This window comes from Eublepharis macularius, chromosome 4 (assembly GCF_028583425.1).
Source record: "Eublepharis macularius isolate TG4126 chromosome 4, MPM_Emac_v1.0, whole genome shotgun sequence".
NCBI lineage: Eukaryota > Metazoa > Chordata > Lepidosauria > Squamata > Eublepharidae > Eublepharis > Eublepharis macularius.
This window is the reverse complement of record NC_072793.1, coordinates 58,796,902-59,085,259: the sequence shown is the minus strand read 5'-3', so window position 1 is coordinate 59,085,259 and position 288,358 is coordinate 58,796,902. Positions and strand designations below refer to the sequence as shown.

Here is a 288,358-nt window from a genome sequence, read left to right as displayed (position 1 = left end):
AGGCTGTTTTTCCATTATGATGTCATAAATTTTTATGGGGAAATTTAGAGAACAACTGATTAACAGTCAATTTATCCAGGTTCCTTATGACCTGGACAAACAGAGTAAAATCATAACTGAGCTTTCGCTTCAATAGCATTACCAATTCTTTCATAAAACATGCAGGCTGTTCCGTGATCCTTCCATGATGAGGAATCTTTCTTAGCTATTGTTTCTTGAAAATTGTTAGTATATTCACTGGGAAATTATCTTAATATTCTTCCAAAGTTTTAAAGAGTGTTAATGATTACTATTACTGTCAGGGCTCACCACAAGCGTCGCTGGGTGGGGCGCCGGCATGCCTGGCTCTGACTTCAGGGGGGTGTCAGGGATACTGCAGGACCATGCTGTGTGGGAGGAGGGGCGGTATACCTCACCCTGGCTCCCTCTCAGTCCACTCGCTGGCCTGCTCAATCTGACCCCGTCACCACTCTTATTCTTCTCCATCTCCTCCTTTGCCAACTTTCCTCCTCGCCTCCCTCTGCCAGGTCCATGCCTGGGCACAGCTGCACCAGTTGGACTGCTGCCTGTTGAATGCCCTTGGGTGTTGGCTCCCCCCAGCCAGGTCTGGGACGTTGCTGTGCTGGGGGGCTTAGTGCTGCACCTGGGCTGCCTATAAGCGGCCTTACCCCGCCCAGTTGGGACGCAGCTGCTTGGGCTGCCTTAGTGCCTGTCCAGGGCTTCTGTGAGGCCTCCTGAAGGCTTGGTGCAGGCCTCTGGACAACATCCAGAGGGGGTGGGGTAGACCTCACCCTTTCATCTGCTTCTCTGCCTTGCCTGCCACCTCTACAGCTCCCTTTCATACTGAATCTCCCTCCCTCTGCTCCTAACTCTCCACCACACTCCTACACAACAAACAACCCACCCTGCCCTATGAGTGGACTTCCCTTATATCCCTTCATCCATTCCAGGCTCCACCTGCCAGCCACGCCCCCAGCACCCTAGCTATGGCCTGGGCTGTCCTAGGCAGGCACACCTGTGGTTGATTGGCTGGCACCTTGACTTTCCCTGCTAAGGGCTTCAGGCAACTCCACCTGTGGCTGCTTGGCCTTCAGCCTTGCCTGGTTCTAGCTGATTCCTTCTAGCCTGTCTGCAGACTGGGGCTTGGCCCTGTGCTGCCCTTCCTCTACTGCAGGTAAGGCTGCTGACTGTCTTGCTGCTAGCTGGCTGTCCCTGCTTCCTGGGCTTTCTCCCTCTGGTCTGATCTCCTCCTGGTCGTTCTCCCTCTCCCTGCCTGGGTTCCCAGCCTCCCAGCGGAGGGTGGGACTAGCTGGCTTCCATCTGCCCCATCTAGCCCTCTGAGGCTTAGGTGCTTCTTTACCTCCCTCTGTTGCTGGCAAGTTTGGGACCTGGTCTGTTGGGGCGGCAGAGGAGCTGCCTCCCAGCTGTCCCCACCTGTTCCTCTTGGCAAGTCTGGGGGCTGAGCATCAGACCCCGGACAATTACCATTCTAGAAATTCCAGGAGAGTTAAGATAATTTTTTAGAGAATATTCACTATGTAACTAGAAATATATGGCTGTGGTGGAAAGGAAAATATTTTTGCAAGTAGACAAAAAAAATCTTTTTATTCAACTTTTATTAAATATCAACAACTGTGACATGGTCACTACTTGTAGGACGCACTGGCTGAAAAAGTCTTCAGAACATAGGTCATGATCTAAAAATGGAGGACTAGGTAGGAAGTGTCTTTGACTGACCCAGAAGCTTCCTAGAACAATTAACAAACTCTAGGAAACTGGAACATTAGACTGGAATGTCATCCTGATGTCCACACCCTATGCAACATAAAAGACAAAGGTAGAGGTTAGATAATGAAATGGCAAATGTTAGGATAAGGTGTAACAGATGTGAACTGAAGAGATAACTTATATGGATATTTAAGATAAGATCATCTCTCCTAGATGAGACCAAATGTCCATCTCGGCTATCATCCTGTGTCCCTGGGAAGGCTAGAAGAAGAGCAAGAAGTAAACAGCCTTCTCCACTGATGCTTACCAGCAGGGCTTTTTTTCCTGGGAAAAGAGATGATGGAACTCAGGACCACACAATGATGTCATTTGGGGTCAGCTGGAACAAGGGGGGAGTTTTTTAAAGTTTAAATCGCCCTTGGCGAAAATGGTCACATGGCTGGTGGCCCTGCCCCCTGATCTCTGGACAGAGGGAAGTTTAGATTGCCCTCCATGCTGCTGTGCGGAGGGCAATCTAAACTCCCCTCTGTCTGGAGATCAGGGGGTGGGGCCACCGGCCATGTGACCATTTTCAAGAGGTGCCAGAACTCTGTTCCACCACGTTCCTGCTGAAAAAAAGCCTTGCTCACCAGCAATTGACATTAAGTGGCACACTGTCTCTGAGTTCTCATTAACCATCATGGCTAATAGGCTTTAATAAGTAGTTACCCTCTCCTCTCCTTCCCACCCACCTTTGTCTGCCCTGTTGTCTTCATCTTTCCCTCCAGCAGCCTCTTCCTATTGGCTCAGTTTTGTGGTGTCAGCATGGCTGGGCCAAGTTGCACGGTGCATAGCCTATCTGCCAGTGTGCCTCCTGCATGCATGCTGCCACCAGGGGAGTGTGCAGCCAGCCTGCCCAGTCTCCTGTGCACCACTGCCAGGGGGTGGGAGTGAGTAGCTGGATAGCTCATCCAGCCTTCTGTGTGCTGCCACCAGGGGAGTGAGTGGCCAGTACTGCCACCCAGCCTCCTGTGCGGTGCTGCCCAGGAGGGGCTGGCCAGCCTGCTTGCCTAGGAAGTGGGGCAGTGTGATGACAACACTCCAGTAGTGACACCATCATGTCAGGGCTGGGAAGAATTTTACTAAGCTGAGTGCTGGCCTCCCTTTTCCTGGGGTCCTGTATTTTTCCAGACCACTTCTACATTTATTTATTTATGTATTTATTTTATTAGATTTATACCCTCCCCTCCCCATGAATGGACTCAGGGTGGCTAACAACAAGAAAATACATCACACATCATACATCAAAACAATATACAAATATCTAAAAACAATGCAAAAAAATTAAAAACTAAATATAATACAAAACTGGTGCCATGAACAATACAGGCTACAATAAATACCTTAAAACCATGATATACCTGTTGCACAGGCCCAGAGCAGCTACTGAAAAGGTTGAGGCCAGACAAATGTCCCATGGGCCAGGGACCACCAAAGCTGCTTATCCGCAGAGACAAGGCCCTGCGGGGAAATAGTGGGAGAGGCAGTCCCATAAGTATGCAGGTCCCAGTCCATAAAGGGCTTTAAACATTAAAACCAGCACCTTGAACTGGATCTGAAACTGAGCTGGGAGCCTGTGCAGCTGGCACAGCATAGGATGGATAAGTGTCTGAAATGGCATTCCAATAAGGATGTATGCTGCTGCACTCTGGACCAGTTGTAACTTCTGGGTCAAGCCCAAAGGCAGCCCAGTGTACAGCAAGTTACAATAATCAAGCCTGGAGGTGACTGTCATATGGATTACTGAAACCAGGTCCAGGAGTAAGGGATAGGGAGCCAATTGTCCGACCTGCTTGAGATGGAAAAAGGCAGATCTGCAACAGCCGTGACCTGGGCCTCCATAGAGAGTATGGCATCCAGGAACACGCCTAGGCTCTTCACCGTCAATGACAGCTGTAATGGCACACTGTCAAGGGTTGGGAGTTGGGGCTCAATGCCCATTACCCCATGACCCAGGTACAGAACCTCCGTCTTCAGAGGATCCAGTTTCAAACAACTCTGATGGAACCATTCCACCACGGCATCCAGACCCTCAGCCAAGGAATCTGGCTAGGCATCTAACTGGCCATCCATCAATAGAACTGGGTGTCATCTGCATGCTGGTGACAACCCAGCCCAAAGCTACGAGTCACCTAGGCAAGGAGGTACATATAGATGTTGAACAACATTGGGGAAAGAATTGCCTCTTGAGGGACACCACACACCAAGGAATGACAGGCAGACATCTTTTCCCCAAGTGCCACCCTTTGTGCCCGACCATAGGGAAAGGAGCCCAGCCACTACAAGGCTGTACCATGAATCCCCATGGTGGTGAAGTGGTGGGTCAAAAGATCATGATTGACCATGTCAAATGCTGATGTAAGATCTAAGAGTACCAGCAGCGCTGACATGCCCCAATCCAGGTGTTGCTGCAGATCATCTGTGAGGGCAACAAGAGCTGTCTCCGTACCATGGCCAGGCCAGAAACTGGATTGGAATGGGTCCAGGTTATGGTTACCTTTTCTTATGTCCTTCTCTCCTTCAAACAAAACAATTACCTTTCATCTACCTGCATCTTCACTTATATTTCTTAATTTACTTCATTTATATACCGCCTTTCTACACAATAGAGACCTATTGTATTGCCAATGACTCACTTTTTATCCCCATGGAGAGGCCTGCAAGTGCGCTTCTGTGGCGATAAAAAGTGAGTTGTCGCCAATACGACTTGCCTTTTATATAGTAAGATGATAGACTTAGGGTCCATGAATTCACCAAACTTATGACTTGGATGGAGACAGAGAGAAGAGTTGGGCATTTAGGAAATGTCCAAGTGGCCATCAGGGCTTGAAAGAGCTGACCTCTTCCAGCTGAATGGAGAAGGGAAATGTGCGTGTGTGTGTGTGAGAAAGAGAGAGAGAGAGAATAATGAAAGAGCCATTTTAGATGTTGGTAGAGATAGAGAGTACAACAGACAGAGATTGCTGTTGAATTCGCTGAAACTTCTTGAGGGTGCACATTCTCTCTCACAATCTGTTATGGGATCCTCACATACAGATTGTAGATATCCCCCCTTTGCCCCCTCAGTATTCATTTCTGGCCAGTAGAAAGTTGATTCTCCAGGTTATAGGACCTGCCTCAATAAATTATCACTTGGGCTGAAGGATGCAGAGAAGATGGGAAGATGGGGATCACTTCCCTCCCTCTTCTCTCCACAATTCTAATGGAAGAAGGAGCTCCACGGATAGCAGGAAGGGCAATTTCACCCCTTTCCCTTCTCCATTGAAACCCACTGTCCTGTATGTCTCCATGCAGGTCCAGTGACTCCAGGAATAAACTTTCTTGGTATTAGAAACAATTGCTGAACAGAAGGAAAAATGGGGATGATCCACATCTATCACCATCTTCTGCTGACTGTTCTCTGGATCCAACCCACCCCTACTCTCTGCTAATTATAACTCAGCAAGCAAAAATGTGCTTTAAAGACTTTCAGATGTGAAACTTAAGAGTCAGTGAAATAGCAAGTAAGAAAAGGAGAGAGGGTAGTTAATGATCTATTTTAATTCATACTTTAGTTTAAGGATGAGGTAGGTGGATGGTACAGGGAAGGGAACCTGATGATTGACAAGACAGGAAAGTTCTCAGGACATTGCCAGCCCCTCTGAAGATGCAATACCATGAACACATTTCTGCCCAAATACCAGGGGGTTTTGTTTGCCTTCCTTAATCTATAGTGTTCTAGCCCAGTGTCCACGGGCAGAGTCCAGCTGCTTGGTGCTCTCAGCATCATCAGAGCTGGGGTCACACACTCAACCAGCTCCAGACATTCCAGGCTTCTCCCCTCTCCTGCTCTTTTTGTTTTGGCAGACCACAGTGAGGCTTTGCCTGAAGCCTGGAAATGCAAAGGAGCTTGAGATAATACCTAGGAATTCTGTTTGGAAATAGAAAATGAGCAGATCAACAGACTAACTGGGGATTTACAAACTGGAGTCTGATGTTTGTTTACTAAATATTTATACCTTGGTGTTCTTCATGGCTTCAGCCACATTTAGGCCGTGACAATTTTAAGCCAATAGAAACAATCAGATACTGCCCTCTCCCCAAGTCTGCAAGGTATACCCTATTAAAGGCGCTGGCAAATACAAAGGCCTTGCAGTACCTCTTGAATATTCTAAAGACACACATCCCCTCACCTCTTCAGGGAGCCTGGTCCACAAAGTGGGAACTAAAATGGAAAAGACATGGGCTCTGGCTGCAGTGAGGCAGGCTACCTTAAGTAGGGGAAAAGCCAGTAGGAGGCAACCTGAGGAGAGTAGCTGGCACATGGTAGAGAGACTGGGTCTCCCAGTTCCCTGTTAGTTGTCCATCAGCCTGCTGAGTTTCGCCCAAATTCTTGAGTGTGGCATCAATGTCAAACTTGAAACATCATGTCACTTCCAGTATTTGCTGGAAATGGTATCATGCTACTGATCCATCTAGGGGTTTTTCCGCATGCTCCTGGGAGAGAGGGGTCAGCCATTTCAGGCTATTGTAGGAGGGGAGAGCCACAAAAGCAGTTGTATCTATGGAAATATTGTATTGGATCCACCCTAACAGATCCATTGCTTTTTGCTCTGCTATAATCTGTGATTAAACTTGTATTGCAGTTATTTAAATACTACAAAAACCTGAAAAACCTGCTTGGCCTAGTAACACATAATGAAAATATGGAAAAAAATGAGTATGCATTCCACAGGCAATAATGACTTTGTCAATGTTATTTCTGGAAGGGGGTAGAATCCTACTGTCTGCAGCCTTACCGTACAATTCCTAAATGGAGTTACACTTTATAAAGTAATTTGATCTGATGGGTTTAGTAGAGTGTAACTCTGTTCAGGATTGCACTGGAAGTGTTTAGAATACCTCCCAGCATTATGTTTTGAGGGGTAAGTCGGCACCTTCCCGCTCGAAAGCGCAGCGGCTAGGGCTGGGGGCTGCCTTTGTCACTGTGGAAGAAGGGAAGGCAGTTTCCCTTCTCCCGGCATATGGGTATTGGAGTGGGCGGAGCTAAAGGCATATAAGCTTGCTCTGCCCCTTCCCTATTGCAGAAGGTGCTCGGTTGCTCATGGATCAGCGGGCCGGTGAGTGACCCCCTTGGCACATCCTCATTGGTGAGGAATTGGGGTTTGTCTGGAGCAGCTGGTGGGCTGTACGGTAGCCAGTTGCGATGGCAGACTGCCGTGTGGCTCCCCTATACAAGTAAGGCCCTCCTGCTGTACGGCAAGGTGCTACAGCCTTGGAGGGGGAACCATTTGCCTGGCTGCCGGGTACAGCCATTCGTTGGATGGCTCACCCCTAGGGCAGTGGGGGCTCACCCAGACAGGTCAAGGCAGAGGTCTGCAGTGACCTTAGCGCTTGACCTGTACCACTAGTTAGTTAGATCCCTTGCTGTAGTGACAAGTTATGTTGTAATCAATAAAGTGGTCCAATTTTATCCCAAGCTTTGTGTCTGCCTTTCATTTCGACTGGGAGGGGGCAAATGTATCTGATGTGAAAAAGAATTATGTTGATTAGTTTAGACAATGCTTTGGTCAGCAGCAGGAGCTCTTAAAAAGAAACTTGTGAGTCAGACCTGGCTAAGTCTTTTGATCATGGGAGGGACAAGCTGCAGAAGGGAATTGCAGGAAGCAAAATACAAACACCAATAGAAGACCATACCAGTCCAGCACTTTTCTCCTGATCCTTAGAATCAAGAGATCTGAACCTGCAGGGCAGTGCAGAGGGCAATATAAACTCCCCACTGTCTGGAGATTGGGGGCGGGGCCACCAGCCATGTGATCATTTTCTCCAAGGGCAACCCACTGAGTTCCACCGCCTCTTTTCCCAGAAAAAAATCCTTGCCGATTTGTAAGAATGAGCCAACACATTTTCACTTTACAAATAAAACTGAGGACCAGAACCTGGATAAATGTGGGTTTAAACAATACACCAAGCCGTACATGCTTTGAATGCAACATGCAGAAAATTAGGTATATGCTAAATAGATTGTGCAATCACTATAATTCTGTACAGGGCTACCGTCTATTAAGAATCATGAGTATTTTAGGATTCGTTTTCGTTTTCGTGGCCATGTCGGACGCTCCTCTCCACAGGTCCGAGAGGAAGCGCCCAAGCAGCCTGACCGGGCGGCTGATCTGCAAAGATTAGCCCCCAGGACTCCCAGGGAGGGAGTCAGGGTCCGGGACGCGGCGGGAAGAGCCCCCTGGAAATCGATGCAGGGGGTAAATTGCCCATTTGTCCCCATGGAGGCCGGCAGACGTGCGCGGCACCTTGCGTGCTGCCGGGCCATGGAAAACGGCAAAGAACAGGACTAGGCGGAAGCCTGTAAGTAAGCGAATCCCTTCTGTTATTACAAGCGCATGTGAAGGAGTGGTGGGATCTGAAGTTAAGAAGACTCGGATTTCTTCCCCCTTGCTGAGTTTCAGAAGGTTGGCGGTCCCCCCCCCCTAAAATGGCAGCGAAAAAGCAGAGTCCTGCTTTGGGCAAGTCAATTTCGGCTGCCCTGCAAGGAAGAGGGGAGTCGCTCGAGGATCTGGTGAAAAGGTCGGTTATCGAAGCCATAAAACCCTTTGTTGACAAGCTGAATGAAACAGATCAAAGGGTGGGCTTAATTGAGAGCGATGTGAAAGCCATCAAGGAAGTAGGGGGGGGCAGAGAAGTCTGCTCGGGAAAATGCGTCACTCATGAGAGCAACGAACAAGGAGCTAAAGTTGGTGGAAAACCAGCTGATCGGGCTGCAAGTGGAACGAACACAGACTATTTTGCGCCTCCAGAATGTTAAAGAGGAGGAAAACGAGGATCTAAGGGATCTTGCCTCGGAATTATTGGCGACACCTGCGAGGGCAACTAAAGAAGAAGTAAAAAGCGCCATTTTGGAAGTCCGTCGGGCTTCTTCAAAATATGCAACGAAGCGGCAGCTGCCTCGCGAGATCTTTATTGAGTTTTCATCTAGGAGGGTCCGGGACACTATCCTATACAACTAATATAATGCGGACTTGGAATTTCTGGGAAATAAAGTCAAGATACTGAAGGACGTTCCATTTCTAGTTCGGAAAAGAAGATTTAAGTATAAAAGGCTGGCAGCTCTCCTGAGGGAACGTGGGATAAAGTATAAATGGCTATTTCCAGAAGGAATTTGGTTCAGTTATAAAGATCAAGCTTACAAGATAAATTCAGAAGATCAGCTAAGGGATTTTGTGGACAAAAATCGAGAATTTGGGCAAGACACCAAGCAAAAAGAAGAAGATCCGAAGCCTGAAGGGAGGGGGGAGGCAACGAGCGCTGCGGCTGTAGCTGCTCAGAGAGAACTGCGTCCGAGGCCTAGGGGGGGGGGGAAGAAGACTTAATTTGGACTGTAATTTGTATTTTGTAAGGTCAACCACTCCATCATTACTTTATTAAGGTTTAATCTTTAATTATGGCAGTATGAAGGGAAAGCATTGTAGTGTAGTGTTTATTGTTTGTATGTTGCCTTCCCCCTTTTTCCACCCCCCCTTCCCTTTTTCTTCTTTTCTCCCTTTTTTCCTTCCCTTGTACTTTTGTAGTTTTTTGTAGTTTTCTGTTTTAGATATTAAAAAATAAAAATTTTCAAAAAAAAAAAAGAATCATGAGTATTTTGGAGCTACAGATAACTTCCATTACTCTTCTTAACATGATATTTTCATTTCTGAGACTTGTTTGTATGGCTGATTAAAGAAATGAAACTTAAATTCTTCAGGCATTCAGTTTAGTGTTAGCAGTTCCATATTTCTCCACATCTCTAATTATTGTATTTTTTAAAAGTTCTTAGTCTATGGCTATCTAAAATTAATCCAGAAAGTCACATATGTTCTGATCATCTATATTGCCAACCAAAGAAAGCCCTTCAGATTTTTTTAAAGTGCCTGCTAGCTCACTGTGGTGTCCAACTAATTTTTTGATAAATTGAATGCCCTTCACTCAGTACATTTTGTCCTACTTCTTAAAATCAGAAAATCTCAATGGCAATATTATTTATTAATAATAGTAACTGCTGCTGCAATTGTGAATAATAAGAATGGCACCCTCAACTAGACATGGGCATGAACAGCATTACGAACAGAAAAAACCCACGAACAGCTTAATCTGCTGTTCTCGAACAAGCTGTTCGTGAGGCCCCATCCTAAACGAACAGGTGGTTGTTAAAAGCCTCGTTTGTTGTCTTCGGCAGCCATAACTGGAGGCAAGGAGGGACTGAACTCTGTCTGAACTCCTTCTGGCTTTCCGTCTGGCTTTAACCCTTCAAAGTACTTCCAGCAGAGAGTCCCGTTTTTGCCCGTGAAGAGAAAATGACAGCCAACGGGGAGACCCATGGATCATGCCTTTCCTGGGGTGCAATCTCTCTGAAAGTTGGGGAGTCTTCAGAGGACAGTGAGGACTATATCCCCTGCAAATTTGGTGGGTATTGGACATTGGGAAGGTCAGTTTGTGGGGTGTTTAAAGGGCCCTGCCCCTTGCACATGGCAGGAAGGGCCCTTTAAACTATCAGCTGGCAGGCGGCAGGGGGGAGTCCCCCCCTGCTGCCTGCCAGCTGATAGTTTAAAGGGATCTTTAAAGGGCCAGGTAAGTGGGTTTGAGGGGAGGGGGGCTAAGTGGGGGGGTTGGGGGTGCGGTGGGGTTCTGGCCCCCGTGAACAATCAACAGTGAACATGTCCGGGAACAGTTCATGTTCATCCATGTTCGTTGCTTGTTGTTCGAACGATGAACAGGGTGTTCAGGGTTTTTTTTCTGTTTGTGCCCATGTCTACCCTCAACACACAACGGAAGAGAGATGAGGAGGATTCAGTTGTGTCCAATGTAATGCAATATTCATAGTAAGTGGAAAATTCTTTTAATTTTTGTCCTCCAGCAGAGTATTATGCGTAAAAGGAAAAAAAAAAGATTCTTCAAACTTTCCCCCCAGTAGCAGAAGAAATCTCAAAGATTAAGGAAGGGAGCTTTTTTGTATACAGAAACAGAACCTTTCCTGCAGAAAATGACAAAATATCTTTGCTATTTTTTTGCCCTGGTATGCTGATGAGTGCAACCATTTTCTTCACCCACAAAACCCACAAAATGCCAAGAAATTTCCCATCTTCCTCCATCCTTGGATGTCCATCTTGTCTCTGGTTAATATATAGAACATTGGCTTGGCAAAATTCCTCATCTTTTCTTCCAAATTTTGAGTCTAAAAGGAACTGAAAAAAAATTGCCTCTACCCATTTTAACCCACTCATTCTTTGAGATCAGCCATGGAGGTCAGCCAAGGAGAAGAACCTAGGTTAGATCAAGTTTGTCTAGTGGGGAAGCCTTCTTGGCAGCTGCTCTGTCCCTTTGGAACTCTCTCCCCTCCCTCTGCACATGCAGTACTGCCAACCTCTGGATGATCTTTAGACTACAGAGATCAGTTCCCCTGGAGGAAATGACAGGTTTGGAAGATGAACAGTGGCATCCTGTCCCTGCTGAACTCTCTACCTTCCCTAAACCCCATCCTCCCCTGGCATCCTCCCCCAAACCTCCAGATATTTCCCAAGCCAGAATTGGCAACTCTACCACGATCCCATTGTTGCTTGCCTTCTGGCACCAGTTCAAGACTTCAGTTAACTTCCCATGCTTAGTTTTTAGTAGCTACACAAGAATTATGATTTTTTTTCAAAATAATCAGTTTCAATACTTTTGAAAATTGAACTTTGTTTGCAGTTTTCCTTCAAGCTGAACATGCCATATGATTGTTAATATGTGTGTGTTATGTGCCATCAAGTCACCTCCAACCTATGGCGACTCTATGAATGAAACACCTCCAAAAGTCCTATCATTAACAGACTTGCTCAGATCCTGCAAACTGGAGGATGTGATTGTTGATGTGTTTGCAATTGAACATGCTTATTCATTCAGTACTTATTATCTCACCGTTTCTTCAAGGAAGTTCCTTAAAGTACTTTGTAAGCTAAATGCTACTTTTTATTTTAGTGCACTTATTTTAGAGTTTTTTCTTCTAGACCATAGGAAGTCTGTGTTGTTCTCAAATAATTCTGCCCAGGAAACATAAGGGTACTGGGTTGCAGCACTTTTCCGATTCTCAAAAATTCATTTGTGGATGTGATTGATAGCTTGTGTTTCATGTTCTTTGAATATTTTCTTCTGCTAGACTTTTGAATCTATGTTTCAGATTGAAGCTAGGATCTGTTAAACTATTTGGGTCCTACCATGATGGAAACAAAAATATGCTTTCGCCAAGAAGGATATAACAGTACTTAAAAAAATTATATTTATCATAAAAGCACAATGCATAATCTCTGGCAGGTAGTGTTAGCAGGAGGTAGCATATTAGAGATACCTGCTGGTAGACAGGAGAAATGGAAGATTAGGAGAAACACTAACAGAACAATCCTATGCAAAGTTACTCCAGTATAAGCCCATTGACTTGAAGTTAATGGTCTTAGACTGGAATAACTCTCCATAGGATTGCACTGTGTTGTGTATTGGGCAGAGTTAGGCCTGACAGGGCCTCTACTGTATCATATTAAATGTTATGCACTGTGTTGAGCTTCATGATGACATGTCAAGGTTCCTAATGCACTTCATTCTCATTGGTTACATTTACCTGCACTTCATTCTCATTGGTTACATTCATCTGCATATCCATTGGTTACTTTCAGGGGGCAGCAGCCAATCGGTCCTCTCAAATAAAGACCAACCAGTGGCCTGCCTGTATAATACATTTTATATAGTTCATGCTAATGATGGCATTCTAAAGTATGTGTTCCTATTGGTCATTGGCTATTCTTGGGACGGGGTTTACGTGTATATATTGAGGGCTTCTTTTCTGCAGTGGTCTGTGTAGTGTCATCTAGTGAGTAGTGTCTGCTGTTGTCTGTCTGTTCTGGCTTGCAATAAAGAACCTTGTTTTGGCTGAAATCACTCTGTGCTGAGCTCCACAGGCTCAGTACACAACACACTGTATCTAAGGTTGCTACTAACATGGATAATCTGTGTCACATGTGGTCTTCAGGAGATGGCACATCACATTTGCAGGTGAACATGGGGATCGAAGGACATAAAATTCTTAGTAATTGTTATGAAAACTCTTAATCCTACTTGGACTACTTCTGTGTTTCATTGGTGGTATGTGTACCATGGGTTGAGAACCACTGCCCAAGAATTCATCATCCACATTATTCCTTCTGGGTTCCATGTGTTCCCATCAACATATACACCTGTGCCTTTAACTTCTCAAATATGACCTGGGCAAAGAAGTCCTGTTTTTTGTTTTTTATTTTTTATTTCCAGACTATAATTGGGGACTGCAACTTCCTCATTCTACTGTGATTTACTCTGAAGTCAAGGGAACACGATAGGATGACAGAGACATTTACGTTTTTATCTTTTTGGTTATGGTTAGATGGCATGGCAGGAATACGAGGATAGAGTTGGAGAAGTGACAACGGTTGAGTAGTTTTCATAATGTAAATATTATGATGGTGCATTTGTTTCATATGAACTCTGGGGATGAGATAATATATACTCTACTGGTCAGAGCCCCCCCCCTCACCCATCCTTCCCCTGTCTGTAAATTAGTTTTTATAGTAAAAGTCTTTGCTGTTGGAAGGCTTATAGTTACTTAATGCTTTTTTGCAAGTGCTGTTCTTGCATTCTATTTTTATTGAAAATAGCTCTGCATGTATGGGACTGGGCTACTAGCAATGTTACAACTGGTTTATTTTCCTTTAGCTGCTGAGCTATGAAGTTAGAGATGGTTTACTGTTCTGTTTACAAACTTTTAGCTGATGGATGGTATAGTAAAGTGGGATATTAATGAGATAGACTATTAATGTTTTTAAATTTGAATTTTGCCATGTTCTCTGTTAGGTATGGCTCTGTGTGTTGTGAAGTATTTGGTCTTGAAAGGGTTACAGGTAGACATGGGCACGAACCAAAAAAAATTAACGAACCAGTGGTTTGTGGTTTGATGCTGCTGACGAACCTGAACTAATGAACCAAAATGAACTTTTCCCGCTGACGAACTGGTTCGAGGTTCGTGGTTTGTAGGTGTCAGAACAGCCCCCATTGGACTTAGAGAGCCCATATTCCCAGGGAGTGTTTAGCAGGCTCTCCTCCAGCCAGCACCCAAGTTTGGTCAAGATTGCAATAGGGATCTTGGAGTTATACCCTCTCCTATCCGAGGCCCCTAGGAAACTCCCATTTGATACAATTAGAGCCACCAGTTGACGTTGGCCCAGTGTACAAGGGGTTGGCTGTCAGAACTGCCTATCAGGGTTTGAAGGAATGAAATTGGAGTGCCCATGGCTACAGAACACCCCCTCCCTCCCCCCGGGTGTCTTCTCCCATGTAATCAATTGCAACCAATTTGCAGCTCCATGGTTGGAAGGAAGACCTGCCGATCAAGGTAAGCTGGGCTTCCATTCGGGTTTCCAGGGCGACAGAAGGAGTGCAGACAGAGTTCAGGCATTCCCCCAGCTCCGTTTCCAAGGGAATTGATTGATGGTGCCTGACTGTCTGGTTTCACGAACCACAGGCGAATGCAATGAACTGGGCTTTCCAACGAACACTGGTTCGTTGGCCATGGACCCTCACGAACCGCCGGTTCGTGAACAGACGATCAGGCGGTTTGTGGGTTATTTTGGTTCGTAATGTGGTTCATGCCCATGTCTAGTTACAGGTTATAACAGTGTTGTTATATGGAGAGAAATTTCATTTTCCAAAATGCACTTGTTTAGATACAGCCATTAATTCCTCTTAATTTCTTTTTTCTCTCTCTTAAAAGAGGGATTTCTCTTTGAATAAATTTCCATGAGAAGAAATGTGAAGAAATTCTTTGAAGAAATTTCTTTGAAGATTGAACAGAAATCACTGATTTCTTTTGCAACCTCAGCCCTTGCTGTTGTCTTATTTTATACACCACAGGGTGGTTCTTTACGAGGAGGATAGGAGGATTTGGGAAGACAATGCTTGCTTTTGAGCATCTAAAGAGTGAAATTTTGCATAACCTCCCTTCCCACCCTTCCTTCAAATTTCTTTTTGATTGAAACAGGATTCGAAACAAACTCCACATTCCTAACAAGAGGAAAGGAAATAGGTTGTTGGATTTGAGGGAGAAATGGGATAAAAAGGAACTACAAGAGTTTCTCTTAACAGCACTAGGTTCTAATCCTGTCTCCTGCTGTGCTGAGGAGAAGATGGATTCGATACATCTAATCTGAGGAAGGCAGCATAGCTAGTGGTATAGTAAGTTTGCTCTCAAAGTTCCACCATCTCCTGTATAAAAAAGAAGAAGCAGGTAGCTATGTTGGGGAAGCCTTTTGCCTGGGCCTCTGGAAAGTCAATGCTAGTCATATTAGACTTCTACACAGTACAGTGGAGTAGATGGACCAACAGTCTGACTCAGACTCATATTTTTGTATACTTTCTTGTCTTGCTAATATCATCACTTCAGTTTCTTCTTTGCCTAAGCCAGGTTTTTTTTGTTCAATGATGTAACTAGAAGTGGAAACTATTATTAAACAGCCAAACTTTTCAATTAATCCTGAAAAGTAAAATTAGCAATTCAGATTTAACAATGATGTGGAGAGCTCCTCAAATGTTTCTTCAGAGAAACACTGGCCAAGTATTTGAGTAAAATTGTAAAACAAAGCTACAAAATGTTTAGCAACTGTAACATTACCTATAAAATTAATCTCATCACTACAGCTGATAGTTATAAGGATTTTGTGACAGATTAATTTTGTGTGACACTTAGCATGCTACTTCATGCTGTTTGGTTCATTGGTCAGGATATGGAAACTGAACAATGCCTCCAGAGCAAGTAATACAATTCATAAAGGGCCTGTCTCCTATTCTGTTTTCTAATCAGGATAGCTCCCTTCTTTGCTTCTTACATTTTGTTTGTTCTCTATGTACATTTAAAAACAGTGTTCTTAGGCTTAGGAGTCGGTCTATGCAATTGGCTGGTTTGACTCTTACATACTGAGAATCATTAACTGGCATTATAAAATGGCCTGGAAGTCTTGTTCCAATTTCACAATATTCTCTCCTCATAATACAGTTATGATGGTCAAAATGTATGAGATGCTGGGTGATTTATGAGTGCATCTTTGCTGTCCCTTTAAAAGGTAAATTTGGATTAGGACCATAGCCTGGAAGGAGAAATGGTTTAACTGTTCTCCTACCTTATAGTTCAATAATTGAAACTGACCTTCCACGTTATTATTAGCTCCCAGCTTCCTTTCCTTAAAGAGCTAATATATCATGTGAAGGAATGGACTAGCAAGCCCTGTTCTTTCTTGGTCCAGGAGCTTGGAAAAGCTCCACAGACATTCCATGTCTTTGCCTGGTGCCAGTGCCCCTTTCCCTTATTCACGGGCTTAGATGAACTTCTCTTTGGGTAGTAGTAACCACCAACAAATCTGAAAAAGTATCTTTTGCAAGATGGATTTGTACATCTAGCACTCTGTATTTGTGTTGCCAGTTAAAGGCTGCGTTTCCTTGTTCCATCTCATGCTTCTCTTGCAGGGATGATCAGTGTCACTTTCATGCATTATGGAACATGTGTTACGTTACGTAATGTGTGCTGCGGGTACTGAGATCAGGCTTTGAGCATGCAAAATATAAGCAAGTTTAAGAGCCAGCATGGTGCAGTGACTAGAGTGTTGGACTAAGAGCTGGGAGACCCAGGCTCAGATCCCCTCTCTGTCATGGAAGCTTGCTGGGTTACCTTGGGCCAGTCACATACTCTAAGCTAAACATACCTCACAGGGTTTTTGTGAGGATAAAATGGAGGAGAGGAAAATTATGTAAGTTGCTTTTGGTCCCCATTGGGAAGAAAGGCAGGTTATAATTGAGTACACATGCTCTATAGATCATCAGGCTGAATGAGGATAAAAAGAATAGGTGAAATCACAACATTCTCTAAACCCTAAACTCTGTACTTATCCTAACAATGTTATTGTTAGAATTTAAAAGTCCACCACTACCTTAGTTCTCAGAGTTGGTACTTCTCCTATTGTCTCCCAATACATGGTCACATCCCTAGGTGAAGACTCAGGGCCAAGCTACAAGTGACGAATGACACTTGAACAGCAAGTGGATCAAGTGGAGCGCAAATGAATAGGGAGAAATACACTTGCTGTTCAAGTGTCATTTGTCACTCGTAGTTTGGCCCTTAGTCTTTTATAGATTGTGTACAGGAGAACACAATAGATAAGAACAAAAGAACTTCTTCCGTGTTTCGTAAGTTTTTATAATCTCCCTTTAGGAATCTGCCCCCCCTCTGGGGTTGGTCATGACCTTCCTGTCCCAGTCTCTATTTTTTGCTTTTCCAGTCTCTATCTTTCAGTTTTTACATTTCAGATGTTCGACGATAAACCTGTTGTTTCACTCTGGTCAGGTCCACTGCATACCTAAGCATTGGAATGCTCTGTGCTTGGTGTAGAGATGATTCATCCCTGTAGTTTTTCTTTTGCCAGTTTTTTTTTTTACTAACATTGACACTTGTGGAGCTTTGTAGAATGCAGCTTCAATAATTAAAATACTAAGGTGGAGTCTAGGGTGGAAGGCATGTCACCTCACTTGGGATGGGTGGAGTTGGTTCAGATTATCAATATTGTGTGGAGGTGGGAAGGTTAAACCTCTTGCTTGTGCATGTGTGAAAATCCAGTCACTGATTGTCCAACATTTTGTTGGTATTGATGCTGAAACAGCAAGCTCAATGAGGACTGCTTTCCCTGACAACCAATATCAATAATATCACCTCAGAGTACTTATTACCTCAGAGTAGTTACCCACATAAATCCTGAACAAACATGCTGTAAACATAGAGTACACATACCAACCATTATTTATATTATTTACACAGTACTTATGCCAAAGAGACAAACAGCTCCAGTGAAATAAATGTCCAAATATTATGTTGTTTGGACAGTTTGACTCTGTTGTGATTTGAATACAGTATTATGAAAACTAATTTTTAGTCTGTGTGGCATAGTATTCAAATGTCAGACTAGAATCAGGGAGGCCCAAGTTCAAATCCTCATTCTGCCATGAAGCTCACAGGTTGACCTTGGGCCAGCCACTCTCCTTCAGCCTAACCTATCTCACAGGTTGTTGTGAGGACAGAATGGGGAAGGGAGAATCAGGTACACCACTATTCAATGAAAATACTGTTTTCTGAACACTGTAAGCTAACCATCAGTTTTTATAGATTCATTACAGCATCATCTACTAGTCATGGGCACAAACTGGAAAAAAATCGAACCATGTGGTTCGTGGTTCATCAAATGTCATGAACCATGAACCACGAACTTTCACAAACCTGCCCCTGGTTCGCAAACCAGTTCATTTGGTTTGTGAAAACGTCACATCCAGGTCAGAAAATCATCACTTCTGGGTCAGCAGAAGATTACTTCCGGGCCTTGTTGCCTAGGAAACTGATTGATCAGCACCAGGCTGTCTGCAGTAATGAACCAAAAAACGGACCAGCCTAAAGTTTGTGGTGGTTCGTCAGAAATGGGATCTGATGAACTGCTGGTTCGAGAACCACGAACCAGCTTGGTTTGTCATGAATTTTGGTTCGTATTTTGGTTTGTGCCCATCTCTAGTCATGACTCTATAATTGAATAAAAGAATTCATGGTTTGCATTGATTAGCATAGCTATTTAGAAAGCTGAGCCTCAAGAAAAAGACAAATATACAATGTAGTAAACAAAAAACTTGTGGCTAATTACTTTAACAGCATCCAGAAAAAGAAGTCTAATGTGACTATGAATAGAATTTGAAAATATGTTGTTAGCTAGCTTTTAACACTAAAAAAAGAGAGAGAAATTTCCTGGTTAACTGCTACCCCTGCCATGCATACATACCACAAGACCCCTTGCATAGATCATCCAGCTACTTCTAAGGAATTAAAAGTACAATAGCTATCTATTAACACAGATAATAGTGTAAAATGCAAGCAAAGCTAAGCATTTTGATGTTCCATTGATTTCAATGGAAGATTTAAGCAGGTGCTGAAATCTACCATTGACAGCAATGTAACATCCAAGTCAATCCTGGACTGTGTCTTAATCTATGATACTTTTCTTATGCAAGAGTTGTTGCAGTTTTGGAACTTCATCTTCCAGGCTTTAGAAAACTATTTTATGTAGGAAGCTGCCCTCCTTTCCTCATTGTACTGAAAACATTTGCATGGATCAATTCAAGTCAGCTGAGCAACATCCTTTCTGAGCTGGGGGAGAATCACATGCTCAGGTTTGAATGTGGTGTGTGTTTGTACAGAGAGCTTATTACTCTCTCTAGCTATGTCAGAGGAAGTGCATTTTGTTGTGACAGTTGATGCAAGGATCTCATTTTGCTAATGGCAAGGAAACTATGAAACAGAGAAACTCCATTATGATCTCATCAGGTCAATTGCCCATTGTAACTTTAATTCATGGCTACTAGCTGAATGAAAGATGTAAAGAGATTTTGTTAGGGATTTTAGCAGTTAAATAGGAAGTATTTTTTTCAAAAAACCTCTAGAATAGAAAACCACACTTTCAGATTCTGTTTTCATTTTTGTTGAACGAATACGTTGATCAGTCTACTTCTCTAGAGTTTGCATTTCCCTGTGGCTGTTTTATTTTTATTTTTTTGCTGTAATCTGACTTAGGGGATGTGGAAGTTAAAAAGGAGGATATAATTATTTTAAAGAAATGGAGAGTAATTGTTTTTAGTGGCTCTCTTGTAATGTAATATTTTAGGGCTTAAGTTTACAAACTATTTTACCACCCCTGTTCCATGCCATGAAGAGCTTCAGTTATGATGATATCTGCTAAACAAACTGCACAGGTAGAGAAGGGGACCTGGAGACTTTTTCTGGTCAGTTGGCAACCTTAGTTTCTTAAGAATCCAAATGTTTGGATTGGTCTACTGAGGCAGTAACTGAGTCATCAAGAATATGCTAATTGAATGAAATTCAGTAACAAAATTCAGGTAAAATGTTACAGATCTAGAAAAATAAACAGTGCAGTAGTCCTCATAACGTTTACATCTTAACTTTACCCAGTGATATGAAACACAGAAAGGGTTATCAACATATTAAAAATATTTTCAGCTCCAATTGAAATTGGTGGCATTGCTTTCAATGGGGCAAACAGTCCATTGCTAGCAGTATTTACTCAGAACTCAGTACCATTGATTTCAATGGGATTCAAAGGACATAAGATAAGAATCAGTCTGTGTGGTGTATTGTCGAAGGCTTTCACGGCTGGAGAACGATGGTTGTTGTGGGTTTTCCGGGCTGTATTGCCGTGGTCTTGGCAATACAGAGAGCTCTCTTGCCAAGACCACGGCAATACAGCCCGGAAAACCCACAACAACCATCAGTCTGTGTGGGTTGATTTACATGTTCTTCCTTCTAAAGTGGTTTTAAGATATGTAGATAGGAGGAACATTATGCATATTTTATGCATACTTTATAAACAAAACAAATCTATGCCCAGGAAAGTGCTAGGATTTGTGAAAGTATTGTTGTAAGTGTAAGTAAGCAATATATCAGGGCTCGCACTCAGGTCTGTTTAGATACACCTTTGCTAGAAGACTGACAGAGCAACTTTTGTGGCTTTATCTCCTAGCAACTTTAACAGAAGGAAATAAAGACAGGCTGCTTACAGGCTGGTAGATGTTTGTGGCTTTATTTAGTTTGTGATGCTGTCTGTGGAGAGATTCACTTCATTGGTTCTGTATTTCTCCTTGCCTGCTCTGACAAGATGCTTTGGACTGGCTCGTATTGACCATTGGTTTGTCTAGAAGGTGGATTCTAAGGGGACTCAGTACAGCGAAAAGTTGTCTTAATCTCCAGTATTATCTTGTGGCGAGAATATGCAGGTCCCAAACCTATGCTTGTAAAGAGAGTGTGTAGCATTTAGCTTAACATACAAATTTGTTACTGATCTGTTACAGTCATTCCAAATGTCCTCTCAAGAAATTTTAATAAAATGGGAAAATCCGTGGTGGCGGTGACGTTTCCCTCATTTTACTGGTTTCTTTGAGGAGGCACAGAGAGATTCCACCACAAAAATATGCAAAAAGTATGGTTCAACCACAACTGTCAGAAATGGGATTCCCTATTTCAGAGAAAGTTTGATAGACTCAGCCTGGAGTGACAGCATTGCTATACAGAAGGATTATTTATTATTTCCAGAGTTTTAGATTTCAGTGTAGTATAGATTTAACTATACAACAGTGAATAGTATAGTGGAATGCATCTTCAGTAGTGTAGATTTCAGTTTATGAATGTGTTGGACTGGGGCAGATTCATAGCCTGCTTTTGCTTAAATTCAGGATTGAATTATCAAAAAGCTGCACATTTTAAGAGCACTTGTAGAGGTTATTTTTGGAGTTTATAGAAATTAGAGCTATGGGTACTCCCAAGGAATAAACATATATTGCTTAAAACACAGGCACATATGTATCCACTTTGACCCACCCTTTTTGCTAGGAGTCATACAGGTTTCTTCTGTCACTCATTTTATGTTCACAGCCCTGTGAGGTAGGTTAAGATGAGGGTATGAATAGCCTGCAGTCATCCAGTAAGCTTAATGGCTGACCAGGGAATTAAAACCTGGGTCTTCCAGATATAGTCTAGCACTCTATAGCACACTGGCTTTAGTCAACAGTAGCCAATTGCCCCCTAAGTGGTGCTCCTAGAGCTTGGGCTTATATTTAGCAGTGGGCAAAGTAAAGAGGTTGTGTTAGTCATTCTATGACTGATTTTGCTAGTCCTGCCAATGGGCTATGTGAATCCTCCTGATCACTGATGCCATGCAGGTAAGTAGCACAGCCCAGGTCATCTTTTGAAACTTCTGCTCCTGCAGTTACATGAACACATGAGTCTTATTCTGTCAGAGCACTGGTTCCTCAAGATTAGTACTGTCTGACTGACAGTGGCTCCCCAGGATTACAGGCAGACGTATTTGACATCATTGACTATCTGATTCTTTTAACTGGGCATGCTGGGGATTAAACCTTTGCATGCTAAATGGGCACTCTACACTAAGCCATGGCCCCAACCCTAAATGCAGTCATGTGAGTAAATAACTAATCCAGGCTGAGTTCAGTCTGTGTCTTGTAGTTGTGTCTTATACCCTCTAGAGTATGTGGCAATAGGGGAGAAAATCAGATTGAGCTTATTAGAACCTGTGGCTGCCACTGGTTCAACTAATGGAGATGCAATAGAGTTTTTATATGTTATAAAATGTATGTTGTTACACCACCCTGAGCCCATCCGATGGGGAGGGCGGTCTAGAAATGTAATAAATAAATAAATAAATAAATAAATAAATAAATAAATAAATAAATAGCTTCCTGACAGGCAGGGCTTTTTTAAAGCTGGAACGCGGTGGAACGGAGTTCCGGAACCTCTTGAAAATGGTCACATGGCTGGTGGCCCCGCCCCCTTATCTCCAGACAGAGGGGAGTTTAGATTGCCCTCTGCGCCGCTCAGCAGCGCGGAGGGCAATCTAAACTCCCCTCTATCTGGAGATCAGGGGGCGGGGCCACCAGCCATGTGACCATTTTTTCAGAGAGCAACCCACTGAGTTCCACCACCTCTTTTCCCAGAAAAAAAGGCCTGCTGACAGGTATGGTCGTTTGGCTGAAAGTGAACAAATTGAAACTGAATCTAGACAAGATGGAAGTGATGCTGCTTGGGAAGGCAGAGATATTAAAGGACATTGTGCTTCTTTCTTTTGATGGGGTTCAACTGACTCTGGCAGGCTCAGCTAAAAGCCTGGGGTTATATTGGACCCAGCGCTGCTGCTAGGAAGGCTTTCACATGTAGGTAATAGGGCTGTACTGTAAGGAAATGGTTCAAAGAGATGTTTGATAAAGGGATAGGAACTGTAAACTATTTGCTACTGTGCACTGCCTTTTACTGTTGTTTATTATATCATGGCAATTTGCTTGTTTTGTTTCAACATTGTTTCAGCTCTGTATCAGATTTTTTCATGTTTTCAAATTTCTGCAATTTATCTGCTGATCATATTGAATTACACTGTGCAATCTGCCTTGAGTCTCAGAATGACAGGCAACAAATAAATATTCCCTCCTAAAATTTCTGTAACGGGATTATATTGAACAGTAATCTGTACTTGGGGATTTCCCTAAGAGTTTTAGCTCTGATTGCCAATTTTTAACTGGTACCTCAAGCTATCCCTTTAATGTTGGATTGATCTGCAGCAAATATCAGATGCTGTTATTTACCTCTATATCATGAAAAGCTTCAACTGACCATTTATACACACTAAATCTCTGTTAAAAGGACAGAATAATTTTTCTCTTGCCAGTATGCAACCCTAGCTATGGCAGACATTCACTGTGGCAATACATATATTTTAAGGCTGGAATCTTACACTTACTTGGGACTCTAGTCTCATGGAACTGAGTAAATATTTTCTGAGTAAATGTGCATAGGAACAGGCAGTAGAACATTTAATTATAACATCTGAAATAAATATTGCCATCTGATAGAGTTTAGGTGGGACATGTAGACGTTTTAAATGATTCATATGGTGCTAAGGAACTGAGATGTGATTGGGGTGGGCTTGTCAAAGTTTGTCTGACATACTGAGAAAAGGAACTGTGAGTGAATTGGCAACTGAGGTTCAAAGTAAATGAGCATTTACAAGGCCTTGTCTTGATTTTGTCTCCTGGAACTGGTATTGGAGGTTTGCTGCCTCTAAATCTGGAGGGCCCCTTTAGTCATTGTGGCTAGTGGTCATTGATGGACCAATCCCCCATGCACCTGTCTAATCTTCTCTCAAATTCATCTGCGCTTGTGGCCATCGCTGCCTCTGCATTGGGGCAACTACCACATATTTGCATATGTTAGCTGCCTTGAGCCAAGAGGAAAGGCTGGGTATAATAAACATTTAAATAAATGTCTTATATGCTAATGTGGTCTACCCAGGAAGGCCATTTTGGGGTTGGAGGCAGCTCCCTACTAAAAATATCAGCTAAGTTCCACATTCTGTGCAAATTTATGGCTTTTTAAAAATCCCCACACTATTTTCCTATCATGCCTTTTCCTCTTCAGATTGCCTTCTTCTGGCAACGCAATTCCAGATGCACATCTGGAACTCTATGGGAGGGTAGTGGCTCAGTGAGTCTAATACTCAGGTAGCCCCATCCCTTGTGAAGGCCCCCTTGACTTCTATCGGCAGAACACTACAGTGGAGTTATAATGTGGCCATGATTCATTAAGTGCCCCCCTATCTTTTCCTCCATAGCTTTGAGGATGCACTGTTGCAGGAAAGGCTAATTTGGAGCAGAAAAATGGTGAGTGGGGAAAATGATTAAACGTCTCCTCCTCAGATAGCATCTCTTCTCTAAATCATCCTGTAGCAGACAGGAGCCTGCCCTGTTCCTGAGAGGAAAAAGAGCAATCCCCTTTAGTCCTCTTTGGTGTGAGGAGAGCAGCTAGCAGCCAGTCAGGATCCCTGGAAGGGCTGGCGCAGCCAGATGGGAGGACGGAGTGAGAGAGAAAAAGCTGTTAGAAAAAGAGACTGGATGGATCCTGTCTCAGGGGCTGCCTTACGTGTAAGCAGGCCAAACCAATGAATGTGTGGAGATAGGGTTTGTGTCTCCAGAGTTTAGTAGGGGGAGAACCTGTCTCAGGAGACTTTGGGAGTCTCAGAACCTATAATTTGTGACAAAGCAGGCTAGCCTGAGAAAGAGTTCAGTTCTGCCTTGAGAAGAGTGGGGGACGGCCTCAGCAAGAAGGCAAACAATTCCATGTGTAGCTCTACCTGGTAGTTTGGCAGAGCAGTTTAACTCTACCTCTGGGAGAGGACAGAGTTGTCAAGCCTGCCTCTGGAAATAAGCAGACCTGGAATTTTAAAGGGAATTCACTACATAAACGGCATTTAAAGATTCTTTGTTGTTTTTTAAACCTTTTGCTTTAGTGATCTCTGTACAGTTTACGCTAAATGAAACAAGCAGTAAATGAAAGCCTTTACACTTGATACCTTAAGATCATTTTGTAACTGAGGAGAAGTGGCAAATTCATAAGTGGCAGTGTGGGTTCCCTTGGTCTCAAGTAAGAGCCTGTCAAACATCCCCTCTCTTGTTTTTCTATAGAGAAAGTGGAAATTATGAGACTAAAATAATTTGGCCCTTGTGATGGCATTATCAAAAAAAGGCAAATCCTGTGATAGGAATTGTTAAGAAAGTTACTGAAGAATAAAAAAAAGGAAGTAGTGCCTGTAAAGAAACTCATTTACTTAATTAGTTTCTTGTTCTGTTTAAACGTTCTGCTTCAGGCTTTTGAGACTTTTTTTCTCTTTTAGGAGACTAAGGCTGTTTGGCCTCATCAGTCTCCAGAATCTTAACAGCTTTCAAGGATAGAGGCTTGAGAGAGGCTGACACCAGCCTTCTTGCTTGTTAAGAAGTAGCATTATAGGAGCAGAGTAATTAATTCTTTTCTTTTGTAAGGGCAAGTTACAGCAGGGCGTGTCATCACAGGTTAAGGCCCTTTTGATTGGCTAAGTTATCTGGACCTGCTGCAGGCAGCCAATCATTAAAGAGTTGACTTTTAGTCTACTTCCCCTCTCTTTGGGAACACACCTGGAGGAATCTTTTATAATAATAACAATAACAACAACAACAACAACAACAACGATGATGATGATGATGGCTACGACATTTGATTTATATACCGCCCTTTAGGATGACTCAGAGTGGTTTTTTTGCTTCCCGAATGCTATGCCACTGGAGGATTCCTGTTGCTAGCATCCTTTGAGCTTTTGTCTCTGGGTTTCTGGCTGGAAGAGCTAAAGCTCCCATCTGGATTTTGAGACTTGCTGAAAGGTAGCATCTAGAATTGGTCTATAAGTGTATGTTAGTCTAGGTAAACACTCTGTTGTTATTTTTTTGCTTCTCCTGCCTTTTGCATTCATAAATTTCTTCTATTTATATTGGTGTGGAGTTATTAAGTGTTGTAGCTTCAATCTGAATCCAGTACTTTGACCCATTTTGGTCATAGCTACCCAAGGAGTTGTTGGATAGAACTCAGTCTGCAAGGTAGTCTACCTTGCAGGGTTGACTTCCTGTTTAAAACCTGGTAGGGCTGAGAACTTGCCTCACTGGGGAAGTGAGAGAACTTGCCTCACTGCCTCTCGAACAGAACCTTGTCAGATATAGAAAAGGCGGCTTTGAACAAAGGATTGGGCTTTGTACCGACCCCCAGATACAATGATTTTCAAACCAGGATAGACGTCTTCAAGTTGGTGAGACAAATCAAACTGAGAGTTTTTTTCGGTGGCAATGCACTTGCAAGAAAGGAAACCGGCATACATAAACGTTCCTCCTTTACTCCCACTGTTAACAATCCTTATGTACAGACTTTTGAAAAAATGTTATTGAAAGAAATTGGCAGCATAGAAGCCCGTGGGGGTAGCGCCCACAATAACTTACGGAGGGAGGAGAGGATGGCTCTAAGGAACTTGAGATCTGATGACTCTATTATAATAAAAGAGGCTGATAAAGGGGGTGCAATTGTGCTGATGGATAAAAAGGACTACATGAAGGAAATAAATAGACAGCTAAACAACGAAATGGACTATAAACCCATCCCAAACGATCCTGTAAAGAAGATCAGTCTATTAATAAAGGTGACAGTGGATGAAGCACTAGCCCTGGGATCTATCACGGAATTAGAACATACAGGTTTAATTAACCCGTCCCCTAGAACACCAGTTATGTATATATTACCAAAGATTCATAAGGAGGGGTTTCCCCCCCCAGGGCGCCCAATAATATCGGGAAGTAATTCGGTTTTGGAACCGTTATCCAGGTATTTGGACTTCTTTTTGCAGGGCTTTGTAAGAAAATTACCTAGTTTTTTACTAGACACAGGGGATTTCGTGAGGAAGTTTGAAGGTTATAAATTACCAACAGGGGCAATACTGGCAACACTTGATGTTGCTTCATTGTATACCAACATCCCACATGAAGAGGCACGCCTAGTGGTAATGAATACCTTAGATCAGAGGGAGTCTCTACATCCACCCACCTTTTTTCTGATATCACTGTTAGAGATAATATTAGAAAATAATTATTTCAGAGTGGAGGACAATTTTTATGTTCAGCTCCGAGGAGTTGCGATGGGATGCTCCGCAGCACCTTGTATAGCAAATCTCTTTATGGGATGGTTGGAAAAGGATTTTTTTTGCAATCCTGCAATTAATCCATTTTGGAAAGACATTATCATATTTGTCCGTTTTATAGACGACCTTTTTCTAGTGATGAATGAGAATGTTGATATTCAGAATTTGGGGGACTGGATGAATGGTATACACCCCAACATCAAGTTCACTTGGAATACTAGTAGGGAGTCTGTGGACTATCTGGACGTGACAGTATACAAGAAGGAGGATGGAACCTTGGCAGTAAAACCGTTTAAGAAGAGAACAGACAAGAATTCACTACTTCATTATAGATCATTTCATCCAGGACATCTAAGGGCTAATCTACCGTTGGGTCAGTTTTTACGACTAAAAAGAAATTCCACCAGGGAGTCTGATTATATTGCCCAAAGTAACATCTTGCAGGAACATCTTAAACAACGGGGATACCCTGATAGGGTTTTAATTAAAGCCAGACTACGTGCTGATGGAACAGCCAGGGAAGATTTAATTACACCAAAGGAACGAACAACAGGGGAACGAATTGTGGGGGTCTTTGATTATAGCAATAAAGCCAATGCTATTAGAAGGGCAATTTTGAAACATTGGCCACTTGTCAACGACATCCCGGGCTGTGGGACCCCTCCTTTAGTAGCCTTTAGACGGACACGGAATATTAAAGATCAGATCATACATTCAGACTTGAACTATGACAATGACCCAAGGGATACAGGACTACCAAGAGGTCTGTACAGATGTGGTAGATGTAAACAGTGCTCCCTAATAATGACCACAGAAGACTTGAATCAACTAGGAATTGAAACCACACAAGAATTTGTTAACTGTGGCACGGAAGGAGTGGTATATGCCCTGAGATGCCCATGTGGATTATTGTATGTGGGAAGTACTGCACGTTCCATTAGAACGAGACTCAGTGAACATCAGTCTAGGATTAAGAATAATGTAGCAGAGGCTCCTTTGGTCCAGCATTATCTAGAAAAAAAGCATAGTGAAAGGGAAATGTTGTTCACCGTTTTATTTAAAACTCGGAAGAAAGAACACATAGCAGCAAATAGGGAGTTGCATCAAAAGGAGACATTCTGGATATATAAACTCAACACTCTTATGCCAAATGGCTTAAATATAGCCAACGATTACACCTGCTTTCTGGGATAATAACAATGTTACTTTAAGGACGGAGATTGTGTGATTAGGGCGTGGATGGCTTTCTGTAGATAATACAGCTGTTAGTCAATGGGACACAAATGGAAGTAATTGACAAATCAAAGAGGGATATGGAAGGTTAACTATGATGAATCTTTGAGTGAGTATATTGTAATATGAATATACTATTGTATGTTTTAAAATTTGGGAATGTATTATATTGTTATGTGTATTTTCCAGCATCTGTGCTCTTTGAGAAAGAAGCTTGGAAACGGACCTTACAAGGATCTGGACCGTCCGTTAGAGAATGCAGTCACAGAACCAACTACGTGTACCTATGATTATAGGTCTTTTTGATCTGTGACATTCACAGTGTCTGGAATTACCCTTATACTGTACCTGTATTGTACCTGTATGCAAGGCAAATCGAGTTCTATATGAGAAATAGTGTCATAGGATGCCAAAAGCAATTGCACTTTAATAACATCCATGATAGCACTTTGAGCACGGGACACTTTAATGAATTGTTTTTAGAACGCATAAGATGCCTGTATAATTGAGGTCTAGGGAGGTTGCAATATATGGTGTAGTATATGGTTGTGTCAAGAGAAACAAAAGAATATACAAATTGTTTATTACATCCCTTACTCTGTATAAACAAATTTGTGAAACAGTACTCAATTAATATATCCTTTATTAAAACAATTGTGAAGACATAATACCACACGGGAGATTCTCTGTTGTGACAATCACTGGGGAGCCAGGCAGGCATGCTGGGATCCTTTACCATGTACTGCACACTTCTGAAGGCCTTATCTCAAACAAGGTAACATAGACCTGAGGAACGGTTAAGATATGAGGCTTTTTAGCTTGGAAAAAAAGACAACTAGTGGGGAGAGACAAGGTGCAGGCTTTTAAAGTTATAAATGGTGTTCAGAAAATAGATAACTCCCCCTCCCTTAGCCCAAATTGACTTTTTAGGAAGTTCAGGACAGACAACTTTTTTTTAAATAGAGGAGACGTTGTAGGGGAGGGGAGAAACCATTCCCCTACCATTTCCCTACCAGCTCCTACTTCTACTGGCCATGGTTTGGCATGACCATCCTATTAGTATGGCAATCAAAAATGCCACCTGAACTCCAAGTTTTGCATGTACATATATTACTCTTAACATTCTTTTTAACTTCCAGTCATTTCTTTACATCATATTTTCCCTCAAGTTTGTAGACCTCTATCATGTAGACTTAGCTGGCCCCATCGTACAGATTTTTAAAAATCTACTTGGAGGTCTAACCTTTGCCTATTAGATATAAGGATGTAGTGCATAAACTTGGGGCTTTACTAGACTATAATGAGGCCTACACATGGGAAAAGTCATGGTGATGTACTGCTTCACACTGTGCAGAATCTTAGCAGTCTTGTAATAGTAGGTAGTAACAATTGAACTTTGATGTTGTCATCCCATTATCTGATTAGGTCTGAGATGGCTAGCTCTTTCCACAAGATTCCTATTAAGAAAGTCTTCCTAGACCCAATGGGATTCTGGAGTGCATTGGTAAGATAGAGAGGAAATGCTAGATATAACGTTGCAGCTGACTTTGAGGACATGTACAATAGTGGTTGGCTAGAAGTGCTGTTTAGTGATATGCTTTCACCATATCTCAAATAACTGAACCTCTAATACAGAGAAACTGAGATCTATAACACAGGTAAGGAGACAGCTATGGCACTAGTGACATGATGACACTTTGATCAGTCTGACAAACTACATCATACAGGCACTTGCTGGCCTGCAAGATGGCAATGATGGTAGCGAAAATGTTATTTTCTCGATGACTATTGCATTAGCATTGTTACATTCAGGTGAGCTGTTTTGGTGGGAAAGTTGGCATTTGTCCTCCTACAAATGATCCACCAGAAAGTGAGGCATAAATAGCTTGCTGTGACAATTTTGTTCAATTTTCATTAAGGAAGTCGGAGCCAATCTATATGTTACTATAGCGATTCCTTCATTTTGTTTAGGAAAATGGTGCGTGAGAGGGGGAGATCAGGGGTAAATTTTGTGGCCCTTATTTGAATTTGAGTCCCCAAGAAATGACTCAAGAGTTGTCCCCTCTTTGTACTTGTACTTTGATGTACCCTTTCTGTGATCTCCTGCAGATACATTACCTTCTTTCCATGCCTGCACAGTTGGAGGTATCAGGTTGATACATGTGCAGAAGTGATTACAAGATTTACAGAACAGAATTTACTGACTGGGAATCATTAAGGTTCATGAGTGAATCATGCACCTTTGTTTAAAGACCTTACCTAAGCAAACAACCAATGTGTTCAAAAGAAAATGAAAATTTCATTTATGGGATGAAACTACAATTCCCATGAGTGCATGCAAGAACACACCTGCAAGAATTCATACTGACAGTATGATGTACTGTCACAAGGCACAAAGTCATCTTAAGTAGGAAGTCTCATTTCAAAACATTTAACATTTTTGAAACAGCATGCCCTTTAACAATTGGCAGTGCCAGATGCATTTTCTCATACACATTTTTTCTGCAATTGGATATGTTTGAGCTGTTTACATGCAAGTGAACGGTGTGTATCTCTGATGATTGTTGTTTGCAAGCCAGAAAGAAGCCAAACTGGCAGCTGATCCAGCACTGCAGATCAAGGCTTGGATTACCAGAAGCAGATGCTTGTTGTGCTATTTGGAAATCAATAGGCTTAAGAGTGGAGTAAATGCATAATGATTACACTGTTAGTCAGTTTGGGGCCAGTTTCAAATCTTCCTTTAACAGGGAAGGCAACTGAATATGTAAAGGCAAAGTGACTATAGGAATGTCTTGCTGACACATCTTTTATCGACTCATTTCAGTGAGCTCTCAAACTGAGTTTGGGACAGAGGATAGCTATTGTTACTTACTTCAGATGCTGGGGTCCCATCACCTCTGTGTCTTGGTTGTAAACACGTAGACATATCTGGCTAACAGTTCATGATACTAGACCTGATGAAGCTTGGTCTGGTCCAGGAAGCCAGCCATTGTATCTTTTTGAGAATAAAGCATTAAAAACTGGCAGGAAGCATACACTTAGTGCATACTTTCATCAAAACATAAGCAAAATGTCCCTTAATTTCTTTTTTATATTACTTTAATTTTTCCTAATAGTTCTGCTTCTCCACTTTTCACTGTTGATTTTGCAGATTTGTTTGTATTGTGTACCCACATATAGTTTCTATATGCAATTCACACAACATTTGTCTGTATAATATATAGGAATGTAAAGGTCTTCTTACATTTGTTTCAATTTTGTTTGGTTTGAGTGTTTTTTTAAAGCTGAAGGATGAAATCAAAGCTGCCAAATATGTTCCACTTGTAGAGAAGCTTTGAAAGAAAAAATAATAATCCAGACTGATGCTTTTTTTTCCGGGTTTGGGATTTAAGTGGCACAGCGCCCTGCTGGTTGATAACCATTCCCTTCTTGTGGCTGAGGACTGATGTTTAGACAGTGGTTGTAAATTAGGAACTAGATGAAGCATTCTAGCCTAGAGTCAAATGCTGAGTTTAAAGGAGGATGCTTTGTATTTTTAACCCCACCCCCAGGATTAAATCATGAATTATGTAACACTGCACATCACAGTCAAGTTGTTGGAAAAGCAACAAATGCTAAAAATGACAGGCATAAAACAGACATAAAGGAAGTGTAAAACACTAATTTTAAATTTGGTGGAGTGGCATAATGTGAATTTTTGAGGGGGCTGGAACTCAGAGAGAGAAAGTGGCATTCCTTGAATGTTTAAGAGTTAAAAAAAGATGAGATTTTTGTATCTCTAATACTATCTAGCCCAAATAGCCCAGCTAAGCCTGAGCTCATCAGAACTTGAAAGCTAAACAGGGTCAGTCACAGTCTGTACTTGGACAGAAGACCAGCAAAGAAGACTGGGCAGACTCTATGCAGAGGCAGGCAATGGAAAACCATCTCTGCTTGTCTTTTGTCTGGAACACCCTGTGGATGGGGTTGCCATTAGTTGGTTGCAACTGGACAGCATGTTGTTCTTCTCAGCAGGGCCAATAGCCCAGACTGGCTGAGTTCATCAGAGCTTGTAAGTTAAGCAGGGCCAGCCATGGTTAGTATTTGGATGGGAGGACCACCAAGGAAGATGAGGGTTGCCGTGCAGAGGAAAGCAATGGCAAACACCTCTGCTCATCTCTTGCTTTGAAAGCTCCATTGCAACTTGACGGCTATTAATTATTATTCATTGTTATTATATATCCATAATGGTGAGCTATTGACACACAACTTTGCAAAATGCGTACATCTTACTATTGGATAAAACAGAAACAATGTGATTTTTTTTTAAATGTGAGTTTGAGACACAAGAGGGAGAAGTGAAATGGAAACAGGGATTTTCAGGCTGAAACAGGAGGGGGGAAAGATCAAAATCTTCTTGCTTTCATTCCACTTCTAACCTAAAGTCTCAAAGATGACTTTTCATGGTTCATATTTTTATTCCAGTGCCATTTCATCTCTTTGTTCATACAGCAGACCCTTGACTTGGAGGATGAAGAAGTACTTTCTTTTTTTTGAGCCAGAACTGAAATGAAACTATTAATAATTTCTGAACTCTTGCATCCAGCCCAACTTGGATATTTGTGCCACATATAAGCCAAAAGCAGTTCAACTGAGGGAAGTTTCATACCATACACTATAATTAAATGTCCTCAGGCAAGAGTCTATGAATACCCTATAGTATCGGTGTGGTTCTTCAGGGGGACAGATATCTATTTTCACTTCCTGTGACAGGAAAGTAGAGACACTTACACTCCTTGAAACTATTGAGTTTGTTAGCTTGGGACTGGACAAGAAAATTCCCCTCTTTGATGATTATAACATCCTGCATAATGCAATAGGTGAAATTATAACATCAATCCAAATCTATTATGCCATGAAGGCACTGAAGGGAGAAGTAAACTCATTTCTAGATGATCTATTTTTAATGCTGCAGATATACAGCCGTTGCTCAACTGTTGAATGGGAGCCAATAGGAAGCACTTCTGTTTTGATGATGTTATGACATTTCTTGCTATGAAAGCACAGTATACTATTTTGGTCTCACTCTTCTCCAAGCTTTGGGGAGTTCTACCTGTTGTTAAAGGGCAGTTTGCCCTAGAGGAAAGAACACTTTTGTGACTTCAGTGTCTTCATAATAATTATTAGGTTGCTTTATTGTAGAAGAACTGGTTTATCAGAGCTGTCATTAAGGAGTGTGCCTGAAGACACTGTACTTGTAATACATTACAACCTTTCTGACAAAATGTCTGAATAATGAGAGTGGAGTTGGAGAAGTGAGATGGATATTCCTGTGAAGAGTATCCACTCTTTGACTGTATGTGCTTGTTTTTGTACCCCCAATATCTGTTCTATCTAGTATTAAAAATGACTAGGAAGAGAGCACCCACAGACTACAGCCTTCTTCCTTCAAGGGGAGTGCAACCCCATCCAGAATGAATGGTTCCTTAATTCCTGGGTCAGGCCTTCTGCTTACCAGTAGCATTTCCATCTCATCAAGATTAAACTTCAGTTTATTATTATGCATCCACTCCAAAACTGCCTCCAGGCACTGGTTCAGGGTTTCTGCAGCCTCCCTGGGATCAGCCAGAACTATGTGATAGAACTGAGTATCATCTGCATATTGGTGACAACCCAGACCAAATCTCTGGATGAACTTATCCAGCCATTTCATGTAGATTATAAAGAGCATAGGGGGTAAGATGGAACATTGCAGGACTCCACAGGTCAAAGACCAAGATGCTGAACAGCAGTCTCCCAACACCACCTCCTGAAACATACCCTCCAGGTAGGACTGGAACTACTGAAGAATGATGCCTTCCAATCCCATCCCAGAAAGACAGTCCAGAAGGATACCATGATTGATGGTATCAACTGCCACTGAAAGGTCCAGGAGAATCAACAGAGTTGCATTACCTCTGTCCATCTCCAGGAGCAGGTCATCCATCAGGGCAACAAAAGTTGTTTCAGTCACATAACCAGGCCTAAAACCAGATTGGAAAGGATCTAAACAATTTGATTCATCCAGAAAACCATGAAGTTGTCTAGTTGCCATCTGTTCAATTGCCATGCTCAAGAATAGAATGTTTGAGACTGGTCGATACTGCGATCTCCTGGGTCCAAGGTATGCCTCTTTAGAAGACACACTACACCTTGTTTCAAAGTTGGGACAACACCCCTCCCCCCGGGATGCATTAACTACTCTGAAACTCAGTCAGCCACCCCGTCATCCCCAATGAGGATGAAGTTGGTTCTTGGTTCCTTATTTGAATTTCCTGTTTGCTAACCAAACACAAATATTGAGGTTAATTGAAAAGATATTCAACCCAAAATAAAGTTTGGACCACCACATGCCATACACTTCCACCATCAGGGGGATCAGCCTTCCAAGTGAACCAAATGCTGTTTCCTGGTCCAAAGTCCAGTTCTTGTGCTAGCAGCTCCGAAGTGGGGAGTCCCCAGGAAAAAGCACATGGAGAAACTGAGGGGAAGCTGTACCCCAAAACAATCTTTGGACAGGCCCAAATCATACATCCCACACTCTGGAGAATGTACCTTATCATAAGATGTGCACTGGTGCCTGGTCCAAACACTAGTTCCAGCACAAAGAGCTTCTATTTGGGTTGCCTTCAAGATCCTTCTATTGGGGGAAAAAGATTTCAATAAGGAACTACAAAGGCAGCATGCCCACTGCACTCCAAAGTAAGCTTTGGAACACCACATATCATACACTTTTAACTTGCATTTGGAATATTTTAATTTTTTACACATTTTAATACCTATATGATACTCCCTAATAGAGGTGAGCATGGACTGGGGAAAACCCACGGACCATCAGTCCGTGGTCCATAGATTTTCACAGACCACAGACCACTGATGGACCCTCCCTGGTTTGCGGACAAGTTCATCGGCTCGTGGTCTGTCAATTCTGGGGGCCATGGGACCGCCCCCTTTACACTCACAGATATTAAACTTGCAGCAAGTCTTCAGCCACCACCCACCCTCCATGTTTTAGTTCGGACGTCTGAGTTACAGACCCCCAAAGTGGCTGCCCCCAGGAAACTTCCAGTACATAGAATAGGAGCTGCAACTTGCATTGGTTTGCAGCACCAAAAAGTTGTAATGAAAATGTGGGATGGAGTTGGAGAATCTTCCTCTGAGAATGATGCCCCCCAAAGTGGAGTGATGGTTCCTGGGAGCAGAAAATCTGCTCTGGGGCTGGAATGGGAGGGAGAGAAGTACTCTTTGAGGGGACAGTCAAGGAGATGTTTTTGGGGAGACAGCAGGAATATTCTTTTGAAGGACATGAGGACAGAGAGAATCTATGAGAGGAGGTTAAATTTGGGGGAGAGGGAGTGAATTTCTTTGTGCCTATTCTGCTGGTGGTTCCCGTAGTAGCACAACAGTACCCTATTGTTGTCACCAAGCTAAACCAAAGCCACTTTGGGTTGAGAGATATCCTTGTGCTGCATACCTGGGAAATTTGAGTCATGACTGATGCACAGCAATGTGATTGGGAAAAGGATATCTCTTCAGAATATCACCGAAGACAGCTTCTGTGGCCTCTCAGTTGCCATGTCCTGAGCAGAGTAATGGCCCCCCAGACTCCTGGAAAGCCAGGAGAAGGTTTTCTCATTGAAAACAATGGCCGAATCAAGCCGAAACGTGAATACCAAATTGGCCTGCTGTTTCGTTATTCCCTGAATACCGAAACGGTTTCCTGATTCAGTTAAAACCGAATCAGGTTTAACGAAACAGGCAGGCCTTGCACAGCCCTACTCAACACTCGCTTTGACAACTTTCCTATCCTCAAGCATTCTTCACGGTTCATGACTGAAGCCCATTGTTGTTAGGTGTGCAGTGCACTCATATTCAGTGGATCAACCAATAATTTGGAAGAATGTGCTCTGAGTGGTTTTGATGCCATGAGGTGCAAAAACAGCTGACCCAAAGCTCTGTTTCCCAACCCTTCTTGAAAAGAACAGTGTGCATCTGTGCATGTATGGCTAATTCCTGCCTTGCTTGTGCACAATGAAAATGAAAGAAAAACAAAAGGATCAGATCTGAGCCAGCACTAGTCTACTTGGAACAAACCAATAATGGAACAGAATTAGACAAGAAGCTGAAATGGAAATTTTCTTGGTGCACACCCCTCTCTCTCACTCACTCACATTTACTCTCACTCTCTCACACACACCCTCTGCTATATAAGGGCATTAATGTGGCCATTCAAAGAGCTTCAGATGTGAGGGACCATTCTTCTTTAAGCTATGCACCAGGCTTTCACATGAGTAACTAACTCTGCAGTTTCACTTTTAGATTGAGATGATAATATTTGTTTTCTAATGGACAGTTGTTCAAGAGGAAAATCAGAAAATCACAGCTATATCTCATTACAATTAATCCCCCCCATTCCTGTTAATTAAAACAATCAAGAAAGCATCCATTGCCCCTCCCACCAATGTCTGTTAGGCAAAGAGGCAAGGGTGTTCTCAAGGTCACCCAGTTTGCTTCTGACTGAACAGGAGTTTTAATGCTGGCCTCCCTGATGCTAGTCCAACAGCTTAACTGTTACATGGCACGATCTCTCACGACTGGTGTCAGAAGAAAGTAAACAATTATTAGCATATAGCAGATTTATGACTATTGGAATGAACGCTTATTAAAATCATTTAAAGCAGTATAATTTTTGTTGACCAATGTTGTTATCTTGGCAGTGTTAGGCCTGATATCGGATGAATTTAAGAGGCAAATAACTCTCTCCTTTACAAGGAGACTAGATTACAGTGATTCATATTTATATTGGAAATTCTTGGCGAGAGTCCAGTGGCACTGCATATGTTTTAGCTGCTTTCAGAATCTAAAGGGGGCATGCAGAGCTGGGCTGTGCTGAAAGTTCACAGATGAACATTCAAGGGACACCCCCCCCCTTACCTTTTTATTGTGCACCCTGTTTCATATCCTGTTAATTCCCTAAACAGACTCTGCTTTGCTTTAGTGCCAATTCGGAGAAAAGGTTGCGCTGCATGATGACATCATAGAGGACAAGCAAAGCTGTTCTTGGGTTGCATTGCCTTTACCCTGAGGCATTTAGAGATTACGTGCTTAGCATGATGAAATCATGATGCCATGTAGCCAATCCAGTTTATTAATCAAATGTAAGTTTTTTTCCCTATCTTAGAGAAGTGGAAGATATGCTTAACTGGGTTTTTATAAAATGCTAAACTGGTTTTACCACATGTGTTGGTATCATTGAAATTAGAAACTGGACCATAATACATTCTATTGTGGCTGCCTTTGAAGATTGTCTGAAATATTCATTTTCTGCAAAATATGCCTGCAAGGGTTTTCACTGCAATCTACCATTGTACCTAGGATCTCTGTTTCAAATATTCATATCCTTCCTCTCCATAAATGCTTGGTAGCATAAATAATAACGACACTGACTTGTTAACTGCTCTGAGTGTGACACTAATCTGCCCTGAAGAGTGATATATTAGCATAAGGTTATTAGGTTATTATTAAATTATCAGATAAAACAATAAGATTGTGATAATAGAACAACACAGATAAAAAGACTTGAAAAATAGCTAGCAATCTCAATATAATAAAATTAGCATCATGAATCAGAATAAAACTATTAAACAGTAACTATTAAACAACTTAATAACAGTCAGAATACTTCAAATGTCACTGATAGAGAATCGTCTTTGCTTGCCACCTGCAATCCAGGAGGGAGCGGGAATTTTCTAGTGATGAAATTCCATATGGTCCTATTCCGTATAACTATGCACCACAAAGAGTTTCAGGTGGGTAACTGTGTTATTCTGCAGTGGAACTGCAAGATTCAAATCCAGTGGTACCTTAAAGACCAACAAGATTTTTGGGATATAAGCTTTTGAAACTCAGTCTTCTCCAATGAAAAGGATCAATTGGTAGATGAGGTGAAAGATTTATACCTGAGAGTGAAAGCTGCGATCAAAGTAGAAAAAAACTTACCTTGACAGACCAAAGGTCTGATACAGTATAAGGCAGATTTCTGTGTTCATCATGCCACATGTGTTGAAAAATCAATGTGTGTTGAGGGAGAGCAGACATAAGCACATTGGTCCTGTCCCCTCTATCCACAATCACTGAGTTGTGAGCATGGAGCCTGTATACATAGTAATTGTATCCATGTAGTATTTATCCTTGTGATCAGGATCACTGCTGTTTTAAACAGTTCCAGTCATGGAGAGAGAGCCTATATATGTATGTAAGTTCCATGATCGTGCATTGGAGATCATGCATAGATAAGGTGTGGCCAGAACTTTTGTGCTTGATTCCCATTTACACACAGTAATTTCAATCCACATAGTGGCATGTGTAGAGGGCTGCTGGGGCATTGACACTGAACTGTCACCACTATAATGATGATGATGGTAAAGGCTGAAGACTGGGAAGGTCCTTTTGATGAACAGCCAAGATTGGGCCACTTCTGGACAGGGGAGTGCTCTCCTGTGAGGCAGTGGTGCGTTCCAGGCCAATTTGGGCCTGAATTGGGCCCCCTGAGGAGTGTGGGAGCGCTCCTGCAGCAGCCACAACCTGCATGATGACATCAGTTCCCGGAAGTGATGTCATCACGCGGTACCGTGAGCACATGCGCTCGCTTCGCATGTGCATGCACACACACACATGTATGGTACCCAGTGAGTTCCACCACCTCTTTTCCCAGAAAAAAAAGCCCTGGCAGGGACAATCATCATAAACACAGGTGGAGATCTCGCTAAGTTACCTGCTTCTTGTTTCCTCTCCTTGCACACTAATTCCCCCAACTTTCAAGGAGACATCCTAATTGGGTAATACTTCCTGCTCCTTGAAGTCCCAGCCTGGGGTTGTATAACCTGCCAGTCACCTCTGCTAGTCTCACGTCAGACTGCACATATGCAGGAAAGCAACACATATGTTACAAGCTTCTTTTTGACTGTGGCTTGTGCTGTCTTCACACTGCACTATGTGTCAGCTCTCCCATCATACCATTGGTTTGCCTGCCACCACAGAAATGAAACAAAAGCAGGTGGGATCACTTTGGCTTATTCATTCATTCATTCATTCATTCATTCATTCATTCATTCATTCATTCATTCATTTATTTACTTTATTTATACTGTGCCTTTCTCCCCAAAGGGGATCCAAGGCAGCTCATATCGTTCTCTTCTCCTCCATTTCATCTTTACAACAACTCTATAACGTAGGTTAGGCTAAGTAGGAGCGACTGGCCCAAGTTTACCCAGCGAACTTCCATGGCAGTGCTGGGATTCAAACCTGGGCCTCCGAGATCCTAGCCCAACAGTCTAACCACTATGCCATGCTGGCTTATGTGTCTTAATGGTTCAAACATTTATTTACTTCTTTTATACTTCACTTTTCTCCCCAACAGGGACTCAGAGAAGCTTATAGCATTCTCTCATTCCTCATTTCTTCCTCACAAACAATCCTATGAAGTATGTTAAAATCACAATAATCTTTTTGTACTGCCTGAACAAGAAATCCTAAAGTACACACTGTGAATGTGAGAAATCACAATCACTTATATTATAAACTTCCTTTGTTCTTTGTACAATAATCTTTCTTTCTTGTCACATTACAGATCAAAAACTATACAGAGATTCAAATTACAGACATTCTTGCATACAGGTACAGGAATCCAAATGTACTCCTGTTTCGTATAATGCTTCTTCAATATGTAGAGAAATGCAAGTACTGTAATCAAATAATACAGACCATTAAAACTAGTTAACAGAAAATGCTATCTAATTATACACAGCTGTAGTTCAAGAGTTTGAAACTTGCCTGGCTTTTTGATAATCCTGTCCCTTTAAGATTAATGTCAAGCCAATCATTTTTCATATGTACAAGCTTAGAACTAAATATTACTAAGATGAAGTATAAAACCGTCACCTGTCCTTCATAGAAACAGAACACTGTTCAGCTGAAAAGTTTCACAGAACAATCAGAACAACCACTGCCTTAACCCAGCAAGTATTAGGAGCGGAGCAGGTGGCAATGCCCACCCCCCCTAGGAATCCCAGTCAAATATAATTAACTATAATGTATATTTTGTCGAAGGCTTTCACGGCCGGAGAACAATGGTTGTTGTGGATTTTCTAGACTGTATTGCCGTGGTCTTGGCATTGTCGTTCCTGACGTTTCGCCAGCAGCTGTGGCTTGCATCTTCAGAGGTGTAGCACCAAAAAACAGAGATCTCTCAGTATCACAGTGTGGAAAAGATGTTGGCAGGTCATTTTTATCTACTCAGGAGGGGTGGGGTTGAGCTGAGTCATCCTGTAAGAGTTTCCCAGGGTGTGGAATGCTAATGGAGGGAGGCTTCACTGTATCCTGAGGAGGTTCTTTTGCATATGGATTGGTGCTTGATGTGCTAATCTTCTCTGCAGGGCTATTGTCGGGTATAGAGTGTTTTGTTAGCCTGGTGTTTTTCTATTCATCCTTAAAGTCTCTTCTTTTCTGTTGAAATTGTGCTTATGCTTATGAATTTCAATGGCTTCCCTGTGCAGTCTGACAAAGTAGTTGGAAGTGTTGTCAAGTATTTTAGTGTCCTGGAATAGGATACTGTGTCCTGTTTGAGTTAGGCTATGTTCAGCCACTGCTGATTTTTCAGGATGGCCAAGTCTGCAGTATCTTTCATGTTCTTTTATTCTTGTCTGGATGCTACACTTTGTGGTCAGGATACAGTGAAGCCTCCCTCCATTAGCATTCCACACCCTGGGAAACTCTTACAGAATGACTCAGCTCAACCCCACCCCTCCTGAGTAGATATAAATGACCTGCCAACATCTTTTCCACATTGTGACACTGAGAGATCTCTGTCTTTTGGTGCTACACCTCTGAAGATGCCAGCCACAGCTGCTGGTGAAACGTCAGGAACTACAATGCCAAGACCACAGCTATACAGTCTGGAAAATTCACAACAACCATTATAATGTATATTGTAAACATAACATCTCTAAAAAACTTTAAACAAAGTTTATACATACTTAGAGTTCCCATATGCTTATATAAGCAGAGTAAAAACTTTTAATAATAACCGGCAAGTTAAACGATTTATACGACTTGGTTGCAAAACAAATTTGAAGGAAACTGAAAACCACTAAACCAAATCTTACTATATAATTGATTAAGCGTATTTCAGACAACTCACTTTACACCCTGGAGCATCACCAGAGGGTGCTGCCATGGAGGGAAGCCTAGGCAAGACACCATTTCCCTCCAGAAAACGTGCCATGGTGGGAAGCCCAGGCTGGGAGCAGGTGGCAATGCCTGCCTTCCGCTTTCACCCAGTTGGTATTAGGAGTGAGACAGGTGGCAATGCCCACCCCCTATCTTAACCGAGCTGGTATTAGGAGCGGAGCAGGTTGCAATGCCCAACCCCTGCCTTAACCCAGCAAGTATTAGGTGCATAGCAGGTGGCAATGCCCACCCCCACCTTAACCCAGCTGGTATTAGGAGCGGAGCGGGTGGCAATGCCCACCCCCCATCTTAACCTAGCTGGTATTAGGAGCGGAGCAGGTGGCAATGCCCATCCCCCACCTTAACCCAGCTGCCATTAGGAGTGGAGCAGGTGGCAATGTCCTCCCCTGCCTTAACCCAGCTGGTATTAGTGGCAGAGCAGGTGGCAATGCCCACCCTATCACCCATCTGGGATCAGGAGTGGAGCAGGTGGCAATGCCCACCTCGCACCTTCACCTGGCTGGGATCAGGCGCAGAGCAGGAGGCAATGCCCTTCTTCCCTTCACCCAGCTGAGATAAGGAGCAGAGCAGGTGGCAATGCCTGCCCTCTTCAACCTACCGGAATAAGCCACTGAGGAGGCAGCAATGGCCACTTTGTCTTCACTCTGCTGGAGTTAGGAGCCAAGCATGCAGCAATGCCTCTCCAAGCATGCAGCAATGCCTGTCCCCCCCTTCAACGTGCCAGAATCAGGAGCAGAAGAGGTGGCAGTGCCCGCACCCCCTTCACCCAGCTGGGATCAGGAGTAGAGCAGGTAGTAAAGCACATCGTCCACCTTCACCCAGCCGGGATCAGGCTTGGAGCAAGAGGCAATGCCTGTTCCTCCACCCAGTGGGGAGCAGGTGGCAATGCCTGCCCCCCTTCACCCAGCCTTAGTCAGGTGCAGAACTGGAGATAATGCCCCCCCTTTTACCCAGCATGTATCATGCATGGAGCAGGTAGCAAAGTCCACCACCCCTCCACATGGCCAAGATCAGGCAGATCAGGTGTGGAGAAGATGACAATATCCAACCCCCTTCCTTCACCAGCTGGAATCAGTGATGGAGGAGGAGTGAATGCCTGCCTGCCTGCCCTCCCCTTTCTAGACCCCATTGTGTTTTTCCCCACAACGGGCTTTGTTGCTAGTAATGTCATAATCAACATAACTAACTGTAGCAGTGCAAGTAAATAAGATCAAAACATAAAAGTTAAAGGAATGCTAATTAAAGGAAAATTTAAAGAACTCTAATTTATAGGAACCCAGTAGTTCACAATATAAATAATTTTAATATAAAGGAAAATATATAGTGCGAGCAATCAGAAAAACATAAAAATATCCCAAATCCACAATTTACACATTATAAAAACGTAAATAAATTTATAAAAAAATGAAAAAATGCAAAAAATAGGGGCAAAGGGATATACAATTAAAAGAAGCATTTAAAATCCAAATTTGAATTGAACATATGCATGTGAGACTTCAACATATTAGTTTGAATATGAGAAGAATGTTCCATTATGTGTGTTCTAATAGAATGGATACCCACATATATTAAATGGACATATTGTCACTCCTAGGCAAATAAATAGAAACTGTAATCAAAGATAGAATTATTAGGCACCCAGAGAAAAAAAGCCTGCCGAAGGGAAATCAGCATGGCTTCTGCAAAGGGAAGTCATGCCTCACCATCCTTTTGGAGTTCTTTGAGAATGTGAACAAGCATGTAGATAAAGGTGACCAAGTAGACATTGGACTTTCAAACGGCTTTTGAAAAGGTACCTCACCAAAGAATTCTGAATAAGCTTAGCAGTTATGGGATAAGAGAACAGGTCCTTTTATGGATTAAAAAACTGGTTAAACAGCAGGAAGCTAAAAGTAGGAATAAATGGACATTTCTCTCAATGGAGGTAAGTAAGCAGTGGGATCCACAAGGATCAGTATTGGGAGCTAGTGCTACTTAATTTGTTTGTAATTGATGGGGGTAAGCAGTGTAGTGGCCAGGTTTGCAGATGACACAACTTGATTTGATGTAGATAAGTGTAAGGAGATGCACATTGAAACAAAAAACCCAACCAAGTATATGCTAATAGGGGTCTGAACTTGCTGATACTGAGAGGGAATGAGACCTTGGGGTTGTAATGGACAGCTCAATGAAAATGTGAACTCAATGTGTTACAGCAGTGAAAAAAGGAGACACTACTGTGGAGATTATTAGGAAAGAGATAGAGAATAAAATTGCCAATATTATAATGCCCCTGTATTATAGCAACAACACTTAGCTGTGCAAAAAGTCAGTGTTATATTATCCCCATAATACAGCTGGGAAGTTGGGGCTTAGAGGAGTGGCTTACCTAAAGCCATCTGCTGACTTCATGGTAGTTGTGGGAGTTGAACTAGCTCATTTGCAGGCCAACCGCTTAACTACAGCTGCTCTCATAGATCTGTGCAGATCTATGTTACGGCTTCATTTGAAATACTGTGTGCAGTTCTGTTCACCATATTTCCAAAAGGACATTACAGAGCTGGAAGAAGTACAGAAGAGGGAAACCAAGATGGTTAGGGGGTCGGAACACCTTTCCTATGATGAAAGGCTGAAGCATCTGGGGCTTTTCAGTTTAGAAAAGAGATGACAAAGGGAAGATATGATAGAGGTTTATAAAATTATGCATGAGGTAGAGAGGGTGGACGGAAATAACTTTTTCTTCCTCTCCATAATATTAGAAATTGAGGGCATCAAATGACACTGATGGGCAGTAGATTCAGGACAGGGGGAAAAAAAAGGAATACTTCTTCAGCAAGTGATTAAGATGTGGCATTCACTGCCAGAAGTTGTAGTGATGGCCACAGGCACAGACAGCTTTAATGGGGAGTAGATTAAGTAGATTTGTGGAGAATAGGTCTATCAGTGGCTACTAGCCATGGCGACAAAAAGGAACCTCCACGTTCAGAGGCACTGAACCTCTGAATATCAGGGCCAGGAGGCAACTTCAAGGGAAGGCCTCAGCCTCTAAATCTGGTTGTTGGCCCTCCATAGCAACTGGTTGCCCACTGTGTGCGACAGGATGCTGGACTAGATGGGCCAGTGGTCAGATTCAACAGAGCTCTTCTTATGTTCTTATAACGTATATGGCACACAGTGAAATCCTAAGTGAGTTACTCCAGTCTAAGCCCAGTGAAATTAATGGGTTTAAACTGGAGTAACTCTGCTTAGGATTTCACTGTTAGTATTACAATTGAAAAAACAAAACAGTGATGATCGGTGATTCCGCATGAGTGGTTTCCCCGCTTCAGCTTCTAAATGACCTCGATTTTTCTTGTGTTTCCACACCTGGGAAGGCAATCCTAGCAGCAGATTTGAAGCCACTGCACGTTTTGTCCGGGTTTTTTCCATCCTGCTTTCCCCCGACTTATTTGTCCATTCGCAGCAGATTAGGGATTTTAATCATGCGGAATTCTTTATCTGACCCCACCCTTGCCCTTTTCTCTCGCCCTTCGAATTTGATTGGCCAAACATGTTTTCTAAGCCACACCCACTACCCTTTCCCTCTTCCTCTCTTTTTTTAAAAAAAATGTAAAAAAACCATCACAACGTTTCTACATGTCTATGCAGAAACATATCCTGTGTCACATGACAACAGCTGACCAATAACCAGTCCATTTTACAACGCGCCAAATTTGTTACTTGTTGCTTGCTGACAGCTGACAGCTTCTGAGGTAGAGTGAAAGTGTGATGGAGGGACTTCAGCGTTCAACTAGTGGTCTAGGCATTTCATGGAGGGAGAAAGAGACTGTCCTCAACACAACACCTATCACTAAACCACACTGCTGACGAAGAAAGCGGGAAAGATAGACTCGGGGTCATTGGTAACAATTTTCCCTCCAAATGTCAATAGCCAATACTCTTCCACAATATCTGCGGGAAGTGCTCTGGCCTATCCAATATGTTTATTTGATGCAATGTTTATGTGTAGCAACGTTTTTTGTGAGAAATTTTTTTCTAATGTGTTGGTTTGATGCAACGTTTATGTGTAGCAACGTTTTTTTTGAAAAAAAAAATAAAATAAAAATGAAGATGTTCATCATTCGACACTTCCCCCGGAAAAAGCGATGAGGAATTGATTTTTATCCTGTCAAAAATTCCGCATGATGGACTTTGAGCCGATGAAATATGCGAAACAAAAGCCTAATGTGGAATCGGGGAGAAGTGGATTCGTAGGACTCCACCGCGGCATGACTGCTCAGAAAGTCCGATCAAAATTGATCATGCGGAATCCCCCGATGTGGTCATCATATTCAAAAAAATTCAATGCATAGGAAATTGAATAAAAAATCCCCCACATGTATTATAACTCCTAACAGAATCTTTGTTTTCATATCACCAATATCAGAATCTATAAAAATAACTCTAAAGTTCCTGGTTCCTTGGAAGGCAATAAAAGAAAGATCATTACACCCTAGTATATCATTAATATAATTCTTATACATAAGTAAATCTAAAAAAAGGAATTCAATCCAGATTGCATATGATGGACTCTTCCAGGGAAGTCATGATTAAAGGTGCTAAACTAGGGGCAAAAAGACTCTTCATAGCCACACCTCTTATTTCATAATAAAATTGGTTATCTAATATAAAGTAATTTTTTTCTAGGATGATGTCAATCAGTTCCACTAAAAAAACACACACACACATAGCAGGTTTTAATTTATTGTAAGAATCCAAACTGGATTCAACAACTGTACATTCCTCTTCATGAGGATATTTGTATAAAAAGAATTAACATCCTGAGACATCAAAATAGCTCCTGATAGAATACTTTTACCCTAAACCATGTAAATGAAAACTTTAGTAACCTTAATATAGAAGGAGATGTATTAACAAACGGCCAGAAAAAGAATCTGCATACTGGAACAAAGGATCCAATATAAAATTAGATCCTGAGAAAATTGGCTTACCAAGATTTGGAAATCCTGCCTTACGTATTTTAGGAATTATATACAGAACTGGAACCCAAGGGTGTTGGTTCATTAAAATGTTTGAAGTTGGTTCATCTCTATATCCTAGAATGAAAAGATCATTAACAGTTCGAATTATGTTAAAAATATGGTCTCTAATATTTTGGGGTATAGGCATATAACATTCAGTGTCTTGTAATTGTCTATTGACTTCCCTGCAATAATCCTCTTTGTTTAATAATACAATAGCATCCTCCCCCCCCCCCCCTCTGCCAATCTGCTTCGTTGATGACTATGGAATCATCCTTGGCCAGACAGTTCATCCTAATAATTTCTTCCTTGGATAATTTGTCCCTCCCGGCTGGCAGACCAGGCTGCTAGGACCAGGGGCTGGTTTTGCTCTCCCGGATGAAGAAAAGGCAGTAACCTCTTCTCAGGCATCCAGGGATCTGCTTGGGGGCGGAGCCAAAGGCATTTATGCTAGCTCTGCCTCCCCAGCTTGCAGTCTTCTCTTTTTGCTCAACCTGAGCAGAGCACACCTCAAGCTCTCTCAGCCAAGCTCCTCTGAGGCTGGTTTTACTGAAGGCCCTCAGAGCTTGGTGGCAGCAGCTGCTTTGAAGAAGCTGTGCTATTCCCCTGCTTGCTACCAAACTCCAGGATGAGAGCCAGGGCCCAGCATCAGGCTCACTGGTTTGACAGTGTTTTCATTTTGTTGGGACAGAGTACTTCCACGGTACTGGCCCACCATGGGATAGGATACACTAGCAGTGTGGGCTACAGGATGTCTCCTGAAAAGCCAACACGGGGGATCACTCTGACAGCAGTCTCCTGGTGCATAGGGCTGTTGTTAATCCTAGTACCTGTGCCCCAGTGGTGCAGTTGGTTTATCCCTGGATGCTTCGTTGGGAGTTTGTTGGGGTGGTGCCAGGAAATTCTGAAGATATGGCCACGAATGCCCAATTGGAGGTGCCCCGCCTCCTTCACGGCCTGCAAATGTCAGGGGCATGGAGGTAGGCATGGTGGGAAGTTGGGTGAGGGTCCCAACAACAACAAACTGGAGAAGGGACCTGTCCCATAAATTTGAAAGTTCTTAGGTGGTTACTCACTTCATATCCCAGATATAGGGATGCCTTTTATTTGCTAGTGGGTTTCCCACGTATGTCTGATCTCCATTCAGGGTCTGAGGAGTGCAGTGAAGGCAGGGTGCTGCCACCCCTCTTGTTTTTGATGCCCATCTTGTTTTGTGTATAGGTCTTTTGACTAGTGATCAAGGTGGTTCGGCGATGTGGGGTCGGCACTGAAATGGCGAAATGTGACATTGTATCTGCCCTCTGCCCCACAAGTTTAGCCCAGAGATTTTGAGTCATTGGGTTTCCCTTTCAAAGGGCATTATCATACAATCAGAGCTCTTCTAAGGGAGTGCTCTGTCTTTAGTGAGCTTTGAGCACTTCAGCTGTTTTCACGAGTGAGGGCACTGCAGATTCTGACCATTGCAAGGGTTAGTGGCCTGATGGCTTGAGGAGGTGAGGTCCTCCATCTCATGTTGATTCACAGGGCATAGCCCTTTCCATACCAGCTCACACAGACTTGCAGCGTCCAGGCAAGTAGTGACCTGATGGCTTGATGGGAGGTGTGGTCCTCCGCCTCATGTTGGCTCACAGGGCATGGCCCTTTCCATACAGGCTCACACAGACTTGCAATGCCCAGGCAAGTAGTGGCCTAATGGACTGAGGGGAGGAGGTGCAGTCCTCCGTCTCGCATTCTTGTCATTCACCTGGGAGGTGATGACTTGTTGTGGGCTCACACAGACTTGCAGTACATAGGCAAGTAGTGGCCTGGTGGCATAAATTGCCACACCACAGCTTACAGGCTGAATTCACCAATCTCTACTGAGGTGATGGAGTCCACCTATTGGTGGCTGGCTACAACATATTCCTGGATTATTTATGGCAAGGGCTCAGGTTGGCCATAAGCCACCTGTTCGGTGTGAGGGCTTGAGCAGAGGCTTGGCCCTAGTGGTGGCAGGATAGGATGGGAAAATGAGTGGGATGGTGACCCCCTTGGTGCATCTGCATTGGTGGGGATTTGGGGTCTGTCAGGAGTGCCCGGTAGGCTTTAGGGCAACCAGTTGTGAGGGCAGACTGCCTGGTGGGACCCCTGGACAAGTCTGCCCCCCTCGGCTCCGCGGCACTGTGGGGGTTGGAACTTTAAAGGGGAACAATTTGCCTGGCTGCCAGTTACCAGCCATCCCCCGGGGCAGTGGGGGCTTGCCCAGGCAGCTCAAGGTGGAGGTCCAGTGTGACCTCAGGGCTTGACCTGTACCACTAGTTAGATCCCTTGCTGTATTTCCAGTTTATGTTGAAATTAATAAAGTGGCCCAAATGTTATACCCAAGCACTGTGTCTGCCTTTTATTTTGACTAGGGTGGCAAATTATACTAGGAGCACTTAGAGGAACTCTCCAGTTGAGCTATTTCACATAAAGGAAACTGCTCAAATACATAAATATAGAGATTGCTAGATATAGGAGCAGAATTGGGACAATACACATTTGAATCCTTGTAATCACGGTCTTTCTCCTCCCCCTCACAGTTTCAATTATCTTATCAGGTGAAACAAATCCATATGAGTCTGAAATGAGTTGTATTTGGAAGTAGGAACAAAACTCAAGCCCAAATTCAACAGATGTTCTTGAAGAGACAAATGTCCAGATGACAAATAAACCACTAATATTATGTTCCTTCCTCTCTGACAAAATGCTCCCTAGCTTGTCTCTTGGTATTTCTGTCCAAAAATGAACATCTATAAATACTATAATCACCCAAATGTAGTATCACATTTCTCCCCATTATTTCCTGCTCTCTCAGACTGTCACACATCATATAAATATTATGTGAGGTGGCAAATTGTTCTTAGACTTCAGACTGTGTGACTTCTTCACCACGTTAAAAAAAACCCCTCATCATACATAGAAAACTAGATGATGGGGGAACAATTCCATAACATTTAGTTTTCTAGGTGCAGGACATTTTTAAATGGAGAAATGTTCAATCACTCTCCCTGACCACAGTCTGATATAGTCCTCACACAGGTATTACCTAAAAGAGAATTAGACACCACACAACAGTCCATAATTCAGTGTTTAGTGACCTCCCAGCATATGGGTAGAATTAACAGTGATGGGATTAGATGTCTAGAGAGGGAATAGCAAATAACTAAGGACAGACCCTTATGGGGTCCCAGTGAAGAGAGAAAAATTAGAGAAAAAACTTCCTGCATAAATGTTTAATAATCAGAAAGAGATCCTTTGTCTTCTAGCTTCAGTTAGTTAATGTTTTAACCGTTTCTTCTGGTAAAGTCTTGTGCTGTTCCTATGTTGCCGAGTCTCATACCAGAGACAGCCGCATTTCAGCAGCAAATTGGAGGATTTGTTGTGTGTGTATATATGCATGTGTGTGTATACACACACACACATTCAAAAGGGTGCTAGAATCACTGCCACTAGCCAAAGGCCATTGGATGGAACAGCAGGTTTCCCTGAGCTTCCGTCTGAGTTCTGTCTCCACAAGGATTGCACCCACTATAGAACTCTATCCTCCAGTACCGTTCCAGTAAGCCTGACCCAGAAAGATAGCATGGTGTGTGTAGTGTCAAAAGCTTCTGAACGATCCGAGAAGACAAAAAGAGACTAATTTGACACATTGATTTCCTGGCTATCTGTCAAATTGGAAGCCAGACTGAAAGAATCCCTGGAGCTGGACTGTAGCCCAATACTTTCCTTGAGTATGGAAGATATGAGATGAACTAAAAGTTGTTGAGATCATTTTGGTGAAGTGAGGACTTTCTTATGCACTACAATGGAACAGTCTCCCCCCGCCGCAGATGATTTTATGCATTGGTTTAGTCTTAAGGAGTGGAGTGCCTTAATTTTGTTTGTTATTTAGAATTGAAGACTACATGAACTGTAGACTCCACCAAGAGGAGGAGTGCTTTCCACAATGGATGAAAACAGTTCCCTATTTTAGCTCAGATCTAATACAGAGTCTATGGGTTAAGATCTGTGAAACCTAAATATACTTTGCATATTATTAAAAGTGGCCCAAAGGGCAGCTCCTTTTTTTTTTTTTTACCTCTGTAAAGAAATCAAGTGCATTATTGTAACCTACATAAGGAGAACTGAAAATTATTATAAATGCCCACACCTCCTTGCTAAGGCTGTGGCTTTTCACTTTTGCTTTGCAAACCATAGTCCACTAGAGGGAGATATAGACTAAGGAAGAAGAGAAGAAAATATAAATACTAGAATTTCCAAAGATGAAAGGAAAATAATCTTCTTACTTTTTTGTCCCCTCCCTCCCACAAATGATTTTAGCTCTACAAATAGCATTATTTATTCCAGAAAGAACAGCCGCCATGTTAAATTAAAAAAAAATAGGATAATAGATGTCACTTAGCTCTATACTGGGGAATGCAGCTTAATAAAGCAGATTATACAGTGCAAGTGAAAATACAACATAATCAACAGTCCGGATGTTCAGTGAGCAAAGTTTAATAATGAGCAACAGTTAAAACATTCAGTGAAAGAGAGAGGATATGGTAGCATAAAATTTGAAAAACAAGCATAAAGCCGAACGTAGAGATGAAAGAAAGATTCTAAAACAAAAAGCATCAACTCTACCTCCTTCCCAAAGTACATGTGTAAAATAAATGACATATGATGGGGAAAGTTTTCATAATTTACAGAATCATTCAAAGACCTGCCCTAGCTGTTGGTTCTGTAGAACGGAAGCCCCCACTTCACTATCCCACCTTTCAGTTGCACACATTCATACCCACCAATTATAAAATGCATACCTGAGCATCCACAGGTGTCAGTGGAGGAGAAGACAGAAGTGAATTTCATAGGGTGTTACCAACACAGGTGGAACTTCTGAAGTTTTTTACCGCCATGCAGAACGATATTTTTCTTGGCTGGTTTCATAGGCCCTTACTGGCATAGGTGGCATGACTCATGTTTAAATAACGCAATAGGGCGGGGTCAATTTAGTCTGAAAGTTCAGGGATGAATCTAGTGATTAATTATTTCCTAAGATCCTACTAGCGATGACTAGAAAAACAAGCTTGGTAACCTTGTTTTATTAATATCTCCATTCAAAAGATGGCAGGCTGAAGCTAAGAGAGAGTGGCAACATGGCTTGCTTAAGGCCACCTAATGTGCTCAAAGCAGAAATGTGGTTTGAAATTCCTGGATCATAGCTCACTTTTGCAGCTACTGCATTACATCCCCACAATGAGGACTGATCCTAAACAGCCTCCTCTCCCCTTTTGTAAAACAATTTGGTCATTCCACAAAGGAGGACTCAGTTTTGGTAAGAATTTAGGATGACTACTTTAGCTATGTCCTACCCAGGTTATGTGAGTATGTGCACTGAGTATTGTGCATCAATGATACTTGTCCCTTATCCTTCATGCAGCCATACATAATACTTGATTTCATACACTGTAACACACTTGTATGCATGCTATCTCAACTACACTTGCATCTGCAAGTCTCCTTTCAACAGCTCCCAAACAAAACAGCTATTTTGCCTGGTGATAAGATAGCCCATTTATCGCCACGTGTGCTTTATGTGAACACCACATACACTCACACTGATAATTGCATTTCTATGTTGAGTGGCATTGTGTCTTCACAGTGCTGGATTCTTTTCCTCTCCCCAAATAGACATAAGGTCTAGTATTCTCTCTCCCCTCAAGCAATGCGTTTCACCCCTGTGGATACAATGTTATGAAAAGAGATTTAGCCTTTGATGTACAGGAAGAAGGATCTATTCGACACCCACTATTCATTTTTCAGTGTCAAAAAACATTGGTGATTGGTTGAAACCATTCTCCTTTGACTTTCTGATTGAATGTTAGTTTCAGGTGGGTAGAACAAGATTCAGGTCCAGTAACAACTTAAAGACCAACTACTTTTCCAGAGTATGAGCTTTTGAGAGTCAGAGCTCCGTTTGTCAGATGTCTCAATTCTTGAAATAGCAATATATCAATAAAGAGTAACTTTTTTAAAGAAAAAGGGTGGGAAATCAGGCAAAGAAAATAGGTTAAAGAGCCCCTTGAAACTTGAAAGTGCCCTGTGTGACAATGTTAGAGCATGCTTACAATTTACTGCCTTGCTTGGATTGTGTATTCCCCAGGGTTGTCATAGGCAGTTTGGGCATCTTTTAAAATTAATTACACTCGGGTGTATGTGAAGGCTTTGCACCTATACAGTTGGCAGCATTCAGAACTGATTGGATCAAACTACAGCTCCAAAACTACTATGTGAAAATGTGCAATATATTTAAATCCAATTTAGAATACTGGATTAACATGAGTATCAAGCAGACAGACTGTGTTAACACTGGATTACTAGAGAGAAAAACCATGGTGTTTTTCTCTTGCTCCTAACTTGAGACCACCAAGGAAAGCACCTCTTTGATGATTCCCCCACACACCCTGGTGCTGATGCGAAAGCAGTGCAAGAACATGCTTGTGCAAACTCTTTGTGATGGGACCTGAATATTCACATGAGTGAACAATAAGTCAGCCAATGAAAATGAGCCAGGCTAGAATAGAGAGAGAACCACAGTTTCCCTTCACACTACTGCAGGATCAAAACTTTATTTTATTTTTTAAAACATGATGTTAGAAGAAAGATAGGGATGAAGAAAGCCGTATGAGAATAAAGCATTTGCAACACAGTTGTGAACATTTTAAATGTGAAAAATATCCTTCAAGCATCCGTGGGGTGCAATCAGTGTCTGACCAGCTCAGTTCTCTTTGACTAAGGAAAGAGCAGAAAGAAACACAAAACAGCCAAAACAACAGTTCAGAAAGCCACATCCAACTAATAACGAACAGCCAAGACAGCTGCTGGTATTTTAAAACCCACCACATCACAGACTCCATGGCTTATCTTGGACTGAGGCTTTGTGAAACCACCTTGATGTTGGACCCCATCCTAAAAGGGTCACTAGTTTCTAATGGAAATAGGACATCCTCCTCAACTTTGACCTGTGGCCTACACAGAAAGCAGACAGGCTGCAATTTTCCAGGACCATGGTAAGGCTTGTGACTATAATATGAAACCCACTTTGCCCAAATGAAAAGGTCATGTGGAAAAAATCAGTAGCACAATAAAAGTAAAAAAGAACAACAGTAAGTCAAAGCACTCTCTTATGAGGGAAGAGAGTCACCTGCTTCCATTTTTTTAAAAAAATCTGGAAATAAGTTTAATTAAACAAAACATGGATCCAATGTGGGATATGTAATATCAATAGGAAGAAATACTATTCTAGCAGGTCTATGAGTCTGAAATTATTCACACTGGCCAAGCCATGATGAAATTAACAGAGGTCTTGAGTAGAGGCGGTCACGAACAGCAATACGGACAAAAAAAAAGCCATGAACAGCCCAATCCGCTGTTCGTGAGCAAGCTGTTCATGAGGCCCTGTTTCCCAGTGAACATGTGTTCGTTCAAAGCCCTCTTCATGGCATTTGTCAGCCGTTCGTAAAGCCAGACAGTCTGGCGTCTTTCAATCAATTCCCCTGGCAACATAGGCATGGACTGTCTGAACTCTGTCTGAACTCCTGGCTTTCCTTCTAGCTTGTAACCCCTCAAAGTAGCTTCCAACAGACAGTCCAGTTTTTGCCACTGTGAAGAGAAAATGACATGAAAGGGGGAGACCCATGGATCATGCCTTTCCCAGGGACATTGGGAAGGTCAGTTTGTAACCCCTCAAAGTAGTTCCCAGCAGACAGCCACTGTGAAGAGAAAATGACATGAAAAGAGGAGACCCATGGATCATGCCTTTCCTGGGGAGCAATCTCTCTGAAACTTGGGGGGTCTTCAGAGGACAGTGAGGAGTATTTCCCCTGCAAATTTGGTGGGTATTGGACATTGGGAAGGTCAGTTTGTAACCCCTCAAAGTAGCTTCCACCAGAGAGTCCCGTTTTTTCCACTGTGAAGAGAAAATGACAGGAAAGGGAGTGACCCATGGATCATGCCTTTCCTGGGGTCCATTGGGAAGGTCAGTCTGTAACTCCTCAATTAGCTTCCAGCAGACAGTCCAGTTTTTGCAACTGTAAACAGAAAATGACATGAAAGGGGGAGACCCATGGACTCTCCTTTCCCTGTCTCAAGTTCAGCTAAGTCCCAAGGGGGCCATTCTGGCTCCCCCGAACCTCCAACTACGAACATGTTCATGAACATGTCATGTCCGTCAAGGTTCATGAATCCCTGTTCATGGATGGCAACGAACAATGAACATCGTGTTCTTTTTTTTCCTGTTCGTGCCCATCTCTAGTCTTGAGCAGTATTTACCGGGTTGTTCCCATTAATTGGATTATCATTGGAACAAGGAGCTGGTGCTTCTAAAATGAAATCTATCATGTGAGAAATGTCTTCTTCAAGAAATGGCATCAGAGCAAGATGTCACCAAATTCCATAGAAAAGCAGTAAGATTAAACAGCCACATTGTGGCATCAAAGCAAAGAGAACTCTTAATCCAAAGTAAAACAAAAACTCTTAATCCCTCTCTCCACGAAGATCAGGTCCTTTGATTTCTGAAAGAGCTTGATTCCACTAAAGAGCTAAAGAGAGAATAAATCAGGATCCTTAGGAAGTATTTTAAAGAAAAGGGAAATATAACAGGGTTGGCTAGAGAAAACCTAATATGGTACTAGCTCCAGTTAGCTCACAATCTGTTGAACAACCCCCTCCCCATTCTTCTTTATTGAGGGATGGGCTAGTCTCTGCTGACCTCTGAATCAGCTTACTGAGGTTCATTTCCCCAGGGTTCTAGGATTTGATTAAACCAGGCTTAACTAGCCAAACAGCACACTGCTGCATGCTCCTATACGTTGTATTGTGAACTGGAAGCATTCCACTTGTTTGGATCAATGTCAATGGGGGGGGGGGTGCGCGTTATTGTCCAGTTCCCACCACAAGCCAGTTCTCCACTGATATTCCCAGTTATAGATCAGAAGCTTTCTGGCTGCACTCCCCATGTTTTTGGCATTGAGGCAAGCAAGAGCTTTCATCAGAGGAAAGGTAAAAGCAAGTTAGCACTTTGTTGCCCCACCCAGGTTCTCCCAAGTCATGTGTCTCACTAAAAAAGCCACATCTTCCTCTGCAGTGCAGCTGATTACCCATTCCAAGAAACAAACCTTTAATATATAAACATTAGAGCTACTCCTTTTCGTAACACCTACATTGTGCCTTTTTCTCTACCAGTGTTTATGAAGCATCAACAGAGTATTTCGAATCAGGGAAATGGTGTAGGGACAGAAGCTACCCCCCTCTCCCTGTGTTTGGGCTATGAAGCAGATTGCCCTTCCCCAAGACTGCTTTTCAGTGGGGAAATTTAACAGGGTAAGGGAACACATCTAATGTTCCTGGCACTGTCACCCTCAGCTTTGGCTTCTAAATACTGAAATGGTTAGTCATACATATTGTTTTTAGGCAGACCCACCCTTTTGCCACTCCAGGTGGGTTTTTTTTATTAATCTCTGTTCTAGTGGTAGACAGTGGGCCATGTTAAACATGCACGTGCATATATATGTTCTTCTTGTCTAGATGGCAAACCCATCAATTGGGGAATATTCTGGATATGATGTATAAATATATGTGGCTTGTTGTATGCATACACATGCTGAAAGAGGGGAGATGCCATTAATTGTAGATTCAGTTTGTAGCCATTTTCTTGGTACCCTTTCCCTTATATGCTAGGAGGGTTGTGCTCAAATATAAAATGCACAAAAAGAAGACTTGTATTTGGAGTTAAATCTTATGCATGGAGGAATCTTCCTGAAAATGATTTCCACACAAAGATGAGGTGCTGATGATCTAATACAGCAGCTTGTAGTGATTTGCTTCTCATCTTATGCTATCTCTAGTACTGCTTCTCTTATTTCTCTTCTACTGTGAAACTAAGTATTTAAATGCCAGGTTATCTGAACTTGCTGGCATTCCAGTGTACTGAGTCACTGGAGTTACCTGTTATGAAGGAACAGGCCTAGGGTTGCCATTCCCCTGCATGGGGTGGGGGATCCCCAGATCCCACCCTTTCACCCCGCACCCACTTACCAGGCTGGTGAGGGGGGCGCTCCTTGGGGCACCCCCTCCTTGAGCAGTGTGGTGCACCCCTGAGCAGGGAGTGCGCTCCTGCATTGTGAGAGCAGGCAGTGGTGGTGGCAGCGGCAAGAGCAGGCCACTCTCGCTGCCACTGGCACCGCCACCGCCCGCTCTCGCCACTGCAGCCCCTGTGCACCAAATGAGAGCAGGCCGCGGTCATGGCGAGAGCGGGCCATGCAAGTAGCCATGGTGGTGGCAAGAGCGGGTGGCGGTAGCAACAAGGGCCCCCTTTGACCCAGGGCACCCTTTGACCACACATGATAATGTCACTCCTGGAAGAGAGGAAGCCAGGGTAAGTACCAGCTCCCAATCCCCCACCAGGAGAGTACAGGGACCTGGGGATCCCCTGTCGAGGGACTCCAGGTCCCTGGCAACCCTAAAAAGGCCTATATTGAACCAAACGTTCAAAGTTTGGTTAACTTTACCTTAACTAAAAGCCAATGAAATCTAAGTCACAGTTGCCTGTTTGCTAATACATTTAGTTATTTATTATTTTATTTGTTGGGTTTATATCCCACCCTCCCTGCAAGTGGACTCAGGGTGGGTCACAACATCATAAAACCACAGTTTAAAACACAATAAATAACCATTAAAATCATAAAACAATAAAATCAACAGATCTCATTGGACAGTGGAACAGAACAAAACAGAACAGGCAAAATAGGCAAACAAAACAAAACAGACAAAACAGTCAAGGGACCAGCAGGATAGATCACCAGCTCCTCAACCACTCCCATAGGCCTGGTGGAACATTTCCATTTTACAGGCCCTGCAGAACTGTAATAAGTCCTGCAGAGCTTGGGTCTCAACTGGGAGAGCGTTTCACCAGGCCGGAGCCAGAGCTGAAAAGGCTGTGGACCTGGTTGAGGCCAAGCGAACGTCCTTGCATCCCTGAATGGCTGCTCGCCATTGCAAAATCCTCTAAAACCTTTCCTGTCTTGCCAGCAATGTTACCTGTTGGGGAGTATAAGTTTATGCTTCTAATTTTCCTTTCTCTGCTCAGGCAGTGGGATATGTATCCAAGATGTGTATTTATTGCCAAGATGATATCACTTTGTCTTATCTTTCAAGCAAGTTTCAAATGAGAATTTGCCTATTCTTTTTTAACTAACTAACCGCTGTGGAGATCTCTGTCTTTTGGTGCTACAGCTCTGAAGATGCCAGCCACAGCTGCTGACGAAACATCAGGAACTACAATGCCAAGACCACGGCAATACAGCCCGGAAAACCCACAACAACCATCGTTCTCCGGCCATGAAAGCCTTCGACAATACATAACCGCTGCGTTGTTGGCCAAAACATCCTAGCTGCCAATTCTGATAAGACAAAAAATAGAGGATTATCACGATAAATCTACAAGGCAAAGGGAAACCAAGCCGCAATAAGACTAACGTCAAACAACAATGTAACGTACTTTATAAGTGCTTACCGAAAGTGCTCATCCAGGAAGCAATGCATTAAGACTGATCTGGTAAACACCTGTGCCAGTTTCCTTTCTTAAATAGAAGACGCTCAGTTTCAAATTACTTAAAGGCATACACACCTTAAGCATTCTATGTTCATTTTTGTGCACACATTCCTTCACATAAATATTGCAATAAATAATCTCAAAATCTGAAAAAATAATAATAAATATTAAATATTAATAAATACTTAAAATCCACTTTATTCTATCAATTTTCTATCACTACTTCACAATGTTATAAATGCTGAAGTGTCTAATACTCTCTCAAGTTCCATCAGACAGAAATTACAAGTAGCATGAGTAATCAATATAGGTATTAAATGATAAATAAATTGTATGTAGGCCCCAGAAACCTAATTAAAGGATTCCATGTTTGGGCCATTAGCAGAGTCTATCGTTTGGCATAGGAAGAGTGATTATAGGTGGTTGTGAGCTAGTTCTGCTGGCTGGAAATCCTGAGAATAGCGATCTACATATCAAAGGATAGTCAGAGCAGTAAACAGTAAACACAGTGCCCTGACTTCTCTATCTTTCTAATGCTTTGGTTTGTCCCCCTCTGAAACCTGAGGAAAGGGAGAGCACTGAATCCTCCTCTTCCAACACCCCCTCTTGCTGTTGCTTGGATCAGTCTATGAGATTCATCATGTCTCGTAGAATCTGAAAGTGAAGTCTTGGTAGCAGCTTGGTTAGGGCGTCGGCAATCATCTCTCTGGATGGACAGCAGATCATTTTCACAATGCCTTTCTGTTGTTGTTCTTTTACAAGGTGATACTTCAGATCGATGTGTCTTGTACGATGGTGGATGTCTTCTCTCTGTGAGAGTTTGATACAACTTTGACTGTCTTCATAGATCGTTACTGGTTGTGAGATCTGTATTCCAAGATCTTCTAGTAGTCTCTTTAGCCATGTTATCTCTTGGCAACATAGTCCAGCTGAGATATATTCAGCTTCTGTTGAAGACTGAGCAACCCTTTCTTGCTTCTCACTTGTCCAACTTATCATTCCATTTCCATAGAAAAAAGTATGTCCACTGGTAGATAATCTGGTATTCAATTCTTCCTTATAGTTAGCGTCTGTGTACATGATTAGTTCAGGTTTACTGTTAGCTGGTAACTTGAGCTTGAAATGTGCTATACCTTTCAGGTATCTAACAAGTCTCTTGACTGCATTCCGGTCTTTGAAAGTTGATGCTGAAGACTTTCTGCATAGTAGACCCACTGCAGCGCTTACATTGAGTCTTGTTAGTGTCCTAATGTAGAGTAGCTTGCCTATAGCAACACGATACTTGTTGTCTGTTGGTAGGTTCTCGGTGTCATCTAGATCCTTTATGTAGCTTGGTTCCATAGGAGTAGCATCTTCCATGTTCGCGAAGGATATAAGGTCTTTGCTCTTGGTTAATAAGGAAACTTCCATCTTGTTCTTTGTAAAGTTGCATGCATAGGTAATGAGTAACGTTACCTAGTTTCTTGAGTTCAACATGTTTACTTAGGTGTTGTACAACTTCTTTGCTGTCACATGGATTTTCATAGGCCAGAATCAAATCCTCTACATAAATCAGAAGATGGATCCATTTGCCATTGTTTTGCTGGGTGTATAGACAAAGGTCATTTTCACTTCTCTTGAATCTTGCTTGGATGAGTAGATCATGTAGTTTTAAGTTCCAAACTCAAGCAGCTTGTTTGAATCCATAGAAGCTCTTCTGTAGTTTGCACACAAGGTGTTCTTATCCTGCTTTCTCAAAGCTAGGAGGTTGGAGCATGTAGATACCCTCTTCTAGTTCACCATGTAGAAATGCTGTTTTGACATCAAAATGTTCCACATGCATGTTTGCAGCAAGACTTAGTAGTGTTTTTACTGTGGTGTGTCCCACAACAGGTGCAAAGGTTTCATCAAAATCCTCTCCATATTTCTGAGAGTAGCCTTTAGCAACTAGTCTTGCTTTGTATCTTTGGACTGAGCCACGTTCATCATGCTTGACTTTGAAAACCCATTTGAACCCCACTGCTTTCCTCACCCAAGGTAGCAGTGTGAGTGTCCCATGTTTTGCTGTTATGTAGAGCTTCAAGTTCTTCTTGTGCAGCTCTTCTCCATTTCTTAGCTTCCTCTGCTGGTAGCTGGGATAACTCATCTCATGAAGTAGGTTCAGATATTTCCGCTATCTTGCAGGGTTGGACAGTCCTGGGGCTGAAATACCTTTGGTAGAATGTGTGGATCATCTTGGTTCCACCTGTGCACTCTGTGCCTCTGGTTGGTCAGATGTCTCTGGACACTGTTTCTCTTTTAGCCCAGGTTTCTCCGGTGGTGAACCATCTGGTACTATGGTAGCACTTGGTATACCAGTGATATGTATCATAGAGTCTCCTGGTTCTTGATTTGAATCAGGATATGTGATTTGGCTATTCTCTTCAGTGGTGGCCCCTCTTCAGGTGTAGCCTTCTCTCTTTCATTAAAGTGTACAGCTCTGCTCACAATGGTTCTGGTTTGTGGACCATAAATCCTGTATCCTTTGCTTTGTGCAGAATATCCAACAAGAATTCCTAGTGAAGCTCTGTAATCTAGTTTGCCTCTCTCCTCCTTTGGAATGTAGGAGTAAGGATGGGCACAAAACAGGAAAAAAACAAAATGAGAGTTTCTTGTTTCATCACATTCCACGAATCATGAAACACGAATTTCCATGAAATTGTCCTGTTTCGTGATGAGATTAGTTAGTTTTGTGGCTTGTCAGGACTCAGGGCACTTCAATGGCCCCCTTCATATCCAAAGATGCCAAACTTGCAGGGAGACTTCAGCAGGCTCTCTTTCACCCACCCTCTCAGTTTGGCCAAGATTGCAAAACGTTGACCAGAACCCACAAAGCTGGGCCTCAGAGCCAAGCAGCAAATCCAGCAAAAAGCTCCCAAGTCCACTCTCTCTCACTCCAAATCCCAGCAACAGATCCTCCCCCTCTCTCTGTCTACTGGAACTAAAAGCACGAGGCAGAGAGAGGTGCCTTATATAACAAACACTCACATAGAGCAGAACAAGACAGACCTGCCTAACAGGCTTTGGAGGGATGAGATTGGTGTTCCCATGGTTACAGAAGGCCCATCTCAGTTGTTTAGGGGATTAACTCTCCTGTTCCTCACTGTATAGGGCAGAATGGAAGCTCTCCAGTTGGCAAGGAGAGCTGCCTATGAAGGTTATGTGGTCTAAGATTGGGGTTACCAATGGAAACAAAAGATCTGCAGACATTCTGGGTCTATGTTGCCTAGGGAATCAATGTATTGGCACCAGCCTGTCTGGCATAATGAATAGTTCACGAATCGAATGAATTGGACCAAAAATTCATGAATTTCGTGAAAACTGCAGCCCCACAAAACGCATTTCATGAAACACGAATCAGCCTGGTTCATCACGAAATTTCACTCATATTTCAATTTGTGTGCATGTCTATGTAGGAGTAGGCCTTGCTTCCAAAGACTCTCAAGTGCTTTGCACTTGGTACATAGCCATAACACAGTTCAAATGGGGTAGTTTCAGTAGCTTTTGTTGGCAGTCTGTTCTGTGTATTTGTGGCAGTCACAACTGCTTCTCCCCAAAATTGGTTTAGTAGTTGAGCATCATGCAACATACATATCAGTATGTCTAGCAGTATCCTATTTTTTCTCTCTGCGACTATATTTTGCTCAGGAGTGTAGGCACTGTGGTCTGGTGTTCTGTCTCAGGAATTGCTGTGTGGCATTAGACATGTATTCTGTGCCATTATCTGAATGCAGGATCTGTGGTTTCCTTCCAGATTTATTCTGGACCGTAGCTACAAAGTCTTTAAGGTGGTTCAACATCTGAGATTTCTCTCTGAGGAGATATACCACTGTGTATCTTGAAAAGTCATCAAGGAATGTAACAAAGTATTTATTTTTCCCCAGAATTTGTACAGGTAAAGGGCCCCAGATATCTGAATGAATTAAATCAAGTGGCTTCTTTGTTTTATGCTCACTTTGCTTTGGAAAAGGCAGTTTAACAGATTTAGAAAATATGCAGCATTCACATTTCTGGTTAGGTACATGACAGTTTTCCAAATCAAGTCCATTTGCTAGGCCTTCCCTTTGCATTTGCAAAATACATTCATAACTTGCATGTGAAAATCTTTTATGCCATTGATGCAGACTAAGTTTTCCTGCACAGGGCTGAATAAGATTAGTTTGCTCCTTAGCAGGACTTGAATTATTCTTTTCTCCTTCCACATTGTAGAGACCTTTGTCTAATGTAGCCATAGCTTAAACTTCTCCATCTAGGGAGATTGTACATATTCCATCTTTGCATTTAAATTCATAGCCTTCCAAATAAAGCTTTGATTGGGATATTAAATTTGATTTGAGATCAGGTACATAAAGTACATCCTTCAGGAGTAGTTCACATGTCCCCCCTTCTGGGAGTTTACAGTTCAAAGCAGTCCCTATTTTAGAAGCTAGGCAAGTTTTCCCTTCAGCCATTTCAATAGGAATTGCAGTAATATTTTTCCATTCATCATACAAGCATGCATCTTTTATAAAATGGGAGCTTGATCCTAAGTCTAGAAGGAACTTGTTACTTTTGAATTCATCACTTGTTACAACATTGTAGGAATAGTGTGATTTCCCTTTAAATTTGTTTTCCTCAAGAACATAACTGCTTTCTCACAAAATCTCTCTCTCTCTGTTCTCTTCCAAAATCCTTCTTTCTCTATCTCTGAATCTTACCTCTGACAGGCTGGCAATGAGCATAGCACTCAGTGGCTCTGTGACCAATTCACATGCAAATTGAACAGTAACTACGTCCGTCCCTTTGCCTCTCTGGCCATGGAGGGCGGAGCTCACTTGAAATCTGATCAATTCTCCTTGTCTCTCTAAAACAGACAGCATGCTTTATATTCCCCCTCATTGCATTCCCCCTCTTGATTGAGAATGAATGAATGAATTTTTAAGAATGAATTTTTATCTGTACTTTTCCTATATGGTTTTACTCCTATTGTGTTCCCTGTTGTTCTGAAAGTAACAATGTCTAAAAGTGGGATGGAATTCTTGTCATAATTAGGAGAAAAAATGATGTTTGGATTAATGATATTCATCCAATTGCAAAATTGTACAAAGAAATCTTGATTTTTATATAGCAAGAACACATCATCTACAAATCTTTTGTAAATGTGTATATTATCAAAATAAGGATTCACTTCCACATTCAAAATAAAAGTCATATTCCAATTTGCCCATAAAAAGGTTGGCAATACTGGGTGCTGCCAAGCATCCCATTGCCACTCATGTTACTTGCAATTTTTTTTTCTATTGAAGCAGAAATAATTTCTTTCAAAAGTTATATCTAGTAGATGTAGGTGGTGTTTGGTTACTTCATTGGTATAATACTTCCTTGATTGAGGTGGATAGCGATGCCATGTCCATGGTGACAAACAGGGAATCACTAGTAATAGAAATCCCTTCAACTTTGCCAATAAAGTTCCTTGTGTCCTTCAAAAAACTCGCTGTTTGTTCAACAAAGGGCTGGAGGAAGATGTCTATATACTTAGCTAGTGGTTCCAACACAGAGTTACACCCAGAGATGATGGGTGTGCCAGGTGGGGGAAAACCCTCTTTATGGACTTTGTGATGAATGTGAAAGGTAGGAACTTTGGGGCAGAGATTAATTAGGGCTTTGTGAATACTATCAGGTATATCTCCTAAAAGCAGGGCTTCATCAACAAATATTTTAATAATGTTAGCTGTTTCTGCTGTTGGATCCCTGGGTAAGGGTACACAGTAACATCGCTAAGCTGTCTTTCCACTTCATTCAGATAATCCACAGTGTCTAAAATAACAATACCCCTGATAGTTTAATTATAATTTCAGAGTCATTGGAGAGACTACTCAAACCTGTTTGTTCTTCCTTCCTTAAATTATACCATCTAGTTTGTTGTTCTCATTCTATTGTTTTCAAATCTCTTATTATAACTCTCTGAAATGTCTCTGTATTGTGATCTGAAACCATGGGGGTAAAGGGGGATTTACGTTTAAAGGGACAAGTGTCAATTTCTCCAATTGTTTGTGTACCAAAAAACTTGTTAAGCTTGACTAATCTTATAAATTTGTATATGTCAGTACATGTCTGGAAGTCATTGTAATGTGGGGTGGGTACAAAACCCAGCCACTTATTCAATACATCTCTCTCTATTGGTATCAATGTCCTGCTGTACAAATTAAATATTACACTTTCCATTTTCCTCATCTTCTCTTCGTGGATCCTGTTCCTAAAAACCTCTGCCACCTGATTTATAGTTTATACTCCTCAGTTCCTATTGTATGTCATCTCTTCTCATGATGTTTCTGTTTCGTCTCCCTCCGTGGGGGTCAAGATCTGACACCGTATCAAGGGGACGTACCCAAGACACCTTTTTCCTGCTCTCTCCAGGGTTATCCCACCAATGATGCACTTTACCCATAGAGTAATCCCTGGTGTCCCGTTCTAGTTACATTCTTATTTGATGTCAGTCTTATTGTGGTGGGGTTTCCCTTTGTCTTGCCAATTCTAAGACAGTCTTGATTGTACTTGTGCTTCCACTAAGGTTTTAACTTAGGTGCTAGCTTTTAGCTGAAGTTTGCTGAGCATGGAGTTAAGTTCCTATTTCATAGTTTGCGAGGCCTCATGCATCTGTCTCCTTCTTGGACAGTTACTTGAACAAAAAGCTTCATAACTCATGCAGGGTTTCTGACCAATGTGTTTGTCCTCCTGCACTGTAAGGGTCACATATTTTTCCTAATTTGAACCTTTCCTCCCTTTTTATTTGTTTTTGTTGAGCTTCACTCTTTTAATGCCATGTGAATTTTAATTGTGTTTGTAACAGTATGTTTTAGTTGTAATTTGTTAGTTATAGAGGTTTCACTTAGTGGGTTTCACTTTGCCTACTGATGTATTGTTATGCACAAACTTTGTGCTTCTGTGGTATCTTTCTCTCTCTCTTAGCCAATCACAATGACAAAAAATACTCCCAGAGTCCTGTTGAATTGAAGCAAATAGATTGTTTAATTAAACAATGGATGAGCTCCCCCTTACACAGAAAGTAAAGGGATTCCCTCGTGCCCAGTGCTCATCAAAGCTACAATAGAAGTGAAAAGCAATTAATTCCCTCAGGTTAATTATAATAATATTACAATATTCTAATATTTATTATCTTATTGGCTCATAGTCTTTGACACAGGTGTCTAGGGTTAGTTTGATTGGAAGACGCAATTCCGGGTCGGCTACCTACTTGGGGGAATTCCAAATTCTGCAGCCCCTTATCTCGTCCTTGCGCTTGTTCCCCTTGGAAGGACATCTTCCCTTTGTCCACTTCCCTTTTGCTACTGTTACCTTCAATGGCGCCATGGAGTCTCATCTTGGCAGCCTTGAGGCCTTCAGATAACTGAGGTCCGTGGGCAGGAAGGAATGTTCCCCCACTTCTGCACTCTCTCCCTCTTTTGCAGCTTTGAGGGAGATAATGCCACAGGTGGCCGACCCAGCTTGCTGCATAAATCATTTTCTACAAAAGGCTCTCTTGTATTGATTCCTATTGTTATCCTATAGGATAATATAACATATGTGTAATATTTTTATAGGTGCACCTCTACAAGCAGTATATTTAGTCCTCAGTTCTTACAGAGTTTCAGCTTACATTCTTCTTTGGTCTTCTTGTTTCAAGTGTCATATTCTTACAGGTTGCATTACAAATACTACATTAGCTCCTGAGCATAGAAAAAGTGCAAGGCATGTAATACTGAAAGGCACAGAAGTGGTATATAAAATCCCTTTCTTCAAATTCATATTCCTCAGTATCACTTTGGTCTTGTTATCCACATTAAATCAAAATGATACTGGAGTACTTTAGTTTGCTTTTTAAGATGATTGATCAGAAGTCTTGGAAGATCTTAATATCCATAGTAGTAGTTGCTCTCCTGAGACTTTTACAGGTTTTGGCTCTGATATTGTGTAGAGAAGGACTGAGGTGAATGGCATGAATTTAGACATAGCTCTACATAGCCTGTTTTCCCCCACATCTGTGCTATCTTCTTTGTTAACTTTTGTGCCAGCTGTGCCTAGTAAGCATCAGAGAAGCCCAGATTCCCCCCCCCCAAATAAATTATCAGTTGTCTTTGCTCATTACCCCATGGGACTTCTTTCAAGTACAGTTTGGTCTTCATAGCCATAAAAATATGCAAGCACATCACTTTGTGAACATATTATATTTTTATTATTAAAACCAAAATCTTTGAAAATGTTCAACAAAATATTATACAAATTGCTGTTTGATCATAATATTTGTGAATGTGAAGCTATGCATTGCTGCTCCAATAGAATGGCTTTACTTATCATGAATGTTATTTTTTTTTCTGATGTCCTTAAAAACTACGGTGGTTGTTGCATGAGGAAGAAAAAGCTGTAACACCACTGCAATCTTATGAATTGCATTTCTTATGTCAACACAGTGGGGTTGTTTTGCAGTAGCATGATACAATTTTAGGGATGCCAAAAATCTGTCATTCCAACTCAACATTGCGGTATATCTCTGATGAAACCATCACAATTAGCATTATTCATGATTACTCATGACATTGCAAAGAGTAACAGGAAAACTAACATCAACAGTAGCAGACACATTAAATTATTTTTTGCATCATCATTATTGGCAATTCTATTTTTAACCAGCTTTGCCTTAAGTGCATATAAACAACATTTGGAAAAAGGTAAACAACATTTGGAAAAAGGTACTTCTGACACAGTTGTAATAACTTATAACTAATGAAGTTAGACAAATTTCAGACACTTCTAAAACAATTACATCTATGAGTAGATTTGTACAGTGGAGAACACTGACACTTTGAAACTGTAACTTAGAAATCCAGTCCAACAACAACCATCCATAAAATGCCGATAGAACTGAGGATGATACAAACCCAGTTGATCACAGTATTTCTTTTATTATCATCAAATTCTTGCTATAAATATTGTAGTTATGAACAATGATCTGGTTTCTGAGCTCCAAAATTTGGCAGAGAACTAATTCTGGGCATGATCCAGCCAAAATTAAGCACTTGTGGAGCCCACTGACTGTCATAGGAGATTTTAAACCTAAGTTTAATTTTCTTCCTGTTAAATCAATGGGGTTCATCAGAAGCACATTAATTTGGCTGAATTGTGCTCATTGTCACAACTGAGCTAGATTTCCAGTATTAAATGACACTACCACAAATGATGTATTTCTCTTTCTATGTGATCATGACCTATTAGACAGGCTGCATGCGGTATTTGTGGGTTTGGTCTTGGGTTATTTAACAAAACATACAAAACCCTCAGTTTTTAAGGTCCCTGACATCACCACAGTTTGAGTTTACAATTACAGATTGTAATAAAGGAACAATGGCTTCAGTCTCTTTTTTACAACATATATTAAAAATGAAGGAAAATATAACATTAGGTATGATAGATCCTGCTACCATGGCTACTAGTAAACTTGACTCCAAGAGTAACCCTTAGCGGTTCTCTTCAGTGGGGCTTACTCTCAGGAAAGTGTTCTTAACATTGCATTGTGTGGCTCAGTCCAGACATTGTCTGAAACAATATTTTAATTAAACTAACTAGGATTAATTGATTGTTTGAACATAGGCTACCCACTATCTAAGGTTAGGATCCATCACACCATGATCTGAAGGGTCTGTCAATGTAAAATTTGAAGCCAAGATTTGCAGTTGGTTTACTAATCATAGTTAAGACTATGATTAGACATCTTGGCTTAATCCTGTGTTGTTTTCTGGTGGTGCTCTTCCAGGCAACAAAGAGAAGGAAATGAAAGCAGCATGTATCAAGGCAGACCAGGATTAGAGTGGATCTATGAGCTGAATCCTGGTTTCACAAACTAACCATAGTTAAAATAAACCATGGTTTTGTATGATGCCTGAACTAAGCCTTTTACTCTATTTTTATCACCAGTCTTGTCCTACAAGGGCTTACTGGGGTCTTTGAGTTTTACCACTGATTTCTACAGGAACAGGAGTAGAGCCATTGCACTATTTGGTGGCTGGAGGAATCTGTTCCTGCGGTGAGCAGCAGAATCTGAACTTTGCTGAAGAACATCATGAACAAGTTAAAGAACCTGAGCACATGATCTTAACTGCCAACATGCTGGACGTTTTAGTTTAGCATGAAGGTGATGGCAAAAGAATCCCAGGTTAATGGATGCATTCTTCTGCCATACAACAAGCTTTGAACAGAAAGATTGGTCACTGTGAGGCATGAAGAAGTGATCTACACCTTCACTCCTTATGCCTGCTTCAAACATCTGCACATTCTTCCCTGATACAGTCCACACGTTCAACATACATTTATCACATCATTTCTAATGCCTGTAAACTTAACGTGCATATAATAAATGCAGTACTGGAAAGCAATATTATGGATGTACCAGGAAAAATATCCTATGGCGTAAATTTAAACTACTGACCATAGAGACAGATTCTAAAAGAGAATCAATAAATTGGATAAATATTAAACATTAGATACTAACTAATAATATGGCAGGAGCTTCTGTAGACATCAATGTAATTCATCAGATGCATAAAGTGAACCAGGAAGGTAACTGGTACAAATACAATAGAAGTATGAGTTACACTGCAGGTGGTTTGCTGGTCATTTGGTTTCTCCTACAATGTAGTTCACAACTGACACATAATGGACTGTGTGAAGAAGCAGTGAGGGCAATGATCCTATGCAGAGAAAGTCATAGACACTTTCCTCCCAAAATCATAGGTTTCCATTGCTGCCACTAGATCTGATATGATAATTATATGTTTGCTATGGAAATGATGTAGAGGCAGAAAACACATTGGAGCATTTGAACATAGTAAGTCCTTCTGCAATTTCTTGGTGTTAGGAGGGTATGTGAGATACCCTCTTCTAGTTCTCATCTAATGCCATTGCTGGATTAGCGTTTCATTTTAGGTCCTTATACACATAGCAGTGAGGATTCTGTGTGTTTTCCTGATGAATAAATATCAATGGGGTGAGACACTTTGAGAGATACTTCTGGTCTATTTCTTCTTTACAACAGTGTGCTGGTCTATAAGATATGTTGATGTGCTTCTGAATAAGTGAGTGATTCTGTGGGTAGAATTATCCCAGAATTTGGCCAGCACAACAAGACATATGGCGTCCACATTTGTATTGTATTTAAGTGCTCTGAAGAGAAAGGTCCCTCCATCTTTCACAGAAAGTTGACCAGATAACATTCCAAGAACTTGTTTAAGTTAGTAAATATGCAAAGTGAGGAGGAATCTAAATAACAGAAATATTCCATGTAATGTGAAAGTGTGTATCAAGGTTTTAGATGTTTGAAACATGCTCTGGGAGTAATGCAGCATATTGATTTCTGCCCTCAAATCACATTTTTTTTTAAAGGGGGTAATTTGACTACCCCAAGATACACTTTAATAATGGCTTAAGAGAATAAATATATCCCAAATACGATTTTGTAAGGTTTTTCCAGAGCTGAAATACTAAGATAAAATCCTGCTAATCAGTTATTTGACAATGAAGGGTGAGAGAAACAGAATCTAGCCCTCATTCCATCTTCTGAAGAAGCTAATTGACACAACTTTTGCTCATAAAAAAGATGGCAGATACAAATCCTAGATGCTGGTTAAGAGAGGAAAACCTAATGCACAGCAGCCAGTTGTGTGCTTAGTATCTCAAAGCTGAGTCATGGTGTGAGGGCCAAGAACATGTCTTTAAGGGGGAAACTTACAAGCAAATAAAGATTAAGCCAGGAAACAAGAGGGACAATGAGGAACTAAAGACAAGAACAATATTCTAAAAGGATCTCCAGGGCAGTATTCTATGAGGAGAAACCCAACACATCACATAACCTGTTACATTAGCGTCTGCTACATATATTTCTATATAAGGTTAGGCTTAACAATTAATGTGCTCTATAAAATATAGAACTATTAATGCCATATTTAAAATATATTTTCATTGCCAATAGTAACATGTCATTTGTTTGTAAAAAATATATGTAGAACATTCCTAGAAATCTGACAGCCATAAAGGGTGCCATGTAATTTAAGTCAGTCATTGCTGTCCTTCCTTATTTCTTCTATCTATCTATTAGTCACCTGTTTAGGAAATGATCTTTGCTAGCAGTCTCAGCAAACTTGTGGCACTTTTAGATCCAATCCTGATCCTTAAATTAAACTTCACTGTTAATTGATTTATTTTAAAACTTATGTCCTGTTTTTCTTCTAAAAGAACTTCAAAAAAGAACCAGTTATAATAACACTTTAGAAGTAATGTCTTGTAATTTATTATCCTATATCAACAACATACGCAGGATCAAATAGGTAGCAGATAATCTTTATGCCAGATAAATTTCTCAGGTTCTAGAATGCATGTCTCTTATACCAGATGTACTGATGTGGACTCATTTTGACTGAAAAAGGCACAGGTAGCAGCTGGTATGGCCATCCAAACCAAGTAGTTAGGCTTCACCTAGCTGGTCTCAGTCCTGTGAAAACTAGGCATGACTATGAATCTCTCTACATGAGATATCTTACACAGGGATGCTCAAGTGTAGGGAGACATGTTAGCTGGGAAATGTAGTTTTAAAAGGCAGCTGGCGGAGATTGCTCCTCAGAGGGTTTGTTACTTTCATCTTCACCTCCCCAAAGGGGAGGTGAAATTGACAGAGCTTTGGTGAGGTGAAGATGAAACTAACAAACCCTCTGAAGAGCAATCTCCGCCAGCTCTGTCTTTTAAAACTACCCTTGTGTAGAAAGGTGAAATTGATAGAGGCTTTGGCTCTATCTTTTTAAACTACTCTTCCTGGCTAACATTACGTCTCCCTACACTTGAGCATATCTGTGTAAGATGTCTTACATAGAGAGACTATATATATCCCATTCCAAGACATGGGGTGCAGTTTAGTTGCAGTGGGACTTTTAGAACTCTATTCTAATGAACTGTACTTGGTTTCAATAGAATTTTCTTCCACAATTTGTTTAATATTTTTGCTTTAATATGGCTAACTTTAGCTGGAGCAAGACCATACAGTACAAGTGGTCTGTGCTGTATATTGTTTACAAGAGGTACATTTGATGATATAACCCCTTTCACTGAAATATTCAGCATCCTAATTTTTTTTTAAACAGAGATTTCAGAATGGGACAAGTCTGCTGCTTTAATCAGCTGGCAATAATGCATAGAATGTAATAACATCTCTTAAAAATGTTGGCCCTCAAAAGATGTCAACAACATTTCCTCCAAAATGTTAAAAATAAGACTGTTTAAGATCAATTAAAAGGTTTGACCAAATAATTCAAACTGACTCTAGCCTCGAGGTTACAGCATTTCATATCTGGACCCCTTAACATTGTCATGGTTTTAAAAAACTAGAGTTCCCAAGCCAAATGAAATCAATGTGTACTTGAGGCAGGATTCTGGTCACACTTAGCGTACCTTGGCATTTTGTACACTGGGAAACATCTTACTTGTAAACTGAAGATTAAAATGGTAACATTCTAAATAACTTTGTTTCAGTTCAGAGAGACCCATGCTTGCCTTTTGTGCTTGAAGGTTATAAGCAAGATAAGGAATCATTTCTGGATGATTTCAGTTCATCTGAGTGGGCCTTTGTTTCAGACCCATATTTGGCAAACTATCCAGAGGTCTGTGTTATAATACAAAACAATATCCAGTGCTCTATACAGATTCCACGAGACTGCTGGGAGCACCATGTGGCAGTGAATGACTAAGAGTACGCCTTTTAAAATTTCAATCCTTTAAAATCCTATCAATACTCAGGCCTTGACTGTGCACTTTTCAGGTCAATTAATGCAACAGGGCAAATAATCCCTTCTCTATTTTGCGAAATACAGGGCCAAACGGGCCTACAAAACCATAGTCTCTTTTTATCTAATGAACAACTTCTTTGATTCAAATGAACAGTGGGAAACTTGACTGGAGTAGGTTAGAGAAAGAAAAACACTAAGACTGCAATCCTAAACAGAGTTAAGCCAATTGAGGCTTAGGTTTCCCCTGATACTAATAAGCATCCCCCTATTGTGTTCCTCTCATGTCAGGATATTTCTACAAATCCTTATTCTAAAGTAGTAGAACAATATTAAAACTTAATGGAGAAGTTTATGTGGATAGCCATGCTGTAAAGGTGGTATTCTTGGTGATCCCTGTAGTCTGGAGACCAGTTGTAATTCTGGGAGATCTCCAGCCACCACCTGGAGACTGGCAATGCTATTATTAACTGTATTTGTTTGTTTAAATTAGGTACTTTTGTATACCACTTTGGGACTTGATCAGGGAGAAAAGCAGGGTAATAGAGGAATGAAATAAATCCATATTCCTCACTTTTTTAGAAAGCAAGGATATGTGTGGAGTGTTTGGCCTACAGAGGAAATTCAAGATGAGCTGCAAGTGACTAGTCTTGAGGCAAAATGTGGACCCCCCCACCTTTCAATTTTATGCTCTCTCTCCTCTTCCTTCAGTGGAGTCTGACCTTCATGCGAAATGTGAAGATTAAATGCAATGATGTTAAATGTGATGATATTGGTGATGGTGGCAACTGTGAAACAGACTGGAGGGTTCTGAATATTTTGCCTTGTGCCATTTCAGCTCCCCTTCGAGACCCATCTTTGAAGACCAATTGCTGGTATTAAGAGTCACAAAGTGACACGGCTATGGGGGTGAGTGGGGAAGAATGCACCAAATTGCTCATCATTAGTGATTTCGCAGACCCTAAACAGCTAGCTACCATGACAAACCAACCAAATTCTGGTTGTGTAATTGCCCTCTAAGATGCAATAACTTTGCTAGTATGGGAAAGAAATGCATTACTCTCTTATTGTGGGTTGAGAACTAGGAAAATGCAGTGTCATAAAATAAGTTCTGCCTGGAAGGAGGAAATCTGATTCCTGTTCTACAAGTGAGCTTCGTCAGGTCATTTGTCCCATTACAAACAGATCATCTGAACAGGCCCTATATTAATCTAGCCCTCCATTTACCTCATTATAATGGTGCCAGTTTGCCAAAGTAGCAAGAGCGTTTCCAGCATACTGCTTGCTGTCAAAGAAAATATTAGCATCACATTTTTATTCTGTGATGATACAAACTGAGGGTTTTTTCCTCATTCACAAAAGATGGTAAAGCAAGCTACTAATGCTGTGTGCCATGTGCAATCCAGCTTGCTACAGCAAAGGCAGCCAAAGTTTTGTGATTAGCAAACAGAACACTGAATATTGTTTTAATAATTTAAACTTCAATAATTCATTAAACTCTAAGCAGCAGGTCTCTCTGGCCAGGTTTTATTAGCATGCTTCCAAAATGAAATAAATTCTAGCCAGTGTCTCTTGAGGGATGAGAGATGGAGTTTGTTGCATTCAGAGACATAGCTCAGTTTGCGATGGCATACAAAAATCCTTACACGCTGAACATGTTCAAGTAGTAAAAAGCTTTCATCAAGAAAGGTGGCAGGGAGAAAAATCTTGATTCATTTTCTTCAGGGTCTCCTTACATACAAAGTCTCAGATTCCTACGCTGCTCTTCAGCTGCTGTTACATGACATTTTCAAAAAGCTGTAAGGATCTCATGATATTGTCATCCTAGGAGTAAAGAGAAAATAAATCATGCATATTTATATCACATACACAAAGTTCTGCCAAACCACAGAAGAAAAAGTGCCTGTTGTACTAGAGATAGACTTTTTGTAAGTTCCACAAATAAAGCAGAAGGTAACTGTGGCCCAGTTCACAATGTGTCCTATATGCAAACTGTAACATAGGGGTGGATCAGAAGTGTTGTGTACCTTTCCCATTTTGCAGAGAAACAGCAGTATCAAGAGCCTATGCATAAGTCTTCATGAATAGGTTCCATTTGCATGACCAGTTTCCCCCTTTTAGGCTCATGGATTACATGAAAAACACATAATAATGTATACATTTGCATATGTCGGATTCATTCTACAAGTTCTTGCTCTCACGACCCATCATAGCAAAATCAAAAAGAGTCCAGTAGCACCCTTAAGACTAACCAATTTTATTGTAGCAATTTTATTGTAGCTACAATGAAATTGGTTAGTCTTAAAGGTGCTACTGGACTCTTTTTTGATTTTGCTACTACAGACTAACATGGCTAACTCTTCTGGATCTTTGACCCATCATAGGTATAACTTTACATGCTTTGGAATACTGTGAACCACATCTCTATTTTCATATCATATCATATCATATCATATCATATCATATCATATCATATCATATCATATCATATCATATCATATCATATCATATCATATATCATATCATATCATATCATATCATATCATATCATATCATATCATATCATATCATATCATACAGAACAATGATTTCTAAATGTATTCGGTGTTCCAGCCTTCAATGGTTCATGCCCTTTCCTCCACTCATCTAATCCCACTATCCCCTTTCATCTATTCTGTTGCATTTAGCCCCTTTCACTGTGGGGTATGCAGTAGATTAATTTATTAAACTGCTCTAGAAGAACTATGAATGTTTTGTATCCTTTGCCAGGAGTGCCAATCATCTGCTCAGTTATGGTTTACAACACACATGTAACGAAACAGTTGATTATCTTAACTTGGATCATATTCACATTCAGTGTTTCAGAACCAAATCCTCAAACGTGATTGTATGTTTTGTTTGTTATGGAATATTCATGTTGTATTGTGATTTTTGAAACATTGTCCTCCAAAATAACTGAGGTTGTGATCTCAGAGCCAAACTAGATATTAAAGTAGTCACAGGTCCAACCTGTGGCCACCAATGTCATTTTAGAGGAGAATTTAGCCATTTAAAAACTGCCAGCAGGGACTGATCCTGTTGGGTTCCGGCACAGCGCATCATGCTAAATTCTCCTCTAAAATGGCATCAGTGGCCATGATCACTGTAATGTCTAATTTGGCCCTCACTGGGTGGAGATAAAAGCAGCGTATGAGATGCCTGAAAAAAATGACAGCTAACGAGATTAGATGGGTACGGTTGCCGTCCTTGTCCAACTATTGTATATTAAATTTCCTCTTGGGGGATAATCTGGTGGTTCAGGAATTCCATCTAAGGCTGGGCAAATCAGTAATAATCATGAATATGGCCATATAATGTGAATACGTAGATAGTATCTGATTTTCTAAACATATTAGGAAAACTTAATTATTCTAAAGATGTCATGGGAAGGGCATCTAAAATGGCATTAACTTCCTGATAGCATCATTTTCAATACAATGATCCCAATTATATGTATTTATTACCTATGGTAAAGGAAATTAGAATAGGATTGCCAGGCAAGCCTGGCAAATGGCAGAATGTTTGGGAGCAGGGACATGGGGGTTAGTGTTTAATTATATTAAGAACCAAGATCAGAAGAGAAATTCAGATCCCTTTGAAGTGAATTAACTTCAGAAGATCTGGAATCCTTAGTATTTATCACTTCCTTTCAAAGTACTGATACTTTGTGATCTCATTAAATCTTGAGCATATGAAGACAGATCATTCTTCTATTTCCAAATTTTCACAAGTGTAAAACCAAAGAAGCCACTTTCCCTTCATTTCCATATACCCATCTCACAGGGTGTTTTGTTGTGGGGATAATGACATACTTTGTAAACCGTTCTGAGTGGGCATTAAGGTTGTCCTAAGGGTGATATATAAATCAAATGTTGTTTTTGTTGTTGTTACTATTATTGTAAGGCTAGTTTTCATCATGTGGAGCTTCCCCCTCAAGCTGATTTCCTAACTTTTAGAGATACACAATAATGTTCTGTTTGATTTGCTGCATTTTTCATCAGTCCTATGGGCTTAGACTGGTGTAGTTCTTTATAGGATTGCACTATTAGTAGCTGAAGCCAATTACAAGCAAAATAAAATGGTGCTGCAATAGTCTTTGTTTAGCTGAATTAAGCCATGGTGACAGCAAGGTGTTCTGCTAAGCATTTATGACAATTATGCATTCCAGCTGTCCCAATTTTAGTATGACCATAGTCACAGTCTCTAGAAGCAGAAAAGCAGAAACAACTTCTTTCCAGCATTAACAGTTGTGGGGCTTGACTTTGAGAATCACAGAGGAGAAACCAAATTTTGGTAGATTTTTATATCTTCTAAGTTTAGCAGAACTGCTTGGACATTTCCAAGGCATATTTGGGCTTTCTATTTAATTAATAGCAGCAAATTATGCTCTGTGATACCTATTCTTTCATCTAATGCATACATTTCCTAAACATTATGCTCTTTTCTACATACATATGTACAACACCCCCATCTTTGCTCAGCTCTATGTGCAGTGCCAGTGCACTGCGCAAGTGTCAGCTCTATGTGCAGTGCCAGTGCTATTTGTTTCTTCTGCACCCTATTGTCTATATTCTTCACTACCACTGGCGAAGCGAAGCAAGAAGTATTGACATACAGGGACCCAAACTGAAACTGGTTATCCTGGCACTATTTGGATGAACTGAAATCTAAGCTTTATCACAAGACAATCTCTAGACTTTATTGTGCAAGGAAGTCAATCCTTACCTCCTGACATGACTCAATAAACTCATCCAAAGTTACAACTCCATCTTTGTTTTTATCCATTTTCTGTAAAATAAAAAACAATACATTCATAACACAGATACCTCTGTAAAATGAAGTGAAATGCAAAACTGAGATCATTCAAAATAATCATGCAGTTTTCCAGTTTTAGACAGAATTTACTATCCAAACAAAATACAAAATGACTCAATACAAAATGAAAATATAATCCCCATGAGCCCAGCAGCAAGGAGAAAAGTCCATTGGGAAACAGGAATTACCTGGAAGAATACTTCTACATGCTGCCTTGGAGCATCTTCCTTCAGTACTGGGTAGGTGTATTTGCCCATCATGTCATAAATTGCCTTTACTATATCCATCATTTCCTGGAATTATGACAATCAAAACACAAGAGGGATGTTAGCAGCATCAAACAGGGCTGCGGGAATGACCCAGAGAAGATTCAGTTTTCTTTCCAGTATCAGTTGCCAACAAACAAAATGCACCTCCCTGTGTGGTTTGCCATTGCCACTCTTTGAGGTTGTTTAACATCACTTTCTAGATATACAGCCTTGTTGTGCTTTATAAATGAATAAATCTCAACACTGTGCATATCAAAAATCTAACACAGAGAATTGCAGAGCTTATTACTTATTTATTTACATCTAAATAAAAGCTCCATTTGCATGCACTATTTTATAATAAAATCTTGTATACATTGTACTTCCAATGCAGACATATTAGTTTGAAATGGTCAGGTTCTGAATTTTATGTAAGAAAGCACTGCGAGTGGTCATGGTGGACATATTCTTCACTATCCAATTAAAAACTGTCCTGTTATTTGACTTCTTTCATGTATTCAGCAGGACTCATGAACTGCAGACTGTTCCATTTGCATGAAAAGCCCCCAAGTTCTTTGCAAACATTTTCTGGCACAATTTGTGGCTCAAAAGAGATAATTAGTTCACATAATTTATTGAACATATTGAGGGCTGTTGTTGCCATGAAAATCAGCAAAATCGTTACAGACTCAAATGGCCAAGTTGGCATATGGTGTTCCATGCATTGTAAATTTATCTGTGAGACTCATTATTATTGTGGTCATAAATGTGCTGTGAACTTATTCCTTGTATACACCTTCATCCAAGGAAACTGGGTTGATGAGATCTGACTCAGACATTTTGTTCTTTTGTTTCAGGCAAAATATATCCCACGATTGCATTGGTTCCTGTTTCCACAACATATTGGTTAGTCCATGCAACATATTTGTCTACAGTTCCCTTTTCCTGTTAGGGTGTATGGGCAGTTTTCCTGTCTCAGCCCAAGTTAAATGTACTCAGATCACACTGATGTCAACTGGAGAGATTTAAGTCAGAGGCACCTGTAGCTTAATGCTAACTAAACTGGATGTGACAACAGGGGACAGATCTTCCCAACATTTTTAAATAGAAAGAGCAACCATGTGGTGCCCCCATTGGGATCAGGATTGCAGTATGATTGGAGAGGAGTATCCTCCTCTTTGGCCAAAAATATAGGGTAACATTGGCTGGACTTGACCAAAAGGTCATGGAAGTGTCACCTTTTAGCTAAACATGTCCACAGGGAGTTTAGAGATGCAGAAAAAAAATAGCCTCAGAGAGGGGAAAGAAACAAACAAGTAACACAGTGAGATGGCTTGGTGTAGGCTAGAAGGTGTCTAACCCATTCAAGAGATAATGGGTGAGATGGCCCAGGTACAGAAGCATCTGAGAATTGCAGGAATGTCCAGCTTCAGAGAAGTAAGATATAGTTCAAGGGTGGGGTGTATTGACTCAAGGCCAAATGATATTCACATATATGAGAAACTTGTAATCACGGTTTTTAAATGGAGTTTGTTAAGATAAAAATTAGCAAAAACGAACTAACAATGTTTATATATTTCAAGTATAGATAACTGTTGTTTGAAGTGATAAGATAATTAGTTATCCAAGAATGTCCATTTGGAGCTCTTCTGGAGCTCAGATGGGGTGGGGGAATCCATGGCCATCGCCTTGCAGAGAAAAGCAGGCAGCAGAGGTGGAGCAGGAGCGAGTGAGAAGTCAGCAGTGCAAAGTAACTAGAAGTGCTGGGGCAAGTTCTGAACTGCATCAGAAGAGTGGCGTGAAGCCAGCAGGGGAAAAGAGGCAGCAGGCAAAGAGGCTGGGGGAAGAGCCAGCTGGGAGCATGGGGAGCCATGAGGGCATGGGCCAAGAGAGGCAGTCCTGCCTTCCCTCTCCATGCCTGCAAAGAAAAAAAAGCCACGCTGCAGATTTGTTGGATTAAAATGAATAAACTCAGTTTAAAACAGCCCATTAGAATTGATCTTCCTGGATCACGACATGTACCAATATTAAAGAGAATATTTACAAAATGATTTACCGTTGGTATCTGACGCCAAAGAAGATTGCGCTAGGGAACTCGAATATGTCTAATAAATGCTGGAAATGTAAAAAACATGAGGGATCAATGTATCACATGTGGTGGACTTGCGAGGTAGCTAGGCAGTACTGGGGGGAAATAATAAGAGTAATGAGTGAGATTTTACAATTTCAAGTTAATAAGAACCCAGAACTCCTGCTACTGAATTTGGGAATGGAAGACATCCCAGCACAACATAGGACATTGATATTCTATATGACAGCAGCAGCCAGACTTTTGTATGCGCAGAAGTGGAAAGTACAAGAAGTGCCAACTACTGAGGACTGGATTTACAAATTGCTGTACATGGCGGAGATGGACAAAATGACAAGAAAACTGAGAGACCTTGATCCAGGGCAGTTTAACACGGACTGGGGAAAGCCGAAACAATATTTGGTGAAAAAATGGGAGGTGGGAGGAGAACTGTGGCAGTTTGAAAATTATTGAGGTACACAGGAGGAGAGAAGTGACTATACCGAGGGGGAGGAGAGTTAATGGAAAAATTCTAAGCAACTTTATATGATTTTTAAGTATTATATTAAGTAGCAATAGCGTTGATACTATGAGAATTATTGGGATAGAAATTAACTAATCTATATTTTTTGGAAAGATAACCGTATAACATAGAGTGAATATATACATACATACGTAAATTCAAAGATAGGTCTAATTGTTAGACTTATGGTATATGTATAGATAAAGAACAACATATAGAACAGAAGCCTAAGTAAATGACAATAAGTGTGTATAATAAGTATGTGTATAGAAGTATTGGAATTGATGTATAAAGGGGGGCAAATTGTTTGTCCCATATTGAAGAGAATAGAAGGAGTAAGATAAAACACAGGTTATCAAAATGAATATTATTAGTAGTTTTAATGAAGAAGATAGATTAAGAGGATTTTATTTATATGACAATTTATATGACAATTTATATGTGAAAGGAAGTGGAAATAGTGCTTAGAAGAATCTGAAAGTATATTATAATAAACAAATAAAATAAATATGAAGGAGTAGAGGGAAAGTGGATAGGGGGTTGGAAAACTGTTGGAAGTCAATAAAAAGGGGGGGAAAGGGAGGGGGTTAGAATTAGAAAAAATTAAAGAATGTGATTATAATTGTTATTATATGTTTCTAATCCAATAAAAAATTCTTAAAAAAAAAAAAAAGAATTGATCTTCCTGGATCTGATCTGAGATCTTCTACTTTGAACTGGCATAGCTGGATTTGCATAAATCCAGCCAATTAACCAGTATAAGAATGCTGGTTCTCACACCCCTAGTAGCATCATCTTGTATGGTTCGACTCCAAGTATCTATTATTTTAGAGATAACCTGAGGCACACTTCATTCCTATTCCATTCAAAAGGTCTTTTAATGGTTTAAAAGTTGGTGCCAGGGGCTATACTGAAGAAGAGAGAGGTTCTACTGAATTTGTTGAAACTGTAGCTCCAGCCATTTAAAATAAACAAAAAACTCTTCATGAATACCAGAAAAGCTACTAGTTCATCCGTAGCCATATTCTACCATTTTCAGCTGTTTGATTACCCTTTCTAGTCCTGGCTGCAAGCTACCTGTAGTTCTACATGTAATTAAATCTGAGTATTTTTTTTTCTGCTGGCCAATGTGAAGTTTTGAAAATTGTTGCTGTGAGTTTATTTGTAGGCTTCTAAACAAAGATGGGGGCTGGATGGGTGAACAGAGTGCCCTCTAATTGGACAGTAGCTATACCCTAGTATAGTATTGAAGGAATGTGCTGTTTGAACCTGACTGACCACTCCCACACTGTTGAATTCCACATCAAGAAGTTGCAAGACTTTGCAGCAGAGATTTCCAAGAGTACCAGCTGGCTTGATGATTGGTTTGGATGGGTAGGAGGGTTTGTTTAAGAGACTGGGGTCGAAATTTAAAGCCATACTCATTTATATGGCAGCAGGGATTTTACGATGATATGTGTATGCACTTGTATTCAATATTTTCCTCTTATTATTTCCTGTGCACAATGTTTTATGCCAATAAATACAACACAGACCAGAGATGAGTGTTTGATGATGATGGTGCGCCCATTCTGTGAACAGAGTGAGCAAAGTGATCAGAATGCAGGAGAATGGGCTGAGCCTACATATGATGATGCCTTGTAGTTGTTGAAATGTGCAGCTCGACACTGTAACATCTAAACAACAAGAAAAGGGGGGTCTGAGGAATATGGATTTGAAGAAAGAGATTTTATATACCATTTCTGTGCCTTTCAGTATTATATATACCAGTATTATATATACCATTTCAGTATTATATGCCTTGCACCTTTTCTATGCTCAGGAGCCATTGTAGTATTTGTAAGCAACCTGCAAGAATATGACATTTGAAATAAGAAGATGAAAGAAGAATGTATGTTAAAACATGTTAAAACTCTGTAAGAACTGAGGGCTAAACAATATATTGCTTGTAGAGAGGCACCTGTAGAAATGTCACACAAATGCTTTTCGAAGAAACTGAGTAATGTAGCAAGCTAGGTCAGCCACCTGTGGCATTATCTCTCTCAAAGCTGCAAAAAGTGGAGAGAGGACAGATAAGTGGGGGAACATTCCTTTCCACTCACAGAAGGTGTCCTTCCGAAAGGAACAGGCAAGGACCAGATAAGGAACTGCAAATCTTGGAATTTCCCCAATTACGTAGCTGACCTAGACTTGCGTCTTCCAATCAAACCAACCCTAGATACCTGTGTCAAAGACTATGAGCCAGTAAGATAACAAATATTAGAATATTGTGATATTATTATAATTAACCTGAGGGTATAAATTGCTTTGCACTTCTATTGTAGCTTTGATGAGCTTTGGACACAAGGAGACCACCTACTCCTGTGTAAAGGGGCTCCTCCATTGTTTAAATTAAACAATCATATATTGCTTCATTCTACAGGACTCCGTGGTGTGTGTGTCTCTTATTGTGATTGGCGAGAGGGACACCTAAGGCACAAGTTGTGCATAACAGTAGAGTGAACTGCAGTTTTTAGTCAGTACTGAGGGAAAGTTTTTTAGTCACCCTCTGCATATCTTAAAAAGAGATTATTCTAGTTAAGTCAGGCAGCCTGTGTGGAGTCTGAAATGTCTGTGTATTTCTGATAGAAAGTATTTATTCTTCCAAGTTCAATGAAATTGTGTGTTCCTGAAAGTGTGTTTCTCAGAGAAAGAATTCTGGCTAAATCAGGCAAACTATGTGGGAGTCTGAGAGCCTAATATGTCTAAGTCAGATGAACTGTGTGTGCACCTCATAGCCAGTTTGGTGTAGTGGTTAAGAGTGCGGTACTCTAATCTAGAGAACCAGGTTTGATTTCCCACTCCTCCACTTGAAACCAGCTGGGTGACCTTGGATCAGTCACAGCTTCTAGCTCTCTCAGCCCCACCCACCTCACAGGGTGTTTTGTTGTGGAGATAATAATAACATACTTTGTAAACTGCTGAGTGGGTGTTAAGTCATCCTGAAGGGCGGTATGTAAATCGAATGTTGTTGTTATTATTATAATAATTATTATTATCATTATTATCATCATCAATCATCAATCTAGTTCTGGCAAAGCTTTGTGGGAAGGCCTGAGTGAATCCATGGCTATTTCCACACACATTGAATAATGCACTTTCAATGCACTTTAGCAATCCTTTGGAAGTGGATTTTTTGTTCCACACATGGAAAAGCAATTCCAAATGTTCACTAAAGAGTATTGAAAGTGGATTATCCAATGTGTGTGGAAGCAGCCCATGTGTGGAACAAAAAATCTACTTCCAAAGGATTGCTAAAGTGCATTGAAAGTGCATTATTCAACGTGTGTGGAAATGGCCTATGTTTATGTGTATTAGAAGAAAATTACTTCTGAGAAGATCCATGTGGAAAATTAGTCTGTATGGCTGGGCTTGTGAATATATAACTCTTTGAAACCAACAAGCTTACAAATATTCTGAAACTGATATGCTTATCAAAACTCTGCAACCATTAAAATTATGTACTTATAAATAAGTTCTACTTTTGTTTAAGAAAAAAAAATCATTTTTTAACCTCACAACCACCCCCACATGCTGACCTTTTTGTCAAACTATCATCTATACAAAGCCTTTCTATATTACCAGTTAAACTTTGGAGATCTAAGGCAAAAGCCTTGGTGGCAATGAAAACCTTTTGAGGGAGTCAGGGAGGTAACAATATATAGGTCACACAAACAAGGAAGGGAAGGTCTTCGTAAGGTATAAGCCTAGGTAAAATAGAGAACCCCTGAGGGGTGTTGGTTGTGACCAGAGCCTTCCTGAGGTACAAGTTTAAGGTAGAGTAATGAGGTGCTGGATTAAATGCCCCAAAACAAAAGATTTTAAAGGATTAATAACTAAGAATCATTATACCATCAAACAAGGAGAAAAAGCTCACAAGGATTAAGGAATAGCGATACAAAATAGCTATCTCCTCCTTGCTCTCTTTTCTACTCCCTTCTCAGCAAAGGATACTGCACCCATAACCAGCGGTGGGGACAAAGCAAAGTGCACGTCTAGCATGCATAAGGCTAGCACTTCTTTAGTACCACTTCAGGCTATTTTTAGCACTAATGGATATTTGCCATTTTCCTTCCCATGCCTGCCTGGGAAAGATCGTAGTAATGCATGTTTGTACTACTTAAGATGTATCAAAATCTTTTTGAGGTAAGAATCATGAGCTGGACTTGACTTTGGCTTTGAGACAGTTGTAGTTGAATAGGAATAAACTACTCATCTGTGACGATGTACTTTCAGTCAGCTATGCCAGGCATGAATTTTCTTTTGCAACATGAGCTAATTAACCTTTTCTCTTCCCTTTCCCTTAAAAAAGGTCAATGTTGTAAACAGCCTCACCTCCTTGTTTATATAGCCATCTTTATTTATGTCATACAGATTAAATGTCCATCGTAGCTTTTCGTGAACTGTTCCTCTCAACAGAATGGAGAGTGCCATCACAAAATCCTGTTGGCAGGAGAATACAAATATGTTTTTGTTGAGAAAGAAAGCCTTCCTGAACCTTTCTGGAGCAGAATGTTTGACATTTGTGTGCAAAATGGCCCATTTAAATAGTCACTTCTCTAATTTCTTACATACAATAACGCTCATTTATATCACTTGCAAAGTCCTTTCATGGTTTCTAAGGCCTCCTCAATGCGGCATGATGATCCTGTCTACAAGGTAATCTTTACTGCTTCTTGTCTGTTAAAAAATGCGAAAGCCAAGTGGTTAGGCCACTTACATGACTTCTAAAAAATCAAGGCGACTTTGTGCAAGATGGCTGCAAGCTGTCACATTTCTGTTTTAGTTCATTTTGTTAAGGATTTAGGGATGGTTATAAAGTCAGTTGTAATAACAATGTGCACTTTCTCCATTGTACCATTTGAGCTTCATTACGTTTTGTTAAAATATCAGAGCAAGGTGCAAGTCAAGTAGTGCCTTAAAGACCAACATGGTTGCCAGGGTACAGCTATCAAGAGTCAAAGCTCTCTTTGTCAGATACTTCCATCAGGTAGCTGATGAAGAGAATTTTGATTCTCAAAAGCTTATATCCTGACAACCTTGTTGGTCTTTAATGTGCTACTGGTCTCAAATCTTGCTCTTTTACTGCAGACCACTATGACTACCCACCTGAAATTAAAAATATCACTTATCTCAAAAAGTTATAACTGTCCTAACAGGGGGAACTAAAGATAGATTTTGAAGGTAAGCAGTACCAAGCATTCACATTCCACATACAAAATCTTTTTTTGATTTCCACAGAATGCATATGGAAGGCAAGTTTAATGGGGTCATCAAGAATAGGAAAGATGTAATCCTATATTGGATTGATTTTTGTGGGTTAAATTTAAGTGCACACTGCCAGCCCTATAATAGTATTCTTCAACCAAAAATGGAAAGCAAAAGATTCAGCATCTGAAAGGTGATAGTCAATAAGATGACTGAGGAATGATCAGAACAAACTTATGAGTCCTTTACCTCAAACTTCACGGATCCATTCTGTGCTGTGTCAAAAGCATTAAAGAGATAATGAGCATACATGCTAGCATCTGGAAAACAAAAAGGCAGTGAAAGGATGAATTAGTAACATATTTTAAATAAATCTTAAAAAATTACATTTTTAAACCCCACAAAGGATAAAAGGAGTGCCTCTAGCTTTAAGGATTAGTGCTCTCAGTGGCCATTGCTAGGCAACCCCAACATTGTTCCAGGCTTGTTTTCTGTCAGTAAAAGGCAGAGAAAGAGACAGGCACTTTTCAGGCTGTATTGGCTTTGAAGGGAGGACTCATCAGGGCCAGGGCCAGTAGCGACCACCAGGCAATTTGCTACCACACAATTTGCATGACTCACCCAGGCCTGGTTGCTTGCTACTCTTCAAGCACAGCCACCCCACAAAAGCCAGTATAGTGTACTGGTTAGAGTTTCAGATTAGGACCTCAAATCTCCATTTTGCTGTGAAAACTCACTGGGTGACCTTGGAACATTTATGCACTCTTAGAATAACTTACTTCACAGGCAGGGGTGGATTGGCCACTAAAAGCACCAGGATGCCAGCTGGTGGGCAGATGGCTTTCCTCCCCTCCTGAGCTAGGCCAGCCCTGTGACAGAATGGCTAAACCCATTCCATCCATACAAGATGAAAGGAGATAGTGCCCAGCCCACCTGATGGTCACTCAAGCTCCACCTGAAGTGAGGTGGGGAAGGCAGCGCTTGGCTTGCCCAAGCCCTACATTTGGTGAGGGAAGCAGCACCTGGCTCAGCCCACACGAGCTTCGTAAGAGGCAAAGCAGGTGATACCTGGTTTGGCCTGCCTGAGTCCCATGTGAGAAAATGGAAGTAGTGTTTGGCCTGGCTCACCAACCCCTGCACAAGACGACAGAAGTGGTGCCTGGCCAATTGGTTAGGCAGGCTGCATCTTGCTCCCTCTCTCCCTCTCCCTTTTGGGAGGGTGGGTCAAGGTCAGACTGTCTGCCTCTTCCTCTCTCCCTTCCTCCTGTGGGGACTGGCCAGGGCTGGCTGGGGGAGGAGCACTTTTCTCAGGTTTCTCACACCTGGTTTGCCCCTTCTCAAATGGTTGTTCTGAGGATAAAATGGAGGAAAGGAGAACGAAGTAAGCTGTGTTGTGTCCTCACCGTGGAGAAAGGCATTGTATAAATGAAATAAATACACAATTAATAAAGCTGAAGATGGGAGGGGCAGATAAAAGGTTGGTGGGTGAGTGGGTAGAAAGGAGAGAAGGAAGCAGAGAAAGGTTGCCCATTGTGTAACTGGTCCCAGCCTGGTCCAGTGACCAGCACCGCACAACTAGGCTATAGTTTTCCTTGGTACAGGGTACCAGGAGTAGGGAAGGAGGAAAAACTGGAGATGAGGGGGGGGGATAAAGTTAGGTAGGCTGGGAAGGAGAGGATGCAGGAAAAGGGAGAGGCTGTAAGGGCTTTTAGGGAAGGGAATGAGATGCCCCTGCAAGTCTGCGCATGTTCCCACTCATTCTGTCTAAACATGTCACAAAGTAGCTCTTCCTCTCAGCTCAGCTTCAATTACATACAAATCACAGTAAAATCTCCAATGTTTGCAGTCATTCTGATATTGTCTGCTGAAGCGGATTATTGAAGATATATGCTATTGGTAACTGTATCACATGGAAAATCTTAAAAATCACTTGAGGCAAATATCTCTAGAATTGATTTAGATTTAATGAATCTTTTTTGAATGTTGGAGATGGACTGGAGGCACCTGTCAGCCCTACAATTCCAACCACTCCACAGGGAGATCCCTTGCCTTGAGCAACTGCACATTATTCCACAGCAAATGCCTTCAGAGAAATACCATAGAACAATAACTGCTTGCAGTATTTTAAGTCCTGTCCTTTTTAGTAAGTGTATACTGCACAGAAATTACCAACAATTCTTTTTGATTCACGACTTCTGAAGTTTGCGCTATGCTTCATAGATGAAATCTTCTCCACTTACCCCCATGTGGAAAAAACTGTGCATAGATCTGTTTGAATGTCTCTTCATTAACAGCTCCGCTGGGACACTCCTATTGGAAAAGCCAGAATAAAAACAGTCAAGATTTCATTTGCAATACAGCCTGTTCCCAAAGACAGCATTCACTTCACGATGCCTTGGCATACTGAGTGTACTCAGTACAGGCTGCATACTAGAACCCGAGGAAATCTCTTACAGTGGTTTCAATCAGTTCCTTCCAAGCCAGGATGTAATTACTTTTGCATTTATCAGTGATGTAAATCAAGTGGAAGCATTCAGTGTATGATTCAATCCATAGTACACGGTTGGAGGAGCTGCAAACATTTCACTGGCCCCAACAATCTTGGGTCTACAGAGACTATTCTCAGTTGGATCTAGTTCTAATGGGTTCACCACTGAAAATGTCAAGGCATGCTGGAAAATAATTAACTATCTGAATGAATACTATTTCCCTCCCTGGAGAACTGAGTCAAACTGGGGAAGGTAAAAACCAGTAAGTCTCTGTGTCCTGATGGCACACATCTGTGGGCTCTAAGGGAACTCAAATGTGAGACTGTTCATCTACCAACCCATACATGTAACTTAGCACTAAAGCTAGCTACTTTACCAGAAGACTGAAATGTAGCAAATATTATACCAATTTTAAAAAATATGTCCAGAGGGGATCCAAGAAACTACAAGCCAGTTAGCCTAACATTTCTTCTAGGCAAATTAGTAGAAACTGTAATCAAAGATAGAATTATTAGGCACTCAGAGGAACAAAGCCTGCTGAGCAAAAATCAGCACGACTTCTATATGAGGAAGTCCTGACTCATCAATCTTTTGGAGTTCTTTGAGAAAATTATCTAGCAGATAATGGTGATCTGGGGGATATTATAGATTTGGACTTTCAAAACGCTTTTCACAAGGTACCTTATCAAAGACTCCTAAGAAAGCTTAGCAGAAATGGGATAAGAAAATGGGTCTTCTTGTGGATTAAAAATTGGTTAAATGTCAGGAAGAAAAGAGTAGAAAGTAATAGACAGTTCTCACAATGGAGGAAAGTAAGCAGTGGGGTCCCACAAGGATCTGTACTGGGGTTGGTGCTATTTAATTTGTTCATAAATGATATGGAAGTGGGAGTGAGTAGAATGGAATGGCTAGATTTGCAGATGACAATGTATTATTCAATATGGTGAAAACTAAGGCTTACTGTGAAGAGCCCCAAGAGGATATCTACAAATTGGATAAGTGGACAACATTGTGGCAAACGAAGTTCAACATAGGTAAGTGTAAGGTGATGCACATTGGAACAAAATATTCCAACTTCAAGTATGTGGTCTGAACTTGCTGAGACAGAGGGAAAGAGACCTTGAGGTTGTAATGGACAGCTCAATGGAAGTGTCAAGCAACTTTGCCACAGCAGTGAAAAAGGTTATGCTGGGGATTATTGGGGAAGGGATTGAAAATAAAATAGACCAATATTATAATGCCCTTGTATAGATCTATGATGTGGTCTCTTTTGGAATACTGTGCGTATGTCTGGTCACCTTATCTCAAAAGGGACATTGCAGAGCTGGAAAAAGTACAGAAGAGGGCAATCAAGATGATTAGGGGTTAGAGCACCTTTCCTATGAGGAAAGGTTGAAGAGTCTGGGACTTTTCAGTTTAGAAAAAAGATGACTAGGATTGACATGAAAGAGGTTATAAAATTATGCATGAGATAAAGAGGGTGGAAAGAGAGAACTTTATCTCCATCTCCCAAAATAATAGAACTTGAGGGCATCCAATGAAGTAAATGGGCCGCAGAGTCAGGATGGACAAAAGGAAATACTTCTTTACATAACAAGTGATTAAAATATAGAATTTATTGCCAGGATATGGAGTGATAGCCACAGGCATAGACAGCTTTAAAAGAGAAATAGATAGATTCATGGATGATAGTTAGACATGGGCATGAACCACATTACGAACTTCAAAAACCCACAAAATTGACGATCGCGTGATCGCAATCCAGCAGTTCGTGATTGTCCACGGCAAATGAACCAGCATTTGGAAGAAGTCTGGTTCTGTGTGTTTGGCTGTGGTTCAGGAAGCCAGACAGTCAGGCACCATCAATCAATTTCCCTGGAAATGGAGCCGGGGGAATGCCTGAACTTTGTCTGTGCTCCTTCTGTCACCCTGGAAACCCGAATTGAAGCCCAGCTTACCTTGATTGGCAGGTCTTCCTTCCAACCATGTAGCTGCAAAGAGGTTACAAGTTGGGAGAAGACACCCAGGGGAGGGAGGGAGGGGGGGTGTTCTGTAGCCACAGGCACTCCAATCTCATCCCTGCAAACCCTGATAGGCAGCTCTGATGGCCAAACACAGACCTCCTGCGTTACTCTATGGGACCTCAGCTTATAAAAAGCACTGCGCTCCTAGGCTGGCTTTCACTTTCAGTGAGCAGTGGAGTGTGAGAGATGTTGCTTGCTACTTGCTAGCCTTTGGGGAGAGAGAGAGTATAATTGAGCTTGGATTTTTGTGGGAGTTTCCTGGGGGCCTCGGATTGGAGAGGGTATAACTCCAAGATCCCTATTGCAATCTTGACCAAACTTGGATGCTGGCTGGAGGAGAGCCTGCTACACAGTCCCTGTGAATATGGGCTCTCTAAGTGCAATGGGGGCCATTCTGAGCACCACAAACCATGAACCACGAACCGGTTTGGCAATGGGAAATGTCCGTTGTGGTTCGCGACTTCGGGATTGTCATCGGCACCAAACCACAAACCGCGGATTCATTAATTTTTTTTGGTTCGTGCCCATGTCTAATGATAATTCTATCAGTTGTTACTAGCCATAGGGACTAAAGAGCACCTCCACCTTAAGAGGATATAAACATCTGAATACAAGTAGCAGAAGGCAACATCAGCAGAAGGCTTCGGCCTCTATTCCTTATTGTTGGCTCTACTTGTTGGGAGACTTTGTGAGACAGGATGTTGGACTAGGTAGACCACTAGTTTGATCCAGAATGCCTCTTCTTATATTCTTACATAATTTAACTGATGACAAAAACGCCGTATGAAGAGATACCATGCCTCAGTTAACAAGATACTTGGTACAAGCAAAAGAGGATGGCAATCTTCTTTAGGCCCTGCCTATAAGCTTCTGGAGGCATTTGCTGATTGCTGGTGGAAACCAAATGCTGGAGTAGATGGAGTTTGGTTTTATCCATCAAAGTATCTCTTGCATTATAGCCATAGCACTATTATCTAGGTCTTCACATGGAATGTATGGGATAGGATCTCACTACAGCCACAGTTGAATTGTCTCACCTCTATAGTCAAGGAAATATAGCAGAAGTGGCAGGTGAACACAGGTACTAGCTGTTCTTTCTTCTGTTTCTATCCCTGTGCAGAAGAAACTCTCAGAATGCTCAGTGCCAAAATGTTTCATGTTTGGAGAGTGCAAACATTTAGAGAAGAGATTCAAAAACAGCATCTTTTTTGCTAAGTTTTTATATATATTTAGGGCAGAAGCTGTTTAAAGAAGAGAATAAGAGAATAAATGAGAATTAAAACAATCCCTCACTTGCCAGTACCATCTGCTGACAGTGACAATAGAAAAATTGAAAGACTTAGGAGAGAAAGAAGCTTGTGAAAAAGAAGACAATGAGTGCAATTCAGCCGAAGTTAAGCACTGTTAAATCCTATCGATTTTCCATGGACAGTCAGGCATGCATAAACCAGAGAATAAATCAACAAACGTATTTCCGAAAGAAAACTGACAAGAATGTTTTTATTTGGAAATGCTGCAGTACTAATTAGGTATTTTTGTCCAACCAATATTTGAAAATAATGAAATTCAGAAGAGTTTTTTCTAGATGCAGGAGAAAGAGAATCTGGTTATTAAATGAATCACTCATCTTTTCTTTATATCTGCAGACCAGAACTACTGTATATGAAATACACATATTTAGTGAAAAATTTAGATTTTATTTGAATAGACAAGCCCTACTGGATCAAAGGGAGATACTGATCTATTGTCCCATTTTACAGCTGGGAGTTGTTTTTCAAGTGTTCATGATTTATTGGTAAACCTGGTTCCTCCTAACTTTCTCTGCCAGTTTCTCAATGATTAACCAAGAAGAATGTACAGGATGGGAGTGGGACTGTCAGCCTCCAGGTGGGGCCTGGAGATCTCCTGAAATTACAACTCATCTCCAGACTACAGAGAAAATAGTAGACTGGAAGGTGGGCTCTATGACATTATACCCACTAAGATCCCTCCCCTCCACAAACCCCAGCCTCCCCAAAGCCTATCCCCAAATCTCCAGAAACTTCCCAACTCACAGTTGGCAACCATAGTTGGGATCTATTTAGACATTTGGGATCATGATTTTAGCTAAACGTGGCCTACAGAGCTCTTCCCTCCTCCATTTTGTCCTCACAACAAACTTGTAAGGTAACTTGGGCTAAGAAAAAGTTATTGACCAAGATCATGCAATGAGCTTCATGGGTGAGTGGAAATCTGATCCTGGGAATGCCAAACTCTAGTCTGGCACTCTGACCACCATACCACAATGGTTGTTTGCTGTATTAACTGTTGCAGAGGCTGTCTTTTCTGCCTTGGTGGCTGATCTGTATGGCATACACAACTCACAACTCACATTCTCCATGATCTCCCAGAGTTGTTGCTGTTTTTCATTTCTGATACTTTGCTGAGATCTCTAGCAAGATTTTGAATCAAACCTTCTGGAATACCACAGAAACGCAATAAGACCATTGATCATCCAATTCCAGCTATCAGTGCCTGGTCTGTTTTCCGAGGCGTCTGCTAGTTCCAATTCATTTGCACCAAAATGAACACAATTTTGTATCGTAAGAGCCAGGGATGCTCAAGAGACCTCATTAGCTGCAGAGATTTACTTAATACGCTAACTTGCAAGACTTATTTTCATGAAGCCAAGCAGGTATGCCCCTTAGTTTAATTTCAAGCAGAACAATGACAACTTAAAACTAGTTTTAATAATATTTTGGATTGGCTTTAAGTGAACAGAATCCTGCAATTTTTATTGCACTTATGTGGCTGCTTCACACATAATATCAATATCAGTATACATATTTACTCTCCTTTAGTCACCTTCCCAATCTACATATGTATGACACAATAAACATGCATATAGCAATTCTTTATGTGTACAGAAAGTATTCAAAGGATGGCCCATGCTGAGAAGTTATTTTACCTTATGCAGCATCTGAGAACCTTCCGCCTCTCAGACCTTGCCTACTTACTTTCAGCAGGCTCAGGCAATTTATCCAGTACATGAGATAATATCTCCGCACTCCTGCACAAGTGCCTGCTGGTCTCAGAATTACCTGCCTGGAACTAGCAGGAAAGAACACAACAAAACTTCCAGCTCTGCATCTGTTTCTGGAGCTTCTGGGAAATGTTTGACGTAGTAGACACAGGCATTCTGTTCCACAATCTATGCAAAGAAGACTCTTCCCTACACTCCAGAAATCCAGTGGCAACTTAAAGACTAACAGTTTTAGTCCAGCATGAGCTTTTATGAGTGAGAGATCACTTCTTCAGAGGCAATGAAAGAAAGAAAATATTTTCCCCCTTTTTTATACAGAGAAATGGGGAAAGGGAAGAGGACTGGAAAACAGAGATGTCTTTATCATAATTTAGGTGACTTAGACAATTCACACATGAGGGATGATGACAGAGGTCAGAGGTTCAAGCCTCTTTCTCTTAACCTGCCATGAAGATGAATAAAAGTGCAATAAAGTATGGTAAACAAAAAACGAATTAAGAAAGAAGTATTTCGAAAGTAAAGGTTATGGTTTGATACAATATGTTAGAACAATTTATTAAAGTTTCTAAAAAGTAGGTTCTGTTGCCTGGCTTGGCCACCAGTAAGAGACTGGGGAGGGGACAAGGAGGGTGCTATTGGCAACAGCATGACATCACTTCTAGAAAAAATTGGAAGTGATATCACATCTCTCTAGAAATGATAGAAACTCTATGGTTTTTGGTGATTCCTAGAGAGGACTAATGTCTCCTGAGTTTCCTCCAGAAGTAATATCATCCATTGGCCCAACAACCATTTTTTTAAAAAAAATTCTCTCATCACATCTCTGAGCAGTGGCAGGAAATGGGAGACTGGAGGAAGACGATTCCCCTTCTCTAATGGAAGAGGGGAAAGAGGAGAATAAAGAATGTTACTCCTTTCCCCCCATCTCAGTATTGGTAATTTGTGTTCTCTTATTAAGGAGTAAAATCTGCTGGCCTAAACATAGCATATTCAATAGAGAGTTAGCACCTTTGGGATCATCTTAAAAACAGTGGGTTTCCGCCCAAGAAACCTGGACCAGCTTTTCCAGGGAAAACCTGGAAGTGATGTCATGCCACTCTAGGAATTGACAGAAACTCTATGGTAAAAGCATAGCATTTCTAGTGGTTCCTAGACTTTCAGAGAAATTGCCGCTGTGGAAATAATAATAATAATAATAATAATAATAATAATAATAATAATAATAATAATAATAATAATTCAGACGCCCCCCCTCAAGAAGTGTCAGCAAAACATGTATATTGGAATAAAGCCCATTTTTCAACTGCACCATGTTGTTGTTTCCAGGTTTCCCCTGGAGATGCCTAATGCTGTTACATCTATGGCAATTTTTTAGTTTATGTTCCTCCCACTGGTCAACAGAATGGTGGAAGGGAGTGGGGGTTGTAGCAGGAGGTCTCCCTGGTATCTAGGGTTGCCAGCTCTGGGTCGGAAAATTCCTGAAGTTTTTGGGTGCAGCCTGGGAAGGACATGGTTTGGGGACGAGAAGGACCTCAATGGGGCATAGAGTCCACTGTTCAAAGCTGCCATTTCCTCCTGGGGAACTGATCTCTGTAGACTGGATCAGAAATTCCCCACCTGGAGTTTGGTCACTCTACTGGCAACTCTAGCTGCCAGAGAAGCCCAGAGAAACAGTTAAGGGATATGCAACCCTTCTGTTTCAGTGTAGGACCTTCTCCCCCAGCCCATCCCTTTACCTGCCCTGACACTCTGTTTCTTTGTAGATGCTCTCCTCTTATGCCCCCTTTAGACTGGTACTGGTTCTCCAGGCCAGAGGACCACCAGGAAGTGTCCTGGTGAGATTAATGGCCCGGCTGCTCCTGAACATACCTATATGAATCTCCTTCTTTGGTTTATATACTTATTTTTATTATAAATGAGTGGAGTGTGCAATCTTAACAAGGCCCTGGGGATTTCAAAGAAAAAGGAGACAGATATTTTTCCACAAGTTATTCTGGAAAAGCTGAGCAGAGCACATAGCAACAACAGTCCTCAATACAAACAAATTAATCAAGGGAAAGGCTGGGTCTAGGACTGCCAGTCCCCCAGTGGGGATGGGGAATTCCCTTCTCCCAGCCACTTCCTCCTGCTGCCACACACCTGGCTGGTGGAGGGAACAGGCCTGAGAGGCAAAAAAACCCTCTTGAGCCAGTATACAGTGGGTATGCTCCTGCCAGGCATGACAACATCACTTCCTAAAGGGATGTTATCGAGCCCGGTGGCAGGAATGCTCCTGCACTTCACAGCCCCCCCCCTCCATGAGGGTAAGGGGACCTGGCAACCCTAGTTTGGTCATGAAACTATTTGTGCCGGCTGGAAATAGGGTGGTGGTCTTAGCTGTAGCAGTGCCAGTGAATAGCGAAACTATAAGCTCTGTTTTCCAGGAAACATGAGCTGACATCATGGAAAATAGGGGTGGTCCTCATTTGCATTTCTTAAAAGTAAAAATTGTTTGATTTGAATTGTGACTCAAATGCCTCCAACAAGAAGCAGGTGGATAATCAAATAATAATACATTGTGAGAAAAGCCAAGAAGGGCAGTTCTTCATTGGCAACTGTCTGCTCTTCTCTAGGCAGGCCTGCATCTGACTGAGGTACATTGCACAACACTAATTATCCACACTTCAGTACAATGATTTTCACATCCAAGAAATATTACAAGTTGAATAAATGCCAACTTTTCATTAGCGTGTGCTTTTTAAATTGAAACAATTGTAACATTTAGGGTTTTTTTGAAAGCTAAACTACTTATTTATCCTATCCAAACAAAAGTATAATACTATATTGTTTGAATACCAGTGCATTCAATTCAATCCAACCAATTATTTAATAGAAAGGCAGAAAATTTAAAAAGACTTGAATCTTTTAGAGATATATGCAGAATTGCTGTGTTTTGATCTTCCCTTACACAAAGGTCACTGACTTCTTCAAAACAAGATGTGTAGTCATTCTTCCAGTAGATACAGGGTTTACCTACCTCTCTATTTACCGTAGCTATTGGGGGAATTCCCAAAGCACCACAGGAAAAGAGGAGTGAAAATTTCTCCTCCTGGGCTCTACCCTCTACAGGTCCTGGGGATTGTGCATTGGGGTCAATTTGGAGACTGCAGCCAGAATAGAACATCACAGCTCATTTTCTATCAAGAGATCAGCAGAACATGCATATTACTCCCATTCTGGCTGCCCATCAGTATCTAGGCTCAGTTCAAGGTTTTGACTATCATATACAAAGTCCTTCATGGCTTTTTATCAGCAGGACCTCCTCTCCCCCATGTTTCACCATGGCAGCTTTGCTCATCTGAATAGGGCCTTCTGCAAGTATCAAACTGCATTGGCTGTTGTGGGTTTTCCGGGCTGTATTGCCGTGGTCTTGGCATTGTAGTTCCTGACGTTTCGCCAGCAGCTGTGGCTGGCATCTTCAGAGGTGTAGCACCAAAAGACAGAGATCTCTCACTGTCACAGTGTGAAAAAGATATAGGTCATTTGTATCTACTCAGGAGGGGTGGGGTTGAGCTGAGTCATCCTGTAAGAGTTTCCCAGGGTGTGGAATGCTAATGGCGGGAGGCTTCACTGTATCCTGAGGAGGTTCTTTTGCATATGGATTGGTACTTGATGTGCTAATCTTCTCTGCAGGGCTATTGTCGGGGATAGAATGTTTTGTTAGCCTGGTGTTTTTCAGAACTGGAAACCATGCTCTGTTCATTCTTAAGGTTTCTTCTTTCCTGTTGAAGTTTTGCTTATGCTTGTGAATGTCAATGGCTTCCCTGTGCAGTCTGACAAAGTAGTTGGAAGTGTTGTCCAGTATTTTGGTGTCCTGGAATAAGATACTGTGCCCTGTTTGAGTTAGGCTATGTTCAGCCACTGCTGATTTTTCAGGTTGTCCAAGTCTGCAGTGTCTTTCATGTTCTTTTATTCTTGTCTGGATGCTACGCTTTGTGGTCCCGATGTAAACTTGTCCACAGCTGCAGGGTATACGGTATACTCCTGCAGAGGTGAGGGGGTCTCTACTGTCTTTTGCTGATCGTAGCATCTGTTGTATTTTTCGGGTGGGTCTGAATACTGCTTGAAGGTTATGCTTTTTCATAAGCTTCTGGACCCCTCCACCTACAAAAAACTAAAACGAGATCCCACTTGCAAAATCACCAGGCTAACAAATGCGCTGATCAAGAATTCCTCACTACATCCCGACACGCACAGAAAACTATGCAAGACTGAAGCACAGCCACCTAGACTATATGGACTCCCCAAAATACATAAGGATTCAGTCCCACTCCGACCCATTGTGAGTGCCATTGGTTCACCGACATATGAATTAGCTAGACATCTGGCCGATCTCCTGCAGGACCACATCAGGAAAACCTCGTCTTACATCAAAGATTCAACAGATTTCATCAACAAAATCAGTTCTCTGAAACTCAATCCACAAGACATACTTGTCAGTTTTGATGTTGTATCCCTGTTTACCAATGTTCCAGTAAAAGACACTATTGCACTTATTAATCAGATTTTCCCAGAGGATGTAACAGCCTTATTCCACCATTGTCTGACAACCAGTTACTTCCAATGGGACAATGAATTCTATGAACAGATGGATGGGGTGGCCATGGGGAGCCCACTCAGCCCAGTTATAGCAAACTTCTACATGGAACATTTTGAAAAAACAGCTCTAGAATCAGCACCCCACAAACCTAGTGTATGGTTCCGGTTTGTGGATGATACATTTATCATTTGGAGCCATGGGGAGGAAGAATTGATGGGGTTTTTGAATCATCTCAACAACATCCACCTGAACATACAATTCACAATGGAGAAAGAAATCGAGGGAAAACTCCCATTCCTGGATACCTTGGTCATCTGCAAAGCAAACTTTCAGTTAGGTCACAAGGTCTACAGGAAACCAACTCACACTGATCGGTACTTACACAAAAACTCCAATCACCACCCCCGACAGAAAAGAGGCATAATGAAAACATTAGTGGATCGTGCAAGACGGATATGTGAGCCGCACTTTCTCAATGAGGAAATTAATCATCTAAACCACGCACTTCAGGCAAATGGCTACTCCAGAAATGAAATCCGAAGAGCAATCAAACCCAGGATGAATCAAACAACCAAGGAAAAACAGTCTCCTACAGGAAAAGTGTTTTTGCCATATATCAAAGGAATTACTGATCAGATGGGAAAGCTTATGAAAAAGCATAACCTTCAAGCAGTATTCAGACCCACCCGAAAAATACAACAGATGCTACGATCAGCAAAAGACAGTAGAGACCCCCTCACCTCTGCAGGAGTATACCGTATACCCTGCAGCTGTGGACAAGTTTACATCGGGACCACAAAGCGTAGCATCCAGACAAGAATAAAAGAACATGAAAGACACTGCAGACTTGGACAACCTGAAAAATCAGCAGTGGCTGAACATAGCCTAACTCAAACAGGGCACAGTATCTTATTCCAGGACACCAAAATACTGGACAACACTTCCAACTACTTTGTCAGACTGCACAGGGAAGCCATTGAAATTCACAAGCATAAGTAAAACTTCAACAGGAAAGAAGAAACCTTAAGAATGAACAGAGCATGGTTTCCAGTTCTGAAAAACACCAGGCTAACAAAACATTCTATCCCCGACAATAGCCCTGCAGAGAAGATTAGCACATCAAGTACCAATCCATATGCAAAAGAACCTCCTCAGGATACAGTGAAGCCTCCCGCCATTAGCATTCCACACCCTGGGAAACTCTTACAGGATGACTCAGCTCAACCCCACCCCTCCTGAGTAGATACAAATGACCTACATCTTTTCCACACTGTGACACTGAGAGATCTCTGTCTTTTGGTGCTACACCTCTGAAGATGCCAGCCACAGCTGCTGGCGAAACGTCAGGAACTACAATGCCAAGACCACGGCAATACAGCCCGGAAAACCCACAACAGCCATCGTTCTCCGGCCGTGAAAGCCTTCGACAATATATCAAACTGCAGTTGGGCAAAATTTACATCTGTTCATACATGCACTTTCTCTGTAGTAGCCCCCATCTTATAGAATGGCCTGCCTGAGGAGGTCAGGAAAGCTCCCACTCTCCTTGCTTTTCGCAAACAATGCAAAACTGAATTGTTCAGGAGGACTTTTTCAGTCAGGTAATAGGGCTGTGCTGTAAGCAGTGATTCAGAGAGGCATCCTGGTAAAGGGACAGGGACTATAGACTATTCTACTAGGTACTGTCTGTTGATGTAGATATACTCCTACTGGGTAGTTTCAGCATAATTAAAGATGTAACATTTAATTTCTTATGCTTTGTTTCACAGTATTTCATCTCTGTGTTAGGATTTATGATGTTTTCAAATTTCTACAACCCAATTACTATTGTATTTGTTCATTGATGTCCTAGCTGTTGACTTATTGACTTGCACTGTGTAATCCGACTTGGGTCTCATTGAGAAAGATGAACTATAAGCAATCAAAAAACAAATAAATAAAAAAATAGAGCATAATGAAGTGGACACATTATCAGTTTAACAGGGTGGTGTTCTTAGCTGTAGGAAATAATGAAACTGTAAGCAATGTTTTCCAAGAAACTCAGTCTGACATCATGGAAAATGTGTGTGTGTGTGTGTGTGTGTGTGTGTGTACTAAAACGACTTTTTGAGTGACACAAGATTATGCAGGTTGCATTTCTTAAAAATAAACATTGTTTGGGCTTGACTTATGATTCATTTGCCTAAGCAGGTGGATAATATTTTTGGTCAATCCCTGCAATGGTTTTCAAAACTGTAACCAATTCTGTATTATTACAGAATTATTATACCAATGTAGTCTTTAGCATCCCAAAAGAAATCCCTCAGGATTTCCTATCTGCATATCTTGTGATTTCTTTGATCACAGTCTATAGTTGTTTCTAAAAAGGTACAATTAGTTCACATTTCTAGAACATATACATTATATCTGCATTCATAGCTTGACATCACCATCAGTTTGTATTCTCCAATATATATATTATCTAACAGTTGTTAAATGCCATTTCACTTTCTTCCACATATACATTAATTACATTTCTGCCGACTATACAGCACAATCCTGGGGGAGGGGGTGAAAGGACCCTAGAAGCTGACTAGGAGTTATGCCACATATTCCGGATTTACTCTGGTGCAATCCCACTACGACATCCCAGTGGTCCAGTGCCGCTCCACCCAGGTCTTCTGCCAGTGCATGGCCATGGAGGCTGGGTGGGGGCACAACTGTGTGTATGCCAGTGGGCAGGCCAGGGGCCAGGACGCAAGTTAGTTGGCTCCCTAAGCTGCTCCAGGCACAGGAATGCTCCCAACAGCAGTGGAAAGTTATGCCACGAGAAATGATGCCGACAACCACAGAAACCAATCCACTAACACTCCTTCAGTGGCCAAACTCCCTTTCCCATGCCCAGTCAGTCCCTCGGGCACTCTACATAACCTCTGGCCAGGGCACCCATGACCCAGGTAAGTAGAGAGGCAGCTGGAGGCTCTGCCCAAGACCCCCTTGCTGTGAAGACTTAGAGTGCAAGGCAGGAGAGGGTACTTGTGGTGGTGGGGCAAGAGTATGCAGGGGGAACTTTGCAAAATTGGGGGCAGAGCCACATCCAGAATGTCTAACAACTACCACCCAAGACCCCTTGGAGGTTACCATCTCCAAGTCCTGAGTCCTGGCTCGGGGAAGGGTGAGGGTGCACTGACAGGTAGGAAGGAGCTGGTGAGGTGGCTGCCTCAGCTCATTCATTCACACTAGTCTCCCCTCTCCCCCACTCACCCCCCCAACACTGGCCTCTGTGCTTGAGGCTTGCAGGAAATGTGGTCCCTGCCTCCAGGTAGGCAAGGCCATACCCATCAAAGAGACAGTTGCTCAGGGAGCCAGGCTCAACACAGCTGTTTCAGGGGGCCTTCCAGCAGCCCATATCAGGTCTCCATTCAGACTTCCTCAGCTGAGACCCCCCTCGGGCATAGGCAAGAGAGCAGCTGCGGGGAGGGTCCCTCACCACACATGTCTTTGTTTCCTTTTTAGGCAGGCTGTGACCCATCAGGGAGACCATGGAGCATGGCGGTTCCAGCCCGCAGTGATTCTTCCCAGCTGCCATCTGAGCCCTGCCCTCAGAGCCATTCCCTGGGCAGCCTGTGACTTGACCATGCTCCTGAGAAGTCAACATGAGGAATGGCCCACTGACTGCTGTGCAAACAGGCACAGCTCTTGTCCTGGCCAAAGGAAGTTGGCAACAAGCAGCCAGACATCTTCTTCACTGTTGACAGTTCAATAAAGTCTGTGTCAAACAACTAGTTCCTCTGTTCCTCATTGCTCACCCATGACTGACAGTAGCTCCCCCTCCCCTCTTCCCCCCTTGGCCACCCCCATGGCAATGGCATATCCATGGGGATGGTCCCCAGCCCTGGGTTGCCAGGGAGGTGACAGCCCAGAGGCTCCACCAGCCTCCTCTGCCCCAGTGGGCGATCAGCCCGACTCAGCACCTTTGGGGTCTCTGGTGGCCAGGGGGCAAAGTCGATCCATGGGAGGGGGGCAAGCCAGTCCACGCTCTGTGTGCACATGCCCACAAGAGGAGCTCCACACCCCCAGTGAGTCTTTTCACTAGTGAAAGTGGGGGTCTGGACAAGTGGCTGCCCATCATTTCCCCATTCCAACTGGGATCATTAACCCAGGGAGTACCGAAGTAAAGAAACAGGTGGCAGGAGGACTGTGCCCCCCCAGATTGGTGCTTCCATATGGAATACTGGTCCTCAGAGGTAGGAGCACATGTGTGGTGGTGCTAGCATGTGCCAGCTCTCTTGTGGTACTCATAGGGTTAACAGTCCCAATTGAACTTGCCCAGGTAGCTTGAGGGCTGCCTGAAGTGGCCTTCTTGCCCTGGCATAGTGAAGCCACCCAGCAGCTATGGAGGAATGCAGGGTAGCCATGGCAACCATCAGAGTGGGATTCCAGGGGGCACCTCTCTGACATGGCATGACTGAGACAGGTGATTGCCAGGATGCCCCCTTCATCTGCATATTGAGATCTTTTGTGGCAGCTGGAAGGTTGGGATTGTATGCTTTGATTTGTCAGCTACTTTTGTAGCCTTGTGAGGGCATAAATAGAGGGTAAAAATCTTGTAAATAAATATTATCTTGCTCTTACTGCATTGTCTTCTGCTTTTGTAATTCCACTTCCTACATCATTTATGATATATAATGTTTCATGGTGGGGGGTTGCATTGGTTTCTAATTTTTCCAATCCTAATCTAATTGCATTATTTGATGTCTCATGCTATCTGTTTGCATTGTTTTATATTGTGCAATCTACCTTGAATCTCACCAAGAAATAAAGTAAGTAAATAAATAGATAAAAAATAAATAATTGTCTCAGTGTCTTACAGTATTATGGGCTGGATCCTGTGACTGTCTTCCGCTAAATTGGATCCTTACACCAAGCCTTCCTCCATCAGCTAAAGACTTCCTTCAACAAAAGAAGGCTTTTTCCATCAGAGAAAGTTTCCTCCATCAGAAGAAGTCACTCTCTATTGGAGGAAGTATTTCTCCCTTGAAGGAAGACATAGCAGAAGAGAGTCACAGGATCCAAACTAATAAATCCCTATAAATTTTAGAAAGTTGAATCACATTTTCATATATTCTGGCAACTATAGGGGACATCATTTAAGAGACTTTCAAATAAAAACCAAGATTCTTCTTCACAAAAGTCTCCTGCCAAGCTGTCAGAATATATGAAGACTATCAACAAAGCCTGTTGTGGGAAAAAATACAACGGGCTCTAGAAAGGGGAGGGCTGGCAGGCACGTATTTGCTCCTCCTCCACCATTGATTCCAGTTGGTGAAGGAAGGGGGTGGGCATTGTCATCTGCTCCATACATGATCTGCCTGATCTTGGCCATGTGAAGGGGTGGTGGGCTTTGCTACCTCCTCCATGCACGATACATTCCGGGTAAAGGGGGAGATTGCCTCCTGTTCTGTGCCTGACTACGGCTGGGTGAAGGGGTGGCATTGCCACCTGCTCCCCACTGGGTGAAGGGAGGAACAGGCATTGCCTCCTGCTCTGAGCCTGATCCCAGCCGGGTGAAGGTGGGACGTGGGCTTTACTACCTGCTCTGCTCCTGATCCCAGCTGGGTAAAGGGGGGGGTGAGCATTGCCACCTTCTCTGCTCCTGATTCCGGCAGGTTGAAGGGGGGACAGGCATTGCTGCATGCTTGGATCCTGACTCCGGCAGGGTGAAGATAGGGTGGGCATTGCTGCCTGCTCAGTGGCTTTTTACAGTAGGTTGAAGAGGGTGGGCATTGCCACCTGCTCTGCTCCTTATCCCAGCGGGGTGAAGGGAAGAAGGGCATTGCTGCCTGTTCTGTGCCTGATCCCAGCCAGGTGAAGGCGTGAGGTGGGCATTGCCACCTGCTCCATTCCTGATCCCAAATGGGTGATGATGGGGGTGGGCATTGCCACCTGCTCTGCCACTAATACAAGCTGGGTTAAGGCAAGGATGGGCATTGCCTCCTGCTCCACTCCCATTGCCATCTGATCTGCTCTGATCCCAGCTGGGTTAAGGTGGGGGTGGGCATTGCCACCTTCTCCACTCCTAATACCTGCTGGGTTAAGGTAGTGGGTGGGCAAAGCCACCTGCTCTGCTTCTGATCGGAGCTGGGTGAAGCGGGGGTGGGCTTTGCCAAGTGCTCCATTTCTAATACCAGCTGGGTTAATGTCGGAGGTTGCATTGCCACCTGCTCTGCTCCTAATAACAGCTGTGTTAAGGTGGGAGAGGAAATTCCACCTGCTCCACTCCTAATACCTGCTGGGTTAAGGCGGGCGGTGGGCATTACCACCTGCTCCGCTCCTAATATCAGATGGGTTAAGGCGGGGAGTGGGCATTGCCATCTGTTCTGCTCCTAATACCAGCTGGATTAAGGCAGGGGGAGGGCATTGACACCTACTCTGCTTCTAATACCAGCTCGATTAAGGTGGGGGGTGGGCACTGCCACCTGCTCCGCCACTAATACCGGCTGGGTTAAAAAAGTGGGCAGGCATTGCCACTTGCTCCATTCCTGATCCCAGATGGCTGAAGGTGGGTGGGCATTGCCACATGCTCTGCTCCTAATACCAGCTGGGTTAAGACGGGTGGGTGGGTGTTGCCATCTGCTCTGCTCCTATTACCAACTGGGTTAAGGTGGAGGCAGGCATTGCCAACTACTCTTCTCCTGATCCCAACTGGTTCAAAGGGAGGCAGGCATTGCCACCTGCTCCGCTCCCAATGCCAGCTGGGTTAAGATGGGGGTTAGGCATTGCCACCTGCTCCCATCCTGCTCCCAGCCTAGGCTTCCCACCATGGCACATTTTCTGGAGGGACATGGTGCCTTGCCTAGGCTTCCCTCCATTGCAGTGCCCTCTGGTGGTGCACCAGGGTATAAAGTGAGTTGTCTGAAATACACTTACTCAATTATATAGTAAGATGTGGTTGACCTCAATGAAGCAGCAACCTGGAACAGTGTCCACAATACAGTAGCTTTTGACAGTCCTAGGTTTCTGACCATTTAAAACTGCCCCTTTCCCTACTGAAGTACATGAAACAGCAAACAGAAATGTAGCAAGAGCAGGTTATCTGTCTTTTTATCTCCCTGAAAAACAAATTTTACCACATGATTTTCTGTATATTGGCCTAGTATTAAAGGCACAGGAGCAGAGCTAATTGAAAAAGAAAGTGGCAATGGAAAGAATCCTCCCTGACCCACAGTTGTTTATATCTTCCAGAAACCACAAGACAGATAAAGTTTCAGATGAGGCAGGATGAGCTCTGTTATTGGATATGTGGTGCACTTCTCATACTGCCTCATTGCCTCATCGTACTCTTTATGGGGACTATCTTGCTGCATGTTCTACCACAGATTTTACTATGATAGGGTCCTGTGGTAAAACCCTCCTTACTACTACTTAGGAACATAAATAAGGCCAAGCTGCCCAGATATGAGCTCTATTTCTCAGAAGGAATATGTATATTAATGTAACACATAAGAGCAACTGCTGTTTTGGAATACTGTGCTTTCTTTGAGGATTTGAAACAGGAAAGGTGTCTAACCAGTTCTGACCTCCTTAGTATGTTAAGGTGTTAAATTTTCTGTTCTAGGAATGCTATCTTACAATTGCACCAGTTAAACTTTACCACCTATGTGGTAATTTTATCAATTCTTATCCCATGTTTGCCATTTTCAATTTTGATAGAGTTTAACACTCTTATTTTTTACGTAATCACTCAAGTTAATGTACAATACCCCCATAAAAAGTCACCTGAAGCCCCTTCATATTTGATATTCAGTAGGTTCTCACTGACTGCAGCTTTCCAATAAAGCACCTGTTCGCATTGCTATTTGTTCACGTTGTTGTTCTATTGTTCATAACTGAACTCTTCCAGAGTAGCATAGTTCTGTTATCTATGTGCTGCAGATTGTATAGAAAAGGACCAATTTCTGAGCAATTAATTTTAAAAGTTAGATAAAGATCTCAAAAATATGGATGAATACACATTACTTACTTCACAGTCAGGAAATAGAAAACATTGCCAAGTCAGCAACTCCAAAATATTCAAAACCGTCAGAGTTTCTGATTATTCACACTGAAGTAAGACGAAATCAAGGAACGGAAATAATGATTGTTTGGCAATTCCAAACTCAAATAGTTCTGAACCATTCAATCTGAACATGAGGTGAGTGGAACAACATGCCACATTTGCTGAGTAATTTGTGAGCTGCATATTTATCAGCAACTGTAGTTTTAAACGTGTTATGATGATGCCATGAAAAACATTTATACATTTTAAGGCAAGCCTTATATCTCTTTGGCACTAGAACAAGGAATAGAAAAAAACATTCTTCCTGTTTAAAGCATATTAATGCACATTAATCATTCATGTTACAAAAAAAACCCTCAAATGTCAGCTGTTTCATAGCAATCACCATTGCTCTGCTCTTACATTTTTGAATCCTCTGTAAAGCACTTGAAGTTCTCTCTTAGTGAAATTGGTTTGTGCCTCAAGTTGTTCCAGTCCTTCAGGCCGATGGCATACTGTGGTCATTTCTAACTCATCTTCAATTTTATCTAGAGCAAAAGACACAAAGATGTATTTAGGCTGCATTCTTTGTATATTGAAGTGATGGAAGAAGTAAAAAGATTAATCTTAAAAACAATTTAAGCACAATTAATGGAGTATGAATCTAACCTGAACAGAAATACAATCAAACCCTAGAAAAAGAAGCACGCTTCACATTTCTTTTTCAGGGTTCACATTTCTCTTCAGTGTCACAATTTTCCTTAAAGATCACCACTCATTACTGCTGTCAGGAGACCAACTCATTACTGCTCTCAAAAGACCGTAAGATGTTTCCATCCAGCAAAATGAAGATATTTCTAAGGAGTTTAAGATGCTCCCATTCATCAAATAACCTTCTAAATTCATACAGACAGACCTGAAAATACTCCAGCCCAGCAGTATGTCAGAGCAAGACTGAATTCATAGTTTGTTTCATGGGATTCTGTATAACATGGACCATATATATTTAAACATAGCAGACAAAAGCTAGGATCCCAAGCACATCCAAATGGCAGTATGCACCACTGAAATCAATGGAACTTACTTCCAAGAAATATATTTAGGATCAGGGTGAGCAATGCTGACAATGGAGCAGGCATGGAAATTACTATTTTTCTTTTGTTGTGCAACAAAAGAGTTTGAAGGATTAAAGACATTCTAGCCAAAATGTTATAGCAAAAGACCTGTGGACATTGATGTGGGTTAAGTTCATACAGGTTTCAGAGAAAAGAAGAAATAGTGGGTAGGCAGTGGGGTGAACAAAGTACAAAAAGTTTCATCTAAATGGAGAGGTAGACAAAAACAAGCGAAACCTCATTAGACAAAATGTCTGCCTTTCCCTATAATTTGGAGTGGAGTTGAGTTGCTATCTAGTTTTAGCTAAAGGCCACTTTTTGGTTACAGTCACCAAGGAATAGTTTCACTATTTTATTCAATCCTAAATAGGGTTGCCAGCCTCTAGGTGGTAAGAAAACAACAGAGGCTCTTGTGGGTATGAGTACAGAAACAAAAGGCCCCAAATCCACCACGAGCTCCAACCACTCACTCCAATTTGGCAGTCATGTACTCTTTTTATACTTAATAAAATGCTATGTGCTGATGGAGTTACATACAATCAGACTCGTAATCTGAAAGGCACAATCTACTCCACACATACACCATAAATCCTATGTTAATACTTTCACAGAAATCCTGAAGCTGAGCACAAACTGTAAAAATCTAGTGCTGATGTATTCATATCAATTATAGAATGTGCAAACATACTGCTACCCCTGAAAAATACAAAGGGAGAAAATACAAATGAGGTTCATATAATGTCCATGAAAGACCGTTCTTTTCTAAGGAGTCCGGTCCAAAGTGCTCATGTGCGTCACAGTAAGTAATCTCAGGTGATGTTTGAAATATGAAGACTCTCTTGCTCAATGTTCCTTTATTTTTCCACAGGTATCTGGTCCTATAGGACACCTGGCTCTCCAGCTCCTGTTCCTCCAGTCCGTTCAGGAAAAGAATATCAGGGTAACCCTTCTCTTGATAGGTGGCTAGCTTCACTCCTGTTTTGTTAATCCTTTTTCAAGGAGATTGCACATGTTCCAAAATTCATTTCAAATCTTTAGTCATTCAGTGTCCAGCAAGCTATTCCCTGTGGTATTCCTACTGGTGCAAGGAATTATGTAGAACAGCTTCCCAATGGAAACAATGTCTTCCTCCCTCTCCTTTCAGTAATTTCCTATCTAGTTTTGTGGCCTAGCGCCATTGGTGCCAAGTAAATCGCTTCTACAATTCAAGTCTTATTTTAAGAGAAGAACTTTTAAGTTCACTCATGTGGATAATATTGTTAAAGTAAAATTGCAGGAAATATATGAAAGAGAAGGTTACTACTTCATTGAGGTTTATTCAATGAAAGAGAGAATGTGAGAAAATGGCTGAACCACTTTTAGAGACTCTTTTTTGTAGCTACTAAAGATTGGAGGGAGGCAAGTGCAACAGGCAAGAAGTAAATTATTCTTCAAGAATGACAGGGCATATGACATAAGCAATATTTAGTCCTATCAATGGTTTCAGATGAGAAAACAAAGTTCTTTTAGCTCATGTCCCCAGTAATTGATTATGAACTCCAATTCCTACTCTGCAAATGTTTAAAAAGAATATCTGACTTTTAGGGGACAGTTTAAAGTTCCAATATTTGAAATGTACTTTTTTCCTAGTTAGCTATACCTCACCCTTTCAATACATGCCAGCTTTTCAATAATCTTCATGAGTCCTGAGATGCACAGGGGAAAGGTGGGTATATAAATATTTTCAGTATTCCACTTGGAGCCAGCTGGGTGACCTTGGGTCAGTCACAGCTCTTCCAGAGCTTTCTCAGCCCCACCCACTTCACAGGGTGATTGTTGTGGGGATAATAATATGACATACTTTGTAAACTGCTCTGAGTAGGTGTTAAGTTGTCTTGAAGGGTGGTATATAAATTGAATGTTGTTGTTGTTATTATTATTAATAATAATAATAAGTAAATAAATAAATGTTAAGAACTCAAACATCTGGCAGCCTTTAGACATGCTATTTGCCATCTCTGTATTCTATACAGTAACAGCAGTTTAAAGTACTTGTACAAGCCCCGAGAGTCAGGAGCCTGGGAGTGATCCTGGATGCCTCCTTGGATATGGAGGCTCAGGTCACTGCAGTTGCCTGATCTTTTTTCCATCTTCAACAGACCAGGCAGCTTGCCCCTTATCTCCCCCTTATCTCCCCCTTATCTCTCGACCCCCAACTTAACTACAGTGATTCAGGCAATGGTCACCTCTAGATTATACTACTGTAACGCACTCTGTGCAGGGCTCTGTGCAGCGGTTTCAGCTGATTCAAAATGCAGTAGCGCATGTCATCACTGGAGTACTGAGAAGTGCACACATTACACCAGTACTGCACTAGCTGCATTGGTTACCAGTAGAGTACCGAATCTGATTCAAGGTATTGGTACTAACCTATAAAGCTCTATGTGGACTGGGACCTGTGTATCTTCAGAACCACCTCTCCTCATATGTGCCCCAGAGATGCTTCGATCTAGTGATAAACAGCTATTAATGGTCCCCGGCCCCAGGGAGACTTGCCTAGCGTCAACCAGAGCCAGGGCTCCAGCCTGGTGGAACGCTCTGTCTAATGAGACCAGGGCCCAGCAGGATCTGCTATCATTCCGCTAGGCCTGTAAGATGGAGCTGTTCTGCCAGGCATTTGGTTGATGCTGCGTAGGGCCCTTGCCGGCCAAATAGGGTAGAATGGGGCCCTTCCTACCAGCACTTCCACCTCCAAAAATAATTGTTCTCTCTTTTTAATTATTTTTAGTGACAAGTTGGAAATTGATTAATCGAACTATTTTTGTGCTGCTTTGTATTTGTATTTTAAATATTTATATTGTATTTATTGTGTTTTAAACTGTGGTCTGTAAGTTTTTAACGTGCACTAATGTAATCCACCCTGAGCCTGCCAGTGTGGGGAGGGTGGACAAGAAATTTAAACAAATAAATAAAATAAAAATATTTTTATAGAGTTTCGTACACCAACATCATGAGCAACTATTTTTATGACAATATGCCACATCACTATAAACCAAACATTTTCAGAAAAGCAGTTTTGAATACCAAAGTGTATCATTATCATTACCATTATTTTGTGTGTAGTATAATTATCTTTACCTTGCCTTGTGTGGACAGGGCCTTTAGAAGAGCCATGGTTTTAAAAATGTTTCTTTATTAAAAGGTTTCTGGTATGCAGAAAGTTTTTTTTCTTTTATTCCTATTATATAGATGCAGCTTTCTTTCAGCAAGTTACCAAAATGAGAATGTTGATGTCTACTAATTACTAAACACATAATTGTCTTGAATTTTTCTCTAGAAGAAGTAACTGACCAATCAGGCAACCAGAAAACATGTGAATGCTTTCCTCTGCTGATTTCATTAGCATTGGTTTGGGACTGTAATTTTCACAACAGTAAACCTCATGGAGAAATTAGCTCCACTGAGATGGAGCACTTTTGACTTTCTAGATCAGTAGCCATCAGTTCAGAGGTTAGAGCCCTCAGACGGGGTTGCAGAGCCCCATCGGCTTCACCAAAGTGTTTGCTGCTTTTTGGAAGGAACTGGTGTTAGTGTGCATGTGCATGGAGCAAGGCCATCAGGACTCGTGTCCCTCTTTGCTTTCAAGCTGAGAGAAGCAGAGGGCCGTGGTGGAGAGGATCCTTCCATAGCTCTAATCTTTGCCTTCTTTTTTCTATACTACACCTCTTCATGATCAGTGTGTGTGACCCATTCCCAGGTTTCTTGGCTCCTCGTCTTACAAGAGCCATGCAGACATGCAGGTCTAAAACCACTGAATTCCAAGCCTTGGTAAATGCCACAAACAGGATGCTACTTCTTCTGAACTGTTTGCTCTGTTTTTTATCTGGTTGTTCAAAAATGGTCTATCATAAGAATAAAAGTCCACAAGGACATGAAGGGAATGATATGGGTTGCCAGGTTTCATCTGGACAGTCCGCTATTTTTATGGACTGTCCAAGGGAAACATTCTCTAAATACCAGATAACCTGGCACTACCTCCCCTCTGCTCCCACTTCCAGGCAGCTTGCCTGTCCAGCCTGGTTGCCCAGCCTCCTAAGCACAGCAACAGGCCAAGGGAAGTGGCTAGGGAAGTTGCCAGCCAGCCTGGGCACCCAGGGTCAGCATGATGATGTCACTTCTGGTAATGACATCATTGCTCTGGGATGGGAGCGCACATACTCTGCATGTGCGCAAATGGAAAAAAAACCCTGTAAGTGCCACCCCCCTTCTCTCCGGGGTTCAATATTATTCTGGAACCCATCTGGCAACCCTAGCAATGACACTTCGTTGTTGTTTTCTCAAGCAAATGATTTTCAAATGCATACTGCTTTTGAAAATGCTTCTAAATGTGAAGGTTCTCTTTAGCCATTATGACTACTAATAGCCATTGATAGACCTCCTTCTTCAATTTATCTAGTCTTCTTTGAAAGGTATGTCAGCCTGTGTCCATCACCACATCCTCAAAAGTAAGTTACATAATATAATTTTGTATTGTGTAAAGAAGTGCTTTCTTTTGTCTATCCTGAATCCATTGGCTATTAATTTCATTGGATGGTCCAATTTAGAGGTGGATGGATGCTATACAGGTTTCCCTGCTGTAACAATACATACATATTGAGTAAAAAGAGTACCATGAAATTGATTCAGGGTAAGGACAGGGATTATAGCTGATTTTATTATGTGTATAATTACTGAAATGAGAGTTTTATCTATCACCATTGTAAGTCAGACCCCCAAATACCTGGAATTGACATCATTACATGTAAAATATGATAGGTCTTTGTGTTCCATCCTGACTTAATCAGACTATTCTAGAAATTATCAAAAATAAAGTTTGTAGTGTTTTCATAAAGACTTAGCAATACAGTTCAAATTCCAGTACTGCCATGAGCTCAGTGTGGGCTGTGGGTAAGCCACTCCTCTCAGCCCCATTTACCCAGCTGTATTGTGGGGATAATAACAACAGTGACCTCGTTCACCACTTTGAGTGGGCCACTAATCTGTCTAGAAGAGTGACATAGAAACACAGTAATTATTATCATTATCATTATCATTATTATATTCTGGCAGTATATTAATGAACTATATTTAGTTATGCTACTTTGGTCAATAGGACAGAGGAGGCTAATATTGTTATCTTTTGGTTAATTGGCAGGAAGTCTGGAAATAAGCATTTGACTTGACATCTCTAGCAGTATAAGGATATAATATATACTTTGGATTTTACAGGTGTGCCTTCACATTTAAGATTACCGATTGACTGGCTGCAGGAACATTATTAATATGCTATAATGTGTTTGATAATAATACATTACTAAAGAATGCAATGTTTTCAACGCTATACATTTTAACTTGACCTTTGGTCCTTCCTCATCTTCTCTTGGGTCTTCCTCCTTTTCATGTTCTGCTGAGTTTGCTTTCCAGCAAAATAGATTTTGATTCTCTAATATATTGCAGCAATACTTTTATATCCCAATCTTAATACTGAGTTTGCTGGACAGGTACTTTGGAACTTGACTTTAGGCCCCAGCAGATGTGAGGTGGTTAATGGAAGAACTGGCCATTTTGTGGCCAGCTTGGTGATCTGTTGATTCCTCTACTTGTCAGTTACAGCTGGATGTAACAGATGTATTGCCTGGTGAAGGAAAGTCAGAATCTTGCCTGGTGAAGGAATGCCAGAATCTTTAGATTCACATAATATACATACAGCAGGATTTCATCCACCAGCCCCAGTCTCAATGTCTCTGTGTTCTACTGAATATCCACAGCAAGCTGCCCTATGTTTATAGGCTCCTCCATACAGTTAGGAACTTTGTAAAAAGTCAGGTCTCAAATGACTGGAGGTGAATACATGTATAGGGAATCACTGCAAATTGTCAACTGAATCAAGAGACTGAATTCTGAAAGCTGCTCACCAGAGTCCAAATATTATGATTTTGCTTTTGTTTGGGAACCAAATCTGTGAATCTTTGTTTTTCTACTAGCGCGCTTGTCTTACACTAATTTTTTCCTATTAAATGTTAACACTTTCAGTCAGTTAGCATATAAATGGTATCATATACCATTTACCATATAAATGGTGTCAAAATGGCATAAAAGAAATAAAAGGAAAGAAATCAACAACTACAAAAAAAAATCAGGCCAACTAAAGTAAATGTTGACGGCAACATACAAAAAAGTCTGTATGAGCTCATCTCTAAATCCCACTCCAATGTACACAGTCAATGCATGGATGATTGCCCTTTGTAGTTCCTTGGTGGCACAGGGGAATTTCTATGAGGAGTAGATTACAGAAGAACCAATCCTGGCTTATTACTTTCCCTTTTACGTCAGAGCTTTACATAGGACCTCTCCTGCTCAGGCTGAAATTACAGTTCAGCAAATAGACACATGTCCTTGCTTCTTGCATATAGACATAAAGGAGTCTATGTAAGTCATTGATTTTGGTGTTGATTGTGGGAGGTACAACTGTGTTATTTAATAGTTCCTACCATTTTAGAAAATTTATTTGGGATTGTTCTGTGCTGCTTTTTCATTTAGAGATGTTCCAGGAGGCATAACCTGATAAAATCCCTGTGAGGTAGGACAGGCTGAGAGAAAGCGATTAGCACATGGACACACAGTGAACTTCATGGCTGTGGGAGGATTTGAACCTGGGTCTCCCAGCTCCTAGTCTGTCATTTTAATCAGTAAAACACACTGGCAGTCACGCTCAGAATCAGTGGCAATTGCTGATATTTAGATATTTCTGTTATTTTTGTTTGTTCATTATATCAACAGATAAATTATCAAAGGTTTTGTCTTTATGTAATTTCACTTACATGTATTCAAGTATGTAGTTCAGATTTTTCACAAACAGCACAGCCTCTTATTTAATACCAGCTTGCTTTATCCTGGCTAGAGTCTTTTTGGTTTCCTTTAATGGCTTTCATTACTACCAATTTGGTGAGCTTTTTTCCTCGTTAATCTTTATTTTTCCCAACAATTGATTCTACATAGGTTTGTCTAGTTTCCTCCAGCTTTGCTAATTTGCAATATGGTATTTTCTCTAGGGATGTGCAGGTCTTTACTTCAAGTAATTTTTTCTGAAACCATGGCTGTCATTTAAACAAAACACAGCACATTTCACCAACACAAACTTCATTGACATAAATAGCAGTCAATATCAGCTTGTGTAAAGCATTTTCAAGATCATTAACCAAATGTTTTGTTGACAGGGCCAAAGCTTGGAGGGACAAGATCCAGGGAGCAGCCAGTCAAGGCTGGAAACCCATTATCATGATGATAACCGCATTTATATACCACTTTTATAGACAGATTAGTGCCTCTCTCAGAGCGGTGAACAAAGACAGTGTTATTATAATCCCCACAATACAGCCAAAGAGCTGGGGCTGAGAGGAGTGTCTTACCCAAGGTCACTGCTTGGCTCATGACAGTAATGAGAGTCAAACCAGCAGAGTGCTGATTTGCAACCCAACCATGTAACCACTATAATATAGCAGCTCTCAAAAATCAAATGGAGAATGGTTTTATATCCTGCTTTTTCCTTGATAGGGGCCCTGAGGCAGCTTTCTATATGGTTCCCCCTCCTCCACTTAATCCCCACAACAACCCTGTGAGGGAAGGTTAGGCTGAGAGAGTGAGACAGGCCCAAGGTCACCTGACTGGGCTCCATGGTCCAGTAAGGGATCTTGATTCTTGAACCTGGTTGTTCAAAATCCTAGTCCACTGCCTTATCCACTGCACCGAACCATCCCTCATGATATGATTTATTTAGGTCATTTTAGAAATACAATAGACATTTTTCTTTCATTTCTCATTAGATTGTATCCATGGGATAGAGGTGTGCATGTAGAGGGAGGAGCTGGTGTTAAAAGTTTTTAATGAGGCCAGAGAATAATGCTTCTTGTTAAATTTCTAAAGCATGCATAAGCAACCTAGTTGTTTCACACAAATTTGACTGGCCTCAAACTTCCAAGGTTTCACATGCAGAGGTGAACCAATCCTATTACAATGCAGCAATGACCCCCCTCAGATTGTTTAGTCTTAAATTGGTTAGTCTTTAAGGTGCTACTGGACTCTTTTTGATTTTGCTACCACAGACTAACACAGCTAACTCCTCTGCCTCAGATTACATTGTTTATTCCACCTCTAGCTAGTTAATTTCTAAGAGGCTGGTTCAATGGTTCTATTGACTCCTGCTTATTTGGGAAGCAGAAATAATGTGCATCTTCTGACTTCTAGTTCCCAGCTTCCAATTTCCACGCTCAAGTTACAAGCCTCCAGCTCCTCTTTCACTACAGATTTGAAAAATTCCCTCTCTCGCCATTGTGTTTTCTAATACTCCAGAAAACTGCATGGACATGTGCTCCTCATGCAATATTATTTCCACACATAATAGGCTGTTCTGGCCATTGCTTTTCTTTAGTTTGACAGGATCAGCTTAGAGCAGTGAGGGCTTTCTCCAATCCCCTTCTTGCATGATGCCTTCAAGTTTAGGGAGGAGGAAGAATGGTCACCTTTTAGGCCTAGCCAGATAGAAGTCATTGCTGTCAGAGAAATCTCTTTTTTTAGTTTTATTTTTAAAAACGTTGTGGTAGAAGGAAATGGGGGGGGGGGGAAACAATAATGATTGTGTGATCATTATTGTCAACTGGCTGGAGGCAAATGTAGGCAAGCCAAATTCCAATAAGTCTGAAGTAATGGTTACTGTGAGGATTTTGACATTGAACATCTTTCATGGACAAAGCTTCAGCATTCCCTGCTCACTCAGTCTTGCAGTCTGGCTGTGGTCCCGGAGTCAGCATAATGAACTTGGGCAGCTGATAGGGAAGGATATTGGAAAAGAAGTTCTGCTGGTATCCAGAAACATCAGTATGAGGGCAGAGCAAGAGACATCAACCTCTTCATCTCTGTTCAGACAGCATGCAATTTTGACATAAGCCTTGGATGGTGTGGTGATAGCGGAGAAAAGACTTTCCCTTTTTATTCTTCAGAATTCTTTTTCATGTAATCCTAACTGACCCTTAGTGTGTATGAGAGAGTTTTGCCAAGGCAATGCCGAGTGAGAGCATTGGAGGGAATGAGTTTTTACATCACAGGGGTGCTCATCTTAACTGATGAAAGGCATCAATAAACCAGTGGAATGGTAACTGCTTTCTCCTTAGAATGATTCCTTCTAACTTTTGTATTAATAGATTTGGCAGTAGATGAACCTGGACAAAGGTGGAAATGCCAAGAAGAGTGATGACTGAACAACAGTGGGGGTGCCCAAATCTGTGGCAGGAAAGAGGAGTGGGCATTGGGAGCAGGCAGGGTCTGGTTAGCAGAGTGTAGGCAATGAATGGCAATCTCGTTGCAGATCTTGCTGTAATCAACAGTATGTCTCATCCTGGCCATGCATGTGAGCACTGTGAAACTCTTATAGGACAAACTTTATGAGAATTGATCAGTCAGTCAAAGAAGCAGGAGCATAGCAGGGGGATCCATACATCGCACAGCTATGAAGCTGACAACTTGTACACGTTCTAGAACATGACTGGAATCTTATACCCTTCATTAACCTCATCTCTCAGGAGCTGAAATTTTAAAGGAGTAGTCTGGAGTCCATTGTTGTTCCATTGATCCTAAATAGGTTTGTTGACATTGTTGGCAGGATAGAGTAAGAAATAATAAGGCTTTGGTGGAAGGTATGCCATTTCCTTGGAAGGTTCTGGCTTCTGGTGATTCTGTCAAGTCTTCATGTGAGGTCCCAGATCAATCTCTGTGAAGAGGTCTTTGCCTGTCTTGTCTGCTATCCATACCTGACTTTGATCCTACTGTTATCTGAACTGCTGTACTCAAGCCTTCCCCCACCACACACACCTCCAACCTCTCTGGTAGGGGTGTGCACTGGGGAAATATTTGGTTTTCCCGCTTTGGATTTACCCGAAGCAGGAAAAAGATTCACAATAACCCAAAATCCGAAGCTGCAACCCACTTCAGGTTCAGGTTATCAGAATCGCTTCGGTATGCTTCGTAATGATTCAGAGCATACCGAAGTGAGACCCCCACCTCCCCTGAGGCCCCCCTTCCCCCAACCCCACTTTCCTGAAGGCCGGAGCAGGCATCTTTGCTGCCGCAGAGGCCAGCAGGACGACAGGGAAGGCTGCAGCTGGCGCCTCTGCTGCCCGTGTTGCTGCTTCAGCTGCCATGGCAACCAGCAGGGCAATGTGGAAGGCTGCAGCCGGTGCCTCTGCTGCCTGCGCTGCTGCTTCAACCACTGCAGTGGCCACCAGGATGGCGGGGAAGGGCGCAGCCATTGCCTCTGCTGCCCGGGCTGCTGCTTCGGCCACCACGGTGGCCAGCAGGGCGATGGGGAAGGCCGCAGCCGGTGCCTCTGCAGCCTGCACTGCCGCTTCCGCTGCTGCCAGGATGTTCCAGGTAAGTGGGGTGATGGTGGAGGGAGCCCCTTAAAAAGGCCCCGAAGCTTCCCGAAGTGACCTGAATCGCTTTGGGAAGCTTTGATTTGGTATTTCCGATTTGGGGCCATCATACTGGCCCTGATTTGGAAATAATGAATCTTTACTAATCGGGCCCGGTTTGTGTCCCCCCCTGAACCGGGAACCCGAAGTGCACACCCCTACTCTCTGGTAATATCCTCCTGGCTATTAGCCTTGTGGGGACTTAAACATTCAGAATGAGGTCACTTCTTTTGGTGGAACTCATAAGTTCATGGCTGCCACAAGACCTGCAATTAGACTGTGGACTGTGTAGGTCATGCTTCCAAATTGATGTGTTCTTCATTTGGATAGGACTGGTACAGAAGCAGATCACCCAACTCTGCACAAAGCTGGTATGGCTAATGCTCATACTGACTATCTCTTATCTATTAAAAATTAGTTTAATCCCATGCAGCCAAAAATATAGGGACAAACTATATAGCTAGGATGATAATCTATGTGATAATAACTGAAGCCTAACGGTCTGATAGTGAAGAGAATGATTTCTGCCATAGAGGTCTCCAGTATGAAGGATGTGTGCTAAGTCCATCCTGCTGTGCTAAATATCCATGCTAGTAATATATTTTTCACATGCAAGGTGGTGCCAGGGTGGCCAAAGGGAAGTGTAGGAGTGACTCCTACCACCAACTTGTCATGTACCGTGTAACAATTCGGTGTGGTTTTGCAATATAATGGCAGGTGATGACAGCTCTTTCCACACACAAGTATGAACATACCTTATTTATCTGTCACCATGAGAACTATTCTATTTGACAGTACTGTGAATCCTACTTCCACACCAGTACCTACCAACTACATGTCCTCAAGAGCACACTGCTCTTCTAGAGTTCATTACACTATGGTTGGAAACCATTTCATTCAAACAAGTTAGAAAGAACTCCAGTCTGACAAAACCGAACATTTTTTTCTAAGGGAGGGCTTTAAAGTTCCATTTAATAAACTGTATAGGAATAATTTATGCTTACTGATTACAGGATTAGATAACTGCATTTTACATACTCCATGTGATTAATTTCTTCTTCTCGTGTAAAATTAATTATGTAAAAATGTACTTGAAGTGTCCACCGTTAGTTATAAAACTGCCATGAGCTATACAGATGTGGCATCTTTATCACTGTAGGCGAAAGGTTTAATACAATAGGTGAAATTCACTGGAAAACATTTCACTTTTATTATCTGCAATTTAGGAAGAAACCTTGGGAATAATTACTTTCCATTTGTCTGTGACTTAATTAAGAGTTTTTTTAAAAAGTCTCGGAGTTCAAGGCCATGATCCAACATGACCATGTGAACAGCTAGCAATTTCTTTAAATATTTCTTTGTAGCTGCGGGAGTAACTAGAATAGAAAATTCAAAAGAATAACTGGCTGTATGTGTGGTTCTCCACTACATACAGATCTGTTGAACTGCAGACTTCCTTTTGCTGACAACTCTAAAGCTCTTAACTATTGTACCATGGTCAATATCTACTACAGGGGTTCCCAACCCTTTTGAGCCTGTAAGCAACTTAGAAATTCTGAGACAGGGTGGTGGGTGGACCACAAAATTCTGAGACAGGGTGGTGGTTGGATCACAAAATGGCTGCCACAGGAGATGGAGCCAATGACCAATCAGAAGCCTTGGCCGATTCCAGATGACTAACCTTAAGGCGTTTCATGCCACCCTCTTCTGGATCACGACGGGGAAAATGCGAAATATCGCGTTTCCTCGCACGAGTTTTGCGCGACGACGCGCAAAACTCGCGCAAGGAAACACGATATTTCACATTTTCCCTGTCGCGATCCGGAAGAGGGTGGCATGAAACGCCTTAAGGTTAGTCATCTGGAATTGGCCCTTGTTGGGCAAAAGCCCCTCCTGGCCCCACCCACTTTCTAAAAACCTTTGACGGGCACCAGGAAAGTTGTCAATGGGCAGCATTGCACCCAGGGGGGCCATGATGAGGATGTCTGATCTACTGTTAGTTCTTCCAAGGTAATGCAGTTTTATTAACTTCAATCAGGGAAATTATTCTTGGTTTACTGTATATGCAGCTTGATCACATTAATCTTCCACCATACAATAATATCCTCCTGTATATATATTCATGATAGCATGGAGGAATTTAGCAGCATTAACCAGTCTCAAACACAATCTCAACTGGATCTGTTTCACCTACACAGAAATACTATAGTTTGATATCAATCAGACATATTCTCTTACCACACAAATGACCCCAGTTTGTCATACATGGCCACAATTATTACATTTGAGAAATTTTAGGTTGGGTCCTACTACTCCACTCAGCTAAGCACAGATCCCTTTTCTGATACAAGAAACTTTCTGCCAGTGTAACCGTTTCTTCCTCCAGAGGAAGATTTCATTTGCGCTGGAAGAGTGCTCTGCACTTAGCTAAGTGGAGTGTTAGGAGGATCCAACATATTATTTAGTTGGCAGACTGTGACTGTCAATTCAAGACTGGATCCACATCTTTTTTTATGTGCATGTTTCTGCGAATGTTTTCTGAGGTCATGCTCCCTAATGGTTATAAAATGCCCCAAACGATAATGTTTGATAATAAGGCTAGAAGGAGATAGATGAAGAACTTAACTGGTTTACTTTACTATTGTTAGCCATCTTCCTTGGTCTTTGGTTTGGAAACAGTATACCACACATTTAATCACACAAACTATCATGTGGTAACGAACACAGTAAAATGATCACTCCATATTAAATATGGGCACAGGACAGTGCTGGAGGTCAGTAACTGTCATGTCGAAGAGGCCTACTTTCCACCTCAGTGTATGGCTTACTGTTCCAGGGATAAATTAAGCTTTGGAGGTAGGAAAGCTGCAATCATCATTTATAAAATTGTTAGAGTAGTAAGGGGAAAAACTTCTTTTGAAAGTCAGTCAAATTGATTTAAATTTTACCTCTCGGTGACAGGTAATACCACCGGGCGAAGTCTAGGAAAAAGTAAGAAAACAATTTAACCAAAAAAAGAGGAAACTATATACAGTTTTAAATTTCTGGATGGGATCTATTCTTCATTTGAAAAGGGCCCTAGATTCTATATGAAAAGATTTTTTCCCCCTCATTCATTGGATGTGACATTTCTAATTGCATGGCCCTATCATCTTCCCCAGATGGTGAAAATAGATGTTAGGCCTCCCTCTCCCTCGCATGAAGCCATATGACGACGAGTGACAAGACATGGCGGGAAAAGAAGCATGCAACCAGTCATGCAACCATGCAATCAGCAGGAAAGGTTGACAAAGAGAAATCAGAACAAGTTTGAAGAGTAGCAAGCCCAGAAATTGAAGTCATGTGGAGTTTTCAAAGACATATGATATTCTTCATGCAGTTTAAATGTTAAGGAAATTGGAAAAGTTCCTCTTTCCACCAATGGGAAGATCTAGTCTTCTTTCCTGCTCAGCATACTCGAGCAGCTGTAGGAAGGAAGATCGGTTACTGCAAAGAAAGCAACCTCAGGTAAACTTGGCGTTTCCTTACCAAAGCAATCAGAATGGTTACATTTCTAATTGTAACTGAAATGCAATTCATTGGCCCCTGTGGAGAAATAGAGTTATTAGCAATTCAGGAAAAAACACAAATAAGCAAGAAGAATTGGTGAAGTCTTTTCATTGCAGCTAATTCACATTCACCATCCATCAGTTCAAAATCCTGCAAATTCGATTACAGCCACCTCTCAAAAGAAATCTAGCCACCAAGTCTCAGTGTACCAATAAGCAATTCTTTCCCAGTAGTAAGTATATGATTCAAGGGTTCTGATTCTGAGGAAATCCAGCATGAACTCTATAGCTTTGCTGTTATTTACTTGGTTGCTATCTGAGCCACTTAATACATTAGCAGTGCCATCCTAAACAGAATCATACCGTTCTAAGTCCATTCAAGTTGATGAGCTTAGAAGGGTGTATCTCTGCTTAGGATGGAATTGTAAGTATCTTCCCAATCTCTTGCATCACATCCTTCAGTCCATAACAACCCATTTCCCCATGGTCTCTGAAAGTCCACAAATAGGTCTCTCCTGGGTTTCTTATATGCATCATTTGTTTAGCTGCAACCTGTGGTGTCATATGAATGTGTTGCAATTTGAAACCACATTGGAACTGGACAAAAGTCCTATTAACACTCTCAGTAGGGACATAAACAATTTAATCAGCCGTAAAGATCAAACTCTGTCTTACCAATGCATGAAAAAATTCAGGCTTCTTTTTAAGAGTTAGGAAATGTGCAAAGGAGTTTGTTATTAACAGCTTCTTTGGTGTCTGCTTTATGTGTTATTCTCAAGGGCTTGAATGGGTCACTTTGCATTGGTGCAACTAACAGCAGCTTGTAAAAATAAACACAGACTGCTCGTGTGAATTCCATAGAGTCCACAGATAGCTTGTGTCAGATATTATGTGAATCTTTATCTTTGTTCAGAAACTAGTTTACTTATTGACTGTGCATTTGTAAACTGAGTTACACCCTTTAGAGCCCACTGAAGTTGATGGTATTCAGGGATACACCATCAGGACTGCACTGGATATAACTGAATCCAAGTTCACATGTGTTTGTAAAATTTGCCATGGCTTTCTACTTCCCATTATAGCATTGATATGACGATCGCTTCACGCATTCTAGGAACTATCAATTGCTTGAAAGGATGCTTGAAATAAATGCAGCATCAAACAAAAAGCTAAATGTGTATATAATTTCCATAGTCTTGTTTAGAGAAAGATCTAGAAGCCAGGAAGTCATTAGCTTTGAGGTCGGGTTAGGTGGTTATCCCCACCCCATCCTGGCATTTCTCCCCGCCCCCCAGTTTTGCTCTGTGCTGTATTTCATGGCTTGCTTTCCTGTGCATTTGGAGCTCATTTTCCTGAAGTTTCCCCCCTTTATACTACAACCAAATCTAGTATGATATATCTAGCACATAAGAAACCATAGAATCATAATGTGCATTCTTCAATTATAGGAGATAATCTCTTTGGAATGTTTTAACATTGATGGTCCTACAATACAGGGTGTTGAATTTTAGTGATTTATAGTCCAATCTTATCATATGCATGTTTACTTAGAAGTAAGCATCACTGTGTTCAGTGTGGGTTAGCATGTATCAGACTGCAGACTCAAAGAACCATTCTGTCCTTGGATATGCATAATGAATGTATTAAACAAAACAAAACATGTTTTGACCAAAAAGTTTCACTTTAACATATAATAAAAAGTTCAGTGAGTAGAGTTGCCAACCTCCAGGTCAGGTCTGGGGATCTCCTAGAATTATAACTGATCTCCATATGACTGAGACCTGTTCCTTTGGAGAGAATGGCTGCTTCAGAGGGGGGATGCTATGACATTATACCACATTAGGGTCCCTCCCCTTCCCAAATCTCACCATCCTCAGGCTCTACCACCCAAATCTCTAGCAATGTCCTAACCCAGACTTGGCAACCCTATCAGTGAGAGCTTTCTACAGCAGCTAGTAAGACGCGTCCTACTGTGATAATATGATGTGCAATATCAGAACATTGTCCCTTGTACATCCAGGTAGCCAAAGCCATTCATTCAAACAGTGTGGATTGGATCCTAAAACTGGAAGTAGAGCTGTTACACATGTGAAATACCATGTTTTTCTCTCATATTTTGTGTTTTGTCAGATTAATTGTGTCCAGACTGTGTTTTCCACTTGCACAAGGTGTTTCAAAAGTTGCAGACTACAATATACAGAATTATACAAAGAGCTTTTCAACCACTTTAGAGAATCAGTATGTCGTACAGGAGTGTTGCACGGCTTGCCTTAATAGAACCATGCTGGGCCACAATTATGTTCTGTTGGTGGATTATGGAACCCAACCCTGTATGTGCTTCAAAAAATAAAAACAAAAAGGGAATATGCAGCAAAAAAAAAACACTATTAAGGCTTAGCTGAGCTACAACCACATTTATGCTGCAGCTTGTTTCTTTTGTTGCCTGACAAGTTGATAAATATTATTGTGCCCTGTTGTATTAACATATTATATAAAAAGAAGATTGCTTTCCGAACCCCTGTGAATAATACATGCAATGGCTGGCATTACTTAGCCCCACCGGCCCCCAGCTGCTAGATTATAAAGACAGAGACAACCGTGAGATACTCCTACAGTAATTTTAAGCTACCAAACCCATATGGCATTTAGGGGGGTTGGGTACAGACTGGATGCAAAAAAATATCTGGTGTTGTCATTCTTAAAGGAAAAGCTAACTAAGGGCATAATTTAAAAAAAAATCTGGAAAATGAAGTTTCCAGTGGGGAAATGCACAAGCCTTATTAGTGTTGCTTTTTACAGAAATAGGTTTGTGACTATTATAAACTTCTTAACCGATCTCAGCCTCCCCCATCTCATCTCTGTTTCAAGTAGCATTCCTCCCTCCATCTCCCATAGGCTATAAAAGTTCAAGAAATATTTTCAAAGTTAGAGTACATTGGAAATGTTTGCAGACACACACAAATGCTTGCTTTAATTTCCCTCTATCTTTATTCTCAATCCATTCATGAGAGGCTGCACTGGCCATGCAGGTGATACAAGTGGCCTCCTTTTGAGTTGAGCAGTGAGGGTCGATGTTCAAAGCTTAATTTGCCCTAGGGCTGCTTGCTAGGGGTCATAAAAGTAGGTCTCATGACAGAAGATCTGCTAAGGAATTCCCGCTCAAAACAAAGGGCACGTGAGTTTAGAGGCATGGGGGAGAAGAAGGCAGTTTCTATCAATCAAAATTTTATGTTTATATCTTCCAACATTTCACAGATGAAAATAGAAAGAGAATTGTAATATCCTCTGACATGATGGCTCTGGCAAGCTTCATTTCTGTGCATGTGGGTCATAAAAAGCTACTCAGCCTTCCTGTATTCTCTGTACAGCCTGGTTTCCCCTTTTTCCTTTCTCCCCCTTTTCATGCTCTTTTGGTTTGTGCTACCTCCTAGCCTTAAAAGAGCATCCCCTGCTAAAGGGGTAGTGCTTCATTTATTTATTTACATTATTGATAATCCACCTTTGCCCCCCACCCATTCAGAATGAAGAGATGGACACAAGACTTGGGTGAAATAGGGCCATTTATTGACCAACAATAACTTAAGAATGGCAAGGGGTATAACTAGAGGTACAGGTTGAGCCAAAGGGTCAACTGGACCTCCTCAATCTGCCTGGGTGAGCACCCCCTGCCCCAGCTGCGAGCCATCCAAGTGCATGGCTGTAACCCGGATGGCCAGGCAAATGGTTCCCCCCTTAAAGCTCCATATACCCCCAGCCATGAAGCCTGAGGGAAGGACTTGTACAGGGGGTCCCAAGGGCAGTCTGCCCTTTCAGCTGGCAGCCGTACAGCCCACCAGCTGATCCCAGACAGACCCCCATTCTCCACCAATGGGGAAGTGCCACCGGGTGCTCACTGGCCCACTCTGCCTACCCAAACTAATCTGCCAGGAACCTCAACAACTACTATAACAAACCCATAAAAACTCACTAACCAGCAGTACAAGGTAGGTGAAAAACACCCCTACCCATGGAGCCAATCGGGAAAGAGGCAAAAAAATTCCTACCTGGCCCCAGAAAACCAGCGACGGGCTAATCCTGTACTGCAAAGAAGGGTGAGGTGGGTGGGTCGAGCTTTCAAAGGTGACTGCTGGGGTGTGAGAGGCAGAGCTGGCCTATATAGGCCCATCCCCCCCGCCAAGTTGCCTGGATGCCCGGGAACACTGTGGCTCTCTCCCCCTCTATTCAGGGAGGCAAATGGCGGCACCTGGATGAGTGCACTGCATGTGCCCCTGAGAGTGCCATTTACTCACTGAGACTCAAAGTGGATTATCACCCTTCAGGTGAGGCCTGGAGTTCTCCCAGAATTACAACTGATCTCCAGACTACAGAGATCAGTTCCCCTGGAAAAAAAAATAGCAGCTTTAGCGAGTGGGCTCTAAGGTATACTGTAGAATATAGGAGAATCTGAAGTCTCTCCCCTGGCACTGCCTCTAAATCTCCAAGAATTTCCCATGCTGGAAACCCTAAATTTCTCTCTAGTCCAACCTCAAAATGGTGTCATAAGCATGGTTAAAAATAATATGATGATGTTTGCATCAAATATTTATACATTCTTCATTTCTGTATTTGATTTTTTCCTTTAAATACATACTTATTAATAAATTCAGTTTGGAATATGCAAGGCAGCAGTTTGGAATATTCTATGTATGAAAGTGTACCACAGCTTCCTCACCTCAACACTGTATCTCAGATCATGCTGCTTTCTTGATTACAAATAAATTTCATGTCCTGTGTTTTAACTAAAAGGTAACTCATTTTTATGATCTTCAGGATGTCTTGGAATAAATTTATTTCATAATTTCAGTTTTCTACAATCAGAACTCCTTCTCTGATCCAAGAATAATTAATGAAGTATGTAATTATAAGAACATAAAGACTATAGAAAAGGAAATGTCCCAATTATTTTATCTGATATAGCTTATATATGTTAAAATGGGCATTTAAAAAGCATTGCTCTAAAGTAGCTCTGCTTGCAGTCATGTTCCTAAATGGCTTGGATCTCTAATGTGCCCTCTTCTCACTATGGAATCACTGCATTTTGCCTTCAGGAACAACAGTGAATAACCAAATTTGATTGGCTAAATTGCATTGTGATGTCATCACTTTCACTATGTGAACCCTCACTGGCTGGAATAGCGAAGAAGAGTTTTTAGAAAGGTAAAACACTGCTTAAACAGTGGTACCAGATTGTAGGAACAACAACAGTGAGACTATTTGAAAAAAACCCAAACTGTTTTTCTTTTTAAGACTTCAGGACCCTTAACAACAATGCTTTTACCAGTGTGAATAGAAAGTTGGCCTAGATGGGACCTAGCATTCTCCTGGAATAACAAATGAACTCCAGTCTACACAGATTAGTCCCCTTGGAGAAAATGGTTGCTGAGTTCTCTCCTTTCCTCAATCACCACCCTTTTCAGGCACTGCTACTATATCTTCAGGAATATTCCAAGCAAGAGCTGGCAATCCTACATACAGGGCTGTTGTGAAGATAAAACGGAGAGGAAAATGATATGAGTTGCTTTCAGTCCATATTAGGGAGAAAGGTGGGGTATACATGAAGTACATAAATAAAAAATGAACTATTAAAATGCACTTGTTCTTTGCTCTACTACACATATATTGTTTGCAAACTTTGAATAAAATCTCAAAAGAAAAAAAGACTAACAGGCCAAATCTGCAGTTATGAAAATTTGGTACACCTGGCTGCAGCAATGCTGCATAAGCCGGGGGCCATGTTTTGCTGGCTTGCCCGGGGAGGAGACAGACCCCTTCCCGGGCATACGGGCATTTGGCTGGGGGGCGGAGCTAGTGCCTTCAGTAGGCAGCTCCGCTCTCCCAGCTTTCAGTGCTGCCTTTTGTTCGGTGGTGGAAGGTGCTTCCAGCCCCAAGCGGCTCGAGCGGCTTGCGTGTGTCGCAGTGCTCTGAAGAGCGGGGAAGGCAGCGAGGAGTGAGCGTTTGCTGTGGCGGCTTACCAGCGATGGCTGAGGTGGCGGCGGGACGCAGCAGTGGAACGCGGCAGCAGCGACGTGCTTCAGGCCGTGGCTTCTAGTTGCGGTGGAGGTGGTGTCTTGTGGCACGGATTGCCCTGCGGGGGCGTTTGACGCAGTGCTGCGGCTTTCAGCCTCTGGGAGTGCTTGCCATGTTTCCTCCTCGGCAGCGCTTGCCGCGGGGTTTTTTCCCCGTGGCGGGCATCGGGGGTGGTGGTTTGTTAACCCCCCCCCTTCTTCATTCCCCATATTCTGCCCCGGGGTTGGCTGCTTTCCATCCTCCCCCTTTTTTTCTGGCTATTTGGGGTTGCTGCGCATGGTCTGCTGTTGGTGGGGGACGGCTTCCCTCGCATTGGGGTGTGGGGCTTAGAATTTTGGGGCTACCTGGCACGCCATTTTTTCTCTGATTGCGAGTGAGTGAAGAGCGGTTGCAATTTGGGGAATTTCAGTGGCTGTGCAGCCTTTTTCGTTGCCTCATTGGCCGCCATTTTGGGTGTGGTTGGGCGGCCATTTTGGAGTTTCACTTTTCAAGGTTAGGCAGGTTCGGGGGAGCCAGCTTTGCAGTGGTTAAGAGTGCTGGGACTGTAATTTGGAGAACAAGGTTTGATTCCCCACTCATCTACTTAAAGACAGTTGGGTGAACTTGGAGCTATCACAGCTCTCTTGGCATTTTCTCAGCCCCAACTTCACGCCCTGACCCAGATAGCGAGACAAGCCCAATCTTGTCATAATTCAGAAGCTGAGCAGGATTGGCCTTGGTTAATTATACTGGTTCCTGCCCTCATTTGTTTAATAGCAGGTCAGATTCCAGTATGCCTCCAAAAAAAAGGGGTGGCCCATCTAAGTGCAAATAGCCAGCAAAGAAGGCCACCAAGAGGCCCCACGCTCCTATGGTGTCCTCTTCTGATGAGGAGGATGGGGGCTCCAATATGGTTGAGATTCTGGAACGCTTGGCGGCTTTGGAGCGGGCCTGGGCTGGAACCCAGCCGGAAGCCTCTGGGGCCAGGGTTCATCAGCCTACTACAAATGTTGCACCTGCTGTTTTCCAGAAAGACATCTTGAAATGCATTGCTGCTTTGGAGGCTGCCTCTGCACTTGAGTGTGGCGAGCCCAGCGCTAGCTGTGAACCGGGACGTCCAGTGGAGGAGGTGCCTGCACTCGAGGCTGAACAGGAGGCTGCAGCTGAGGGTGGGCAGGTTGCCATTGCAGTGGATCCGGTGTTGCAGGAGGGTAAGTCGGCTGTGTCTCAACAGCCTCGCACCTGGCCGTGGGGGTCCTGGGGTCAGCCTGCTGCCTCAGTGCCTCCTGGCTACACTTCTTCGGCCTTGCTGCACTCGGCTCAGGCTTGGAACACTTCTCCTAACACAGCACCATCTCCATCCACGTCTGTGTGGCCACCAACACCTCCTTTGGGCTGGCATGGTGGTGCTAGCGTTTCTCAGGGCCAGTTGTCATCTCAGGCCCCATCTTCATCCTTGGGGCTGCCGACCATGGGTTGGCCTTATGGTTTTAAGGTCAAGGGGGCTTCCCTCCTTACGGGCCCTCTCCTTACGGCTTTGTGCCATATAGAGCCTTGCCGTTTGGCGATATGGCCTTACCTCTAGGGGATCACCTGACTCAGGCCACCAGGGACAAAATTATCTGAGGGGAGTATGTGGACATCTTTACCCTTCTCTTCAGGGAGCTGGAGAAGAAGGAGAAAGATGATTTGGACGACAAGGATAAGGAAAAGATCAGGCGGCATAAAGTGGACTGGAATTGGTTGAATTGGTTGCCCGGGTTCCTGATCTATGCGGGCGTATTGGTGAGAGCAAAGCCCTGGAGGGCTGTTTCTCTTTTCCAATACTTAGATATAATTTATAAGGGCTACACGATTTTTGTTGGGTCTGCCTGGCTTCAGTATGACGAGGAGTTCAGAATGCGTGCTGCTATGAACCCGAACCTACCGTGGGATCAGGTTCACCAGCAGATATGGCTGCAGGTTATGCCCCGGCCAATTCAAATTCAGGGGATAGGTCTGACAGCGGCCACCTGATTTCTCGCCCCCAAAATATGACTGGTTCCCGCACCCCCACAGGGCAGCAGGTTCAACCCTGGCTGCTCTGCTGGGATTTTACATCCAAGGGGCAGTGTAATCACAAGGCGTGCAAGTACCGTCATGAGTGCCCTTCTTGCGCAGGGTCCCACCCCTACGCTGCCTGTCCTAAGGCCAAGCCTGGTGGCGGGGGCAAGCGTTTCGGAGGTGGCAGGAATCAGCATGGGTCTCGAAAAGGGCCCCAGCCCAGTAAAGCTGAGGGTACTTGAGGGCCTTTTGTCCCTTTATCCTCGCCGCGTTGATGCTGATTATCTGGTTTCTGGGTTTAGGTTTGGTTTTCGTATTCGTTTTCAGGGCCATCGGATGCCTTTCATGGCAGCCAACCTATAGTCTGTGGCTGGCATGGAAGACGTAGTGCGGATTAAGATTGCGAAGGAGTGTGCTGAGCGCTGTGTTCTCGGCCCATTTGACGCCCCTCCTGTTCCCTATTTGCGGGTTTCCCCACTTGGTGTGGTGCCAAAAAGGCGGCCAGTAAGTTCCGCCTTATTCACCACTTATCTTTCCCTGGGGGGGATCCATAAATGATGCTATTCCTGAGCATCTTTGTTTGGTGCGTTATACGTCCTTTGACCAGGCAGTTAAGGTCGTGTGCCATTGTGGAGTGGGCGCTGAAATGTCAAAGTGTGACATCAAGTCAGCATTTCGCCTCTTCCCAGTCCACCCGGAGGACTTCGAGCTCCTCGGTTTTGCTTTCAAGGGCAAGTTTTATATGGGCAGGGCCCTCCCCATGGGGTGCTCCATTTCATGTACGGCCTTTGAGTGCTTCAGTTCCTTTTTGGAATGGGAGCTGTGTCGCCGCGCAGCTTGCCCTGATACTTGCCATTATTTGGATGACTTTTTGTTCGTTGGGCCTATGGGCACGGGGCAGTGTGCCAGGTTGTTGGCCACCTTTATTTCCCTGGCGGAAGAGGTCAGGGTCCCCTTAGCTCATGAGAAGACTGAGGGCCCCTCCATGGTGTTGACCTTCTTGGGTATCGAGTTGGACACCGTTCAGCAGTCTTTAAGACTCCCTGCAGACAAGGTCCAGGACCTTTGGAGGTGGCTAGACGAATTCAGCGGGTGGAATAGAGTTTCCCTCCACGAATTATAGCAGCTTGTGGGGCATTTGAACTTTGCTTGAAAAGCAGTTGCCCCGGGTAGCGCCTTCTTGAGGTGTCTGTGTGATGCTATGGGGGCCTTGAAATTGCCTCATCACTGGTTGTGCCTCAGCAGAGGCATGCGGGAGGACCTCCAGGTTTGGAGGGACTTTCTGGGTTCCTTTAATGGGGTGACGTTTTGGAGGGAGGATTTGTTGCTCAAAGCCGAGCTTCAAGTCACTTCCGATGCATCGGGCGCCTTGGGCTTTGGTGTGTACTTTAGAGGGCACTGGTGTTCGGCTACCTGGCTGGCTGATTAGATCGAGCAGGGGTTGTCCAGAGACTTGACATTGTTGGAATTCTTTCCCTTGCTTGTGGCAGTCTGGCTGTGGGGAGAGGAGCTGTCAAACCACACAGTACACTTCTGGTGTGATAACCAGGCTGTGGTGCACGTAGTTAACTCCTTGACGTCAAAATCGCCCAGAGTTATGCGACTGGTGCGGGCTTTTACCCTTAAATGCTTACAGTTGAATATTTTGTTCAAAGCCAGACATGTTCCTGGAATTAGTAATGGTGTGGCAGATGCTTTGTCTTGCCAACAGATGGAACGGTTTTGGCTCCTTGCCCCAGAGGCCGATCGTTTGCCAGCGCAGATGCCCAGCGAGCTTTGGCGGCTTGGAAGGCGGAAGTGAACCGGGCGATCCAGTCAGCCTTAGCTCCTAGTACATGGAGGGCATATGATCGTGTGGTAGGGCAGTTCACTGAGTTCAGGGGGATGGTGGGTCTCCAGGATGTTTGGCCCATTCCTATGGAGCATCTCATGCACTTCTGTGTGGCGCAGTGTGGTTGTGGCTTGTCTGTTAAGTCCATTAGAGGTCAGTCGGCTGCCCTGGCTTTTGTTACTAAGGCTCGTGGCCTGCCGGAGGTCACTGGTGATTTCAGGGTCCGTAAAATGCTTGAGGGCTGGTCTCAGGAAGTTGGGGCTCCCAAGGACCAGCGGCAGCCTATTTCCCCTTCAGTCTTGAAGGGGTGTGTGCCTCGTCCTATGAGCAGAGGCTGTTTCATGCAGCGTCTTTAGTGGCCTTTTTTGGGGCATTGCAGGTTAGCGAGCTGGTGGTGCCGTCTCGGCTGGAGATGTTAAGTTTGTGGAGGACAAGGTATCCATAAGGATCCAGCACTCTAAAATGGATCAGAGGCAGCTGGGAGCCACTTTGGTCTTGGGTCCCTGTTTGGACGGGGAGCTATGCCCTGTGAGAGCCCTTAGGGATTACATTGAGTTGCGGGGGGGGGGGATGTCCCGGGGGCCTTCTTTTGGCACGCTGATGGGGCTCCATTGACCCATTATCAGTTCTGGGCAATTACAGAACGGGCCCTGTGTAGGCTTGGGTTGTTGGGGGTCAAATTCGGCACCCACTCTTTTCAGATTGGGGCGGCCTCTACGGCTGCAGCGATGGGTTACCCCCAGTGGGCTATACAGTGGGTAGGCAGGTGGCGGTCAGGTGCGTTCCGTTCGTACATCCGCCCTTTGTCCCATTGTTGACAGCTCTTGCTAACTGCTTTTTGTTATGTGCGGCGCCGGGCCCTGTGAAGTGCAGGATCATGATTTGTGGACACAGCATGGTGTTCTGGGCCGCCCACCAAGCCAGACAGACTCCGATCAGATCCCAGCTGGGACTGAGTGCTGTGGCCACGGTTGAGTGGCTGGGACGGCGTGGCCATTGGTGGCCGGCCTTGTTACCACTCTTGTTTAGGGGGCTGAAGGGTCCGCCCCCGCACATCTTGGTCATACACCTGGGTGGAAATGACTTTGGTCTTGTACAGGGAAAGGCCCTATCATTGCAGACGACTGTGGACCTCCATGAAATAAGCCGCCAGTGGCCTGGCGTGCTTATATTTTGTTCTGAGATATTGCAGCGCCGGGTGTGGCATGAGGCATTTGACCCCCGGGCGATTGAGGGGACGCGACGCAAGGTGAACCGGGCCATGAAGAAACCTTTGGGGGAAGGCCTGGGGATTTATTTGCCGCACCCTAGGATTAAGGCCAAATTTGCCCATCTCTACTGGGATGATGGCATCCATCTATCGCTGGAAGGCAATGATATATTTCTGGACGACCTGCGGCAAGGGATAAGGTTGGCCTTAAGCCACCTGTGGGGCGTCAGGGCCTAAGCAGAGGCTTGGCCCTGGCGGTGGCAGGAGATTCTTGGGGAATAGGGAGCGGGCCGCTGAGCACCCACTGGCATTTCCCCCATACGTGGGGGAACAGGGTCTGCCATCAGTGCGGTATGCTTGTGACAGCTACTACAGCACAGGCAGACGCCTGCGGGAATCCCCAAGTACAAGTCCTTCCCTCATGCTGTACGGCTGGGGCGTTAGGAGCTTGATGGGGGGATCCATTAGCCTGGCTGGCCAGGTTGCAGCTATTCAATGAATGGCCTACACCTGGGGCTTTGGGGCTCGCCCAGACAGGCCAAGGCGGTGGTCAGGTGTGACCCTGTGGCTTGACCTGTACTGCATAGTTGGCCCTTGCCGTAGTTATGTATTTTATATGATGGTTATATTAATAAACGGCCATTTATCTCCAAGCCTGTGTCTGTCTCTTATTCCGGCTAAGGCAGCAGTTTGGCACACCCGGCTGCAGCAATGCTGCATAAGCCGGGGGCCATGTTTTGCTGGCTTGCCTGGGGAGGAGACAGACCCCTTCCTGGGCATATGGGCATTTGGCTGGGGGATGGAGCTAGTGCCTTCAGTAGGCAGCTCTGCTCTCCCAGCTTTCAGTGCTGCCTTTTGCTCGGCCCACCCACCTCGCCCTGTCATAATGCAGGATTAGTTGGCTACTGTTTCCAGAGCCAGGTAGGAATTTTTTGCCCCTGTTTCCTGATTGGCTGTTGGTTTGGGGTTTTTTTTCACCTACCTTGCACTGCTGGCAGAGGTTGATGGTTTTGGCGTGGGTGGTGCCGTTTAGGTTCCCTTGGCAGGAGATTCTTGGGGAATAGGGAGCAGGCCAGTGAACACTCACTGGCATTTCCCCCATATGTGGGGGAACAGGGTCTGCCAGTGCAGTATGCTTGTGACGGCTACCACAGCACAGGCAGACACCTTCAGGGATCCCCAGGTACAAGTCCTTCCCTCATGCTGTACGGCTGGGGCGTTAGGAGCTTGATGGGGGGATCCGTTAGCCTGGCTGGCCGGGTTGCAGCTATTCAATGAATGGCCTACACCCGGGGCTTTGGGGCTCGCCCAGACAGGCCAAGGCGGTGGTCAGTTGTGACCCTGTGGCTTGACCTGTACGCATAGTTGGCCCTTGCCGTAGTTATGTATTTTATATGATGGTTATATTAATAAATGGCCATGTATCTCCAAGCCTGTGTCTGTCTCTTATTCTGGCTAAGGCAGCAATAACAGCTGGATGAATGCTTAGATTAGCAGTGAGTCAACATAAAGTAACTTGAAAACAAGGCTGATCCCTTGGTTACTATAGCAAAGCAAAACCTCTTACAAGTGGTTGGGTGTCACATGACTACCTTACTTATCCTGTTCCAAGGCATGAATTACCCTAAGCACAGAATTAGCAAGAACTGCACGTGCATACTTAGTGAAACAGATGATGAGGCATAAGAATGAAGCACTTTTAATTTGCTGCTGACTTGCTTTGATTAGCTGTTGGGCCTTATGCAAAAGAGACTTGAAAGCTCAAGCTACATTGCCAAAGACTGTATCAGGCACATTGTCAAGAGATGTAACTGATATGGAGGAGAGTATTTACCAGCTAAGGCATGATAAAATCACAGTTTGTGTGAGGAGCGTCTCAGCAGTACATTGCCCTTCTCACAGTTTCAGTTGATAATTTTGCAACTTTTTATCCCAGGAATATACAGGTTGGTGTTTGCCTAGCTACAAGGATCATCTATACACTTCACAGTTGAATTAGATGTTTAGAGAGCAATGAGCAGAAAATTAAGTCTGGATGCTGTGGGAACATGGCAGTCTTTGGCCACCAGAAATTAGGAGGCAAGGAATTCCAAGAAGAACCATTATGCTTGCGGCTCTTATCACGTGCTTAAACTACAGTATAATACTATATAGGAAATCTTAGGGACCTGTATAAGATAAAATTAGGTGAGTAAAAGAATTTCTGTGTTGTTAGTTTGACTCAAATGGTAAAGGCTTGAGTGAGTTCTTTTAAGCTGAGAGATAAAACTATGGCTGTCAAAGAAAAAAAAAGACATCAGTATTCATGCCTGTTGTACAGGGCTTGGAGATCAAATGTCTCCCCCCCCCACCTGCCTCTTGACTTGCTGATGCTCATTTGTTTGTCATGAATCAGACTCAGAATACTTAGAAATGTTAGTAAGGAGATAGATAAGAGCTTCTGAGTATATTTGGCTTTTGATACCATTGATCATGGTATCCTTCTGGACTGCCTTTCTGGGCTGGGATTCTGTGATGGTTCAAATTCTACTTAGAGGGTAGGTTTCAGAAGGTGATGATAGGGGACTGCTGCTCATCCCCTTGGTCTTTGGCCTGCAGGGTCTCACAAGATTCTATCTTATTCCCTATTATTTTCAACATCTATATGAAACTACTGGGAGAGGCCATTCGGAGATTTGGTTTAGGTTGTGTCACAAATATTTAAATGAGACTCAGTTCTCTTGTGCTTCCAGCTGATCCCAGGGAGACTGTAGAAACCCAGAACCGGCCACTATGGTACATGCCCTGGTTAAATCTGGATTAGATTATCGCAATGTGTTCTGTTTGTGAGGGTGGAAAGGTGGGGTTAAAAAATCTTACAAGCAAGCAAGCAAGCAAGCAAGCAAGCAAGCAAGCAAGCAAGCAAACAAACAATTTAGAAATTTCCGGTTTAAAGGAAAACATGTTGCAATCTTTTCTCATCCCCCCCCCAGTCAGATCATTAATTGTGCAACAATGAACATAATTTATGCATCAGGAGATACAACAATCAATTAAGAAAATCCTAAAAACTAAAACAGCAAAGAAAGGACAAGGGAAAGTTGATTTACAACATATAACACGGCAAAACACAAAATCAGGCATAGCAAGTTCTTTTACTTATGTGTCCCATTGAAATGAATGTATGCTGTACAAGAACATGGAAGCATGACTGTTCATTTCAATGAAGCTTGAGCTAAGGAACATGTTATCACAGGACCTGCCCTGAGCGGATCTCAATTTTTTATCAGCTTTGATCAGCTCTCTGTGGACTAGTTCTACTTCCCTTAGGCAGAGATGCTTCAGAAGAGGTTGCAGAAGAAGATCTATTGTCAATTTAGACATATGAGTTTGCAATATTAAAAAAGTCTAGAACACTTAAGTCTAGAAAGACATTTCAGTAATAACTCAAAAAGATGGCAGTGTCAGGGCTTGCCGCCGCTGCCGCTGGGCGTGGCATTGAGCGGTCTGCTCCTGACGTCACAGGGGGGCCAGGGAATCTGCAGGACCCTGCTCTGTGGAAGGAGCAGAACAAGTAACGTACACGCCCGGACAGGCAGAACAAGTAACGTACACGCAAGGATTTGCAGGGGAGTCTCATTTGCCCCTCCCTCACCATGTCCTCTTTTCTTTTCCTGCCCCCCATAGCCTCTTTATTGAGAATGGTAAAAAACCCTAGGAATAAGGTTTAAAGTACTACAAGATGATAAAAAGGGGAAGAATTAGCAGCACCAAATATTAAACTGTATTATCAAGCAGATGTATTCGTTTGGATTGCAGATTGGATTACAGTGCCAAACTAAAGAACAATCAAACTTGATTTGGATGAAGGAATACATTTGTCATGAGTCAGCCTTGCCCTGTGCTCAGTGAAGAGTCATCAGACGAAGAGCTGCCTGCAGTTCACTCCCCCCCCCCCACACTGACCCAGCTGCAGCTGACTTTGAGTCTGATGAACAGCAATTGCCAGCTAATCAATCAGCAGAGCCTTCAGCTGTAACAGACTTGGCTGCAGAAGACCATTCCTCCCCTCCCTCTTTGCCGACACCCTTGCAGTGCGAGCACTGTCAGAGACAGGTGGAGCTGCAAGAACGCAGGAGGAGTGTACAACTCTTGAGTCAGAGGCAACTGTCAAATGACCAGGATGAATGAGTGTGATCAGGATGTCTACCTAGTAAGTGGCTGACAGTTTAGCTCATTAAGACTTTGCTATAAAATCAGCTGGAAGGAGCAGCAGTTTGTGGAAGCAATTAGTACATTTTGTGGCTGGTTTGCTGGCCTTGCTATTGCTCAAACTCTGGTACTCTGACCCTTGGATTGGACCTGACTTTTGGCTTCTCTGGAACTCTGACCCTTGAACTGAACTTGACTTGTGGCTTCTCTGGAACTCTGACCCTTGGACTAGACTTGACTCTTGGCTTCTCTGGAACACTGACCTTTGAACTGGACTCTGTTTATTCTTTGCTCCCAGACCTATGCACTCTGGCCCCTGAGGGACTACACCAGTAGAACATTATTATTTATGTACTAAAAAAAACCACCATCTGATCAGAGAAGGACTATTTAAAATCTGAGAAAAATGTCAAAGAACAATTAGCCCTTCAATATTTCCATTAATGTCCCTATTGGAGGCATATTATGATAAAATTTGTAAGACAGAGTAACAACTCAATAACTTATGGAGAAATGATAAATTCACAAGGAAAAATAAAAACTTGGGAAAACCTAAAAGATCAAAAATATACCATGGCTATTATATTCACAATTGACTTCAAGGTTGAGAAATGAAATAAAAGAAACAAGTGGAATGATCAGGGACCTAACAGAATTTGAAAAAAAAATGTACAGCACAAAGAACATCTGTTTGGACAAATTTATAAAATATTATTGAAATTTGATACAGAAGAAAAACAAGTAAAACCATGTTTGATCAAACTGATGCTGAATTTTGGGGAAAAAATTATATTGCAACAGTGGGAAACTTTACGGACAAAAAACATTAAATTTACAAAGAGTCAAATCTAAAAAGAAAATTGATTTAAAGTGTTTTTCCAATGGTATATTACACCAAAAGATACAAAAAATGGGAAATGTAAAGAACATTTTCCATATGTAGTGAACCTGTAAAATGAGTTAAAAATATTGGAAAGAGATACATGACATAAGGCAAAATGTTTTGAAAATAAAATTTACTTTTTATCCATGGACTTTGTTATTGGGGATTTTTTTTGAAAGAGGTGTTTAATTACATGACAACAATTGTCAGACTGTGATTTGCAACCAAACTGAAAGTTTATTGTTGCCCTAGAAGAGAAGACTGGGAAGATAAACTAGTGGATTATGCTACAATGGCCAAATCAACAAACTATATTAATAAAAAGCCCATATCAGAATTTCAAGAAAGATGGGGAAAGTATTATGCATATTATATTACTTGAGATAAGCTGTGGAAGAAGTTTAGAAGAATATAGCAGAAGTTGTATAATTTAATGTAAATGGCACAATAATGAGAATTAACTGAATTTTTTTTTAAAAAAGATTTGAAGTATTGGTTGAATGAGAGCTATAAAACTAGGATTGTGAAACGTTTTTTTAAAAATTCTTTTTTCTTGTTTTTTTAAAGCTCTTTTTTCTTTTATCTGTCTATATTTTTTATTTGTAATTTGCAATATATGCTTTTTTGGTATATTTTATATTGTTTAATAATAAAAATTATTCTATAAAAATGGATTTCTAAATGTGGCTTTTCAGTAACTTGCATGCAGAGATAAAGAGATCTATTATAACAACCAGTGCAAAGAAATAGAAGAGGAAAGCAAAAAAGGAAAAAAATGGAAGATCTGTTCCCAAGATACAGGAAAATACAAACCGTGGATAGGGATGGCGAAGGATCTACATGGAAATACAGAACAAAATAAAGAACAAATGGAAACAATACACTTAAGAACTGTACAGAAGAGATGAAAAGTTCCTTCAAATAAGACTCTTTTGATGAAGAGCTTGCAATTTTACAAAGTGAAATTAAACCTGCACTCAAGGCAACTGGAAGAAACAAATCACCCAGAGAATCCTGCCATCCCAGCCAGTGGCACAAGCCACTTAGGCAGGTGGCAGCCTTTTGCCTCCCTGGAAGGATGGAGGCAGAGGGCGAGCCCTACATACGGGGCTCAGCTTCTGGGGGTGGAGTTTTGTGGCATTAGCTGCCTCTCCGTCCCCAGGGCTTCAGTCTTGCCTCGTGCTCGGCCCACCCTCCTCACCCTATTTCAGTGCGGGACTAGCCAGTCGCCTTTGATGGGGCCAGGTAGGATATTTTTTATCCAATTATTCCTAATTGGCATCGGGAGGGGAGTTTCTTCGCCTACCTCGCACTGTGAGACCCGGGGCTTTAATTGGCTAGGTGGGCCTGAGTTAATGTCCCAGGGAGCAGGCTTTCAGTTAGGGAAAATCTGTAGTGGGGTGGTGAGCACCCTTGGCACCTCCCCATTGGTGGGGAATTGGGGTCTGTCAGGAGTGGCTGGCTGCCGTACGGCCCAGCTGCGAGGTCAGATGCCCTGGGTGGGGAACCACTGGACAAGCCAGTCTCCCCCTGCTGCCATACAGCCGGGTGGGGGAGCTTTACAGGGGTAAACCACTCCATCTGGCCCGGCCGGGTCCCAGCCATTCCAGGGATGGCTCGCACCTGGGGCAGCGGGTGCTCGCCCAGACAGGTCAGGGCGGGGTCCAGGAGTGACCCCAGGGCCTGACCTGTACCGCTAGTTAGGCCCTTGCCGTAGTTGATGTTTGCTGTTAATTTAATAAAGCGGCCCATTTTTAGAACCCAAAACTTTGTGTCTGTCTCTCATTCTGACTAGGGTGGCAATACCAACAGAGTTATTTCAAGCTACAGAAACTGAGCCCATCAACATCTTAACAAGAGTATGTCAACAAATATGGAAAACAAAACAATGGCCCACAGACTGGAGATGGTCGATCTACATTCTGATTCTGAAAAAAGGAGACGCCAAAGATTGTAACAACTATTAGAACCATCACATTAATGCCCCATGTAAGCAAGGTGATGCTGAAAATTCTACAGCAAAGACTCTTTACAATATATAGCACAAGAAATTCCAAATATTCACACTGGATTCAGAAAAGGAAGAGGCACTAGAGATCATATTGCACATTTATAGTGGTTAATGGAGCATACCAGAAGAAAATCAGCCCGTGTTTTATACATTACAGTAAACCTTTCAACAGTGTGGATCATGAAAAGCTATGGATGGGGTTAAAAGCGAATTCTTGACAAGCGGATACTGTTAGGACAGAATATATTTCTAATTGGTAAACATGTCAGACAAAGATGTTTAGTGTAGTGGTTAAGAGCACGGGACTCTAATCTGGAGAACCAGGTTTGATTCCCCACTCCTCCACTTGAAGCCAGCTGGGTGACCTTGGGTCAGTCACAGCTTCAAGGAGCTCTCTCATCCCCACCCACCTCACAGGGTGTTTTGTTGTGAGGATAATAGTAACATACTTTGTAAGCCACTCTGAGTGGGTGTTAAGTTGTCCTGAAGGGCAGTATATAAATTGAATCTTATCTCTCTATCTGTTCAACCTCTATGCAGAACACATCATAAGGAAAACTGGATTAGATTTAGATGATGGTGGAGTGAAAATTGGTGGGATGAACCTTAACAGTTTATGATATGCTGATAACACCATATTACTGGCAGAAAATAGTAAAGACTTAAAATGACTACTGAGGAAGTTTAAAGGAGAAAGTGCCAAAGTAGGCTTACAGCTCAACATCAAGTGGACATAAGTCACGACTCCCAAGGAACTACACAATTTTAGAGTGACAAGGAAGGAATTGAAATTGTCTAAAATTGTCTATTCCTGGGCTCAATCATCAACCAAAAGGGAGACTGCAACCAAGAAATAAGAAGGAGATTGAGATTTGGAAAAGCAGCCATGAGGGAACTAGAAAAGATCCTTAAAGATAAGGATGTCTCTCTGGGGACTAAGATCAAGATATTCCAAACAATGGATCTCTCTATTACTATGTATGAAAATGAAAGTTGGGCAATGAAGAAAGATGCCAGGAAGAAAATAATTCATTTGAAATGTGGTGCTAAGCAGTTATGGATGGGCCCCCACCTTCCTGGGTCTCCTCTTCCCCTCCTCCTCTGCCAGTGTGGGTGTGCACTGATTTCCCCTACTGCCCTCCAGCTTCATCTGAGTCCTTCAAATTACAGTTTGAAGGGACTGTGCCCGGTCGGAGAGCAGTGACAATAATCGAATAAGGCATTAGGGGAGATTAAATGGAAGAAATCCACTGCTGGTTTTGGCATGGAATTAGCAGGGACCCGTTAGGAAATCTGGAAAAGCACTGGCATCTTGCTGATAGAGAGATTATGTTATAATTTTGACTTTTTAGCCCAACCCAGAAACCTGATGGGGAAAAAGCAGGAGCCCTCTTCCTCTGTTTGAAATGGCACTGGAGACTGTATAATGTTCAAAAGAAACAACAACTTTATTGAAAAGGGAGGGATGGAATAAGGACAGTCAGGGAATGAAAGAGTCGAGGTAAAATTTGTTGGTAGAGCAGAATACTCTTTAAGTCACAGACAAAATATTTTTCTTGACGTTTAGGTTCTGTGTTCTTACTCCTTAACAGTGAGAGGTGTTTTAATACTTCGGTTATAGCAACAATATTTCTTCTTTTACAACTCAGATTTCCTGACGTTAGTTCAAAACGGTTTTCCCTTTACAACAGACCTGGAGTCCTCCTCAGAGACAAACCCCCTTTAGACACCGGGCAGGAATTAATCTTCTTCCTCTAAGAAGAATTAATCCTTCTTTACTTGGCTTGAATGAGAGTCTCCATTTACTACCCAATCACTCTTTGCAAAAAACAGCCACCTGTTCTATGGTGGCTGTGTAAATGGATTTCAGCTTATGCTGGCTTTTATACTAGGAATTCTTAACTAGAATTCCTCCTCAAGATAATGATGTTACAGTTAGGACAAAAGACTTATTTTTCCTCACACAAGAGGGGAACCTGTCTGACTTTCCTAGTTAGATTTTCACACACACTCTCCTCCAAAATCCTATCAGCAACCAACTACCATCCTGAAGGCTGGTTCTGACTGGCCAATCAGAGAGGAGGAAGCAGCCTGTCAATCAAACTCCCATTCCAGGCAATTGTTAACTCATTCCCTTGAGCTGAGTGCTGCACTTAGAAGACCTTCTTTAAAGTGCATCCTGTCATATCATACTTTGGTCACATCATGAGAAGACAAGACTCACTGGAGAAGATAAGGCTAGGAAAGGTGGAAGGCAATAGGAAAGGAGGAAGACCCAAATGAGATGGCTTGACTTAATAAAGGAAGCCATAGCCTCTAATGTGCAAGATCTGAACAAAGCTGTTAATGATAGGATGTTTTGGAGGTCATCAGTTCATAGGGTCATCATAAATTGAAAGTGACTTGATGGCACATAATACACACAGACACAAATCCATCATAGTAAATGAGTTTAGAAATGTGTCACTCTGTTGAGGATTGTACTGTTAGAGGTATCACTTGGCTGGTATTTTAAAAATTCAACACAATTTATTGTGTTTTGTAAGAAAAGGATTAGGGTTTGGGGTTTATTGTTTATTAGATGAATTGCTATAATCTAATAGCACAGGCAAAAATCTGTGATGTCTACTTCTGCATGCAAAATACGGCTGTATAAATTAACTTTTCCAAATCCTCTAATATGCTTTCAGTTTCTCTTGGATGAATGAAAAATGCTCTATTTCTTTGTATTTTACATTTAATATGGTTGAGTATTCCTTGTGGAATCATAGCAATACAATTCATGGTATAAATAAATCCTATGCTGCCAGTGATAATGTGAACAATATGATCATTTGACTATGCCTCTGCATCTTAACTACTAGCTCTGTACTTTTTTTTTTTTTTTACTGAAAAAGATTATAAAAGTGCCAAGTTTGCAATGCATCACTAACAGCAAAAATAAAATAAAAGAGCATTTAAAGTAGAAAATTTCTATGCAATTTGATACCTTTTTTGTATACCTTATTAAATTGGTATGTTTAGTAATCTTCACAGCCTGTCAAACTACAGGTCACGTTTTGTTTCAGTTTATTAGAGGGTACTGCTAAGCACATTCTATTTCTCCTCTCAGAAATATTCTATATGAATAATAGTTTTGAATGTGAAATAGTCACATGAATGGTAAACAGCAAAATCCTGAGATCCTGCTGTAGAGATTTAGGATGGTAACTGCTAGCGACTTCAATGGTCTTAGAAGAATGCAACTCTGTTTAGGATTGTAATCTACAATTGATAATCTTGAAGATGTGCTTCCAACATTAGCGTAATGCCACTTCAACATTGGTGCAGTGTCAAGCCAGTGTAAGAGGCCAGCGCCTCCATTCCAACCATGACTACAGCCTGCCTAAGACTTAACGATCCCTTTTGCCATGCAGAATCAGAGCCTGGCTCTCAGAGAGAAACACAAACGGAAAATGCAACTCTGCACAGGGGAGAGAAGATATTGGCTCAACATCTTCTTTGTCCTCTGACTGATGACTCCCAAGGTGCCTGTGCCCAAGTGCTGACTGTTGTTCTTGCACTGTCTTTTCTATTTCCAACAGGGCTAGAGGCTAGGATAGATCACACTCACACTACAATGCTGTCCATGACTGAGGCTCATAGTAAGATCAAACGCTGCAGCAATCCATGTGCCCTAGCTGTTCTGCTTCAAAATTGCTAGCTCTTTTATTTTAGCAGGGCTCCTGTGCTATACTGTTGCAAGCTACTTAACAGACAGTTGTTTGACTAGTAGTGAACCTATACTGATCATGATGGGCATAGGGAAAGAGGGGCCTGTTATTATGGTATCAATACAGCTTTCAAAAGCATAGAAAACATGCTAAAACAAGTTTCTTGTGGGTAGCAGTATTGGTTTGCAACAGAACAGCAAGATATGAGTCTAATGGCACCTCAGAGACCAACAAGATTTTCAGGGTATAAACTTTTGAAAATCAAAGCTCCCTTAAAGTGCCACTGGACTCAAATCCTGCTCTGCTAAAACAAGAGGGTTGGCAGCCCCATTCATCAGAATTCCTGAACTCCATTCCTGATGTTGGACAATAACCATTTGGACCATTTCCCAGCTGTGTCTCTGTTCCAGTGGGGTTTGGCAGACAGAGGGGTGTCCTGTCACACTGCTTCTTACTAACTTCGGCTGCCTTCAGAAGAGAAGTCTTGCTGAGAGGGCCTGAGCAGTTCTCCATTGTCAGGAGAGCTGAACTCTACCATTGGGGACGGGCAAGCTCTGGTCCTTAATTCCCATTGCTGGTGTGATCAATGATGAAGGCTGTATGACATAGAAAGAAGATGGGGAATGTGGGCTGCTGTGAGGATTAGCACAGTGATGTCACAGAGATATGTCAGCATCACTGTGTGTGTGAATTGCTTTTTTCTATGAATGCTGACATGGAGCATTGTTACCATACCACTGCATTTTAGGGTACATCAGCAATGTTGCCAGGGTTCCTCATGCAGTTACTATGTTCTCAGTTCCATAAAGTAATAAGGCCTTTTCTGTTTCTCTACTAGGAGAGCATAATTAATATCTTAAGACTATATAAATGTCAGCAAAACCTCAGGACCTGAATGAACACTTATCAACTAAGTAATGTATTCTGAGTTGATTAATATTTCTACCAATTAATTAGCTGATTATATTTAAATATACTTCCATGCAACCAGAATAGATAGTGAAGGAAATATGTTATGACTTGCAAGTTCATAAATGAAAGATACTATGTTTTTTTCCTAAATGCTCTTTACTGTCTTTTAAAAGGAAATGCCATTAATATTTTCTTTTTCATTCCCTTTAACAGTAACACGACAGAATGAAAACAGCCCAAGTAAGTGTACCTTTCTCATCTTCTCTGATTAAAATTGACCACTATTGATTAAACTTAGTTAATTCATCTAATGTTTAATATTTCCAGCCCTATTAATTATGAAGCTGTATTCTCTAAATTGAGCTTTTATAACACTAATGACAGCATCTGTACGGTTTTGGCATGATTTGAGATTAGATCATTTACAACACCAAGTGACTGGCTGTATTTGAACTCCAAGAAATACTTAAAAGTGACAGCATATATAAAAACAATTTTTATAACACCATTCACGAGTTCTGAGGTTCAACTAAGAACCAAAAATATTGAGTAGGTTCAGAAGAACTCTATTGAGTTCTTATTCGTGTTTTCATACATTCATCCATCTGTACTCTTAGCTCATCATTTATCTGATGATTCAAGGTGAAAAACTATAGTTTTATTATATGGTCAACACAGACCTCTTTCAGTAATATAGTACAGTCATTAAAACTATTTATTTATTTATAGTCTGCCACTCCACCTTACTCACTGAGACTCCAGGTAGATTACATAGTGTCGGTCAATACAATCAACAAAGAATACAACAGGGTGGATTGCAGATACTTGAAAAGAAACAGAAATCTGAAACAGAACTGAAGCAATGCAGAAACAAACCAGAAACAATTTAACATGACACATTAAGGAACATGGAAACTATACAGTAGGAGTAAACTTGCATCAACAGATGGTACACAGTCTGTAGTACCACTCCCTATCCCTTTCCAATAAATCTCTCTGAACCATTGTCTCACAGCCCAGCCCTATTACTTATGTTAAAAAGCCCTCTTGAATAATTCAGTTTTGCATAGTTTGTGGAAAGCCAGGACAATGGGGGCTTTCCTGACCTCCACAGGCAGCCCAATCCATAAGGTAGGGGCTACCATAGAGAATGTGAGTGTACAGGCAGCTGTTGATTTTTCTAATTTTCATGCACAGAAGGCCCTGTACAGATGAGCAAATCTGCTGTGGCGGAGCATAGGGAAAGAGGCAGTCTTTCATATATGAGGGGCCAAGGCCATGAAGGACTTGGTATTGATAGCCAAAACATTGAATTGAGCCTGGTAACTGATGGAATGCGAATGGAGTGGCTACAAAATGGGAGTAATATGCAAGCTTCGCCTAGCTTCTGATAATAATCACGCTGCAGTGTTCCGTACCAACTGGAGTCTCAGAGTTGACTTTGAGGGAAAACCTATCCAGACTGCATTACAGTAGTCTAGTCTTAATCTTTCTGTGGCATGGATTCAGGTGGCCAGATTGGCTGAGTCAGAGGAGGGGGGCATAGAATTCTTTTAACTTCCAAGATCCAGTCTTAAGGGCTACATTTAAAAAATAGCCATGCTTTTGGTAAGATGTACAAATTCCAGCAAGGAAAATGATAACTGGCTTTTCTGCTGAATGGCATGGTACCATAGCCAAGAGTTGAGCAATTACTTCATCTCTAACTTTTTTACAGTAACTACAAAATAACAACACATAGTCTACAGTGTTTATCACACCTAAATCACAAGATCCGGAGGAGTTAGCCGTGTTAGTCTGTAGTAGCAAAATCAAAAAGAGTCCAGTAGCACCTTTAAGACTAACCAATTTTATTGTAGCATAAGATTTCGAGAATCACGTTCTCGAAATCACGTGCATCTGACAAAGAGAACGTGATTCTCGAAAGCTTACGTTACAATAAAATTGGTTAGTCTTAAAGGTGCTACTGGACTCTTTTTGATTTTGCTAAATCACAAGGACACAATTGATCATTTGAAGAGCTTTGCTTGTAACATTTTTCAAGTATTGCAGATGGCAAATTGTTACAATATTCTTATGTAAAAGCTCTCCTATATTTTCATATAATTTGGAGTACTTTAGATTTTTAAATAGATTGCATGCTTCTTAAGTACTAGAAAGTTCAGACAAAAAATTAAAGGAGGACAAGATCTATGTGTTACAGAATATATATTCAAGTAATCTATAATGCAAAACTTTTGTTTGACTAATGCAGTGGTTCCAAAACTTTTTTGGGCTACTCCCCACACCTGGTTCCAAAAACTTACCCTACCCTACCCTATCAAAACCATTATTCAGAATAGCGGTTTGCATGGCCCACTAAGGCAGATAATAACAATGACATTCAAAACAGTAACAATTAATTGTACATATATTAAAAATCCAATTAAAACCTTTTATTTTAATTAATTTGACAAAATTGATTAACTTGATCCAATGATACCAATAACTTGAAAAAATAACAAAGAGATAAAAACATACAAGGTGATGACAGTTTCTCACGTTATGGTATATTGGCTATGGCTAGAGGTCTGGTGGTGTGTTTACTAAAAATTCTGATAGTTTCCACCATATTTCAGCACCATGCAGAGGCAGAAACTTGAAGCAAGGAAGCTGTTTCACTCTAGGCTCTAGCCTAGTCAACCATAAATAAGCAAACATGCTCAGAGGGGCCCACCTTCAGTGCATGCTGCCACCCCCTTGCCTCTTAGCACCCTCCAGGTAATCCCACCACCCCATGGGGCAGTACCAACCACTTTGGGAACCAATGAACTAATGCAAAGTTCTTCTCCAAAACTGTGGTGGAAGATCCACCGCTGTTAATTTCTTGAACTAGTCTTCTATTAGCTCATATATGCATGTTTCAATACTAAATACAAATAGCTAGAGGATGGTTCTCTATAGTAAGAGGTCAGCCAAAAGTTTATGGATGCAACCTTTATAACAGCTGCTACTGAACGTAATCTCACCTCAAGACCTATAACTGTCACTGTTACACATTTAGAGAGCCTGTATCCCATCTAAGTCTGGATTACATCCATTACGCCAAATAGGTATTTCATAAAGTAGTTGAGGCTCCACTTTGGCCCTGTATACATAAACTGCAGCAGGGACGAAACATCTACTTTTACCATAATAGAATCGATTAATTCCTCAAGCAGATTTTTCAGCATTTGCTTGTGCATGCTGCAGCTGCATAGTCCATTTACCAGAAGAATGAAATGAAATGCCCAACTACTTAAAAAACCATAGTTGCTTCGGCAGATGACCATCCATTCACTCGTCTGTATTTTTAACCTTTCCTATATCTGATGATTCAAGTTGGTTATATCATTAGAAGTGCTTATATATTGTTAAATTTATTAAATATCTGCATTTGGTTCCTAGTCCCTCCTAGGCCACTAACAGTGCAATCCTATGCAGAGTTACACCAGTAAGCCCATTGAAGTCAATAGCCTTAGACTGGAGTAACTCTCCATAGGATTGCACTGTAAATGTGCTAACACAGAGTTCTGGATTTTGAAAACTGGTTGTGTTTTAGGGTTGCCAATAGGTATGTGCATTGTGAAATTCCTTAGTCAAAAATATACATGAAAAGCATTGTTTCAGGTTGTTAAACAGTTTTCCAGAACAGTATCACAAACTTGGGATTCTTAGGTATTATGAAAACCCTCCTTCCTAAAAAATCCATGTTGTTTTTCTTAGTTGGGTGCTTGCTTACCATCAGCAACACAACAGGTGTCTTGGTTTTCTTGGATTCTACTGATTTCTCAAACAACAGCATTTCTCCCTTCCAGTCAGATCTTTGTAATCATTTTTGAAGACAAGACACAGAGAGCCACAGCTCTCCTTTCTGCCCTCCTTTGTGGGGGCAGAGCCCTTTTTCTTTGCAAATATGATGGCGGCACATCTATGGGCCTTGTTCCGTTGGTCCAATTTGCTTGAAATGTGGGGGTTCTTTAGTGGACAGGTAACACTAGCACCCCTGCAATTTTGTTGGCATTTGGTTGACCAGCCACTCTGCTCCCCACCACCACCCTCATAGGAAATAATGGCAAACCTTCAGAACAGAGCCAGGGGGGGAAAGAATTTTTCAGCATAGAAAGCCTTCCTGCCTTTGTGAAAGGAAACAAACAGCAGACCACAACATGGAAGGATGGCAAACACAGAGTTTTCAGCATAAAGGTAATAAAATATTGTAAGTCGGTCCTTGTAGGAAAATGGAATGAAAGCAAAGATTTTTTTTATGCTAGTGGCTGGCTGGCACTCTTCTGCTAGGCCACCCCTTGACCATCATTTTAGGAATCAGTACAGAGATGTTTGCCTGAACAGGCAGGCTTTGGGGGTCTGAAAAATCTAACCCTCTTTGTTCAGTGGGAAATAATGCCATAGAGTCCACCCTCCAAAGCAGCCATTTTCTCCAGGGGATCGGATCTCTGTATTCTCAAGATCAGTTGTAATTTCAGGAGAACTCTAAGCCTCATCTCAAGGCTGGCATCCCTATACTGTGTTTGTCTCTGTCTTCTCTATCTGCTTATAAAATATCTACACAAATTGATATGCAAGACAAACAGGACCAGTCTTCCCGGTTTTTTTCATTTTAATTGAAAACCATCTTTTAATACAGAAGAATAACAGGAGAGAGTCTGCTCAACCCTTTTCTTTCTTGAGGTTTCTTCCCCTCCAGCTGTTTTCCCATGCACAGCATATGGATCCACCAAATACATGTTCCAGCACAAGAAAAGGTAAGGGCAATTTTAGCCAGACAAAACTGTAGATAGAAATGGGTTAAGTAGCCCTATCCCTTGACATTCCCCAATTTCATTTTTTTAAGCAGACAGTGTTCACACAACTCTAGCACACCCTCTGTTCTGGTATATAGATAGTAAGCTAGCTGCTAGGCACCTTGAAGAAACTACTTTATCTATTCTATATCGCTCATACTGAATATGACAGATATACTCTCTGTTTAAGTGCCTGCAAATTAAATCAGAACCAGACATTGGCTCTTGAAACTTCACAGTCAAAAAGGTAACAAAGCTATTTTATTTTCTCTTATTACTGAGACAGCCCAACAAAGAAACTGAATAAATCCAGTAATTCAGAGGCCATGCCAAATAATACATTTCTATTATAACCTGCTTTGCTGATAATGTCTATTTTGAAAGGCAGGATTGCATTGCAATGCAGTACACAATGACTAAAGCAAATACAGATGAACAGGTATAAATGGTGCAGGAGGGATTTGCTGATTTATTGAAAGTGCTGCTCTCACTTAACCGCAAATGCAAAAAAAGTATCAAATGACTCATGCCTCCCTATCGAAGCAGGGGATTATTCTACCTAGTGGCAGTTACCCAAATGGCTACTCAAAGTCTGTTTCCTGGTCTCTAGAGGTGTCCCTCAAGCACATCCAAAGTGTAAGCTAACACACCATAAGGTGAACTTTTATACCGGGATCTTTCCTGTGTATACTGGGGATCAGTGGAAGGGATTTCCCTAGCTGCTGAGGACAAAAACACACTTACAAAGGACTAACTCTCCTGAGTTGTAACTTTTTATTATGGAATTAATATTATCTGACCAACTTCAAAAGAGCCTTTTAGACAACTGATAAGCTTCTGGTATAAAAATGCTTACTAACTCAAGATAAACACATACAGGAATAATAATAAATATATAGTAGATGCAAAATGGAAGATGATGAAAGGTTCACAGATTAGCTTGGCTCAATGGTGGCAATAATAATGGCTGTATCCAGGGATTCTGCTCACATTTTACAGTATGTTTTGAGTAAATGAGTTTGCACAATTCCAAATTAGTAACTTAAACGGTACCAAACATGTTTGTACCATATCTACAGAGTGTGCATGCTATAGATGATGTCAAACCTACATCAGCATAGTACTGGCCTGTACGATTTTTTTCATGCAGACAAGACATGCCTACATATTAAAACAAGGTATTAAATGGGTGCTACATAACTGTTGTAAGGTATTTTCCCGGGTTCCACATTCAGTGCTGTCTTAAGAAGACTTACTCTTAGGGATTAGACTGAAGTAAGTCTGCTTACTACTGCGCTGTTTGTTACTTTGATGTTATTCTAGTACTGTGCTGGAAGAACATCTCAGTGAGTCAGTCTAGATGTTCTCAGGAGGACCCTGAGTGGTGGCAGCCAGTTAACAGTGTGCTTTGCATAGATTCCTTGGTCTAAGAGATATTCCAAGCAAGGAAAAACACCTTTCTGTCCTTCCTACCACAACATTTGTAATCTGTCTTGAATCCCAGTGAGAAAGGCAGACTATAAATTACATATACGAATAAAATATATCCACACATTACAAGAAAACACCCCCAGTTATATGTATTCCTGCCTTAACCAGTATGTTTTGTCAAATTCTTCCAGTAATGTGTGTCAGGGCTTGTGGCGGTGCCGCTGGGCAGGGCGCCGGTATTTCCTGCCCTGACTTCAAAGGGGTGTCAAGGATGCTGCAGGACCCTGCTCTGTGGAAGGAGGGGCGGTATACCTCACCCAGACTCCCTCGCAGTCCGCTCACTGGCCTGCTCAACCTGCGCCACTCATCCCCTTTGATCTCCGCCATCTCCTCCTCTGTCAACTTCCCTCCTTGCCCCAACTCCACTCCATCACTCCTACTCAACCCACTCCCAACACTCTCCTGAGTCGGTTTTTATAGGGTTTCCTTTAGCTGCCTCCGCCCTTCCTTCCAAGCACCTTCCCTCTCCTGATGCTGCCCAGCTGTGTCTGCTCTCTGGTGTTCCTTCTCTTTCACTAATTCCTCCTGGCCTCCCTTGCCTCTCTAGCAGGGTGGGGCTGAATGTGAATGTGTCCCAGTTGAGGCTTCCTCCAGGAGTGCCTCCTTTTCTTCCTCTCCCCTTCTCCCTCAGTCTTTCCTGCAGGACCAGGCTGGCAGGGCCTTTCCAGGTGAGGTGCCTTGGCTGTCTCTGCCTCTGCTCATGAGGTGCTGCCCCAGCCGGCATCTGGGCTGCCTTTCCCTTGGGGCTGGGCATGGCTGAGCTTCCCTGGCCTTGCTCATGAGATGCTGCCCCAGCTGGCATCTGGGCTGCCTGTCCCTTGGTGCTGGGCATGGCTGCCCTTCCCTGGCTGGCTTCCCCCTCTGGCTCTTCCCCTCTCACACTCACTGCTGGCTGTGTTGCCTTTCCTGGAACCTCTGGGTCCCCTGACTCTGCTGCTGGGGTGCTGTGACTATTCCACCTCAGACAACTGCCTGTGGAAGCAGCTGGGTGGTTGTCTCATGGGGGTCTCCCGTCCTTTTCTCCAGGTAAGTCTGGGGGCTGGGTTACGGACCCTGGACAATGGGAATTTCAGTCCCATTCTTTTATTGCTGAAAATAACTCTAAGGGGAGCGAAGAGCATGAGTACTTGTTTGTTCATCCTAGGTCGACTTTTCAGACTGTTCCCTACAGCTCAGGGAAACCATTACACTAATTAGGCAAATAATAAATGATCACCAACACAAAAAGAGAATGGAGGAGCCTGTTGCTCTTGCTCATATTCGCTAGCAGGACACACTGATCTCTGATTTCATTAGTAAAGAGGACAGGACATTTGATCACTGACATTTCAGAAATTTCATCATGAAAGGAGAAGCATGTAAATAACAAGTAAGTTCATACTTGACAACTTCATAGTTACTTTTTATCTTAGCAGCAGCAATGCGGGCAGCAGCCTTGGCAAAAGCACAGGGAATTTTCACTTCTTTTTTTTTTTGCTAAAATTTATGGGAGGACTTAATGGAGATTTATTCATACTTTGCCAGATTTGGATCTGTTCTTTGATGCCAGGTAAATCATATCTCCTAATATTCTTCTAAGCTAAATGACATGAGACCTTGAGCCCCTCTCTTCCATTCCCTCCTCTCACTTTTTCACACAGTTCCCCACTTAATATTTAGGACTTACATAGTGCTTTTAAAAATTATAGTGTTCAGATCACTTTGCATGCAATTGCAGTAACCTTTTAATAGCCCTGTAAGGCAGGGCAGCATCGTTGCCCCCATATTGCAAATGGGAGGCTGAGTACAGACGACTGCTTAATGCCACCTGGTGGATGTGTGACTGAAGTGAGATGTGGGCTGGGAAGTTCTAGGCTCTGATATCATACCCTTAGCCATGGCATGATACCAGTTCTAAGTGAGGCCACTAGCTTTAAAAAAAGCAATATTTGTACATTGTTAATATGTGCAACTTATTATTATGTACCGGCTACAGACCATTTTTTCACTAATGCTTGCCAGAAGACATTCCTCAAGTAGGAATTGCTCTTACCAATGTGCGGAACTATACATGTTGAGATTACAATTCATGCTGATTGTATCTGCCCATTTTTGTTGACAAACTCCTCCCAGTTTCCCTGCTTTTAAGGCCAGGCATACTGGCATTCTGGTATCAGAGTTCCAGTGTGCCAAGCTCTATGTATGCACATTTATTATTAAAATAGATTAACTAATAATTGACTGAAGCAATTAGAAGATATAATATAATCTATCTAAATGAGCAGGCTGTTGGGGGAGGGCAGCAATTATTCTGTAAGCCTGGGATCATAATTTAATATAGGGATTGCTTTAACCAAATCGGATCCACCTAGTATGTCTCCAGTTGTGGCCAGTTAGGTACCAGTGGAAAGCTCTTTATCTAGAGCTGATACTGGTAGCCATGCCTATTGTTTGTCTCTAGCATCAAGTAATCAGATGAATAGTATCCCTGAACATGGAGGCTCCTTTCTTACCATTTATATTTAAGTGCCATCTATGCAACTAACATTCATTCGACAATATAACATTCATTTTCTTCTGATGCATTTTATGAACCCTTGGAGGTTCACCCTTTATGATCCTTGGACTGTGAAAGCAGAACTCCTTACCCCTAGTACTTCTCTTGGTTAACATGAATTCTAGATGTTGACCCTGGCTTCTGCAGGAATGGACTCTGTAGCTGTGTCTTATATTGTCTATGATACAGATCACATAGGGCCTAGACTAAATTTACAATGGCAGAATGGAACTTTCCCACCTTCCCTCTCCCACTGCTGATCACTGATCTCCATAAAATGCTGCTCCTGGAGGATGGGGGACCCAGAGGAATGAAACGAGGAGGGACTGTGGCAGAAAGTGGTAGAAATTGCCAATTTAGTGATCCAGCCCATAGAATGCTTCATGCTGGCACTACTAATTCCAAGAAGTTTTACAACAGTTTTTCAGCAATGCAATTCAGCAACGTACACATTGCTTTCAAACAGTAATAGTTTTAAATTAAACAACACCAGAGGGGGTAGAACCAAAAGAGAGATTGGATTAAGGAAAGTTGTTTTTCCAACAGTTTAAGATTTACCTGAGATATAACAGTTCTTGCAAATAAACTATTCCCAGTTAAGCACAGAGATGTCTTGAAGTGTAGAAGTCCTGCTGCAGATACAATCATTTTGGTAAATTCAGGCCCTAGTGTCATGGCATCAAGCTGGAGTCTGCCCTAGAGCACACTACACAGTTGCCGCATTAACTGCAACAGGGTCAGCACAAACACACAGTTGCCGCATTAACTGCAACAGGGTCAGCACAAATGAGAGTTGCATGTTCAGATCTTTCCAGGTTTTTAAAAAGTCAGTTTTAGGGATGTGTGGCCATGATTCAGATCAAGGCTGTGCAGGGAAGGGAATGTGGATTTAATCCTTTCACCTTTGCTTGGTTTCACCTTATATTAGTTTTAAAGAAAAAAAAAGGTAAATAAAAAAATTCCAGTCTATTTTGCCTTCTGGGGCTAATAGTATCATGCAGACGGCAGTTTCAAGAAGCCAACCCTGAAGGTGTGGAAGGACTAAACATCCCCTCTGCATTTCCCTAATCAAAACTGAAGCAACACATGCCTGAAAGTTATCTCTAAATGATGAAAGGTCTGGATTTCATCTAGTTTGACCCTTAGTGCCCGTCCTTAGTGCTTCCAGCTGTGCCAGAACTCAGGTAGAAAGAAGGTGAAGATGCTAAAACCTTTTGACAAGAACAAGTCAGGGTATCAAACTGTGATTTCCATTCACAAGTAGACCTGAGAGACTCTCCACAATGCCCTTAATAAATAAAACCCATACCAAACGACTCTGAATTATATATGAAGTAATTCAGTTTTAATTGTTATTCTATATCTTGGAAAGGTTATGGAAGAAACTACCAATGACAAACCCAGGTAATGCGTTGCAAATGACCTCCTTATTCCCTGCAGAACCTTTACAGTTAATAAGGGGTTGACCTCACTGAAAAGCACCCTGGACAGGCAGAGTTTCTTGATTTATTAATGCACGATTTCTATGAGTCAGCATATTTTAAGTTTTCAGTCAGAAAAATGAATGAAAACTTCAGATAGCAGTAAATGGTGAATGTGCCAGGGACTGTATCAAGGCATCAGAATACAAGTTTGCATAAACTGAAGGATAGGCAGGCTTTGTACTTATTAGTACACAGAGAATGGATCAATAGTTTTATTTTTTTTAAAGTATTGAGAAATTTTTTACTTAAGTTTGAAAGCTGTAGTCAGTTTCTGATTTGTCATCAAATGTTTGTATGTTATTTCAATGTGCAGCAGGAAGAAGATGATTAGAAGGATAACTTGCTTACTGGGGTGAAATAGCCAACTCTCTTTCAATTCAGCACATGAGGAATAACTACAATTTCTGCCATATTAGTATATCTTTGTTATCAGGCACTAATTCTGTGCTTTCTTTACATTAATATAAATTGAATTTATGAAGTGCAAGTCAAAGCAGCTCTGGGCATTAGAACACTAAAAGCAAAAACCCCCTGTGAACTGGAACTCTTTGTTCTATCTGTTTCCTGTCAGCATACACTCAGCACAAGAAAAGCATTCTTGTGCTATGCTGACATATGACTGTATGATTAATGAAAGTGTGTTGACACAGACAATCAAATAGGTGTGCCCCCCATTGGTACCCTGTGCCTGTATCATTAAGGAATTCACATCAAAACCAAAAAACTGTACTAGCTATAGTACCAAAACACCAAAACACAGTTATAAGTCACATTTGCAAGACCAAAAATAAACAGATGGTTGAACATGAAAATCTGTCACTGTGTTTCACTTTGTGAATATATGTTTGATTTACAGTGACAGAATGCACTTTAAAGGAGGTTTCCTAAGTGCAGCGATCTGAGAGCTGGAAGGGAAAGAGTTAACAATTGCCTGGAATGAGAGTTTGATTGACAGGTTCCTCCTTCCTCTCTGATTGGCAAGTGAAAACCAGCCTTCAGGTTTATTTATTTATTTATTTATTTTATTCAATTTATACCCCGCCCTCCCCACAAATGGGCTCAGGTTGATGGTTGCTGACAGGATTTTGTTTTCAGAGAGGGTATCTATGCGAATCCAACAGGGAAGGTCAAACAGGGTCCCCTCTGAAGTGAGGAGAGAGAAATTGTTTGCCTTAACTTTGACACCAATGTCCTGAGAAAGAATTCTAGTTAAGAATTCCTAGTATAGAGTCAGGACAAGCTGAAGCCCATTTACGCAGCCATGGGAGAACTAGGAGTGTGTGTTGGTAAGAGTGATAGGGCAGTGGGTTGAGACTCCCTGTCAAGCCAAAAGCAGAAGGGCTGTATTTTAGGAGAGTCTTGCTCTGAGGAGGACACCAGGTCTGTTGTGAAGGGAAAATAGTTTTAAACTAACTCAAGAAAATCTGAGTTGTCAAAAGGAACTCTGTGAACAAACATTGTTTCAGTAACTAAAGAATTAAGTAAAACACCTCTCATGGTTAAGAACCAAGAACATCAGAAACTGAGCTTCAAGGAAAATATTTTTCCTATTACTCATAGTGTAATCTGTACTGTCAACAAATTCTACTTCAGTACTTTCATTCTCTGATTACACTTATTCTATCCCTGCCTGTTCAATAAAGTTGTTGTTTCTTTTTGAACATTATACAGTCTCCAGTGCCATTTCCAACACAAAAGAAGAAGGCTCCTGCTTTCCCCCATCAGTTTCTGGGCTGGGCTAAAAATCCAAAATTATAACTACTTAGCAGGGTCGGACAAACAGACTTTCAAACCACAAATAGAGACACATACTTGGGGCTGCTCAGGAAAAGCAGGCAAATTTGAATTTTGCCTCATAGTGGGGAAGTGAATTGGAGGGTCCATCATAGCATCTATGAAAAAAATCAGCCTAATCTCTTAGGGGAGAGAGGATCCTTGATTTAACAGTACAGCCAGAAAATGGTGGGATTATAATGGAGATGATGACAAAGACAAATAATGATTTACAGAAATTTGCTGACTCTGATATTGGATATTTTGGTCATCATCTTCTTTACCTTTTCCTGTAAGCCTATATATAGCATAATGACGAAAAATAAGAGGAAGTAGGAGTATGTGATCTGGCTTTCCTAATCCAGATATAAAGATGGATTTATGCTGATTTGGCAAAATATGGCTTTGCCGATTCACATTAGAAAATTCCGGATCAGATCTGGAAAGCCGGATAGTTGAATTAATCTGGGTTAATTTGGTTAATACAGCAAGCACAGCTTCAGCTTCTTGGCTGGCTGTCCCCTTGGCTTTCTGAGTCTTCCTAGGCTTTCTCCCAAGACCAGAGGGGGAGTGATGGGGAGTGAGGCAGGGATGGGTATTTGAGTGGCCAATCCATGCAGTAACTCTCCTTGTCTAACTAATGGAGGTTCTTGGATAGGAGAGAGCCTTTTTCAAACTACCAGCAAGGAGTTTAAAAAAGCAGGCTCAGCTCAAAGAAGACTCTGTTTTGTGTGGATATGGACTTCTGGAGACTGTGGAGAGAGACAGTGCTGAGCGCTGCTATTCCTACTTGCTCTCCTCTCTTTGTGTTTGGAGTTATCCAGCCCACTAGTGGATTTGCTGCCTGCTGTGCCTGGAGTAAGACCTGTGCTGCCTGCCTGGACTTCTACTCTTATATGAGAGTCATATAAAACTGACTGTTTTTTCTGTCATTTGGGAGTAGAGGGGTTGGCCTGGTGTATGAGAAGGATACACTAAGGTAGGGGAAGCAACAAGTTTTTTTTAACAATTTACCTCTTATAAATTACTTTCACTGGGAGGGGTGTGTGGCTTTTGCTAAATTGGTTGTAGTTAGTTCTTCATTTATTTGCTGACTGTTTTTTCATGGGAGCTCTTTTTCTTATGTTGTTGCTTGCATGCTTCTTTAAAGGCAAAAGAGTTGCTGCTGCTTACTATTTGTTACTGCTGTTCTTGTGTGTCGGGGGGGGGGGACATAGCTTTTTTCTTCTTGCTTTGCATTCACTGGTTTTAAGGCAAGAATTGCTGTTTGTTATTTATTGTTGATACTTCGTGTTCTGGTTTGAGGTAGTGGAGGATTTCTTTTCACCAAGAGGTGTGTTCTGCACTGCAGTTGTTATTGCTATTATTGTTTTTGCAGCTAATGGACTTTTGGGGTGCTTTTGTTGAATTCAGAGAACTAGGTGAACTTTTCAAAATGTTTTTTTTAAATGTAGGTTAGGTGTAAGCCCTGTTAACAAGCAAACACAAATTAAATTTTAGCTTATAAGGACCAACAGAGTTTTCCCCTTAAGAGAGAGATACATCTTATACTAAGTTACAACAACTATGTTTGCTTGCCACTGCCTTGTGCTTTGTGGTTCTGCTGCTGTAGGGCTGATGATGCGAGTACTTGCTTGGTTCTGTTCTGTGGTGTTCCCCCACTGGCCCTGGGTTCTGCCTGGCTTCTGTGAATGACACTGGTTCTGTTGGGTTTGCAACACTACTTCAGTTTGGTTTGGGTGGAATTTGTTGCAATATAGGTTGCAAGGTCTGACATTCAGTCATTATGGGGTTAATATGTTTACCTAGTGTGCTATTGTTTGTATTGACCTGGAAGAGAAACTTGGCAGAGAGCCAATGGCCTTATCTAACTGAAAGCCCAGGAAACTGAGATGTGTTTGTAAACTACTACTGGTCAATAGGTCAGGTGATTTTTTCTCCTGGGGAAGAGGAAAGAAGAAAGAGGAAAGAAGAATCTCCATTACTGATTTATTGTCGAAGGCTTTCACGGCCGGAGAACAATGGTTGTTGTGGGTTTTCCGGGCTGTATTGCCGTGGTCTTGGCATTGTAGTTCCTGACGTTTCGCCAGCAGCTGTGGCTGGCATCTTCAGAGGTGTAGCACCAAAAGAAAGAGATCTCTCAGTGTCACAGTGTGGAAAAGATGTTGGCAGGTCAGTGATTGCCTTCCACAGTGTGGAAAAGATGTTGGCAGCTCAACCCCACCCCTCCTGAGTAGATATAAATGACCTGCCAACATCTTTTCCACACTGTGACACTGAGAGATCTCTGTCTTTTGGTGCTACACCTCTGAAGATGCCAGCCACAGCTGCTGGCGAAACATCAGGAACTACAATGCCAAGACCACGGCAATACAGCCTGGAAAGCCCACAACAACCAATCTCCATTATTCTTGCTGTTTAAGTTTGTACTCCATAGTGTAAAGATGTTGTAGGGTTTTTTTAAAATTTTGTATCAGTCCTGTGTACCCTTTTCCTTTAGAAGTAAACTTTCTTAAAAGCAAACAAAACGTTTGACTCTCTATTGATTCAAGACACATTGCAACTCTGAATTTAAACTATTTTAACCTCTTTTTCCAACAGAATTCACTGGTTTGACATGTTTGTCTGGCTTGATGTTTGTCTCTTTGTTTCAGGTTGGTTCAGCTGGGCTTTCTCTTGGTTCACCTTATATCTGGAGGTCTGCTTTTGGCCAGTGATTGCCTTGCCTCTGTGTTTTTTGTTTGTTTGTTTGTTTTTGCCTGAGAGCCAGCTTGGAACACATTAAGACAGGATGTGGTTCAGTGTCTGAGCATCTGCTTGGCATACAGAAGGTCCCAGGATCAGTCCCCAGAATCTCTAGTCATAGGCAGCAGGTGATGTAAAGGCCTCTACCTAAGACCTTGGAGAGCTGATGGCCAGTCTGAACAGACAATACCAATGTACCAATGGGCTGATTTGGTAGAAGGCAGCTTCATGTGTGTTTAAAAGTTTCTTGGTGATAAGGCCAAGAAAAGTTTCTTGGGAGTAAATAGTATTCAAGTAGATAGGTTCAGTTTGTGAAAAACTCTCTGTCCAGAATCTACGGTAAACCTCTTCATTTATTGCACCAAAATTTCCATATTATGGGTGAAGGAGAAAAAACTAATTTTCTATTTTCTAAAATCTACTTTCTCAACTCTCTGCATAATTTATTTGTTCGTAAGTTTAAATAATAGGTTGGCAGAATTCAGGAATGTATAGAGAAAGAAGCTGGAGCTGGAAGAAGAAAAGGAAATAAATTAATGGCAATAAAATACAGGAAGAGTTAACAGAAGGAATCAGATTCATGAACCACAGCATGTGGGTGAGACACTGGATGACAAAAGGATCTGCCTCTAGTTTAAAGAGCAGATGGGATGAGACCCAACATAAGCATAAAAAATAGGAAAGCAGGCATTCATTGGCAATATTATGATGAGATAGAACTGATCTGTTTTCTGATCTGACCATACCTTTAGATATCCCTAAGTAACATGCTAGGCCAATTTTCTATCATGTTTGGAAGTGATTTTTTACTTCTCCTGATCAAGTAAAGTATGGATGACTGACATAATACTGGGAGTAAAGAGGCAAGGAACAGTGTTAAAAAAGAAGGGTTCCAGTGGCTTCTGAGACATGTTAACCCTAGTTGAGAGAAGTGTGTAGTTCTAGAATGCAGAAATGAGCTACAGTTTTAAAAAATGAATTCTGTAAAGAATCCACATTACAAGCAAGCAAGATAATTTAATGTGATATGTATTTTGATCATACTGTGAATACTGGAGAAGTCACACATTTCAAACAAGCAACAGTTTTGAAAGACTGTAGGCATCTGCATTAGTTTACGGTGGAGTGTCAAATGTACTATATTGATTTATCCTTGGACAATTACAGCAATTACATGCATTTCATTTTAGAACTAATCATTCTCAATTGACATTGTCACAATATGTTTTGCCTGACTGCCAAGAAATTTGTTACTTTCCCCCTCTTTTTATGCCTACTGAGTTCCATGACAATACACTCTTAAAATAAATGATCCGCGACCCTAGTTTTGCTATTTACACATAAAAGTGAGCATGCTGAAACTGACTGATGACATATTGGGCCAGCTGGAATTAAATATTGGCAGCATGCAGACATCACAAAAAAACCTGCGTATGAGCAGAAATTTGCTTTATTTTTTCAGGCTCAGGTGCTCCCTGCCCACAGATCAAACAGCAGCTGTACTGTATTGGATGGAGTGAACTGCAGTTTTAGGCAGAGAGCTGAAAAAAAAGTGTTAGTTCTGGTAAAAATAAGAGAACTGTGGAGTCTGAGCTATCTGTGTGCAGAGAAAGAATTCTAAGTCAGGCAAACGGTGTGTGTGCTTGCGGTAGTCTGTGTATATCTGAGAGAGTGATTATTTTATCTACATCAGGCAAGCTGTGTGGAAATGCCTGAATGAATTGATGAGAAGAGAATTTAGTCTGCTAGAGAAGATCTGTGTGGAAAATGATGTGATTGAATATGTGACTAAATCTTTGAGAAGATATAATTATTTCTGAAACTGCCAAGGTTAAGAACTATTCTGAAACCAATACACTTACCAAAACTCTTCAACCATCATGCTTATGTTCTTATAAATAAATTCTTCTTTTTAAAAAAGATTGCCCCATTTTTTACCTCACAACTACCTTCACATATTGACCATTCTGTCAAACTATCTATAACAAGCCTTCTTATATTACTAGTTAAACTGAGGAGGTCTAAGGCAATAGCCTTTGGTGGCAGTGAAAATAGGGTTCTCAGGTGCCCACCAGCAGTGAGCAAATTCCCAAGGATTTGCCCTCCTGTCCACTGATCGCCCAGTGATCGGTGGAAGGGGGCACACTGCTGGAGGTTGCCCGCCACCGGCAGACACCTCAGGAATGCGTGCTGTGCACACGCTCCCAACTACTGGAGCAACGTCACTTCCACTGTGGCGACGTCACTTCTGGGGCTGATTTGGGCCCCAAACAGGCCAAATCAGCCCTGTATGGAACGCAGGAGAGCTCACACGGCTGGTGTGGTGATGTCACTTCCAGAAGTGATGTCATCACGCTGGTTCTGGGCGCGCATGCACACAAAGTGCATGTGCGAAAGAAGACCTCATGCTCCACACGATAAGAGTGAGGGGTGAGGGATACCTGGCAACCCTAAGTGAAAATCTTTTGAGAGATTCAGAGAGGCAGCAATATCAAGGTTGCACAAACATAAAAGAAAAAGTGTTCTTGAGGTAAAATCTTGGGTAAGGTAGAGAACACTTGAAGCTCTGTGTGAGTAGAAATAAAAAGAGTGTAGGTTGTTGTGACCAGAATCTCCTGAGGTATAAGTTTAAGGTAAAATAAGGAGGAGATGGACTAAATGTCCAAAGTCAAAGGTCTTAAAAGGTTTAAAAACCTAAGAAAACCATTACATCTACAGAGGACTCTGAAGTTCCCTTTTATTTCAATGCGAGAGTTAATGTATATTGAAATCATTGTCATTGACTGGTAGAACTTAAAACTGTTTTAACTTTATTTGAATTGTCATTTTTGTCATTTGTATGGGGCAGACAAGTTGTACTATGCTCCCATGGCATTGTTATCAATATGCAAAGAAAGAAAGGCCAGTAGAGAAACAACGAGATATGGTTCCTAAAGTTTAGAGTTCCCATATGGTGGTTTAAATACTTTGTGATGTGATGATGCTCAAGATAATCATACTTGATTTAAATTGACCACTAACGGTTCTATGTATTTTATTTAGGTTTTTTACGGTCCTTCTTTCTCACTGAGAAACAAGGTGGATTACACAGTGTGAGTCAGAACAGTCAATTTTAAAGACATTTCAATAAACAATGTAATAGGGTATATAAATGCAAATGTACACAGATTCAGCAGAAATTCAATACAGAGTTGAAGAAATGCTGAAACAGAGCATAAACAATTCTAAGCCTGACATATTAAACAACATAGAAACTACACAGTAGGATCATATTTACAGCAAAAGACAGTACATAGTAGTGAAATGTATATCCCTTTCCTTTTACTAATGCATCTCTTTGAGACCACTTCCTTACAGTACAGTTCTTCTATCTAAGTAAAAAGCCCTGTTAAACAATTCAGTTTTGCCTAATTTGTGGAAAGACAGGAAAGTGGGAGCTTTTCTGACCTCTACAGGTAAGTTGTTCCATAAGGTTGGGGCAACTACACAGAATGCACGTGTAAGGGCAGCTGTTGAGTTTACCTATGTTCAAAGGGGCACCTGCAGAAGACCTGCTCAGATGAGTGAAGCTGCTTTGGTGGAACAAAGTCTAGCAGTGTAATCCTAAACACAATTATTCCTGTCTAAGACCATTGAAATCAGTAGAGTAACTCTGCTTAAAATTGCACTGTAAATCTCCCTAACTTAATTCCTAACAAAACTGGCTTTCTTTCAGTTTCTAACAAATTGCTCACAGCAAGAGGAAAAATTGTTGATGGATTAAAACTATTAGTTGATATATTTATTGGTCACTAAGCTGGGTAAGACTAGGAAGAGCCAAATGAATTCATTTTTCATTTTACAATATATATATATGCCGTATGCAGGTCAAACAGTTACACTGTAATACTATTATTAGAGATGGGCACAAACAGCAATACGAACGAAAAAAAGCCACGAACAACCCAATCTGCTGTTCACAAACAAGCTGTTCCTGAGGCTCCATTCTAAATGAGGCCCCATTCTAAATTGATTGCTGTTTGTTGCTCTTGGTTGCTGTTCGTTGCTGTTTGTCAAGACAGACAGTCTGGCACCTGCAATCAATTCCCTTGGCAACTTAGGCAGGGACTGCCTGAACTCTGTCTGAACTCCTGCTGTTTCCCTGGAAACCCCAATCTAAGCCCAATTTAGCTTGATAGGCAGGTCTTCCTTTCAAATGTGGAGCTCCAAATTTGTTACAAAGGAGCAAAAAGCAGGGGGGAGGGGGCCTCCCAGCTCTGGCTTAGTTTGCAGACAGTGGAGAGAGAGAGAGACAGTTGCTGTAGGCATTTTGATAGAGAGAGTGCATTGGAGCTTGAATTCTCTTTGTGTGTGGTGGGTTAGGGATCTACCCCTTCAAGTTCCAGGGCTGCTGCCAGGCTCTGGGCCAAGCTATTATTTATTATTGGTACCTTTCCTGGTGCCTGTTCAGGTCAGGTTTCTGGGAGTGGTGCAGTAGGGATCTTGACCAAACTTGGATAATGGCTGGAGGAGAGCCTGCTGGCCCCCACAAAAATGAACATGTTCGTGGTTGTTCGTGAGTCCCTGTTCCTGGATGGGAATGAACAATGACATCATGTTCGGGTTTTTTTCTTTGTGCCCATCTCTAACTATTATATCACCTAACTAAGTAGATGACTTACTCCAAAGACAAAAAAAGCAAAACCAGGCTATTCACAGACAAGGTCAGAGTGCTTTGGAGACCCTGCTCCCCAACTATGCAGAGAAAAATGACTTCATAAATTAAGAGGCCTGACAAAGACAGTATGTTCCACAAGTCATGGAGTGTTGAAAGCAGCTGAAAGTTAAATAAGTAAAGAAATCAAAACAGCTGAAGAAACTGGTCTGTTAAAGCCCAAGCCCGTAAGTGCTAGTGGAACCCTAAATGAGAAAAGCTGTGTGTGTGTGTGTGTGTGTGTGTGTGTGTTTTCCACATAGTTTTATTCAGCCCAATAATTTATAGGTTCCTAACTTGTAATGTTTAAAGATTTGGGGACAGAGCCTGTGGAAGGGGGAATTTGATTAAGGATTTCATCTAGAATCTATGTTATACTTAGGTTTGCAAGCCAATGGCTGGCAACTGGAGGGAGTCCAGAGGGAGGAAACAGATGATGTCAGGTAATGGAATTATGTCACTTCCAAGGAAAACTCAGAAGTTATATCACATCTTTCTAGGAATAGTGAAAAACTCTACGGTAAAACCATACGGTAAAACCACAGTTTCCAGAAATTCCTAGACAGTCATGATGCCACTTCTGGATCTTCCCCAGAAGTGATATATAGCTCTCACCCAACAGTCACTTTTTGATTTTTCCCTCTCCCACCAGTCCCAGCAGGCAAATGGCAAGCCTAGTTATACCATGGATGCCTTCTGAAGTGCATTCTATGAACCATGAACTCCTGACTTTTTCCCGGTTCATGGTTGGTGAGGCTGTCGTGGTTGGTGAGGCTGTCATTTCACAGACCCCACATTGGAACCAGTGCGGGGTCTGTAAAACTGACAGCCCGAGCAGCAGGAGAAACAGGCTGTCAGTTTCACAGCCCCTGTGCTGGTTCCAGTCAACTGTTCCAGTGCAGGGTCTGTGAAACTGACAGCTCCTTTCTCCTGTGCAGGGGCTGTCAGTTTCACAGCCTCCATGCTGGGTTCAGCCGATGGGCTGAAACTGGCATGGGGTCTGTGAAACTCCAAACCAGCCATGGAATGGCTGGGAAAATTTGTTTGTTCATTTTGGTGCAAACGAACCAGCCATTCCATACGGAATTTTGTTCCGTGGTTCGTTTCATGCCCATCTCTACTAATGACAGATCTCTACTAATGACAGGGCAAGCACTAGGGATGCCAGCCAATGGCTGGCAACAGTAGTATGGAGAGGAGAGGGGATATGGAGGGGGGGCAAGTCAGCATGCATTATGTCAGTGCTGGGGAAAACTGGAAAGTGACATAGTTTCTCTCTAAGAATCACTAGAAAATTTATGATAACCATAGAATTTCCAGCAATTCCTAGAGGGGCATGATGCCACTTTCAGGTTTTCTCTGAAAGTCTCTTAACGTTGTTATGCTGTGGCGATTTTTAAATTTAGTTTTCTCTCATCAGCTGACAGAGTGGCAGTGGGGAGTGGGAAGTGGGGGTTGCCAGAGGGAGATCATCTGCCATAGTGGGAGACCTGGCAACTCTGGCAAGCACATATAGATGAGGAGTGGGAGTGAATGTTTGGCCTCACCTTCCCATTCAGTGAGTTCCTGTAAGTTGGCACAGAATCTACATATGCACATGTAGAGGAAGACCAGAACACTTGCTCCTAGATACTCTCTATATGAATTTGGTAACCCAGCATGTGGTGTGTGCAGGGCTTGTATATAGTTATAGTGTTCATGCATGTACAAGTATCCAGTGACTGAGCTATTTATTACACTGGAAAATTGAAACCAGCAAATACACAAATCTTGCATCCACTTCTGGCAGCCTCCCTGTGTATAATTTCTGTTCCGATTAATCTCTGTCTGCATTATTTTATCCTTTCCCCTCTCAGTGACCAATGATACTTGTCCTTATTTCAAAGGCTATAGTGGTTTTATGCACAGTATTTTGTTCCCGCAGAGGATCAACAGCCTGTTTAGCTCACTTGCATTTTATAGAAGGAAGCAGACTTTTTAGTTTTAGTTGACTGTATTAAGTGAAGCAGATTTTATAGCTCGTGCGTTAGAGGAAATATAACATATGACAGCCGAGAAATCCCAGCTGCCTGCCACAGTTGTGTGCTCCATATCTCTCCTATTAGAAGACAAACCTATGTAGCAGCAATTGATTCTTTGCAGAGTGCTGAGGTGGCTCACTAAATCTCTTTTGACAGGTTCTGAATCTAGTAGACTTAAGATACTTGACATCTTGGACACAATGCTTTGGAGGGTAGCACCAATGCAGTGGCAAAGTATAGACATTCACCTGAAGTTGTGTTAGGATCCTACTTACATACAAATATATGTGTATAGGCCTCTCACCACATAGTGTAGGTGTTTCTTCACATCTATTCAGTGAAGGAAATTATGAAAACATGAATAAGTGGATGGAATGTCACAGGATTAATACAAGAAATTTGGAAGGACAAATGCTATTTTTTTAAAGGCTGCTGGTCTTCATTTCCACAGGTTCTCCCCTCAGGACTTGGGAGATCCTCCCTAAAGGTGCCAGTAGTCAGTACCAGTGAGTACCACCACCACAAAGGCCCTGGGAAGGACCCTGTATGTGAAGTTTTAAAGAAAAAGACTCTGTTAGATTTGAGACAGATTGTGCAACAAGCAGGAAGGGAAGTAATGACATTCTGTACAAGTTCAGGCTCAATCTATATGTCCATTCTGAGATGATAAAGTCCTCACATAGACATAAAGTTCTCATATTTTCAGATCAGAAAACAGTTGTGTGAAACACTCCACGCGTTGAAAATGTAAAAGATATCGGACTTCCGGCTTGGGGATTCATGGAGGTCTAACGCAGCTCCATTGTGGAGCTGACCGGACTGCCGTTTTAAGCGGCCGGCGGGGTGAAAATAGCCCGCGGCCGACTGCTCTCAGGCGGAGAGCAGGCAAAGAACGCTCAAGACCCTAGGGTGAGTTAGATCTCGGACGAGGGGGGGCTCTACATAACGGGTCCCCTCCCGATCCTTGAGGTCCCACCTTGCGACGGGTCAGCTACAATCTCTGCGGCAGTTTTGGGGCCAATTCGGCTGGCATAAGACCTACATACCCAAGCTTTGATTGGGGGAAGAAGTGGAAAGGAGAACTTGAAATCGAAACAGCGATTACAACCCGAGGAAAGTGAAGGGAAGGTAAAGATCACTATCTTCCGATACGGGACAGATTGATAAAAACAGAGAGGAAAAAAAGTAGACTTTTAAACTGCAACAGACTAGCGAAAAGGAGGGGAAGCTCCGGCAGGAGTTGTATTAGAAAAGAGACTAAGTTTAAAGAAGTTATTAAAGAAATCGGATTATTGTTTTGAATACCTGTGGCTTTGGAGCTGTGAGAAAAAGACACCATCGCGAGACCTGCTGTGGGAAGACGGGAGACAGGAAGTGCGTAACAACAATAGAGCGGCTGGAGAGAAGCGGCCCTTGCTGGAGGGCAGGAAGAAGGGAATCACCATCTTTGAGAGGGGAAGGGTCGCGGCTTCAGCGGAAAAGGAAGTAGGCCATATTGGATTATAAAATCATAGAGAGACCATAGAGAAAAGACGCCCGACATTTTGGACCCTTTAAAATTAATTTATGCAAGAAGACCGGGACATTTGAAATAAAAAAGGTACTAAATTTAACGCCACGGAGCTAAGGAAGAGAGCGGATTCGTGGGAGCGAGCTAAAGCAAGCCCCACGATGTCGAAGAAAGAGTGGCAATCGGCAATAGAAAACCTGGATAAAAAACTTTTGGAGGTGATTAAAGAATTTAAAGACATGAAATTGGAGCTGATCAAAGAGGTTAAACAGACAGTAAAATCGGAGCTGTCAGAAGTAAAATCGGAGCTGTCAGAAGTGAAGAAAGGTATGGAAACAATACAAAGTGAATTACAAGGGATGCAGCAGAGAGTTAAAACAGTAGAAGGAGCGATGGAGAACTTAGCAGATACGCAACAAACAGAGATGAGGTTGATGAGGGGAAGGATGGCGGTTGCGGAAAGTAGACATATGGAGAAGCAGCTCAGATTTCGCGGCCTGCCGGAAATGGAAGGAAAGACAGCGCAAGAGCAGATGACGGAGGTGTTAGCTGAATACCTGGGGAAGGAGGAGGAGGATGTTGTGGCTATCCTAGATGTGGCATATCGTGTGAACTCGAGAATTGCAACCCAGAGAAAAGTACCAAGAGACGTGATTGTACAATTTACAACAAGAAATATGAAAGAGAAGATTGTGACTAAACAGTTTCAAGATCCATTGGAGATCGATGGCAAGACAATCATTATAATGAAGGAACTACCCAGATCAGTGTTACTAGATCGGAAAAAATATAGAGCGCTAATCCAGATGCTGAAGGACATGAAAATCAGGTACAGATGGGAGCTCCCAGAGGGTTTGTCCTTCGAATCTGGAGGCGCCAAAAAGCGTATCAGATCTGAGCGGGAGATGGAGCGATTTATAAGGGACAATGAAAAAGACTTACCAACAAGATTATGAATATGGAGTGTAAAGTGTTATCTTGGAATGTAAATGGACTAAATTCACCGAATAAGAGAAAAAATATTTTTCACTGGCTACTAAAACAAAAATGTGATATTGTTTGTTTGCAAGAGACTCATATTCGAAAACAGGATGTAAAATATCTAAAACTGGGAAAATTGGGCAAAGACTTTGTAGCGGCCTCAAGTAAGAAAAAAAGAGGAGTGGTGTTGTATGTAAAAGAGGAGCTGCAACCAAAATTCATAATGAAAGATGTGGAAGCCAGATTTGTAGCAGTGGAATGTACTTGGAATTTAAAGAGAGTGTTGGTAGTCGGAATCTATGCACCCAACGGTGCAAAAGAGAGCTTCTTTGAGGATTTGAGGAAGCATTTAGATGATCTTTCATATGACCAGATAATTCTTGCTGGAGACTTCAATGGAGTGACAGATTTGGAACTGGATAAAAAGACTACAATGGCACAAAAGAAAAGAGGACTATTACCAAAGCTTTTTTTTGAGCTGATTCAACAAGAGACTCTTGAAGATGTATGGAGGAGAGAGTATCCTAAAAGCAGACAGTTTACTTTTTATTCTGCAAGGCACTCCACATTATCAAGAATTGACATGATCTGGGCCTCAAAAGATTTGGCATTATGGACTAAAGATGTAGAAATAATGCCGATGGTAGGCTCAGATCACAACCCAATTATGTGGAAGCTGGGGAAAAGGAGGAAAAGGAAAGCATGGAGAATAAATGAGGATTTGTTACAGGAAAAAGAGAATATGGAAATATTGAGAAGAGAGACAAAGTTTTTCATACAATATAACGTGAATAAAGAAGTACCAACTGATAAAGTTTGGGATGCTTATAAGGCGGTTATAAGGGGTATACTAATGGACTTAAATGGTAGAGCAAGAAAGAAGAAAGAGGAGAAGAGACAAGAGATTGAGGAGAAAATAAAAGCTAAGGAAATACAGTTAAAAAAGAGACCAGGGAAAAAGAAATTATACCAGGAAATTAAAATATTGCAAGAACAGCTAACAGCAATGAGTAATAAAGAATTGGAGTGGAATCTCAAAAGGCTGAATCAGAAAGCATTTGAGGGTGCAAATAAACCTGGGAAGTACCTGGCATGGCAACTGAAGAAGAGAAGGGAAAAGAAAACAATAAATAAAATTTGTGAAGATGATAAAATGTATTTGGAACAGAATACCATTAGTAGAGCCTTTTATAAATTCTACGCTAAACTGTATAATAAGAAAGAAGTAAATAAAGATTCAATAGCGTCATATCTGGAGAAAATGACACTTCCAGAAATCTCGGACGCTTGGAGAAATAAACTGAACAGTTAAGTAACGGATGAGGAAATAAGTAAGGCAATACAATCTGCAAATTTAGGAAAGGCGCCAGGGCCAGACGGACTTACAGCTAAATTTTATAAGACTATGGCCAATGAGCTGGCACCATTCCTAAAGGAGGTGATCAATGGAGTTTTAAGGGATCAAAGGATTCCAGACACTTGGTCTGAAGCGAACATATCATTGATCCCAAAAGAGGGCCAAGACTTGACTAGTGTGAAAAATTACAGACCTATATCGTTACTCAACAATGATTATAAAATCTTTGCGAAGATACTGGCGGAGAGACTGAAGGGGTGGCTTTCGGAAGTTATAGAGGAGGAGCAAGCAGGCTTTCTGCCAGACAGACAAATAAGAGATAATTTAAGGACAGTGATTGATGCTATTGAATATTATGATAAGCGTTGTGATAAAGAGGTTGGTTTCTTCTTTGTTGACGCTGAAAAGGCATTTGACAACTTAAACTGGGACTTTATGTTTGCCACTATGGAAAAGCTACAATTAGGAGAAAGATTCATCAGAGCAATTAAGGAAATTTATAGAGACCAGACTGCAGCAATTGTGGTGAATGATGAATTGACCAAGAAATTGACTATAAGCAAAGGAACAAGACAAGGTTGCCCGTTGTCTCCACTGTTGTTCATTTTAGTATTGGAGATTCTGATGATACAAATACGACAAGACGAGGAAATTCGAGGAATAAAAATAAAGGACTATTCATACAAGGTCAGAGCATTTGCGGATGACATAATGTTAATTGTAGAGGACCCACTGGAGAACATGCCAAAAGTGATAGATAAGATCAAGGAGTTTGGAGACTTGGCAGGTTTCTTCATTAACAAAAAGAAGTCAAAGATACTATGCAAAAACATGACTAAGCAGAAACAACAATTGTTAATGGAAACAACGGATTGTGAAGTAACAAGTAAGGTGAAATATTTGGGAATTGAACTGACTGCAAAGAATATAGATTTGTTCAAGAATAATTATGAAAAATTGTGGATTCAGATTGAGAGAGACTTGATTAAATGGAATAGGCTCAATCTGTCATGGTTGGGTAGGATTGCAGCGGTTAAAATGAATGTGTTACCAAGAGTGATGTTTTTGCTACAGACAATACCAATCATCAGAGACTCTAAACAATTTGAAAAATGGCAGAGGAAAATATCAGATTTTGTATGGGCAGGCAAGAAGCCTCGAGTGAAAATGAAAGTTTTACAAGAGGCAAAGGAAAGAGGCGGAATGCAACTGCCCAACCTGAGACTTTACCACGATGTAATCTGCCTAGTTTGGTTGAAAGAGTGGATGACATTAAAGAACAAGAAACTATTAGCCCTAGAGGGATATAAAAAAATATTTGGATGGCATGCATACCTATGGCATGACAAAGTAAAGGTCAACTCGATGTTCCTGCACCATTTTGTACGGAGAAGTCTATACACAATCTGGAAGAAGTACAGAATTTATCTACAAGAAGGAACTCCTTGGTGGGTGGTTCCATATGAGGTGATAGACCCGAGAGCTGTTGATAACGAAAGACAATGTTTGACTTATAAAGAAATAACTAAAATAGAAGCATCTAAACTTAGAATAAAGACGCAAGAGGAACTATCACCGAATTACGACTGGTTCCAGTATAGACAGATCAGAGATTTGTATAACTCGGACTCTGTAATGGGAGGTATACGAATAGAGAATTCGGAACTAGAGCAGACCCTTCTTAAAGAGGACAAGAAAAGAATATCCAAGGTATACCAAGTACTGTTGAAATGGTATACTGAGGATGAGACAGTTAAAACACAAATGGTGAAATGGGCTATAAATTTTAACAAAGAGATAACAATGGAGGCATGGGAATACTTGTGGAAGACTACAATGAAGACAACGACATGTACAAATATTAAAGAGAATATCTATAAAATGATTTATCGTTGGTACATGACACCAAAGAAGATTGCGCTAGGGAATTTGAACACTTCTAATAAATGCTGGAAATGTAGGAAGCATGAGGGCTCCCTCTATCATATGTGGTGGTCGTGTGAGGTAGCTAGGCAGTACTGGGGGGAAATAATAAGAGAAATGAGTGAAATTTTACAATTTCAAATAAATAAGAACCCAGAACTCCTGCTACTAAACTTGGGAATGGAGGGAATTCCAGCCCATCATAGGACGTTGATATTTTATATGACAGCAGCAGCTAGACTTTTGTATGCGCAAAAATGGAAAGTACAAGAAGTGCCAACTATTGAAGATTGGACCTACAAATTGCTGTACATGGCAGAAATGGACAAGATGACAAGAAAACTGAGAAATCTGGACTCAGGGCAGTTTAACACAGATTGGGAGAAGCTGAAACAATATCTGGAGAAGAAATGGGAGGTGGGAGGAAAACTGTGGCAGTTTGAGAACTACTGAAGTATAATAAAATGTAGAGGGGGGTGACTTTACCGGGGGGGGAAGAGATAAATGTGAATTTATAAGCAGTTAGATTAACAGATTGATATATATATAGATATATATTGGTTAATAAATAGAATATTGATAGAAAATAATTAAGGATAAGGATTAAATATACGGATTGAGTAATCAACAATATTTTCTTTCTTTGATAAGATTTGTATAATGCACCAAACTGAATGTATAGACGAGTCAAATTGATTGACTATGTGACGAGAGTTATATAGAATTACCATAAAAAGATAGAATGAGTAATACATAGAGAATAAGTCAAATTGTTTGATTTAAATGTGTAAGATTTTTATGGTTTATGATATATAGGTTTATGATATATAGAAATATTCAAAATTGGAAAATGGGATAAATTGTTTATCCAAGATGGAAACAAAGACTTACAGTTTGGGTATACAATAAGAAAAGTAGTTAAGGATGTACTGCTTAGTATAATGGAGAATATGTATTTGTTTTAGATAGAGAAATTTAATAGAAGTAAGGGAAAAGGGACAAAGGGTTGGAAAACTGTTGGAAGTCAACAAAAGGGGGGGAAAGGGAGGGGGTTAGAAAGGAAAAATTTGGGGAAAATTGAATGTAAATGTAAAAATAACGGATTCTAACCCAATAAAAAATTTTTCAAAAAAAAAAAGAAAATGTAAAAGGTATCATGCTGTAGAAAACCATTGCTCTCTAATGTTCTTTATCGCTTTCATATGTGGAACTATTTAAACATGTGAAACATGCGATCTTCATGTGAAACTGATGTAGTCAAGTTACTAAATGTAAATAGAGTCATAGTCAGAATAGCAGTAGAAAAGAGCAAGAGTCCAGTAGCACCTATAAGACTAACAAAATTTTTAGTAGGGTATGAGCCATCGTGAGTCACAGCTCACCTCTTCAGAGTTCTCACACAGTACTTTCTCTAGTTTTTGCCTATCACTTAGTTTTAGCAAAATGTTCATTGTGCTGAAATACACAAACTATTTATTTGGCATCTTGCAATTACTATGTAGCAAAACATTAATCAAACCTGAATCTAGGCTGTTTGGTCTCAAATGTCTTACAGATTGCATCCTGAACAGAACCAGGTCTTCCATGAGAAAGCTTGATTAGCTTTGGTTCACATCGAACATTTAGACCGTTCATGCCTCTCATTTCTCATCTGTGTATATTTTGAATAAATGTATCAGTCAAGCAGAGCTGCACTGAATACTCAATATATATCCCAAGAGGAAAGGTAAAAAACAGAGCAGAAAAAAAATGCAATCTTTTGCTTAGTATTATTGCCAGGAAACTGCACATGCCGCTAACTATTTGAAGAACATCTTGATCCATTACAGGGTATTTTAAAAATCATTTCAGATTCTACATACATTTGCTTTTAGTCATGTGGAGTCTCTGCTTCTCTACCCCCCCTTCCAGATTTCTTCAATGACAAAGTCAGTCCAAAGCAAATGTTATCAAACTTCAGGGGTAACTTAGAGCTCCATAGTATGCATTCCCCCAACATGGAGTACAGATATAGTTGAAATAAAGAGCTGGATGAATCTGAGTGGGAATATTTCAGCACCAATTACTAGAATAGGTATATTTTGACTAGCATTTTAAAATAGTGGGTTCAAACTTTTCAGAGTTGGAACCCCCTTTTAATGCCCTGGGGACAGCATGGGATCTACTCAGTATAATACGAACTTATGTGACCAGAATCATGCAAAATAAGAGAAGTTATGAGCTCACAAGTGTCAACACCAGGCCATGGGCAGCAAACTAAGAAAGCTGGGGACAGAGAAAACAAGCCATACACCTGGTGCTGTGCTATAATGAGAGATGCCAATGGTTCGAATTATGCAACAACTATCCCGCTGTTCCTTTCAGTGTGTGTGCAAAAGCTGGAAATGTTGAGCCCTTTATCTCTGTGCATGCATACCACAGGTCCTTCAAAAAAGGAACAAAAAATGCCATCACTCTAGGAGCTTGAAGACAATTGCTTTAAATAACTTTCCTGAAATTCTAACTCTAGTATTTAGGAAATTGGAATGAAGTATTATTGCATCCTCTGTTCCCAATTGGTTTTATTAGCCCATGAACTCTAAAAATATGGAGAGATTACCTCTTAACAATCCCCTGGACTTTCAGAACTCTGGGATAGTTTGGTATGATGGGGGTGCGGGTGGGATGGGACACAGCATATCTGTGTGCTTGCTTTTACCCCTCTCATTTTTCATATAGCTCTGATAGAAAAGAAAAATATTTATGGGCACTCTTCAACATTCCTTAAAACTGATTATGAAGAAAGTTGTTTCTATTCAGAGGGGGCATCTTTCAGGTTTACATTTCAAACTACAATCCTAGACACAGGCTGCCTGATATAGTACTGGGCTTTATACATCAGGTTTATTACTCTTGTTTATATACATGAAATTTGGAGGGGGAAATATTTTCAAAAAAGTCATTGGAATAGATTAATCTCTATCTGTTTTTTCTGTCAGAAACAAGACACTGCAGCATTTCAGCAGCATACTCTGTATAACAGCAAGTTTTCTTCAGCATTATGGCCAATATTACTAAGTAAACCTAACTAAAAGTACTTCTGATGTTCCCCAATGTCTTGCTTGCAGCACTCAGAACTGTACTGTTCCACATTCATGAAGCTAGAGTACATAGTTGCAAAATTCTTTAGGTCCCCAAGCACTATACTTCTGAATCTACAGGCTCAACTGCAGGTACTTCTGCCTATTCGTTTTGGCAGAATCAACACAATATAGTACAGTATGTATAAAGTGAAAAGTAAAAGGTAAAAAGGTAAAGGTGAAAAGAGCCCTGTGGTGCAGAGTTGTAAGCTGCAGTACTGCAGCCCAAACTCTGCTCATGACCTGAGTTCGATCCTGGCGGAAGCTGGGTTCAAGTAGCCGACTCAAGGTTGACTCAGCCTTCCATCCTTCTGAGGTCGGTAAAATGAGTACCCAGTTTCCTAGGGGTAAAGTGTAAACAACTGGGGAAGGCAATGGCAAATCACGCCATAAAAAGTCTGCCAAGAAAACATCGTGATGCGACGTCCCCCCCATGGGTCAGTAATGACTCGGTGCTTGCACAGGGGACTACCTTTACCTTTTTTAATGTATAAAGTATTTTCCAGTATTATGGGTTGATCAAGTATTTGATGTTACATGTTTTCCACAAAACATCAGTGTTTCTGGGCACTTCTCATCCTGGTTTATGAGGTTCCAAACATAGCTCTTTCTTCTATTAACACATTATAAGGAAAAAAATGGCTGTTCCATCTAGTAGGAGAGATTAACACATCTAAATTACAGTAGTTGCACAGAATGGTAGTTTATAGGTTTCCTTGAATGTTAAGGTTCAACAACTAATAAGGAATCTCAAACTAATAGAAAGAGATTTGATAAAATGGAACAAGTTGAATTTATCATGGCTGGGCAGAATTGCGGCAGTAAAAATGAATGTTCTACCTCGTGTGATGTTTTTGTTACAAACGATTCCGATCATTAGGGACTCTAAACAATTTGAAAAATGGCAAAGAAAAATTTTGAATTTTGTGTGGGCAGGCAAGAAACCACGTGGTAAAATGAAAGTATTACAAGATGCGAAAGAAAGAGGTGGCTTGCAACTGCCCAATCTAAGACTGTACTACGAAGCAATTTGTTTGACATGGATAAAGGATTGGATAATGCTGAAAAATCGCAAACTTCTGGCATTGGAAGGTTATAAGAAAATATTTGGATGGCACGCATACCTATGGTATGATAAAATAAAAGCGGACTCTCTGTTTCTGCATCATTATATTAGAAGAAGCCTCTTCACAATCTGGAAGAAATATAAGATGTACCTGGAAGATCGAATTCCCTCCTGGGTGGTCCCGTATGAAGTAATAGACCCGAGAACTGTCGACAATGAACAGCAACGTTTAACTTACAAGGAGATAACACAAATACAATATTCAACATTAAGAATAAAGTCACAAGAAGAATTGTCTCCTTGTTATAGTTGGTTTCAATACAGACAGATTAGGGATCTTTATAAATCGGACTGTTCAAGGGGAGGAATAAGAATGGAAAATACAGAATTGCAAGAAGTAATGCTACAAGAAGGCAAGAAACAAATTTCAAAGATCTATAAGATACTTCTAAAATGGTACACTGAGGATGAAACAGTGAAAGTACAGATGGTGAAGTGGGCAATAAATTTTCATAAAGAAATAGCAATGGAGGCATGGGAGCACTTGTGGAAGAATACAATTAAGATTACAACATGTACGAATATTAAAGAAAATGTATACAAGATGATATACAGATGGTACCTAACACCGAAGAAAATTGCGCTGGGGAACGCTAAAATGTCCGATAAGTGCTAGAAATGCAAAACGCACGAAGGATCATTATACCACATGTGGTGGACTTGTGAAGTAGCGAAGCAGTACAGGGGAGATATAATAGAAGTAATTAATGAGGTGTTACAAACCCAAATAAATAAGAACCCAGAACTGCTGCTACTAAACTTGGGAATGGAGAATGTTCCAGTGCAAAATAGAACATTGTTATTTTATATGACAGCTGCAGCAAGATTATTGTACGCGCAGAAATGGAAAGTGCAAGAAGTACCTACTGTAGAGGACTGGATTTATAAATTGCTGTACATGGCAGAGATGGATAAAATGACAAGAAAACTTAAAGACCTGGATCCGGGACAGTATTTGGCGGACTGGGCGAAACTGAAACAATTTTTGGAAAAAAAATGGGATGTGAAAGGAGAACTGTGGCAGTTTAAGAACTTTTGAAATAAGACATTTTAAACAGAAGAGAGAAGTGACTTTACCATTAAGAATTTATATCTATTTTAATCTAAGCTTGGATTATAACATAGCAGAAGAGGGGTGAAATTTAGAACTGGTTTTTTAAGGAATAAGATAGGGAGGTTAGGATAAGTAATACTTTTTTCAGAGTATATGAGTATATGAATAAGGGAATAGTTAAATAAATATACTGATGGGGCATACTATATATACTATTATGTTAGTAGATCAGATTGTATATTATATAATGAATGTGCAGTATGGTGCTGTGTGCTGTGCCACATTGGTGGCAGGGCGCACAGTAGGGGTGTTAATACATATTATAATGATGATAGTATATTTGATAGAATATATGTTTAAAAGAAATAGAATATGTTTAAACTAAGACTTTCGTTATATACTATATTATATTATACTGGTCTGCTATATTGAGGGGTATAAGATCTATATTATATTGATAGTATAACTGATAGATGTATATTATACTGATAGAATATTTGATAGTATAATTGATAGAAGCATATTATATTGATAGGATATTTGATATATATGATAGAATACCTGAAAAAAAATTAGAATGTGCTTAGAGTAAGGGAATTATCAAGTAATAAGAGGGCGTAAGGGTTGGAAAGCTGTTGGAAGTCGATAGAGAGGGGGGAGGAAAAGGGTGGGGGATAGGGTCAATTAGATATTGAGGGAATGTATGTATTCAATTTGAAAAGTATACTCACCAATAAATTTTTTTTTTTAAAAAGGAATCTCAAACTAATATCGGGTATGAATTTTTGAATGAGGAGCCACTAAAATTATCCATGTCGGCAACTTGTAACTGAGTTTATATATGACATAAAGCAAGCATATCCATACAGGTATATAATTCAGAAAGAAAAAAGTTAGGCATTCCAAAGTTGCAATGGAAATCAGTGAAGCATTGAACAGTTAAAACAGAGCTCACATAACAGTGATTTGTGAGGGGCAGAATAAAATTAGAAATAAACATGTATTTCTTTCTATTATTTCCTATCATATGCTGATAAAACATAACCAAGAAGAGGAACCTGGGACATTCAAAAATTCTTGGTGGTTTTACCACTCTCACTGTCCAAATCACCCTAAATTTCTTTAATTTCCTAGGGTTGGGAAGAAGGAGACTAGAGGCTCCGGTCATTCAAGGGGCTGGGCAAGTCATGCAGTTTTCTTTCATGTGATGTTTGAGTTCGGCTAAGGAGTATTGAACATTGTCAACCTGATTTTAAACTGAGTCAGTTTCTTGATATATGTACTCAGAATTTTTACAAAGGACACCCATTTAAGCTTTGTAAAAGTGGCTTCAAGTGAGATACAGTACAGACTTCTGAATTTGATGACCTGGTGTTATCTCTTTTGGAGGAGGTGGGAAAGAAGCTTGAAGAAATGTATAACTTATTGATCATGACCCTGAGTCTGAAAAGAAAATTTTTCAGTAGCTAAAGTGATTGCAATGTATTTTTTCCCTGAAGGAATTTATTGAAAAACAGCAGTGAGGGGACTCAAGGTTTCCACCCTATAAATATCCCTGAGGAGAGACATTATTGTTGATGAACAGTTGCGCTTATTGTGCCAGTTTCCTCAAAGACTTTTAATAAAATGAAGTCAAAGGGTATCTATATGGGGATTTATTCAAGGACTCTATGTGCTCATTTAGACCTCACAAACATGGAAATTCTGTCCTCTCGGGTACAATATGGACAATATGACTAGCAGGGATGCAATCTACACAAGGTACAAAGTCATTGTCAGGCTCTGTTATGGCCTACTGTACCTACTTTTTCTTGGGAGACCATTTCCCAAACTTTCATTCTGGTCTCAAATATCAATCTGGGAACAAAAGAAATTGCTGTGCAAATCACGCCATTCTTGGAGTTGTTTACCCTCATACTAGGACTGACAGCTAAAGTCATAACGGTAGTGGGCTTTGTGCTTTTAATACTGCATGATAAAAGAAGCATCTATCTGTTATGACTTCTTCCATGTTAATGCTAAAGCACTGGGAAATGCTCTACTCCACTCTCCTTCTCCCACACAAATAGCTGTGGAGAGGACAAAATTCAGATCAGGAACTGGCAGTTATTTGTTCTTTAATAAAAATCAATTGTAAATTACCCTTACATCATCATGTACTAATGTTATGGCTCCTTAACAAACACAGAACAATTATGAGATGGCCCAAAACACATGAGCACCACTGGACTTCTCACCTCTTAATTACTCAACACAATATATTATTCCTTCTTCATATTCTAGTTTTTATAATAAAGAAAACAATATCACTGGGCTGAATGGAGGAATTTTTTGCCTCCAAGATGGTGTGAGAGAATATGAAAAGTTCTTTCTCTGGTGTTTATTCTATTATTGTTCATTCATACATAGAAGTTACCATGCAGCCATTTATTTAGTAAACTTGCAATTACTGAAAGGCAAATCTGTCCCTCTCCCTCCAGTTTGACTTGGACTTCACAAATTAAGCTCTCTCACCCCTCAAAAATGAAAACAGTTTATTCCAAGCCCAATTTGATCTAGTCATCTTTCCAATCATGGGGGCAACCAGGGTCCAAATACAGGCTTACCATTCACCCACTGGTTGCAGGGAATCTCCCACCACCAGCAGGCACTTGCTGCCACCACTGGCTCCCTCCCAGCTCAAGCACAGTCAGGGCTCAGGACTTGCATCCTCTGGCCACCAAATTCTTTCCCTCCTTTTGGTAATGAGGAAGAGGAGATGGTGGTAGGGAAACTGACCTGAGAAAGAGGGATCAGTGAGAAGGCAAGTGGAGGTATAGAGCAGTGTTGGAAGTAAGGGAGAGTAAGGAAAGATAAGGGAGGAGAAGGCAGCAGGATGAGGGAATGGAAAAAGGCAACAGAGGTGAGAATAAGAAGAAAAGGTAAATACGACCCAACGAACCAGCATACAGTTCGTGGAAGTTCCGTGGAAAGGAGCTTCTATGAACCCTGGGTCACTTGGTTCATGGGTTTTTTGGGGTCGTATTTAGGTTTGTGCCCATCTCTACTCCTGAGTAGTAATCTACACATCAAAGGGCAATAAAGGAATAAACAGTAAATAGATGCTCTGACCTGTCTATCTTTCTAACTCTCTGGTTTCTCCCCCTCTGAAACCTGAGGAATGGGACAGCATTAGAAGTGGAATCTCTTAACTTTCCCAGAATGTAAATTGTAGCCATGCACTTATATTGCACTTATATCCAACAGAGGTCTTGCAATCTGACTGTTGCTACATTGAAAATGGGTGGGGCAGCCAGGGTTAAGGACTAAGCTAATTAGTGTGTCATAGTCAAAGGTATTTTAAGGCAGTGTATAAATTCTTTTTTATATAAAATTTAATTTTATAAATATAAGCAGAACAGAAAAAAGAAAATTAAAAACAATAGCACAATTATAATTATGTCAAAAGAAAAAGAATAAACATAACAAACAATATAAATAACTCATGTTTTTTATATCCAGCACATATCAATCCTTGAATGTGTTTGATGTCTGTCAGAAAAGAAAGTATAGTCTCCAATTTTCAGATTTTTGATCCTACAAGCATCTTCCAATTGTAATATTTCCGTATAACTAATCACATTTTGGAGAAGATGGGGGAAAGTGAAGAGAGGGGAGAGACTTCTGAGGTAAATGCTCTCTGGATTTATGGCTGTCAAAATCTCACATGCTTTCTGGTCCTTTCTTTTATTTATGTAAACCGCTTCAGATGCCCACAATGTAAAAGAGACACAAGCTTGGTTGATAGTTTGTAAGCTTTGTGTTCCCTTTGTAGGATCAAAAATCTTTTAGACATTTAACCCACTGAAGCCATCATAAACTATTTATGATATTGTTGCTAGTGTGTAAATCTTGCCTTCCAGGAGCCTGATTTTCAAAATCAAATATCTTCTATCAGTCTCTTAATTCTTCTCTAACATTTATTTGTAAATTGTTTATACAAAGTGCAATACCTTTAAAAATGATAAATTCTTAATAAACACACTAATACATACAAGCAAAAAACAGGAACAGAGCCCCAAAGAATCACAGAAATTATAATATGATATAACAGGAAGGGGGGGGGACAATCCTGTGCTTCATCGGCTATTGTAACTGAGACACTCATGTGAGATCTAAGTGGGCTTGAGCCCATTAGCCCCCATGTAGTTTACTGGCTGCCCGGGGGGGGGGGGGCTCAGCTCCCCTTGGCCAAATCTGGGGGGGGGGGGCTTGAGCCCTTCAGCCCCCCCGTAGTTTACACCTATGTCTGTATGTCTACCTTAACAATACAGTTCCCCAGTGAACAGTTTTCATAATTAATCAATAGAGCTGGAAAGACCTTATGACACAAGAAGGTGCTTTGGGATTGCAATTGTTTCCCCAGAGATCTTTAAACATTAGAACAATACCTGTTACTAAGATATCCTACAACATAGCTTGAGCTAGCAACCACAAAGCTGCAATCAAGCACCACAATCTTTCCCAGCACTTAAAACTAGATTTTGACATGCACACTCACAACATATGCCTGTAGCTATTCAGGATCAGGACTATCAATTTCCAGATGATTGATTCAGCTCAACTGCATGGTAGCAAAGCACAGTAACTTGCATGGTAGCAAAGTATTGTTTGCTATGGCTGCATCTACATATTGTTGTATATTTCACTATAATTGTGGTATAGTAATCAATCAATCAATTACCTTTATTGGCATTAGAAATGTGGTATAGTAATAATTCACAGCAAGATTTTCTGGGTTGACAAAACACACTAGTGGTAAATGGTGCCCAATGAGGGTGCAATGTCCAACAGACTGGATGTAGCATTTCTGTCAAGGAATGGCCCACAATCAGTTGTTGCAAGACTGCTTTTATCACTTGAGCAGCACGAATAGACAACTTCTTTTTACCATATAGTGAATATAGAAGGGAATACCGGTAGATGGGAAAAGACTGCAAAATGCAAAATTAAATTTATAAACATATGTTAAAAGTTGTTAAGGCCAAAATGGTTTCACTTAGATAAGAACACCTTTGCATTAAGAGACTTGCATTTCTCTCACATTCATATTGAAGAAGCAGCTTTAGGATTTGCAAGAGTGGGGAGAGGAAAGCAGGAAATCAAGTAATCGCACATCTTCTGCAGACTCCTCTCACAGTAGGTTTTGTTCAGCTAATACAATCCAGCTCTTGGCGCTTAGCAGGGCTGCAGCATTTAGGAAATACGAATGCAAACCTGATAAGAGGACTTGGGACTCATTTCCCATTGTTCAAGAGGTTCTGAATATACTGACATGCAGGGAGCAGTAATTGGCACACACTGTGGGCATGGATTTGTGAAATGTCTGCCTGCAGGTAGTAACACTAATTGTTCAAAACTGCGTGTACAAAGGGGCAGCTTTTAGGCTTCACAAACTGCATTTCAATCTCAGAGGAAGATGTAAAGTATACTTGTGTGTAGACATGGGCATGAAAGGAAAAAAAAACCCGAACACCCTGTTTGTCGTTCGGTGCCATCCATGAACAATGAACAAGGACGAACATGAACTGTTCCCGGACATGTTCATTGTTCGTGGGGGCCAGAACCCCCACCTCACTCAAACCCCCCACTTAGCCCCCCCTCCCCTCAAGCCCACTTCCCTGTCCCTTTAAAGATCCCTTTAAACTATCAGCTGGCAGGTGGCAGGGGGGATTCCCCCCTGCCACCTGCCAGCTGATAGTTTAAAGGGCCCTTTCCTGCCACGTGCAGTCCCTCCCAGCCTCTGGTTGCCAAGGGGATTGATTGCAGCAGGTGCCAGACTGTCTGGCTTGTCGAACAGCTGCCAAAGGCAACAAATGAGGCATGCAACAACCACCTGTTTGTTTAGGATGGGGCCTCACAAACAGCTTGTTCGAGAACAGCAGATTAGGCTGTTCGTTGGTTTTTTCTGTTCGTAATGCTGTTCGTGCCCATGTCTACTTGTGTGCTCTCCCATTATTCAAAGAGAGAAAATAAATTTGATTTTTAGCATTCAAATGTCATGTCTGTGCCCCATCCATGCCATTATTTGGTGCTGACCTGTTGTTCTGAACCAATGTTTCATGCTATACCTTGATGTCATATTGCCAGTGCCATAACTGCTTTGCTTTCACAGACTTACTGAAGCTGCAGGTGTCTTATCTAATGGTTTTGGAAGCTCTCAGTGCTTCTGACCTTGTACACTGCTCACTCCCAGGAATGACTGTTTCAACTATTTCATCTCCTGCTTTCTCAGTGTCTGAACATGATAGGAAAAAAATGTGAGATGTTCTCAGGATGGGTTTGTGCCTAAAGTTCTGTTTTACTGATGGGAGGGGGGGAGGAGTAAATGTGTTCAGCAAGAAGAATGGTTTTCCCACATGTTGCCATTCCTGTCAACCTGTTCTTACTGCTTAGTTGCTTACCTTGCTTCTGAGTAATTCTAAGGACATGTTTTTGGAAATGATCTGATTTCTGAATAAAACCTTTTAACCAAGAGCCTGGATTCTTGCTGTGATGGTACAGGGGTCTATCTGTCATAGCCTGTCATCCATAGCCTGACATCTCACTAAGCATGCTCCACTTAAATACAAAATCCCAGTTCATACATTCATCAGTGTCCATCACTGAAAAAGCATGGTAGAATAAGATGTCCCTACCCTCCTCCTGTATGTAGAACCTCCTGTATGAGATGAGATGACATGGTAATGATAAATTACATGGAGTCTCAAAAAGAGAAGGGATTGGAGGAGGCATCAGCTCACACAGTAGATTATTCATATGTTGAAGAGGAGGAGCTCATGTTCATTCATTGGATTTCATGGCCTGTGCCTCTGCCCAACAGATAATCTCTAGTCTACAAAACAGTTCTCTTGGAGAAAATAGCAACTCTGAAGGGTAGACTGTATGGCATCACATTCCTGCTGAGCTTCCTCCCCTCTCCAAACTCAACTGTCCCCCAGGAGCTGCCCACAAATTTCCCAAATCATACTTGACAACCCTATTCCTAAGCACAACTACTTTCTTCCAAGCCCATTTACTTCAATGGACTTAGAAGTGTATAACTTTGTTTAGCATAGGACTGTAAAGCATGGACTAATTGCCATCTTCCCTTCTTTCTGCCTCTCCTTGTTCTTGGTACAGCCTAAGGGTTTGAGCCAGGAAGTCCCTAGTTCAAACAGGAAGTCCCTAGTTCAAACAGGAAGTCTCTAGTTCAAACAGCAAGGATTGAGGAATTCTCAGCTTCTACTGTGTATTAGTGCAATTGTATTCTCCTGCTCTGGACTAGACTAGTTACTGACAGCCAAACCAGTAGGTGATAATGGTTGCTGTTAATCCCTGCCACTGCTACCTTTACCCTTGCACTTTCCTTCTGGAGCCAATCTTGGCAGCTTCCCAGAGATAGAAGGTGAAAAAGCAAATAATGTCAGAAAATGAGGAGGGATTCTAAAGAATTATTTCTTGCTGAACAACTAGAGCTGCCATGTGACTGCTTATGGTGGGCAATCTCCTGCTGATCGTCTCCATTGCCCACTACCATTCTGAGTGTCAGCAGGAGAATTTTTTTAAAAAAAATCAACAGCCTCTGATCTGGCACATCACTTTCAGATACAAATCAGATATGACAATCAAATAAACTAAAGTACACAATGTGTAGCTCTAGGAATTGTTGAAAACTCTATGGCACCTGGCAATTCTTAGAACTGCTCATTAGGGATGTGAGTAATGAAAATAGAGAGCTGTAAAAATCATGAAAATACATGTTTCTGGGTCTTACTTGTGACTTTCTGTAACAGAAACTAATCCTGACTTCTTTGTAAGCATGAAACCCCTCCCAGAAAAAAAACTGTGGGGTTTTTTTAGTTGCAGCATTTATCAGCAAAGCAGCATTGGCTCGCATTTCATTTTGAATCTGCACCTAATTTCTCACTTCCTGTCAGATCATTGCAAGGGAGGAGCAAAGAGCAATCCCAGCCAATCCCAAAGAGCTGCCGTTCTCCGTCTTCCCCTCCTTTCCCCTTCACTCCACCTTGTGGGCTGGAGAGAAATTTTTTTCTTATGAAAAAGCCTTGGCTTGTTCAGAGGCATGTAGAATTCAAATGATTTGCCCAATTTGCTTGAACCAATTTGAGGTTCTTTGCTGGACATGTAGAAGACAATGAACTGCCATTTTGGTGGCATTTGGTTGAAAAATGAATCCAGCTCTCTAGGCAGGAGTAATTAAAGTACAGCAATGGCTGGGCGGGGGTCCTACAATGGAAGGCTTCCTCACTTTCTGAAAGGAAACAAACAATAAACCATAACAAGGAAGGAAAGAAATGCAGAGTTTTCAGTGGAAAGGTAAACAAAAATTGCTAGTAACTGTAAGAGCAGGGAAATGAAATGACACGCTTTGTTTTTTAAATGCTGATGGCTGGCTGGAGGTATTCTGCTGGCTGATGTTTGATGGCACTTTTAGGAATTAGTAGAGAGAACGTAGTGCAGCTGCTCAGAGAGGGACCTAATTTATGGGTCTGTAAAATCTTCCCCCTTTCTTCAATCTACTTGAAACTTAGATTTTCTTTAGATTAGAGTGAGGATTGTATTATGTGTGATTCTGATGCTGTTAAGTACAAAAACAGCTGCCACAGAGCCTCCAATTAGTCCCTCCTCCCCTTCCATATTGACAACAATGGCCACGAAAGTCATACGAATGGGGAAAAAATGAACGAATTTCAACCCTGACTTGGCAATGCCCCACCAGAAAACTACCCAGTTACATTAAGCATTTCACTTAATGGCCCCTAATCCAAAACCACAATGAAAATTTTCTAGAAGCATGTCCCTACTACCCATTGGAATTTCTGGGTTGTGCCCAGAAGTGATGCAGTGACTTTACTGATGTCACACATGCCATTTCCCTGCCCCCAACCCTCCCGCTGGTTGATATTCTCAGACTGGTAACCCTAACCCCGCCCCCCCCGGCAAAAAATCCTGGAACTAGTATTATATTCCTAATCAAAAACGCCTTTACTCAATGAATCTTTGGACTCTTGCACATCTTTTGCATCTTAGAAGCCTGGAAAACTGTTGCTATGAACAGGAATGTGAACATTTCTTCTCTATTTACCAGTTTTACCAGGTCTGTCAAGAAGAAGCAATGGCTGGCCTCACCAATGGGAAATAATATCCCTCACTGACTCTTCCTTCTTCACTGAACATTAAGGTTGATTACTCCTTAGCCACTGTTTTAAGACAAAGCATTTGAAGACATTCTAAAAGGACAGATCTTATGTCTGCCTTCCACAACAAACTAGAATGAGGGAACACTAACTCCTTGACATTTTCTATCCTTTCTCCACTGGTTTTCCCACCAGGAACCTGAATCTCTACATTTAGTTCCATTACTCAGGATACAGACATTGCCTCCCCATATCAGTCCTCCCACTTTATGTTCCTCAGTTGGCTCACACAAACAATGAGTGCGTGCCAGAATCCATCTCTACATGTGGATGAAACCTGGAAGCCATCTTTGCTTGCTGCAGTGAACAGCTGGATATTCTTCTAGCCTTCTGTTGGTTCCTTTCCTGGAGGCTAGGTTTTCTGTCAGCAGCCCTGCTTGTTGTGCCTTGATCAGCAATGAGAAAGTGGAAAATTCTATTCCTGAAGTTAGCCACTGACATAAGTAATGTAATTTGTTCAGAGTTATCAACCTCTACAGATATATCTGACAAAAAAAATTGGCTGGAGAATAACCTCACAGCCAAAGACTATATAATGACACAAAATCAACCAACCAGACAAGGGCACTTGGTCTACGCAGTGAGTGCAGGCAGAAAATTATGATAGTTACACCATGTAGCAAGAAAGCAAGTAATTTAAACTATTAATACCTTGAGTGTAATAGTAAGAATGTGCTAATCCCTCAGAGATTAAAAGATCAAAAGTGTTTCCTTCAAATATGTGCAAAGAAAATTAATAGACTATTTAAGCCTGTGGCTATTGAAATGTGAAATAAAGCCAGCAAGAGAAGTTGAAACAGCATGAGATGTAAGGTTACTACATCAATGTATTTTGTTTGCAAAATTTTGATCAAGGGGAAGAATCTAGTGTACTGAAGCCACAATCCTCCAACTATTTATTCCAAAGTAGGCCCCATTGACTCCCATGGGTGGTCTTCTAAGTGACTGGTTTGAGAACTGCAGTACCAGTAGGGAAGTCAGAACATTGGTTGGAAAGGTACTAAAAAGGAGAAAGGATTGGAAATTTAGTTAGGACGTCATTTCAGGAAGTGAAAGCTCATCTGGTAGGACTTTTCATTGTAGGATAGAAGGAAAAGGTAAAGAACAGATGTGGAAGACAGGAATTTATCTGTAAAGTTCTCTACCTCATTTCAACATGACCAAGGTAGTCGATAACAGCTTTAGCCCACATATCTGGTGAGAAGAAGCTCCTTGTTTTGACAGACATTGATTCATCCCCGCCCCCCTCCCAAAGCTATGGGATCGTGACATTATTGGAGGAAAGGAGAAAAACATAAAAGCAGTTATGGATTTACAAGGCAGAATAAATTATTAGAAGAAGTAGCTCTTCTTTATTTAATGAGAAACCAAAGAGACTACTTCAACTAATTGGTTGCAGAAACCAGATTAAAGAATTACTAATGAAATAGTGTGCCAAAAAACTGAGTTTGATATATCCCCCCAAACCTCTACCAGTGTTAAAAAATAGAACATCAGCTTAAGGAAGAAAGACTTCCATAGTGCCTTCAGAACTTGCAATTTATCAGAAACACATTGTAGCTTGCTGGGTGCTTGCAAAGTCCACTGGTTTTGCACTCCCATACTGGCAGCAAAAAGAGGATTACCAAGTTCTTATGGGTTGATGGATCAGAAGACATAGAGTCCCAGCCTAGTCCCATGAATGTTTTATTGCCTGGGTCTAAGGTTTATAACTGGGTCTAAGGCTGTAGAGCCTGGGGAGGGCAGGGTTTGGGGAGAGGCTGGGCCTCTGCAAGTATAATGCCATACAGTCCACATTTCAAAGTTGCCATTGTCTTCATGGGAACTGATCTCTGTTGCTTGGAGGTCTGTTGTAATTCTGGGAGATCTCCAGCCACAAGCTAGAGGCTGACAACCCTGGTTCTTACCTTGGTGCTGCTGAGCAATGACCATCAGCACTGTGGTGAAAGTATTTTAAGACCCTGCAGACCTGAGATATCTAATTGGTTTTGCACTACCCCTTTAAAAACATCTGAGAAACATTGGATGAGTGTGTTGTAATACAGGAGGTGACTCAGCATGCTTGGAAACTGTGTGTGTGTGTGGGGGGGGACACACTATTTTTATCTTTTCCTTAGAACCAGACTCTGAATATGCATGAAGCCTCTCTTTGAGCTAAAAACTCCTCTCTGACTCTTATCTTCTTTTTCTGTGCTTTTGTGCTTTCTCTCCTGCTGATCTTGCAAGAAGCAAGATGGCTCTGCAGAGCTTTCCTGTCTAAGCTTGCAAGAGGCACACCCATACTCCCAATCACAAGCAGCTGGATTAGCTGGCAACTTGTAATAGGAAATAGTGTTATTTAGATTAAGTTTCTATTTTTCTTTTGCTAGTACAAAAATGCAAGTGAATGTGAATCAGCTTCAAGAAAAGTAAGTTCTATCTGTTGCAATATAGTGGCTAGGACTGTGTTTCACCACATGTGATTCCATGCAACTCTGCTATATTAACTATCTCCAATAGAATGAAACTAATCCAGCCCTGCAACTAGGTCTTCCAATGGTGAGTGGCTTTACAGGGACTTTAAATGACATGTGGTATAATGCTTTATGGATTTGCAACATAAGGGCAGAATGCCATTTTACCTGCAACAATGCAACCTGAAAGCTTCAGGTCAGGCAGCTTTAATCTCATGTTTCTTTTTGTAATAAAAATAAAAGGTTTTCAGATAAAATGTATGATAAAAAACCATGCTGAATGCCCTCTGGACAAGCAAGTTGCCACTAGCATACTAGTAGAGCTAAATAAATATAGAGAAGCAATGTGGTTATGATGAACCACATTAAAACATAATGCAAGAACACCATTTTGTATAAAAATGTAAATAAATCATATTTGTAAGCATCTGTTTGTGGCACTAGATCTATACACTGAAATTGTCAATCATCTGAACACTAGAGCATGGTATTTCAGAAGTGGTTTCCAAAAAATGTCTTTAAAATACATTATTATTAAAATACACAAGACTAAAGTACGCTATTCCAAGAATGCAAAATAGTTAATGGAAATTAGCTGAGAAATATATTTGAGGAATAATTGAATTGCTTCAGAACATGGCTAAGGCTTTTGCAATTAATTCACAATGTCACCTCCTATATCTCTTTATTACATTTAACGCTGAAAGGAAAGCCTGTATATGCCATCTGGAACCACCAGCAGCTAATATGAATTGATTGTTTGAGCACCAGGGAAAGTGAACAGGTCAGGAAAATCAAGATGAGTGTGTGAAATGTAAAATTTCACTGAATGACATTCAGCAACTGGCCATTTGGGCAGACCCTGGCACTTACTACGCTGGCATGTGACATGACAACTGAAGACTCTTGTTTTTGTGGCAAACCCTGGCATTAATGACAAAAGTATGGTTTGACACATTAGTGGAAATCTTTACCATGTGCAAGAAGAGAAGAAATGGCAAAGAAGCATGTGAGCTCCAGGATCCCCCAGCCTTGTTCATGAGTTTGTCATTGTGTTTGAGTTACGTTACTGTTTCTTAAACCCATTCTTCTTTATTTACTACATTGATATCATGTTCTTCCTATGCACAACTAACAAATACTTAATATGAGGTTTGCAGGTACTCACTCATCCATTCAAGCAGCTTATAGGATTAGACCTGCTTAGCTTTAGCAACAGAACTGACTCACGTGCACTCTCCAACTATTCTCTGTAAGCCAGTCTGTGGTAATTTATTGAATGCAGTAAGAAGCTAAGATTTCAGTTAAAAAATCCCATTCTATTTAATTAGAAAAAGAGAAGGTATGTGGAAACAGAGAGTGCAGGAACAAGAATGAATTTGGGGATGAAATAAGGCAGGGTGTTCTGATCGCTATTCTACAAGCGAAACTGCAAACTTACATAATTTCAAAAGTTTCACAATGCAATATTCAATAACCTTAAGCTTAATATAGTTAGAATTTAAGTGTATTATAGCAGATGTTTAATTTTTTGGTATATACTTTCATGGATGTTGAAGAAATATGTACTTTAATTAAGATATATATATCTTAATTGGCTATGTCACAAACCCTGTCCAACTCAGGGTTAGGCTGATCTTCCCCTACCCTGAGGTAAAACTTCTCTTCTTTAAGCCTATGAAGCTGTATACTGGGCTGGGAAGCTTCTGGTAGCATGGTTGATGTTAAGCTTCAACTTTCCTTCTTGTCCCACCCTTAGGAAATATTAAAAATGGTTACCCAGCCAAGTCTTAGTGGGGGACAGATCAGGGGGTTGCGCTTTCCTTTAGCAGAAACTGGCACACAAGGCTTGGGGAGGTTCAAAACGTAGCAGAAGGTTTATTTACAGAAGGTTAAAATCAAAAAGCAGGTAGGCAGTTGTTTGAACAGAAGTAACAGAAAGGTTTTTGTACAGAAACTTCACTGGTGTGAGGCACTTGGTATAACACTAGGTTGCTGGCTTCTTTCAGAGGTTGACACTGCTTCACAAATGCTCTGCTTTCAAAGCACAGACACAGCACGACTTTCCCTCCTCTCCAGACTTAAGGGTGCTCTACTGAGACAAACCCTACTAGATACTGGGCATGTGTTATAGTTATGAGCTATAACCCTGTTCCTGGCACTGAAAGGGAGACTCCTTTCTACCCACTTCCTTGGCCCACTTAATTCCCAGATCTCTCAAGTCTAAGCAGGAGTTAGTGCTGGTTTTTCCACTTTAGTCCAAGGACTAACAGTGCTTCACAAAGATTTCTTCCTCACACAGAGGATTCTCTGGCTGACCCTCTCTGGTTTAAAGCCAGGTTCCAACTCCCTTGTTTTCTCCCCAACTCCAACTGACAGCTTCCCCAACATTCCATCCCCAACTGCCATTTCAGGCTAGCCACATTGGGGGGGGGGGAGGGGGAGACGCATGTCAATCATCCACTCTCTGATTGGAAATCTCAGCATCTGAAGCTGAGTCCGTCACAGTCAGCCTTAGTTAGTAATTGGATGGGAGACCTCCAGAGAAGACCAGTATTGCAGACACATGCAATGGCAAACCACCTCTCTTAGTCTCCTGCCATGAAAACCCCACCAGGGTTGCCATAAGTCAACTATGACTAGACAGCACTCTCCACTAGCGATGTGCATTTCGGCTTTCTGAATGCCGAAAGAAAGCCGAAACAAAAGTGTTTCGGCTTCTTTCGGGTTAGCCGAAACGTTTAGGAGAAAGCCGAAACGTTTCGGCTAGCCGAAAGAAAAAAAGCCGAAACGATTCGGCTTCTTTCGGCTTTCGGCTTTCAGCTTTTCAATGGGAAAATGCCTCCGTCTTCCCGGACGTCTGGAGGAGGCATTTTCCCACCGAATCAGCCCAAAATTGGTGGGGACCTTCCTCTAACCCCTCTCTAAGAAACCCCCAGAACGATTGGACTTTGGGGGGCCAAGTTATGGCCCCCCAAAGCAGGTCCCCCTATCCTCCCATAAGAAAGCGAAGGAGCAGCATATTGTTAGCATGCTGCTGCTCATCTTCTTCATTATTTCCTATGGGGAAAAATGAAGAAGCAGGCTTCCTTTGCCAGGGGTGGCATTTTGCATGCAAAATGCCCCCTTACCCTCAGGGGCCCTTCTCCCACCCTTCCTCCCACCCCCCACCAAGGCTCAGCCTGCTCCCACTTGGGGGGGGGCATTTCATGGCCTCCCCAAGTAGGTGCTCTGCTCTCATCTCTACCACTGACAGCTGGGGGAGGCTTGTGTTGCCAGGGGTGGCATTTTGCATGCAAAATGCCCCCCAGCCCTCAGGGGCCCTTCTCCCACCCCTCCTCCCACCCCCCACCAAGGCTCAGCCTGCTCCCACTTGGGGGGGGCCATTTCATGGCCTCCCCAAGTAGGTGCTCTTTTCTCTACCACTGACAGCTGGGGAAGGCTTGTCTTGCCAGGGGTGGCATTTTGCATGCAAAATGCCCCCCAACCCTCTGGGGCCCTTCTCCCACCCTTCCTTCCACCCCCCACCAAGGCTCAGACTGCTCCCACTTGGGGGGGGGCATTTCATGGTCTCCCCAAGTAGGTGCTCTTTTCTCTACCACTGACAGCTGGGGGGGGGGGGCTTGTCTTGCCAGGGGTGGTTTTTGCATGCAAAATGCCCCCCAGCCCTCAGGGGCCCTTCTCCCACCCCTCCTCCCACCCCCACCAAGGCTCAGCCTGCTCCCACGTGGGGGGGCCATTTCATGGCCTCCCCAAGTAGGTCCTCTCAGCCCCTCTCAGCTTTAGGTTACACAGCAGGGGGGCACGCCAAAGGGCATGGCAGCAGTATCTTACACAAAAATAACACAACTCACTTAACATCAGAGAATCACCCCAAAATATTGCTGTCAAAAGCACTTTATTTCCTTAACTGCTTTAGGTTACACAGTAGGAAGGCACAACAGGGCATGAAAGCAGTGTACTACATAAAAATAACACAACTCACTTCACATCAGAGAATCACACAAACACAACTGCTGTCAAAAACGGTGAAGTGGGTTGTATTATTTTGTGTAGTACACTTCTATCATGCCCTTTGGTGCACCCCCCTGCTGTGTATCCTAAAGCTGTTCAAGAAATAAAGTGTTTTTGACAGGAATTGTGCTTTTGTGATTCTCTGATGTTAAGTGAGTTGTGTTATTTTTGTGTAAGATACTGCTGCCATGCCCTTTGGCGTGCCCCCCTGCTGTGTAACCTAAAGCTGTTCAAGAAATAAAGTGTTTTTGACAGGAATCGTGTTTTGTGATTCTCTGATGTTAAGTGAGTTTTGTTAATTTTTCTGTGTGGGGGACTGCTGGTGTAATGTGTCATAATGCTTTGCCTACTTGTACTTTGAAAGGGAGAAAATAATTTTTTAAAAATTTTATTTTGTGTTGTTCGTGTTTTATTCTTTGTTGTGCAGTTGGTTCCCATCATAGGGAACAATGGGGCTGGCTGGCCAGCCATCTCTGTAGGTGGTGGGGGAATTTGAGGGAGGGTGTCTGTGGTTCAGGTGCTCTTTCACAGGGACCAGCTGGCACACAGAAGTGTGCCCACCGTTGTGGCACCCCTGGGCTGTGCAGAATTGCCCAGGGAAAGAGAGTTTAGAAGTTCCCAGCATAGGGAACAAAGGGAGAGGGCTGGCCTTTGCCAGCCTGTTCCTGGGGTTATGGGTGTGGGGCAGGTGGGGGTGGATTTGGGTCTGTGACGGGCTAATGTGGGGATTTGGGTCTGTGTGTGGCAGCTGGGGGGGAATTGGGTTTGTGTGGGGCTGTAAGGGGTGGACTTTAGGGGCTGAGAGGACCTACTTGGGGAGGCCATGAAATGGCCCCCCCAAGTGGGAGCAGTCTGAGCCTTGGTGGGGGGTGGGAGGAAGGGTGGGAGAAGGGCCCCAGAGGGTTGGGGGGCATTTTGCATGCAAAATGCCACCCCTGGCAAGACAAGCCTCCCCCAGCTGTCAGTGGTAGAGATTAGAGCACCTACTTGGGGAGGCCATGAAATGGCCCCCCCAAGTGGGAGCAGGCTGAGCCTTGGTGGGGGGTGGGAGGAAGGGTGGGAGAAGGGCTCCTGAGGGCTGGGGGGCATTTTGCATGCAAAATGCCACCCCTGACAAGACAAGCCTCCCCCAGCTGTCAGTGGTAGAGATGAGAGCAGAGCACCTACTTGGGGAGGCCATGAAATGCCCCCCCCCAAGTGGGAGCAGGCTGAGCCTTGGTGGGGGGTGGGAGGAAGGGTGGGAGAAGGGCCCCTGAGGGTAAGGGGGCATTTTGCATGCAAAATGCCACCCCTGGCAAAGGAAGCCTGCTTCTTCATTTTTCCCCATAGGAAATAATGAAGAAGATGAGCAGCAGCATGCTAACAATATGCTGCTCCTTCGCTTTCTTATGGGAGGATAGGGGGACCTGCTTTGGGGGGCCATAACATGGCCCCCCAAAGTCCAATCAGTCTGAAACTTGGGGTTTTTTTAGAGAGGGGTTAGAGGAAGGTCCCCACCAATTTTGGGCTGATTCGGTGGGAAAATGCCTCCCCCATACGTCCGGGAAGACGGAGGCATTTTCCCATTGAAAAGCTGAAAGCCGAAAGCCGAAAGAAAGCCGAAACAAAGCTGAAAAGCCGAAAGCCGAAACGGCTGGCGGTTTCGGCTTTCGGCTTATTCGAAAGAGATTCTTCTTTCGGCTTTCGGCTTTCAGCTTTAGCCGAAATTTTTTGGCTTGCACACCCCTACTTTCCACCATGAAAGTGTGTTAACTAAGCATTCCCATGGAAGTGAAATGCAGCCATAATGGCAAATTGATAAACAAATTAAATTGTTCTGAAAGGGAATTCAACATGTTAAAACTGTAACAGGTGCCACAGTAAGACTGCTGATTAGTAACAAATTAAATAAAGTGTGGCATCTTGTCTGGTATAGTGACCAATCACCTGGGTGCCTCCCAAGAGCCTCTTGTAGAAGTGGTTGACATCATAGACTTTCCTGTTGCTCACCCGCCAGTGCTCCTCACAAGGCTGGACTCTTTGCACAAACAGAAAGGGGCTGGAGATTCCCCCCACAGCTGCATCCCCCCTAAAATGCATTGTGCATTCTGCAGGAGGTTCCCCAGGCTTTTGGCAAGCCGAACATGGTGTAGCAAATGGCTACACCATGAAATGAGGGATACAGAAAAGTCTCAATAAATGCGCAAAAAAGGGGTTAACCCCTCTCTCTATCAGTACTTCAGATCTAATTCAAATCCCCCCTATTCTTTTTAATGTTAAAAGAAATTTAAGGAGATCCAGTTATGACCATGTAACACTTTGTCAGGCCCTCTGTGGATTTTGTACCTGCTTAAAGGTACTCTCAAGCCTCATTTTAATTCATGTATGAACAATATACTCAGAATAATTCTTAGAGCAGGCATGCTGAAAGAAAAAATGACTCAAAGAAGGTCAAGTTTCCTGTATCTTTAAAAGGTGTTTTTAAAGAATGAATTTGAACAGAAACAGGCTGTCCATTCCCTGCCTTGGCACGGCCAGCCATCCTCCACCACCACTTCAAGGAAATAAGAGTTCTGTCTTTCTAAAGAGCTCTGACTCAAATTAAGCCTCAGAGTATTGCAAAGAAACTAATTATACATATCATTTATACCAGATGAAAATAAAATTTCTGGTGATCTGGGGTTTATAACCTCTTTTCCTGGGGAACAGACCCTCCACAGAAGCAACGCACTGGGAAATGAGAGAAGGAATTTATTATGATTAATTGTCTGCATCCTCTACTTTTCAAAAGTTCTCATCTTTGAGAATATGAAGCCCTATTTGTTATGGTATTATTTAATCAATATTGACAACTATCCAAGTGTGTACATCATATTTGAGTTGGATCCTTCTATATTTAGGACAGAAAATTTATCAGCACTGCAAGGCTATCCCAATGATTGATGGAGACTCTGGCAAGGAAAGCAGAGCAAAAGCCAAAGTCATAAAATAGATCTGGCAGAGTAGAATTCACCCTCCATGTAGGCAATAGGTTGTTGCTCTTTTCCCAGCTACAAACTACAAAAAGAATCACTGAATATTTCCTAAACACCAGTCAAAGCAGAGGGCATGTCTGATCTCAATGAGAGAACTGTCGTTAACTCTCTCATTTATTCTGGGATGAAGTGAGGATTCTCATGCAAAATCTTTAGGGCTAGACAATCTGCAAATGCATGTGCAGCAAGACAAAATTATAATAAAGTCTAATTCTGGAATGTAATCCCCATTTTTGGTAGAAATCCTACAGCACGTGTGAACGATTTTATCTTGTCTTTGGACAAAATTATTACCTTCACACTAAGTGACAACAGAAAAAAATATGTTCTGCTCAGGGGAAAGGGGAAGAACAATGCTTGAGACTTTCAAACGTTTATGAAATCTGCATGTGAGAATCATGTGGGAATCATTTTGTGCACAGGATGATGCCCCAATTCTACTTAGCCAATCAGATTTGGGAGCATGACATCATTAAAAACAAGGAAAGCCAATGTTTCTTGCAGTAGCAAACACTGTTGTGAACATTTGTAGCAATTACTGAAGAATTGCTTTAACGTAGGGGGAGGGGCACTTTCTGACACTACAAAATAAATTCACAAAAAAGTATGCTTGCACCTCAGCCCTCATTATCCTTCACAGGAAAAAAAGATCTAACAATTCAAAGTATTTGCAAAAGCGGTAGGTGTACATATGACTAGCAATCTCTTTTTCATACTTCCTTCAACTTTATGCATGGAAGCAAATGTACAGAAATCCTGATATCATCATCATCATCATCATCATCATCATCATCATCATCATCATCACCACCACCACCACCACCACATTATTCTATTTAAAGTTGCCTTTCTTCAAGTTCCCCATCCATTTATTGCAGCATGAGCATAGGAACAATTGCACAAATGCCACACACATGGTGTCCAATCCTGCTGTTTCCACTTGGAATCACTGTTATGGTGGAAAGCACCATCAAGTTGTAGCTGACTTATGGTGAGCTCTGATAGGGCTTTCAAGGCAAGAGACTAACATTGCCTTCCTCTGCATCGCAACCCTCATCTTCTTTGGAAATCTTCCATCCAATTACTAACCAAGGCTGACTCTACTTAGCTTCTGAGATCTGACAAAGTCAGGCCTACCTGGGCTATCTAGGTCAGGACAGAACCACTGTTATTTACTAGAATTTACAAAGTACCAAACATTTCTCTTTCAGTTTTATGCCTCTTCAGATGGTACTTGTTTAGGATACCATTTCAATGCATTTGATCCCTGAAGAAAAACATCTCAGTCACTTCAGTGAAATCTGATCCTCTCTGCTGTTCAGAAGAACAATTGTGCAGACTACAGGACTGTTTGAGGGAAAAGTAATTTGATTTTAGAGACTGATTTCCTGTGCTCTTAACTGTTCATAAGGAAATCAGACCTACTGGAGTAAATTTATATTTGTTTGAGTCTGCAAGTCAAACTTTTAGCAAAATTGTACATGGTGAAAATAAAATAAATGATCAAATTGCAATATTTTACTCTATCCATTAGTTTGCCATTTTAAACCACCAACAACCATTTCTACAACCCTTTTAAAACAGAAATCAGCAGGACTAAGAGTTAAGTCTCATATTGATTTTGTATGTGGTAAAATCTCTACAACAGGACTCTTCCTTGCCTTTCTTCTGAATACACTCTCACATGCTAATGTCAGGGCTTTACTATTTCCTGGGAAACCACTTAACAAAATAGTAAATATAAGATCACACCACAAGGGGGTATATTAAGAAAAAGGTCACCAGAACAAATATTCAGGAAAAGTCACTTTGTAGTGAATTAATCATGTCGAAATTGTTGTGAGGACTGGGTTTAAATAATCTTACACTCAAGAACTTCAGTTCCTCATTGTGAATCAAGCTGTAAACCTGGTCTAATAATCTATAAACTAACAACATTTAAAAAAACTGAATCAAAAAGTATTTTAATAGAAAATAGATTGAAGGCATATTCCAAATGGGTATACTCTTCATGAAGGAATATTTAATAATTTATACTGGACATGGATAAGTGAAGTATCACACAATAAAGACTTGGGTTTTTTTAAAGCTTAATTCATCTGTTATGCTGCTTCCTATATACCTCATGCTATAAACCAATAAAATGTATAATGCAATCTATTGCCCTCCCAGTTGGAAGAATGAGACAGACACAGAGCATTGGTATAAATGGCCGCTTTATTAAACACAACATCAACACTAAACTGTGGCAAAGGCAAACTAGGCGGTACAGGTCAAGCCATGGGGTCACCTCTGACCTCTGCCTTGACCTGTCTGGGCAAGCCCCACTGCCCCGGGCATGATCCATTCATGGAATGGCCTCAGCCCGGCTGGCCAGGCAAAGGGTTCCCCCCTCAAGTTCCTAAAGCCTCAGCTGTACAGCATGAGGGAAGGACGTGCACCTGGGGTTCCCTGGAGGCAGTCTGCACAGGTGGTGGTAGCCATGAAGCATACCATCCCTCCTGACAGACCCCATTTCCCCACCAATGGGGAATTGCCAAAGGGGTGCTCACCAGCCCGCTCCCTATTTCCCGACTTTCTCCTGCCAAGAGAAGCCTATAAGGCACCACACCTAAAATGCCTCAAACCTCTGCTTCAGTACAAGGTTCCCCACCTGTGCCAATCAGGGAAAACAGGAAAAAATTCCTACCTGGCTCAAATAAAGCAACCAGCTAATCCTGCACTGAAACAGGGAGAGGAGGGTGGGCCGATTGCTCGGAGCAACTGAGAGCGGAACTACAAGTGACAAAAGGCACAGGTTGGACACTTGTCAGCTTCCCTCAAGTTTTGATGGGAAATGTAGGCATCCTAGTCTTGCAGCTTGGCTCTCTGACTGCTGTCCAGTGGACTTTTCAACTGTCACTTGTCCAACATTCCGCCAAGCTGTCTACATTTCCCATCAAAACTTGAGGGAAGCTGACAAGTGTCCAAACTTTTGTCACTTGTAGTTCCACTCTGAGCCTCAAGGGGGAGGAGACACCTAACGGCTCTGACTCTGCCCCCCAAGGCAAAGACCTGGATGGCCAGGAAAAGGTTCTGTCTCCTCCTCCTTCTGAGGAGGCAAACTTCGGCCCTACGGCCAAAGCCGCTGCGCGGCTGCCATGTATGGCCGCATTATTACAATATTGTGCCAAGTTAACCTATTGGTATAACCCACTACTCACTGACAACTTTTTTCTCCAAAGCAAAGCAAACTTTTTTCTCTGGCTTTCCTTCACCTCACTGGAATGGGAAATGGTTCAGAAGAACCCTGGAGGCATCACCTTTGGGGCAAACTAGATATGTCTTGGAGTGGCCATGAGGATGCTGTCATCATTTAAAAGGAATTTTAAAATGCTGCGAAGGCATGGAACTCTCCCCCTCCCAATGCCTTTTCAAGTACCCAAACAGCTGCTGGGGACATCCCTCCTTGAAGCTGTTTTGGCACTTGAAAAGTTCTGGGGTGCGGGGTGGGGGAAAGCTCTGTACTCTTGCAGCATTTTTAAATCACTTTAAAATAGTGACAGTGTCCTTGTGATGGAAACAATGCCATTGTTTTCAGTTTGGGTTTTTGGGGAGCACCCATTCAGAAACATCTACCTCCATCATAGAAGAACAATTGGCTTCTAATGTCCCAACATTTTGTGAATGGTCACTGCCTCCCTGGCAGCCATTTTGTGGTTGGTTGTTGCCCCTTGATGGTCATTTTGTGGTGCCATTCACTACCTTTCTCAAAAGTTGGAGAATCTCTGGTCTAATCTAACGATGTTTCTTTTAAAATAAAAAAGAATGCTAATCCTTATGTATGAGTTTGCTCCCCCATGGTAAAATTGTAAGGAAAGGGATTGTTGTCTCTGTAAGGCTGTAAGAAGGATGTTAATGAGAATAGTGAGGAAAGACACATTTGGGCAGGAGAGGGTTCTGAGGAGAAAGGTAGAAAATATTGAAGAGAAGGATGTGTTTTTTTGAGCAGAGAGTAGCATAGCATCGTGAGCAGAATAGAAGAGTTGTAGCCTTTTGAAATCTAAAGCAGCAGCACCATAGAAAGCCAGCCAACCTGCAGAAAAGACTAGGAATGTTTCCCAAGAGTTTTACCTTTAATTGTGTTGTACACGTTGTACACGTTTGAGTTTTGCATGGATATTTTTTCTATCCTATTACCTCTCTTAGTTACATAAACTGTATTTTAAGTACTATTTCTGAAGTGAAAATTTTTACTAGAAGGGCTGCGAGGTTTTAACGTTTCCTTTTTCTTTTTCTGCCTAGAAGCACCACACCTACCTAACAAAACACATCAGTAATGTTTGCCAATTCCCCACTGCAGATGGCTACACTGTTCCTGAAGTTCCTGGAGGCCTCTCAGGAGAAGCATTTTGGGATGTTTAGGAATATGTGTGTGTGTGTGGGGGGGTCACTAAAAATCATGCTGATTGAATTGACATCTGCCAGCAGTAAATGACATTTGGATTCAACCCCTTGTTTCTTTTTTAATCGTTTTTTTTTACATTTGCGATTGTAACCGCTTTGATTAACTAAATTAAAACTGAATGCAAGAGCCTTTCCAGGTGGGCACTTTGAACAGAGTACATACATACCTATCATTGCTTCTTTGTAGGAACCCAAGCAGCTTTCCTCAACTCAAGATAGAAGTTGTACAGGAAGTACATTGCATTTCTTCAGAGATCAAAATATAGCATTTTGAGGAAATGTGATTCTTCCCCTTAGATAATGAGTCTCTACATGAGATATCTTACACAGGGATGCTCAAGTGTAGAGAGATGCAATGTTAGATGGGAAGCCTAGTTTTAAAAGACGGAGCCTTTGGCTCTGTCAATTTCACCTCTCTACAGAGCCAGCAGAAATCACCCTGAGAGGGTTTGTTAATTTCATCTTCGCTTTCCCACAGGCTCTGCCAATTTCACCTCCCCTTCTGGGAGGCAAAGATGAAATTAACAAACCCTCTGAGGAGTTATCTCAGAAAGGTGAAATTGACAGAGCCTTCAGCTCTGTCTTTTAAAACTACACTTCTAGGCTAACATTGCATCACCCTACATTTGAGCATCCCCATGTAAGATGTCTCCCATAGAGAGACTTAGTATGCCTGTGAATGCTATGTGGAGTGAGCAAAGTTCGAGTCTAGTAACATCTTCAACAAGATTTTCCAGGGTATAAGCTTTGATGCTCCCTTTATCAGATATGAGTAGGAAAATCTTGTTGATCTTTAAGGCGCTTTTAAGCAGCTTTTAAGCAGATGGAGACTGGCATCTGGGTCTGTTGCAGGGTCTGGTCCCAGCTCAGACCTATCAAATGTATCATCAGTGATCTACAGCCCATCCTGGAAAATGTTGCCTCTCTCTCACAAGCCCTGAGTGGAAGACCTCTCCTTGCTTACAGACAGCCCCCCCCCCCAACCTTAAATGACTTCTCTCTAACAACCATGAACCGGCTAACAGAGTCAGTAACACAGGGACCAGACTCAGATGCCAACTCTGCCCACATATCTACCCAGAAAATACAATTACAGGATGCAATGGTATCAACTACACAATCTCTGGCTCTTACAGCTGCTCATCCTCCAATGTGATATATGCTCTTATGTGCCAACAATGCCCCTCTACACAGGACAAACCAACCAACCTCTGCACAAAAGACATCACAAGACATCAAAAATGGCAATGTCCAGAAACCAGTAGGAGAACACTTCAATCTTTCTGGACACTCCATCAAGGACTTAAAGGTCACCATAGTTCAACAGACACATTTCAAGAGCAGAATCCAATGGGAAGCTGCTGAATTGGAATTTGTATGTAAATTTGACTCAATCAGACTTGGATTGAATAGAGACTCTGGATGGTTATCTCATTTTCAGAAGTAACAGCCTTTCAGGCATTTCATTCAGATTCCGCTATGGAGGGGAGGGGGTCACACCAAGCCTGAATTGTGCACTCCACCTCTTTCAGGACTTTTGCAACTGATTTGCATCTACTTCCCCCTCCTTTCACCACCTATATATCTCTGGCCAGTTTTTTCATACCCTCCATGTATCTAACAAAGAGAACTGTGGTTCTCGAAAGCTTATCCTACAATAAAGTTGGTTAGTCTTAAAGGTGCTTCTGGACTCTTTACTATTTTGCAACTACAGACTAACATGGCTAACTCCTCTGGATCTATGAGCTAGAAAAATGTCACCTTATAAAAGCACAAGGATTGCTCTGCAAGATTAGGGTAATCACAAGCTATGTGAGAGTGGTAGTGAACCCCTGTTCATCCTGAGCATCATACATATCATTATGCATATCATCAGCATCATGCATCATACATAACTTTTTCAAAACTAGCTAAACTGAAACTCTCAAAGAATTCTATAAGGCTAATGAGATTATATTTCCCTTTTACAGAAGCCATCTGAAAGCAGTGATAATGGTAATAATGAAAAGGCCCAAGTGACTCTAAGATTTAACCCCTTACTCATGTGACATCACTGCAATTAGCATTTTGTGTTTGTTTCATGAGATTTTTGTGTGTGTAGGTGCTGTTTGGCATAACTGTAAGCTCCAGCTGGAAGTTTAGGAGGCCTGAGAGAAAATAAACTCAAAACTTATGCTAAGCTATTTAACTGCATGTTACACCACATGTTGCCAAATCCCAAGAGGATGGTTTTATAGCCTAAAAGGCAGCAGCAATTAACAACCAAAGCTGCAGAAAAGATGCAACCCATTAGCACAGAGAAGTGCTGGATGAACACACACTACTTACTGCAAAGATTTAATACACACAACATTGCAGAACTTTGACAAAGTTCCAAAATGCTGTTGCAAAAACAAAACAAACAAATCAAAATTTTCTTTCCCTTCCTTGATTTTTATAATGGCATCAACTAGTAAATGGTTTAAAAACCAAACTGTACTTTGAACACACTTTATAATGGCTGGTGTATTTCTCTTTGCTAAGAGCTTCCTGTAGAAATTGATCACAACAATTTGCTTTTTTCTAGGAGCATACTGTTGATTCAAAACAAGTGATTTATCTTCTAGAAAAGAGCAGAAATCTCACTGTCTGAGTTACAGCAATGAACCAATAGAAAAGAAATCTTGCACTCACATGGACGGCCCTGCAAATGCAAGCTGCTGCAGAATTTCATACTGCTTTTCTACTCTTCCTTTCGTAATGCATGGAGGTGAGTCCTTTTCTTGGTACCATCTACACTGATGGTTTATTAATGACATTTTTTTGCAGACTTCTTATTGGATAATTGGATTTCATTTCCCTTCAGAGTATATTGATCTATTCTTGTGTTTCATGTGAGGGAAACTCAAAATGATCAGAAATCAACATATGACTAAGTAATAACTGAAAATAAAATATATAGACCATTGGGAAATGTTTTTAGCTATTGCCATCTGTAACAACTTTTAATCTACAGAGACCCTTACAAAATGGAGTTGTGAACAAATGGGACTTAGGTGGCATTTCAACAACATGATAAATAAAAGAATGAAACTTGAAGTCAATGTACTATATATTTTCATCATTGATTTCATATGCAGTTTTTTTTTTGCTTGATAGATTTTTAGGTAACCTTTCTGCGAGGAGAGTGCTGTTTTTGTGCTGAGGTCAGTTCAAACAGGTTCTCAGTAAGGAAAACTTGCTACGTTTATTAGGCTATTCTGAAAAAGACAATCTGTACTCAGGAAGGGATTGACAATGATTCTTTGTTTTAATATTAAGGAGTTTTTCTGTTAAAATTATCACATTTCATGACAATTTACTGAGGGGAAAAAAATCTTAGATGCTAAAGGAATTCTTTCCCTATTGCCAGATAATATTACACAAATATTTTCTCTTTCCTACAAAATTTCCAGCAATATTTAAATTTATTTCAAGAAATTTTGCTTCTATCATTTCTTTAGTTTGTTCTTCAAAGCATGTTATATGAAAAATAAAAGTTTCCTTTGAGTCAAATGCACTTTTCAAATGTCTCTTCTAGGAAGCAAGCCCCACTGATCTGAGTGGGACTTACTTGTGAGTAAACATGGTTAGTATCAGACTGTTAAGTATGAACTATTTCTATCAACCAAGCATTATGTAGAACCCCCCCCCCCCATCCTAAGAATTCATTAATTTCCAGCTTTTCCAAGAGAGTCGTATTTTCCCCAACAGGAATTGAGCTATGGGGAAGCAACAACCACAAAAGGAAATACAGCTTCATAAGGAAAGGATCAACTATATATTTTTAAAAAACCCTCTCCGCTAGATTTCTGGAAGCTTGCAAAAGCTCTTAAAAGCACAAAGCAACATCCAGTACTGCAGAATTAAAGAGATGTGAAACAGAAACAGGTATAGCAGAAAAATGAGACTTTTTATTTCCCTCTATCTGCTACCCTAGTGCTTTTTTCAAAAACCTACGTAAAAGTATATAGGAGCTGGTAAAACTTGGAGATTCTCTTACCATCTGACAAGTCAATTAGCCCAAGGTAGTGCAAAAGTTTCAGAGAGGAGCATACCACCACCACAATTCCTAAAGTCTGGAGCCCTTCTGACTCTCCTTTGCTCCACATCCTTAAAGATAACGCACAGATAGTAGCCTCTGGTGTGCTAGCAAAACGACAGGCAGGGCTTGAAAGCAGTGAAAAAATCAGCTGTTTGAAGCTTTTCCTCCTGCTGCTCGATAAGTGCATGGCTCATTTTCTCTCTTTCGCCTCTCTCTCTGGGTGTCTCCTTGTGCGTGAGTGTGATTCTCACCCTTTGCCTTTTTCTGTTTTTCCTGTTCCCCGCCTCCCTTCCAGTCCTTCTCTCTTCCACATTTTAACAGTAATCTATGATTTATCTTCTTGTTTCCCTCTCTAGGGTAATTGTCTCAACAGTTTATGCCTCCCATTTACTACTTAACATTGTGCTGCTAACCTCAGCAACGCTCTCGGTGGATCTACTTGGGATAGTTTGCTCAGCTCCACTAACTAATGTTTTTTCCCCCGTTGATATTTGATAACAAAAGAAAGATCCTGGTGGGAATGTTGAAGTAACCTAATCTTTCTTCCCCTCCCTAAAGTCCCTTTTGTGATAATGGCTTTCTCATTTTCAAGTCTTCCTTCAAGAAATGAATTCTCCAACTCCAAATATACTTATAAGTGGTTCTGGAAATCTTCACCTCACTAGATCTAAAGAAATGGCTCCATTTACCCTCAGCAGTTAAAGATATTGTTTTCTAGATAAAGTATATAAATGTGTCAGAACAAACTGGTATCCCAACAAGACATGTTTCATTTAAAAGGAACTGGATCCCACATAGCAATAAGCCAAAACCCACAGTTTAGTTCCTCGGACAAATCTCTTTCACCAGATATCTAGGACACTTTAGCCCTATTCACAAGTTACAGTAAAAACACATATACACATGATTTTTCTTTGTATGTGTGCTAAGTAATTCTCATGTTACATTGTGCTAAGTAATTCTCATGTTACGTTCAACACATGTACAGGTGAACCTGTAATTGAAACCCCACATATATCTAGGTACTGGTCCCCAATAAGGTTAATATGTATTGGCTTTTTTACAAACAGGTGGAGGCACATACATGCAGGTTATATATGCATTTGCTGTAACATGTGAACAGGGCTTCTGCAGCAGGGTTAAACTGTCAATCATCACTTATAGCATATTATATTAGACACATAATGAAAGCTAGTTTCAAGAAGAAGAAGAAGAAGAAGAAGAAGAAGAAGAAGAAGAAGAAGAAGAAATGTGCCATCTTGATGCAGATGACTCATGGCAACCCTAATCATAGGGTGTTCAAAGCAAAAGACAAACAGAGGTAGTTTGTAATTGCCTACCTCTGTGCAGCAACTTCAGTCTTCCTAGGTGGTCTCCCATCCAAGTACAGACCATGGCTGACCCTTCTTAGCTGCTACCCCGAGCCCTGATGAGCTCAGGCCAAACTGAACTATTCAGACTGCTTTAATTATAAAGCTCAGGCCCAAACAGGATGGGACCCATTGTTGTGCAAATTTTTCAAAAACTACAGAGAAATGCTTAACCCTTTCCCTGACAGTCATTTTTTCCATTTAAAATTGCCCATGAGGGATGAAAGATCCAGGAACCTAAATCTTTCCACTACAGGTGGAAAAGTAACAGGGGATGCTTTTGAGCAGAAAAATAGCAGGATAGGAACAGGTTAAGCAGTCCCTCACTAATCCTCCCTTGCATCCCACAATGATTATTTTTCATTTAAAAAATACTTGGGAGGAAGATAAACATGAGTTGTTCATTCAAGAGAAATACTGGAGTAGTTATACTGATTTTAATGAGATTCTGAGGTAAATTGTTTGTGGATTATGAGTTCAGTCACTTAAGTTCAAATAAGAGATAAAACTGGCACTATCATTTTCAGTTCATCTGAATAAAAATATATCTGGCATTCTGTAGCATACAGATTTTTAAAAGCTCGGTTTCTTCCAGACAGAGGAAGGGAGTAAGAAATGAATCAGACTTGTCATCTGTGTGGTGGATTTTACATTCTGTTTTTCACTGTTACTACTCCCACCCAGTAACTTGTGTGCAGTTGTAAAGACAGATCCTCTTGGTCTATATGGTTGAAGATATTTGTAATGATTTTTTTCCCTCAGAGCTGAAAGTGGCATGCTAGACTCATGGTGTCTGGTGGTAGTACATGCTCACTTTTTATGTCCCTCTTATCTGTGGTCAAACGTTTTTGTAACATGAATAAAAATAGGAGGAGACAATACAGGGACAAAAAAAATGAGATTGTTCATTATAGGTAACAATGGCTGTATCATACCACATTAAACTTTCTAAAAAACTGTTGTTTATGTCCAGACACAATATATTAACGCAGAACCAAAAACTGGATTTCCTCCAGTAGAAATGCAGAATTACTGAACAGTATCTCTGATAAACCACCATTAGGTTGCAATCCTAAACACACTTACTATGGAGTGTTCCATTGACTTTGGGACTTACTTCTACTTAGGATTGCACTGTTAGTAACCAAATGCTCCACAGTTTCCTTGAAAAATGTTAGGTCAAGTTTATGAGCTGATTGCTCTGATTTGATATGTGGACTAGAGATGGGCACGATTGGAATCATGATGTGAAAAAAACCCTGATAATGGCATTTTTGCCATCGGGACTCAGCTAATCGGTCCTGTCCACAGTGACCGTTCCAGTGTTTGGGGGGGGGGCTTGATCGGGGGGGCCATCGTGATCTAATCGGAGAGCCAGACACTCAGGCATCAATAATCTATTCCCCTAGCAACGGAGCCAGGGGAATGCCTGAGCTGTGTTTGCCCTCCTTCTGTCACCCTAGAAAACTGAATGGAAGCCCAGCTTTCCTTGATTAGCAGGCTTCCTTCCAACCACAGAGCAGCAACCCAGGGGAGGTGTTCTGAAGCCATGGGCACAAAGGTTTTTTGCTTTTTAAAAAAACAGGGCTTTGTAGGAGGAATGGGTGTTTTTCTGTCTGTCACTCTCTGTTTTTAACCTGCTTTTAAAACGCTGTATTTTGTGGGAAAACCTCATTCATGGTTCTGTGTGTGTGTTTAAAATATGCTTTTTGAAGACTGGCTGCTTGCTTTTAAAATTGGGAGGGGAGGAACGGAGGATACTGTCCCTGCTTTTTTTAAAAAGCTGTCTGAAACATGTTGACAGGATGTCTCTCTCTATTTGGGGAGGCAGGGATAGATCCCCCCCTCTGTGTGAATCAGGGCTGGATCAATGGGGGGCAGGGGGGTAGTCTGCCTCCAGCACCACCAAAGAGGGGATGCAGGGCGCAGTTGCCAGCCCCAGGAGCACACCTGGGGAAAGTTGAATGGCGCAGGCGGCCTCCCAGTCACCCGCGCTGCCTTTTGCCTTTCCCGCAGGACAAGGGGTGGCCGGCTTGCGGGAAAAGCAAAAGGCAGCACAGGTGGCTGGGAGGCTGCCCATGCCGTTCGTCTTTCCCCAGGACAAGGGGCACGCGGGCAAGCCAGACCCCCCTTGTCCTGGGGAAAGGCAAAAGGCAGCGCGGGTGGCTGGGAGACTGCCCGCGCCGTTTGTCTTTCCCCAGGACAAGGGGCGCGCGGGCAAGCCGGCCGCCCCTTGTCCTGGGGAAAGGCAAAAGGCAGCGCGGGTGGCTGGGAGGCTGCCTGCGCCATTCGGCTTTCTCCAGGACAAGGGGCTTGCAGGCAAGCTGGCCGCCCCTTGTCCTGGGGAAAGGCAAAAGGCAGCGTGGGAGGCTGGGAGGCCACCTGTGCCGTTCGCCTTTCCCCAGGACAAGGGGCGCGTGGACAAGCTGGCCGCCCCTTGTCTTGTGGGGCAGGTGAATGGCGTGGGCAGCCTCCGAGCCACTCACGCTGCCGCCAGCTCCGCAGCACACCAGGACAGCCAGCTTGCTGCGTGGGCGGGGTGACCCAGGAGCACGTGCACGCATGAACCTGACTACGGTTGCCCTGGGCACTGGCAACTGTAGATCCAGCCCTGGTGTGAATGTCCCCTCCCTGAGGGGAGGCAGTTCATTGCCAGGTTAAAAACTCCCCCCCTGCTCTAAGTGTGTGTGTGTGTGTGTGTGTATGTGTGTGAACGTCCCCTCCCTCCCTGAGGGGAGGCAGCTCATTGCTGCCTCCCCATGCCCGCCAAGCCTGGCGGCCGCTGCCACCAACCACCATTCCTATATCGCTGGAAACAGCAGGGCGCCTCCTGCTTTGGCCTCCCCGATTCCCGATTCCGGATCGGAAATGGGACTTGATCAGTTAGAATTGGTGACCTGGGTTCAGCGGCAGCCCGGATCCACGAACGGCTTGATTGGTATTTTTTTTGGATCGTGCCCACCTCTAATGTGGACATTCTGGTAGAGCAGCCAATATATCCAAATTCAAGCAACAGATCTAATTTATTACGTAGATTATAACCACTGCTAAAGGTATGGTCATATACGCCACTTTTACAAATATAGAAGTTTCTGCCCAGGTCCATTAACTTAATATTCCTGTTGCCTTATATTTTGATCTCTTGCATCCAACAATTGAGAAATTTAACTTGCTCCATGACATCCAATCTTGGATGTCCATGTGCAGTGCAAATGTGTCAGTACCGAATGTGTCAGTACCGAAAAGTTCAGAAGTACTCACAGGAACAAGGAAGGAAAAGAATGTGTACAATTTGAGCTGGAAGTTCAAATTGTAAGCGCTGGCCAAATTGTTCTCATCTAAACATTTTCAATGTGCTAGATGGAGAAAGGAGAATTCAGATCCCTGTCCTGCTCACAGTTGCTTTTCCTGATCTGCAGCTTTGTTTTCACAGTTCAGTGCCTTTTTTACTCAGTGGAGGATCACTTTGTGAACATGATGACATCAAGAGACTGAACTAAGATCAGGAAGCATTGCCCTTGCTCTGAATTGGCTTTGTGATATCCCCATGTAACTGACTAACTACATGATGACATCATTGCCTCACCTTTCCATTCTGATTGTATGTGTTATATATAAAAAATAGATAAACTATATTTTAAAGAACATCTTTTAAAGAGTTCTTTTAAAAGATTAAGGAAGCACATAATAAAAGACCCTTGTACTTTAAAACAATAAACACAATATGTAGTATGGAGAGGGCATTATGGCTAGCACCTCTCAGATTTGGTCTGTTTGGAGCCCAAATCAGCCCACTGAGAAGCACAGAAGCACTTTCTGCCCCTGCACGATGACATTACTCCTGGGGGTGACATTGCCGCACTGCCCTTGGAGCCCGGGAGGACAACTCCCCTGCCTCTCCCCTCACCCCTGCTGCCAGGTGAGTGGTGGCAGGGAGGGCAGAGGGTGGGAACGGGAGATCCCCCACCCTCTCTGATGGACCTGGAATCCCTAGGTGATAAGAAACATCTTTCCCATAGCTCTTTTGACTAGCCAGAGAACACACAGTTTGAACATAGCAAAGATTTATTTACAGGAAATAAGTTGTAGTTAAAGTTCAAGATATAGTGCAGTCCTTCCACATAGGTCTCCTTAGTGAATAATCACTGCTGACAGGATTCTACTCAGGTTCCAGGCTGCTCTATTAATTTTAAGCCAACCTGGCCCCAGAACCAGTGCAAAACATATTTTGATGGGTCCTTCAAAAAGGATGCTTGTTTACTTCATTAAAACAAGAATCCTGCTCTGTCCAGATCCCAAAATCCTAACTGAACCCAAAAGAAAAGCCTGACTTAACTTACACCTTTATCCAATGCAGCAATTCCCCTTTCTGAGGGGAAGTAATATCAGTTCTCCATATTTAAAGTGGGCTGGCTCATCCCTTCACATCCAGTGTACTTCCAGTGCTCTGATTGGCTGACCAGTCTCTGGAGCCTTCTTCAGGGCAGATTCTCTATTATTTGTCCAGAGCTCTGAAGACATGCAGACCTTTGGGGCTGATTGTCACAGAAGGGAAGGGACTTAAATGAACATGGTATACTATTTAACATGACCTTTACATTATGGCTTGAAAAAGATATGCTTTTCTACCCTTATATCATTTTAAATTTTGCATCATCTGGCCTGATAAAGAGTTCTGGGAAGCTCAGAACTTTATGCAATGTATTATGTCAGTTTGATTGGCACTAATAAAAGGTATTACATGGATTTCATTCTTGCATTTGGGTTTCCTGTACCACATTTCAATCCACATTTAAAGCCCCTTCCAATGATTCTATGTTGTTGAACAGGGATGCTGCCCAAAAATTATTCAGTTGTGCATTACACTGCTTAGAGTCACATGCTTAACTTTCCATATATGGAAGGTTCTAAGGCTCAGCCACAAAATCTTTTGTAATGTCAAGACTTAGCCCTGGGGACATGTGGAATGCAAATTAGGGAAGCATATATTCTTGGATCCTACCACACATACAAAACAGAACTCTGTACTTCATTAGCTTCTTTCAAAAATGCTTCCAAAAAACAAGCTCAAAGAGCACCGCGACCACCTAACTACAACACCAATGAAGATAAAGAAATGAATAAATTAATTAAATTAAGTCAAAAAAGGTGTACACAGTCGTATATCTTCATTATATCCAATTTTTTGTACATTAAACAATAGCAGCCGCCAAAAATAACTCTAAGGCACAAGAAATCATCTAAACATCAAAATATCAAATGGTCACTGTAAGGCAACAATGAATTCATTAACTTAGTAGGTATGCAGTACTGTCCATGTAAAATTTTGTTTTCGTAGGGTTTTTCTCACAGCTGTTGGTCTTTATATGCTGTTATTGTTAGTCATTGCACAGAGCTGCCTCTATACTTACTGGAGATGAATGGGAAATGTTCCTTATTCTGAACTAGAACCTTTATATACAAGGACTTCATGTGGGCGGCTGCTATTGTGTAATGTACAAAAATTTGGATATAATGAAGATATGAGACTGTGTACACCTTTTTTGAATTAATTTAATTAATTTATTCATTTGTTTATCTTCATTGGTGTTGTAGTTAGGTGATCATGGTGCTCTTTGAGCTTGTTTTTCGGATGCTTTTTCTGTGATTCTCTCATTATATTACTGTTTTGATATTTGGAGAGCTATGGCGAATTTGGCTTTTGATGGTTTACTCACTTTCTCTGAAGCTGATAAAGCTAGGATAGTTGCCAGCATGCCTCCTCTTACGGGCAAAAATTCTGCCCCCATTGTGGATGATTGGGGGATTTTTTTGTTTGTTAAGAAAAAATTGACTAGATATCAATTACATGGCTCTTCTTTAACTAATTATGTTAACAACAACTGGATCCCTCATGGCCTTAGAATAACCAAGCCACTAGGCATGTTCTGAGACAATGAGGACTTTATGAGTCATTGGGCAGCAGTCCTAAATAAGTGCTCACTTGACTTAAGTCTTCTACTTATAGAACAGACCAGTGTTGAAATGGAAAAAATGACCAAAGAAATTCAGGATATGGAAACCTCTATTAAAGCGCATCTGACGAAAGAGGTTTGTGAGGCTAAATTGATTGAAATAGATGCTCAGGTTAAGGAATTTCAACAAAAAATGAAGGAGATAAAGATCAAGAAATTCCATCGTGATGCTAGGGACTATACTGTGTGGCATGTTTACGTTTAGTAGGGTGAGTCAGGAAAGAAAAAGGTTTCCTGGTCTGACCCCCCTGAAATCCATTCTGATTTGGACGCTACAGAAGGGGAAGACACTGATACTTCTGTAGAAAATGAGGGGATCTTGGCAAGAAATAGGGGAGCTCACTATACTAGAAATAGGGGAAGAGGAATTTTTTTAAAGCCCCCACCCCCGCAGGGGGAGGAAGACCTGATTGTTAATTTGTCTTCCCGACAACTTTCCCTTAGTGAGCGGAGTGTGCTTAGTAAGGGATTGAGACATAAAGATAAGTACCTCCATGGAAGATCTTATGTGGCATGCAGATTCACATGGAGACAAGTGACCCTTTGGTACCCTGGTTCCAGACTCTTGAGATATAATCATAAAAAATCATGTCTCACAAAGCTATATAGACCATTGTTCCATGTTCTTTTTTGCTTAATTGTTTCCCATTCAGACATGAAGCTTTGCTTGATTTAAACAAACAAAAATTGAGTCATTAAATCTGCATACCATCTATAACTCCTAATAACTTGAGCCTAAGCAGAGTTATACTGTACTATTAAAGTCAACGGGCTTAGAAGAATGTAGCTCTGCTTAGTATGGCCCTGTTAGTGCTCTAAATTAAGAACTCCTAAGCTCATTGATATCAGTGAAGAAGAGTTTAAGCACATAACTTAAATTTCAGTGCAGTCCTAAACAGAGTTACTCCAGTCTAAGCTCACTGAAATCAATGGGCTTAAACTGGAGTAACTCTACTTAGGATTGCACTGTTTATCTTTTAACGCAATAGATATTAAAAGAACTTATCTTATCTGGATCATACACAGTTATTCACAAAATACAAAGAAATGAGCTATCAAACCAAGTATCATTTACAAATACTGTGAGGTGAATAATTCTGAACAACTGGCAACACCTTCATGAAGCCAAGATTCATTGTATAACTTATTCTTCCTGGTCTTCAGAACTTTCTTTCTTGTTGTCGTGAACATTTTAAATCACAGTGTGTATTTGATTCTTATGGCTTTTAGAATACAGAAAAAAGAAAGACAGGCTAGGATGTCCCCCAACAGTTTTCTCTAGAGAGAAAAACACTACCAGTTTCTGAAATTGTAAGATCATAAAAGGAGATCATAAACAGCAAGACACACATAAACAAAAATAAAATACAATTCAATTTTTTTCCCTATCTTGCTTCTAAAGTTTGAGTTAGACTCATAAAATGCTACTGGCTCCAGTGAAAGACACACACACCCTTATACCCTCCCATGTTTGGAAGCAGGTGTAACATTCATGAAGTTTCACAAATCTCTCTTTGAAATGAGCGCTGCCAACACTGTATGAGGTAGAATTCTTAACTTCTCAAGGGTCAGCAACAGATGCTGGTCTGAAAACAAAAGACATTATTTTTGTGCTCTTCTGAGCACTTATTTCATTTATTAGTAATAATTTTCAAAAGAACTGTTTTCATAGTTACTAGGAAGGTGCCTTTGGAAGTTCAGAATCAGAATCTGACACAGTTCCTGTTTTTAGAAAGGATAACTATTATTAATTACCTGCGACTTTCGGTACGCAATCCAGTATTTATTTTATTTATAGGCTATAATAATATTTTTTTTTGCTTAGAAGAACAATTGTTGTGTTACCTATCAGTTGCTTTGTATCTCCTCTTGTTAACTACCACAAAAAGTTGGGGAATGATCAGAAAAAGCATTACTTTACCTACTCCAAGTTCTGTTCTGACCTGTTCTGAGAAAATGGCAGAGCTTGTCTGGAAGAGAGAAAGATGGAGCAAGGCACTGTGTCCTCCAGTCTCTGATTCTGTTTCTCCAGTAGTACATGGCTGGGCAGCTTTTCAATTAAAATGCAAGTAAAAGTTCCCATATAAGACGTTTTTGTTTGATTTTTCACCAATTCTTGAATCCCTGACCATTAACTACGATATACATACAAACAAACTCGGTTTCACTTTTAGCATTTAGCCTCAGTAGACATGGAAATTCATAATCAAATGAAGTAAGATTTGAGCTGCTACTCTGTACACACCTACATCCTAATTGATTTCGGTGGGGTTTCATTGACTTCCATGAAACTTAATACCAACGTACCATGACACAACAAATAGCCTTAAATTTTAATGTTAACTTAATCAGATGTAAATCCTATCTATATACCTGTGGTAAAATTCCAATCAAAGCTCACAATACAATGTTAAGCATCTTGTATAACTTTCAACAGTAATTTTGAGCATAAGAGTTTTTCTGCATAAAGAATTAGATGGTGTAGTTGGACTAGGATCTTGGAGACCCAAGTTCAAATTCCCAATCTGCTGTGGAAGTTTGCTGCATGACTTGGACCATAAATAAGTAAAGATTAATATAAGTTCATAAATTCATCCAGGTAACTGAACCTCCCTCAAGAAATGCTGTCAGATTCCTTGCCAACATCATACTAAAATGCTGCTCCATCCCCACTATAAATTTTCACTCTGATTATGGTTTCTAGGGACATACACAATGAAAACATATACTAAAGGTACAAAACTTCATCAAGTAAAAGGAATTACTTTAGAATATTTAACATACAAATAGAAGTAAAGGGTTCAGAAAAGCTAGTCTGGACCTTTTTAGATAAGTCTTGAGATCTTTAGATAAGCAAAATTCTCTGTAATATTTAAAAGTTCCAGCAGCAAATCTTGGACTTAAATAGTTGAATTAGTAATAAAGGAAATTCTATTTGTCTTCCATAATGGCAAAATATACAGAGAAAAATTAAAATGATCTTTCTGTAACTCTGGTTATTGTGTGGTCCCGACTGTGATCCTGCCACAAGTTTCCTCTTTGACCCTGTCATGTGCAATGAATGGAATATAACTTTTTGAGCATTCAATTTGTCAAGGATGGGCAATATTTACATGAATGCTGGCATTCCTCATAAAGGGACTTGGCACAGTTCTGCATGAGCAAGCATTATCCTCCATATATATTATAGTGCCAGAAACTGGTTTCACAGCATCTTGCACAACTGGAAATATAAACAGGGAATACAATATATTTTATTTGGAAAATGTACAATTTTGAGGGTTTTTAAATAAATTTCAAGTATGGTTACCAACCGTGGACAGAGGGGGTGGGCTGAAATTACAACTGATTGCTAGACAACAGAGATCACTTCCTTTGGAGAAAATTACTGCTTTGAAGAGTGGTCTCTATGGCATTATACCCTACTGGAGTCCCTCTCCTCCCCCAAATCTCCACAGGCTCAGCCTCAAATTTCTAGGAATTTCCCAAGCTGGAGGTGACAACCATGGATAAGTAACCAATTCATATATTTCTCCTCAAACTTGTCTTCCCAAGCACACGATCTTTAGAGAAAATCTGCACATTTATTTGTGTGGATTAGTCTTGTCTACTGACTTTCAGCAGGTTCAGGCAATTCATCCAACACAAGGGACATGAATTCCCCTCACTACTGCATCAGTGCCATCCTGACTCAAAATCACTGGTCTAGAACTAACAGGAAAGCAAAAGAAAACTCCCTGCTCCTGGTCTGATACTGGGGCTGCTGGGAAATGTAGTCTTGGTTAAAATAGAAGGCAGAGGCATTCTGCTGCCGAATTTATGCTACGCAGACTCCTATATTATAGAAATCCAGTGGCACCTTAAAGGCTAACAGTATTAATTCCAGCATGAGATTTCATGAATTGGATCTCACTTCCTCATAGGGTTGCCAGGTCCCTTGACTCTACTGGTGGGAGATTGGGAGCCTGGCACTTACCTCGCTGTGCTCCTGGGTCGTTGTGTCATGTGCATGTGCTCCCGGCTTGTGCAATGATGTCACTTCCAGGAAGTGACATTATTACGTGGGTCAAAGGACGGCTCAGGAGCACTCCTGCACTCATCAAGGGGCTGGATCAGCTGCAGGGCACGTTTTGGCACGAATTAGGCCACTGTGAGCATGGGAGTGTGCCACGCTGCCTGAGGAGTGCACCCCGGGGAGCACGCCCCCACTGGCCAAGTAAGTGGCCGCAGGGGAAGGGTGAGAGCAGGGGATCTCCCACCCCAGGTTTGGGAATGGCATCCCCAATTCCTAGATACAGTGAAAGAAAATATTTTTCCTCATTTTTATACAGGGAATTACAGAAGGGGAGGTAGGGAATGGAGTAACTCAGCCAAGAGACTCAATATCATATATCAGGTGTGGTTCTCTAGGTCAGCTATGTGAACACACATAAGGGATGATGACAGAGGTTCATGTCTCTCTCTCTCTCTCTCTCTCAATAAATTAAACAATAAATTGCTGAAGGAAGATGTATTCTGAAAGTAAAGGATTATACCATAACACAAAATGTTAAGAACAATCTATTAAAAGTTCTAAAATGTAAGTCCTGTTGGGTTATTAGCAACAGGAAATGAGGAAGGTCTCTGCTTATTTTCCCTTCTGAATTCAGCCCCAGCCCCAAGAATAAGAGTACTCCTTTTCTCCCCACACTCTGGCAGTTCTGGAGATGTATGTGCTGTTACTTCAATGGGAATTACTACAATTGAACATGTGCTGGTTTCAATCTTAAACACAGCATATTCACAAGAGAAGTAGCAGTGTTGCCATTGTGTGTGTGTTTTTTTTAATCTAGGCTAGGTTTTAGAGCTGTCAGAGATGTCCAGAGAAACATTGGAAAGAATCTGCCTTGAAAGGGGTCTGGGGTGTTCCTTTCCTTCCAGGGCAGGACCACCTTCCCCAGCCCATCACCTTGGCTGGCTTCTTTTTCTCTTCTTGCACTCTGCTTCTTTGTAGCTGCCTTTGCTGATTTTCATGACTTTTTGCCCCTTTAGCCTTGTCACCAGGCGTCCAGAGCAGAAGCCACTAGGAATTATCCCAGTGAGATTAATGACCAGCCCTGCCTGGAATCATACAAAAACTCCACTATTCCTGTGGGATTATTCATGCTCCTTCTCTATGGTACATCAACAAAGTCATTTTGGATTTATATTTCTGCACTTTGAGGATAGCACAATTCAATATACCATTAGACATTTTTAAAATTTTCTTTCCTCTTGATATTATTGTTTCCTAATATTTTGGAGTTTGAAAAGTTCAACAAGCACAGGTTTTCAGTATGCTGCCTATGATAACACCCAGAACTTCAGCAGAGTTTATTTGCAACACAGCAGTGTGCAGGAATCCTTTAAATTATTCCATCCAAAGTACTTCATTTTATATTTGTCATCACTTGAATCTCATTAGCCACCCGGCTGCCAAATTTATCAAGCATCGTTAGCTCTCTTTGGAACTTCTCCATTCTCGATATCCTTGGTGATTTCAAATAAATTTGTCTCATATGCACAATTAATGGATAAAAAACACCTCATGGACAGCTACTGACTCATTGTAAAAATATAATATAAATAAGCTAGCAGAAAAAGCATATGAATGTTTTAGAATGTGATAAAATAAGGTTCAGCAGTTTTGATTAAAAAAATTCACTTTTGGTAAACAATTGTAGATGGAGGGAAGGAAACAGAGGTGCTGTTGGTAGTGGGCAGGGGGAGGAGGTTTGACCCAGAATGGTGTTTTTTCTGGATGGGATTACTCTCTCCCTAATGGATCAGTTTGGTAGCTTGGGGGTACTACAGGAACTGGGCCTCCTGTTAGGTAAGCAGGATAAATAGATGGCAGTGGTGGCCAGGAATGACTTTCACAAACATAAAGCCAAGCACAAAGATAAAAACTTTCTGAAACAACGCATAACTAATTTTCATGTCATGTTTAGCAACGTGGAAAGCTCTCTATTAGGTGTATGTCTATATCAGCAGACAACACCCAACAGAATAGCAACAGAATAACAGAATAGCCGGAACCCCTTGGTCCCTCTCTCCCTGACCACTTCATGTTCCCTCTTTCCTCCTCTCCCTCTCAGGTGCTGCCACAACCCTTCCCCACCGCTTGCACTGCCCCGTCCCCTCCTTTCCATGATGGCAGGAGGTGGTTGATGTCAGCAGCTGCTGATTCGGGGTCTTCCTGTCCCTCTTGCAGGATCTTCCATGTACGGCTCGTTGCCATGACCAGAACCCCTTGGTCCCCCTCTCCCACTTTGTTCCCTCTTTCCTCCTCTCCCTCTCAGGTACTGCCACGACCCTTCCCAATGATTTGCACCGCCCCGTCCCCTCCTTTCCATGATGGCAGGGAGGTGGTTGATGCCAGCAGCCGCTGATTCGGGGTCTTTCCGATCCTGTCCCCCTTTCCCCCTTGACAAATTCATGGTTCCTGTTTCTCCCTCTCCGTCTGTGGAACCACACCGACCCTTAGGGGACTTCTCTTATCTGTCCCATCCATCCCGTCCTTTCTGTGAATGCAGGAACGTGTTTGGTTTCTGCCGGTGCCGCCTGAGCAACAGGGCCAGCTCAGCTGCTGTTGTGCATGTGGTAGTGCAACACAGTGCCCCCTGCCCATGGCACCGGCTCTCCCCTCTGACCAGGGGGAATCGGTCCTGCCACAGCCCATGACTCACATCCTTTCCGTGAAGGCAGGATGGTGGGTCATCTTGGAGGCAGCCTCTGCTTCAACACTGGAGGGGCACCCAATGCTCCATGCATGTCCAGCTGGTGTGCTTTGTCCAGACTGTACACCATGCAAGGAGCGGACAACACTATCGACCCCAATGCCGTGAAGTACCCAAGCTGGTGAACGTATGTCGGTGTCTGACCCTCCAGGTTGTGTGTTTGTGTGTACGAGGCCTCCACATACGCCAAGTTGTCTTGCTGGAGGATTTTCTTAGCAGATTGTGGCTGGGTCATTTTGTTCTTTGGTGGCCAACGACACCACCCACCTTCTATACCTTCCATGAGGTACCCTCCAGGAGGCCTGGTGAGCGTGCCGCCAGCAAGCAGCCAGACCCCCTGCCCCCGTGAGGGGAGGCGGCCCACCACTGCCTCCTCGAGCCCGGCAGGCCTGGTGGTTGCAGTCATGAACCACCTTGCTGCGTGAGCGGATAATTTGTTGGCCTCCGAACTGGAGGCCTGGCAGGCGGGCACATGGGGGGTGCCAGCAGCGAGTGGCCAGACCCCCCACCCCAGAGAGGGGACACGGCCTGCAACGGCCTCCCCAAGCCTGCCAGGCCTGGCGGCCACAGTCATCGACCACCTTGCTGCATGAGTGAAAAATTTGTCAGCCTCCAACCTGGAGGCCTGGTGGGCGGGCACATGGGGGGTGCCCCCAGCCAGCGGCCAGACCCCCCACCCCCTAGAGGGGAGGAGGCCTGCCTTCAGGATCACTGCATGGGGCCAAAGTGAACTGGGGTGGGTGGCTCCATTTGTATTGAATGGGAGTTTCCTGGGGGCATTGAATTTGGGAATGTATAACTCCGAGATCCATACTGCAATCTTGACCAAACTTGGGTGATGGCTGGAGAAGAGCCTGCTGCATATTCCCTGTGAATATGGGCTCTCTGAGTGCTAAGGGGCCGCTCTGATGCCAATGAACACCGGACATGAACACTTACATTAACGGGAAATGTTCAGTTCCGTTCATCTGTTCGTGTTCATCATCGGGAAAGAACAATGAACAGCTTGTTTGGTTTTTTTCCCCTGTTCGTACCCATGTCTAGTCAGGAGGTGTGGCCCTGGGGTGGAGATGGCTAAATGCAACATCAAATCAGCATTTCACCTTCTCCCTGTACATCCTGATGATTTCGAGTTTTTCGGTTTCTGCTTTGAAGGCCAGTTTTACATGGATAGAGCGCTCTCTATGGGATGCTTCATTTCCTGTGTCGCCTTTGAACGTTTTAGTACATTTCTTGAATGGGCATTCTGTCACTGGCAGTGCTGCCAGGACACCGCCCACTATTTAGATGATTTCCTTTTAATGGGTCTGGTGGGTTCTGGCCAGTGTGTCCACCTCCTGGAAGACTTTGTTAGACTTTCCAGGGAGCTGGGAGTACCATTGGCTCATGAGAAGACTGAGGGCCCATCCCAGACTCTTATGTTTTTAGGTATAGAGTGGGACACGGTGCGGCAAACCTCACATTTGCCGGCCAATAATCTAAGTGAGCTTAAAGCTCGCTTGAGGGGTCTTCTGGGGAGTTGGAAGGTTATGCTTTTAGAGCTGCAGCAGGTAGTGGGCTACCTCAATTTTGCATGCCAGGTGGTGGCCCCAGTTAGGGCCTTTTTGTGTTCCCTTAGGCTCCTGCATCATCGCATGCGGATTACTGGGGGGATGAGGGAAGACCTGGCTGTTTGGTTGGAGTTCTTAAACTCTTTCAATGGTGTCTCCTTTTGGAGGCAGGACTTGTTGCTGAAAGGGGAACTTCAGGTTTCCTCTGACGCTTCTGGTTCTATGGGCTTTGGGGTTTATTATAAGGGGCATTGGTGCTCCGCCCAATGGCCTGATGATTGGCTGGAGGCTGGTTTCTGTAGGGACTTGACATTCCTCGAGTTCTTCCCTGTCTTAGTAGTGGTTTATTTGTGGGGGGATGAGCTAGCGAATTACTCCGTGCACTTTTGGTGCGAGAATATGGCTGTGGTTCACGTGGTTAATTCCCTCTCTTCTAAATCAGATAGGGTGATAAAATTGGTCCGTGCTTTTATTCTCAGGTGCTTGCACCTTAATATTTTGTTCTCAGCCAAACATGTACCTGGGGTGAACAATGGAGTGGCAGATGCCCTGTCTCATCTGCAGATGGACTGGTTTTGTCAGCTTGCCCCCGAGGCCAACTTGTTGCCGGCTCAGGTGCCTGTGGATCTATGGTGGATTGGGAATATGAGGCCTGCAGGGCCATTCAATTAGCTCTGGTTCCTAGTACTCAAAGAGCATATGATCAGGCAGTGCAACATTTCTCTGGGTTTAGGTGAAAAGCTGGTCTCAGTCAGTTTTGGCCCATCCCAGTGGAACACCTGTTATGGTTTTGTGTGTTCCAGAAAGGTAAGGGACAGGCGGTCAAGTATATTAGAAGCTTTTGCCTCGAAAGTGAGAGGCTTTGCTGATTTCATGGATGACTCCCGTATTCAGAAGATGTTGGAGGGTTGGTCTCGTGAGGCGGTGGCACCCAGAGATCAAAGGCAGCCTGTTTCCCCTAGCATTCTCTTGGGCCTGAAGGCTACATGGGGGGAGGTTTGTTATTCCCGGTTTCAGGAAGTCCTTTTCCATGCAGCTGCCCTGATAGCCTTCTTTGGGGCGCTCAGGGTCAGTGAGTTAGTTCCCCAATCATTTAACGACCAATCTGGTTGTGCGTTGATGGCCAAAAATGTGAAATTTGAAAGGGACAGGGTAGTTATTAGGATCCGTCGATCCAAGATGGATCAGAGGCAACAAGGTGCAGCTGTTAGCCTTGGCCCCTGTGAGATAAAGGACTTGTGCCCTGTTTTAAGGCTAGAGGCGATGAACAGGGCATCTTATTTCGTCATGTGGACGGCTCCCCACTGACTAAATACCAATTCTGGATGGTCATGGGGAGGGCACTCCAAAAATTGGGTCTCACAGGGGTTAGGTTTGGAACACACTTGTTCCGTATTGGGGCTGTGTCCACTGCTGCTGCCATGGGCTTCTCAGGCCCTGACATTCAGAGAGTGGGATGTTGGCATTCTTCTGCCTATAAGGCATATGTTCAGCTGCTTTAAGCAAGTTTCTTTTGACCCGGTACATTTGGGCACTTTTGGATTGTTGTTTGACACGTTGTTGATCCTGTTCTCTTTTCTAGGTGCTGTTGGTCGACAGGAGAGGCTGAGGATACTCATCTGTGGCCACAGCATGGTTTTCTGTGTGGCCCATCAGGCCTAGAGGATGGCAATTGGATCACAGCTTGGCCTGAGCCGGTGGGCCACTGTGGAGTGGCAAGGCAGAAGAGGCCTGCAATGGTCGGGGCGGCTTCCTCTTCTGTTTGAGGGGAGGAGTGGTCCGCCACCTCATATATTGGTCATTCACCTGGGCAAGAATGACCTCGGATTGCTGAAAGGTAAAGCCCTTTCTCTTCAGGTGCAGGCAGACTTGCTGGAGATTGGTAAGCGATGGCCTGGCATCCTGATATTTTGGTCGGCAATCCTTCTGTGCCAGGTTTGGCAGGAAGCATTGGACCCTAGAGGGGTAGAATGGGCTAGGTGGAAGGCCAACAGAGCCCTTTTCAAGGCATTATTAGCTGGGTTGGGATATTATTTGCTCCATCTGCGTATTAGGGCTGAATACACAGACCTCTACTGAGGGGATGGTGTGCACCTTTCCTATAAGGGTAACAGCATATTTCTAGATGATTTGCGGCAAGGGCTCCAGTTGGCCTTAAGCCATTTGTGGGGTGCTTCAGCCTAAGCTGAGGCTTGGCCTTGGCAGTGGCAGGTAAGAAGTTAGGGGATGATGAGAGGGCTGGTGAGCACCCTTGGCGCATCCCCATTGGTGGAGAACCTGAGGACTGTCAGGCATGGCTGGCTGCTTTATGGCCCAGTTGTGAGGACGGATGCCCTGCTGGGGAACCCCTGGACAAGCCAGTCTCCCCCCGCAGCTTTACAGCCGGGTGGGGGAGCTTTCAAAGGGTGAACCACTTAACCTGGCCAGGCCAGGTCCCAGCCATACGATGGATGGCTTGCACCCAGAACAGCAGGTAACTCACCCAGACAGGTCAGGGCAGAGGTCCAGGAGTGACCACAGGACTCGACCTGTACTGCTAGTTTAGGCCCTTGCTGTGTTTTTGTTATGTTGCTGTTATGTTAATAAAGCAGCCCTTTAGATCCCAATTTATGTGTCTGCCTCTTTATTCCAACTGCGGTGGCAATCAGCCACAACAGATAAATGGAACTTCAGTCTCAAGAGGCAAGATGACTCTGAATAACAGAAGCTTGCAGTAGAAGAAAGTAAGTGTGGAATCTGGCTGGAAACATAATGCTCCTCAAGTGGACTGTTTATGATCCAGTTGGGGGTCTTATATTCTTAATGCTCTAGTAGCTATGGCTCTTGGATGTAAATTTACTATACCTGATAGTATGTTTGTAAACATAACATTGAGAAACACCCATAAAAGTGCATGTCTTAAAGGAATGCTCTTGCTGTTGTTTGTATCGCTCCATCCATATGAACATCCAGTATGATGTGCACAATCAAAGCCATTGTAATTCAGTGGCCAAAGTGCCAACCTGAGTTTGCAAAGAAACACAGAAAAAAAGCTTGCCCTCTATATCTTAAATGAATAAAAAAACAGGAGATCTTCTAACAAATAGTAAATGAAAAGGCAAATATCAATCATAGGCAAGCATTAATATTTAAACTACATGAAATAGCTAGAAATAAATCCTATTGCAGAATAATATGATGCCACTGGCATTGGTTTTCATGAGCGAAATAGAATGAATTCATTCTACCGTCTTTGAATTAGCAAAGGCCTCAGTCCCTTCCCAGACAACTGTCCCATCATCTTAGCTTCAGCTGAAGAGAAAGAAGGAACTTCAATGATTTAAATCTCATCCTTGATCTGCAATTCAGATGAGAAAGCCTTTGTGCCCATTGTCTGCAGGCATTAAAAATAATAGTTTAATTCCCCATGTATTATTGGTCCTAAGCTTCAGGATCTGGTATATAGCAGATAAATCATTTGCTGCCATTGCCATTTTTTCTCTGCCTATTTGCAAACTAAACCTTTGCCTGATATAAATTGCTAAGTATGTGTGAAATATGCTAATTCAGTAATGTATCTTCTCTGGTTTCCATACTGACTAAGAAACATGCCCTTCTACGTACTGCAAATTAAGGAAATCAGTCTACAACTGCATCATAACTAGAGATGGGCATGAACTGAAATACGAACCAAAATTAAGCACAAACCAGGCCGGTTCATGGTTCGTGAACCACGGTTTGTCAGATCCCATTTCTGACGAACCACCATGAACTTTTGTCACTGCAGACAGCCTGGTGCCAATCAATCAGTTTCCTAGGCAACAGGGGATGGACTTCCTGCAGACCTTCTGCTGACCTGGAAGTGAGCTTCTTCTGGCCCAAAAGTGATGATTTTCTGACCTGGATGTGATGTTTTCACGAACCAAACAAACCGGTTCGCAGGTTTGTGAAAGTTCGTGGTTCGTGTTTCATGAAATTTGACGAACCATGAACCGCATGGTTTGGGTTTTTTCCAGTTCGTGCCCATCTCTAATCACAACACTAGACAACACTTTGTGAGCTTTTACCAGAGCAATCCTAAGCAGAATCATACCTTTCTAAGTCTAATTAAGTCAATAGGTTTAGAAGGTAACTTCATTTAGGATTACACAATCATTGACATGGGATTATGGTCTGAAGGCACACGATATCAGAATTATGTTGAAGCTAAGCATGAGCTCCTTGGTAGAAAGGTGAGTTATAAATTAAAGGAATAGATAAAATAATGTCTACAGCCATTGTGGTATAGTGGTTAGGGTACTGGACTAGGACTTTGAAGACTGGTGCAAATCCCGATTCAGCCATGAAGTTCGTTTAGCAGTTTTGGAATCAGTCATTCTGTTCAAACCGAAACTGCCTGACAAGATTTTTCTGAGAGTAAAATGGAAGTCACAAGAACTATGTACATCACACTGAACTCATTGGAGGAAGGGCAGAATACAAATTTGAAAGATCAATTGATAAATGTAGGCTTGGAAAAAATATACTTGCAACTGAAGTGATCAAGGTGGTAAACTATCCCCTTGCGAGCATGCCCAAGGGAGGACTGACCATTCAGATCACCAGGCCTATCTAGAGCCACACTGTCATCAAGGCTGCCCTGGCTCTAGGGAAGTCTTGTCTCATGCAGAGTGGCCCTGTGGGAAAGGAGAAACTCCATGCAAAATGAGCCTCACCTCATAGTGTGTGGTGGCTTCACGTGAAATAAGCCTCCTTGTGAGAAGAGTGACCTGCACAAAATAAACCTCCCCATCTTGTGCAGCCTTGCATCTCCTTGTGCAGGGCAGCCTGATGTAAAATGAGTCTTGCCTTGCGCAGGGATATTCATAAGAAATGATTGTCACCTCATGTAAGGCAGGGAGAATCTCATCTCACACATGTCTTGTATTCTAGGGATCTATAGAAGCTATCCTGCTACAGATAGCATCTAATTTCCTGAAACTATGTTTAGCTTTGGTTGTTGGGGGTTTTCCGGGCTGTATTGCCGTGGTCTTGGCATTGTAGTTCCTGACGTTTCGCCAGCAGCTGTGGCTGGCATCTTCAGAGGTGTAGCACCAAAAGTCTTTTGGTGCTACACCTCTGAAGATGCCAGCCACAGCTGCTGGCGAAACGTCAGGAACTACAATGCCAAGACCACGGCAATACAGCCCGGAAAACCCCCAACAACCATCGTTCTCCGGCCGTGAAAGCCTTCGACAATATGTTTAGCTTTCTTTTTGTTTTGATCTGACTCCCACTTTTTAAAATGCAGGTGTTACTTCTTTGGAGGTTTTAGGGTCTTTTTTAACTGCTGATTTAGTGACTCTCCTATCCTCCCAACACCCCAATGCTATTTTTAAGGTGTCAGAGTGAAACATAACAAAACCCTTGTGCAGGTATTGAGACTTATTGTCACCATGGTTGTTGTTGTTGTTGTTGTTGTTATTGTTGTTGTAAATCAAAAGTTCCCCCCAAGTCTTCCCAACTTTCCTGCTGCATACTATATAGGGGTTCACATAGATCATGACCCAAATTAAATAAATAGATCCAATTGGTATTGACCATGTACAAAATGTCCATATTAATTAGTCACATTTACGTGGAGCATCATCTGAAAAGGTATATAGGAAATTCCAAAGTAACTATAGTTGGAAGTTTTTCAATTTGAAAGTTTATTGGTCAGAATTTTTTTCTGGCCAAAAGCTTTCCCATTAGGAGTTTTCTCTTCATTCTCCTCTTTCTTTCCTTTTGACTTCCCTCCGAAACTTTTTCTCCTTTCTTTGAAAATCATGGTCTTTCTAGTGCTTCTTTGCACCTTTTCCAAGCTCCATCAGCTAGCTCTCTACTTTTCCTGTCTTCATACTATTTGCTCCCCCCCATCCCCCATCTGCTTCAGTATCCTGTACATTTCTAGCTACAGCCTACATTTCCTAGAAAACTACTCTTCTTCCCTTTCCCCCAGCTTTAGAGTTCTCTCTCTTTGTCAATTTATTCTCTGCTGTATGTTTTTACTTTACTCTTAATTACTTTTTAAGCAGCTCTGTATGCCTGAATCTCTCTCTCTCTCTCTCTCTCTCTCTCTCTCTCTCTCTCTCTGTATTTTCATCTCTTTCAAAGTATCTGGTGCTACTCTCCTATCCAGCACCTGCAATGCTAAACTTTCTTTGCTTCTATACAACACCGTGGGACTTCCCTACTAAAGGATCATGGATGCACATTTCCATCATCTCTTCAGGAGAGGTTGTATGTAGACATGGGCACAAAACAAGAACCGAAACGAGGTTTGTGTTTCATCATGTTTCATGAATTGCGAGCCATGAATTTTCACAAAATTGACCTGTTTTACGAAACGATTCATTAGTTCATGAAGGGGAATTTCAATGGTCCCCTTCACCCAGAGAGATGCCAAACTCGCAGGGAGACTTCAAGTTCTCCTCCTGGAAGCAGCAAGAGTGTGAGCCCTCAAAAGAGCAGAGAAGGAATTGAGAAGACACAAGGACAAGCAAATTTTAAAAAAAGGGGACACCTAGGCCCCAGAGCCAGGCTAAGGCCTGAGACTAGGCTGGGGTGGAGGAAAAAAGGCTCCCTCACCCAAAAACCTTCCCACAGCAAGGCTAAGAGCTGGAAATAAGAAGCATCTTTCAGTCTCTTTTAAAGCAGCAGCAGCAGCCAAAAGCAAAATTCCAAATACACACTCTCTCTCACTCCAGTCCCAGCAAGAGGTCCTGTCTCTCCCTCTGTCTACTGGGGCTGAAACACGAGGCAGAGACAGGTGCCTTTTATAAAAAATGCTGACATAGAGCAGAACAGGAGGTCTGTGGTTGGCTGACAGACCTGCCTAAAAGGGTTTGGAGGGGTGAGATTGGTGTGCCCATGGCTACAGAAGGCCCACCTCCTTGGTTGCCTAGGGGATTGCCCCCCTGCTCCTGGCTGTATAGGGCAGAATAGAAGCTCTCCAGGTGGCTAGGAGAACTGCCAATCAAGGGTAAGTGGGCTAGGATTGGGGTTTCTAATGGCAACGAAAGGTATGGGCCCATTGTTGCCTAGGGGATCAATGGATTGGCGCCAGCCTGTCTGAAATTACGAATCGTTAATGAAATGAATGAAGGAGGCCAAAATTTCATGATAACTGCGCCCCCACAAAACGCTGTTTTGCGATACGAAACGGGCCGTTTCGTGATGAAATTTGCTTCATATTTCAATTTGTGCCCATGTCTAGTTGTATGGTCTTATTTTGCACCCACATTTATACATTTAGACACAGATCCACACCACGTTAATGAATAACTACTAAGGTTCAATCAGTTAGTGTATGGTGGAAACTATTCTATTGAATTTCATGGAATGTGTCCAAATTAATGTCCCAGTCTTCACATATTTTCTTTATTAGATTTTTCCTACTCTTTGCTTTAGTAACCATGCCTTTGATGTTGTACATATTCCTGACCAAGCCACATGGTAGATCTTAGAGGCTGATAGAAGTGATTACATCTGCCTAATGAATGTCTATTTTCTTGCTTTCACCCAAGAGTTGTCAATATGGTTTCTTTGATGTTGGTCAGGTGATCTTAATTATCTATTTATTGAGTGTAACTGAGAAGAGACATGAGATCAGTCTCTCTGTTGTAAGTGGTGCTTCCCCTGATAACCAGGGATATCTCTATCCACTAAACCTTGGTATACATAGAAAGATGTTGCTTAGTTTACTTGTTGGTGCTGTTTTATGTTTGCACTTTGGATACACTCAGAGGGATGCATTTAGAGATCAGGGGACAAACTAAGGTAGCCATTTGGGTAGCAAGACCAGATCTTATACAGCTGTCTTAGATGTTTCCAGTTTCCATTCCAGCTCATACCTCTGCCCAAGCACAGACTCTGAATGCCTGCAAAATCACTAGGCCAAAGTTTTGCCAATTGACTAATATTGATTATCAGCAGCAGCATCTGATAAGTTATGAAAGGTGTTAAGGGCAGAACTGCATGGATCAATATTTGCTACCCTTTATTAGAGGCTCTGGGAAAAGCTCATAGATGTATACTAGTATAAAGAGATAATATTTGCTAACCAACTAAATAGCCCTGCATCTTGGTCTTGAAATGGCATTTTATGGGAGAATTACAGGGTTGAGTGATTCCCAACAGTCCATATTTTATATCATGCTTTTGTGTACATTCATTTCTTCCCTTTCTTATTCTTTCTTTCAGTTATGTTTGTATATCACAGTGATATATCCAGATTATCCTCTATTTATTAATCAAGGAAGCATTTCAGTGAACGCATGCAAAATAACACCACAATTATGATTCCCCTCTCCAAGTCAAAATATATTTTTACAGTAAAACCAACACACTTCATTGCTTTGCTCTATTGAGTTGAAAATGACTACAAAGAATGTTGGCTGTTAAATCATGAACACATTTTCTCCATTCAATATAATATGCTTTCGGCAAAACAGAAACATAGGAAATAGAGATAGGAAAGAAGAGAATATCCCCAATATTGCAGCAAAATCAAAAATGAAAGGGACTTCATAATAAATTGCTGTGCAATGGATATAATGCAAATATGACAGTATGCATACATAGTGGAATATTCCACAATTGGTTTGACCTAATAAGGGGGGAGGCCAGGTTGTAACTTCACAGTAGAACAAATTATTTGTATAAATAAGGTCCCAAGTTTAATCCCCAGCACCTCCAGTGAAAACAGGATCCAGATAACAGGACTGCTAAACAAATCTCAAGATTTTTAAGAGTGTCTAATAGTCAGAATATATGATGGAGGGCTAGAGGGACCAATGTTCAGACTCATTATGAGGCAGCTTTGCATATTGATGTAGCCCACAATTATACATCAACTGGATGCCCGGTTATTAATGATGTCATCTCCAAATTTGTGTCAAGTTGTCACATTTTTATTCCACATCTTTCCAAGATGTCCAGAGATGGATACATGGTTCACATCTACGCCATTTATCCTTCCTGTGAGTGATAATGACAAGACCAAGGTCACCTGGTAGACTTCATGCTTGAGTGGGGAACTGAATCCAGGCCTGCCCAATCTTAGTCTGACAACATAACTGGTATACAGGCAAGTGGCAGCTGCAAGGTGTTTTTGCAGATTGTTTCAAGTTCACCTGTTCAACCAGAGGCATCTGACTGTTAATCAAGGACCCCCCCCCCCCCCAGTAGTTAGTCAGTGTGCCTTGGGTGCAAGCAGAACCTGTTGCATTAGCCTTTTCAGTTCATTTCTCATGTTGGACTGAGTGTCCCAATAATCCAGTTTATTCTATGTGAATTGGTGGCTAAAACTCACTTTTCCTATTCATAGTGTCTGTTCTAAATATACAAGGTTTATCTTAACCACTATTTGTAGGCTTGCCAGGATCCCACCCCCCAGCAACTGGCAGGATGGCAGGGGCAGCACATACTTACCCTTCACTCGCATTCAAGAAAATTCTATGTTGCACCAAAAATGGCATAATGCATGGGACACAGGAGCACATGTACAGCCATTTGCCTGCACTGCTTGCTGATGACAGGTGATCTCCAGGTAGCCTGCCTCTTCCCATCAATTGCCAGTGATAGGCACATGGAAAGGCAGCTCACCAGGAGCTTACCCACCATCTGGCATTACTTCAGACCCTACTAACCTGCTCTTTCCGACCAACAATGCAAGGAGGAATACATGATCAAAGGGAGATCTCATGGATATGTTATATCCTTCCTCAAATGACTGCACTATTAGTAGCAGACCTGTCCTTAGTCAAAGGATACAACAAGCCCCCATTCTCCATCCCACCCACCAGGCAATTGATGGCATGTGTCTCAGAAATCTTATTATCTGACTTTTCAGTCTTAATTTGTGTGTTTCTTGCATCCCATAATCTGTGAGGTATTTGGAACATTAGATAAACCTCAATCAATAGCTCTAATAGAAGTGTCCTCATTCTTTGCACAGGACTTTGCAAACCCTAAGGACACCCCTGCTTCTACAATAAACAAATTGCTTCCTTTAGCCTGGAAATACATACTGTGCCACATGGTACTGTCATTTAGATAACTGAATTTAAATGTCAGTAGAAAGGGTTCAATACTTCGCAAAATTAGCTACTTATCCCTTCTTCAGAGAACAGATACAACATTAAAGCACTATCTCAATTTGGTTTAAACCAAATCTATGCAAAACCAAATTCTGATCTCATTTACTTTGGTTTAAATTCAGAGTAAGCTGGAAATGCTAATTAAGCTCAGACAATGTACATTTATATGAATGTTGAAGTTTTATTCTCACTTCACAGATATAAAATTAACTCTTCTTGGACCTCTGTCAATCCCAAGTGTAATTCTCTTGAGCAAAGATTCCCCCTTGTGACCAAAAACTAAGAGCTGATTAAAGCTTATAGAATGATCCAGACAAAGTCATAGTTTTCAGTATAGCAAAACTTTCTCCAAAGTCTTTAAATTCCTTAAATGGTACAAAACAAAGCCCACCCAAAGTAATGTAAAAATTCTGAAAGTGAGAATTACGTAAGATTCTAAGGGGAGAGAGAGTATTCCTTGTATTTTGAAATGACATCTCACTAATGAAAATGGTGAAAATATTTCTGAATATAATGAAAGAGGGTTTGTGTTGCAAACAGCCTGTTGAGGTATTACGTATTAGCAAATTCTATATTGCCCCCAAAGACCCTTTGGTTATTTCTATTCAATAGAAAATAGCTGGCAGATTATACACAGTCAGTTGTAAATACAATTTAATTCTACATGAGTACTGAAGAAATGCACCATCTCACAAAGCACTATATTTTCCATTAAGATCAAGCTCTATTTAATTTTCTCTCCATCCCACAGCAACTGTAAGGTGAGGGTCAGCCAGAAGCTTACTAGATAAGTCTTGCATTGTACAGACATTTTTGCTACTGTGCATTGGCTCAGCAAAAATAAGGAGCTAAACAATGTGGCATTCGGTCACGCAGCTTAGCAATTACCATCTCTGATCACCATCCTCAAGCTGTTCTTACCCTGTTTTAAAAATGTACTGGTATTTGTATGTGTTTTCTTCCATACAAGAAAAAGGAAATTTGCTGGGGTGGGGGAGAACAGCATGTGAGAAAGAATTAGTACCTCCTATTGCTGGTCTCCCCCTTTAAATGGTACCACCACCTCATAATATTCTATGAAAAATTGCCAGGGAACAAAATCATAGAACTATATGTAAGCTGTAGTTCAGCTCTAAGTTAGAAAAGGCTCTAAAAAGTATGCAATTTATGAATGTTACTTTTTATTGTTCTAGATCTTAGTCTTTTTCATATTGTCTGAGTTGTATATATAACATAGTTGTCTTCAATTTTTTTGCTTTTTGGAAAAATAAAATGGAACTGAATACACACTTTTTCTTTTGGGTTTTTCAGAATATTCCTTAAATTTTGGGTGTAGGACAACAACCAAGTAATTCAAGAGTGAAAGGGGAACACCTGAAAATTGTGATAATTAAAAGTTTATGAATAAACATCACTGAATCAAAAATTCTTATCTCAGATACAGTTGGCCACCAAAGCTGTTCATTTACAAAGTTACATTCTTTTTTGCTTCCAGGATGATTGATGAGATGTAGAATTGAATAGTTGCTTTATTGTAAAAATGCTAGCTTTAAATGCAAATCTCAACAGCATATTCAACAACAGAATGCATCTTTCATCCCATTTTTGATTCCCATGTCATATTGTGGTATCTTTCTATTTCTGAGTTTATATCTGTGTACATAGATTTACTTTTAAAAAAAAAGTTGACCTTCAGTCTCTTCAGACCACTTCCATATGCTATAATTAACTGTCGTGAAAATAGGTCACTCATGATTATTTTGGATCTCTATAAATATATCTGGCTAAAACCTATGCTTTGCCCTCATAATTTACCCACACCTTTTTCTGGTACACTGACTTAGATGGAGTGTCCTCATGTACACAGTGGACACTTAGTAATTTTACATGTAGTCAGGAGCACTTTCAGACAATTGGAGTCTTGTAGAGACATTACATTCCCACCAACCACTCATATGGGGAACGTCAGTCCCCAAAAAATAACCCGAAACACATGATTACTATGGGCAATGCATAGATTTCCAGGAAGCAGTACTCAGATGGAAAATCCACATGTTGCCCAATCGGTACAATAGGCAATTATATGTACTGGGTACATTGAAGGGACCACACTCTGCTGATATTTGTGGTTGGTGAGCCCCTGGTTCATGTGAACATTGAGTGTGTAGAGGACTAGGGTAGAATAAACAAACATGAGTGGAAGAAATGAGTTGGACTGTGATGACAAGTTCTGTCCCTCAACACTCAGGAATTTACTGGAATATATGTAAGGGGCCTATCCATATAATTCTCTCTGAACCATCCAGAGCCCTGAAAACCCACAGTCCCTGTATTATGGTGGAGTTTGCTGTTAGGGTCCTCCTCTCCATTCCCATCATATTCATTCTACTAGTTGAAATGTCTGAAAGGGGCACAATGGAGCCTTTGTCCTGCATCCTATGGCTGTGCAATGCAATCCTATTTCTAGCTTTCTCAAAAGAGGGATTGGTTTAAAGTTGATGTCCAATGAAAACACAAAGATAGAAATTTATAAATAGAAATAAAGATCCATCTTAGACATTAGCATGGCTCCAGGCTACAGCTCAGGATGAGGATAAGGTACTACTCTAGTCAACACATTTGCAGAGGAAGAACCTGAGTACATGGCCACGTGTTACACTCCTGATATCAATTATCATCAAGTGTCACAGTTCAGAGTTCTGAAACATCCTTACAGACAAAGAAAGCTGGGGTTGGGGGAATCATAAGCAAACAAAGAGTAACAGGAATTGTTGGCTGCCTTTCTCCTGTTCATCTCTGTTTATCTCTTCTTTCATGGTTAATTGTCTCTAGGAGATGAAACAGGAGAAATATGCTAATGATGTTTTAAGAATTACTAACAGCTTTCATGAAATTATTCATAGGTCCCTAAGGGAACTATTTGACTCTCCTTGCAAAGTTTTAGTATGAAAATTCAGTGTTAGAATAATGTAGTTTTCTTTAGTTTGTTCAGGGATCAGTTTTTAAAAAGTGATCACATTACAGACAAAAAGTACATGATTGTTTTGAGGTATTGCACAAGCACTGGAGCACAGCCAGTTCAGGGATGTGAATTGACAGTGTCCTTAATTTCCTGGAGGAAGGAACATTTTGAATACAAAGTGAGATCAGAGCTACACACAGCAAGTACAGGGTTGCTGCCCCAACCTGAAACCTTTGTCACGTTTCTGTTCCTTTCTCACTATAAGCAATGGTTCCCAGACTTACCTGGGGGCCAGATTGCGGGCGATACAGGGAAGACGGGTGGGGAGACAGCATGGTGGCTGCCATGTTTTGGTGGGGGTGGGGAATGACCAGGGGCCAGGGAAGCATGCCTAGGCACATCTGGTGTAGGTCCTGGGTCTGGGAGGCTGCCCCCTGCCCCCTCAGCACTTGGCCCGTGGTGGCATCCCACCCAATCCTCCCTTTTGTCACAACTTTAGAGTTAGTAAGCTGTGGATTGGCATTGGGCACCAACCTGTTTGGGAGGAAACAGGGCCCTCAGGCTCAGTTTCCCTACAATGGGGATCCCCATAAGGGGTCTGGGGAGTGAGGAATGGCTGGTCCATTCCCAGTTGGGGGCTGTCAGTCCGTCTCATTCCCAAGTGGCAGGGAATGTTTCAAATAGAGGTGTATACCCGCATGGCAACCCACTAACTGTCATCACATGGTTCCCCCCCTCAGCAGGGGTCTGAGGGGGCATGTGGGTCATTGGCTTGGCAGGTGGGTCAGCCGATGCTCGGATCTGTGCCCTATGCACGCCTTTGCTCTCTGGGCCATAATCTCAATAAAGCTGTGGCCTTCTTTACCTCCAGCACAGTGTCCATGTGTCTTTTGTCGCCGTGCCCCCTCCCCACTCTCGTCCCCCACTTAGCACTCTCCTGCAACATGTTAACTGTAGAAATGCACGACATCAAAATATTGTGCGCCCTTTCTCCTGATGGCAGCAAAGGTGACCGGGCTAAAATATGATGATAAGTAATGATAGCTGTCTGAGATGGGGAGAAAATAGGACTAATGTGTCCTTAAAGCAACTAAGGCACAGCTTTTAAGGTAATTTTTGGCATAAGACAGTCATCATGCAGGCATGTTTAAATGAAACATTCATGACCGAAAACAGTAGGAAAATATACTACCCAGAAACTATACATACAATTATTAAATCAATAAACTGCCAAAAAACCCCACCCCTAAACATTGCCCCTGAAGCTTAGAAAAGAATTATTTTTCATATTGTCAGTCTTTGTACCAAAGAGGAGGTCTCAGCAAATGAACAGGAAGAAGCACAACCCAGCAGATAAAAAGGACTGACTCAGAGAACTGGCATCTGTTGCTTTTGTCTCTCAGTAAGCAGAGTGTTACCATCTCAAAGCACAAACTATGACATGTGAGAATGCCTTTCAATCAACAAGCCCTGCAAAACTGAACTTAAAAATAATAAGGCCAATGAAAGAATAGAAGATTGTTTTGATCAGCATATCTCATTTTTGACATGAAAAACTACATGTTCTATTTTTCTTAATTGTCATCTTGTATTAATTAAAATCACTTCCAGAAAAAGTAATATCATATATGAAGTTGCCCTGAACCATCAGGCCAGTGGCCTGTCTAGCTCAGCATTGTCTCTTGTGACAGGCAGTGGCTCTGCTAGTCTTACATAGTGATCTTGCTCAGCTTTCCTTCCTGACAGCCTTTAAGGGAAGACACTAGGGATTAAACCAGAGACCTTCTGTGTGCAGAGCATGTACTTTGCCACTGAGCAACACATTGCGACAACACTGTAAGGTAGGTCAATATTATTATCCCCCCTATTGCTGAAGGGTGAAAATAGTGGGGTGAGATTGGGGGATTCACCACTGAAGTAAAATTTGAACAGGCAGTTGGAATACGTTTTCCCATTCCTCTCAATTTTCAATTGGACTGTTCAATTTTTGGTTTCTTTTTTTCCTTTTTAAGCAGGATGGCGGGGGGAGAAGGACAAACATGGACATTTAGTTCTGAAAACTGAGCATAAGCAATAATTATTATGTGGAATAGCTTATGTTCCATTTACCAGTATGGCTATAATATGGGTCCCTGACAATTCTTGAGTGTCCTTTTGTCTGCTTAAACTGGGACCACAGAACTATCTATCCTGCCTTTCTCCCTGTTTTTGGAATGGTGTGCCAACAAAACACTGTTTTGCTTTTGCACATAGTAATCGTTCTGCATTTCATAAATTCCTCACACTTCCTTCTAGTTGCTTAAAGGAATTGTAGTGTACTATTCATGTTGATTTTGTCCATACTTTGTTGCAGTAATGAAAGAGCTAATATGAAAAGAGAGACAAGCAAAATTTGGAACAAAAAAATGTACCAGGATTTTGCAAGCTGGGCAAACAAATTAGTTCTTTTGAGAATACTGCCAGAAAGTGGAATAATAAGTGACAAAAACATACAGAGAAAAATGTGCAACATGTCTGTTTTCTCTTAATTAGAAATAAGAGATCTTATATTACTAATAAAACTTGAGGTTTCGCTTCTTTGAAAAGACAATTTTCCAATCATCAGTAATTACTAAGGAAAATTGTTCTATCAGTCAAGAATCATCAAATTTCCACCCTTCCTTATAACTTAACTCAGATGGAGTATTAAAAGTGGCAAAATGACAATGAATATCTAGCTAAGAGTTTTAAACAATTTTATAATGTGTTATTAAATCTGTTTTATTGGTCTTTCACCATGGGTACTTCAAGAAGAATACATTTTAAAAGAAACCTGGCTGCGTTTAGGAAAAAACTCTTTCACAAATACATTGCTGATTAATTAATTGCAGTTTATATTAATGCTGGACATAATTTATAAAACAGTTGTCCATGAGTAATTTAGATCTGATCTACGAACTGATCATTAAGAGTACAGTCAACTTGCAGTGTGCTAACTTAGGAAATTTTTCTCTAAGGTAGAAATGGAAAAGTGGCGAAGCGTGTGCTGCCATTACTTTATAACAACAATAAAAAAGAGATGCCATTCATTGAAGTGTGAAAGTGTGTGTAAATGGAGATTAAATAATCCTTACTGACCAGGTCCCACCATCTCAAATTATGAACAGTGAAGAGACCGTTAAGATATGTGAGGAGTGTGGCACTTTGATATGTATTAGATGCTTATCAATCTCCCTTTAGAACATCAAAATGGGGCTTTCCAAGGTTCTGTAAAAACTGCTTGTCCTCCTTAAGGATCTTTTATGTTTTTCTTCATTTTTTCTTCTTCATCCATTCACTGTCCTGATATATTGCTACTTTGGTGTCATTTTTAGGAATTTTTTTTCCTCATTACTGCATGTGGGTTTGCCATGGAAGCTTGCTGGGTGTCATTAGCCAGTATCTTAGCCAAAGCTACCTCACACAGCTGTTGTGAGGATAAAACGGAAAGCAGAACAACATAAGCCTCTTTGGGTCCCCACTGGGAAAAAAGGCAGAGTATAAATAAAACAAATAAAATATATAATGATGTCATGTAATCAGCCAGGTAGCCTTCACTCTGAATGTGAGGAACCTGTTCTTATTGTCCTTGTTCTTAAGGGTATCGGTCTCACAGAGCTGCACTGGAAATTTCACTGCTTTCCAGCAGAGCACAACAAGACTTGCATGTTAATGGAGCTCTAGTCATGCACGGTTATGGATGAATAGTCAAGGCAGAATGTGAATTGAAAATAATGCAGTACAAATGGACAACATCTACTTCCATATCAAAATGCACATCCCATTCATTGTATCCCAATTCTTATCTCAATGCTGTATTTGTACCTAATAATTAAAAGACATCATGCCATGTTCATGAATGATATTGTTTTAATACATTTACTGCAAAGCTATTGTTTAGTTTTTCTGAAACAATCCTTTTTAGGATAAATGAGAGGAAGGAATATATAATTTCTTAATTATAACAGTCCTTTATTAGCACCACCATTTCTATTTACCTTTATTAAGGATTTAATATATCTATTTATGGTGTAGGATAACATATAATAGACCAACATACTGTTTTAAGACACTTTACACTAACATTGTAGAATGACTACATGATGGTGCCAGAGGCAGATGTAGTGTGGTAACAGTTTATTATCAAGGAGGCTAATTTTATCAGCAAATTTATTCTCTTCACATTCAAAATAACTAAAATGTTGTCAAGAGAGACAATTTTCATCCTATATAAACTATGTTCAAAAGGGTAATGGAAATAATTTAGAGGACCAGTTATATTACTATTCATTTACATTATTTAGGATTTCAAAAAAGAAACCTTCAGCTTTGAGGGTTCACATTACGATTCATATTACTGAATATTAAAGGGACCATTAAAAACACTTTTGGGATTCTCTTGCACCTCATTGATAACTATCAACTATCATACCAGTGGAACTAGCATTTCTATTATGGGAACACTATATTTTGGACAATACACATGACTGTTGCTTACATATATAGGCCAAACGTGTAGCTCCAACAACACAGAAGCAATTTTTCAGTAGAAGCCATACCACAATAACTACATATGATTCAGGCCTTAGTGTGATATCTGAACATGAGAAGGATAGTATTAGTAGCTATGACTAGAGATGGGCACGGACCAGAAAAAAACCGAACCATGCAGTTTGTGGTTCGTCAAATTTCATGACCTATGAACCACAAACTTTCATGAACCTGCCCCTTGTTCACAAACCAGTTTGTTTGGTTCGTGAAAATGTCACATCCGGGTCAGAAAACCATCACTTCCGGGGCAGCAGAAGGTCACTGCTGGGTCAGCAGAAGGTCTGCAAGAAGTCCACACCCTGTTGCCTAGGAAACTGATTGATTGGCACCAGGCTGTCTGCTGTCAGAAATCAAAAAATGAACCAAATGAACCAGCCTAAAGTTTGTGGTGGTTCGTCAGAAATGGGATCTGACGAACCATGGTTCGCAAACCACGAACCGGCCTGGTTAGTGCTTAATTTTGGTTCGTATTTCGGTTTGTTCCCATCTCTAGCTATGACTATGTCTATTGTTTGATTGTTTTTAAGAAATAACCAGTGAAGCACCAGAAAGAAGCAAACCAGCGCTATACAATATATCCTGGCAAACCTAAATATTTGGCTCAGTTCTAGAACACATGATATTTCTATTTTGTTGAACAATAAAAATGACCAAACTAATTAATACAGTAACAAAAACCACAAAAGAGACTAAAACAATTCTCCAGAAAATGTAAAGTTAGTATTTTGGAGCTTATTGCCTGAAGACTACAATAAAGCAGCCTGCCAGTAAATCAAAGGTGTGGACCTCCAGGACATTTACTGGACTGGTCACAGGGAACATATCACTCTAGTGCTGGTTCATGTGTGCTGGCTTCCAATTTGTTTCCTGGTACAATTTAAGGTGCTGGTGCTGACATTTGAAGCCAACATTTAAAGTCATGTTTTGGGACCAACATACCTGAAGGACCACCTTCAGGTTCCTGAAGGACCACCTTCTCCTATATGAACCCACTCAACCACTGAGGCCCTGCTTCAAATGTCTCCACCTTCTGAGTCTAGGTGGTGGCAACCTAACATAGCACCTTCTCAGTGGTAGCCCCAAAACTCTGGAACTCTCTCCCTAGGGATATCACCTGTCCCCTTCTTTTGAGTTCTTCCGCGAACAAGTGAAGACTTTTTTCGTTTTGCTTGGCATTCCCTCTCTGCCCAATGCTTTTATCTTTATTTGAAGCTCTGGTATTAAATTGTTTTAGTAATGCATTTCTGAGTTGGGTTTAATTGCTTTTAAGATGACATTTTAATGTATGTGTTTGAATTAGTTTAAAGATTAAAATAAAATATGGACAATGTTTGCTAAATCTGAGGACTTTTACCTACAGCAGACTGATGTGCTAATAGGGTTGCCACTTGCCCACTCTTGCCCTGGCGAATGATGGGATGGGGAATACAGGTCTAGAATGACCTGCATCACTGCGATATCAATTCTGGTCTCTCTAGGAGTCCCCAAAACTCTACGGTTTGCTAACTCCCTCAGTAATAATGAATGTTAATGTGGCAGAATGTGCAGTACCACTTCAGACCGAAGGTAAGGGATTATATTTTAAGAGCTTCCATATATTAAACATTCCAGAATGACCTGCATCACTGCAGTATCAATTCTGGCCTCTCTAGGAGTCCCCAAAACTCTATGGTTTGCCACCTCCCTCAGTAGTAATAAATGTTAATGTGGCAGAATGTGCAGCACCACTTCAGACCGAAGGTGAGGGATTATATTTTAAGACCTTCCATATATTAAAAATTTCCTACGAGTGGAAAACTAGCCTTGCATGAGCAGAGTTAGACTTGAACCTTTCTTTCAGATTTTTTAAAAAAAATCTGATAGTTTTTACATGAAGGAACATTTAAAATGGCATTCCTAAATTACTTCATTCTAGGGCCATAGGGAACAGTGAATTTGGAAAGCAGTCGATGATTCCCAAAAAATCTGTTAGGAAAAACTCTAGTAGAGAGAGCACTTATCCTGAGGATTATGGGCCAGCTTCATTATGAAGATATACTACTACACATTTTCCAGTCACCAAATACCAATAACCATTCTGTTGACTGTTGTGCAGTTTTATTTATTTATTACATTTCTAACTTGTGCTTCCTCCAAGGAGTTCAGGGCAACCTACTCCTTAATTTTATCCTCAAAAGAACTTTGTGAAGTGAGTTAGTGAGCGATAATGACTGGATCAATGAATTTTATAATGAGTGGGATTTGAGTATGGCTTTCAGACCTAGTTTCAGCACTCTAGCCACTATCTGCTACAAATCTAGTTTCTGCTCAGACTATATTAAAAACCAGTCAATTAATAAGCATTATAAAACAGATACTCCCAAATATAAACTGCGCAATTATCAAAGAAATGGAAAGCACCACAATGAATGTTAAAAAACAAAACACAGCTATAGTACCCAAAAGTCAAATAGGGATGGAGAGGAAAAATTGTTTTCATCTCAGTAATGTAAAGTAATAATCCATATTCTCCATAATGCAAGTGGTATAATGTTTAAGAATCCACTGAACAAATCCTACCTCTGACATGGATCACAAGGATGGCTGGGTGATAGGCACCTGACTTGGCCAATGCTAAAAATGAAGTTGTTCTTGCCCCTCGGCCATGTTCCTGCAGAAGGAGGTACACTATGAGCCTGGTATTTATAATAAGAGAAAACAAAACTTTTGGCTAATATGTTGGTTCATATAATAAGTCTTAGAAGTTGCTTAGGCTATCTGGGATTATTTGGACTATGAGCACATTCAGTCACCTCTTTCAGAGATGAAGTCTCCAGCTCATACCCCAAATGTGTGTGGAAAGTATGCAACAAAGCATACAGATTTATTTATTGGTTTGTTTGTTTATCTGTGTGTGTGCTAAATTCCTAATTCTCTCATTGGCATGGCATGTCATTTCCTGAACATAACATTGCTATCAGCTAACTCATTACAAATACTAGGGTATGAAAATATTTTATTGAAATTATGATAGCTTGGCTATTAAGGTCTAGAATCCTCTGCTTTGGTAGAACATTGTATCAATGTGGGATCTTTCTTTTGGGGAAAACAGCAAAAGAATGTAACAGAACTTTATTATCATAAACTATCCCCGAAGCGAGAAAAAGGTTTGGAAAAAGCCCCCAAATCCAAAGCGGCATGCCACTTCAGATTCAGGTTTCCAAGTTGCTTTGGTATGCTCTGGAAAGATTCAGAGCATACTGAAGTTATGGGGGGGAGGCGGGGGAGGGGAGGCCCATCACCACCCTTAAACCCCACCCCACCTTAAACCCCACCCCCCCACCCGACTTACCTTGTCAAGTTGAAGGCTGGAACAGCCCAATGCCACGCTGGCCAACTGGCTGGCGGGGAAGTCCTTCCCTGCCACCATCGCTGCACAGCCATGGCTGTCGCAGCTGGCCAGCAGACAGGGCCTTCCCTGCCGCCATCGCCGTGGCCGGCGTGGCTTGCCAGCAGAGAGGGATGCCGCCACCGCTGGAGGCCAGCAGGCAGGAGGGAGGCTGCCTCCTCCAGCGGTAAGAAGGGGTGGGGAGAAGTGGGGGTGGGGTGGTGGGGAAAGGGTTGGGTAAGTTTAAAGGGCCCTGCAGCTTGTGAAAGGGCCCTTTAAACTTAATTCCCGGAGGCATCAAAGCTTCCCGAATCATTACAATTGCTTCGGAAAGCTTTGCTTCAGGATTTCTGAAGCTTTCTGGATTGGGCCCGATTCAGGTATTTTACCCGAATCAGATTCCCGAAGTGCACACCCCTATTACAGACATGATAGTGAGTTGATGTTTTGATTAATACTTCATAACCAATATCCAATGGTTAACAAATTCAATGACCAAAAGATATAGTAAAAATTTAAAGGAAAGCAAATTTCTAGAGGAAAAAATTACATTTAGAATCTTCAATTTATCAGTTTATTTTGTTATAGTGAAAACATTACCACGGGAGATAATAATTAAGCTTGTTTTTACCACACAGATTCCTATTTTGCTGCCCTTTACTCCCATTATTATTTGTAAACTACTGAATGTATCCAGAGTGCAAACCATTTTCTTTAAATGATGTTTCTTAGCAAGTTCCATTTAACTTCTTCGTAGTCTGTCAAGGCCCTGAGGAAAATATACTTACTGAGAAGTATAATTAAAAACTCAAAATGTAACATCACTGGATATTGTACTCTTTAACAGGATTAATTTGTATCAAAATTGGATGATGAAAAGGCTAAAACTGGTACAACAGAGTTTAGTTCTGCTATACAAATTAATGTCAATAGAGGGCATGCTCAACTGATAAGAAGCCACAATTCACAAGGAATTGGGATTCCCTTAGTTTGTGACAAAAAGGTAGTAATATGCAGTGGACATGGGTATTTGCATTACCAGAAATAACTTTGGGATCCAAGTTTATTTTTGGTTTTCTATATCAGACGCATTCCATTTAACCTGCGATACGTGAGTTCAGACTAGACATGGGCACGATCCAAAAAATAATCCCAATTTAGCTGATCTTGATTCCGCGCCACCGCCGAACCCTGGTTCCCAAACCTCACCGATCAAGTTCCGTTTCCGATGCAGAATCGGGAATCGGGAATCGGGAAGGCCGACGCGGGAGGGCGCCCCGTGGTTTCCAGCACTAAAGGAACGGTGGGTGACAGCGGCCGCCGGGCCCAGTAGGCCCGGGGAGGCGGCGGCGGGGTGCCTCCCCTGCGGGAGCAGGGGATCTGGCCACTCGCCAGCGGCACCCCCCATGTGCCTGGCCACCAGGCTGAAGGGGAGCGGGGTGTATTCCCCACCAAGGAAGGGAGGTGGGTGAGGACAGCGGTTGCCAGGCCTGGCAGGCCTGGGAAGGTGGCGGCAAGTCACCTCCCCTGCGGGGGTGGGGGGTCTGGCCACTCGCTGGCGGCACCCCCCATGTGCCCGGCTGCCGGGCCAAAGGGGAGCAGGGCATATTCCCCACCAAGGAAGGGAGGTGCGTGAGGACGGCGGGGGTCAGGCCTGGCAGGCCTGGGGAGGTGGCAGGGGGGTCTTGCTGCTCGCCGGCAGCACCCCCCATGTACCCGGGCGTCAGGCCGAAGGGGAACAGGGCATATTCCCAGCCAAGGAAGGGAGGTGGCTGTGGATGGAGGCCGCCAGGCTCAGCAGTCCAGGGGAGGTGGCACCAAGCTGCCTCCTCTCAGGGGGCGTTGGGGTCTGGCCCCACGGGAGTGGGCTGGTACTGTCACTGGTGGGGAGTTGACATTTTCCCGGTGGGTCGCCAAAGGGAGGGTGCTGGTATTCCCTGCCAGCGAGGGAAGAAGGTGTGTGATGTCGGCGTCTGCCGGGCCCAGCGGCGACGAGCCGTTTCCCCTCAGGGGGCGGGGGGTCTTGCCCCGTGGGAGTGGGCCGGTACTGTTGCCAGGGGGGAGTTGACATTTGCCTGGGGGTGGCCTGATTCCCCCACTCTCAGGTGATAGCAACATTATCTCGCTTACTTTGCCTGAACTCAGTGGCAGCTGACCTCACTCACCTTCCTGCCTCGCCAGAAAGGGGCAGGTAATGTCACCATGTCATTGGGAGGATATGAGGGACTGGATGTGTCATCAGGAGGAGGGTACTGGGGACAGGCCTTGTTGTCATGAGGGTTGGGGGGGGAGGTTTCCCCCGTTCCTGACAGGCCAAATTAGAATGTGCTGGTATTCTTGTGGGGGGGGGGCACATTACGCCGTGGGTGGCCTGCTCCCCCAGCTACCGGGTGACTGCACCAGAAGTTCCAGCTTAGCATGCTTACAGCGGTAGCTGTCCTCACCCACCTTTCTGAATTGCCAGAAAGGGACAGGGCATGTCATCATTGGGAGGACACGAGGGACTGGATGTGTCATCAGGAGGAGGGGGAGGATGGTAGAAGTCCCACAGCTGCTTAGTGTCCTCAACCGAGGTTCCCACCACCGAGGAACATTTCGGCGGTGGCGGCTGACCTCACACACCTTCCTGCCTTGCCAGAAAGGATGGCATGGACAACAATCGTGGCTTAGACTGTTTTTTCAACATACAAATTATAATGGAAGTAGTTGACTTTATAAAGAATAAGAGGAGGTACTTTGAAGGTTCGAGGGATGGGGCTTGTCGTCAGGAGGAGCATGCCAGGGACAGGACATGTCTGCATGAGGAGGATACGAGGGACACTACGTGTCATCATGAGGAGGGGGAGGAGGGGGATGTCCCACAGCTACTGAGTGTCCTCCTTTCCTTAGGCGGGGGTCCCACCATGGAACAGTGCGGCGGCAGCAGGCAGCAGCTGACACCTTCCTGCCTCGCCCAAAAGGATTGTAGGGACATGACGTGTCATCATGAGGGGGGGCAGGGGGAGGGGGAAGGTCCCCCAGCAACTGCATGTCCTGGCCTGAGGCTCCCACCAAGAACCATCATGACAGCCAACAGCACCCACCTTCCTTCCTTGCCAGAATTGATGGGAGAGACATGATGTGTCATCATGGGGGGGCAGGGGGAGGGGGAAGGTCCACCAGCAACTGTGTGTCCTTGCCTGAGGCTCCCACCGAGAACCATTCTGTGACGTTCGCCGGCAGCACCCACCTTCCTGCCTCACCTGAAAAGGATTGTTGGGACACGACATGTCCTTGGGGTGGGGGGGCAGGGGCGGGAAGTTCCCCCCCAACTGACGGGCCAAAATCCAGCACGAAGTTAAGCCCTGTTTGGGTGGGGGGGAGAGGCGACATTGGCCCCACGGCAGCTCGATCCCCCAGCTTCCGGGTGTCCTCAGGCTCCAGCTTTGGAGCTGGTCGACAGCTGCCAACAGCACACACCTTCCTGCCTCGGCAGAAAGGACCAGAGTTGCAGGACACATCCCCACCCAACTGAAAGAGGTCCCATTGAGGAGCCTCCAAATGGTCAACCAAATGTATCCTCACACAATGCAGTCGGCCGCTGTAAAACCAAAGAGAGAGCAGCACAATATCTGAAAGCAGCTGACTGCACCCACACACCTTCCTGCCTCACCGGAAAGGTCCGCTCACAGTTTCAGCACGACACATTCCCACCCAGCTGAAAGAGGTCCCGTCAGCCCCATTGACAGGGGAGCCGCCATGTCGACAACCAACTCCACCCCTATATGGTACAATTGGCTGCTCGATCGCACAACCAAGCTGTGTATGTGACCAAGGAGGGAGCAGTCACAGGAGAGTCCCTCGTGAAGCGGGGGGCAGACTGGATCTGCCATCCTGCCTGTGCGGAATGTGGGTGATGGGCAGGACAGGAGACATTGGCTGGATGGATCAGCATGTTTCCTGAGGGGGGGGCAAACATGACAGCAGCATCAGCAACAGAACTCAACTCCCTTCCTGCCTTCGCGGGGTGGACATGATGAGTCAGGGGACCCATTCCCCCCTGTCCAGAGGGGACAGCAGATGCCCATGCAAAGGGGAAGACAACACGCGGTCCCACTCTCACATCAGCAACCTCTCCGGAGACGTCTCTCTTGCCCCAAAGCAGCAGCGGCAGACCTCAATGACCTTCCTTCCCTCGCGGACACCAGGTGCCCATGGAAAGGGGGGTTTCCTTGCCGCAGAACCATACACACAACAGCTCCTGAGCTTCCCCCCTCATGGCCAAAACCACCACTATCAGACGTCAACTACATTCCTGCCTCACCAGAATGGGACAGGATGTGTCACCATTGGGAGCATGTGAGGGACGGGACGTGTCATCCTGAGGAGGGGGAAGAGGGACACAGTTATGCTAGGCGTGGGGAGGCCGCCAGGCCTGCTCCATGGATCCCTCCCACCGAGGAATTCTGCGGCGGCAGCCACCAGCAAACACCTTCATGCCTTCGCGGAAAGGACATCACATGACTTTTTGCTGCATCCCATGCCCCCCTGCCCAGAGGGGGCAGCAGGGGACCATGCAAAGGGGGAGGGTTCCCTGCCATACATACACCAGCAGCAGCTGCATGGCTGCTTCTCGTGGCCAGCAGCCGCATCAGCGGGCAGCACGGCACCAACCATCCTTGGAAGCAAGGACGAGTAGGGAAGGACATGAGAGGTTGCGGCTTGGGGGACCACGTTGGAGCCATATGTGCAGATCCAGAGATAGAGAGGAGGGAACGGGAACTAGTTTGGGAGAGGAGGACAAAACAACATCCATGGAAGCCACCACGAGAACCGAGGCAGGCTCGAGCCTGCTGTGGACGAGCTGGGCCGGCCACTACTGGAACTCATTGACCAGAAATCAGCCAGTGATGAATGCAGAAGGAATACTGAGTAGGGGTGTGCAAGTCAGTAATCTAATAAGGTTAAAGATACCGAATCAGGGCCATTTCGTTTTTTTCCAGTATTACCGAAACTTTTCCTGAATACCGAAAAATTTCGGTAATACTTAAACAGAGATTGCCGAAACGATTCGGCCATTGTTTTCAATGAGAAACCCTTCTCCGGGCTTTCCGGGAGTCTGGGAGGGGCATTTTCTGTCAAAATCTCACCAAACTTGGTGGAGTCCTTTTCCTAACTCTCCTCTAACTACCTGTTTCCACCTGTCCTCCCACCCTCCACCAAGTCTCAGGCAGATTCCACTTTGGGGGGCCATTTTATGGCCTCCCAAAAAGGTGCCCCTATCCACTTCCTCTCTACTATTCCCTATGAGGGAAATAAGAGAGGTTTGTGTGGCTAGGGGTGGCATTTTGCACGCAAAATGCCCCCAAACTTCAGGGGCCCATCTCCCAACTGTTCTCCCTCCCTCCACCAAGGCTGTAGCAGATCCCACTTTGGGGGGCCATTTTATGGCCTCCCAAAGATGCTGCTCTTAGCCCCCCCCTTTCTCCATTATTTTCTATGGGGGAAATAACAGAGGCTTGTCTGGCTAGGGGTGGCATTTTTCATGCAAAATGCCCCCAAACTCCAGGGGCCCATCCCCTACCTGTCCTCCCACCCTCCACCAAGACCCAAGCTGATCCCACTTTGGGGGGGCATTTTATGCCCCCCAAAGGTGGTTCTCCTGCCACACCACTTTGTCTTTCTACTATGGGGAAGACTTCCACACTGCAGAAACACATGGGATTGGGGCTGCCAATGGCCACAGCCACAGTCCACCTGCACCCAAACTGCCAAATACCACACACCCCCTCCCCAAAACCGACCCTCCCCTGTCCTCCTGTGGGTAGCCACTTTCTATTGATTCCTGTTATGGGAAAATCTCCCACAGCAGGAACCCATGGAACGTGGCATCTATGGGCACAGGCACAGTCCCCCTTTTAAATACACCCCCCACACAGCCCCACACTGACCCAAAGACACCCTCCCCAACATTCCCACACCAGCCACTACCCCAGGAGCAGGCTGGCCAGCTGTACCTCATTGTTCCCTGTGATGGGAACTTTTAAACTCTCTTTCCCAGGGCAATTATGCACAGCCCAGGGGTGCCACAATGGTGGGCACACTCCTGAGTGGGATCTGCTTGAGCCTTGGTGGAGGGAGGGAGGACAGGTAGGAGATGGGCCCCTGAAGTTTGGGGGCATTTTGCATGCAAAATGCCATCCCTAGCCACACAAGCCTTCCCCCCGTAGGGAATAGTGGAGTGGAAATGGATAGGGGCACCTTCTTTGGGAGGCCATAAAATGGCCCCCCAAAGTGGAATCTGCCTAAAACTTCGTGGAGGGTGGGAGGACAGGTGGTAGCAGGTCCCCTGAAAGTTGGGTGCATTTTGTTTGCAAAGTGCCACCCCAAGCCACCTAGAAAGCTGACTTGTTTTCCCCATAGAGAACCATGGAGACTTAGGGGGATGGGGTCACCTTGTTTGGGGGGGCATAACATGGCCCCCCAAAGTCCAATCTTTCTGAACCTTGGAGGATAGTTAGAGGAGAGTTAGGAGAAGGTCTCCACCATGTTTGGTGAGATTTGGACAGAAAATGGCCCCTCCAGACTCAAAGGAAAAACTGCATGAGAGATTCTTATATCAGATTTTAAATTGCTGTTTTTTCCAGTCACATTGCTGCTTCACTGATGATGACCCCAAAAACGGAAGAAGAAAGAGAAACCTGAAGACTACCGAGGTATCATTGTTGCTGTCCTAAAACAGCAGCAGTGTCTCATACCACCACAAGCCTAGGACGGCTCAGAGCCAGAGGTGAGCCCGGGGAGGTCCAGGTCGACAGTAGGGTGGCCCAGTTGTTTGAGGGAGAGAGAGGGAATAGACTAGAGCCTTGGCCCACCCACCACCACCACCACTCCCTCAGACCAGAGTGACCAGGCACTAGAGTGTGTAATACTGTGTGAGCCCTCAGCCAAGGAGGTGCCCACTGAGCTTGGCCCCAGAGCTAGACGGCAGCCCTGGAAGCAGAGAGAGAGAATAGGAATAGAGCCCAACCCCATCTGCAACACTCCCCCCCAGACCTGAGCCCTCAGCCGAGGTACCCACCGAGCTTGACCCCAGAGCTAGGCAGCAGCCCTGGAACCAGAGGAGATAGCTCCCTATTCCCTAATTCCCTATCCGCTGAAGCCCAAAGCTAAAGCTCCTGCTCTCTCTCTCTTGCGCTTTCTCTCTCCAAAAGCAGCAAGCGAGAGCTCGCCTCTGTCCCACTCCACCCACGAGCGGAAAGTGAAACTTTGTTGCGCAGCACATGGCTATTTATAAAGCCTGGGTCTGCTACGCAGGAGGGCTGTGTTTGGCCATAAGAGCTGCCTCTCAGGCTTTGCAGGGATGAGATTCGAGTGCCCATGGCTACAGAAGAACACCCCTTCCCCCGCCCTCCCCTCTCTTCTCCCAAATGGACGAGACGGGTGCGCGCTTTTCTGGCTGCTCCGTGGTTGGAAGGAAGCCCTGCTGATCAAGGAAAGCTGGGCTTCCATTCACGTTTCCAGGGCGACAGAAGGAGGGCAAACAGCTCCAGCATTCCCCAGGCTCCGTTCCCTCGGGAACAGATGGCTGGTGCCAGACTGTCTGCAGACTGAAATCCCGAACATAAACCGATTGATCCGATCGAGACCCGATAGGAGCGCCCCACCCGAGCGCTGAACTGGGAGCCATGAACGGAACCGATCAGCCCGGTCCCGATGGCGTAAATGCCAAAATCAGGGCAATTTTCAGACCGTAATTCCGATCGTGCCCATGTCTAGTTCAAACTCCATTATGGGACTTGTTTTACATTTTGGCTGCCTAGCTCTTACACCTAGCTCTTGACTTTTCTTCCACCTGTTTTATAGGAGTTTATGGCTTATCTCAAATGATTGCTATGAAATAAAATATGGAAAGCAATCTGCAAATTAAAGGTGTTACATAAATGAAATGTAGCATTTTAGGGATAAAATATGCAGTTTTTTGGTGTATACGTTTTCCTAATTTTATTTCAAATATGAACTTAACAAGATTTTTTGTCTTTCAATTTCTATGTGATTTCAGAATACCAGGTACTAATATGACATCAGTGTATCCAGCTTTCAGTGGACTTAAAGGAAGGACATTAATATGGGATTTTCCCTATAATACTCCTGCTGCATCCCATTGAGCCCCCTGAAGTTTTTCTCCCAAAGGTCAGCAGATTCTCAAGTTCAGCATAGGAAGCAAAATGGGGATATGCAGTGGCAAGGGAGAATTGGTGGAAATTACTGCCTCCAGTTTAGCAAATAGAAATACCATTCCATTGATGCAGCTGCAACGTTGGATGCATGCCACTATGGATAAATATTTAATGATGGTTCATACCATTAAATGTCCTGTGCAAGGGTCTTCCTGTCAATTAATACATTATTTCCTTTTTCTGTCTCAGACCCTTCTTCTGAAACTGTTATATTTCTAACTCTCTAGCATGGCCTGTCTTGTTTGAACATTTGTCTAAACAGCATTAAAAAGACAATGTATTCAGAATTTAATATGAAGCCCCTCTCTGACCTTAACTGCTTTATAGCTGCTACTATAAATAATAATAAGAGAGCTAGAAAATTGAAGTTACTTTCACACTTCAGTGGCAAAAATTAATGATATCCCTTTTCTGCAGTATACCTGCAAAAGTGCTACTGTGAATAAATACTTTCCTGACTGAGCAAATGTAGGAAGAGCAAGTTACTTTTCTTGAAATGTCAATATTTTAAAGCCATCTCAAATGCAGAAAAAGGAAAGAAAATAATGAAGCTACTGCAACATTTAAGTTAGATATATGGTTTTCTTTAAAGCTAGAAAAAACATGTATTTATACTTGCAAGTGGTCCCTACATACACTATTTTCTTGCGAGAAAAGCAATTTGCTTGATGTTAAACTTTCCCCTTACCTGATGCCTTATTTGTTTCAAAAGGGCTTTTCCATAGGTTGTACTTTCTTCATGAAATGTGACAAAGGTTGGAGCTAAGGGAACAAAGACTATCTAATGCTACAAGTAGACATGGGCATGAACAGCAATACGAACGAAAAACCCCCACGAACAGCCCGTTCGTCTGTTTGCAAATAGGCTGTTTGTGAGTCCTCATTCCAAACAAACAGGTGGTTGTTGCGAGCCTTGTTCGTTGTGTTTGGCTGCTGTTCGGGAAGCCAGACACTCAGGTGCCTTCAATCAACTCCCCTGGCAACGGCAAGGACTGAACTCTGTCTGAACTCCTTCTGGCTTTCCTTCTGGCTTTAACCCTTCAACTTCCAGCAGACAGTCCAGTTTTTGCCACTCAGAAGAGAAATAGACAGCAATGGGGGGGGGGACCCATGGATCATACCTTTCCCGGGCTGCAATCTCTCTAAAACTTGGGGGGGGGGTCTTCATAGGACAGTGAGGACTATATCCCCTGCAAATTTGGTGGGTATTGGACATTGAGAAGGTCAGTTTTGTAACCCCTCAAAGTAGCTTCCAACAGGCAGTACAGTTTTTGCCACTGTGAAGAGAAAATGACAGCAAAGGGGGTGGTGCCTGCTCTCCCGGTGTGAGAGGGATGGAGAGAATCTCTCTGTCTTGCTGGCACTGGGAAGGAGCAGCCCTGCAGCACCAGCTCTGCCTGCTGTCAGAAGGACGAGGAGATTCTCCTCATCTCTCTGACAGTGGGCAGAAGTGGCCCTGAGGCGGCACTGGCTCTGCCCACTGTCAGAGGGACCAGGGGAGTTTTTCTTCGTTCCTCTGACAGTGGGCAGAAGTGGCCCCGCGGCAGTGCTAGCTCTGCCCGCTGTCAGAGGGATGGAGAGAATCTCTCCGTCCTTCTCGCACCCGGCAACATTAGCCCTGCAGCGCTGGGGTGTGGCAGGGGGCTGGGGGTTGTGGGGTGTTTAAAGGGCCCTGCCCCTTGCATGTGGCAGGAAAGGGCCCTTTAAACTATCAGCTGGCAGGCGGCAAGGGGGAATCCCCCCTGCCACCTGCAAGCTGATAGTTTAAAGGGATCTTTAAAGGGCCACAAACACAAACAGCGAACATGTTCATTAAGGGGACATGTTCGGTTCTGTTTGTTGTTCATTGTTCATGGATGGCAACGAACAACGAACAGGGTGTTTGGAATTTTTTTCCCGTTCTTGCCCATGTCTAGCTACAAGTTCTGAGAGAAGTTTTGTATATCTGCAGGAGTAGAGGGAGTGGTGACTTGAACTTGCAACTGCACAGAACAGAGCTAATTCTTCTGTAACAGTTTGATCCTTTTAGTAATAGTTCAGCACAATGACTAACAACTATAAGCTTCTCAGCATATTTTTGGGTAACCATGATAATGAGCAACAGCAAGGCAGTTAACATCTTGAGTTTGGAATGGCACATATATGCTATGTTGTGAACCAACATGCAACTTAAATATTGAAAGTATTTTATAGTGCAATCCTAAAGAGAGTTAATGGGACTTGAAGAGTATTACACTGTTTAGGATCACACTTCTAACCCTGTACTTTTGGAAATAAATGTCACACCCTCTCAATGTCGCTTTTTAGCAAGGAAGAAATATTGATGCACATAACAGCAAAGGAATTTTACATCCAAAGTTGGAATCCTTTAATAAAATTAGTTTCCATTACTTTGCATTCATCACAATGATCTTTTTTTTCAAAATGCGTTCATTGACTTTCCTAGGTTTCCTTCTCCCTGTCTCAGATAGGGCTTCTCATCATTTCCTTTGCGATGTTTTGCTTTCATCTTGTCACCCAGAGGGGGGAAAACTATTCCCAGTTAAATCATTATTTTCCTTAAAGACACTTCAAGGATAAATCAACCCTTCAACATTCTCTGTTAGTTTCCCCAGTTCTTTCCATATGAAAAGAAATGGCTTTTCTTTAAATGTTGCATTCTGATGGATTGTTTGTATGCCAGGCAAATAGGAGGGGAAAGTACATATTCTTTTTTTCTAAATTCATTTTAGTTGGATGGGATTTTGGGTTGACAACTCCAGCCTGGAAAATTCTTGGAGATTTTGCAGTCTGGAGATGAATTATAATTCTGGGAGAACTTTAGGCCCCTCCCAGAGGTTGGCAACCCATTCCAGTAGGGTGGCAATACTGTGGCCAAAAATTAGTGACATCAATTTGTTTATTGACCCATTCAAATGCTGAAAGAAAAATTAAAAGAAGACTACATGGCTTAATCCTACTTGATCCAGAAATACGTATCATACATAGGAAGTCTATGAATCTTCCAGGTTGCAGGCTGTCAGGAGCAACGGGAGTTGGGGATAAACCGGTGAGTTCCCACTTATGTATTCTCAGCACACCAGATAGGACAATTTATATGCCAGAACATATTTGTGCAGAAGCAGAGCGTAATACAAACCTTTCTGTTTGGCAGATTATTTCCATAACTGGCTATATGAGATTTTAATTTGGCAGGGAAGCCTTCTCCATTATTGCTGAGGAAGCAGACAACTTTGCTGTCCTCAAAAAGTGCCTTAAAATGGACTATGAAAATTAATTGCTCTCACTGAGCTGTCTAAAAATGAAAAAACCTCAACAATTTTTACAGATGAGAATATCACTGGTACAGTGGTATCATTAAATCCTCTGACCACCCTGTAAAAAAAATCACATATTGCATTTTTGTATTCCAGAGTATATTCATAATCCAAGGCCCAATTCCATTGTACTGGCAGAATACAATGAATTCTGGCAGAAAAGTTTCCACAAAAACAAACATGTATGCGGTTGAAGAAGCCATTCTGTTTGTCAATACAAAAACATTTGGAATTTGAAAATACATTTTATTTTGCATAAAATCACCTCTCTGCTTTTGCATATTGAATAATTCACAACTGTATCCTTGTTCACAAATTGCAGTGAACACATGTACAATCCATCTACAGTGTACATTTCATTGTTCTTTGTATGTGCATTGAGTAATTCTCTTGTTACAGTCAACTCATGTCATGTACAGCTAGGGAGGGATTGTGTGACTCCATAATTTCCTTTCTTCTCAAGGAATCAACATAATCTCATTCAGTTCCATTCTGTTCATTCAGTTTGAGTTAGACATTTTTAGTTCCCATGCTCTCAGTACTTCACGGCCAGTTTGCCCTGAGTTCCAGTTTGCACTGAGTTTCAGTGGGTAGCCTCTCTCTGCTCCCCTCCTTCCTCATCCATCCTTGACTGATGCCCAGCCATCCCTTTAACATCCTCCCTCACTTTTGGACCCACCCTTCCCCCTTTCCTGCAGATTATTCCCTCTAGCCTGGCACTGGGCTTACAGCCAGAAACTCCAATGGGATCTCCTGTGATAGCCAGTTGCTTGCCAGCCCCCCCCTCCTGTGCCTCCTGTTGGGAGAATAGCCTCTGAGCCTCCCCTGCCACATAAATCAATGCATGTACAGTGGAATGTGTAATGCAAACCCCACATTTATCCAGGTACTTGTTCTGCTGAATGTGTAATGCAAACCCCACATTTATCCAGGTACTGGTTCCCAGTTTCATTCATAAAATGAACACATGCTGGCTCTTTCTTACAAATAGATGCATGCATATACGGGCAGGATTACATTTGTTCACTGTAAAATGTGAACAGGTCTAGTGTAAGTACTTTACAAAGAGATATAATTTTTTAAATGGAATGAAAAACTATGGTTTGAACTATGGATACGAGAGAACAAGCATAACTTTTCTTGAATTTTGAAATCTTAAAAAAATTTAAAATTAATAATTTCTAATTTTTTTTGTATCTTGGGGTGTTTTTTTTTATTTTTTTTTATTAACTACATTAACTAACAATACAAAGGGAAAAAAGGGATCAAGGGGAAAAAGGAAAAAAACCACAACAACTACAACATGCAACAGCTATACTACACAAAATGTTTTCCCTTCATACTGCCATTATTCAAAAGTTAAAGCTTTATGTTATATTGATGGAGTGGTTGACCTTACTAAATGCAAATTACAGTTTAATTTCAAATTAAATTTTTCTTCCCCTCCTGGGTCCCGGACGCAGTTCTCTCTGAGCAGCTGCAGCCGCAGTGCTCGTTTCCTCCCCCTCCCCCTCAGACTTCTCCTTTTCATCTTGCTTGGTGCACTGGAATTCTGGATTTCTGTCCTCAAAATCCCTTAGTTGATCTTCTGATAATATCTTAAAGGCTTGATCTTTGTGACTGAACCATATTCCTTCCGGGAATAACCATTTGTACTTTATTCCACGTTCTCTCAGAAGAGCTGCGAACTTTTTATACTTAATACGTCTTTTCCGAACTAGAAATGGGACGTCTTTCAATATCTTAACTTTATTACCCAAAAAGTCCAAATCCGCATTGTATGAATTATATAGGATAGTGTCCCGGATCCTCTTAGATGAAAAATCGATGATGATCTCGCGCGGCAACTGACGCTTCATTGCATATTTTGAAGTAGCCCGACGGGCTTCCAAAATGGCGCTTTTTACTTCTTCTTTAGTTGCCCTCGCGGGTGTCGCCAGTAGTTCCGAGACAAGACCCTGTAAATCCTCGTTTTCCTCCTCTTTCACATTCTGGAGGCGCAAAATTGTCTGTGTTCGTTCCACTTGTAGCCCGATCAACTGATTCTCCACCAGTTTAAGCTCTTTATTCGTAGCCTTCACGAGTGACGCACTTTCCCGAGCAGACTTCTCTGCCCCCCCCGCTGCTTCCTTGATGGTTTTCACTTCGCTCTCAATTAAGCCCACCCTTTGATCTGTTTCATTCAGCTTGTCAACAAAGGGTTTTATAGCTTCACCAACCGCCCTCCGTACTACTTCCTCCAGCGATTCTCCCTTTAGGGCAGCCGAAACTGACTTGCCAAGGGCAGGACTTTGTTTTTTTGTTGCCATTTTAGGGGGGGGGGGCGCCAACCGAATTTTGAAACTCAGCAAAGGGGAAGAATGAGCCTTCTTAGCTTCAGATCCCACCTCTCCTTCACGTACGCTTGTAATAACAGAAGGAATTCGCTTACTTGTAGGCTCTCGCCTAGTTCTGCTCTTTGCCGTTTTCCATGGCCCGGCAGCACTCGAGGCGCCGCGCACGTCCGCCGGCCTCCGTAGGGACAAACGGGCAATTAACCCCCCGCATTGATTCCGGGGGGCTCTTCCCGCAGCGTCCCGGACCCAGCCTCCCTCACTGGGAGTTTTGGGGGCTAATCTTCGCAGATCAGCCGCCCGGACAGGGTGCTCGGGCGCTTCCTCTCGAGCCAGCGAAGAGGAGCGTCCGACATGGCTGAGAAAATGAAAACGAATCGTATCTTGGGGTGTTTTTTAATACATGAATATACTTCTCTGTGGTGAGGTAAATATTCTCCAAGTTATCAGGGAGGGTCTTTAGATTGTCATGGAGGGCTTTATCTTTCCACAGCACTGAAAGTGGTTCTGTGGATCAGTGTTTTGTTACAGGGTATTTTTATCCCAATATGTTAAATGGTTGTGGGGTTAAAAAGTACCCCAATGACAAAAAGCACAGATTTGGACCCCAGGCCCTTTTTATTTATGAAAGCAAACTGTAAATGGCATCTGGCTGTACTTTGGGAGCATTGTTTACTACTTTACAGGTGACAATGTCAGAAGAGGACAAAGTTGTAGAGCTACTTATGTTTCCTGCTAACAAAAGTTCAACCAGGGAAGGAAACTCACTCTAAGTCTGGATCCAGGGCCTTAATAATGGCTACCATTTCAGGGAGAAAATTAGATCAGATAGAATAGAAGGGGTCTTTATTCAGACATATGGCTCCAGTAGCAACTGATCTACCTTTTTTAACATAGGAAGGTGCCTGCCTGCACTCCTATGCATCCAGATTGGAAACAATGTCATTGAAATGGGACATTCTCAATAAACATCACTAGGAGCAACTAGCAGCAACTAACAGGATGCTACAGCAATAGCTTATCTTATTCAACATTAAAGATCACATAAGCAATTGTTTTTCCTTAAAATGCTTTGGAAAACGTAACAGTATAGAACAGATGATTTTGATGTTGAAAACAATACTACCTCACATTTATATACCACATTTTATGAGTTCAAACTACAGTTGATTCTTGAAAGTACTCTTTACCCTCAAATTCTTGAATTTTGAGATGCCCAGCAGAAATCCATATTTCCAAAATGGAATCTGTTATTCTGAGAAATTGTATTCTGCATGAACATGCTCACCTGCCTTTATATTCTACTGTAAATGAATATACTTTTGGAGGCCTCCAGTGCTTTAGTTTCCAGGCTAACTGATTTCATTACTTTTTTGTATATCTAAAGTTCTGGGACTAAGAGAGTATGGGGTACTTAACAAAGTTCCCACTGAGGGCATACTTTAAACAGCTGTGTACAAGATAAATGATATAAGATGGTCCAGTGATAAATTAAGGATAACTGCAACCATTTTTGGAAGAGAGAGCACTGAGAAGGGGTGTCTCTGTCTGGCTATGCAGTATAAATAAATCTGCTGCGCAGTAGCCTTGAATGGTTAAATGGAAATGACATATCCCACCAAGGACAGTCTGAACAACCACTTCTGAAAATAGTTTGTATTATTAAAATGCTGATAATGAATAAGATTTCAGTCAGGAACTGTGCTTTGAAAGAGAGAGGGGAATAAAAGGGTTTTACAGAATGATGTATATCTTTGAGTGAAATTTAGGGTGTTTGATGTTAATTATCATTTTAAAACCTGCCTTTTCAAACCCATTTCATGGTTTGTTCTTGTTAAGAAATACGTTTTATCTTTTGAAATCCCCAGATGGCCAGGCAGAACAGAATGTGCATAGTTTACTTTTAACCTTTTCAAAGCATCATGAAAGAGTGTGTGACAAAAGCAGGAGGAAGAGAAGCACTAGCTTGGGGGTGGGGAGGGCCAGGGATAGTGAATGGGGAATGAGCAGAAAACCTTGTTCTCTACTCATTTCTGAAATCATAACAATTCCTCTCAAATGTCATCATGAGGGCTAGTTGCTTTCTCTAGAAGCACTGTCTTAATGAGCAATGTGTAGAACATATGCTGAGAAGTGATGCTGCCCAAATAAGGAGGCTGTTCGGGATGACCAGCTTGTTACACTATTCTATATCAAGTGGTTTCTTCTCTGACTCAGTTCATAATTCAAGCCTGAGAAGAACTCCTTGGTCCCCGTCCTTCTACCCCCTTGCTGTTCCACTTAATCAGCCCATGCCTGATGCAACAGTGTCAGCAGCAGAAAGAAATATGGAAGTCTGAATGGTTTCCATAATCCCTTCCTTCTCTCTGGTGCCTGGAAGTTAGTCTCTTAGCCCCCAGGGCCCTTGATAAATGTACAGTGCAATCCGAACAACAATTTCTGGGAATAGTTTCACGTGGGTAGCCATGTTGGACTGTAGTAGAAGAACAAGATTTGGATCCAATAGCTGGACTCAAATTTCTCAGAAGTAAGACCCATTCAGTGGACATGTGTAGGACTCTGAGTATACTGCTTAGGATTGGGCCAGTAGTTTCTCAGGTGGCTTGAGCCCTAGCTCTTAAGTTTCCCTGCTTGTGATTCCAGCCAGGAAGAGGCATCACAGGCCAGTTGCTGCATCTTCTAGGCCAAGTAAGTAAAAGTGATGGTAGAGAGGGCTGTCAAGTCATAGCTGACTTATGGCAGCCACTGTTGGGGTTTTCAAGGCAAGAGACTAACAGAGATGGTTTGCCATTGCCTGCTTCTTCATAGTGATCCTAGTCTTCTTTGGAAGTCTTCCATCCAATAACTTGACCAAGGCAGACCCTGATTAGCTTCTAAAATCTGATGAGATCAGGCTTGCCTGGGCTGTTCAGGTCAGGGAGAAGTGAATAGCAGCAGGGAAAGTAGAGGCTTCTGGCCACAGGACCACTTAGAAACCTGTTGCATGCCTAATTATGTCATTTGACATGCAATACCTCTGAGCTATTTTTTGATCCCCTCCCCCCAAAAAACAGCGTGGTTTACAAATTATCCAGCAGGCGAGTTCACTCATTGCTAACCCTGATGCGTGACTTCCATAAGGAGACATAAACAATCCTATTTTTTCCAATGGTGGGTTGCTTGTAGTGTATTTAAATAATAGCATAAGCGGACAGTACTGGTAAATTCATTCAAATTTGACATTAAGAATAATATATTTTCATTCATCACAAAATAGTCAGAATGAAGGGATTATATAAAGGAGGGGTTGGGTTGAGTTATGGGAAGAGAAAGAATGCTTCTGCTTTCAGGACCTAGATCAAGATGGGTAGCCCATGTTTGTCTGTAGCGGTAGAAAAAAGCAGGATCCAGGAGCATGAAAGCTCATACCCTACCACTGATTTTGTTAGTCTTATAGGTGCTACTGGACTCTTGAGCTTTTCTATTACTTTCAGGACAGTTATGGAGGCAATGAAAGGATCTTGAAGTCATCATTAAGGGAATGGGACGTTCACCTAACATGGAGAATCTTTATTTGTTTTTACTTTATTTATTTATCATCTGCCTTTCTCACTGATACCCAATGCAGATTACCTAGTGCAAGTGAAATACAATATAACTGACAGGTAGAGCATTCGCTGAGCAAAATATAATAGTGATTAATATTTAGGACATTCAGTGAGCAGATACATTTGGGTATGGTTGCAGAAAATTTGAAAACAAGCATAAAGCTGGGCACAGAGATGAAGTCTTTCTGAAACAAAGCCTAAGTAATATTTAGCAATGTGGAAACTCCCCAGTAGGAGCATATCTAGATCAGCAGACAGTACCCAATAGCATAGTATATAGTTCCTGTACCAACCAAGGCATCTTTCTGAGCTGCTCCTTATGATACAGCCCTATAATCCAAGTAGAAAGCCCTTCTGAATAATTCAGTTTTGCATAGTTTGCAGAAAGCCAGGAGACTGGGAGCTTTTCTGACCTCTTCAGGCAGGCCATTCCATGAGGTGGGGGCCACCGCTGAGAAAGCATGTGCATGGGCAACTGTAACTTCTGCCCAATTGCAAGGTCATATCTGCAGCAGGCCCTGATCAGATGAGTGAAGCTGCCAGGGTGGAACATAAGGAGAGAGGTGATTGCAAAGATATGAGGGGTTAGGCCATGAAGGGCTTTGAATGTGATAGTCATGACTTTGAAAGGAGCACAGCAACTGATTGGTAGTCAGTTATTGCAGAATGGGAGTGATATGCATGCTCCATCTAGCTCCTGAGAGTAAATGAGCTGCAACGCTACTAAAGGATACTCAGCCGAAGCAGCACTCACTGTCTATCCTGCAAGCATGTTGCTGATCTGTATGGTGAGTAGACAGATTTCAAATGCCAGTTTCTTCTTAAACTGAATTGATGGTTTCAGGCTAAGTTTTCTCAAAGGTAACAGCTAGACTGGAATACTCTACAACATTACTAGAAATAACTAAACAGATGGTGCTGGCAGGCTCTTGAAATGATTGTACTGCATATTAAAAAAATTCTGGATATCACAAGGATGACAAGCCTCCAGCACAGGAAAGGAGATCTGAGTCATGGACAGAAACAGCCTCACAGGCCAGTCCAACAGACAAAAATGCAGCATAACAGAGATTTATGAAGTAGGCATGAGAAACAGTATCACATTATTTTTAGATGAATTGAAATCTATGAAGTACTTACAGAGCAAGGCAAAACATTTTATAGTTAGTATTGTTTGTTTTTCTAGGCTGTTGCATAGCTTGTATGTAGAATTCTATGTCAAACAAAGAACTGTTGGTAACAATCTGACTATTTCAAGTAAAATTGGTGAAATTCACAATGCCTCCCTCCCGCCACCTAGGCTTTCTGGCCCACAGTCCAATAGCATTCACATGTCCCTCTCTGCGAACAGCAACCATCACTCTTGTACCTAAATCTGAGTATTTTTTAATCCAATTACTATTTTCTTGCTCCACACATGTTTCTCTCATGTCACTGCCTATTCTGTCCTTCTACGGTCATTTACCCTGTCTTCTTGTCCATATTTTAACTAGCATAGTCAATTCTGGCATGGGAAATTCCTGGAGATTTGGGGGAGGTGCCTGAAGAAGATAGAGCTTGGGGAGAGAGCTCAATGGGGATGTGGTATCACTCTAGGACTTCTGTTTCTATGGTGATTCAGCAATTGAGGCTTCTGTTCTTTCTTCTCTTTCTCCTCTAAATTCAATATACAAATGTGAGATATTTTAGAGATCCCCAAAGCCCCAATTTAGTGTAAACATTTGGGGGGGGGGCTTGCCTAAATTATATTATTCTGTGTGCTCTGTGTTAGATTGTTTTGACTTAGGGCAGGGTGACAACAAGAGATGCCAATTGCCAGTGATCTGCAGAAAGATCAAGAGATGTTTTGTACTATGATACTGGCAGTTGGCAACCTATTTTGGGTTTGTTGAATTACTAGGGTGCTTGCAATCATCAAGTGTTGCCAGGGCATAGAGGCCTTGAGCCTGTGTTTTCAGTGTGTATCAGGACAGTCACAACTCTCTCAGAGCTCTCTCAGCCCCCCCCCCTCCACAGGGTGATTGTTGTGAGGATAATCATAACACATTTAGTAAACTGCTCTGAGTGTGGCATTAAGTTGTCCTGAAGGGCAGTATGTAAACTGTATGTTGTTGTTGTTGTTATCCTCTCTGCCTCCCCCACCCTGAGTCATCAGACTGAATGGAGTTTGCCACCTTCTCCCCAAATTGCATATACCGTCCTATCTCAGTTATGATAAGATCCTCATTAAAATTCAAGATGTTACCATGCCATTAAAAATGAGGAAGTTTGGGAACAGAATCCAGCAACTGCCGAAAGAACTTGGGAGTAACATGGTAGGAATCAAAGCCCACCATGTTTGTCTTTAAATGCCAAGGAGGGCCCACTTAAATAGATTAGAACAATTCATTTTTCCCTTAAATTTTCCTCTAATGTCTTTGAGCCATGAATCCTTTTTTTTAATCCATTGAGCAAGCAACTTTTTTCTTCTTTTTTTCCCCTTTAAGAGAAACTGAACATTTCACAAAGGATAATTTAATGATGCTCTAAACTCTACCTAAATATTTTCAAAATATTATTCACATAAATGGATAAGTTAATTACATTGCAACTATTGCTTTCATTTGTACTGACCTCTTTAGCATTTGAGTTAATTGTGCAATTAAGGCCCCTTTTATAATTATTAACCCCAATGAAACTCATAAGCAATTTAGAGGATATATATTTAGAGGATAAAAAACAATTATCTTATTCAGATGAATGATTGTTCTTTGTTGAGCTATGATTCAAAGTTATACAATGGTATTTAGTCCCTTCTATTCCACTAATAGATCCAAATTCAGTGTACATACATATAGGGCCTGGCAGCATGCATGCCACGGCACTTGGTGGTCTCCTTTGTTAAATACGGGATCAGTGCTGCAGGCCTGATTATCTTTTGGAAGGAAAGAGACAAGATGAATTCATACACCTGCACCATCTGTGATGGCTGCTGTTGAAGAGTTGGATTCTACTCGTTGTGAGTGCCTGGAAGGTGTCTCCAACATCCCTTTCCTAAAATAGTCCCTTGTCACTCTGGAAAAACTGATGTTGGGAACTGGGAGAGCTTCACAGACAAAATACCATGTAACATGCTAGAGTCAAGAAGTGGACCTGGCAACTCACACCCTTCTCTCTTATATTAGCGGCAGAAGTTTGGCAGAACAAGATCATGCTATGTTGTAGTGATTTCACCTAATACATATGATTTAAAGACATAAAAGCTTAAAGAATTAAAAAAAGAATCAGATTTTTCTCTCTTGACCAACATGTATCAATACCCTACATTAAAAGCTGAACCCACATGCTAGCTATGTTATCACACACAATTTTTCTTCTTCCTGCTGCACCTAATTAACACACATCATCATCATCAATATATCTAATTGTCAGCATGGCCAGATCTCTGGATACTTAAATAGCTTTAAGAAACAAATGCCCTCGTGGCTGTTGCTAAGCAACCACCATAGTACTGCATGTTGAAGCCTTGGTTTCTGTCAGTAAACGACCTAAGGAGGTGACAGGGAGCTGTTTTGGCCTTTGAAGGAGGACTCGTAATAGCCAGGTTTGGCAGCAACCACCAAGTGACTTGATACCACATAAATTCCATAACTTACTCAGGCCCTGCTGTGCTACATTATGAAAGCTAAAATGGTAGAGTTTCAGATTGGATCTGGGAGACCCAGGTTCAAATTACCATTCTGCCATAGTGCTCACTTATTTATTTATTTATTTGGGTTTATATTGCATCCTCCCCACAAGCGGTCTCAGGGTGTGTCACAACAGCATAAAAACCACGATTTAAAATACGATAAATAACATTTAAAATCATAAAAATAAAATCAACAGATTGCGTTAAAAAGTGGAGCAGAACAAAGCAAAAGGTGGGCATGCTCTTGAGCCAGTCACACATTCTGAGCCTAACCTACATCACATAGTTGTTGGGAGAATAAAATGGAGATAAGAATGAAGTAAGTTTACTGGGGTCACCATTGTGGAGAAAGGAAGGTAATAAAGGAAGTAAATAAATAATTAATATAGCTGAAGATGGGGAGGGCAAATAGTAGGTAGAATTGTTGGTGGACAGGAAAGAGAAGGAAACAGGGAAAGCTATGGATATGGGACTTCCCAGGAGGAGGGGAACAAGATATAGCTTGGGAAGATGGACACAAGGGTGATGTGCCCCATTTATAGTGATTCCACCTCCCTATTGGGGATGGGGGATCCCCACCCCACATACCTCTACTCACTTGGCCAGTGGGTGGAAGGCTTCTGGGAGGGAGGCACAGAGGCAAAGTGTATGTACAATTCCACATCGCATCAAAAATAACATCATTTTCTGGCACAATGTAATGGAATGATTTGCTAAAAATCACCCCCAGACTTAATGGGAGGAGTAAGTACCTGCTACCCCTGTCCCCCCCCCCCCACTGGTTTGACCGACAGAGGACCTGGCACCTCTACCCCTATAATACCTTGTAGGTTCCCCACTATGTAATTGGGCCATAGCTTTCCCAGGCAGAGGCTGCTAGGGGAAAGGAAGAAGGGAAAACTGAAGACAGGAGGCAGATAAAAGGAGGTTGGCTGATGGATGGAAAGGACAGAAGGAAGCAAGTAAAGGGAAGAGGCTATGAGAATTTTCAGGGAAGGGAAAGACAAAATAGCAAAGCAGAGAGAAATGAGATGTCTCCCCCCCTCACACAAGTCCTTTTGTTTCCTCTATTTGTTACCTCTAAAACTAATCCAAAGCAAAATATTAAAGAATCCAACTGTTTCAAAGTGAAACACAGCATCAGGATTTCTTTCTAAAATTCTGTGCTGCAGAAACTGTAGATCCATGAGGAACAAGTTTCTACAGTTTCAGTGGAAAAAAACATTTAAATTTAATAGCTTAGTTGAACCAAATATAATGATATAATGGATAAGAAGTTGGGTGTGAACTCAACAAGACACCATTCAGCAATGAAGCTCACTGGATGCCACAAATCATTTCTCTTCAATCTTGTTAAAACTTTAAATTCAGACTGTTCTCAGAACACTTTGACTTCCTTGTTTTTTTTGTCTATAGACTCTCACTAGTCCATATAAAGAGCAGCAGGATGCTGCTGGTGGCAGTTGGGTCAAAAGATCATGTGAGAGCTTTTTCGACCACGCCTTGAATCAATTTGTGCCTTTGCCTTTTCCTCTCTTTTTTCTGCATTGAGTCTCCTTCAGCCTATAGCTTTCCCCGGATATATTTGTACGTGTCCGGGGTCTGGGCCTCAGCCCCCGGACTTGCTGGGAGGGAGGCAACTGGGAGACAGCAGCCCTGCCGCCCCAGCCAGCAACCAGGGTCAGAACCCACCTACACCCGGGGAAAGGGGCAAAGGGCCAGGGCCTCAGAGGGCTAGAGGAGGCAGAGAGGCACCAGCTAGACCTACCCTCCAGGGGGGCGATAGGGGGCTCAGCAGAGCAGAGGGAGAGGGCAAAAGCAGGGGGAATAGGGGCCCAGCAGCAGCCCAAACAGAGCTCTTGCCTGGCAGGGAGGAGAAGCAGCCACAGCAGCTCAGAGCCACGCCCCAACCTCCACCTCAGCTTGAAGACAGCAGCCTGGCTCAGGAGATGTTCACAACCAAGCCCCTCCAGGTGGAGCTGCTGAAAGCATTCTGTAGGAATAGCTGGGCAGCCAGCCAAAGGGCCACAGCGGGGCCTACCTTCAATAATCAGCTCAGCCAGAGAGGCCTGGCAGCCAGCCTACATGACGCAGCTGTTGCTGATCCAGGTAGAACAGCCAGCTACCCCAACTGCAGCAGCTTGAGACAGCTCAGGCCAATGCTGGAAGGCCAGGGAGGGGTGTGGCCTGGCAGGCAGGACCTGCAAGGAGGGCAGGGCAGCGAGAGAAGGCCATATAAAGGCTGGCTGGGGAGAGCTTTGGGCGTGTGTTCGTTCTGGCCCTGGCACCCCTCTGACGTCAGGGCTGGCCCAGCCGGTGCCCCGCCCAGCGGCAACAGCAACAAGTCCTGACAGTACGCTCCACATCTTAGCTGGCTCTGAGACACTAAAAGTGCAAACTGAGCTACACTGTTTTAAGTGGGCTGAAGTCAACTAAGTTAGAAAGCTATAACTCTGCTTATGATTGCACTGTGAATTCGCATGAACCTATCACTCTTCTGAGAGTACTTTTACATACATGGTCATGTTGAGGATAAAATGGAATAACTATACACCATCCTGAGATCCTTGGAGGAATGAGGAAATTTTAAAAAATGTGATGGAGAAATAAATGAACAAACAAATGCCAAATTTCTCCAAGTTTTTTCCTCATCTATAAAGCATTATGTTGACATGCTTTATATTAAGAACACAATATGAAAAATGCAAAAAGGAACTATGAGATTAAAGAAAATTATTCTAATAATCTCCTTGTAATCACTATGGATCTTAATATGTGTGTATGTCTTCATACTTTTGCCTAAACCCTAAACAAGATTTTGGATGAACAGCTGGAAAAGAGAAGAAAATTCCACAATATAACCATCAATGGCTCTCGCCATGATGAGTAAAGGGAACATCCACATTCAGAGGTGGCGAAGCTCTGAAATCCAGTGCTAGGAGGCAACATCAGGAGACAGCCTTGGCTTCAATGCCTAATGAAGACTAACTCTTGAGTTCAGGGGTCCATTCATCTTTAAACTACAGACACAGCCCAGACTTCTCAGAAGGTGGCTGGACGTTGCTCCCCCATCAAACTTGTCATCATTATCACTACAACCTTTATGTCCTCCCTTTGCCTTTACCATACCTCATATTTGGCTGTCGAAGTGGAATGGGGTGGGAGACAGAGTCAAAAAAGAGGGGCTCCATACCAAGTAAACACTTGATTCACATAGTTTGCCTGGTGAATAAAATGGGATCTCCATCTGCTTTGTCCATTCAACCTCCTCAACCATTCTTCCTTTGTTGAAACTGTGCCAGCATAGGGTTGGTTGCCCCGTCTGGTCAGTTATAAGTGCCAGATCTCATGGCATGTTTTAATTAGGCATAACTGGATAGTAAAATTAACTTCATATAAGCTATTATGGCATTCATTTATATCTATATGTAAAAGTTCTCTGCTTTTATGTAAAAACCTGTAATCAACATTTTGGATGATTTTCAAACTTACGGAAAAACTCATAAATAAAATAATTAACAAAAGTGAAGTAGCAGCTAGCATATGGTAAGTTTCAATTTAATGGGCAACCCTTGGAAAAAAATAAGAAAAAGTCAAGTTTCTATTGTGTGATAGTTGGATTTACAAGTCTGGATTTTGTGTACTTGTTTATTCCTTGTGGGTGGCAAAATATTAATGGCTAATATTAGAAAATTCAAAACAGCATGATCTGAACAACTTCAGAGCTCAAAATAGCTGTTTCAATCTTAGGTTTCCTCCACAATAGAATGGAATTATCCCTTGATAACACTCCACCTTAGAAGTCAAAATGACAAAACTGAGGCTACTGTACTTTGGTCACATCATGAGAAGACAAGATTCTCCGGAAGATTCAATAATGCAGGAGAGCCAAATCATGGCATAATGATGTCAAAAATCGCGCCAGGAAGATGCTATCATTCCAACAGTTTAGCGCTATGCCGGGAGTGTGGATTCAGCCAATAATGTTAGGAAAAGCGGAAGGTAGTAGGAAAAAAGGAGGACCTAAAATGAGATGGCTTGACTCAGTAAAAAAAAAAGCCACACCCTCCAGTTTGTAGGATCTGAGCAAGTCTGTTAATGATAGGATGTTTTGGAGGTCTTTTATTCATAGGGTCGCCACAGGTTGTAGGTGACTTGACGGCACATAACACACACATAGCACTCCACAACATTGTTGCAACTCTGTGCCACAAACATGTAGGAATACTGTCTCTTAATCATAGGTACTTCCTGCAATATAGAAAGGGATTTTAACTAGACATGGGCACGATCCAAAAAATAATCCCGATTTAGCTGATCGTGATTCCGCGGCGGCGCTGAACCCAGGTACCCAAATCTCACCGATCAAGTCCCGTTTCCGATACAGAATCAGGAATCGGGAATCGGGAAGGCAGATGCGGGAGGGTGCCCCACCACCAACACTCCCTCAGACCAGAGTGACCAGGCACTAGAGTGTGTAATACTGTGTGAGCCCTCAGCCAATGAGGTGCCCACTGAGCTTGGCTCCAGAGCTAGGTGGCAGCCCTGGAAGCAGAGAGAGAGAATAAGAATAGAGCCCAACCCCAGCTGCAACACTCCCCCCAAGACCTGAGCCCTCAGCCGCGTTGCCCACCGAGCTTGGCCCCAGAGCTAGGCGGCAGCCCTGGAACCAGAGGAGATAGCTCCCTATTCAACTAATTCCCTATCCGCTGAAGCCCAAAGCTAAAGCTCCCCACCTCTCTCTTGCGCTTTCTCTCTCCAAAAGCGGCAAGCGAGAGCTCGCCTCTGTCCCACTCCACCCGCGAGTGGAAAGTGAAACTTTGTTGCGCAGCACATGGCTATTCATAAAGCCTGGGTCTGCTACGCAGGAGGGCTGTGTTTGGCTGTAAGAACTGCCTCTCAGGCTTTGCAGGAATGAGATTCGAGTGCCCATGGCTACAGAAGAACACCCCCTTCCCCCGCCCTCCCCTCTCTTCTCCCAAATGGACGAGAGGGGCGCGCACTTTTCTGGCTGCTCCGTGGTTGGAAGGAAGCCCTGCTGATCAAGGAAAGCTGGGCTTCCATGGCTATATAAACTTTTCCTGCAGCTTGCAAGTGGCAGGTCCCTTTAAATTATAAGCTGGCAGGCGGCAGGGGGGATTCCCCCTTGCTGCCTGCCAGCTGATAGTTTAAAGGGACCTGCCACTTGCAAGCCACAGGGCCCTTTAAACTGCCCAAACTCCATTCCCCCTACCCCCCAGCCCCTGCCCCAGCTCCAGCCCCACACTTACCTTGCCCTGTGAACCCACAGTGTCCTCCCCCTCCTCCCATGAGGGGCAGGAAGGTTGGTTTTTGCCTCTTCTGCTGCTGCATGGGCCCGCAAGGCGGCAGAGGAGGCTGTAAACAGCCTTCCTGCCCCTCAAAGGGCGACGGTGGTGGCCATTAGAGGGTCAGGAAGGCCATTTTTGGCTTCCTCTGCCACCGAAAATGGCCTCCCTGCCCCTCAAATGGTGGCCGCGGTGGCTATTTGAGGGGTGGAGCCCCCGTTTTCAGCTTCCTCCACCACTGCGCCGGTCCACAGTGCGGCAGCGGAGGCTGAAAACGGCCTCCCTGCCGCTCAAATGGCTGCCATGGCTGCCATTTGAGGGGCAGGAAGGATGTTTTCAGCGGCAAAGGAAGCCGAAAATGGCCTTTCTGCCCCTCAAATGGCCACCGCAGCCACTATTTGAGGGATGAGAAGGCAATTTTTGGCCTCATCTGCCACGCTGCGGGCCCACGCAGCAGCAGAAGAGGCCAAAAACGGCCTTCCCACCCCTCGTGGGAGGAGGGGACGACAGCACAGGCCCGCAGGGCAAGGTAAGTGTGGGGCTGGGGCTGGGGGGCTGGGGCTGGGGGCTGCGGTTTGGGCAGTTTAAAGGGCCCTGCCGCTTGCAAGCAGCAGGTCCCTTTAAACTATCAGCTGGCAGGCAGTGAAGGGGGACTCCCCCCTGCTGCCTGCCAGCTGATAGTTTAAAGGGACCTGCCACTTGCGAGGCAGGAAAGGGCCCTTTAAACTGTCAAATGCTCCTTTCCCTGCCACTGTTAAGCAGCTGGAAAGGGGCATTTAAACCCCACAAACCACAATCCATTAACTGGTTCATAAACTGGCCCCAGTTCGTGGTTTGTTAAAATCCATGAACCACAAACCTCATGGTTCAGTTTTTTTGTGGTTCGTGCTGATCTCTAGATCAGGAGTAAAGGAACTCAGCAGTGTAATACCAGAGTCCATCCTCCAAAACAGCCATTTTGGCTGGGGTAACTGATTGCTGTCCCTTTGTTCAGCTTGCATCCTGTTTGCCAGTTGTGAACAAAAAACTATTTTTTCAACAATTCATCGATCTATTCGTCACTGTTTGGTAGGTTGTTTCATTAATTTCCTTACTAAACATGCTATATAGAACAATTAGCTTTGCAGTGCACGCATGTTCTCACACAGCCTGATTAAGTTCTACTACCCACCCACCCCAATTTTTCTATGTAGGGTTGCCAACTCTGGGTTAGCAATGAAGTAGTCCTTAGTGAAGCTCATGGCCATTGATCAGTTTAAATTGGTGGTGTGTTTGCACATGAGCAGTTTTGGGATAACCCTACACAAATCTATTTGGCTGGTATTCATGGCTGCTCAGCAGAAACCAAACAGACTGAGTCACTGACTCATTTCTGATTGCCACATTTGAATATAAGCTTGATGGTCGAATGCGTATGTAGCAAAATTCACGGCATCCCTAAATTCCAGGATATCTTCAGGCCCCACTTGTAAGTTGGCAACCCTAGCCGTAAGACATAAATCAGAAGCTACTTTGACAACCCAGCCAGAGTAGGCCGGCCTTTCCCCAGTTCTCCTAACAATTAATTATAAAAAGTAATTAGAGATATTGGGTTCAAATGGATTCTTTAAAAATCAGTTCATGAGTTTTTGAGCTGTAATGAAGTGACTGCAAAAAAAAAAATCACCACAGAATCTGGTTTTCTGACTGGTGGCTCGTTTCTAAACATATTATATGGAAACCTCTTCTATTGATTTCAGTGAGTCTTATGCTTAAGTAATGTGCTTGTATGAGTATCCGAGTGGAAAACAGGCAAGGAATAATCAAATAGATCACAACATTCTGCACTTGATAAAATTAGGATTTTTCATTCTCCATAGGTATTAGCAATTAGGGTCTTTCCAGTTAATCAGTTTTAGAGTATTAAAAATACAATTATTACTAATTTCTTACAGAAGACCCAGATGTCTTTGCTCTAGGCAATGCTTCTTTTGTGGACATATTACATTTTCTTTGCAATTAAACCACAACAATCTGTTGCTGGAAAGAGGCAATTTCCCTTTCATCTGTTGTAATTGTGAGTACAGTATAAAATGTGTTCTCAAAAGTGTTGTGGTAACTTCCTGCATAGTCCTTGTAGCCTCTCTGCTTTAAAGCAGTACAATGACTTCATCATGCCCATGCCATTTTATAATTTTTAAAAAATGTTTAGAAGCTTAACACTATATCCTGTCATACTACTTGAAGATGCAGGCACTTATTCAGCCTGTTTTTTTGGGGGGGTGGGATGGGTAGGGAACAAGATTACCCCTTCCAACAACAGACAAGTCTTATTATATCTTTGCCTTTTATTTTCAATATTGTAAACAAAGATGTAGTCTGGCACTAATTAACATTTTATATTTAACGCATGTTTAAATTCCAAGTTGTTTTTCAAAAGGTTTTTAGTTTTTATGTTGCAAATAGTCTGTCATTTCTGCTACAATTTGTAGCGATGTGTGGAAGCACTATCTTTAGTACTACTAATCAGCTTATAACAACAGTCCCTGCTACATAATACTCAGGATCTGGGATATGATGGAACTGAAACAATAGGTCCCCCCCCCTTTCTTATTCACTCTCTCTCTTTCTCTCTCTCTCACTGTCAGCCTAATTTACACTCCTTACAAGCTTGTCCAGAGCACAAATTTTTCATATCTTTGCATGCTGCCCTGATCTCATTGGAGGAAGGATGGAATACAAAGTTAATAAATAAATCTCCTTTTTTTAAAAAAAACCAATAGTAATGAACGGGCAGGTGGATTGCCCTGTCCCATGTTTCTCCTTGTCTCATGTATCTGCTCTTTCTCTTTTCTGTTTTTAAATATATGCCTCAGTCATGCCAACTCACTGTAGTACAATGAATGAGACATGAAAGAAGATAAATGGAGAATATGAATGACTTCAGCATTTTCACACATGCTACATATAGTGTATGTATATTGGAAACGGGGTGTTTTTTTGTCATTGTGTTCTTGTTGGGTTTTGTAGGAGATGTTGGCATTATCGCCAATATAAAAAATATTGGTCATTCTATTTTATAATGGATATATATATATATATATATATATATATATAAAAAAAAATCAGACTTGGCAAATCATCCAACAAAGGGAAAAAGAATGTCTCGTTGCAGCAAAATTGCCTCATCCATTGTCTGTGGGTCAGAGAAGAATGCTACTGAAACTCAACCACTATAACATAAGTACACCAGTGTGAGGCAAGCTTTATCCACAGAGGCAACCCTAAAAATGAAGAGATTATTTCTTATGCAATATCTTCAAAATATTTCTTCACATGCGATGTATCATGTATAGATTATTCTTTTTGAATAGAAGATTTTTTTAAAAGTATAATCGAGAAGGTTTCCAGCTTTCATTTCTAATCAATTTTGGCCTCTACTAAAGTTCGTAAACATTTTCAAGAAAGTAATTGAGTAGTGCCATTATTACCATGAAAGTCTTGGTTTCTGTTACTTCGAGTCAAAACAGGATTTTTTTTAACTTATCAAAGCATTTCAGACAGAGCAGCAGGAATGGCAAAACATACCCTAGGAAACTACATTTGAAAATATCAGCCAATCATCATTTTGCAAAAGATGTAATGCAAGCGCAGTGTATAATTTCACACCTAAATGATAGACCAATTTTCAGAATCAGTTCCTCTGTTCAATATTAACTTGATTCTATATGCTGATGATTTAAATTTCTCTCATAATCAGAATGAGTTTTAAAAGAGCAAGTGAAAGAAGGTGGGGGAAGGATTGAGGAGGGAAAGGAATATAGATTCAGAGGAAGCTGAAAAGAATTTAATGCAAGACCAGTAAAGAAGAGATTTGCATGCAGTGGTACTTCATAGAGAGGGCCAAGGTTTGTCTGGCTTACACTCAATTTGTATGTATGTTTTTATACACAACAATTAAATAATAGAGGTCTGAGGTACAGGAATTGTCAAAAACAGCACCACTGAGCAATCACAAAAAATCATTAACATCCCTTAATACCTCCTCTGCTGTCACTCACAGACTTTGCCACACTCCCCGGTGAAGCATGAAACATTAAAGTGCCAGAAACTGCACTCAGTATGACAACTGCATTTCCTTAGGTGTCCAATCCAAATAATTTGCTGTATTACAAATTCTCAGAAAACTCATTTACAAATTATGTTATTATTCAGGTTGGATCCAATAAGCAGCATCTGTGTTCTCTGAATTACAAACACTCATATTGTATTGCCTAAAACTATTCTCCTCTTTGGATGCCTTGCTCATATTAATGTATAATGAGGGTTTCAGTTTTTTAGAAGTAAAAAAAGAGGAAATAATGACCATTTGCACTGAGTGGCTTGTTCTGCTCCTGTGGTTTCTATCTCTATTACCTGTGTTATTGGACTAAAATAGCAAAATTTTCCCTTGCCTTTATTTGGCTCTTTGGCAGAAACAAAAGAATGCTATGTTACCCAAACATTGTTTTTTAAAAAAGACTGTTTGGGCTGCCGCATATTATCAAACTTTTACAAAAGTGCCACACTGCAGTCAATAAGAATGTGCCACTTTGTGTTGTTTTAATTTTCATTTTCAACATTTGTTTTATTTCATAGAATCAGAGAATCATAGTGTGGGAAGGTACCTCTAGGGTCATCAGGTCCAACCCCCTGCACAATGCAGGAAGTTCACAAATACCCTCCCCCCGACTGCTCCAGTGACCCCTGCTCCATGTCCAGAAGATGACAAAACACCTCCAGGACCCCTAGCCAAACCAGCCTGCACAAAACTGCTACCCGATCCCAAGGTGGCAATTGGTACCACCCTGGGCATGTAAGAAGGGCCACGAAAACCAAGCACTGATACAACCCCTTTTGCCCTATGCCTCACGATCTGCCCAGGCTTACAGAATCAGCATTGCTGTCAAATGGCAATTGAGCCTCTGCTTAAAAACCTCCAAAGAGTAGAGCCCACTACCTCCTGAGGAAGCCTGTTCCATGAATAATATGTAATATTTATTTATCGGGTTTAATATTTATTTTCATTCCCATTTGGAATGGTGCCTCCTCTCCTGCTCCCTCCCAGACCTTTGCACTTATTGTGGTGTGATCTGGAACTGTGGCTGCTTGTGTTAGTAGATGAACATATACACCTTATACTGCCTTGCATGGGTCCATCAAGGCCTCTATTGTTTACTCAGACTGACAGCAGCTCTCTGGGAAGTTGGGTAGAAGCCTTTCACAACCCCTACTACTTGATCCATTCAACAGGAGATGTCAGGGACTGAAATTGGACCTTTATGCATGCCATGCATATGTTCTACAGCTGAGGCACATCACCCATCCCTTGGCACCTCCCATTTACTCCTGTGCTTCCACTGAACAGGTCCAAGACAAGCCTCTGCACTGACATGGATGGTGGTGGCATAGGTTCAGAAGGTGATGCTCATTATCTCCTACACCCTTGATGGCCAAGAGTGGACCAAGACCTTTAGGTGTGTTGGCACCCTCCTCACTCAAGCACTCAAGCAATTGTGAGGCCACCACTGCCAATAGTAGCAGTCTTAGCTTGAAGCACAGTAAATGTGATGTAGTAGATCTGAGAAAAGGAAGAAGCAGAAACAGAAATGAGGTGGAGGGAGGGAGAATCCAAGGCAAAAAGAGTAAATGACATTTGTTCATTTGGAAAATGAAAATGAATGCACATCCCTACTAATTTACCATTCAGTGACTTCAAGTATTTTCCCATTTTGATATACAAGTCAGGGACCTGCAAGGACTTGCCAGGGAAGGAACTCATTTTCCTCTCCCCCCTATTTCCTCTTTCCCTTCCTTGAAAGCCCCCATAGCCTCTCCCCTTTTCCAGCTTATTTCTCTCTTTTCCAATCACCAGCCAACTTATCTTTATCTGCTCCCTTAGCTTCAGTTTTTCTTAGTTCTCTTTCCCCAGGCAGCCTTTCCCTGGGGAAAGTCTGTCCCAGTTGAACAGTGCCAGCTAGTAGACTGGGCCAAGCCAGGCTGGATCCAGTTGCATGGTAGAGAACGTGTAAAGACTTTTAGGGGGTACCTCAATTTCACCTGTATCCCCTCCCCATTTCCTCTTTGTCTCCACTTGGCAGCCTAGGGTTGCCAAATCCCTCTGTCCTCCCTGTCTTCTTTTACTCATGTGCATGCTTTGCACGTGTGCACTCCCAGGCCCAGACAATGATGTCACCTCCGGGAAGTGACATCATTGTGTGGGTCATGGCCACCCCAGGAGTGCTCCTGCACTCCGTGTGGAGGGGCTGAATTGGGCCCGATATGGGCCCCCCATGGAGCAAATTTGCCCAAATTGGGCCCAAATCGGCCCGGAACAACCTGGAACGGGCTGCTGCGATGCACAGGAGTGCTCTCACGCTCCACAGCAATCCATTCCAGACTGATTTGGGCCCGATCTGGGCTGGATTGGCCCTGCGGGAACATGCTGCACTACCCAAGAGTGTGCCCCCAGGAGGCCCATGACTCCCCCACCGGCCAGATTAGCAGGAGTGGGGGTGGAGGGTAGGAGCAGGGGATCCCCCGCCCCAGTGGGGGGCTGGCAACCCTATGGCAGCCCCATGGTCTCTACTTTTCCTGTTTACTCATGTAGATTTCCCATGCACCAACAAACCTAATGTTGCAGATTACTGTCTGAAACATGCATTGGTTAAACAAAAGAACTTAAGCAGGTCTAACAACTTTTTCAGTTTTATATTTGCAAAGCATGTTTTTCTCAGTTATGTTCTCACTGTACATCTTTGAAAAGGATAAGTTGAATACATGCCCACAATAATTATCTCAACAACTTCGTCTGAACAAGTATGAATTTTTTGCAGTTGTTCCATGAGAAATATCATCTAAGTTCAGAGCGGAACTCATAATATACCATCCAAAGTGACAAATTGGAGCATTTTGCTATGATCATGTGGATTTCAAGTAATTGAGCCTATATTAGATAGCCACACCCCAAAAGACCCCTGAATCTCTCAGGCTGGGGTTGTGTAAGACCATCTAATCTTTCTGAAAGTGCTCTGGTGAGATTCTTAAAATTTTATTTTATCTTTTAGATTTAAGATAGGATAAAGGATGATGACATGTATGCACGTTTACTTCTATGCCTTTGACATATGGAGCTGTCTTTTGTATCGTTGTGATCCTTGTATATTTGATTATTTCAAAGTTGATCAGTCTGATTTTAAATAAAAAAGACAACATGGAATTATTATTGTCTGGGACACATGGTTTTCACTTGATAGTTCGAAAATAAATAAACTGACTTCTTTTCAGTCAGAATGTTGTTCACCTATAAGAAATAGGCTGAGGAAGACAACAGCCATTTCAATACAGCCATATGGGTTGGTGGTTAAAATATAAAGAGACTCTTAGTTTCCACATGTCTATTTTAAAAGGAATGCTTCCCTGCAAGAAAGAAAATGCACTCCAACTGTACCTGTTATTTGTCCTCCATCTTCAGACATATTTATTATTTATTTATTTCTTATATACTCTACCATTCTCCCCAGTGGGGAAACAAAACAGCCGACATCATTCTCCTCTCCTCCATTTTATCTTCACAACCCTGTGACAGTGCGTGACTGGTCCAAAGTTACCCTGTGCGCTTCTGTGGCAGACTGGGGATTTGAATCTGGGTCTTCCAGATCCTAGTCTGAAAGCCTAACTACTGCATCACACTGGCTTTTGTGGGGTGTTTGCAGCTGAACAGTAAGAAACAGCCAGGCTTGGGTAAGCCATGCAAGTAGCTTGGTAGCAAGTAGCCTGGTGGTTGCTGCACTCGCTCGCTCGCTCGCTCGCTCGCTCACTCACTCATATTCTGCTTTTCTCCCCAGTTGGGACTCAAAGTGACTTAGAACGTCACTCTGCTCTCCTCCATTTTTCACAACAAGAACCCTGTGGTCAGACTGAGAGTTTATGATGGGGACTTGAACCCAGGTCTTCCAAGATCCTAGTCCATCCACTATACCATGCAAAATTCACATGTATGATAATTATAAGGAAAAGATTGGTGTGCAACCTTACAGCAACAAACTTCTGTTTCTATTTGTAATTGTAACCATCTTTTCTGGTGTTTGAGAAGAGAAATGGGGAATCAAGATCATGGTAAAGTACTGCCTATCTTTTGCCGGCACTATTATCTCCACTGCTGCAATAGAGAAGCACCTAAAGGCCCAAATCACACAAAGATGCAGTGGCATGCTACCTGGTTCTATACCACCATCTCAAAAACTATTTTTCAGATGATTTTCCCCATGCCATCAAAAAAAGTGATCAGTGCACTTGAGATGGGTGCCAGATCCTTTATTTGAATGGTTTGCTGCACAGATCCAGAGGAGTTAGCCGTGTTAGTCTGTAGTAGCAAAATAGTAAAGAGTCCAGTAGCACCTTTAAGACTAACCAACTTTACTGTAGCATAAGCTTTCGAAAACCACAGTTCTCTTCACCAGATGCATCTGATGAAGAGAACTGTGGTTCTCGAAAGCTTATGCTACAGTAAAGTTGGTTAGTCTTAAAGGTGCTACTGGACTCTTTACTATTTTGCTGCATAGAGAGATCTCTAAATGCCCACATTATGATAATATACTTTGCATGGATAAATTGGGGGTGTATAAAGACGTCAATTCTAAAGAATTAAGAAACAAGAGCCTAGCTCCCAAGCAAGCACTCTACTGATAAAAACCAGTTGAAAGAAAACCATCAGTTCCTTAGTCATCTGTTTTCTTTCACAGCACAAACCACATCCTCTTTGAAGTCACTTTAAAGTTCCAACTGACTTTAATGTGTCTATATAGAAACTTCAGTGTACTTTCATACGTCACACACATTCAAACTGGATCAGAGCCATCTCAACATAGAGGTTTTCCAGAGTCAGCTTTGTGAGATGCAAGAAAGTAATCAATGCACATTACAGCACCACAGTCCAGCCATTGTTGTGTGCTCCTGAATGTTTCCATTTCCCTAGCAACGCAGCCTCCTGAAAAACACCACCAATACTCTTCTGTGTTTATTGTTTATAAATAAAGCTGTCTGCTGAACCCCATATGTCAGGACAATTTTCAGCTGATTTTGTGATGCGTGAAAGTCACCTTTTAAACCTTTGCAATAATGATAATTTAATGCTGTCAAGTTGCATCACACTTATGGCACCTCATTATAGGGTTTTCAAGGCAAGAGATGAAAAAAGGTGCTTTACTGTTGCTTTTCTCTGCATAGCAAACCTCGTCTTCCTTTGTGGTCTCCCATCCAAGAACTTAGCAGGACCAACACTGCTTGGCTTGAGACTCTGACAAGCTCTGCTAAACTTTTGCAAACTCACATACAAATTGAGGCACCTGTAACACCATAAAGTAGTTTTAGAGAGAGAGTGTAGCACCCAGTCTGTGGTAGCTTAGGCTAGAGGCAGATGAATAGTGGAGCTATGCCAACAGGAATTGAGAAGCATGACCTTGTCCATCCACGATAGGGTTGCCAACTCTGGCTTAGAATATTCCTGGGTATTTAGGGGTGAAGCTTGCTGAAGGTTGAATTTTGGGAGGAGTGGGGTCTCCAGTGAGGATTTGATTCCATAGCATCTACCCTCCAAAGCTGCCATTTCTACCAGGAGAACAGATCTGTGTAGTCTGGAGATCAGTTGTAATTCTAGGAGAACTCTACGCCCTGCCTTGAGGTTGGTAATGAGCCTGCCAGCAGTGGTGGGTATGAAAAACTGAAGGAAAAGACATAGACTTTTGAGAGGCACTGGGGAAAATGTGTAGGAGTCAATGGCTACAGTGCAGCCCACACTGAAGGGGAAGGATGAGTTGTAGTCCACACCATAGTTTTCTTTACTCTGAACTAGACATGGGCATGAACCACAAAAAAACCAAACCATGCGGTCTGTCACGGGCTGGGCCAGCCCAAGCAGGGTGGTTCAAGTCCAAACCTTAAAGCCAAAGTCAAAGGGGAGTTCCAAGAGCACAAGCCAAGTCAAACCGGTGGTCAGAGCACGAGATAAAGCCAGGAGTGAGTCCAGAGTCCAAAAGCAAGGTCAGGCACAGTCCAAGGTCAGTCACCGATAGTGTCAGGTCCAAAAGCAGGCACGGGCAAGGTTCACGAAACACGGAGTGGTTGCAAGCAGTAGACACGTTGCTTCCACACCCAGCAGTTCCTCCAGACTGGCTCTTATAGCCAGGCGTGGTTTTCAGCCAGCTGCTGGGGCTCTATCCTGTCACTACTCATCATCACTCTCCAGCAGCTGGCGTTGGCTTAAGAGGCGAGCACTGAGCCGTCTCTCCTGCAGTTCCAGTCTCTGGCACTGCCTGCGGCGTTCCTTGGGCGTGGGTGAACCTGGGGGGGTGGAGGCTCTTGGCTGTGCTGCACCTGTAGAAGTCCCTGGCTGAGCTTCCTCTGTAGTATTGGAGCTTGAGGGTGCTGGTGCCTCAGCTGCTGGCTGTAAGCTCTGATCAGCCAGCAGCTGTTGCTCCTGATTGCTGGCTTCTGCTGAATCAGGGCTAGGGCTGGCTACACAGGGCTCCTCTTCTCCAGAGGAGTCCTGGCTGGCTACACGAGGCTCCTCTCCTCCAGAGGAGACCTCACTCTCAGACTGGGCCATGACACCATCCCCCCTCCCAAGGCCCCCCCTCTTCTGCGGCCCGGGCAGCCCCGGTTTCTGAGGATAGGCCCGATGGAACTGTCGGACTAGACGGGGGGCATGGATGTTCACGGCAGGCTCCCATGAGCGGTCTTCCGGCCCATACCCCTTCCAGTCCACCAAGTACTGTACTTGCCCCCGCCGGCGACGTGAGTCTAGGATCCTGGCAACCTCATATTCCTCTTGCCCCTCGACGGTAATCGGAGGTGGAGGGGGCGGTGGCCCGGGATGGTGCGGGTCCGGGGGTGAAGCCGGGACTAGAAGGGACCGGTGAAACACAGGATGGATCGGGAGGGTTCGTGGTAGTTGCAGGCGGTAGGCCACAGGGTTCACCTGGTCTGTGATCACAAAGGGTCCAAGGAACCGGGCATCTAGCTTTTTGGAGGGCCGTTGGCTGCGGATATGGCGGGTGGATAACCAGACCCGATCACCCACAGACAAGGGAACACCAGGTTGCCGTTTCCGATCCGCAGCCTCCTTGTAGCTTCCCTTGGCAAGCTGGAGTTGTTCCCGCAACAGCTCATGCATGGATTGGAGTTCCTGGAGGCGATCATCAGCGGCTGGAATTCCCGACAATGGTGCTGTGCTAGGGAAGAAACGAGGGTGGTGGCCATAGTTTGCCATGAAGGGGGTCTGCTGGGTGGAGGAGTGCACTGCATTGTTATATGCGAACTCGGCCAAAGGCAGTAGAGCTAGCCAGTCATCCTGTTGATGGTTTGTGTAGCATCTCAGATATTGCTCCAGGGTTGCATTGGTGCGCTCTGTCTGCCCGTCAGATTGGGGGTGGTGTGCTGAGGATAAGTGGACTTGGGTGCCAAGAAGGGAGTGCAGGGCCTGCCAGAACCGAGAGGTGAATTGAACTCCCCGATCAGAAATTATATGATCCGGACGCCCATGGAGTCGAAAGATGTGCTGAAGGTACAGGTGTGCCGTTTCCTGAGCAGTGGGGGGTCCAGAACAGGGAACGAAGTGGGCCATCTTTGTGAACAAGTCCACCACCACTAGGATGCAGGTGTGGCCTTTGGAGCAGGGCAGGTCTGTAATGAAATCCATGGAAATAGTCCTCCATGGCCCAGTGGGTGTGGGGAGTGGATGCAGGAGACCAGAAGGTTTGCCGGGGACGTCTTTGGCCCGTCTACACGTTTCACAGGCTGCCACATACCGGGCCACATCCGATTGCACCCGGGGCCACCAGAAGTCACGGGTCAAGAGATGAATTGTCTTGTGGCGGCCGAAGTGCCCGGCAGGTCTAGAATCGTGGACCAGCTGCAGTACCTTTGTTCGTAGAGAGCCTGGGGGTACATAAATCCGGCCTCGGTGGGTCAGTAGCCCCTCTTCCTCTGCAAATCCCTCTGCCTGGGGATGGGGAGATCCCCGGACGTTCTGGAGGTACTTCTGGGCAACGGGGTCCAGCAGCTGTTGAGTCTGTATCTCCTCCACCAGCCCCGGAGGGGGTTGCGTGGCGGCGAAAGTTTCTGGAGCCAGGATGGTCATTGGAGGTTGTTCCAGGTAGGGGGATGTGTTGTACTCTGGCTTTCGGGACAGAGCATCGGCCTTCTTATTCTGGGAGCTGGGAACATAGGTGATCCTGAAATCGAAACGGGAAAAGAACAACGACCAGCGGATCTGTCTCTGGTTGAGACGGCGGGCAGTTTGGAGGTGTTCGAGGTTCCGGTGGTCAGTGAGCACTTGGACTGGGTACCGAGCCCCCTCCAGATGATGCCGCCAAACCTCAAAGGCTGCCTTTATTGCCAGCAGCTCCCGCTCCCAGATGGTGTAGTTCCTTTCAGCGGGGGTCAGCTGGCGAGAGTAGTAGGCGCAAGGCTGTGGAGAGCTAGAGGGGGTTGCCCGTTGTGAGAGCACCGCTCCAATGGCGGTGCTGGAGGCATCTGCTTCAACTAGAAAGGGTAGCTGGGGATCCGGGTATCGAAGGACTGGTTGCGTGACGAAGCGTGTCTTCAGGGTCAGGAATGCCTCGCTGGCTTCCGGTGTCCAACGGAAAGGTTCTCGAGGCCGGAGAAGTCGAGTGAGAGGGACGGCTATGGATGCAAACTGGGGGATGAATTGCCGGTAGTAATTGGCAAACCCCAGAAATCGCTGCACATCCTTCCGAGAACGGGGGGCTTGCCAAGTCTGTACAGCCTCGACTTTAGCTGGGTCCATTTGGATTCCGTGGGGTGATAGCACATGGCCAAGGAATTCCACGGTAGGCCGGTGAAATGCACACTTTTCCAGTTTGGCGAATAGGCCATGCTGCCGGAGTCTTTGCAGCACCGTCCGCACATGCCGAGTATGTTGCGACGCATCACGTGAATAGATTAATATGTCATCCAGGTAAACAATGACAAACTGATCCAGGATATCTCGAAAGATGTCGTTCATCAGTCTCTGGAACACAGCTGGCGCGTTAGTCAGGCCAAAGGGCATTACCCGGTACTCGTATTGTCCATATCTGGTACTGAAGGCGGTCTTCCATTCATCGCCTTCTCGGATACGCACCAGGTTGTAGGCTCCCCGAAGATCCAGCTTGGTGTAGATCTGGGCTCCCTTGACTTGCTCCAAGAGGTCGGAGATCAGAGGCAGTGGGTACCGGTCGCGAACGGTGATCTTGTTCAGGGCCCGGTAATCATTGCACAGCCGGAGTTCTCCACTTTTCTTTTTGACGAAGAGGACTGGGGCAGAGGTAGGCGAGGTAGAGGGCCGGATGAACCCTCGCTGCAGATTGGTGGTGAGGAAGTCCCGGAGTGCAGCCAACTCAGGCTCTGATAACGAGTACAGGCGTCCCACTGGCAGGGGGACTCCAGGAATCAAGTCTATGGCACAATCATATGGCCGATGAGGGGGAAGTTGGTCTGCTCCCTTTTCCTCAAACACATCTTCAAACTCTGCGTATTCCTCTGGCATCACAGAGGCCTCCTGTACAGCGGCTGCAATGGGACCTGGGCATTGATTTTCGTGTGGGCATGGGTCCCGGAAGCAGAGGTCCAACTGGCCCCACCGGATAACCGGGTCATGGCGGCAAAGCCAGGAAAGTCCCAAGACCAGCGGGAACTGAGGGATGCCTACCACATCAAAGCAGAGCCGTTCACGGTGCTGCTGGATCTGCAAGAGGAGGTCCTGGGTCTCCTCGACCACGGGCCCAGAACGTAGCGGTCGCCCATCAATGGCCTCAACTACGGTGGGGGTCTTTTTTGCCCGCAAGGGAATTCGGTGCTGTGCGGCAAACTTGGCGTCCATGAAGCAGCGGGATGCCCCTGAGTCTATCATGGCATACACAAATAGCCATCGACCATCAGGCAGGCACAGCTTTACTGGCACCAGGAAGGGTTCAGGAGGAACACTGGAGGCATTGGCCGTTCCCACAAGTTGTTTAGTGGGAGTCTGCTCCTGGACTATAGCTCGGGTCCTTCTTTTGGCAGGGCACCCATCGGCAAAATGGCCCACCCCACCACAGTACCAGCAGAGGTTGTGGGCATGACGCCTCGCCTTTTCCTCTGGAGGCAGGTGGGTAGAAGGCATGTTCAATGGTGTGGGTTCCGCTGTCCTTTCAGGCAAGGTCTGGGGCGGGGGTGGCTGGCGTAGCGCACGTGCTTGCCGCCGGCTCTCCAGTCGTCCATCAATACGGAGGCATAGGAGAATGAGCGCTTGCAGCCCTCCTGGTCGTTCAGATCGAGCCACTTCATCCAATACTGCGTCAGACAGTACTTCCAGGTACTGGTCAACTAAGGCTGCTTCGTTCCAGTCCAAGTCCTGAGCCAGTAGCTGGAATTCAGTGGTATATTGGGCCACAGTCCCATCTCCCTGGGCGAGGGCACGTATTTTCTGATTTGCTTTCACAGCTTTCAGTGGGTTTGCAAAGGCGGCGGTAATGTGAGCCACAAAGCTTGGAAAATCCCCCAGCAAAGGGGATTTGGCCAGTAACAAGGGTGTGGCCCATCTTGCTGCCTGCCCCTTTAACAGGCTGAGGATGAAGCCGACTTTGACTTGATCTGTGGGGAAGTCTCTAGCCCGGAGTTCAATATATAGCTGGCACTGGGCGAGAAATGCTGGGAATTCTTCCACATTGCCCTCAAAACTGTCAGGAGGCTTCACTGGGCATTTTGCAGGCAGAGGTGCAGCAGGGGCGGCAAGGAGAGTAGCAATCTGCTGCTGCAAAGTCACCAGTGCTTGGGTTAGTTGTAGTACCTGGTCCTGCAGCATTGCCAGGCTCCCTGGGGTGGGTGTTGCCATGTCCATGCCAGGGAGTTTTGGGTGGAAGCAATCTGTCACGGGCTGGGCCAGCCCAAGCAGGGTGGTTCAAGTCCAAACCTTAAAGCCAAAGTCAAAGGGGAGTTCCAAGAGCACAAGCCAAGTCAAACCGGTGGTCAGAGCACGAGATAAAGCCAGGAGTGAGTCCAGAGTCCAAAAGCAAGGTCAGGCACAGTCCAAGGTCAGTCACCGATAGTGTCAGGTCCAAAAGCAGGCACGGGCAAGGTTCACGAAACACGGAGTGGTTGCAAGCAGTAGACACGTTGCTTCCACACCCAGCAGTTCCTCCAGACTGGCTCTTATAGCCAGGCGTGGTTTTCAGCCAGCTGCTGGGGCTCTATCCTGTCACTACTCATCATCACTCTCCAGCAGCTGGCGTTGGCTTAAGAGGCGAGCACTGCGCCGTCTCTCCTGCAGTTCCAGTCTCTGGCGCTGCCTGCGGCGTTCCTTGGGCGTGGGTGAACCTGGGGGGGTGGAGGCTCTTGGCTGCGCTGCACCTGTAGAAGTCCCTGGCTGAGCTTCCTCTGTAGTATTGGAGCTTGAGGGTGCTGGTGCCTCAGCTGCTGGCTGTAAGCTCTGATCAGCCAGCAGCTGTTGCTCCTGATTGCTGGCTTCTGCTGAATCAGGGCTAGGGCTGGCTACACAGGGCTCCTCTTCTCCAGAGGAGTCCTGGCTGGCTACACGAGGCTCCTCTCCTCCAGAGGAGACCTCACTCTCAGACTGGGCCATGACACGGTCTGTGGTTCGTGGATTTCCACGAACCAGGAACCATGAACTCCCACGAACTGGGGCAAGTTCCCGAACAAGTTCGTGGTTTGTGGGGTTTAAATGCCTCTTTCCGGCTGCTTAGCAGCAGGGAAAGGGGCATTTAATCATTTAAAGGGCCCTTTCCTGCTGCTTGCAAGCAGCAGGTCCCTTTAAACTATCAGCTGGCAGGTGAGGGGGAGGAATCCCCCCACTGCCTGCCAGCTGATAGTTTAAAAGGACCTGCCACTTGCAAGCAGCAGGGCTCTTTAAACGGCCCAAACCCCACAAACACCAGCCCCAGCTCCCAGCCCAGCCCCTGGGGAAATGGCCTTTTAAACTGCCCTTTAATATGAACCAAACGGACCAGTAGACCAGTTCATGGAAGTTCGTGGAAACAAGCTTCCACGAACCGCTGGTTCATGGGTTTTTTTGGTTCGTATTCAGGTTCGTGCCCATCTCTGCTCTTAACATACTTGAAAAATAATATACAGGAGAAAAAAATGGAAATATATGGGCCAGAAGGAGATTAGCCATAGCCTGGAATTATGAATGAGGAAAATTTTGTAACAGACTTCTTTATTTATGTGTGTCTCACGAATATGCCTTAGTAGATAGGATCATGCCCCATTTTTTATTTTTTTTCCAGTAACATGCCCTTCCTGAAGCTTACTTTGTTTCTTGAAAGTTTATAATCTGAAAATCTTGTTGATCTCTAAGGTGCCAGTGGACTCAAATCCTGCTGTTCTGCTGCAGACTAACATGGCTACCAGTTTGCAGGACTCTAATCTGGAGAACTGGGTTTGATTCCTCACTCCTCCACTTGAAGCCAGCTGGGTGACCTTGGGTTAGTCACAGCTTCTAGGAGCTCTCTCAGCCCCACCTGCCTCACAGGGTGTTTTGTTGTGGGGATAACAATAACATACTTTGTAAACTGCTCTGAGTGGGCGTTAAGTTGTCCTGAAGGGTGGTATATAAATCAAATGTTGTTGTTACCTACCTAAAACTTCCAGAAGCCTGTGGGTCATAGAAGCAAAAGTAACAAGGGAATTTGTTTGAGTAATATGCCGAACTCTATTCAACAACCCTGTAAAGTAGACCATTATACTATGTTGCAGATGGGATATTAAGTCATGCAGATGGGATATTAAGGTTACCTAGTGAGTGAGATGATATTAGTTAATAGAAACCATGTTCCAACTCAGATTCACTTTGCTTCAGAAGTACCTTACGCTAAATTACTCGGAGTCAAATACATATTACTAGCTAATAAATAGGCAAGCTCTATCCTAAAGATTGACAGAGCAGTCTTAAACAGCATCACATACCTAAGTCCTTTTAGTCACTGGGTTTAGACATGTGTAATCCTGCCTAGGACTATATCAATATAAACTTTACTTTCAACCTAAATTCAGACATCCCTTAGCAGATTTTCTAAACTCAACTTTTTAATTGGGGTTTTATTTTTTATTTTTTGACAAGTCTGTTCTTTTAATCCAGTGCAGAGCTTTAGACTGCCTGAATCCACTCCAGGACTGTAAGCAGGAACTGAAAGGAAGTTGTACTGCAGCTCTACACAGAAAAAGAACCTGACTTATTAAACTGCATTCCTGTTTGAAGCTATGCTGCCTCTTTTGCCTAGCATTAAGGACACAATATTAACTAGCTGCAAGAATAAACTAACAGGATGATTCAATCACAAGAACAGCATAGAAGCAACATGAAACATTTCCCTACATTATTAGTTATTATGGAGAGTAGTGTAATGTGGATCTTTATCTCCCTCTGCTGATTGGTCTACATAATTTTTAAAAAATATTCTGTTAATTGCACAATGTAGCTCTTCAATGTGAACATCAGTTTGAAGATCACCACACATGCAAGGAAGGGAAGAACAATCCAAGTTTTAAACTCAGACTCAGAATAATCTCCAACTTTTGTTGTGAAAAAGAAACATACAGGGGAAAAAAGCCCTGAATGGTGAGGTTTATATATTCTAGGATCTGGTTAAATAAGACAATCTTGAACTAAGCATGCTATTACTAAATATGGCCAAAGTGTCAGAATTTTCCAGACAACTTTGATCTGTACTTCAGTGACAAATTATTTAGGAGAGGGGTTGGAGTCTAGAAGGCAGTAAGCACACAAGGTTCCCTTACATTGCCTTTGTGTAACTCAGGGTTAGGGAATTCATGGAGGTTTGGGGGTGGAGCCTGAGGAGGCATTATTTTTTAAGAGAAGGAAAAAACCAAAACAGAGAAAGAGAAACAGACACAGAAATAGAAAGGAGACAGAAATGTCACATAAAAAATGGGTTCTGTGTTTTGGTGGGGGTTAAAATGAATCTGATTCACAAGTATTATAAAGCAAAAGTCAAGTCCTGTAAAAGAAGTACAATCAGACTTCTGTTTTACTGCAATGTAATAAAAGAATAAAAGCCATGACTAAGATTTAGGTTTGCTAACCTCATGATGAGGCCTGGAGATCTCCCAGAATTACAACTGATCTCCAGACTTCAGAGATTGGTTCCCCAGCAAAAATGGCTACTTTGGAGGGTGGACTCCCTGGCATTATATCCTCCTGAGATTTCTTCTTTCCCAAATTCCACCCTTCCAAGGCTTCACCCACAAGTCTCCAGGAATTTCCAAACCTGGAGCAGGAAGCTCTACTGAGAAGTCTATCTTGAGTTGTTTTCTTAACAGATCATATTTTCCCTTGATCAAAGATGTTCCCTGTAATCAATTTTGAAGATGGTTCTCACGCATGCAAAGGAATTGCTCTTCAATAAATATTCAGGAAAAGCAAGCATTCACAAGCTTTCTTAGTGCCTTTGGGCATCCCAGTATTCGAAGAGTGAAATGACTGATTGGTTGTGGTGAGAACTCTGGCTCGAAAATAGTGTGTTCTTTCGTGATTAGAAAAAGAACAAGGTAATTACACTTTGATATAGCTAGGAAAACAAATTATCCCTAAGGCAGAAAGCCTATTTTCACAATGCAGTGTAAACAGAACAGCAGCACAAGAGTGATGGTAACAAACATAAAGATCTAAATCATACAAGGTGCTGCTTTTGCTTATATTAGTTTTTGCAGTCACAAGATTAAAAAATGATGCCTGTCCAATTGATACACAACTCTCACCCCCAGCCCTAGCACGTCAGGAAAGTTAACAGGATGACAATAAAAATCCTATATAGTGCAAGCAAATAGAGGAATTAAAAACTTATAAATTGCTGATAAGTCAGGTGTCAGCAATGCTGCATATCAGCAGAGAACTGAGGTTGGTTATGTGATGTTATTTGGTACATTAATATATTCTGTGATAATATAACATGGCTTATCTCCTGACATTACTACTATACTGGCTCCCTTGGGAGAGTTTAGCAATAAAACTGAAAGGGTAAGTTTTTACTAACGTCACCACACATAAGGCAAGGAATATAATAGAGCTATTTGGAGAATTTTCCCTGAGCTGTCCCAAACCCATTTCATTCCCGGCACGAAAGCATGTCTCTTAGATGCAAGGGAGAACCAATCCTCATTTATATGCTAAACCTCCTGTACTTTATTTTAAAAAGAAAATAGAAATGCTCTATATAATAAGAAAATTGTGTTCTTATTTTTGCAAGCAGCCGTGTATTCAGGGCTTTTTTTCTGGGAAAAGAGGTGGTGGAACTCAGTGGGTTGCCCTCGGAGAAAATGTTCACATGGCTGGTGGCCCCGCCCCCTGATCTCCAGACAGAGGGGAGTTTAGATGGCCCTCTGCGCCACTGAGCCACCAGCCATGTGACCATTTTCAAGAGGTTCCGGAACTCCGTTCCACCGCGTTCCTGTTGGCGCAGCGTGGTTTGAACTGTAGCTGAGCTATAAATAAGGCTTCCACACACTTACAGTAGTAAAAGTGTATGTACATTTATTTTACAGTGACTTATATGCAGGACTTTGTTCTCAGTGTCAAAGTGCTTCGCCAAGCACTTAATGGAACAAGCTCCACACTTACACCAGACACAGCTGGCTTATATACATCCATAGCACCCCCCAGTGTCCAATCCCAGCACATCAGGTGAGGTGTCAAAGGCTGTTTCTTCTCTCTTGCATCATCCAAGGACCTGTCAAATAGATCTTTTACATCAGTTATGACAGACAGACCTAAACAGCAAGATGCACACATGCTTCTTGGCTCATTATGTCAACAGTTCCTGCTGAAAAAAAGCCCTGCGTGTATTCATGATGTCCTCTTACCACCATTTAAGCAGAAGCCCTGCCTTCAGGCCAATAAGTAGGATATTCAGAAGTAGGAATGTGGGCACTATCATTCCTTTATTATTGTGTATGTTTGATGGTTTACCTCAAGTTTGCTGTCATTATTGCTGACTTTTTATGCCATTTTGATACCATTTATACATCAGGCCATTTATGTTGGATACACTGTTAAACACAGTGGCTTGGAACTGCAGAGATTGCTTGGCTCAGACCTGGCAAGTAGCAATGATGATGGGGTGAAGGCTTGCCCACTGCCTCCTCCCACACAGCAGGTCTGAGCAGACAGAGTGTTGACAGCACTCTAGGGCTCAGCTTGGCTTGCTGCTGGTGGCTAGTGGTCCTCCAGGGCAGTAGCCCACCAGGAACATGTTTGATAGTTCAAAAGACCAATCTGCCACTGACCAGGAAGACATGTAGTGGTAGCGTTAGAAGAATACTAGTAGCAGTGGATGGGGTGTGCATAATGAAAAAAATGAGCTGGAAATAAACACAGAAATTGCTGGGTCAGCTCGTTAAAGCAACTTCTGGCATGGCAAAATTAATTCAGGAAATGAGACTTTCTCAACTCCCCCTGCTGAAAAGTTTGTGTGTCCTGTTTCAGTTCTTACTGCACAGATGCCACTCCAGCAGGCCAGGCAGTGGAGGGCCATCAGGCAGCATCTTTTTTCCTTAATGGCAAGTCTGTCTGCAGTCATCAGGCAGACTTGCCATTAGCATTAGCTCTATTGGCGGGAAGGGGATGTGCATGAGTGCATTTTTTCTTCAGCAAATCCTGGGCAATGGCATTGAGTGGCTTGTTAGTGATCAAGTCACAAGTGGTTTGCTTTGCACCAGGGAGAGCAGCAGCAGATGGCACTGTGCTGTTGGTGGCAACATCACCATTGCCATCCCTTACCATGTGTTTGGATGCACAATGTAAGAAAAGGCTGGCAACATCCACATGGGGGTTTGAGGAGAGAGGGGTCTCCTTCAGCCCACAAGCCCCCACCTGCTGCAAAGGCTCATGTTATACAGATTAGGGTGAAAACTAGAAAGAAAATAGGAAAATATAGAGCCAGTACAATGGGAAAGAAAAAGCAATTATCAAAGGACAACTGCACTGAGGAGGTTGCATGGTTGATGCCCATTCAGTAGCCTTCTGCTGCTGCTGTCTGTCACTTAGGTGCCATGGTGCCAGGGCCACCACTGTGACTAAAGAAGTCCTCCAAAGACAGCAAGATGAGGAGCACCAGGAGGAATTCCATCTTGCCCAGAAAGCCTTCTGGCTTTTGGGGCTTTTCTGATTAAAACTGTTAATCCATCATTAAATGACAGAGAATTAGCAGACATGTGTGTTGCACATGCACATACACATGTACACCACATACACATGCACACCCAAGTCTTTCCAGATCAGTATTCCATGTGGAAGGACCTATCTGATCTTGTTGCTTCATGGCCTGTGATTTCGCCTTCTTCCTTTTCATTCAACTTTTGGTTAATAGTTTTATTTAGAAAAGGAGACTGGCAGCCAGCAACCTGTCCCGTCTCCTACTTTTACTAGTAAAAAATGGGGGGGAGGGGGAGGGCCATCCTTCCTCTACTTCCTCAACTCCCCCTGTAAAGAACAGTGTGTGCATGCTTGCATGCACAGCTGTCCAGCACTTGCCTTGATGCCTTGATGCCTTCCTTCCCCAAGTATTCCTCAGGGTCTATAAACACGGAACCCCATTGTGGCATACTCTCAAACTTGGTGGCTCGATGGTTTAGACTGTGTTCTATGAGATTCTGGTGCCATTGAGTACAAAAATAGCTGCCTCAGAGCCTCATTCCTCAGCCCGCCCCTGAAAAGAACTGTGTGCATTTGCTTAGGTGCAGCCAACACATGCACAATAGGCCAAAACTCATGAAAACAAAAAAAACCCCAAACTGATCAGATCTGAGCCAGCACTGCCCCAGCCGGAACAAAACAGTAATGGAACGGAATTATTCTAGAACCTCTGGAAATTAATCTAAACAGAAATTTCAGTGGACAGAAAAATAGGAGTTCACTGTAGTACTAGAGTATTCGTTGGAGTAATTGTACTGCACATCTGTGTTCCTACACATCTGTTGCAAGATACTAATATTGGTTTTGTATGTGTTATTATCAAATGCAAACAGTTGCTGCAAAATCTTTCAAATGTCAAGGGCTTATGCTTGATGGGCATATATATCAAATATGCATGTGAACTCAGACCATTGAGTTAAAGGTTGGCCTATGTGCTTTTATCTGTTTGTATGATGTGATACCCCCATGTGATTAGGAACTCTAGGTTGCATGGAAAGCCCTCTATGTGCATATAAATTATACACATGTATTAGGGTTGTCAGTCCCATGGAGGAGCATGAGATACCCCACCCCTGCTTCCTGTTCTCCACCACTGCTTTGGATGTGTAAAAATATTAAAAATGGCCATCAGGCTGACGGTGTGATGTCACTTCTGGGAAAAATCTGGAAGTGACATCACACTTCCGCACCCCCCAGATGGAATTAAAAAATCAAATACAAA

At 42.6% G+C, this 288,358-nt stretch overlaps 1 protein-coding gene across 2 annotated transcripts; it reads right to left on the bottom strand.

The window, feature by feature from the left end:
• Positions 1–73,395: 73,395 nt before the first annotated feature.
• Positions 73,396–202,975, bottom strand: KCNIP1 (potassium voltage-gated channel interacting protein 1). Of its 2 annotated transcripts, XM_054977226.1 has the most exons (9): positions 202,747–202,975; positions 119,485–119,517; positions 105,364–105,488; positions 87,050–87,119; positions 85,059–85,129; positions 83,937–84,044; positions 76,912–77,016; positions 76,634–76,696; positions 73,396–73,693 (listed from the first exon to the last, which is right to left on the bottom strand). In XM_054977226.1, exons 1-9 carry the CDS (start codon positions 202,973–202,975, stop codon positions 73,646–73,648), a joined length of 852 nt encoding a protein of 283 aa, XP_054833201.1. In that variant the 3' UTR covers positions 73,396–73,645. The 2 variants fall into 2 exon arrangements, with proteins under 2 accessions (XP_054833201.1, XP_054833202.1); XM_054977227.1 differs by lacking the exon at positions 119,485–119,517.
• Positions 202,976–288,358: the final 85,383 nt, after the last annotated feature.

Coding starts and splice junctions, on each gene's coding strand:
- KCNIP1 (XM_054977226.1), bottom strand. CDS start 202,975: ATGCACTTATCGAGCAGCAGGAGGAAAAGCTTCAAACAGCTGATTTTT. Junction 119,518..202,746: donor GCTAATTGACTTGTCAGATG/GTAAGAGAATCT, acceptor ACTTTTTCCTAG/ACTTCGCCCGGTGGTATTAC. Junction 77,017..83,936: donor ATGGCTATATAAACAAGGAG/GTGAGGCTGTTT, acceptor TCATAATTCCAG/GAAATGATGGATATAGTAAA.